The sequence below is a fragment of the Scardinius erythrophthalmus genome, assembly GCF_964197995.2.
Source record: "Scardinius erythrophthalmus genome assembly, chromosome: 15".
Lineage (NCBI taxonomy): Eukaryota > Metazoa > Chordata > Actinopteri > Cypriniformes > Leuciscidae > Scardinius > Scardinius erythrophthalmus.
Genome location: NC_138235.1, coordinates 19,068,966 through 19,356,451, shown reverse-complemented (window position 1 = coordinate 19,356,451; position 287,486 = coordinate 19,068,966). Strand labels below are relative to the sequence as shown.

Sequence of the window (287,486 nt, the reverse complement as noted above, 5' to 3'; positions counted from 1 at the left end):
CAAACTCATACTATAAAGAAAAATTTGATGAGTCAAATCCTTGCTAATCATATTAAAGCCAGTACGATTAAAGGTTACTTGTTATAACAGTTAGCAGATGACACCACCCTCTTTCTCCAAAATGATAACCAAATGTGCAACCAGTGCAATTAAAGTAATAGAAGAGTTTTCTAAAGCATCTGGTGTTTATCTGAATGTGAAGAAGTGTGAACTTATGGCGGTCAAAGAATGTTCAGTGGCTTCTTATTGTAACATTCCAGTCAAAACAGAAGTCAAATACCTAGGAATTACAATAAACAAGGATTTAAAAAAAAAAAACAGAAGTTCATTACATTTTAGCCCTATTATCCAAAAAACTCAGAGGACGTTTAATCAGTGGCTTTTAAGAGACTTTTCATTAAGGGGGAGAGTTCCGATTTCCAAAGCTGAAGGTATATCCCGGTTAACTTATATAGCTATGGCTCTTCAGGTTGATGATCAAATATCAAGGGAGATTGATAAGAGGCTCTTTGATTCTGTTTGGAAAAATAGGATACATTATATAAGAAAATCACACATGAACTAAAGGGATACAAGATACCGTGTGGGACAAGGAAACACATGACAAACAGGAACCATGACATTTCAAAATAAAATACACTGAAAACATAAACTTGAAACAAAACCATAAAACAGATGTGATAGCATCACTGTCAATGTCTGTTTATATGAAGATGTTAGAGGTTTAGATGGTCGATTGGAAAGGCTTTCTTTTTGAAATGTATTTAAAACTCACTCATAGCCATAAATAAATACTCATTTTGTTTTTGTCATATTGTATTGAGTTGTTCATTAATAAATTTAGATTTGAATTTGAATATCTAAATATCAAGGGTGAGATTTTATACATTTATGTCTGCATGAAATTTACTCACTTTGTTTTCTAAGGCAGAGTATGCAAAGCAGGGCTTTATTTTCCTCTGACTGTTTTTACTGCTGACGGTTCATTCCAGTGCATGAATAATCTCCTATTTATTGCTATAACAATATAGTTGGTGGGATCTCCTCCTTTGTGGGGTCTAATTATCACACCAAGTATAAAGTAAAAATTGTTAGTTATGATGAATGTAAATATTCATCACCAGTTAGATATTTCATTATGGTTTTGACTGTTATTTTTCTACAAGGAAAGCCCCCTTAAAATGTCATTATTATCTGACATCTGTCATTTATCTGTTTATTCTGATGATTACTAATAAAAGATAAATGGCCCTGCGAATTTCTTATGGAAAACTGAATAATTAAAAAACCATAGTAACATCATAATATTGATGGGGACTGTGGGAGGATTAGCAAAATGTTTGCCACACTGTATATTTGCATACATTTTTTATATTTCCCATAATGTCACCTTATAACGTGTGCAGGTGTTGGAATGAACGCCTTCACAGGGTCTTTCACTTTTTCCTCTCTGTGCATCGATTTGAGTGACATTTACACAAAGCAGAAGAAAAACAAAGAGTAAATACAGTGATGTGCTGACAGTGATGATGCTTTAGGCCAAGTTCAAGTCTGATCTATTAAGACATTATCATTTAAGGTGTAAAGTCAATGTGAAGCAGTGTCATTTGAAGGCGGCAGAGGAATGACTGAGAGGATGGAATTCCCTTTATCTCACTGTATTGTAACTCTTATGGTCTGTCAGAGCCCACAAGCTGTTCGCTTATCCCTCCAATAAATAAATAAAAACACTTGTAGCTGCTCATAAGCATTATGTAATCATTTCACATAATGAAAGATGAATTACATTATTAATAAAATGTTTATGATGTAATACTTTTTGTCAAAATGTATTAAATCTTGTATAATAAAAATGTTACAGTGTAATAAAGATGTTTCACATTATGTAATAGGTTATTGTATGAGAAATGTATTACATTATGAAGGCACTGTAGCAACTTATAATGTAATCACAGTTCATAAGGTAATACCAGTACATATAATGTATAAGTGAAACAATGTTTACAAAATAATAATGTAGAGAGTTCACTGTAGGTTCACTTTCAAGAGTTTTTAATCATTTTTGAGTTATAGTCATTTAAATGGTTGCCATAAAAACTTGTTTATATTCTACAAAAATGTAAAATGTATTTATGATTTTGGCTATTGCCACATATTACTTGTCAGTAAACATGACAAAGGAGATTCACTTAATGAGTCTTTAATTTACATCCAAAAATACTTCAAGATGTCAGAAAAATCTTACAAGAACAGCTGAGACTTGTTTGGAGTTAATCAGAGTCACTTCATGTGAATACAGACATGTAGTATTATGAGCTTGATTATTAGTTAACTCTGAAGTCATTTTTTCAGTGGCATTGCATTGGCTGTAATTTTACATTAAAGGTGGAAAAGTTCAGATTTGATCTATTCATTCTTTTTTACATACTAAACCAAACTGTTTTAACAGGGATGGGTAGACGTTTTATAACCATTGTACATGACTGTAAGTTGTGCTGTATTTTTCAACATGCCCTCTGATGTGATTTAGGCTTTGATTTGCTGTAACTTGTATTAAAGTGAAGAAATGTTTGCTTAACTTGCTCTCCGTGCTGCTGTTGACTGAAACAGATAATGTGATCACACATGTTTTTTTTTGTGTTGGTATTTAACACTGTTTGTCATTTAACAGTATGTATACCTTATGTATATAACAAGTAATAATAGTTGTTACAGAACAGAGACTCAAGCCAGGGATGAAGTCAATTTACAGATGAGCAATAAGTAATAGAGGGGAGTGTTTGAAGAGGAAATTTGAAAGATACTAACAGTGTCTGTTCAGTTTCTTGCAGGGCAGGTGCATCTTGATGTCACAGGCGGAGAGCCAAATTTTCTGTCCCGGTTGGAATGTGGGTGTTTCGGCTCTCCGGGCATCTGCATGAATTCTTTGCCTGCGCACTGCTCTCAATGTGGTGTGCAGCGTCCCAGACCCTCTCACTCTTTCTGAACCAATATTCGACTGATGGGCCATCCAATGGTTCCCCAGACCACAGGAACAGGAACTCTCTCTCTCTCTCTCTGTCTCTCTCTCTCTCTCTCTCTCTCTCTCTCTCTCTCTCTCTCTCTCTCTCTCTCTCTCTCTGTGTTATTTCTATATGTATTTACAGGTGACATTTATTTAGCTTGTGTATAAAGAATTTTATTTTTCTGTTAATTGTCATAGTTGTTGATTTATCATGCACTTTCACAAATATATTTTCTAAAAATCACTGACAAATTGTGTAAGTGACTTTTTTATAATTATGGATATTGCCACTGAAACATTTTCCTTCTGCACAATATCACAACTAATACAAGTAGGGTAAGTGTACCCATTAAGCCCACCAATATCTAAGTTTAAAAGTTTTTCATAGATATTGACATGGTTTATAAGAAAAATCATTTGTTAAAATGCATGATTTGTCTCTCATTTGAAAAGGTATTAGTTAGGTCATTTACATTTTAGAATATAAAATTAAGATATATTATGAATAAAGTCAGAAGTCTGGCATGGGCATAATTGGTACTTTGGCACCATTTAAGCCTGGAAGTGTTCCAGAAGCCCACATCATGATTTTTTCACAAAATATAAAACTTTATTGATTTTAAAGAAGTAAAACATCTTAAAATATATTTATTCTGTGACAGGGAAGTATTTAAAAAAATTCCTTCTCAAGTCCATTTTGGACTTTGTCCATTTTTAAGGATGACATTCCCCCAGTGGCGTCTGAGCTTTATCCGTGATGGTGCATCCTGCTTGGGATGGAGTTTCACAAAATCAGCCTGTCGTTTCCTGTAGGTTTTATACTTCCAGTGATCCATCGCGGTCAACTTTGATCTCTCTGACCGACCACATTGAGCCCAAGTGGGCTTGGGCATCTGCCATGAAGCCCCTGGAGCCCTGTCCACCAGGAGCTGGAATTTCAGACTTCCAGAGCTCCACTGCGGTGGAAATTGAATTCTATACCCACCAAGACTCTCAAGGGGAGGCACCCTCTTGTGCACCTTTCGCTGAAAACAAATGATACACATTAGCAGACCAATGGTGCTAAACAGTATGTAATTCGTAGGCTTATCTAAATTTAGTTGTAAATTAAGGTAGTAAGTAAGGTAAGGTGAAAGGTTAGTGTAAAAGCACATACATAACTGTTATCATTAAACACTTTCACTCAGAAAATTGATGAAAGTTTGTAATTAGAGGGATTTCTCATTGAAACAAATGGTTCCACAGTGAGTAATGGTGAAAAGACAGTTTTTCTTTTAAAATGTAAGATAATATGTTTACAAAGACATGAATGGAGCTTAAATATACTGTGGACTAAGAATCTTATTTGACATAATATCAATGTACTTACCAAAGAAATGGCTAAAAATTGCATAAATGTGTTCTGCGGGATCCCGAAACACCAATGTTTTTGGGTGTCTTTATGAGGTCCCCTGAGACAGCATGCACATGTGTGGGGCATATCATTGCCAACTTATCATTGCCAAATGTTATTGGTGCGTAGTAAAAAAAATGAGGGAAGAAACACATCACTGGATTTGTTCAAATAATAAGCTGCATAAAATATGATTTTCTCATTTTTTTTTTTTTTGACTTTGATTTAAAAGTAGGTTTAAAGGGTATGTGGGCTTGCTTAATGGGTAGACTTACCATATACTTTTCTTTCCACCATTTACAAAAACATAGGATATGGTTACAAAAGGTGTGTAGCCTGAATTAATCTATAACCAGAAGTTCCTTCACCTAGAACCATAGTCCCTTTATATGTCATTATATGTATAAAAGTGGGACATTGGCTGGATTTTAAGAGTTCACGCTTCTGCTCTATTCTAGAATGAAATGTATGAAACTAAAAGAAATTATTTCACAGAAATACTGTACTAATCAGCTGTCTGACTCTAAATAAACAAACAGCCTTAACCTCTATTTAAAGTTTGCATATGCAAAACAATAGATACTGTTTGAGATGCTGAATCATGACAGTCATTATTACTGGAGGCAATAGTTTCACAGTGGGGATTCCTTTCGTGTGGGATATCCTTACCACAATGATTAATACATTCAAACAAAGAGGATTTCCTTTACCCTGAACACAGAGGAATCCCTCATATCATGCATCAAGTTTAAACAGAAAGTCCAAACAGAAAATAAAACTATAGAATTGAGATGAAAAATAACTATAATTTGACATAATGTGGGTTCTACTACGTTTATTGTAGTAATAAACTGTACAGTTTTTTTATTATCATGCATAAAAAAGAAAATCAGTCTATTTTATTTGAACAAGCTTTATTCACTTCTATAAGAAGAATAGATCAGCAAAAAATAATATTGTCATTTATATATTATAAAACCCAATCCCTTCAGAGAATGGCTTGGCTTTGAGAAACATTTAAGAAAAACATTTAGAACATTTTGATTTAAATAATATGCAGTTCAGAGATATTATCAAAAATTTCATGCAGGCATGATTCACATGTTATTCAGCTGAATATGTCAATAGCAGTCATGCTTGTTTTGTAAGCTTCATCTCTTAACACACATACAGCCTAATGTGACTTTGACTGGTTTTAATACGAGAGTGTGATTATGGTGGCCCTCGCAACTCCTACTGAATAACATTTTGAAATCTTGTGAAATCTCCTTTAGCTCTGCCCCGTTTTCACACTTTTCACATTTGGCATATAGGTATGTCTTCGGGGTCCTGTGCATAACATATTCTGATCGTCTGTGAAAAGAAAGAGTCATAAGTGTTGGAGCACTATCACAGATCATATTTATTTATCACCATCGCAGCTAAAATTATGTTAGTCCCATCCTAAAGCAATTAAAGTGTTATTTATTTAGTAATTTATTTATTTTTGCCTATACAATGAAAGTCCAAACATATGAATCATTGGGTAACACTTTAGAATAATGGTCCATCATTAATAAGTAACTATGCAGGAAGTAATGCAGGACTATTACATTAACACCTCAGCTACTACAATAAACTAATATAGAAACAAGCTTAACTAATCAGTAAGTTATATCAAAATTAGGACTAAGATAGTTCCTTATTAGGTAATCAATAATTACTTAATGAGATTAGCCTCATTAATAACTATTAACTGGCAAATTATAAAGAACATTATCGTGTGTCTGAGAAGTAATCAGTCATAATTCTTTCTATGAATAGTCACAAAATGCATCACTAATTACTCAAGTGTTACCTCGTCACTATGCAGGAACTTAGTGATCTAGACCATTATTTTAAAGTGAAAAAGATGTTTTCACTTGAGCAATTAGTGATGCATTTTATGACCATGTTGACTAAACATTGCACACACAAAAAATGATAATTGCTAAAGTCTCAGATAACGTCAATGTTGTGATTAGTAATTAATTAGTAATTCTTTATAATTTGTCATAATTACCTATTAGATCTTAATGATGCCAATCTCATTAAGTAATTATTGATTGCCTAATAAGGAACTATCTTAGTCCTAATTTTGATATTACTTACTGATTAGTTAAGCTTGTTTCCATATTAGTTAATAGTATCTGAGGTGTTAATGTAGTACTGATCATTAGTCCTGCATTACTTCCTGCATAGTTATATGACAGACCATTATTCTAAAGTGTTACCAATAATTGTTCAAAGTATCTTCTTTTGTGTTCCAGAGAAGAAATAAATAATAAAAGTTTGGAACGATTTGAGGGCGAGTACATGATGGGTGAACTGTTCCTTTACTACCCAACAACCTCTCATCTAACATTACACACACAAAATATTACTAGCATAAAATAAATTGAATGCATTGTATGAATACTTACATGCAATTCCATTTAGGATTTCCATTGTTTGAGATAATTCTGCATTGTGGAGAGGTCATGCTCTTGTTGAACTCCTCTCTAACTTTGCGCTGTTCATCCTCAGGGCATGGGTCACTGCAGTTGGAGCAGCGAATATTCGCATAAACACGAGCTGACATGACAGCAAAAACAAACACCTGTTTTAAACAAGCACAAGTTAGTGGACACTTATACACCAAATAACACACACACACACATATATATCTCCTGAACAGTTTCTTTGTCATATTTTGCACATAGTATTTCTAGATTTACTCACCCACAGAGCAGAGATATTCATTCTTCAGTCTCTCAGTGTCACTCTTAAACTGCAAGACAAAGTAGGAATATTGCTATAGTGCGCTTCACAATCACTTTTATACCTTGAACTTCATGATTGACTGACGTAATCCACCAACCTCTTTCCTACATGACAAATTTGCATGGAACAAACAGTGGCGGAGTTTGTGCCTGCTCTGTTTTTCCGTATACCTGTGGCTATTCAGGTGAGGGAATGGACATTTTCCTCCTTTTGTATTGAGTGTGATGTAGTCACACACACAAAGCCCATCGAAAAGAACAAAGAGCAACTACAATGTTGTACTGACAGTCATGATGCTCCAGGGGAAATGAGCATAAGTGTGCTCTATAAAGACATAATGCATTATTTTGACCAACGCTGTGCCTTAGAAATGCATTGGGTGAAAAAGCTGTAAAGATTTTTTTTGCATTGCATTGCATTTTGTGTTATTGTATTTTACTGTATTGCGATGGGCAGTACATTATAGTGCAGTGCACAGACGAATGCATCGATTGGATAGTTTAAATGTATCTTGAACTTTTATAAGATGTTTTCCTTAAAATTCCATAACTAAACAACAAAACACACATTCTCTTTTTGATGGACATACAGATTAAAGGACATGATAAATGTTTCAGGAGGACAAAATCTTATCAATTGCTCGAAATATTTACTGTGGTGATATGACATGTAGGGTACTTGTGAAAAATGGCCTATTTCAAATACTTGAACTATTTCAAACCAATATACATAAATAAAACATTGTTTTGTGTTTAATTTTTCTTTATCTAACGATTAGCATATTGACGATACCTTTGGTAATATTAAATGCCAATATTGGTGAGAACTATAAATACTTTTTATAGCATTGTTTCTATTAAATTTATTGCATTTCTCAGTGTCGTAGAACAGCATAGACTAACTGTTAATGCTGCTTCAGGCATTCATTTGTTGTTTTGTGTTTCAGATGACATATGCAAAACAATACGTACGCCTCCGAGCTATCATATTATAAACCATGATGGGCAATATTGTTATTATGGAAGATATTGTTCCATAGTGGGGATTCCTTTTGTGTGGGATATCCCTACCACAATGATTAATATTGCTAGAGAAATCCTAGACACAACGACGATCTTCACTGCATTGCCTTGACAGAAATTCCTCACATCATACATCGTGTTTAATAAGCTTTTCCGTTTCACACTTTTACTTTTATTACTCAGCAATGTAACATTGCAAAATACTCACACGTGATTTTGTGTATTAGTTAAATGTAAACGGACACTTGAATAATTTGCTAATGATAATGGAGAAGTTATATTTCTCAAGATTGATTATATTTTTAAAGAGAACTGTCTGTTCTTTGGACTTTTTCACTACAAAATAAGTTGCTTTTAATTTAGACAGTTTGCTTGACTTATTCCTAAATCAGTACAGAAGTGAAACACAGTTTAGGTGCACATGACTTTTTATTATGATTTTTTTTTTCAATAAACAAATGATAAATAAACATTTTTGGAATTATCTATACGATACCGTTTGAAAGTTTGGGGTCGGAAAGACATTACATATGATCCTAAACACCATCCATCTTTGCACACCCTTGAATATGTATACCAACTCATATAGAAACAAGTGAAAGTTAACAGATGAAATAACAAAAACAAACTGTCATTTATTAAAACAATTGAACTATACTTCACAGTGATGAATCCTAAAACATTGGCATAGCAATACCTGTCACAAACACAGAAAGAGACAGACAGGTTTAAGTGAACACAGTGTTTATTAAAAGCAGAGTGGTGGTGGAACAACGGGAACAGGACAATGGTGACTTGAAGACTGATGATGGTGACTGAAGTGGATATCTGTGCAGGTGACGAGTGAACACGAAGATTTTAAAATATTGTTGTTTGTTTTCAAATCCTTAAATGGTCTTGCACCCTCTTACCTATCTGAACTTTGAACGTGCCCGGTAGGTGTCTACGGTCCACAAGCAGTTATAATCTCTCCCAGCCACATCCACGATTTAAAGCTACACTGTGTAGGATTTTGTCCCATCTAGCGGTAAAATTGTTTAGAACTACCAACTGAATATTACTTTCTAGTCCCTCCCATTCCGAGGGCGTTTTAACTCCTACGGTGGCCGTATTATTTCAAATCTGCTGGCAGTCGCGAGTAATCGCCCCCTCTCATTCATCATAGTGCCACTGAGTGTAAAAACGCGAAAGGCGAAGCTTGAATTTCCAGGTATGTCCCTCTTTAGCACATGTATTTTCAAGATGGAGGCGCAACATGGCTGCCGCCATTCGAGCGACTCGCTCGTATGTATTCTAAATGGCAGATTCTACGCTTACGAGAATACTTGATTAGTTGGTAGAATTAATTACACATTAATGAGCACATATCATTTTGAAAGAACAAAGTGTTTTTTGCTAAGAATCAACTTAAAAAAATTACAGTGTAGCTTTAAGTCGAGAGGGGATCGTGCTTTCGCAGTTGTCGGTCCTAGGCTATGGAATAGCCTCCCCTTATCCTTGAGTTCCATGTCCTCTTTACATGAGTTTAAATGTAAGCTAAAGTTTTATCTTTTTGACCGAGCATTTCACTAAATCTCAATTATGGTTTTATTACATTATGTGTTAATGGTTTATTTTGCTACTTTCATGTTTCCTGGACTTTTACCTTGTCTTAATAAGTTCACAGTGGTCAACTTCTGTTGTGTTTATTTGTGCTATATAAAAAAAAATTAAATGAAAATTAAGTGAATCCAGGAGAGTGAGATGGCGAGTCCTCAACATCCCCCGCCTTGATGCTTACAACATCTAATTCCTCAGAGCTAGATAATTGTAGCACCGGTGCCTCTAACGTCTCCTGATTTCACACGTGCTTCACGACGTAATCACACAGAGCGTTCCTACAGAGTCAATCGATGCAGCGCAAGTTCCCTTGAAAGGGAAATAAGTCTTTTGTAACATTTTAATTGACTTTACTGTCATCTTTGATCAATTTAATGTATCCTTACTGAATAAAAGGTAATTTCTTGTAAAAAAAAATTACAAAAAAAATTTTAGTGACCCAAAATATTTGAATGGTGTATATATAAAAATAGGCCTATATCTAACAGTAATGATAACATAAGCTATATTACAAAATATATGAGAATTGTATCATTTAAAATGTTTTGTTTTGATAATTGTTTCTATTTGCAATTTCACTTTTTTATCAGTTTCATTGATCATCAAATGTTTTTATGATCTTCAACTGAAGGGAAAGATTTAGCCATTGTAGCCCACACTTCAACCTACACGTCTTCTCCAGAGAATTATAGTCCAACAAAAATGCGGCTGCAGTGTGAATGCCACTGCTAGAACTGCATTGTGTTTGCTTGTTTTGTTTAGGATTTGTTTATTCTATGGAAAGGTCACATTCAGCATATAAGTGTTTATGTCATCCCACCTTAAACCCACCTTTTCTTTGAACCATGGATGGAGATAAACATATGCATATCTGTAATAATCTGAAATGACTTATTGTGACCATTGTGGCTCCTGACCGTAAATCATTTAGGTATAGGGCAGATTCTGGGTCTTAGCAACAGTTTACGATAAACATTACTGTAATCGCTGAACACACGCAGAACACTTTTGGCAGAGGTTGTGTTATCCAGCCTGAGGGTTGCGCTCTAATGTTGATTGACAGGCTTCAAAGAGATAGTTCACCCTAAAAATCCTTCTTCTTTCTTTTATGGACCACAAAAGGAGAATTAAAAAAAAAATGCCCTGCTCTTGCTCATCCATATAGCCTTTTTTTAAAAAAGCTTGATGCTGGCTGCTATTCACTGCCATCATATGGATGAGCACGGGCGGGACTTTTTTTTATTTTTCTATTCCTTTAGTGGTCCATAAAAGAAAGAAGGGACAACACCAGGGTGAGTAAATGATGACTATTTTCATCTTAGGGTGAACTATCCCTTTAAGTTCACACAACACATGCATCTAGCAACGCTAGAATTGCCTTATTATGTATTGCCTCTAAATGTTGTTTTCAAATATTACAAGCTGTGGCGGAATTCCAGTGAGGAAAAGAAAGTCATGTCTATTCTCAAACATAAAACAAGCACAACATAACTATATAAAGGCTTTTCACATGAGCATTTAAACTACAGGATTGATACTTTCATTAATTTTGATGCACTACTCCACATAGGAAGAACTAGTTACTGACCTGATGCAGGCACAGCTGAAGCAAAATGATTTCATCTTGGTCTGGAGTGAGGTTTACCCCAGCAAACACAGAACGTTCCCCTAACGTTACAATTTGGTTCCCGTTTAGCTTCTTTTTTTTTTTTTTTGAGAACCAAATAATAACATTCTTTTTAGGTTTTATTTTTATTTATTTATTTTGCAATAAAATAACATTACTAAAACGTTGCAGGGAGGCTATCTTTAAATAACCTAATATAACTTATAGCCTACCGAACGTTCCTCAATAGTTATTTTTAGGTTATCACTTTGCAACAGGATAGGCTACTTTTAAACAACCTAAAAATAACTTGTGGCTACAGAACGTTCCCTAATGGTTATGTTTAGGTTATTATTTTGCAACAGGGTAGTTATAGACTATTTTCAAACAACCTAAAAATAACTTATACAGAACATTCCCTACTGGCTATTTTTAGGTTATTATTTAATAATCATGCAAAATAACTTTCCAGTTAAAACGTGCATATGACATAGTGACACGTTTTGGCTGATGAAGCAGACAGACAAAGCTTGATTTCAAAATATAACAAAGCTTTAATGTACACAGGCAGCAGGGGCCTGTTTCAGAAAGGAGGTTAAGTGAAAACTCGGAGTATGTTAACCCTGAAATGAGGGAAACTCTGGGTTTTCTGTTTCAGAATGGAAGGTATGTCAAACCTGAGAAAGCAGAGTCAAGCCCGTTTCTGAAAGAGAGGTAACTTATACTCAGAGTCAGTTACCATGGTAACTTACTCTGTGAACCTAACCCGGGAGCAGGTTTTCTTCGGTAAACCCAGAGTTTCTTTCGGTCTCCTCCCCTTTTTTAAAGAGGAAGCGGTGTTTAAACACCTCATTCATTCTTTCAGTACATTTTTATTAATAAAATTAAAAAAAATTAATAAGATGAAGTCTATATAACTCCTTAACTGGCAACTGAAAATACAGTAGTAGATTAGAGTTACATAATGTAGTTCTAAACAAATTCTACAGAATTAAACTCTGGCATTTACTGGAAATCACTGAACTGTGTTCATCTGTGCACCAGAAGTTGATGGACTGTCCTCCTGCTGTTCTTCCACACTCTGGGGGCAGGGAGAGATAAGAATACCCGTTTATACTTCGATTTAAACTTAGATTCTATAGGCTACTCCACATAAAAATGTGACAAAATCTGAATGTGTAGATTGTTTTATGTGTAGACACATAATATTAACATTACCTCTGTAGGCGTCTCTGTGGCAGCAGAAACTTTTTCTTTATCCCCATCGTCCTGTGAAGATGAGCATTTGGCTGAGTACACTTTATAACACTATTTGTCATAATTTCTGGTGTATTGAATAGGCGACTTACAACTGCCTGGGGTTCTGTTGGGACAGGAGGCTCCAAAAGACAGATATTACCATCGGAATCTGTTGGGACCAACAAAAAACCCAACCCAAAGTAAAATAAATGGAAATATCAAAAATAGCCTATATAAAAAAATAACACATATGTAAACCTCTTACATTTTATGAAGGCCCTTGGATCTTTGGGAGTGACTGGCTCTGAAGTCCCTCCAGGAATTCCCTCAGCCAGAAATGCTGCTGCACTGCTAGACACTGGATTCTTTAGTTATTTAATATGTCAAATGTAAAGTCAGGTAGCCTACACCCATGATGCTCAAGCCTTACTTGATTGAATTATGTTTTTATATTTAATTTTCAGCTTTTGCCATGTTCTTTTAATGCCTACAGGGTTGCACCTACATGAAAATTAAAATTAGGCTGAATAACATATTGTTCTTCCAGTTTCACCTCTGATATTATAACAGTTGGGTAAGTTACTTGTATTACTAACTAAAAATGACATCTTCAACAGTGTAATTAGATAATGTATCCCTGTGGTCGATGGGATTCCAGGGGGCAGTTTGTCAGACTCCGCTACCAAAACAAGTGGCTTAGTAAAATGTAGGTGTACCATATTAATACTTATGATTTATTGATGTTTTCACTGTTTTTGTCAGTGTTTTGATAAAGAAAATCATCAACACTGTCTCCATTTTAAAAAGGCATTTTGAATGCATTGATTCAAAGTCATTGATTCACTTGTGCAGTATGCATGCTGTTTTGACTGCATATGCTGTATACTGTAATCTTATTAAAAGTACTCTTAGATGTTCCTAATGTCCTTCTTTTAAGTTGTATTTGTTTAAGAATATACATTGAGTATTGAATATGCATGATTATCTTATTGGTTTAATTATCTTGCAGTTGCTGATGGCCACATTGTATTATTGGATCCTCCCGCAACACCACACTGTCACAGTTGTAAATAAATCAATCAATCTCTTTATTGAATGATTAGGCTACTTATAATTTATATAGATGTGAGAGTGAATATGATTTCGGATAGATTTGGCACCCTTATTGAAGAGAACATTGTTAATCGAGAAGTTTTTGTTTATGGACCAAAAGAAGCATCTCACGACAAGCTACAATTCAGTGGTAAGAAATAAATGTAGGCTAGCTAGGCTACTAATATCCTACTTTAAGTCAAATAATTGTTTTTATTTTGTTCATTCATTCAACCATTTATTATGTTGAAGTCATTTATATGGTGCTGAAGAAATGTAAAACCCTGTGAAATATAGGCTAGTGGCCATAGGTGCATGTTAATGGACAAATTTAATATTATTTTGTATTAATTAAACAGATAATAAAAACAAGTTCTCTTACGAGAGTTCTCTCGTACTGCGTTTTTGATAAAACGCTATGGGAAAAGTCTCTTTTCACGAAAACACTGAAGCAAAAAATTATCCTTAATTTTCATATATGTAAAACGCGTTGCGGCAGCAGCAGACAGCTGAAGCAAGACGGCTTGTCTGCTCATTGGCTGCTCTGCGGCAACTGCATAAGCCTATCGAGCGCAGGCTGATGCAACATCAGGCCAATGAGGGCGCTTTGCGCCCTCCTTGCCACTTCCCGCCGAAACGGGCGTGGCTTACCTCTATAAAAGGAGCTCGAAAAGGCTGATTCACTCAATTTTAATCTCTTCAGCGAAGCGCACGCATCGCTGGATCACGGAAGCAAGCGTCGTTCGAAGCAAGCACTTCAGCGGGACGAGCCCTCGAAGCCGCTGGCCAACGCCGCCTTCTACAGCCGTACCTGCTGCGCTTTCCGACGCCTATATCCTTTATTGCTATATTGTTCTGTTTTCTGTGTGTGTGTGTGTGTGTGTGTGTGTGTGTGTTCGCTGCAACACTCACCCCTAAAAGAGCTGCGTCTTTTTCAAGACGCCTTCTCATGCAGCGCTCGCGCTCGCTGACGGCGAAACGCCCTCACTCCGAGCCAATTGCCTACGGTGACTCTGAGGACTCGCCAGGCATCCTTCCGAGGCTGCCCTTCCTGGAAGCGGACGGCGGGATTAGTTTTTCTTTACGTTACAAGAAAAGCTACCCTGCCTCCGCGCGCGTCATTCACCGGCGAAGGAGAAAAGAGTGTTCTCAGTCCCACCGTTGGTCGGTCTCACCTCTTTTCTCTCATATTTCTCGGTTCCCTGTTCGGCGACTGGAAATATTATTGCAGCAAGTGAGTCTGTTTTAGCACGCTTGCCTGCCAGCAAACGCCGAAGAATACATGTTGACGCCGCCTTTGCCGCCAATGCTTCACTCTGTCAGTCCCCTGAAGGCGACTGCAGAGATGCATTTTGCAGCCAGCGAGCGCGTAGTACCCGCTTGCCTGCAACCGAACACCGTTTCTACGGTTCCCGTGCGTCACTGGCGAAAGGAGAATGGAGTGTTTTCAACCCCGCTGAAACTGGGCGATATCCACTCTTCTCACATTCTGGCATATTTCAGGCGTCTGAAAGTGTTAGTATTGCATGTCGTGCTTACTCGCATGCCTGCAAGCAAACGCCAGTGTGGATAATACTCGCGCTGACTTTGTCTATGTATCTTCACTGTGGTCCAGTGGTAGATTATTAGGCTCTCACGCAGGGGATCCGAGTTCGAATCCCGGGTCTGCCGGCAGAAAATATTTATGCCGCCGAATGCAAATCACTCTGTTTGTTCCCCGAGAGGCAACTGCAGACGTGTTTGTTTTGCAGCCCACGAGCGAAGTCCCGGCCACGGCCGATGATGCTATATGTGTACAGAAGATGCCCACTGCTTGTGCCCATCCCTACACATTAGCACAGCCCTTCACACAGGGCCCGCGCTCATATATTCGACTCGGGTCGATCACGCACACAACATAGTGAACGTGCCCACTGCCTAGTGCCCACAAACACTATGTTCTGCATGCCTTGTGGTTTCTGTAAAGACGAACCCTGTGCATTCACACTGCTCAGGCAGACAGTGCACTCATTGCAGTAATTGTGCCCGCTCTCCCGCGCCCACACTTACTAACGGTCATATGTCCTACGGGACTCGCCCAGCCCTCCCTTGCTCGGTTAAACACCGCAGCGGGGTCGAGCGCAGGCATTCTGCCCGGCCACGGCCGATGATGCTATAAATGTAGTCTCGATGCCCACTCCTCAGTGCCCATCACTACACATAAGCACAGCCCTACACTCAGGGCTCGCGCACATGAAATCGACTCAGGTCGATTGTGCTTCCAACATAGTGAGAGTGCCCGCTTCCCAGTGCCCACGAACACTATGTCTAACAGATCACAGGCTCTCTGTAAAAACGAGACCTGTGAGCGCGCGCTCTGCTCAGGCAGACACCGCGCCCAAAGCAGTAAATGTGCCCGCTCCCAGCCCACATCTACTCGCTCACATGAGTCCTATGAGACTTTCTCAGTCCTCCCTCACTCAGCTAAGCACTGTAGTAAGGTCGAGGACGAGCGTTCCGCCCGCTGTATTAAGTGCGCGCCCCGCCTCAAATGGCACAGGAATAACGCCTATGTTTTTATCCCCCGAAGCGCCTCTGTCGCACAGCGAACAGAGCGCGCTCCGTATCCAGCCCCTAGCCAGCCATGCAGAAGCATGGGCAGCGCTTCCAGGGGTTTCGGACTGGGTGCTAGGAATTATAAAGAGAGGCTTCTCGCTACAGTTTTGTCGACGCCCTCCCCGCTTCATAGCGCGTGTCGAAACTACGGTTTCGTTGGAAGTAGCACACCTACTTCGAGCCGAAATATCAAAACTGATAAGCAAAGGGCCGATAGAGCGCGTTCCCCCAGCTCTAAGCGAAGGGGGGCTATACAGCAGATACTTTCTAGTCCCCAAAAAGGACGGCGGTATCAGACCCATACTGGATCTAAGACGGCTGAACAGAGTATTAGTGAAACGCAGTTTCAAAATGCTCACAACCAGCAAAATTCTCGCGCATGTTCGCCAAGACTGGTTCATGTCGATAAATCTGAAGGACGCGTATTTTCAAATACAGATAGCGTCACATCACAGGCGATACTTGAGATTCGCCTTCGAGGGTCAGACATACCAGTATACAGTCCTGCCATTCGGCTTGTCCCTGGCACCTCGTACATTTACGAAATGCATGGAAGCTCGCTCCTCTCAGACTCAGAGGCATGCGAGTGCTGAACTATTTGGACGACTGGTTGATCCTAGCTCAATCACGATCACAGCTCGTGGAGCACAGAACCATTTTACTCGATCACCTCGAGAATCTTGGTATCACAGTCAACTGGACAAAGAGTTCATTGAACCCCAGTCAAATGATTTTGTTTCTGGGCGTCGTTCTGGACACACAGTCTATGACAGCGCGGCTGTCACCACAGCGCGTGTTGCTCATTCAGCGCGCGGCGAGAACTTTCCGCCGCGGCGCTTTCACCCCGCTCAGGAAGTTTCAAAGGATGCTGGGTCTCATGGCCTCAGCATCGTCAGTTCTCCGGCTGGGCTTGCTCCGCATGTGCCCGCTGCAGTTCTGGTTGAAAGCACGGGTACCGCGCAGAGCGTGGTCGACCGGTCGATTACGCCTCAAGGTCGATCAGAGCTGTGTTTCAGCCCTGGCGCCTTGGATGGCGGACAACTGGTACCGATCAGGTGTAAGCCTGGGGACTTCCTCGAGAGTGAGGATGGTGTCGACAGACGCATCCACCTCGGGATGGGGTGTGCTGCTCGAGGGCAGACCGTTCTTCGGCCTGTGGTCGGAACGAGAAAAGCTCCAACACATAAACTGCCTAGAAATGCTGGCAGTGCACAACGCGATGACGCGTTTTTGTCCCCACATCAAGGACGAACACGTCATAGTCCGTTCGGACAGCCTATCAGCCTCAAACACTTATCTTTTAAAACAGTGTTTTTGATGGCTCTCGCTTCAGTGAAGCGCATAGGCGACCTGCACGCGCTCTCTGTGAGCCCGACGTGCTTGGAGTTTGGTGACTCTAAGGTCATACTCAAACCTAAGCACGGCTATGTCCGAAATCCCTCAACACGCCTTTTCGGGCTCAGGTTATTTCCCTGGCTGCCCTGCCGGCGTCGAGTGAGGAGGGGGACTCGAGTTTTCTTTGCCCAGTTAGGGCTTTAAGAACTTATATGTCCCGCTCTGTTGCCTTCAGACAGACAGAGCAGCTCTTTGTCTCGTTCAGCGGACGTTCCAAAGGAATGGCTGTTTCGAAACAGAGTCTATCCAGATGGATAGTTGACGCCATAGCGCTGGCTTATACTGCCAAAGGCATTCAATGCCCGTTGGGAGTTAGAGCGCACTCCACGAGAGGCGTTGCTTCCTCGTGGGCTTGGTCTAGCGGGATTCCCTTACAAGATATATGTATGGCGGCGGGCTGGGCCTCGCCGTCTACATTTATTAGGTTTTATAACCTAGAGGTTCCCGCCCTGCAGGCTAAGCTTTTGTCGGTGTAATCTGCTTACAGGCGCTATGCGCTGCCGATTTTACTGGGCAAACTACGTAAGACTCACTTTTTCCCTCATTAGTGCAGGCTCCTTGCCTTGGCGTTGTGATGTATTCGTGTCTGAGGACATGTCTATATAAGGACGGGGGAAACCCCTTTCGTCTTTAGACTTTCCCCGTGAGGTAATGTAACCCACGGACGCTACAGTTTAGGGAATTTAGGCTTCCTCCCTTATTCCCTGACTCTGTGTGAGTCTATCCGGTGATTATGCACTGTATGCCTGAACTAGCTTCCGGTGATTGGTGTTTTTGTCCCGGCACGCACGGCGTTTTGCAAGGGGTTCCCACAGCGTTTTTAGCAAAACGCAGTACGAGAGAACTCTCGTAAGAGAACGTACTCGGTTACAAACGTAACCTCGGTTCTCTCTAGAAGAGGGAACGAGTACTGCGTTCCCTGCCGTGCGTTTGGTTTGCTCTGGTTCGCTTCAGCGATCAAAATTGAGTGAATCAGCCTTTTCGAGCTCCTTTTATAGGGATAAGCCACGCCCGTTTCGGCGGGAAGTGGCGAGGAGGGCGCGAAGCGCCCTCATTGGCCTGATGTTGCATCAGCCTGCGCTCGATAGGCTTATGCAGTTGCCGCAGAGCAGCCAATGAGCAGACAAGCCGTCTTGCTTCAGCTGTCTGCTGCTGCCGCAACGCGTTTTACATATATGAAAATTAAGGATAATTTTTTGCTTCAGTGTTTTCGTGAAAAGAGACTTTTCCCATAGCGTTTTATCAAAAACGCAGTACTCGTTCCCTCTTCTAGAGAGAACCGAGGTTACGTTAGTAACCGAGTACGATTTGTTTAATACTGATTTTAGGCGTTCAGACAAATTTAAAAACTAACGTTGCTCTTCCCTATGATGTTTGATGTCCTCTCCTCTGATAAAGGTCAGTGTCGTGTCATAGATGTGGGCGTGGCATGGCGTGGCGTGGGGGAAAACAATCCTTTCTCCCAGACTGGAAAAGCATGGTCACTTCTCTATCCATATGTTGTGCCAAATTATTACCCCCCTCGTTAAAGTCAGTCAGCTACCTAATTGCCTAATCCACCGGAAACACGTTGAATCACTGTTCTTCACTATGATGGTTGGTTTGGATATATATATTTATTTATATATTATATTTATTTATTAAACAATAATTAAAACAAGATATGGTTTTTATAAGACTGATTATAAGGCGTCCATAGATCGACCATCCATACCGATTTTAGGCCTATACTATACATGGGTTGAGGGTGTGCTGAATGATTATAGGCCTACAGCGGGGTAATGATATCGGAAGAGGTTAGGGGAACATTCAGGGAATGTTACAATAACGTTAGAGCAACATTAGGAGAACGTTAATCTAATGTTAGAATAACGTTCTACACACCAAAAACAACAATGTCAAGTGCATGAATAATAAAACATATTGATGCTTTTACCCCATCTGACTATTTTGAGTGCTATATATAAACAACTGCATCAAAATAAACCTTTTTCAGTTGTTTTTGCCTTTCAGAACTCCTGGAAGTATTACCATCACTATCATCCCTGAAAGTTATGAAGTGAAATGATATCAAATAGGCCTGTATTATTATTATTGTTAAAGAAGTATCAGGTATGAGGCTTCTTTGCTTGATATTTTTAAACTAAGATTATGGGAATATGAACATAATGAATTTGAATAATAATAATAATAATAATAAACAATAATGTTCCTTTGTGTGCCCTACTGTAACATCTCAGTCAAAAAAAAAAAAAAGAATTCCCTACAAGCTGTTTGTTTTTAGCATATGCAAAACATCAGAAGCTAGCTAGAGCGATGATATGGCTATCAGCTCTCACCATGACAAACATGATTCCCAACATGGAGAGAGTTGGTTCATTGTTGGGATTCCCTTAGCTGGGATGATGGAGAAATTCTGTATAAAGAAAATCTCCTCCCCCCTGACCAGAGAGGAATCACCTCTTATAGTTAAAAGAAGACTTTTATTTCTAAACATGATCAAGTGTATATGCGTAAATACATTAATTAAAAACAAATAAACCTATTTAAATTTAAAATTTTAATTTTAATGCATATTATATATTCCATTACATTAAGGCATTTTGTTATATTTATTTTTAAGGCTCTTAAAAGTGTGAAATATGTAAATGTGTTCAGAACTGAGCACACATGACTACATTTGTCGGTTTGGTCACACTTTATATTAGGTGCCTTTAACTGTACTTTACTTAACTGAAAAAATAAATAATTATTTGATACAATGTATTTATTGTGTTCATGTTGTATTGCAAAACACTTGTGCTGCTATTGGGATACAGGTAAGGTTAAGGACAGGTTGGGTGGCAAAGGAAGGGGTAAAGGAAGGGTCAACAGTAGCTGTGTTTACATGGACCCTTATTATCGGATTGACGGTTCAATCGGACTGAAAAACCTTCATGTAAACACCTAAATCGATCCGATTGAGCTCGATCCGATTGGAATTTCGATCCGATTGAAAGGGGTGGTTTGTTTTTTAATCCGATCGAGAGAACATGTAAACACTTGATCGGATTGAAAACTGAAACTAAATGGACTGCGCATATGCAATGACGTTGAAATAGCGTAATGACGTATGACGCGCGGAACGAGCTGTTCTTCCTGTTGAATAAAGTGTCATATAAATAAGTGTCACATTTGGGCTGAATCGAGAACTGCACCCATGAACGAGGTAGCCTGCCATGACCCGAGTCCAGTGCCAAATGGTTGAAGTATTACAGGCTGCGTCTCACGCTGAGGCGGGAGAACAGCACCTGGTACAGCATTGAAATGAAATGGGTAGCGTTTGGTCAGGCGTGGCTTGACTTCCGGCTTCACTTTCGGCACCTGGGTCAATGGTGAGCTCGTGCTCTCGCAGTGAGAGCACCTGTCTTTGATGAACGCGGCATGATAGGCATAGCCCTGGCAAGCGATGCTCTCAGAGATGTGGGCGTTTTAAGAACAAACGCCGGCGAAAAGATGCTCTTTTAGGGAGAAATATGCTCTATGAGTCTCACCTTATAATTACAGAGCAGCACAGGGGAATCCTTTCGCTGGGGAATCCCCTTGCTGCAGGGAGAGTAAGACATGCAGGATGTAGGTCAAGCCCTATTCGGACGGGATTAACTTTATGGAGTAATGTAATTTTACCAAAGGACGTCTGTAATATTAATGGCCAATGGCCGATTCGCACGGGATAAGATATCTCAGTAAATCTAGCAGAAGTGGGAGGAGTAACTCGATTTGTGCATCGCCGTTACCCTCCTGTCGTCATGTGTGTATTACATTGCTTCCTGATATCACGTGCGCAAACACATATAACCTATATTTTATTTATAAAACAGTTATGTCTGGTCTAACGATGTATTAATTAACTTCAGATTGGATTGTGTTGGTAATAGGCGCTTACCTAGCGCTAGGGCTGGGCGATAAAACGATAACGATAATTATCGTGATCTAATTTTTCTCAATAAAACGATATCAAAAGGTCGATAAATGTTCGATAATGTTTATGCGCCAAAAGCGGAACGAAACTCATTTGAACCGCGCGCCACACGGACCATTTATCCGCTCGGCTCAAAGTCCAAAGGCAGCGCGAGCGCGTTTATGTTTATATACTGTCAGAGCCCGTCTACGGAGAGCCTACCCACTCCATATTAAGTCCTATTGTACCGAGTTTTGGTTGTAGTTCCACCAGAGTTCCACTGGGGGTGATCGTCCATGAGTGCAGAATGAATGGGAGTCTATGGGGCTAGACGGCTAAATGTGTCTCTTTCACCCGACTGCCGTTGAGAAATGTCAGATTTGATTGTAGGTTTTGCAAGCTCAACATGGGTTATAGGTCGAAAGTTGAATGAACGAGTACTTAGTCCTTTCGATTTCTTACAGGTTGAGTTGTTGTTGCCCATAACACGCTAGCATTCTGCTAATGAACGCTGATTGGTCAGTGAAGGACTGATTACGACCAGAGATACAGCTTGATGGCATCGTGGTATCCGAAGCGGGACCAGAAACAAACAAAACAAAAACTCTTCTAGCACGTGTGTTTACCTGTGTCAGCTGTGTGGTCGATGCCTCGAGTGAAAAGAAAGTGCAGAGCGCGAACGCACCAGAGTGACTGAAGGATTGCCGTAAAGCAGTATCTCTGGTCGTACGATGTGTATGACGTCATTGACACTTTAAAAGACTTTTTAAAGCAAATAAGTGACTCTAAAAAAATCTAACACCCCGCAATGTGTAATTTCTTTGCATCTCCTTTCGAATACAACATTCAAATTACTAGACAAATAATTATATCCTGAGAAAAGTGGATTTTGATGTGCCATAGACCTCCATTCATTCTGCACTCGTCCTGTGAGCGCCCTCATATGGAATCAGAGTGGAACTGCAACCAGTTCAGAAGCCGGAAGTGTACTGAGAGTGAAACTTCTCGCCTTATTAGACATTCTCTGATACTGTCTATGGGAGCGTGAGCTCACTAGAGCAGATGCGTTTACTCTAATCGGTCTCGGTCACGAAATCCAGTGAGAAGCGCTTGAAATCAGTGGGGAACACAAATGTCTCAGTGATTTAAACCAGTTTAAAGGCAGATGAAACAGCGCTGACAAACAGGAGAAACACTGTGCACAACGATACAGTCAGAAGGCTTTTCCGTCTACAAATTCCCATCATTTACCATGGATTTACTATACGTTAGCCTAGTAATATTAACTGAACCATGAAATGTGGGATATACATATTGAATTGTATTATTATTAATGTAGACAATATTAAAGGACTAATGGAATATAATTACAGTATTTAATAATGTATTAAAGGCTACTGTTTTTCATACAAATAGGCTACCAATACCATAGAAACCATAAAGTTACATTTTGCCATGATAGTGAGAGGCTATGCCTGGTTTCATCTGTGGCTGTCATGATCTAAATGCATGATACTGGATGACCAATGGTTAAGTTTAATTAAACTCAAACAGTCAGAATATTACATTTTACAAAAAAAAAAAAAAAAAATAGCACATGCAGAAACTAAGAAACTGTCCAATAAATATATTTATTTAGTTAAGGAAAAATGACAAATGTTTGAATGTTCTACCTCAGATCTGTGAAATGTTCACCTGTTTGGCAAGTGTTTGTCATGATATGTTCTGACAATAAAGAGTAGTTTAAAACCACAGTTAACGTTCTGGTTTCTACAACTTTCACTTAGGAGCAAAAATCTGCCAATAAACTTGAAAGAAATAAAGATTTGACTTTTATCGTCATAATTATCGATATCGACTGATAAAAAAAAAAATTATCGTACATTTTTTTGGGGGCCATATCGCCCAGCCCTACCTAGCGCTAAAAGATGTTTCGTGCCTCTAACAAGTGCTGTCGATCTTCTTTCTGATCTGAATGGTATGTGGAAAACTCTTGAGTTTTGCCACAGACTTATCCCAGCGTCTAGAACGCAACTGAATGCTTGTTCAAGCGTCTCCATACTTGAAAAAATGCGGAAAACTACTTTTAAACACGAAATGACGAAATATTTACGTACATGTTTACAGCGGGTCTATTCACACGGGATTAGTATTACCTGAGGTAATTTTTCCAGACCTTTTTACTTAAGGTAAAAGTCGCCGTAATCTTAACAGAGAGGCGAGACTCTCACTCTCGTTGAGAGAGCATCTGTCTTCAGTAAACGCGGCTTTTGGGGGCGGGCCCGGCAAGCGACACGCTGCATTTTGAAACAAATGGTGGTGAAAAAATGGTCTTTTCGAAAAATAAGCTCTGTTTTACTCACCTGAAGGGCAGGAGCCTCCTTCTCAGCCGCTGAATGTCAGAGGAATGCACAGAAAATTGCCTTTATAGCAAATTAGCCGGATAGCTGCAGGGAAGATGCTGAATCAGCTTGCCTGCACAGCGCTGCTGAGTCAACTTGATCTTCTGCGTGGCTTCTTTAAACGGCGAGAAAGGCTGCTTCAGTCTCGGAGTTTCAATGAAAAGTTGATTGTCGCTGAAGGAGAATTAATCTGATTCCCTATGACAGAACGCCAGCTTATAGAGAGGGATAGCCCCGGTCAGTTCGGCGGGCTCTGGCGAGCTTTCCCATAGGTTCGTGCTGTTTCACTGCATTATTCTAGAACAGGGATGCCCAATCCTGCTCCTGCCGATCGACTGTCCTGCACAGTTCATCTCCAACCCTAATCAAACACACCTGAAGCAACCAATTAATGTCTTCAGGATCACTTGAAAATTAAGGCAGGTGTGTTTGATTAGGGTTGGAGATGAACTGTGCAGGACAGTCGATCGGCAGGAGCAGGATTGGGCAACTCTGTTCTAGAATCTTCAGTAATCGGAAAAAAAGGAGTTTTCCCATTGTGTCTAGCGTCCATGTGACAGCATCACTTTTCAATGCCTGTTTACTGTATGAAGATTTTAGGTTTAGATTAGATGGTCGATTGGAAAAGTTTTCTTTTTGAAATGTATTTAAAAATCACTCATAAATAAATACAACCAATCAGAGCAACGGAGCAAGTGACATAGCCTATGTTCTTCATTCATCTTTCCGATCGACAAATGCCTTGGTCGCGGTTCTCTGTTCCTCTTTTAAAATTAATGTGCTGTCGATATCTTCCATAACAGATGCGATGGCGGAATCTACACATGATGTTTCATAAACTAAGTTCAAGAGGAGCATGTTCAAATAATCAATCCAATCAACTTGTCATCAAACAATTACCATTTCTACCCTACCAGCATGAGAGGAAGCATTTATTCACTCTGTCAACTCACCTAACATTCCTTGACAATTTTTAGCATCCCTCCACTCACTCTTGGCCTGTTCTTCCACAGCCTGGAATATGGGGGAGTACTTTGGGTTCAGGCCGATATTTTTGACATACGTCAGCATGACAAGGCGGACCGCACTCGGACAAATTTCTAACCGGCATGCATCTTGCGGTGATCACCGGTGATCGGTTCTGTGCAGATTTTGCTCATCTCAAACAAGCCTAATGATGCTCATTAAATATGCTTCTCTATCCGAGCTGCACCAATCACATCGGGTTATCTGATATAGGCGGGCGGAGGCGAGATGACAACAGCGCTGCGACATCGAAGAAGTCATTAGTAAACATTGCAAGATGGCTATGTATGAACACCATTTGTTTGAAACGGCTTTGGCCGCTACAATGAAAGATTTAGACTTGCCTTTTTCTCTAAAATAGGAACAGAAGACGGCGCTCGAATCGTTCCTTTGCAAGAAGGGCGTTTTTGCTGTTTTGCTGACCGGATACAGTGAGTCTAATCTACCAGTTAGCTCCGCTGGTATAAGCGATGTTGTGATTGGTCGTAGTGTTATCCAATTGCGTGCAGTGAGATTTTCAAATGCATGCTTGGGACCGCCCCTCGAGTTGGCCGATTTTCATAGTCGACGCCAGACCATTAATCTTTTAGATTTAGGTCTGGATTTCCAGGCTACGTACTCTCCTCGGACAGCACGCCAAGTATGCATTTATTCTATCTGACTTATTTGTAAGTGTGAAATCTCAATTCTCCAGCGGCAGTCATCTTTGTTGTAAACGAATTCAACCCAAGCGCTCGTTGGTGACGTGGATGATTACGTTACTGTTGATCTGTCCATCATAAAGCCCGCCCTGGCAATTTGTTTGGTCCGAACCGCCCTGGTTCGAGCATAATAATTTCCTCAGTGCACACCTTACATTCCACGAACATATTCTCCATCTGTAAATGTTAGAAAGTCAAATATTTCCATTTTGCTGTCATGAGTGGACGAGCCTTCTGCAGGCTAAACTTTCGGGAAAGAGCGCCGCCGCGAGCATGCGCGCCGAACAGACGGAGCGCAAGAATAATTCTGACTAAAATATACATTAACAAATATTTAGAATTTATTTGTTGTTGTTGGTGAACAAATGTGTTAAATCATTTCAAACCTACAAGTGTATTTTTATGATATCAGTTTTGTTTTTATTTCTTTTCATTTTAAGTTTAGTAAATTTAACTACTTCTTTAAAAAGCATTATTTTGTTTTTAGATTGTAATGTTGCAATACTGTAATGCTGTAATGTGATTTGAACCCTTTTCTGGATAGACTGCAAGGTTACATGTTTGTTTTCAATGTGAACATCGTTTGTAGGACAATAATGATCAGGATATGAAATCATATATATTTTTTAATTAAATACATACATTTTTTAATTCAAATAGAAAAAAAAAATTAAATACTGAGATTATACATTGCCATTAATTTGGCAATTGGCCACTGCCCAACCCTACCTTATGGCTTGCTTTAAATGCAGAATTTTTCTTTTAGCTAAGCAGTAGGCTAATGATACATTATGATCATTGTTAAACGGTTATTTAACATTTAGCCTACATTCAGTCCTGCATCAATAATTCAGTTTGTTTGTCCACTGGTTTTGACTGTTATTTTTCTACAAGGATGGCACCCTTAAAATTCCTGTTATCATAATATTGATGGGACTGTGGGAGGATTAGCAGAAATTTTACCCACAACTGACCTTTCTCATTTACCACAATATCAACACATTGAGCGAAGGCCTGCAACGGATGACATTATTTACTTTTTTATGCTTCTTTGTTTATTGTGATTGTCACACTCACATTGCCTTAGGCAGTGTAGCAGAATATGAGAGAATATGAGAGGCAGCTCTCTGATTCCATTATGGAAACTATAAAGCATGGAATCTATCCACTGGAGTCTGTAACACATGCAATTTGTTTGGAGAAACATGTCAGTGGATCACGTCATTTGTTGATGGGTCGGCTCATGGTGAATATGTATCTCACAAAAGTGAGGACCGTACACCCCTCACATTTCAGCAAACATTTTAGTATATCTTCTCAAGGGATAATACTATAGAAATGAAACTTGGATATATTTTAGAGTAGTCAATGAGCTGCTTGTATAGCAGAATATATTTATTGTCCTGTGAAAATAACTCAACATACAGCCATTATTGTCAAAATAGGCAACAAGAGTGCACCCTAAGTAAACATGTCAGAACTGTGCCCAAAGTGTCAATATTTTGTGTGAGCACCATTGTTAGCACTGCCTTAATCCTCCTGGAATTCACCAGAGCTGCACAGGTTGTTGCTGGGATCCTCTTCCACTCCTCCATAATGACATAATGGAGCTGCTGGACGTAGAAACATGGAGCTTATCCACCTTCCACTTGAGGACGCCCCACATGTGCTCAATAGGGTTCAGGTCTGGAGACATACTTGGCCACTACATCTTCAGCTTCCTCAGCAAAGCAGTTGTCATCTTGGCGGTGTGTTTGGAGTCGTTATCATGCCGTTCGGACCAGTTTCTGAAGGGACAAATCCGTTGGAATCCATGCGTTTCATGCAATTCGAAAGAATTATTTATTACGGCCGAGCAAATGACTCGTCCAGCGTTCATTTGAACGGGCCGTAACTATCAGCTCTGCAGCGGATATAAATATCCAAACTAGTGAAAACTTAGTTTTCAATGAACAAAGTCATTTTCATTTTATTTATTTTTTGTTGTATTTATATGATCTATATTGATTGGGAACATTTATTTACATGTTTATTCATAAATTCATAAAAATAATGTAATACTTTTTTATTATATATCCATGTGCATTCATTGTAGGCTACAGGCTATGTATTTTTTTTTTTATTTTTATGTACTGTCATTGTCGAATATTGGAGGTCTTTTATACTCATAAATACATCTTGTATAATAATTGCATTCAAATTTTCTTCTTTTTTTCTGCTTTGGTTTCCAGCTGATGTTGCTGTTGACGGGACTGTCCGGCGCAGTCCATAACCAATGCTCCACATGCAACTGCACAGCAGCACAATTACAAAGTGTTGCAAAAAATCTCAAAATCCCCATTTTCAATTATGATATCAACAAAACATCTCTATCTCCATGGACATATAAGTAAGTGGAGTTGCCTCACATTGTTCTTCTATTAATGCATGTATTGAAATTTGTGTATCTGATGAACTGTTGTCTTTTCCGGTTGCACTGTGGATATGGAGAGGATTCCGATGTTCATTTGTAATGCTGTATGTGATAAATCTTGCTTTAGGCTAGAAGTGCCTGCAAAACCAGCCAGAATCAAAGTCCAAATAAACACTTTTATAAGGCATCTATGTAGCAACGACACCTACAGACTCTCTAAAGAGGGTTATATGTGCACATGCATTCATTAATAATTTCAATGTATTTCAAAGAAGTGTGAAGCATGACAACGACTTCCTTTAATGTGTGAATTGCATTGCATATACGCCTATATATCACATATATTTTGACATTTAACAAATGAAGAGTTCAGATGCAAAAGCCTATAAGAGCCATCTGAAATTTTCTTCTAGAATGATCATTTTTATCAAGCTTGTATATTTAAAGGGCAGTACAGACATCATCAAAGTAGTCCATGTGACATCAGTGGCTCAATCTTAAGTTTATCAAGCGACGAGAATACTTTTTGTGCGCAAAAAGTAAACAAAAATAACGACTTTATGCCACTTTTCATTTCCTTCTCTCTGTGCCTCAAGTGAGTTCACGTAGTGTTTCAGCGTAGCGCGTCTGTGTTGTACGTCACACGCATCACATGACCAGCGTCGGCCAATAGTGAGCCTACGTGTTACGTACAACACAGACGCGCTACGCTGAAACACTACGCAAACTCACTTGAGGCACAGAGAGAAGGAAATGAATAGTGGCATAAAGTCGTTATTTTTGTTTACTTTTTGCGCACAAAAAGTATTCTCGTCGCTTGATAAACTTAAGATTGAGCCACTGATGTCACATGGACTACTTTGATGATGTCTGTATTGCCTTTGGACGTGAACAGTATGCCGTCCATTGACTTTCAATGGAGGAACAGAAAGCTCTCGAACAAAATCTAAAATATCTTCGGAGGTCTTACGGGCTTGGGACGACATGAGGGTGAGTCATTAATGACATAATTTTCATTTTTGGGTGAACTAACCCTTTAAATTCAGTAATTTCACTTAAATGGCAATGGAAATTACCTATTAGTTGTCATTTAAGTGACATTACTGAACTTAAATATACAAGCTTGATAAAAATTATCATTCTAGAAGAAAATTTCAGATGGCACTTAGAGGCTTTTGCATCTAAACTCTTCAAATATGTATTTTATGTACAGAGCAACTAAAATTTGTAAATATAAAGGACGCTAAATAAACTGATTAAACCATTTTTCTTGAATCATCATTTTTGTATATGGCCCTCCAATAATGATCTAATACAAGATGAAGGAATAGGCCCGTTGCTTTTTGTTTATAAATGATTTGCCAAGTTGTTGCAGATGCTGAATGTCAACTTTATGCTGATGACACTTAATTTACTTATCTGATATAAGTCATCTGACAAAGTTGCCACAATTTTAAATGAACAAATGGAGAGGATATCCATGTGGCTGCAGGAAAATCATCTCACTTTAAATGATAGGAAAACAGTTTTTATGTGTTTTTCTAATAAAAAAAAATAAAAAAAATATTGAGTACAAAAAGAAAAAATAGAGGATGTAGACACGTTAAATTTTTAGATGTAGTAAAATATGTTTTTTTTTTTTGTGATATTTAAGTATTTGTATGCATGTACTACATCTAGTTACATGTTGGTAAGCAGGGCTGCATATATATACTTTTTTTTAAGCCTTTATAGGGACCTGATATGCAAATTAGCCTATGTTATACTCTCTATGTGCAATGCATATTTTTCAGCTTCTGTCTGGATGTTTTCTGTACTTTCCCTACTGAAATAAACTAATAAATAAAAAAAATATAAAAAAACAATTATCATTTAAGGTGTAAAGTCAATGTGAAACAGTGTCATTTGAAGGCGGCAGAGGAATGACTGAGAGGATGGAATTCCCTTTATCTCACTGTATTGTAACTCTGATGGTCTGTCAGAGCCAATAAGCTGTTCGCATCTCCCACAGACTCTCGTAATGGTATTCTGCCGCAAGCCGGAATCTATTGTTTAGCATTTGCTGCATAAGAAAAACAACAATGAGAAATGGAGCAGGTGTGAAATAGTATATCCCTCCAATAAAGAACATTCAAAAGAGGTGGTTGTATCCGTGGGATGGTGTTTTGTTTTGTTTTTAAATTAAATTCCAGTGAATTTTTGTTGACCTATGTAGGCTATAATGTAGGCTGCATTTGAACTACTAAACAGCTTGTGACAGGGATATCTATACAATGTCTGCACAATCAACTGTAAAGGTTAATATTATTATATATTTGATTATTTTATCAAAATAATCCACCCACCCGCTTCCACCCATAGCCTACTTTGAGATGCCTGTATCTGAGGTTTATTTACTCATTTTCAATTTCATTATCTTATAATAATTATATTTAACAAGAAATTTGTATTTATCTACTATGTTGGATGGAACTTTTTGTGCATGCATTTAAAAACTTGTGACAATCCAAGAAGGAAGGCTTCAGCAGAAGATATCATCCTCATTCTTTAAACATTGCTACTAATGTTTTTTTTTTATTTGCATTCATAACAGAATTCTGCTTCGTTTGCAAATGTGGTGTCCAGTGTTTTTAATTTGATAAACTTGATTAAATGTGCTGTTCTTGCTTTTATCTGTTTTTACAATACTGACACATTTTTATATTATCAGAATAATATCAGAATTCAGGTGTAGTCTGGACATTGAATATTATATAGCCTAGAATAAAATTGAACTAATAGGTATCACCATATTTTCCTCATTAATTACAACACATTAAGAAAAGGGTTTTGTACTACAAGCTTTTTTTAATGTTATGTTAAATATGAAAATAATGATAATCTGAAAATTGGATACAGCTAGGTTCAAATTCTGTATTACAAATTATAAATCTGGTGCTTTTATATATATATATATATATATATAAGCATGTGAAGTATATTTGGGTAAAAAAAAGTGTGCTACTTAAGTGGAGATTTCTGACTCTGAGGGGGGGGGCATCTTTTTAGTAAATGTCCTTTAAAGATAGATTTTTTATATATTTAGTTCAATTACAGACAAGTACATTGCAAGACAAATATAAGGCATTGTTGTAGTACAGTTCAGAGTATGTAAAACAGAATGACAACAACTAAAATAAAAAATGAACATAAAGCTAATGTACAAACATACAAATACTTAAAAATTAAAAATACTGGGATAAAAAGTTCTATATACTATTAGGGCAGTTACATTAATTTTAAAAGCTTTAAAATCTGTATTGTTAGTTTAGAAGCTTTTTGTTTTGTGACGTCTTTAAAAATAGATGAAAAGACTAGTCTGAAAGATGTGGAAGCTTGTTATCCGCCAAGGAATAAAAAAATAAAATAAAATTGCGACTTTTTCTTTCACAATTCGGACTTTTCCTTTTACAAAGGTTTGTTTGTATAGTTTACCATTTCGGCACTGATGAGAATAAATATCTCTTCTGGTAAATAAAAAATTGCACTCTTATCCTGTCTTTCCTGTTACGTCACTTCCTGACCCTTTCTCCTTCCTTTCCGCGTCGGCCATTTGTGAAATTCGGTAAGAACACCATGAGCTCTAGCTTACTGTTATATTTTTTACTGTTTCAAGCCAACTTTTACTACGTTTTTCTTATACCATCTATGCACGGAAGTGTTCTACACAAGGTGTATCAGATATTCGCGTTTTCTGCGCGTTTTATCGTGAATAACTCGCTACATAAGTCGCTACACATGTGGAGAGCAGCGCTCATCGCGGCCGCTCTCCAGACCCTTCAGTTCACTGTCTGCGATTGAAATACGTGTTTAGAAATATAAGAAGCAAATCCGCCTCCAACTTGTAAAGAATGTTGTTTGATTGACTGATTTCTTTATTTGATGCAGACTGAGCTGATTGACAGTCATCAAGTTAAGTCAAGATGCAGAACGATGCTGGTGAATTCGTGGACCTGTACGTCCCCCGTAAATGGTGAGTTCACATGAAATTTGTGAAAGGTTCAACCTTCGATCAAATACCTATATTAATACTAATGAGAATTGTCACTAGCTGTCTTTTGTTGTGTGCGAGAGTTCAGTTTTACTTTTGATATAGTCACATTAGAACAGTTAAATACTGGTTAAAAATCCCAAATCTTATTAAATTTGCCAATATATATTTTTTTAATGTTATTCCCAGCTCTGCTAGCAACAGAATCATCGGTGCCAAGGACCATGCCTCTATCCAACTCAACATTGCTGAGGTTTGACACGAGTTTGACCATTTGAAATCTGTTTTTTGTAGACATTTATGAATGCAATTTGATAGGCTATATACAAGCAAAATGCAATTTAATTACTGCAAGTGTACACAAAATATGAACACTTATTTTACAGTATTTACTCCAGAATTTGCTAAAAACAAACATTACTTTTGATTTAGATTTTTTTTTCATTGGCAAAACTGTTGGTATATATTGAAACTGATTTAAATGCATATAAAGTAAAATGCCATTTAAGTGTTTGTTCACTTCACTTGCTATATGATCTTTAGACAATATTAACTCTGAAAATGATATGTATTTTTCCTTGAACTAAACTGTTGTATATTGTGACTCTTTCGTTAGATGCCATTAGCTATGAGTCTATTATAATCGCACCAACGAAACCTCAGAGTTGTGATTTTTTTTTAATGAGGCTCTCGATCTGTTACAGGTGGACAGGGCAACAGGCAGGTTCAATGGCCAGTTCAAGACGTATGCCATCTGTGGCGCCATCCGTAGAATGGTACGTGTGTTCAATCACACTTATAGCCCATTTTACTGTGAAATTTGAAAGGTTTTCATGTAAATGTATGGAGTCACATCTGTTGTGGTCTCAAGAGGTTTGCGTTGTCATCTACAGGGTGAAGCTGATGACTCCCTCCTGAGGCTTGCAAAGAACGACAGCATTGTGGCAAAGTAAGCTCCTGTCAGTGGACGACTAATGCTGCTGCTGTTTTTTCCTCTGAATTTCCTGTCGGCTTGTAGATGCTCTATAAAACAACTAGTGTTTAAAGTGTTGCTCCATTGTGATTGTCTGGAGAGAAAAAAAATGTTTTTCATTGTAAGAAATTTTTCCTAGTCATAATTTTTCAGTAAACTTCAGTGAGAACATTATAGGTTTATTTCACCCAAAAATGAAAATTGTCATCTACTCACCCTCATGTTTCTAACCCATAAGACTTTAGTTCATCTTCGGAGCATAAAGTTATTTTCGATGAAATATGAGAGATTTCTATGATACCCTGTATAGACAGCTACGCAACTGACACTTTGAGGCTTCAAAAAGTTCATAAAGTGGTCATAAAACTAATCCATATGAATTGAGCAGTTTAGTCCAAATTTTCTGAAGAGACTCGATCACTTTATATGATGAACAAATTAAATGTATGCTTTTATTCACAAATAAACATTGATCAGCGAACATAAAACAGCTCAAGACAACCTGCAAGAACAAACCTCTTGTGGAGGCTCAAACATGCTGTGTAACAAGAATAAACTTAGACTCTTTATGGACTTGTTAAACTGTCAGACTAGTGGTGTTGCAGTCTATGGAGGGACACAAATCTCTGATCTCATTCATTTGTGTTTCGAACATAAGTCTTGCCAAAGCAAATATTTTTTATAATAATGCAAAATACTTTAAAAAGTCTTTTGATTGTAATAGCTGTTGATCGAATGTGGTTTAATTGCTGATCTGTTTAAATCAGATTCTATTATGATTCTAATGATTGCGTTCTCTCTTTACAGGAACATCTAACTTTAAGGATGGGATCTGGAAGTTTCTTTGTAAAATAAAAAGTAAAATTGGACTCCTGTGTTTGTTTTTAATATTGTGAGTGCATTAGAGTTGTTATTAATGACTGTTAGACTCCATGCGACTAATTCAAATGAACTATTTGAGGAGTATTATGATTAAATTAAACAGGAATTTAATTAACCATGGGTAAAGGAAACCAATTGTGGTGTTGTGAGACTATCTGTTCTGTATTTTATTATGACAGGATACAGTTTCACTATTGGCCAATGTGTCTTTGAATGAGCATCAGTTAAAGCAAGTGATGTATGTATGGTACACTGTCAAAGCAAGCTTTTGGATAAGTTTTAACTCAAGTAGACATAATAACCAGATAAAAGATCATCTAGCCACTAAAAGATGATTAGTTAAACATATAAAGGTATGCACTAAAATAACAGCCCGTAGCGCACTTGTATATAGCAGAGGTGGACAGTAACAAAGTACATTTACTTGAGTACTGTATCAGTATTTTACGTGAGTATTATTTTTTCTGGAAACTTTTCACTTTAACTTCACTATATTTGAAAGACAAATATCGTACTTTTTACTCCACTACATTTCTGGCAAGGTCCTTGGCAGAGCGTCAGTCAGGGGATGATTTTGGTTTGGAAATGAAAGTCGGGTTGATGTAAAAGCCAAAAAACTTCATATAGGGCACTATTTGAGGGAACAGCCGTTTGGTTGTCCGAAACCATTGTGAAAATTTAGTCCACTTATTCAATCTCACATTCAATCCCACTACTGGAACTGTGTTCTAGAAATACTTTTGATATTGATATTAGGGTAGGCAGGCATAGATTGAGAGGCCTAAGGTACTGTAAGTATTACTTACAACAATGCAACAATAATAAAACAATGCATTGACATTTACTTTTGATACTCAAGTACTTTTAAAAACGAGTACTTCTGTACTTTTACTTAAGTAAAAATTGGTCTTGACAACTTTTACTTGTAACGGAGTAATATTTGACCAGTATTATCTGTACTTTCACTCAAGTAAGGAAGTTGTGCACTTTGTCCACCTCTGGTATAAAGTTAAAAGTGGTTTCAAATCAGATTAAAAGTTGTTGGGGTTTTTATTTATATTTATTTACAAGAATTCACGTCAGAATATTTGGCGTCATTGACAACGATTGTCCTCCCCCCGGTAGAGGTCATTGTGAGCTCAAACACACTCGTGCATCTCGTGCTGTCATTTCGCGCATATCTTTCTAACTGCTTCAGGCCGCCTAGGGTTCGTCCTCTAGGGGGCGTTTGACGGCCCAGAAAGCCGGAGCCGCATTGTCTCATTCTATTTTTTAATTGTCTTAAGACCTTAACAACATTTAATAATAAAATATATGATATACCGGTTGTTGAGAGTTCCTTTTGCAACTGTTTTGAATATCTTTTATAATGACCCCCTCTTTATATAGGCTACAATATATTATATATAATAAGAGAGCAGCTATTTACAACGTTGTTTTTTTTTTAGAGTTGTAACCATACTTGAAACCCCTTTTGATTAGAAGACTAAAAGTTGCAAAATCTCCAAATGTATTGTCTGAAAGGGGATCAAAATTTCATTTGTAAACACTTGACTTGAATAGATTTCAAATAAATCAATTTACATTTACTGAACACCCCAACTTATTGGTGTTTAAGGGTTCACGCAAAAATGAAAATTCTGTCATCATTTACTCACCCTCAAGTTGTTCCAAACCTGTATGAGTTTCTTTCTTCAGTTTTACACAAAAGAAGATATTTTAAAGATAACCCAACAGTTGACGGTAGCCACGGAATACCATGGTATTGGGAAAAATAACTATGGAAGTCAATGGAGCCCATCAAGTGTTTGGTTACTGACATTCATCAAAATATCTTATTTTCTGTTTAGCAGAAGTAAGAAATTCATACAGGTTTTGGAACAAATTGACGGTGCGTAAATTAAAGAATTTCATTTTTGGGTGAACTATCCGTTTAATGATTGAATTCTGTCATAGACTTTTTTAGTTTGTGTATTTTAAAAAATTTGCTCGGGCCTTTTTTCTTGTTTGCTGAATATAGTATTGTATAAGTATGTTTTTTTAAATAAAATGTACATTGTGAAGGAGCCAATAAGAATCAACATCCGGTACGTTAGCCCCGCCCATCTAAGAACTTACGATGATCGGTAATTTGCCATTCTAGCCGTTTACATTATTTCTACTCTTCAATGGCTGTCCTCCTGCAGACACACTGAGGATTTGTAATCCACGCGTGGAAGAATGAATAATATCATACTGCATGCACGGCTATTTTAATTACATGTCTGACTCAGTTACAGGCTACGTTTTCTCTCAAATGCGGGGAATTATTTCCAGCTTTAATCGACCTTGCGCAAGATAACCTCCAGTTAAAGGAGACCTGCTGTCTGACAGCTCTCAAGTGCATCTTAATTTTTTATATATATATGTGAGACTTCTTCTAAATCCAAACTTACTTTTTTATTCCGTCTAACGTTAGTGTCGTTGGAGCAACATTTCGAGCTTGCTTAAAATAGTAATAATTATTTAAAGTGCAATTTATAACGCGTCTCGGACAACTCGTCCTTGCAATCTGAATCCGAATCGCCGCTTCTTTATTAAAACAAAAGCAGCGCATACACATCTAGATTTTAAAATAAATCTAAATCTATTTTAAAAATAAATCTAGATTTTACTCTCGTTTTGTTAACAGTTTCAGGCTCTAATACACACGGCGCCGAATGGGAGTGAAACTTCCCCACACGGAAGTGACTTACACACGTTAGGCCAGTGATCACTGTGTGTGCTTTCTTACTGTATTTGTATTAGTTACGTTAATTTAAGTGGTTATTAAAATGATCCCTGATAAGGCACCTGGCGAGGACGTGTTACATGCTTCAGAGGACTTGAAGAAAGAAGCACACATCCCCAGTTTTGAGAAATACAAAGAGCTCTACATCAACTCTGTCGACTCTCCTGAGGGTGAGTTTCATTATTTTGGGCAGGTTATTAACAGGTTAAAAACGGATATTGTCGACTAGAAAAATAATAATAAAAACTTAACATGGTTGTTTTTTTTAAAGCCTTGTGCCCTTGGTAGACAGCAGTTTGTATCTATAACCACCTATGCTCTTTTTTGAGTTACGGTTAGGTGTATTATTGATGTTGTAAACTTTGCTTTGAGTCTTTAATTGTTATCTATAGCCAGCAAAGCTTCATGTAGCCTTGTATTTATATGTAATGTATAAAATAGAATATATTAGGTTTTTTTAAATAATTATACATAATTGATGTATTTATTGTTGTTGTTGTACTTCTTTAAACGATAAAAAACCATACAGAGGCCAAATGACTCCATTTAAACATCTCTGTACATTTAATTATTATTATATATATATTATTTTATATATTATAATAATTATTATAATACTTCATTAATGTATCTCTCATTATTATTGTGGATGTTTTTAATTTTTAAAAACATTTTGAAAGCTTTTTTTTATTTTTATTAGTGTAGTAGTTTACTAGTGCCATTGATATGTAGTGAATTTGTCTGTGGTTTTGCTCTGGTTCTCTGTACACAAGTTCTGAATCAGCATTTGTTTGTCCCGTCGTGTCCAGAGTTCTGGGGAGATGTCGCCAAAGATTTTTTCTGGAAGACAAAATACACTGGGAAGTTCCTGGACTACAATTTCGACGTGACCAAGGGTGAGATTTACGTGAAGTGCATGGAAGGCGCCACAACCAACATCTGCTATAATGTTTTGGACCGCATCGTCCATGAGAGAAAACTCGGTGACAGAGTGGCTTTTTACTGGTTAGTATTTGTAAGGCATGTGGTTTAAATGTTTCAGTTTTCCTGGAAGTTGTGCACGTGACATTAAGAGTCTTGTTTTTTTTTTCAAAACAACACATTACAGTACACTTAAAGTGCCCCTATTATGCTATTTTAAATGTTCCTAATTTTGTTTTGGAGGTCTCCTTCAATAGATTTACATGCATCCAAGGTCAAAAAACGCTTTAATTTTTTTTTCATATTATACATTGAAGCATCACCTCATTTCTCAGAATCTGAAAAAGGTTTGCTCGAAGATTCAGTCTTTCTAAATCCCTCCTTACAGCCAGTCTGCTCTGATTGGTCAGATTGCCCAGTCTGTTGTGTGATTGGTCTACTCTGCTCTGATTGGTCAGATGCCCAGTCTGTTGTGTGATTGGTCTACTCTGCTCTGACTGGTCAGATGACCCAGTCTGTTGTGATTGGTCTACTCTGCTCTGACTGGTCAGATGGCCCAGTCTGTTGTGATTGGTCTACTTTAGGGCTGTCAAATAAAAATAAAAATTTCGAATATTCGTCGAATTTAAAAAATAAACTGCACATTCGAATACAAAAACCATGCATTCAAAGTTTTGGTGTGTCTAAGGGCGGAGTCAGAGTCGGACACATCGTTCAGAGCTGAGTGCGTGTTTTCATCAGCACTCACTGCCGATCAAGTTGACCGTCTGGTGTTTTTGACGAACAATATGTAGATGTGTAGTAAGTAGAAGTGGATTGATTCTGAATTGCAGTTTGCTTTTTTGTGTTCATGTAAAGTTAATGCATTACGCTGTCTGTTGAAGTGTAATTTCTCAGGTTACTGATGCACTTACAGTTTATGCACTATTGTAACTAATTGTCCTAGCATACACATTAAGGAAATTATAATTTATTTAAGAACGATTGTTTCAAAGTTAATGCACTTTAAAAAGTGAATGTCATATAATTTCAATAAAAGATGCGATGCTTGATTTGGTTTATATTTTCTTATTGCGCTCGCTTATGGGCATAGGAGTCAATGCAGTACTTTTTTCCTCTATTGCCTGTAGAATTTGAATATAATTCCTATTTTGCTAATATTTAAGAAAGAATTTAGAATTTAGGTTTTCAGCCATTTTGACAGCTCTAGTCTACTCTGCTCTGATTGGTCAGATGGCTCAGTCTGTTGTGATTGGTCTACTCTGCTCTGATTGGTCAGACGGCTCAATCTTTTGTGATTGGTCTACTCTGCTCTGATTGGTCTACCCTGCTCTGATTGGTCAGACGGCTCAATCTTTTGTGATTGGTCTACTCTGCTCTGATTGGTATACCCTGCTCTGATTGGTATACCCTACTCTGATTGGTCAGACGGCTCAATCTTTTGTGATTGGTCTACCCAGCTCTGATTGGTCTACCCTGCTCTGATTGCTCAGATGGCCCAATCTGTTGTGATTGGTCTACTCTGCTCTGATTGGTCTACCCTGCTCTGATTGCTCAGATGGCCCAATCTGTTGTGATAGGCCTATGTCACGAAAAAATTGAAGACCGGAAGTACGTCTTTTAGTAGGGATACTACTCTTCCGGTTAGCTTTTTACAATGGCGGAGTCCGATAGATGCTGCTGGACCAAATCTCTCCGCAACCTGCCTGAAGTCACATATGTCGATGTGGTTCGGATGGTAAATGAAAACTTTCAAGTGGAAAAGCGTGAAAGCTGAGGTGTGGCTGTCTACGTCCTAACGCAGAGCAACCCGGTGCACTACAACAACAGCGGCGGGCCGTTCGCCAGTAGGTAAACGTTTCTATGGTAACAGCGAGTTGGACCAATCAGCAGACGTTGCTGCTACGCTTAGGATTGTGGGTAGTGTAGTTTTTTTCATAAGATCGCGGATAAAACATGTTTTTCTTAAAACAAGGTTGATTTCATAGAACTTATAGCTTCTACAGGAGCAAAAACCTTCGTTTCACAAACTCATAGCTCGTGGTCAGTCTACCTCGGATGGTTTAGACATTATGGCTGATAATCTAAATCCTTATTGAGAAATACTGTTGACCGGAAGTTCTGAATCCCTACTCCGCGTTCCAGAAGCAGGAAGTGTGACATAGGCCTATTGGTCTACTCTGCTCTGATTGGTCAGATGGCCCAATCTGTTGTGAATGGTCTAAGAAACGAAACAGCCTTTACCGTATCTGAATTTCATCCCCAGAGCTTCCTCAGCTCTTAATATACGATGATACGAACAGTAACGACTTCACCGTTTTTTTTCTGAATCCAGCGCAAGTGAAGTGGATTTGCAGCACTGAAAACAGCGTCTTCTCGACAGTTCGACAACACAAACCAAACTCTTCCAGTCCTCAGTTACAACTAAAGATTTTGAGTGCGGGTCAAAGTAGACATTGTTCGTGGGCAGCCAATGAAGACCATTAGCAGGGATTTTGCTCTTTTGTGACGTAGGTGTGTAACAGGAAGTGAGACTGGAATGGCTGATTACTTGTTTCAGCAGTTCAGAATCAATTCTTTCTTTTAGGAAACAATAACTTTATTTGTCACGCACTTTGATCTTTAAAACTTTGCAGACATTTTACATTCACAAACAGCTTTATTACACACTGCATAAAAGGGAATATTCGAAAAAGCATAATGGGGCACTTTAATACCTCTAAAATTACATTGGTTTATGATGATTGTGCATGGTTCGGCCCTCACCGAATTTCTACAACCTTTCAGTAACCAGCCCCGCACTATAGGTTAAACCACACTTGTATTTAGGTTAAAACCTGTATATTAAGCCACAAACCTACATGGTTTAGTCCACTTTCAGATTACCTGAGTCGATACTATTGCTAGGCTGTTATTATATTCATATTATAATTTAATACACAGGCTTGCTGACAGACAGGGGCACATTGGAGCTATTTTAGTAGCTTGAACCAGGTCCCGCCAATAGCGGTCCACCCAGAATGAAGTGTATATTCAGTGTTGCATCTTCATAGGCTTCATTTGTTCATGTGCATTGCAGTGGATCAGTTTATCTGTGCTGAATGCTGTCCATGCAGTTCATGAGGACTTTTTTGGCAGTCTTTGTTCATTAGAATTCAGATCTACAAAAATAGCCTTCAAGCGCGTCACGTGTAACGAATGTTGCTTGGGGCAGTTGCTAATTCTCTGCTTTTGCAATGCCAGTTTAGCAACTGTAAAGTTTTCCATCATTTCTCGTTTCAACATAAGTTAAAATCATTGCAGAATTCAGTTTGAAACACTCAAGCTTGGTCTTTTACCGGGCTTCTCCTTTCTGTGTCAGAACGCAGCTGTATTTTAAGAACGTCTGCTGACACATCCAAAGTCAAGGGGGAAAAAAAGTTACACGTTAACTTGTAGGGGACATTTAAGGGCACATCTCATGCCAAAATAGTGTTATCAGAGGCTTACAGTAATTGGAACATTGTCAGAAACAAATACTGAAAGTATATCCTGAAAGTATACTGGAGATGCACATCTGTTTTTGTCAACTTGCTCAGTGTCTCTCAAGTTGATACGTTGCCATTGAACATAGCATCAGTACTCAAGGATCAATATGATTATGACTGTGCATGAAAGAACTAAGTAAGAAAGTATGTCTATGAGAAATACACTTCCGTTCAAAAGTTTGGGTCGGTATTGGTCAAAAATACAATAAAAACTGTAATATTGTTTGAATAGATTTTAAAATGTAATTTATTCCTGTGATGCAAAGCTGAATTTTCAGCATCATTACTAATTCTAATATGCTGATTTGATGCTCAATTAATATTATTGTTGATCAATTGTTAATAATTACCAATGTTGAAAAAGTTTTTGTTGCTTAATATTTATGTGGAAACCATGATCATTTTTTTTCAGGATTCTTTTAATAGAAAGTTTAAAAGAACAGCATTTTATAACTCTTTCTTTCAAAAAAAAAGAAAGAAAAACCTTTATAACATTGTAAAATATGCCTATTTACTGTCATTTTGATCAATTTAATGCATCTTTGCTAAATAAAAATACCTTTTTTAAATATATATACATCTATTTTTACCAACATTGGTAAAAAAAAAAAAAAAATTATATATATATATATATATATATATATATATATATATATATATATATATATATATATATATATATATATATATATATATATATATATATATACACAAACTTTTGGAAGGTAAACGAGTAACATTTCTGGCATTGATTTGTATAGGGAGGGTAATGAACCTGGAGATGAGAAGAGGGTGACCTACAGAGAACTGCTCCTGCAAGTCTGCAAGTTTGCTAATGTCCTCAAGTCACAAGGTATGCTCACACACATGCTGTTGAACTGGTTAAGGGGTTAGTTCACCCAAAAATGAAAATTCTGTCAGTAATTACTCACCCTCATGTTGTTCCAACCGCGTAAGACCTTCGTTCATCTTCGGAACACAAATTAAGATATTTTTGATTAAATCTGAGAGTTGTCTCACTCCTCCATAGGCTTTCAGAGGGACCGAAACTTGCTGGCCCAGAAAAGTTATTAAAGCGATCGTTAATATAGTCCAAGTGACTCCAGTGGCTCAATCTTAAGTATATCAAGCGACGAGAATACTTTTTGTGCGCAAAAACAAACAAAAATAACGACTTTATTCCACTATTCATTTCCTTCTCTCTGGGCCTCATAGTGTTTTTGCGCTGCGTGTCTGTGTTGCACGTCATCACGCATCACACACATCACCCGCTTAGGCCAATTGTGAGCCTACGTGGTGACGTGTAACACAGACGCGCTACGCAAAAACACTACGTGAACCAACTAGAGGCCCAGAGAGAAGGAAATGAATAGTGGAATAAAGTCGTTATTTTTGTTTGTTTTTGCGCACAAAAAGTATTCTCGTCACTTGATATACTTAAGATTGAGCCACTGTAGTCACTTGGACTATATTAACGATCTCTTTAATAACTTTTCTGGGCCAGCAAGTTTCGGTCACCTAGCAGCCTATGGAGGAGTGAGACAAGGCTCAGATTTCATCAAAAATATCTTAATTTGTGTTCCGAAGATGAACGAAGGTCTTACGCGGTTGGAACAACATGAAGTGAATAATTACTGACAGAATTTTTATTTTTGGGTGAACTAACCCTTTAAGATTGGTATATAACCTGTATTTCAGGTTAAAGATTTGACACCGACGTTGTGTATTAAGGCAATGTCCTCTTGTCGTCCCTTGCTCTCTTTCTCTCTCTGACTGTGCAGGAGTGAAGAAAGGTGACCGTGTGTCTATTTACATGCCCATGGTGGTGGAGCTGGTGGTGGCCATGTTGGCCTGCGCTCGGATTGGAGCGGTTCACTCTATTGTGGTCAGTCCTTTGTCATCTGAGACTCATTTCCTTTGTCTTCCCTTGGAATTTAGCTGTAGCACTGAACTGACCAATTAGGTTAAAAAAAAAAAAAGACGCACCTATACATGTTTTGCAAGGTGTGTGCTAGAGTTTTTTTTTTCTCTTTCAACAAGTTGGACTGTTTGCCGATGTATCAGAAATGTTATACAAAGGAAAAATGTTTTTGCAACATTATATTTATTCATGTGTTTGTGTTCATATCCCAGTTTGCCGGTTTCTCCGCCGAGTCGCTGTGTGAGAGGATCATGGACTCTCAGTGTTGTCTTCTTATTACAGCCGGTAAGAAAAGCATGGCAAAAAAATCAAACGTAATTTACTCAAAGTATATAAACTCTACTAATCCCAAAGTTAATCTGCTGAGTTTCCATCGACTGCAAAAGAGTGCTGCATTTCACATTGTTCACAAGTCTGTGGATTGAAAGTGGCAGTAATCGTATTACTATCAAAAGCTATTTAGCCTGTGAATTTTTAGTAGTAACAGGGAACTCCACTCCAAGAGTTTGACATGTTTAGAAAGGGGAATGAGTTTTGGGGAGAAATATGACCTGGATGAATCCCTCATTATGCTATTTTTGAAGGCTGGAATGGTGCTGCATAATAAGGGTTAAACTGATTATCACGATTATTTTCTTAAATTATAATCAATTATTTATCACGAATAATAGCCAGATATTCCAGGGAACGATCAGTTAACACACACACACACACACACACACACACACACACACACACACACACACACAGTGGCTCCTAATCGTAATTCCAAATGTTCCATTTTTACTTTGTATTCTAGCACATAGTTGCAAAAGTGCATTTATTCATCAATGATTGCACACAATGTAGTAGAGATTCATGTTTGGATTTATTACAGTTTGTCACAGAAAAAAGTTTCCCTCGCAGATTTAGTAGCAGCAAATCTCACACGTGGCCTTGTGAAGGAACGCAGACTGGCTGTACGACAGAATTTCACAATGAACATGGCTAAACTTCAACTTACATGTTTGTCGGTGTTGTCAGATCATCAGCGCTTTTACTGGGCAGGAATGTTAAGTAAAACACTGGATAGAAAACATATCCTTTTAAAGGGATACTCCACTTTTTTTGGAAATAGGCTCATTTTACAACTCCCCCAGAGTTAAACAGTTGAGTTTTACCGTTTTCGAATCCATTCAGAGGAACTATACTCTCATTCCTGCGTAATAATCAAGAAACTTTGCTGCCGTACCATGAGTCCAGCAGGCGTAATGATATGACGCAGCGCCTGAAAATAGGTCTAATAGTTAGACAAACTTAGTCCCGTTCACGTTGGAAGTTACCGAGCTGGGGACTATTTTCAGGCGCTGCGTCATATCATTACGCCTGCTGGACTCATGGTACGGCAGTAAAGTTTCTTGATTATTACGCAGGAATGAGAGTATAGTTTCTAGCCATATCAGCCTACAAAATCGCAACTTCACATTTTCCGTCGGTCTTAGTGAACGATGTAACTACAGAAGAGTCAAGTTTTAAATAGGAAAAATATCGAAACTCTTTGGTCATTTTTTTTGAGAGAGATGCTAATGGTCTTGTCTGATTCAATGATCTATGCTATGCTATGCTAAAAGTGGTACCGCCAGACCCGGAGATCGGCTGAATGGATTTGAAAACGGTAAAACTCAACTGTTTAACTCTGGGGGAGTTGTAAAATGAGCCTATTTCCAAAAAAAAGTGGAGTATCCCTTTAAGAGAAAAGCTCAGTTTGGGGGATTTATTCTCTTGACATCTGGCAACCCCAAGCAGGAAAGATAATGGAGGCTCGTCGTTACCAATGCAAGATAATGAAAATGTCAAATTGTCAAAACGTTTTCAGGACAGACGTGTAGTCTTTGAGCTTGAGAGTGGACTATAACCATAAAATAAACTTTTCAGCCATGATAAGATCAACATCTGTTCTCACCTAATAAACATTTACTGTCTTTGTCTTTTCGGGATTTTCTGTGAAATGCTCAAATAAGTTGTTTTATTATGTTTCTTTCTCTCCCCAGATGGGTTTTACCGCGGTGATAAGCTGATCAATCTGAAGCTGATAGCCGATGAAGCGCTACAGAAATGCAGGGACAAGTATGATAAACTCTAGTTAAGTAGTAGTGCATCAATGCTTATCATGTGCACGTAAACACACAGTGGCAACTTTATTAGATAACTTTTGTCAGATGTGGATTAGTAGCAGTAGATGGCCATTCTTGAAGACTGGAAAAAAATTTGGATCTGATTCAGTTCTTCTCAACAATTTTTGTCTCTAAATGTTCATTTTGAGGGAGAAATGCTGGACTTGACAGTAATTCCTGCATTTACTGTCTTGCAGCAGCCTTTGGTCACACAGTGAGATTATTTTAGATTTAAACAGAGCTATAATAACAAATCAGGAAATATTATTACAATTGAACATACCTGTTTTCTATTTGAATATATTTTAAGATGGCAAAGCTGAATTTTCAGGATCATTACTCCAGTCTTCAGTCTTTTTTTTTATGTGTAAAGTTCAAAAGAACAGCATTTATTTGAAATGGAAATCTTTTGTAACATTAGAACATCACTTTTGATCAATTTAATGCGTCCTTACTGAATAAAAGTATTGATTTCTTTAAAAAAAAAAAATTCTTACTGACAACAAACTGTTTAGTCAGTTTTGGAGAATGGAAGTGGGTTCATATTGGAAACGCTTTTGAGGAAGAAATACTGGACCCCTAATAAAGTGGCCACTGTATACTCATGCTTAACAGTGTCTTTTCTGTTCACTTGATTCTCTAATGTCTTTCACACTGTCAGGTCTTTCACTGTGGAGAAATGTATAATGCTAAAACACCTGACAAAGGAAGAGGAGGCCTCACCGCCAGGCTCGCAGTCACCCCCAGCGAAACGCTCCTGTCCCGACCTGCAGGTAAAGCTTAACCTCTGCACCTCAGCCATACAACTAACAGACTTCATTTTTCATTTTTTCATGCGAATATATTTCCTACTCGTTTGGACTTCTCCATATTGCTACAGGTGTTTGTTTGTTTTTTATCTCAAGCTTGTCTTAGTAGAGTCCCAGAGCTGAGTTTTTTTCATTTGATTATATCTCAGTTACAAATGCATTTTGTTTGGTCTAAAATAGATTAAAGCAGGAACAATGTTTTTTTTTTTTTTTTTTTTCAATTGCCGATACCAATAGAGACCAGGGTGACCAATTTAAAGATAGACACTACCGTTCTATAGTTTGGGGTCTGTATGATTGTTTTAATGCTTTTATGCGCACCAAGACTGCGTTCATTTGAACAAAAATACAGTAAAAACTTGAATTTTAAAAATCAAATTAAAATAATTTTAATTTTTTAAATTATAATACTATTTTATTAAATATAATAAAAACAATAATTTATTTCTGTGATGTCAAAGATGAATTTTCAGCATCAATACTCCAGTCTTCAGTGTCACATGATCCTTCAGAAATCATTCTAATATGATGATTTGCTTATGATGATGTTGAAAACAGTTTTGCGGCTTAATATTTGTGTAAATTTATAAATTTTTCTTGAATAGATGAATAGGAAGTTCAAAAGAACCATTTATTTGAAATAGAAATCTTTTGTGACATTATAAATCTCTTACTGTCGCTGTTAATCAATTTAACGCATCCTTGCTGAAAAGTATTAATTAAAATAAAATCAAAATCTTACTGAGGCCAAACTTTTGAACAGTAGTGCACACAAAATTACTTTTTAAAACACTTTTTTTACTAAATTATTACTCATGATACATGGATATAATTGCAAATGGAATGATATCAGAACAGATGCAGACCAGGTTCAAAACTGTGTTTCCCTCCTGAGCACATGGCTTTGAGACTATTCTGAGGTTTGTTTTAAGTTAAACAATAATGATTATTATTGCACCTGAATCAATGGATATCTGTCCATGTTAGTGGGGAATAGATTCAGATGAAAAAATGACTGCAGTATCTCTTTCATAAAGTCTTTGTTCTGGTCTCTCAAATGTTAACTCTTGTCCTGTACATCTCCTGAGGAGTTTCGAGTCTTGCATTCTCCTGTGTGTTACAGATATCTCTTGGTTATTTAACAAAGGCTTTGTGTTACTGTTGTAAATCCATAAAGGTCTGGCGTGATTTCTCTGATTGTGCCGAAGACCTTTGAAGCAGTTGAACGTATTTATGTGTGACGCTCACCTATGCAAGCTGACCTCTTTTAAACCTGTAATTCTAACAATGTCAATTTGACTTTTTATGCAAAAGATCATTTTTTCTCCATCAATGTGGGTCCATGTCTGTGTCCTTTTCCTCTTTCGGTGTGAGTAATCTCTCCATTAACCCCCTTTAGCAGGAGAAACAGAAAAGAGTAAGGAAGGTCCGCCCCCCCCCACAGGTATTTCATGTCTCCTTTGTGCATCAGTTGTGTGTGTGTGTGTGTGTGTGTGTGTGCTATGTCTTATTAACACCTGTTTGTGTGCTCATGGGCGGCTCTCTTGCTCTTAGGGGCGGCTCGAGACCTTTATCACTGTCCTCACATTCTCACACAACACCATGTTTGTGTGTGTTGCTGTGTGTTTGCTTTTGAAAATACGTTTCACCATGTACACACTCATCAGACTTGCCGTTCAATTATAAGGCCATAAATTAAAGGCATATTCTGACTTATTAACAACTTAATGTCTTCATTTGAGCTAAATAATGTCTTAAAGCATGGCATCTGTTGTATCGTCGATTTCCTATGATAATTGACTTGTTTGGACTTTTTATTTCTTTTTACACAAACTGTAAAAACTAAGAGATTACTAGAAATAAACTGTTGTAATTTACAGCAGACCATCGATGAGGTATTTAAGTTGACATTAAGTTGAAAATAATTTAGAATGTTCTTTTTGATTTTAGTTTTTTACAGTATTGTGAGTGTTAAAAATGTGTTTTTTTTTCCTCCTCAGAGTTGTAAATGAAAATGTAATTACAATTCTCACAATTGTGACAATACTTCTCATAATTGTGACTGTATTGCACAATATGACGTTCTCACAATTACAACTTTATACACTGCTGTTCAAAAGTTTGGGGTTGGTAAGATTTTGACAGAAGTCTCTAGTAAGGCTGCGTTTATTTGATCAAAAATACACTAGTCTGTAATATAGTGAAATATCATTGCAATTTAAAAGACTTGTACATTTCTATTTTAAGAATAGAACCACGTATTTTAAAATATAATTTATTACTATGATGGCAAAGCTGGATTTAGCAGCCATTACTCCGGTCTATTTGGAACTTAATAAACATTTCTTATCATTATCAATGTTGAAAGCAGTTGTGCTGCTCAATATTTATATGGAATTGTGTGTTTTCAGGATATTTTAATCAATGTAGAGGTTTTACAGCATTTATTTGATAGATAATTTAGTAAAATTATAGTTACATTAGTAACATTATAGTATCATTATAAATGTCTTATAGATCAGCCTTGAAGGGATAGTTAAAAATGAAAGTTCTGTCATTTACTCGCCCTCATGTTGTTCCAAACCCGTAATATTTTCATCTTCGGAACACAAATGAAGATCTTTTTGATGAAATCTCAGAGCTTTCTATCCCTCCATAGACAGCTGCACAACTACCACTTTGACGCTTCAAAAAGTTCATAAAGACATTGTAAAACTAATCCATGTGAATTGAGTTGTTTAGTCCAAATTTTCGGAAGAAACTCAGTCGCTTTATTGAATTTAGCCTTTTATTCACATATAAACATTAATCAGCACACACATCAGTTGTGGTAACCAGCTCAAACATGTCTGCTTGACGTATGATTTCTTTATGAACTTTTTGAAGCAATAAAGTAGTAGTTGTGTAGCTATCAATGAAGGGACAAAAAAAATCTCTCAGATTTCAGTAAAAAGATCTTGATTTGTGTTGAACGAAAGATGAACGAAGGTCTTGGTTTGGAACGACATGAGGGTTAGTAATTGTTTTCCAAGTTTGATGTTTTCATTTTTGAGTAAACTATCTCTTTAATGCATTTCTTATTTTGCATCATATTTCTTATAAAATGCATATAATTTTTCAGGGAACAGCATTTTTTAGATGAAAATGGTTTCGTTTAACATTATAAATGGCTTTACTGATACTGTTTATAAATGGTACGACTTGAATAAAAGAAGAAAAACTTTTCTTTTTTAATCTTACTGACCTCAGACTTTTATATGGAAGTGTTTGTCGTGTTTATTTCTTTTTTTAGAATTTTTTTTTCCCCAAGACTGAATCAGTCTTTCATTGTCTAGTATTGGTTTGTTCAGTAACACTTCATAAAAATGTTCATTAACATCAAAAGCATTCATGACATATATGACATATATATATATATATATATATATATATATATTAATACCTCATTACAATTAGAGATGTAAAAAGTTAGAAATGTCAACTACTGACCTGTTTTGTTAATGGTTATTATGAAGTGTTTCACTTGATCGCCAGTTCTGATCCATGAGCTAGCAATGAAACCTTTTACTGTTCCTAGTAAAAGTACCACGTCTCTGTTAAATGACAAGTGTGTCCTTGTCCTAAGTGATCTCCTCACATACGCTTTGCGATTTTATCACAAATGTATCTGGGAAGCTCTCATGGTAGTGACTAGACTAAACGCTCTGTGTTAGCAGTTTTATGTGCTAAACCTTTTCCGCTCAGACGGTCTAATGGATTTGATGGTTCTCTCTGTGTAGTCAAAGACTAACTCTCACCTATGAGCTCCAAGCTAATGCTCTTGTCACTTAAATGAACTATAGTGTTCCCTCTGTCTCTGAACTGCATGAAAAACTAGATCTTTAGAGTTCTGTTGCGTTCATGTCTGTTTTTGTTTGTCCGTCTAGTGTTTTTGTGTTAACTAAACCTGATCTTTTCAGATGCTTTCTCTTTCAGTTTTGAAAACGGCTTTGGCTAAAACAGACGGACATTTGGGCTGCGTTCACTTTGGTTAGATTGAACTGAATCTGTCTAATAAGTCTGACTGAAATAAATGCCAATGTGTGCCTCTAATTAACGTATTATATGCTTTATTTGCATACAATCTTTTCATTTCATCTTTTGCTGCTTTTCAAGTCATTCTGGAATAGTTGGATTTACAAGATGAACGAATGCATGACACCACAATGATTTTCCATTATAAAAACAAATAGAAAACCCCAATGGGCCATTGTAGTTATAGAGTGATTACAGTAGAAGTCTATGGACTTTACACCTCTGAAAACAACCAAAATCACTTCCCATGACTTGAAAGCAGCATTTGTTCTGTTCAGTCCAGCAGTTTATAACCTTCACAGACTGATTTGATAACATCAGGTTCCCTAAATTTTTTATCGTTCTCTGAAGTGTGACACCAGTCCAGGGTTCATAAAGTAAAAGTCCTACTATATTTTTATTCCATCCATGAACTCCGCCAGCTGAATTCACTAATTAGTTCTATCTCCTGGCTGAAAAACTGTGCTAATTAGCAAATCCAGGTGATTGGAACAAAATAATGAGGACTTTTGCTTTCTGAACCCGGACTTTACACCTCTGTGTGACACCAGGAAGAGTGAACTAAGTTACACGAGCCGAGTTAACTATGTGCGCTCTCTGTGCTGTGATTGGTGCAGGTGCCGTGGAATCCTGAGGTGGATATGTGTTGGCACAATCTGATTGGTGGAGCGTCAGAGGAGTGTGAGCCTGTGTGGTGTGATTCAGAAGACCCGCTCTTCATCCTCTACACCAGTGGCTCTACTGGGAAACCTAAGGTAGATCCTCCAAACAAACCAATCCTCCTTGAATTAAGTGCGTTATTTGGTTTTCGTATACAACTCTTATTTGTCCCTCTTTTTCTCACGCTCTACCACTCCACTAGGGCGTGTTGCATACCGTGAGTGGCTACATGCTCTACACTGCGGCCACCTTTAAGTTGGTGTTTGATTATCACTCTGATGATGTGTTCTGGTGCACTGCGGACATTGGTTGGATCACCGGTCACTCATACATCACATATGGGCCCATGGCCAATGGCGCAACCAGTGTGTTGGTGAGGGGAACATCCTGATTTTGCTCTTTGTAGTCACTGTCTTTAAGTGATTGAAAGCATATTGACTTATCTACAAAGGCCTTTATTGTTGTATAATAAAAATTATTCTTTTTTTATCTTCTGTTTCTAGTTTGAGGGTCTTCCAACATACCCGGATGTGAGCCGAATGTGGGAGATTGTTGATAAATATCAAGTCTCCAAGTTCTACACAGCACCCACCGCCATCCGGCTACTGATGAAGTACGGCAGTGAGCCCGTTCAGAAGTGAGTTCGGGGTCTATTGTGTCTGTACACTAGAGAGGGTTTCTGGAGTCATGGGAAATTTCAGACTGTTTTCATAATATCAGACCATTTTAAAATTGTAATTTACAGGCCTGGAGAAATCATGGAAATGAATAAAATATTAAAATAATTTTTTAAATCTTTACAATGGAAATTATTATTATTATTTTTTTTTTAAGAAATGTAATACTTTAAAGGGGCCATGTGTAAAAATTTAGGTAAAAATATCCCAAAAATGAGCTACACAGATCAAACTTGCAACATTTCTTTTGGATTGGCAAGTAAGATGCTGTTAGTATTTCGCTAGAAGTTTGTTTTATATGTTTGTGTAGTTTTTTCGGGAAGTTAACATAGAAATGTATTGAAGGCTGTTCGATAAACGTGCTAATGTTAGCGATGGCTAAGCGTAGCTGTGTTTGATAATTAGCTCTGTAATACATTTATAATAGGGATGCACTGAAATTGAAATTCTGGGCCAAAACCAAAAAATTCAGGATGCACTTGGCTGAAAACTTTAATCAACACTCAAATAGCTAAATGTAGTTGTATAAACATTTAAATTGCACATAAGGCGGTTTTTATATCAACATTTTAATAACAGAATTGTTTCTACTCTAGTTTGTTGGTGAAATATAATAATATCATTTGTTCTCATGACAGATTTATTCAAACATTAAATCATAAAGACATCACTAACAGGTTAAGTAAAAATATAATGAATATGTAATACAGTTCATATATTTAGCCAAATGCTCTTCTTTAGAGTTATTTTTTTTCTAGTGGTGCATCCCTAATTTATAATGTTACAACCGATTATTATGAATAACAACAATTATGTTCTTTTGAACTTTCTATTCATCAAAGAATCCTGAAAAAGATGTAAGCACAACTGTTTTCAACTCTGATCATAATAATACATGTTTCTTGATCATCAAATCATCATATTAGAGTGATTTCTGAAGGATCATGTGACACTGAAGACTGGAGTAACGATGCTGAAAATTCAGCTTTGATCACAAATTCCATTTTAAATATATTAAAATAGAAAACAGTTATTTTAAATTGTAATATTTCACAATATTACTGTTATATTTGTTCAAATAAATGCAGCCTTGTTGAGCATATGAGACTTCTGTCAAAAGTATAAAACAATCCTACTGACCCCAAATAGTCATCATTGTTATGTTCAGCTATCAAAATATTTATGACCTTAAAATAGTTTTCTGTGAAATTCTTATGCAGTAATATTTTTTATTGACACACTGTGTGTATTGTGTGCATATAATATTATGTTTACATTTTGAATTATAGTGTTTAGGAATAAGTATTGAGTCTATTGACAGTGTTATGAATGTTTATTTATAATTGCCATTGCTTGGTAATGTTATCTATCTAGGACACTTTCTCCCATTTCCAGATAACACTTGATGTAACTTTATGATAACTACTATAATGATATGATATAGTTACACTTGATCGTAGTCGTCTCTTTGTGTACAAAGTCTGCTAACAGAGCCACGTTTATACGTCCATTCGCTGTGCGTTGTGTGCAGTGTGTTTTTGCATACAACTGGTGCCAGTATGTGTCAGCTTTCTCTCCACAACCTTTATACAGTACCAATAGATGCATCTACCCAGTCTTAATTTTACAAACATTTTACAAAAATAGTCAAATTTACAAAACTGTGCAATGGTTTGTGTGGTCAGGTATAAGCGGACCTCCCTGAAGATTTTGGGGACAGTAGGGGAGCCCATAAACCCAGAAGCCTGGCAGTGGTACTACAGCGTGGTGGGAGAGAAGAGATGTCCGGTGGTGGACACCTTCTGGCAGACTGAGACGGTATGAACCGAAGCCAGAGCAGTAACATCCATGTTGCTTTGAAGCCGTCTACCATAAGGTCACTTGTCTGTTTTTGTATGTTCCTCAGGGTGGGCACGTGATGACCCCTCTGCCGGCCGCTACGCCCCTGAAGCCTGGCTCTGCCGTGAGTGAACTTTGTGCTATGAATAAATAATGAAAATGTAGCAATGAATATAAACATACATTAGTGGTCAAAGGTTTGGGGTCAGTAAAATACGGTTCTTTAAAAAAAAAAAAGTATATATATATATACTTTTTTTTTTAAAGAGCTGTATTTGTATTGCATGTATTTGATCAAAAAAATATGGTAAAAATAGTTATATTGTGAAATATTATTAGAATTTAAAGTAATTTACAATTTAAAATGTAATTTATTCCTGTGATGCAAAGAGTTTTCAGCATCATTACTCCAGTCTTCAGTGTCACATGATCCTTCAGAAATCATTCTAATATGATGATTTGATGCTTAAGAAACATTTCTTAATAGTTTTCTGGAAACTGAAAAGCATTTAATTGAAACAGAAATAATATATTTTGTAACATTTTGTAAAATGTCTTCACTATCACTTTTTAATAAAAGTATTTATAAAAAAATAAAAAAAAACTTACTGACCCTAAATTATTTTACAGAAGTGTATATATTTGCACAAAGTAACCATTTAAGGATACAAGTTGCTTAACAGCATTTGTTGCGTAAAATTCATTAGTAAAATATTTTCTACAAAACAGAAGCATACATGTTAATTTGAGATTAATGTGGTAGAATCGCTCACTGACTTCTGTATGTTGGTTAATGTTTGTAGACATTTCCCTTTTTTGGGGTTGTACCTGCTATTCTGAATGAGTCGGGGGAGGAACTTGAAGGACCGAGTGAAGGCTATCTGGTACAGTGATCTTTTTTTGTGTGTGTGTGTGTGTGTGTGTGTGTGTAGTTCTTTTTCCTCATACTTTTGTATTTTTAGTTAAGAGATGATTTGATTACCTTACATTTAGTTTGATTTCCAAATTCCAATGTTAATTTTAAAATTCTTAACACTATTTAATCAGGTAAAACCTCAAGTTTAAAACACAAGAGCTGTTGTGTTCACTCCTCTCTTCCTCAGGTGTTTAAACAGCCTTGGCCAGGTGTGATGAGAACAGTGTATGGAAACCACCAGAGGTTCGAGACCACCTACTTCAAGAAATTTCCTGGATATTAATTTGTGCTGTGATTCGTTTTCAGTTTTACAGTAAGTGTGCTTCATATAATTGTGAGAAGTGAGAGTTTGTGCTTTATTTAAGCGTGTCTTGTCTGTCCAGGTTGTCGTAGAGATAAAGACGGGTACTACTGGATCACTGGAAGGATAGATGACATGCTGAATATGTCTGGTGAGTAGAGGATGAAGACATTTTGTACGTTTGTTGATTTGCACAATTCCCATCAACAACAACAAAAAAAGTCTCCTGTTGTGTAATTTCCCCCAGTGTGGAGAGAGAGAATGTGTGGCTTGGACCTGCAGATGTTGAAATAATGCAGTTTAATAAGTTACGAAGACAAGTTGATGAAATTCAGGACACACATTACAGACATTTGTCTCTTGCCTGCTTTCTATCTCTTTACTGATATGACTCTAGAGATTTACAAAGGGTTGAAGTAGCTTACATACCAGAAACCGTACAATAAACAGCCTGTAATAGAGCAAAAGCTTATATTGCTGGTGGATCTGTTTGTTCCAGGACACTTGCTGAGCACTGCAGAGGTGGAGTCGGCTCTGGTGGAGCATGAAGCCGTGGCGGAGGCAGCGGTTGTGGGGAGACCACACCCTGTCAAAGGCGAGAGTCTCTACTGTTTTGTCACCCTCAATGATGGAATCAACTACAACCAAAAGCTGGAGGCGGAGCTTAAAAAGCAAGGTATGTGTGCTTCAATGAATGGTTCATGCAAAAACTTTAATTCTGTCATAATTTATTCACTCTTATGTAAGTCGGACCCCATATGATCCTCTTTCTTTTTGAAGTCATACAACTGTTTTGTGTTTTGTTTTTTGTTTTGTTTTGTTTTGTTTTGTTTTGTTTTGCTTTGCTTTGTTTTGTTTTTTGTTTTGTTTTATTTTGTTTTGCTTTGTGTTTTGTTTTGTTTTTTACTGATTATCTCTACTGATAATCTGCCAGAGCTCACACATTTTCCTATTTTAATTCTTTAATTAATCCTTTTGAAGTCATACAACTGTTTTGTGTTTTGTTTTGTTTTTTTGTTTTGTTTTTTGTTTTGTTTGTTTTTTGTTTTGTTTTATTTTGTTTTGTTTTGCTTTGTTTTGTTTTGTTTTTTACTGATTATCTCTACTGATAATCTGCCAGAGCTCACACATTTTCCTATTTTAATTCTAGTATTCCTATTTTATAGAATAACTCTTTCTTGTGTTTTGAGCTTTTGTCTGCTGTTTAAATAATAACTTGACAAAGCACTGAATAATGATTATTTGTTTAATCATAAACTCTGAGTTTATATAAAAACAGTTTCATAAACTCTGAATAACATTTCTTTTTTTCAAACAGTGAGAGAGAAAATTGGTGCCATAGCTACGCCTGACTACATCCAGAATGCACCCAGCCTTCCAAAAACCAGATCAGGTATTAATATTGAATGGTTTATTTGTTTGTTTATTTATTTATTATTATTAAAACGTTCATTTTTTTATTTTATTTTTAAAGGTAAGATCATGCGTCGCGTCTTGAGGAAGATAGCGTGTAATGAACGGGATTTAGGTGACGTGTCCACATTAGCTGACAGCTCCGTCATTGAACAGCTGTTTGAGAACCGCTGCTGTTCTGCTGTGTGACCACCAGGGGCATCCAACACAACGCCACTGTCTGGCCCCAATACAAGCTTCAGTTCTGGAAGGAGAAGGATGAGTCTGAGCTTAGAATGGAGTTTAGGATAATGCTAGTGGGCAGACAGGATGAAATAATTAAAGACTTAAGGATCTCTAGGAAAACCCAAGGATTGGGAGCGGCACAGTTTTAACCACATTATTTTACAAGAATCTCCTGTATATCAGAATTCATTGTTTCCCTCAAATGTTTATTTTTTATTTGTTTATATTTTCCTCTTCCTTTTTCCATGTTCAGTTTATTCATTAATCTTTATATGACTACACTGTCCAGCTTTCAATGTGCCAACATAACCTAAAACAGGTTATCATTTATTTTGTTTTTTCTCCTAAAACGGTAAATAAGACCGTCATGTCACAATTTTTGTTGTGTACTCTGAAATAGCACTGTGTTAAATCTCTGCTTTGGTCGAAGGTTTAATTTTTAACATTTACCTTTCCTAACAAGCCAAAGCATGCATTAATATTTACCAGAATAACATGGTATCCTGCAGGTGTTTCAATATGTTAAAACTGAACTATGTATGTTTTACCCTGGAACAGTTTGTGACTGATGAAAGTTTGTGTGTGAACTGATATTATAGTTCTCCAGGAAAGTTATGAATGAGCTTTGGTTGACTGCATAAAGGCTGTATGTTTATTTGAAAACATACTCAAATATAGTAAATGGCATTTCTGACCATGATGGTCTTGTTATAGACAACACTTCGGTGGGCTTTCCATTTATGAAGTCATATTTGTGTTCAAGTCTGTCATTTTATATTGTGTAGGCATCCTCTCATAAAATATTTTCTGGAGAAAAGTGATCAAATTCCTGCCATTTCATGAGTGTATTACGCTCTCATGCTCCACTACTGGATTGTATTTGTTATCATTGTCAGATTGATTTCTTCCTGCTTGGCATTAATTGGTCGAGTTTTGAATTTCATAGCTCTTGATGTGAATGAGTATTAGCTGTCAGTGCTTTTCTCAACCCTCTAAACACTCACTAGCCTATATATGATGAGCAACCTTTGAACTTTAGAATTTTTTTTTTTTTTTTTTTCATTAATTTCCTTGTAATCAATTCATCTGTGCAGAGCAACAAACAGAACTGGGTGAATTAAAGTGCTGAAATTTTGAAATAGTTTTTGTGCTCTTGTGTGCTTTACTCTTGCAATGTTTATTATCTGTTGAATTATGTGCCTGTACTGCAGGGTAATTTCATTTATTTTATTGTATTTTATGGTGGAGCTGCTCCTTAAAGTCTCAAGGGTTTGGGGTCTATACAGTGCCGCTCAAACATTTACACCCCTTGCAGAATAGACTATTTTAACAAAATAAGAGGGATCTTACAAAATGCACGTTATTTTTTTATTTATTTGGTACTTAAAAAACATTTGGTAACTAAATAGAATTTTATGAAGTTTAGTGACAACATGTTACAATGTTTACATTGTACAATGACTGGTAGTAGGCTATACAGTTTTTATTATTGCTTGACAAAAATTTCAAGATTTCAATTCCATTCTTGTGATTTGATTCCGATTTTGATTCAATATTGACTCATTTGGATACATGTTTATTTTAAATTTTATTTAAAAAAATAATCTCACCTAATGCTGTAAACATAGAAGGCCTAATCTGCTGGTATTATTAAAGGTTAAAAATAACAAATTAAATATAATGCAGTTTTTGTTATAATAACAATTATTTAATGGCATAAGTAAAAATATACTAAATATGTAATATAGTGCTCAGCAAAATTTCCTCTCTAGCTATTTTTTCTTTTCAATTAACATGGTCATTAAATGGCTTTCCTGAGGTAAATGTAACGTTATGTGACATAATTGTTCTCCTGCTGTTATATATTGACCTCGGTAAGTTGTACTGTATCTTTAAATAAAAAAGTAACAGATGATCGGTTCACGTGCACTTGAACTGAGGCGCTCAGCGATCTGTCACGTCACATTTACAAGCGCCAAACGTATTTTTGTCTGAATTTCGTAATAAAATTGACGGAATCTAAGAGCTGAGAATTAGTTTAATATTAAAAGTACCCCTTTGCTCCGCAATTTTTCTGTGCGTGAGAAAATGGATGTGTGGCGTGAGAGCGTGTGAAAAGTGTCAATTGCGTGAGTCTCACGCTCAATGCGTGAGAGTTGGCAGCCCTGCCGTGTAAACGTACATTCTTGTTCCACAGAAGATTCATACGTTTTTGTAACAACATGAGGGTGAGTAAATAAAGATTTGCATATAAATTGCATATAATATAATTTTATATACGTCGTGTATAGCCTATTCTCTCTTTTTTTGTTTTAGGTCCATGTTCCAACTACAGATAAGATCAACAATCCTCCACAAGATGGCAGTGATTCCCAAGTCTTCACTTCAGGAAGACAAAGAGAAAAGAGGTCCTCTCTCTATAAGGATCCAAAAAGCAGGTTTAATGTCATTTTCCATTACATAACACCCCTTTTCTGCCCGAAATACACACGTGTCAATTTAATTAACCCGTAAGTTTCGTGTTTTGGTGCTCTTTTCCTGGGGGAAAAGCCCAATGGCCATCTGGTATTCAAGCCGTGTGAAAGTGATTGAATAATTCATGCCACACTGCTCAGTTTGCTGTGAGGAGCAGAGGGCAGTCCACTTCTTTTCCTTTGTGTATCTGTGCGTGTATGAGGCTAGGGAGTGGGTTAATGATACTATTTTTACTTTCCTCACATGCATTTTAAACAAGACATGATGAAGTGATATTCATAGGACAATAAATGGTTTGATAATCAAGTGCGGAAACAGATGAATCCGTGCATTTGGCGACAGCAAGATAGAGTGCTTCATATTCAGTTGGAGTATATTTAATACGCAACATTTGTCTGCAGCTGGTAAACTGCTCACTTCATGAATCCCATGTTGATGTTATTGATCTTCATAACACAAGGCTGTGTAATTCTGTTCAGTTTAGGCCATTTCGGCAGTATATTAACACTCTTTCACACGACAACAGATTTTCTCCTTTAAGATTATAACCACTTCATATTTCCTAATTTCTCCTTCCATTCATGTCTCTTCATCATTTCGTTTTTAGGTGGTATTGTTCTGTGGTACTTCAGGGAGGCGACAAGCCCTGTGTCAGATAATAGCTGTAGTCTTCAGGAGGTTTAGCGGTTCAGCTGAAAGCTCTACGGCCTTCTTGTCTTTTGCATCTGTATGGCTGAAGGCTGTCAGGTCTCGTGTTTGTGTGCGCTGGGATTTACTGCGGCAAGAGGCAGGTGAAAATGCACAGGACAACATGCGGTTTGATTCACTTGAGGCTATTTCTTTGTTGTTGGAGGTGTTTTAATAAAAAAGAAAGCCTCTTTATGTTACTTCATTGTCAGTCGTAAGCGATTATAAACAAACACTTTTCAGTTTGGTGTTCCATGTGGTAAATATAGTTTACATAAAGATTACAAAAAGCTTAAAGAAGAATTGTAAAAGTGTGCCTCTTTTAGGCTATTGGTTTGTGAATTTTTGGAGGATTGTGGGGAAATGCTCTCTGAGGTTGGTAAGCAAATTTGCTGAAATGGTCAGAAATCTAGAACATACTGGTTTATATATATATATATATATATATATATATATATATATATATATATATATATATATATATATATATATATATATATATAGTCTGTTATGCTCAACAAGGCTGCATTTATTTGATCACAAATACAGTAAAAACAGAAATATTGTGATAAGCAGCACAATTGTTTTCAACATTGATAATAATCAGAAATGTTTCTTGATCAGCAAATCATCATATCAGAATGATTTCTGAAGGATCATGTGACACTGAAGACTGGAGTAATGATGCTGAAAATTCAGCTTTGCATCACAGAAATAAATTACATTTTAAAATATATCAACATAGAAAACAGTTATTTTAAATTGTAATAATATTTGACAATATTACTGTTTGTACTGTATTTTTGATCAAATAAATGCAGCCTTGGTGAGAGAATAAGCGTTACAAACGTTAATAAATGCTTACATTTTGGTAAAAATTCTGTAAAGTTTTTGTGTAGATGTGTAGATCATCCTTTTAGTGATGGGACTGTGAAAAAGCTGTTGTCCTATCAATACATAAAGAAAGCATGCAGCAATTTTTCTTTACAAAATTTGGCATACTCTACTAATTGATACGATTTTTTCATGCACAAATTTGTATTTTACATGTTTGATACTATTAAACATGCCACTTTTCTACCTCCTACACTAATATGAGACATATGGTAGGAACATACAAATCAACGATTGGCAAAGAAGGCAGATGCTTATGACTTAATATCCATCAAGATTCTTGGATATGGATTAATCATAATAACTGGCTCTGATATTAAGATTTATATTCTGAAACTAATGAATTACCTTTAGTTTATGGATTTAGCCTGCCAAAAATGCCATGGTGCCATTGTCAGTGTCATGCACGACCCCCACACCCCGTTTATATCCTCAGGTTGAGCCTCCTGTTGAAGATGTCTGCATCGTTTCGTCTGGCAGACTGTGGGACACCCAGGGAGGTCTCTTGTGTGTGTGTGTGTGTGTGTGTGTGTGTGTGTGTGTGTGTGTGTGTGTGTGTGTGTGTGTGTGTGTGTGTGTGTGTGTGTGTGTGTGTGTGTGTGTGTGTGTGTGTGTGTGTGTGTGTGTGTGTGTGTGTGTGTGTGTGTGTGTGTGTGTGTGTGTGTGTGTGTGTGTGTGTGTGTGTGTGTGTGTGTGTGTGTGTGTGTGTGTGTGTGTGTGTGTGTGTGTGTGTGTGTGTGTGTGTGTGTGTGTGTGTGTGTGTGTGTGTGTGTGTGTGTGTGTGTGTGTGTGTGTGTGTGTGTGTGTGTGTGTGTGTGTGTGTGTGTGTGTGTGTGTGTGTGGCCCAGCTGTCATCTACATTTGACCACTGAACATATGCAGCACGGAGCTGCTGCCATTGTTTCTCCTAATAGGCCTTCATTATACACACACTTGTCACACTCCAGGATACAGACAGGCCTGGGACAGGTGGGAAAATGGAAGGGCCAAAAAGATAGAGAGCAAGGAACAAAAGGAGTCATAAGGGATGCGAGAGCCAGAGTGCTACATACTAAGAATACAGCAATAACAGTGATGGATTAACAGGGAGGAGAAAACAGCACAATGATGATGATAAAAAAGAATATGAAAAATTTCATTTTCAGGGAAAAACAATGAATAATATCCAAAATTCAATGTAATACAATAATATTTGAATACATGTAAAATTATATTTTTTAATAAAATGACCAGACTTCGTGGACTTTTGAATAGGATAAATCCTCAAAAAAAAAAAAAAAAAAAATATATATATATATATATATATATATATATATATATATATATATATATATATATATATATATATATATATATACTGTATATATATATATATATATATATATATACTGTATATACATATAGGAATAACAGAGATGGATTAACAAAGGTGTATAAACAATGACAAAAAAAATATATACTGTATATGTTTTCAGGGAAATAACAATTAAATTCTAAATTTAATATAATACTATTTTTAAATATTATATAAATATTTTTTTTTAAATAAAGTGACCAGACTTTGTGGACTAATTTTGATAAATTGTGAATAGGTATTTATAAAGAAAACAGTCTTGTGAAATTGTAATGGAAAACCCTGTATAAACAATATCGATGCAGAGACATGTGAGCCTTTTTCTCTTGAGAAAAGTCTCTGTTTGTTCTCCGTTTGATATCATTGCTGTCTAGAATTACTTGAGATATTAAAAAGATCTCATTTGTTTTCCAGTATCCAGGTAATCCCCAATAAGTCTCTAGTGGAGTTTCCCGTTCATTTCCCAAGAACAGGGTGTCAACAAGAGTGCTGATATTCCCATAAAACCCCAGTTTCAAAGATGAGGAGGAAAAAGCCCCATTACACATCACATCTTTCAGTTTCCCGTCTGCTTATCTCCCTCTGTTGGAGTTTAAGGGAATCTGAAACTGAAAATTAGGCTGATGTAGAGAAATAGGGTAGAAAGGAAGAAGAGGAGAGAGGGAGAGAGAGAGGGGTGCATATGAACATGAGAGCAGCTGGTGATCTCAGCTGGATATCTGCAACCCCAATCACAGCACAGACTGTTCACTTCACTGTCTGCTGTCACTGATGGCCTTCCAGCTCTCTAAACTCAACTGATCCTGCAGGTGCTTAATAGCTGCTCTTAGACTTGTAAACAGAGATGATTTACTTCACTCCTGTTGCCCTCGTGTTAACCTAATCATCTATAACTCTGACTGTAGACAGCTTTGTTTATTATAATTGGAGTACCCAAGCTTTGTTGTGTCAGGTCGCTGGAACTGTCATTATGTGTCTTAAAAGTAAAGTAAAACTCATCCCAACATTTTTAAAAAATTATAAAAATGCATTTACAATGGAAGTCTATGGGGCAAAGCATTGCACCTGAATTATGTGAAATGTGAATTAAATGCACATTATATGAAGTATAAGTATTTAATCACAAGAGTGATTAAATTTTACCTGGCATGGTAAGTAAGTGATTTTATGTTTTAACAGGCAGTAAACTGGCAACTGGCTGGTTTTGCTCCATAGACTTGCATTGTAAGATTAGTGGAAACACGTTTAATAATCTATTGCGATTGATGTTACATGCAGTCAAGTACTATTCACTTCCTTTTAAGAACAAAGCAATGCATATGAGCACATCAACAGCTGTTTCTCATTCCTAAATCACAGAATGACTGAACTTGAAGACTTACATCAAAGAGTCTTTAAAATGTAAAATCTTGAAAGAAGCTTGATCATGACTTTAGAGGTAGCTTATTTCCACATCTGAGTGACTCAATGACGTAGATGTTTCCAGTAGGGTGTTTCAGAGAAGCTCACAGCATCTGTGCAAACGTATCTGCAGTTAATCATCCAGGTTCCTCTCTCTCTCTCTCTCTCTCTCTCTCTCTCTCTCTCTCTCTCTCTGAACCTGCTGAATCAGCTACTTTATTTTCATGCGTTTACATTTAAGAACAGGCTCAAATTGGAGCTGTTGAAATTGTAAATCTTATAAAATTCTGAGCAAAGAAAACCTGTACTCGTACTGTATTAGAAAGACAAGTGAAAAATGATAAATGGTTGCACATACAAAAAGAGTTTTTGCACATTTGTATTTAATTTTTTTAATAGGTTCAGGTACAGTTGTGGTCAGAATTATTGGTACCCCTGGTAAATATGAACAAAGATGGTGATAATTGAAAGCGGAGGGAAAATCACATTATGAAATAAATGCTTTTCTCCAAATCACGTTGGCCATAATTATTGGCACCCTTTTATTAAATACTTTTTGCAACCTCCTTTTGCCAAGATAACATCTCTGAGTCGTCTTCTTTAATGCCTGATGAGTTTGGAGAACACCTGACAAGAGATCAGAGACCATTCCTCCATACAGAATCTCTCCAGATCCTGCAGATTCCCAGATCCATGTTAGCGCTTCTCCTCTTCAGTTCAGCCCACTCATCTTCTATAGGGTTCAGGTCAGGGACTGGGACGGTCATGGCTGAAGCTTCCTTTTGTGCTCAGTGACACACTTTTGTGTTGATTTTGATGTTTGTTTTGGATCATTGTCCTGATGGAAGATCCAACCACGGCGCATTATAAGATTTCTAGCGGAGGCCGTCAGGTTTTGATTTTTTATGTTGGTATTTTCTAGAATCCATGATATCATGTATCTGAACTATGTCCAGGACTCTAGCAAAAAAAAAAATAGGCCCACAGCATTAAAGATCCAGTGGTATATTTAATCATGGCCATGGGGCACTTTTTATCCCTGTTTGCACCAAACCCATCTGGTGGCTCTGCTGCCAAAAAGCTCTTTTTTCTTGTTTCATCTGACCACAGAAACCAGTCCCTTTTGAAGTTCCAGTCGTGTCTGACAACTGATTATGCTGGAGTTTGTTTTTGGATGAGCGAGGAGGATTTGTCTTGATACCCTTCCAAACAACATGTGCTGATGTAGGGGTTGTTTGATTTTTTATTTTTTAGGCTTTCTGACCCCAAGGCTCAACTAATATCTGCAGTTCTCCATCTGTGATCATTGGAGAGTCTATGGCCACTCAAACTCCTCACCGTGCATTAAGACAATATAGACACACGTCCTCTTCCTGGCAGATTTGTAACATCTTAAGTTAATTGGAACTTCTTAATTATTGCCCTGATGGTGGAAATGGGGATTTTCAATGCTTTAGCTATTTTCTTACAGCCACTTGCTATTTTGTGATGCTCAACAATCTTTTGCTGCACATGAGAACTATATTCTTTGGTTTTACTCATTGTGATGGATGATTAAGGGAATTTGGCCTTTGTGTTTCCTTATATTTAAACTCCTGTGAAACAAGAAGTCATTATACAATTTCATGTTCCTAGTCACCCTGGTGTGCTAAAAATGGGAATATTATATTAAGTTAAGTATATATATATAAATGATATATACTTCAGAGATATTTTACTCTGGGGTGCCAATAATTGTGGCCAATGTGTTTAGGAGAAAAACTATTAATTTCATAATGTGATTTTCCACCCACTTAGAATTTCTTTACTTCAAGGAAAGGTTAGATTTTTGTGAACATTTTTGAATGAAAGATCAAAAGGATAAACAAAGTAGATTTATTTTTACAGCCACCTTATTTCCGCCAATAATTCTGACCACAACTGTATAATCTTGATCTTCCATGCTGTGTTATGTGAAAGGAAGTGGCATGTCGGAGCTGTAGGCCTATTTATTTCTTTATGTAAAATTTCTATAGTGAGAGAAAGTCTCCATATTGGAGAGTATCACTGATCTGTATCCAATACCATTTAAAAGCATCATTACTGATGATCAGTAGAAACAGAATATTGATCTACTGTATTGAACACAGATACTGTGGATGACTTCCAGTTAGTGACTGTATACAGAGTTACAGACCCAGAATAAGCCTAAACATGACTGACACAGACATGGAAACCCGACGCCCCTTAAAGGAACAATCCACCGTTTTTTGAAATAGGGCTTATTCACTTTCTTTCCTACATTTAGATAGGTGGGCAAATGCATTTTTGTCTCAGTGCATGCATTGTTTTAGTTTGACAGAGTCGGCGCTAGCTTAGCTTAGCATAATGAATGGAATCCTTTGTTGCCAGCTAGCATGTCCTGAGTAAAAGTGATATAAAAAAAAAAAAAAAAACCTAATTACTTCTTGTGGCCTGCGTATTCACAACAAGTACAAATAGTGATGCAGATTAACACTAGGCGATTTCCTAGGCAGATATTGACTTATATATTAAGGACTATATTAGGGTGAAGCACAGGCGAAGCACTGCTACTTGGGGCGTGATATCTAAGTAGCAGTGCTTCGCCTGTGCTTCCCCCTAATATAGTCCCAAGTCAATATCTGCATAGGAAATCGCCTAGTGTTAATCTGCATCGCTATTTGTACATGTTGTGAATACGCAGGCCACAAGAAGTAATTAGGTGTTTTTTGTTTTTTTGTTTTATCACTTTTACTCAGACCATGCTAGCTGGCAACAAAGGATTCCATTCTTTATGCTAAGCTAAGCTAGCGCCGACCCTGTCAAACTAAAACAATGCATGCACTAAGACAAAAATGCATTTACCCACCTATCTAAATGTAGGAAAGAATGTGAATAAGCCCTATTTAAAAAAACGGTGGAGTGTTCCTTTAACCCTATATTCATCAGGGATTTCTTACAAACCGTTTCGAGAAAGCCGTTTGGATTGCACCATCCATCTATTATTTCTATCTATTTCTTTCTTACTCTCTTTGGTTTGTCTCTTCCTAACAGGCTCCTTTCATTCTGACTTTCTGCCTCATTACCTCATGGGAAACATCTCCGGATGTCAGCCATGAAGTTGTCCATGCCGGTGAAAGACATTCCCTGGCTAGGAGACTCTGCTGTTTCAAGGCAATTGATTCTGACAGCTTGAAGGCAGTGCACAGAGAAATTGTGCTTCCCACCAAACTGTTAGTGTAGCATTGTAACTAGGGCTGTGAATTAAAAAAAATATAATAATAATGATGTATTTATTTATTTATCCATTATTTTATATATTATTACTGTTCAAAAGTTTGGGGTCAGAAAGATTTGCTGTAAAAACAGTTATGTTTTAAAATATTATAAATTATAATTTATTGATGCGATCAAAGCTGAATTTTCAGCATCATTACTCCAGTCTTCAGTGTCACGTGATCCTTCAGAAATCATTCTAATATGATGATTTGATGCTTAATAATGTTGGAACTGTAACAGTTGTTAGTGTAAAGAGTCGAGCAGAGGTCACTGGTCATTGAGTTCACCTTCCCTGTTTGTGTAATCATCTTAGCAACCAATGACCCACTTGAAAGAACAATTATGATCTATTCACTGAGAGGAACACATGCCAAAGGGAATAAAAAGACATTCTGTTGGCATTTTGTCCAATTAAAGTGTTAAGGAGCTCTGTCTGAACAAAATTATTATCACTTCATTATTTCATCCTTTGTTATTTTCTACATATTTAAACACACAGAGGAAACTTCCTTCATTTGAAACTTTATAGTATTTGTATAGAACTCCACCTGGTTGTTTCACTGATTAGATGCGATCAGATTTGCTGTAGCTGGGACACAAATACAAAGTTCTGTCATGAAACTCTAGATGCCGCTGACTGATAGGCACTTAACTCAACCTGGTTGTAATCGCATCATTCTCTATATAGGGCACAGCTGATTGGTTCCTGCTGTATCATTAGCCAATGAGCTCTCTGCTCAGTCTTCAAATACTCTGTCAGCATTTGCCTTAGCGGTTTGCAGCACGCTTTCAGAAACCCTCCACCTTCCCCAGCTCCACCTGTATAGATCTGCTTTGGGTAATTCATGTACAGCAGCAGCATGTCTTTTGCTGCTTTGCATGTAACATCTTAGCTTGAAATAGTTCATTTAGGATTTAGGAAGCATTTAGGTATCTTAAATTATTCAATACTACGCAATTGTGCTAGCATATTTATGTTGTTTTTTTGTATTGTACTCTGTGCTTCAGTAATCTTAAATATTCAGGATAGTCCCACCAATTCCACAAGGCCTCATGCGTGACCATCCATGAAGGTCATTGTACTTGAGGAATGGGAGATCAGATGATGGTGGCCAGAGGCAGTTTGTTCCATTTAGAGGGCCTGTGAGAGAGAAGTAATTAAGAATAGATTATTGCTTTGCCTTCATGTCACCCGTACAACTGTCTTTGTGTATGTTATGACTGTAGGCATGTATCCACCTTTGCATGTATTTTCCTCCAGAGGATGATTTGATCGGACAATGGACTGGAAAGAGTATTCCGAACTAAAGATGTCTTTGTGGCTCAGGTGAGCCGAGCTGCTCAACAGCGTTTATGAATTATGGATGTTGTTCTAGAACCTGAAAGAGAATAACTAAGAGTGCTGAATTTTATCTGCCGTGAAGTAGACTGTCTGCATATCAACAACTAAAACACATTAAAAGGTGAATGTTTTGATTATATATATATATATATATATATATATATAGTTGTTGTTGTTCTACATTTGCTCATTTTAAATATGTGGAAATACTAGAAATGATGCTTTCTGTGCCATCAATACAATACAATTTTATTTGTATAGCACATTTAAAGACAACTGGCGTTGACCAAAGTGCTTAACAAGGCCAAAAGATATACGATACAAATACTGTACAATATAAACATAAGACACAGAAAACAGAAGACACACACATCAAGATATATTAAAAGCTATTGAAAAGAAATGCGTTTTCAAAGTAGATTTAAAAATTGACAAAGTTTGGGCAGACTTTGATTTCATTTTTTTCCCTACAGTGTCTATCCCTTTTATAAATCTCTTTCAATGTATTTTTAAACCGCAATTTCATCCCCATCAACTCATTTCTCCTGTCATTAGCAAGCTTCACTTAGAAATCTGCCTGCGGTTTGGGTTTGTCCAGCTGCCAGATTCTGATAATAGTGCTAAGACAAGAAACCTGTCCTGAATTGAATATGTTCACACAACTGAGAGTAGTCTACTTTCCTGCGATTTAGTCATGACTCATGTTCTCTTCTTACATGCCACTGTGTCTGTTGTTTTAATGTATTTGTAATTTACACAGTTTTTGGATCATGGATAATGGTCCTATTTAATAAGCACTTTGCTGAAATCCCAACTGTAGTAGCCTATTCATAGAATCGCAATGCTCAGTTTGGTTCAGAAGATATTGATAAATTATTAAAATGTGTCCTTTTACATTTATGGGGAGATCAATTGTTCTCAAGGGGTTGTAAATGGTCAGAGGGAGACAAATTCGCAGAATTTGATTTTTCTGTTATATTTTTTTACATGTAACACTGTTAATGATATCTGCCACGTCTCCTATTCCTTTAGTCGCCCTTCTCGCTCTGAAACTGTATATTATTCTGCAGCTGAAAGGTTGATCTGCCACTGTGGGATGATGGTTTTTGGGGCAATTAGCAGATTGTGTGAGTGTCTGTAGCACAGATGTGACTCCTGAGGTAAGGGCTTTTCATTTACGCACATACAGGCTTGTTAGATTTAATTCTCTTTCTCTGTGTCTCTTTTCACCATTCTGTAAGACCTTTATGATTGTTTCTAAAGAACAATTATAGGCACAAAAGCAGAGCTGTCATACGATGTGGCACAGCTAGGGGGAGCTCTGAGGTTAAGTTTTTCTGTGAATGATTTTTCTTTGTGTTTGGTTCAGGGTAAAAGAGAGAGGGAGGGATATGGAGCTTAAATGGTGCCAACTGGATGAAATAACAATGTTTAAAATTATGGGCTGACACTTTGAAGAATTACTTGATAACAGATGCTGCATTTCCATTTCCTCTCTCTGTCTCTCTTTCTCTCCTCCTGTGTGAAGCGAGAGCATTTTTCACAGGTCAGATCAATCTTTCATCTTTCGGCCCCCTTCTGCGTCTGCATATAACACATTCGCAGCAGATATTCCAGCAGCGGTGCCAACGGCGCTCATGTGCGCAGATATTGTGTTATGGGTAATCCTCGATCTCACATACAAGTCTCTTAGAAACTACAGCATTTATCTCAGTCAAACAAAAGGCAGGGCTGGTGATAGATTGCAGTTCGAGGAGCTCACCCGTGGCAGCATGTCCTTACATGGCTCTTGTAAACGCAGCGCTGTTGTTCTTCTCACTCGCAGACAGCTAGAGTGTATGGGGTTTATGCTGTTCTGTTGATGCTTTATTATTCTGGAGGTGATGTGAACTCTGTTTTGGCTAGATCTTTGTCTCACTATCTCTCTTTCCCTCACTGTCTGCTTCACACACACATACACACACTCACAAATGCATCAGATCTCCTGCCCTGCGTGTCTAGAGAATGCCAGGCTGTTGCCGTGGCAACCAGGACACGTTTGTGCATCAAGCTCCTCCATCCCTGCTGAGCCCGGCAGTAAAGAAAAAGAGCAAGACTGTATAGCAGAACACCGGCGGAAAAACACAGGGAAAGACCCATAGAGTCATGGGAGACCTTCAGAGAGAGACTTTCCCTTTTAGACTGACTGCAATTATATGGATTAAATATAATAATGTCTATAATTATAATTATCTTCTGCCCATTGCCAATAAATTGCAAATTATATGAATATCATGTGTGCATTGCCATTTGGTAATGTGTATATATGTTTATGCCGTAATTATGATTATACATGTTTTTCTGTCTATATACACGCATAAATATAAATGAGATGTATATATATTATTTTATGTGTATATATACAGAGAGAAACATTATAAATGCACACGTTTATATGAAGAATATATTAGAATATAGAATATTGAACATGTTTTTACATGCCACAGCATGACAGCAATCCATCAATATGGTAATTTTATATGGTATATGGTAATATTCAAGTTATTCCCATCTTATACCACTAATGTAGACTACTTGTATGCTATAGTCCAACTCCAGTAATACGCAAGCCTCCATCTAAAACATACAAAGAAATCACACGCCACCGCCATGATCTGCCCATTTAGACTGGAGTAACATTTATCCCTTATAGCCTGGGGAAAATCATAAAGCTTAATAAACGCTGATGCAATTTCATCCTCTGTCAACTCAGTGCTGTGAGAGTGTTTGGTAAAACCATAACATGTCAGCTCTGACTGAGCAAATGGCCACGGGCAAAACTCCGAGATGAGAGCCATCTCGCTGCATCAATAAAGTACGACACCACATGTCTGACAGAGATTTATGACATGACAGAACCAAAGCCTGGTACATCAACACCTTCAACCATTTTACAACTGCTTACATTGTATTTGTGAAGTTGCATTATGGATTTGATCTGAATATGGGCTTTTAAAGACCTCCCGACCGCTCTGTTTATCACAACAGTCTGGAGCCGTCAGCTGAGCCATATGGCTGTGCAAACAGTCTCATCCAGGCGGATGGGACTCGCTATTTCCTATTCAAGTCACTTGTCACAGTGTCTGTGAGCTTTTCAGATGCTGCTTGTTGAGGGGAGGAGGCGGATCCCAGTCTGTCATTTTCAGCATGTCACCTAATTATTATTGCCGTATGAATTGCCTTTTGTTTTGATGAGAGGTTTGCTTGAAGTTTCATGTTGTCTTGTATTGGGGATGTCACTGAAATGATGGCAGTCTCACAATCTAATGCGAGTTGCCATGAGATGTATAACTGTCTCACTGTCCTACTGCTGGAACTGAATTCCTTATAGCCTTATTGACCTATCATGCTGTCCTCTCCTCCCTCTCGCGACTGTCCTTTTGTGTTCCCTTTAGTCTAGCGTGCTTCCCTGGAATGATACAGTGCAAGGTCAGCAAAAATAAAGCTGAATGTTTTACCCTCACCCCCACCGTCTCTCTCTCCTCTCTCTTCCTTATTAAACAGCTGTGACTTTCTACTGAAGCATTCAGGATGCTGTCTGTTTTAACATGCACTGGAAGGCTTTTTGCACAGGACCATGGGAAAGTCCTAAAACATATCCAGCATCAGCCTAAAGCTATATTAAACTCAAGTGTGCACTACGCTATAGTGATGATTCATGAAAAGGTGCCTTACTGCAGGGAGTAATACAGAGGAAAAATAACAGCTAGTTTGAATGATGGCTATCAACATTTCCTGAACCCTTCTCCCTATCATTTCATTTCCTCTCTCTATATTCCTTACATTTACATTAGTGGTTCTCAAACTGGGGTCCGTGAATCACTGGTCATCTGTGAAGGAATCCAAGTTGATTGGAATGAATAAATGAGGTAATTGTGTTCAGTGTTGTTATCGTTAAAACTATTAAAATCATTTGTGTTAATTGAAAAAAAGCTGAAGTAAAATAAAACATGAATATTAGATGAAAAACTTAAAAAACTTAAATTGTGAATTTTTGTCTTGGCAGCCAACTAGTAATTACTAAGTACTAGAATTTCAAAAACTAAAACTGAAAAAAAAAAAAAACTAAATAGAAATATTCTAAAGAAAAATACTAATAAATGACAAAAGCACAACAAAAAGACTAAACCTTAAAGGGATCATTTTGATTCTGTCATAAATTACTCTCCCTCATGTCGTTCCAAACCCGTAAGAGATTCGTTCATCTTCAGAATACAAATAAGATCTTTTTGATGAAATCTGAGAGCTTTCTGTCCCTCCATTGACAGCCTACGCAACTACCACTTTCAAGCCCCAGAAAGGTAGTAAAGACATCATTAAAGTAATCCATACGACTCCAGTGGTTCAACTTCAATTTTATGAAGCAACGTGAGTACTTTGTTTGTGCAAAAAAAATAGAATTGACCACTTTATATCCAAAATATTCATTTCCAATGCGCGTTCACTTATTTTGTTAATTTGTCGGTAATTTTTCTTTTACTGTTGAAGTGGCCTGCCACCTTAAAGGGGGGGTGAAACACTCAGTTTCAGTCAATCTCATGTTAATCTTGAGTACCTATAGAGTATTGCATCCTTCATATCTCCAAAAAGTTTTTAGTTTTATTATATTTATAAAAGAAAGATAGGCTGTACCGAGTCTTTCCGGAAAAAAACGAGCGGCTGGAGGCGGGCCGTGTGGGCGGAGCTAAAGCTGTGCTTACGCGCCGATAGCTAATAACACAGACATTTGAAGCAGTTTTACTCACCGCCTGCGGTTCCAACGCACGACCGTGAACCTTTATCGCTGGGACTGCTCCATCCTTAAGCATTAGACGATCTGCAAATCCGGCGTCGAACTGGGCCTTGTTTATAAAACGATCATCGTCGAAATGCAGGGAACAAACAAGAACACTTGCACAACTCCGTTGATGCTCTGGAAAAACAAACTCCATCCACTGGTCCCTTAACGCTGGGTTCTTTGGGAATCTGTGCAGGGTTGTCTTGCACTGGCAACCAAAAACCCACTTCTTTGGTGACATTGACTTCCCTAAAGCCGAGCACAGCGCTTTGATGGCGTACTGCTTTCGCTCTCTCGCTCTGGTCTATGGGTGTGCCCATAGGCCCTTAGGTGCCCTTAGGACCCGTATAAGGAAATTCTGCCCCATCTGAGTATTTTTGCCACAGAAATACTCCATCAAACGTACAACTTTATTTTTGAAACTTTGTCCATGTTTAGCATGGGAATCCAACTCTTTAACAGTGTAAAAAACTCAGTATGCATGAAATAGCATTTCACCCCCCCTTTAAAAAATAACCACTGTGATGCATTAAAAAGGTGCTTTAACTGAATGAAAATGTGGATGAATAGTATTAGCTTTTCAACCAAAGCCAGTATTTTATACACTGTCCATTGATAATTTACTACTATGAAAAATCAATAATTATGGGGACAACGAAATAAAAATAAAAAACTGGTACCACATGGCCAATAATGACATTCATTACAGCTTTTTCAAATTGTTTACACACAATTTCTGAAACTATGGCTCAGTTTCTTGAAGCTCTACACACAAAACACGCACACAACATGCAAAACATCAGACATCTCTTGCAAAAGTAAACACATCATTCAAAACTATTTTAACTTCTCCAAAAATGGTGTTTTTGCGTAGTAACTCTACACACAAACATAAAATGATTAGCCACATGCAAGCCAAACTACACACGGATGTGAAAAATATAAAACACTACTCTCTTGTGTCTTTTGCTTGTTCAGTGTGCAGTGGAGTGTACAGGAGTTTGTGCACTGTATATACAGTATGTTTGCACAATTGATGAATGTTACAGTTATAGAACTGAACTGAATCAACACTGAAGTGACTTGAGCTGAATATTGACACTATTGGCTTGTTGGCCAAGCTGCTTCTGAGGCGATTTAGAAATTGTTACTAATGTGAAGCTGCTGTGAAACAATCTATTCTGTAGCTTGTATGTACATTCATACTGTATATATATATATATATATATATATATATATATATATATATACACACACACACACAGTGAATATGCATACAAGCCAAGTCAGAAAGTCAACTTTATTTCTAAAGCGCTGCATGTGTGTACGTGTGTGTGTATATATGTATATGCACACACATAAATATATATAAATACATACATATATATTTACACTATAAACAGAAATTCAAGGGTGTAAAAGTAATTTCTTTCTTTTTCAAAAGATTTGATTTCTATGTGATCAATGTATGTATATGTATATTTTTCACACATGATCATTGGGTGTAGGTCATCAGTAAATGAGTGTGGCATGTAGAGAACTGTGTTTAGAGTTTTGCAAAAAGTTTGTTTTTGAGTGAATGGTTTCACTGAGTGGGCCTCAAGTTCCACTTTTAGTGTGTAAGCAATTTGAAAAAACTGTAATGATCTGTATAGTGAGCCTTGCCTTGTGTACTTACAAACATATATTCATGTATAGATAATAATACAGTAACCATAATGATGGACATTTCAGAACAAATGAACTGTTTATGCAGCTGCTGATACATTGTCAGGGTTTCTTGTTTTGTTTATTTGACTTCTGAGGGAAGACACATTTCCATCCAGTTGTGCCGCTGCATGTATGATTTCTTCTGTGAATTCCTTTGGATTCTGTTGGGTGAAACTGGCCAGGCAGTCTGTGCTTTATTTCCTCTCTCAAGCCCTGCCTGGCACTGAGATACTTGTTTTTGCTTCTCTTTACACAATAGTAGAGGTCGGAGAAGTTTACCTCTATATGTTTCCATTTAAGGAATCCTCCCTTGCATCTGGATCATGCACCTTGCATCATGTAAACGCAGTGTGCTTTGCTGACAACATCATCCATCTTTCTAGGAATGTAGGATCCACACAAACTGTCCCTTAGATCTGGTGCAAACTATAAATATGAATGCCTCCAAAAACAATTCATGATGAAAGAAAGTTTTTGGTTGCCTTCCAACCACTAGTAGCCTAGTATTGTTCTCACACTTTGAACTCTTCCCCAAGTGAACATGAACACAGAGCAGCACGTTTGTTTTGTTTTCGTCTGAACGCAGCTGTGTGTGAGACTCTGAGGGGCATCAAGGACACACTGATGCTTTCAGCTGCTGAATAGACATGATTTTGCCACACGCTCTCTTACATAACTGAAAACAGCAGCTCTGTTGTCTACGGCAGGGGTGAGGTCGATGAGGTCAGTGCTCAACACACACAGGACAGGACACGATGTTATCTGCAAGACAGGAAATAAAGACACAGGCATTGCCCATCAGCAGAGCCAGATGGAAGCTGCAGACTTTTCTTGCATTTTCTGCAAATGTGTAAAAATTGTTCCTTTAGGGGTACAGTAGCTTGTCACTGGGGCAATACACATCTTACACAGTACACATCTTTGTACCTCAGCGGCCCCTAAAGGATTTAGAGTAGTAAAATTAGGTATAACTATGAACCTTTTGGGGGGAAATAAGATCCATCCACACACAAAATAGAATCAGCCTTTTTTATGCCACTACATCAACACCTCTCAAAATGGGAGTGGCGGAACTGGATTGTTTGCCGTCGGATTCTGTTCCCCCCATTTTTCTTACACAAAGAGACTCTAATAAGTATCAAACTGATGCTGGTTAAGCTCCATCCACACAAAGAATTGAATAAACATCATTTAAGCCACTGCATCAACACCTCTCATAATGGGAGTGGGGGAATGGATTTCGACAGCTGGATTGTTTTACTGTTGGATTCTGTTCCCGATCCTGATCCGGTCCTGATAGCCTAGTGGTCAGTGCACTGATATTTGGCACTAATGGGCTTTGGGTGACCAAAGTTCAAATCCTGTCTTGTTTTTCTTTTCTTTTTTCTTGATACCATACTGTCCTATCATAATAAAAGGCAAAAAAAAACCAAAAAAAAATTCTTTAAAATGATGCCAGTTAAGCTCCATCCACATACAAAATAGAATCAGCCTTTTTTTTAGGCCACTACATATAACTAAATTCTTTAATAAAATTGTCATCATAATGGGAGTGGGGGAACGGATTTCGAAAGCTGGTTTGTTTGCCGTCGGATTCTGTTCCCCCCATGTTTCTTACACAGTGAGGTTCTAATATTTATCAAACTGATACTGATTAATTGGTCCTGATAGCCTAGTGGTCAGTGCACTGACGTTTGGCACAGAAGGGCTTTGAGCAACCCAAGTTCAATTCCTGGCTTGTTTTTTTTTTTTTTTTTATCCCTTACTGTCCTATCATAATAAAATGCAAAACGTCAAAAAAAAAAAAAAAAAAAAACATTTTTAAACTGATGCCAGTTAAGCTCCATCCACACAAAAAATAGAATCAGCCTCATAATGGTAGTGGGGGAACGGATTTCGACAGCTGGATTGTTTTGCGTTTAGACGAGCGTTATGGGGGGGAAATCTGCGTGCATACGGTGACGCAAAAGTGTGCGAAATTCAATGTAGTATGCAGTCCAGGCGGCTAGGTGGCAACGTGAAGCACTGATCGGTGCTTTCACTGTCTAGCAGACTTTTGCGTTTTTACCGTTTAGACGGAAACGCGACGGTGGAGCGTTTTTAAGATTTCCACTCTGGAGGGTGGTTTCACTTTTTTGCGTTTTTAAGCCCCCAAAACGCCGTCGCCGTCTAAACTAAAGGCACATCTGATAAAATATTTTTACATTTTCACCCGGGAGCGTTCTAAGAAACATGGGGGGAACAGAATCCGACAGCAGAATAAAAAGTGATCACTTTTGCGTTTTCTCTTCAGATCGTTTCCGTGTAAACGTAGCCTTACACAGTGAGGTTCTAACATTTATCAAACTGATGCTAATTGCTTGGTTCTGATAGCCTATAGTGGTCAGTGCACTGATATTTGGCAGTGGTGGGCTTTGGGTGACCCAAGTTCAAATCCTGTCTTGTTTTTCTTTTCTTTTTTCTTGATACCATACTGACCTATCGTAATAAAAGGCAAAAACTCCCCCCAATTTTTTTTTTTAAACTAAGCTCCATTCACACACAAAATAGAATCAGCCTTTTTTTTAAGCCACTACATCAACACCTCTCATAATGGGAGTGGGGGAACGGATTTCGACAGCTGGATTGTTTGCTGTCGGATTCTGTTCCCCCCATGTTTCTTACACAAAGAGATTCTAATAAGTATCAAACTGATGCTGGTTAAGGCTTCTTCCCCAGTGACAAGTTGCTGTACCACTAAATGTACAATTGTTGCAAAATCTGTGAAAATAGTTTTGAGCATAGTAAAATTGTGCTGAGAGTACTAAACATTTATTGGCAGCTGAAATAAAAGGGCTCAGAAGTGCCTGTAAACCTGACCAATACTGTCTAATTACACTCTCGTCTAGAATCAAGAATTTGCACATTCCAAAATTACCTGTTTGTTTTTGGCATTAAAGCTAATAGAACTAGATGTTTCAATCCCCTTAGTAGGAAACTCTTGATAGTAGCAGTCGGTGTGGAGTGGTGAAAAAGGGTAAGGTATGTCATTGGGGTCATCAGGTGGGCACCCTGCTTCATCGACGTTTCATTGATTGAAGCCCACAACGTCTCCAGAAGGCTCAACAGTGTACCCAGCGTCCCAGGTACACCCCCCTCCATGCCATACCCTCCATATCCCTGATGGACTCTGCCTGGCAGGGGCGTCCTTCTCCCTGAGTCGGGCCTAAGCCTGACCGCATACCATCTGTCTCTACCTTGCTGCCCAGTTGGGGTCCTTACGCTTGATCCAGAGCCAGTTACTGCTTTTTTCGGCAGCACTTGACATAGACTTGATGGCCTGTTGGAGAGAGCGACCCTTCACCCCTATTTTCCTCAGAAAACTGGTGGTAGAAGGGGCAACAAATCCCCTGCATCCCACTTCTACCGGGAAGATGCTGGTCTTCCAGCCGTTCTGGGATGCTTCAGCTGCCAGGTCGGAATATTTGTTCTTTTTCCTCTCATAGGCCTCTTCAACCCCATCTTCCCATGGTACTGTTAATTCCACAACATATGCTAACTTTTTTGTTGGAGACCACAGGACCATGTCTGGCCGGAGTGTTGTAACCACTATTTCTGGGGGAAACACAAGCTTCTTATCAAGGTCCACTTCCAATTTCCAATCCCGCGCTGACTGCAGGATGCTTTCATCCTTAGGTGTTGTCCTGTGCTCTTGATGTTGGCCAGCTGGTACAAAATTTGTGAAGTTGACCTCTCCTGCTGATGTTTGTGGGAGATTGTTTGTTGTAGTTCGTTTCTGTTCCAATATTACTGCCAGTTCTCTGAGTACTTGGTTATGCCGCCAAGTATAGCGCCCTTGGGTGAGACTTATAGTACACCCTGATAGAATGTGCCTTAGGGATGCAGGTACTTGACACAAGGAACAGGCGGGATCTTCTCCATACCACTCTTTCAGATTTTGAGGGGAGGGTAGCAGGTCGTATGTGGCCCTGATTACAAAACTCAGCCGTGCTCCCTCCATCTGCCAGATGTCACGCCAGCTGAGCTTTTTCTTCTCCAGGCCCTCCCAATTGGTCCATCTCCCTTGCTTGGCCATTGATATGGCTTTGGCATGTCGCTCTCCCTCCTCCTGTCTCCTAACCTCTTCTACCACTAGCTGTCTCTTCTGCACTGATGTTGCTTTATGCCACAGAGGAGTTTTGGGGATGAGTCCAAACCCTGCCCTTCCATGCTGTACTTGTCCAACCACATCTCTGAAATGAAGCGCAGACTTTGCACTCCGAACAGCTTCTGATGGAATCCACTTCCTTCCCGCTACCACCCGGGGGGCCGCTGTTCGAATGACTACATCCTCTGATTCAGATAGGGTCATAACGAGCCTTGCTTTGGTGCATTTGAACTCTTCCACGAGCCCTGTGATTGGTAATTCCAACTTGCCATGTCCATAAAGGCCAACGGAACTTAAACAACGTGGAATTCCAAGCCACTGCTTAAGCTGTGTGCTTATCAGCCGTTCCAACTTTTCAACCTTGGTGATGGGGATCTCATACACAGTTAACGGCCACAAGAGTCTTGGGAGTATTCCAAATTGAAAACACCATAACTTGAGTTTTCCTGGCAACAAGGTCTTGCTGATGCGCTCCATGTACAGGCTGGTATCATTTTTTAGTTGTTCAAACTGCTCGGTGTCTTTGAGCTTCGCATCATACCATCTCCCCAAACTCTTTACTGGCATTTCTGATACAGTTGGGACAGTTGTTCCGCCAATATGAAATCTTTGGTCTGTGACTTGGCCTTTCACGATAGAGATGCTTCTGCACTTATTGGGCTTTAACTTCATCCTTGCCCATGTTATATTTTGATGAAGTTTCTCCAGCAATCTCTTGGTGCAGGGGACAGTTGTTGTGAGTATTGTTAGATCATCCATATAGGCTCGAATTGGTGGTAACCTCTGATTACATTGTAGTCGTTCTCCTCCCACAACCCATTTCGAGGCTCTAATAATGATCTCCATTGCCATCGTGAAGGCCAATGGGGAGATGGTACACCCCGCCATGATGCCTACCTCCAGCGGTTGCCAACTTGTGGTGAAGTCTGATGTTGTAAGGCAAAACTGTAGGTCCTGGAAGTAGTGTTTCACTAGATTTGTGATTGTAGTCGGCACTTGGAAGAAATCAAAGGCAGCCCACAGAACTGAATGAGGAACTGAACCAAAGGCATTGGCCAGATCAAGGAACAAGACGTGAAGATCTTTCCCTTCTTTCTTTGCAGTCTGGATTTGATGCCATATGATGCTGTTATGTTCAAGGCATCCCGAAAAGCCTGCAATGCCAGCCTTTTGGATTGATGTGTCAATGAAGTGGTTTTGTTTTAAATACTGTGTCAGTCGGTTTGCCAACACTTTGAAAAAGATCTTGCCTTCAATGTTCAGAAGGTTTATCTGGCGGAACTGTTCAATGGTTTTTGAGTTCTTTTCTTTTGGGATAAACACCCCTCCCGCTCTTCGCCAGGCTTTCGGGATGATTTGCTTGACCCACGCCACTTTCATGTTTTTCCACAGAATTTTCACAACATCTGGAGCGTTCTTGTAGACACTATACGATACGCCGTTAGGGCCTGGTGCAGATGCTGATCTTGCCTTTTTCACTGCCTGCTTCACCTCGCTCAGTTTGGGAGGGCTGATATCAAACTGATGTTGTGGTGGTGATATTGGAGGTATGTCAGTGGGGACAACGATCGGTTCATCTTTTTTCCTATTAGTATAGATGGTTCTCAGATGCTCTTCAACCTGGTCTTTTGATGTTTTCAGGGATCCACTCTTCTCCTTTGTGAGTATGCCTTTCACAAATTTAAAAGGGTCTTTATAGAAATCGGTTCTAGCTTTTTCTTTCTTTTTCCGGCGCTTCCGTAGGCTTTCTGCTCGGTGGAGTTTTGAGAGTCTATGCTTTAAGTCCTTTTGAAGGAAGTTGATGCCTTCCCTTTCTTCTACTGTCGCCTTTCTCCACAACTTTCTTAGCCGTCGCCTCTCTTTCACAAGTTGTTGGATTTCTTGAAGCCGACGGGACCTGGGGGCGGGAAGCATGTCTTTCTTTCTGACTTGCTCCTTCACTCCACATTTCTCCTCTCCGTAGCTGTAGATAAGGTCACCCATCGTCTCCAGCTTCTTCTCAGCTGATCCTTTGATGTTATTTAGGATAAGGCTTAAGTCTGTATTGATGGTTTCCCACTCCTTGCTGTTAGACTTTGGCCATTTGACCAACGGCTTACATCCTTGCATGTTTTCTTTTTTGTGGTGGGCTGGTTGTTGTCTTGGACTGGTGGTTTTGCCTGAAGCCTTCTCCTCATTCCCTGGGGTGCTGATTCTCTGCGGACTGTGGGGTTCTTCCTGCCGCTGATTTTCATCCGACTGATTTAACCTTCTTCTTGACAGAATCTGGTCAATGCGGGGCCCTGGGTTGATGGTTCTCAGGCATTTCATCCGTCCTTGATGTATCTTAAGACCATGGGTTGATGTTACTTTCGCCCATCCACACACGCAAGTCTGAAGAACATTTCCAGCTGCTGGTTTCTCAAGAGTCTTACTACTTCCTTCATTCAATGTCATGTCCATTCCGAGGGTCATTACCGGGAGGTCAGTCTGTGAGTCTTCTTGCGCCCCTGCTCTCGCAGACTCTAGGGGTATTCTTCTTTTTGAACTTTTCGTAGCCAGATAAGGTGGCTCTTGTGCCCTAATAGGGTGACGGAGCCTGCTGCTATGGGGAGCTAGCCCATAACAGCCCCGTTGGGGTCTATTTCCTCCTGTCAACTGTCTCTCCATGCTGTCACACGGTCTTTCCCATGTCGTCAGCTGTACTTTCACAACAGTCACTGGGTTTTCTTCCAGAAGATCATTAAAGCTAATAGAACTAGATGTTTCAATCCCCTTAGTAGGAAACTCTTGATAGTAGCAGTCGGTGTGGAGTGGTGAAAAAGGGTAAGGTATGTCATTGGGGTCATCAGGTGGGCACCCTGCTTCATCGACGTTTCATTGATTGAAGCCCACAACGTCTCCAGAAGGCTCAACAGTGTACCCAGCGTCCCAGGTACACCCCCCTCCATGCCATACCCTCCATATCCCTGATGGACTCTGCCTGGCAGGGGCGTCCTTCTCCCTGAGTCGGGCCTAAGCCTGACCGCATACCATCTGTCTCTACCTTGCTGCCCAGTTGGGGTCCTTACGCTTGATCCAGAGCCAGTTACTGCTTTTTTCGGCAGCACTTGACATAGACTTGATGGCCTGTTGGAGAGAGCGACTCTTCACCCCTATTTTCCTCAGAAAACTGGTGGTAGAAGTGGCAACAAATCCCCTGCATCCCACTTCTACCGGGAAGATGCTGGTCTTCCAGCCGTTCTGGGATGCTTCAGCTGCCAGGTCGGAATATTTGTTCTTTTTCCTCTCATAGGCCTCTTCAACCCCATCTTCCCATGGTACTGTTAATTCCACAACATATGCTAACTTTTTTGTTGGAGACCACAGGACCATGTCTGGCCGGAGTGTTGTAACCACTATTTCTGGGGGAAACACAAGCTTCTTATCAAGGTCCACTTCCAATTTCCAATCCCGCGCTGACTGCAGGATGCTTTCATCCTTAGGTGTTGTCCTGTGCTCTTGATGTTGGCCAGCTGGTACAAAATTTGTGAAGTTGACCTCTCCTGCTGATGTTTGTGGGAGATTGTTTGTTGTAGTTCGTTTCTGTTCCAATATTACTGCCAGTTCTCTGAGTACTTGGTTATGCCGCCAAGTATAGTGCCCTTGGGTGAGACTTATAGTACACCCTGATAGAATGTGCCTTAGGGATGCAGGTACTTGACACAAGGAACAGGCGGGATCTTCTCCATACCACTCTTTCAGATTTTGAGGGGAGGGTAGCAGGTCGTATGTGGCCCTGATTACAAAACTCAGCCGTGCTCCCTCCATCTGCCAGATGTCACGCCAGCTGAGCTTTTTCTTCTCCAGGCCCTCCCAATTGGTCCATCTCCCTTGCTTGGCCATTGATATGGCTTTGGCATGTCGCTCTCCCTCCTCCTGTCTCCTAACCTCTTCTACCACTAGCTGTCTCTTCTGCACTGATGTTGCTTTATGCCACAGAGGAGTTTTGGGGATGAGTCCAAACCCTGACTTCCATGCTGTACTTGTCCAACCACATCTCTGAAATGAAGCGCAGACTTTGCACTCCGAACAGCTTCTGATGGAATCCACTTCCTTCCCGCTACCACCCGGGGGGCCGCTGTTCGAATGACTACATCCTCTGATTCAGATAGGGTCATAACGAGCCTTGCTTTGGTGCATTTGAACTCTTCCACGAGCCCTGTGATTGGTAATTCCAACTTGCCAACTTAAACAACGTGGAATTCCAAGCCACTGCTTAAGCTGTGTGCTTATCAGCCGTTCCAACTTTTCAACCTTGGTGATGGGGATCTCATACACAGTTAACGGCCACAAGAGTCTTGGGAGTATTCCAAATTGAAAACACCATAACTTGAGTTTTCCTGGCAACAAGGTCTTGCTGATGCGCTCCATGTACAGGCTGGTATCATTTTTTAGTTGTTCAAACTGCTCGGTGTCTTTGAGCTTCGCATCATACCATCTCCCCAAACTCTTTACTGGCATTTCTGATACAGTTGGGACAGTTGTTCCGCCAATATGAAATCTTTGGTCTGTGACTTGGCCTTTCACGATAGAGATGCTTCTGCACTTATTGGGCTTTAACTTCATCCTTGCCCATGTTATATTTTGATGAAGTTTCTCCAGCAATCTCTTGGTGCAGGGGACAGTTGTTGTGAGTATTGTTAGATCATCCATATAGGCTCGAATTGGTGGTAACCTCTGATTACATTGTAGTCGTTCTCCTCCCACAACCCATTTCGAGGCTCTAATAATGATCTCCATTGCCATCGTGAAGGCCAATGGGGAGATGGTACACCCCGCCATGATGCCTACCTCCAGCGGTTGCCAACTTGTGGTGAAGTCTGATGTTGTAAGGCAAAACTGTAGGTCCTGGAAGTAGTGTTTCACTAGATTTGTGATTGTAGTCGGCACTTGGAAGAAATCAAAGGCAGCCCACAGAACTGAATGAGGAACTGAACCAAAGGCATTGGCCAGATCAAGGAACAAGACGTGAAGATCTTTCCCTTCTTTCTTTGCAGTCTGGATTTGATGCCATATGATGCTGTTATGTTCAAGGCATCCCGAAAAGCCTGCAATGCCAGCCTTTTGGATTGATGTGTCAATGAAGTGGTTTTGTTTTAAATACTGTGTCAGTCGGTTTGCCAACACTTTGAAAAAGATCTTGCCTTCAATGTTCAGAAGGTTTATCTGGCGGAACTGTTCAATGGTTTTTGAGTTCTTTTCTTTTGGGATAAACACCCCTCCCGCTCTTCGCCAGGCTTTCGGGATGATTTGCTTGACCCACGCCACTTTCATGTTTTTCCACAGAATTTTCACAACATCTGGAGCGTTCTTGTAGACACTATACGATACGCCGTTAGGGCCTGGTGCAGATGCTGATCTTGCATTTTTCACTGCCTGCTTCACCTCGCTCAGTTTGGGAGGGCTGATATCAAACTGATGTTGTGGTGGTGATATTGGAGGTATGTCAGTGGGGACAACGATCGGTTCATCTTTTTTCCTATTAGTATAGATGGTTCTCAGATGCTCTTCAACCTGGTCTTTTGATGTTTTCAGGGATCCACTCTTCTCCTTTGTGAGTATGCCTTTCACAAATTTAAAAGGGTCTTTATAGAAATCGGTTCTAGCTTTTTCTTTCTTTTTCCGGCGCTTCCGTAGGCTTTCTGCTCGGTGGAGTTTTGAGAGTCTATGCTTTAAGTCCTTTTGAAGGAAGTTGATGCCTTCCCTTTCTTCTACTGTCGCCTTTCTCCACAACTTTCTTAGCCGTCGCCTCTCTTTCACAAGTTGTTGGATTTCTTGAAGCCGACGGGACCTGGGGGCGGGAAGCATGTCTTTCTTTCTGACTTGCTCCTTCACTCCACATTTCTCCTCTCCGTAGCTGTAGATAAGGTCACCCATCGTCTCCAGCTTCTTCTCAGCTGATCCTTTGATGTTATTTAGGATAAGGCTTAAGTCTGTATTGATGGTTTCCCACTCCTTGCTGTTAGACTTTGGCCATTTGACCAACGGCTTACATCCTTGCATGTTTTCTTTTTTGCGGTGGGCTGGTTGTTGTCTTGGACTGGTGGTTTTGCCTGAAGCCTTCTCCTCATTCCCTGGGGTGCTGATTCTCTGCGGACTGTGGGGTTCTTCCTGCCGCTGATTTTCATCCGACTGATTTAACCTTCTTCTTGACAGAATCTGGTCAATGCGGGGCCCTGGGTTGATGGTTCTCAGGCATTTCATCCGTCCTTGATGTATCTTAAGACCATGGGTTGATGTTACTTTCGCCCATCCACACACGCAAGTCTGAAGAACATTTCCAGCTGCTGGTTTCTCAAGAGTCTTACTACTTCCTTCATTCAATGTCATGTCCATTCCGAGGGTCATTACCGGGAGGTCAGTCTGTGAGTCTTCTTGCGCCCCTGCTCTCGCAGACTCTAGGGGTATTCTTCTTTTTGAACTTTTCGTAGCCAGATAAGGTGGCTCTTGTGCCCTAATAGGGTGACGGAGCCTGCTGCTATGGGGAGCTAGCCCATAACAGCCCCGTTGGGGTCTATTTCCTCCTGTCAACTGTCTCTCCATGCTGTCACACGGTCTTTCCCATGTCGTCAGCTGTACTTTCACAACAGTCACTGGGTTTTCTTCCAGAAGATCATTAAAGCTAATAGAACTAGATGTTTCAATCCCCTTAGTAGGAAACTCTTGATAGTAGCAGTCGGTGTGGAGTGGTGAAAAAGGGTAAGGTATGTCATTGGGGTCATCAGGTGGGCACCCTGCTTCATCGACGTTTCATTGATTGAAGCCCACAACGTCTCCAGAAGGCTCAACAGTGTACCCAGCGTCCCAGGTACACCCCCCTCCATGCCATACCCTCCATATCCCTGATGGACTCTGCCTGGCAGGGGCGTCCTTCTCCCTGAGTCGGGCCTAAGCCTGACCGCATACCATCTGTCTCTACCTTGCTGCCCAGTTGGGGTCCTTACGCTTGATCCAGAGCCAGTTACTGCTTTTTTCGGCAGCACTTGACATAGACTTGATGGCCTGTTGGAGAGAGCGACCCTTCACCCCTATTTTCCTCAGAAAACTGGTGGTAGAAGTGGCAACAAATCCCCTGCATCCCACTTCTACCGGGAAGATGCTGGTCTTCCAGCCGTTCTGGGATGCTTCAGCTGCCAGGTCGGAATATTGAATAACACAAAATAAAACAAAAGAACAAAACGAAAACCCATAACAAAGCAAGACAGAAAACCAAAAGAAAACAAATACCACCAAAACATTTATTTAAACAAAAAACAAAAACAAAAAAACAAGAGAGAAAACCAAAAGAAAATAACACTAAAACAAACAATAAACAAAACAAAAGAGAAGAACAAAAACAAAAGCCCATAACAAAACAAGGCAGAAAACCAAAAATAAAACAAATAAAACCAAATACAAACCAACCAACAAAAAAGGAAACAAAAGCGTAATTAGATTATAAGTAGAGTATAAGAATGAAAGACTTGAAAATAGTCTATTTACTGCTCATACAGTAGATGTGCTGATACACTGAAGATTTCTGCATCCGTCACACATCAAACCATCACAAAGCCTGAGAATTGCTTGTTTGGGGTTTTGGTAAGTGCTGTTTTAAATGAGTGGGGCTGATGATAGCTCACATTACTGCTAAAACAATCATCTCTCTGCTTTAATGTTTGCTTTGTAGTTTTAATGGGTTGTTTGATGCGTCTATGAACAAGCGCATTTCCCTGTTAACGCAAAACCACGTTAAGAGTTTGACTGTGGTAATTTATCAATTAATATGTGAGCTTTTCTCTCCCAGTACTGGAAGCCAATAACAGACACTTTAGGCAATAGTGAACATATGAAGAACTGCATTTGTAGGTTTTCTGAAGAAAATGTCAATGGCACGTACTAGTGTGGTTGCTAAGGTGTTCTGTGTGTTAGCATGTCTCTGTGCGTTTGTGAGGGGGTTCTGGTGGTTGCTAGATGGATGTGTACTAATGTAAGGCCCTGAATGAAAGCGAAATCGAAGAACGAAAGGATGTGATGTCATTATGAACAAAACTAAGTTTGTTTAGTGTTTATTTGATGTTTGTTTCAAAACATTCAAAACAGCTTGCCAATGTAAACTTTCTGGAAAAGTACGCTCTGGCTGGTAAGCAACTTCAAACTACCATTGGTCCGTGGCGATTACGTAATAGGTAGGTGTGGCTCTGAGGCTCTGCCTTCTTTGACATCGAAATCAATGTTGCCAACTTGAAATGAGAACAGCTTTATTGGACATTCGGCAATATATTGTATGAAAACAAAGCATGTGAGCAGAGATCAGGGGAGAAAACAGATGTAAAGTGCTGACAGTTGGCGCATTACATCATCTAGCGATATTTAGCTAGTTTTTGAGCAATCTTTAGCTCCTTCTCATTGAAAATAGTTGCCAATAACACTGGTGGAAATCTTCACCGGGTTAATTTCTTCTGTTCAGTCTGTCGAGGTCAGACGTCCACTATGATCAGATGCTTTCTTTACTGCCGTTTTCTCATTGATGTCATTTTTTTGTTGTGTGATTATTTTGTTATTGAAAGGAAAGTGTGCATACACTCTCAGCAGTTTGGATGGCATCGGATGTTCTCTAACAACATACTGGTCACGTATTTTAAACTTCTTTTTACCCCGAAGCGAAGAACGAAAAATAACTTTACCTTGAGTGTATTAGGGCCTTCAAGTCAAAAGAGTCTCTATGATATTCTGTTTTTTAGATATGGCTTGAGTTCTCCCTCAATGTCAAGTCAAGTCAAGTCAAGTTTATTTATATAGTGTTTTTCACAATACAGATTGTATCAAAGCAGCTTCACAGTATTAAATAAAAATAATACATCAATGTTTGTTTCTAGTGGAAAACGTCCACGTTTGGTAATGCTGATCAATAGTATTGTTGATTGATTAATTCAATTAAATATCCCCAAATATCCCCAATGTATAGTGCGTATACATTTATTCATTTTTTTTATCATCTTCAAGGTGAACATTTTAAGTGCAATCAGTTTGAATTGTAGTAGAAGACCTCTCCACAACAGACCTCAAGATTTGAATTACATGCTGAACTTTAAAATTTAGCGGATTTGAAATACCCTTAAGCCTACGTGTGAGCAATAGTAGTTGTGATATAAAAACCTGAATAAAGTTCAGAGAGGCTATACCTGCCAATAAATCCCACAAACATCAGGATCTGAATGTATATTTTAGTGAGATGGGTGTAGATCAGTCTGTGCCTCTGGCCTTTCCCTCTGAGATTTTAATATTTAATAGTGTTCTGGCTGATCAGAGAGCAGTCTGCTCCTATAACTCGCCTGATCGTAATGCTTTACCGTCTGACCAGCTCTGATTGAAACTGAAGCCTGGCTTTAATCCAAGACATTTCACCTGTCCAGCCACTCTCTGTGCCTCCCTGGAGCAGTCGAGTTACTTCACGCTGCGCTCTGCTAGATGTCATGGCTCGTCATTTTAGACTGTTTGCGCGTTAATCACTTTACGTTTGACTTCCGCTGTGCCAGCCTACAATCACAAGATATTATTTACACAATACTCATTTACACACGCTGTTGTGACGGTTGGATATGATAATCTGTGTTGACACACCTGCCGCTCACATAATGTCAGCGGCCCGATGAAATCCTATTTCTAAGATTCTAGTTTGGAACAGATCAGTTTTTTCACAAGGGAAGATTTTTAACATCTTTCTCTGGTTTAACTGCAAATTTTTCCATCAAACCTCTTATTCGAACCTGGAGATATCTGTGGGTCTCAGTGGCACAACCTGATGAGATGGTTCAGTGTCCGTGTTGGTCATCATTCCAACTCTAATATGCCTCTTAATTGTGGAGTCCCACAGGGATCAATCCTCGGGCCAGTATTGTTTGCCCGGTACGTGCTACCTTTGGCTCCCATTTTTAATAAGTACAGAGTATCCTTTCATCTATACACTGATGATACCCAGATCTATTTTCCTTTAAAACATAATGATTAAAACAGTTTACAACCACTGTTGGCCTGTTTAAAAGAACTCAAGCTTTGGCTTTCCTAAATTTAAAACAAAAATAAAACTTATTATTCTATTTGGGCCTAAGGAAAACTGTGTGGTGGATGTTGACCGTTGTTATCTTGCCCCATATGAAACTCACTGCACTAGAAACTAGGCGTTCTGTTTGATCACAACCTAAAATTTGATTAACAGATCAGTACTGTTGTAAAATCATGTTTTTTTTTTTCACCTTCACCAACTCTCTAAAGTGAAACCCTTTTTATCCCAGCATAACTCCCAAACTGTACTTTTGCAAACATCTCATCTAGATTATTGTAATTCACTTTATTATGGTGTCTCTCAGTCTTCCCTCTTCCGTCTACAGCCTCACTAGTACACATAAGTTTGAGCCGGTAACTCCTATTTTATCTGCACTGCACTGGCTACCTGTCAAATATAAAATCGATTTTAAAATTCTAATATATGTTTATAAACCTCTCAACAAGCTTTCAATACTCCTTGACCATAGGTTTAAATATTTGTTTACTATTTCTATGTTCTTAGATTTATTCCTTTATTGCACTTTGGTCAGCCTTGGTTGTTTTTAAATGTGCTTTATAAATGATTATTGTTCTGTATTGTTCCTTTCATTTTTGTTTCAGATCTTTCACTGACACACTAAAGATGGCTTTTAGGGGCAATCCGAAGCTGAATCATCTCAGTGTGTTTCAACAGAGGAGCTGCTCTGTGTGTCAGGGGGAAATCTGAAAGAAATGCAACCTATAGAAATGTGCAGACTCCTACTGTAGAAGCAACCTATGTATCACTCACTCTTTCTTATAAAAATATAAAGGCCTAGTTCACTGCACAGTGCAATAAAAGTAGAAAAGTATAAGCACCAATCAAGAATAAATGTGTAATTTCTTTAGTCAATGACTGTGAAAAGATTTACCGTATAATAAATGATAAAAATTATTCTTTGGGGTCTCAAAAATAGCATCAATTAATCAGTCCCAGTAGTGAAGACACTCTCTCGGCTGAATGGGCACACCACGATTTCCCAGAAACGCCTCTGAAGTTCCAGTCATTAGGTCCGTCTCTGAGTTACAAGCCTGTATCGAACAGCCTGTGTGTTTTCAGCACTTCGTCTGATATTACAGACAAGTGCGCATGGAGGAGGATAGATGTGAGGAGGTGTCCAGCAGTAACATATATCTGACTTTTAGCTCCTATTGACTGCTGTGCTGAGTGATGGCATTGTTAATGTCTGTGAGAGATAAAAAGCCAGGAAAGGGTCAAATTTACTGTCGAATAGCCGCCGTTCTGAACAGTGATGAAAAACCTAGTATTGATTCTACCTGGTTATCCTATACAGATTTACAGACACGCTGTTGTTTAAAGCACTAGGTGAAATGAGGGTTTGCGCCTGTGAAAAATCTCTCAGGATTACAGTGTTATAGATTGCTTGATTTACAGCATGTTTGATCTCTCTCGCTTTATGCCATTTAACCGGTCCCTGTGTTTTACAGTACATTAGTGGCATTCAGTACGTGTGAGCTTTTATGTGTTTGTCTTATAAATATCGTGCATTATTTTCTGTTTTAAGACAGAGAAAAAGAGGCATTAAAGTTTGGAGTCAGTAAGATTATTATCATTATTATTATTTAAAAAAAGTAATACTTTAATTTAGCAAGGAACCATTAAATTGATTAAAAGTGACAGTAAATACATTTATAATGTTACAAAAGATTTATTTTCCAAATAAATGCTGTTTTTGATATATATTTAACAAAGAATCCTGAAAAAATGTAGCATGATTTCTACACAAATATTTAGTAGCACATATGTTTTCAACATTGATAATAATCAGAAATGTTTATTAAAGGGTTAGTTCACCCAAAAATGAAAATTCTGTCAGTAATACTCACCCTCATGTTGTTCCAAACCCGTAAGACTTTCGTTCATCTTCGAAACACAAATTAAAATATTTTTGATGAAATCTGAGTGCTGGATCACTCCTCCACAGGCTTATGGACACCTTAACTTGCTGGCCCAGAAAATGTATTAAAGACATTGTTAATATAGTCCAAGTGACTGCAGTGGCTCAATCTTAAGTTTATAAAGCGACGAGAATACTTTTTGTGCGCAAAACAAACAAAAATAACGACTTTATTCCACTTTTCATTTCCTTCTCTCTGGACCTCGAGTTTTTTTACCTAGTGTAATAGCGTAGCGCGTCTGTGTTTCACGTCACCACGTAGGCTCACTATTGGGCGACTCTGGTCATGTGTTATACGTAGTGACGTGAAACGCTATTATACGCTATTACACTACGTTAAAAAAACTCGAGGTCCAGAGAGAAGGAAATGAATAGTGGAATAAAGTCGTTATTTTTGTTTGTTTTTGCGCACAAAAAGTATTCTCGTCACTTTATAAACTTAAGATTGAGCCACTGGAGTCACTTGGACTATATTAACAATGTCTTTAATACATTTTCTGGGCCAACAAGTTATAGTGTCTTAGAAGCCTGTGGAGGAGTGAGACAGCTCTCATATTTCATCAAAAATATCTTAATTTGTGTTCCGAAGATGAACGAAAGTCTTACAGGGTTGGAACAACATGAGGGTGAGTAACGTTAATTACTGACAGAATTTTCATTTTTGGGTGAACTAACCCTTTAAGCATCAAATCATCATATTAGAATGATTTCTGAAGGATCATGTGACACTGCAGACTGGAGTAATGATGCTGAAAATTCAGCTTTGACATCACAGGAATGAATTATATTATATTACAATATAAAACATCTATTTTAAATTGTAACAATATTTCACAATATTACTGTTTTTACTGTATTTTCAAACAAGCGTCCCATAAATTCAAAATCGCAAGTCGAATTTTGGGGAAAATTATATCAAACTAATCTTAACAAGCCACATGATTTGAGGTATCATTCATGTCTGTAACTCAAACGATGTCTGTTGAGTTGCAGTTGAAGTTTAATAAAGGTTAAGAATAATTAGTAGTAATATTTAAGCTTTCCTTCAAAATTAAATATAAAATCTCGACCTTGACCAATGCAATTAGCTGATCTCAGCTAATTAGAGAGATGTATAAAAGAAAGAGAAAGTGAGTGAGAGGAATATTGATGTACCATCTGTCTCTTTTCCATAGAAATTCCCTACTGAGAGTTCAGAGAACCCCAGACAGATGAAATAAAAGAGAAAACTGTCAGTCCAGCTCATGTGGATCTGTTCTGTTTGTTGTTTGTCCTGTTTTTGGAAGGTACAAGATTTTAAATGCTACACATAAAATGCTAAATTTGAAAACTGCAAATGGTTTACATGCAGTTGTAATCAGGCGACGGCAGGTTTTTATGTAGTCGGACTACAGTGTTTAAATGCCATTTTATAAAGACTTCTTGTATTAGTATGACTGAAATCATACATTTTCAAAGTGCATAGTGGTGAAGGTCATAGTGACATTGAAACCCATTTGTGTGCACTGTCCATTGATCCTGGTAGAGTAATTAATTTAATACAGTACGTGACCTTTTAGTAAAGGACGTTTATTTGTGATTTTAGAGTGCTATACTGATATTTATAAAATAAGTCATTAATCTTATAAATACTGTATATATATGACATTTTATATTGTCCTGTTGGATTGTGATTTGGTAGAAGAGTGACTGTGGCTCTTTTTTTCTTATCTTTCTCACCATCAAAGCATCAATGCTTCATCACAGAAGACATACTGTAGTTTGTCCTGCACACACACACACACACACACACACACACACACACACACCCCCCAGAGATAAGGAAGTGCTGATGTTAAATACTGAAGAGTGTGTCTCTCATGTCCAGTGGAAAGTCATGTGAATCAAAAGGTCAGTGACTGTCAGACAGGCCAGCAGACACACACACACACACACACACACACACACACACACACACACACACACACACAGAGAGAGAGACCTGTCCTCCAATCAGAGCTCTGATCTGACAGCATCACTGGTGTAGTGAGGTCAGGAGGGGTCGTGATTCTTTAGTGCATGCAGATGACAGGAGGATGAGACTAAACTCTGAAAGAGCAGCTGGGTTTATTTTAGCTTTTTATTTTGAGCTTTTCTCTGCTGGCTGACGGAATGTGAGAGAAAGGTGTGTGTGTGTGTGTGTTTCAGCAGTGCATTAGCTCAGCCCAGCTGGTGGTGAGGACGCTGTGAGAGGGACCTGAGGGGCGCTTGACATTTTCACTTCCTCTCCTGACTAAAATATGCACTGCGAAAAAGGTGTGCCATCTTATTGAACTTTAATGCAAGTACTACACAAACACAAAACACATGATGATGGTGGGTTTTTTTTTTATCAAACCTTAATAAAATATTCACATATTTGTCTGCTACACATCAAAGTTGTTTCAACATTTACTGTTCAAACATTTGATTTTGATACAAACATTTTTAGTGTTTTTGAAAGAAGTCTCTTAGATTTACCTAGGCCACATTGATTTGATCAATTTTTTTTACTGAGCTCTAACTTTTGAAAAGTGTGAATCTTATCCTAAGCTGTGAACAAATTCACACCCATGTGGATTGTAACACGAACAGAAAATATGGGCAGTTTATTGTCATAATCAAATTTACTATTAAAATATTAGTTTTTTTCTTATTTGCTTGGTCCTGTAGAAGTACATTAGAACATTTTACAACCCTTCCTCTCTCTGTGTAGTCATGATATTTCTTGGTGTTTTTACCTTGTAAATGAAATGCTGATGATTCTGATGATTAATACCAGTTTAAAATATTCACAAATCAAATTATAAACCAGATGTGAAATTTTACATAAGTTACAACACTCCGCTCTCCCTGTTTAACATTAGCATCTCTTGAACAGACCCATACACAAAATAAATATATTTGAAATATGTTTTCAGGATATATTTTGGAATATATGCAAATATTTGGCCCAATAAATATATTTCATAGCCTACTTATATTTCATATATTTTTGTTATATTTCAGAATATATTTCAATGTATTTGGAATATATGCCACATATATTTTTTTCACTTTTGGGGGCCCATACAGAAAAAAAATACATTGAAATATATTCTGAAATATAACAAAAATATGTGAAATATAAGTATGAAATATATTTATTGGGCCAATTTCAAATATTTGCATATATTCCAAAATATATCCTGAAAATATATTTAAAATATATTTCTTTTGTGTATGGGGAGTGAGAATGGCACACACAAAAAGAATGCCTTTTACATAAGAGCCTCAATCAAGCGTCTAAAACTCTCTTTTCCTTCCCAAGCACACTCTCAGATTCTCTTTCTTCTTCAGCCTGTCTTGTTCACCTGTCACCTATTCCACTTTCCTTTTCTTTGAGCTGAAAAGGCTTTCAGCGCCGAGCATGTGTGGGCGATCATTTGATATATAAAAGTGCCAGATTACCAAGACTCTTTAAGGAGACTTCTCTCCTCCCTTATTCGCTGTAATAATAAGAGAACAGCCCACACACATCTCATACTTCTAACAGTAGAAGAGTGCGTATACTGCTCCACCTCATCATTGCTGTGTTGTTGAAGTGATTGTTGTATATTAAATCTCCTCCGGGTATTTTCTTCATCTCTCGGAACTCTCAGAGCTTAAACTTGACCATCACTCATGAATTTCTAATCAGTCATGATAGAGCCAAGAGATTTCGACTGATACCTGTCTCTATTTTTAATGAGAATGTGGATCTGATGGCACTGGAGTTTGATTGGAGTGTGTGTCAGGTTGTTACCCTGTGATTGACCTGTATGGAAATTGATGTTTTTTCTGTTTAGGTACTGGGTAGGAGGGATGTAGAATATTGTCGTGCAGAATAAGACATTATTATGTGATTTATAAGTACTAATAAACAGCCAAAATCCTAGTAAATATGCATGATAATAAGCAACTAGTTAATAGTGAGAAATGGACCCTAAACTAAAGTGCAACCGAATACATTTGCCTTCAGTGCATTATTCAGATGTGTTCTTTTCTGTTTCTGTTAGTTATTAATCACTGTGATGTATTCATAATTAAAATCACTGAATGTTTGAGTAACGACAGATAATGGAATAAATAAAGCATTTGAAATTGCGAGGGCTATACAATTATATTATGCATTAATGGGTAGAATGTTGTGAATATTGTACATGTCCAGGGTGCTTTTGGAAGTGTCAAAATGTTTTGTGTGTGTGTTTTTATTATTCTGTTAAAAGCAATGTAGGTGTTGCAGATTTCAAGGACATCAGGAGCACACACTAGTGTTGAAGGTGACCTGACTCACTCACTCATGGCAATTGCTAAGGTGATGCAGCTATTTATCATAACATTACCACCACCAATGAACAGCCTCGCATGCACAGACGAATCCCATCATGGGATTCTCCTCCATTAGCGCCAGTGCATGCTGGGAAATATCTGCTGTTGTATCCTGCCACGTTGCTCCCTCCACGTTGACAACTGTTTCCATGGAAACAAGGACAGGGCACCGGAGGGAAATAGATGAGGGGTGCACAAAGAGAGAGAGTAGGGCTTATGTTCAGTTTGAGAGAAAGCAATCCATGGGCGGCAGTATTGAACTGTGAAGTGGCCACTTTTGGGTTTTCTTGAACAACAGATGTAATAATGATGAAGTATAGTGTCTGAAGCAGGTCAATGATTAATTATTATTATTATAATTAATTATTATAGAGTGCAACAGTCAGTTCCGGAAGTAAAAACTCCATTCATTTTCTCCATAGGGAAACTTTTAAATCAAAACAAGACAAAAGAGCTCATTAGCTCCTCCCACTCCCATGAAACACTTATAAGTTTTTGCAATAAACTTAAAATATATTGTTTTATCAACATTTGTACATGAAAAGTTTTATATTTCTCTGTTTTTAATTCGATAATGCTGTTCACTGCAATGCTTTCACTAAGGCTGGTAAGTACACAGTCTTGTACCTTCGTATTTTTGTCCGATTTTCAAAAACTTTGCTTCAAATCAAAGTCTGTAATGTGATTCGCCTCGTAGCTGGTTGCAATGGTTCATGGCTTATAACGTTTTAACAAAGACTTTTTAAAAATCTTTGAAAAAAAATGAATGGAAAAAATTCTTATTTATTTATTTATTTATTAGCTGAAGGGCTCACGTTAAGATGCTCAACGTTTTCCTCATGAATTATGATCACCCTAAAATGTTTCCTTGTCACAAATGTTTGTAACAAAATGCTTTCTATTTTTCTAAGACTTCTTGTTTTTGAATGCATCAGTGTGTGAGAAAGGACATGGTCTCTTTGCTCTAAAATTAGTTTTCACATGGGGTTTTGTTTTCCACATTCTAATTAACACCGTGCGAATGAAACCGCTGCAGATGAAGGCACCTCCCGCTCGGTTTCCACACAACACACACACACACACTCACAGAATGGATTCCTGCTGTAAGTGAGAAGCTGACACATCTGCTGCCTCCCTTGTTGGTGCAAACCCAAACAATAAATTTAAAGGGCATGAAAATGAATTACTGTAGAATCATCAGAGTCGGTGCTGTGAAGCAAATGATTATCATTTTATCTGTAAATTCAAATGAGGTTAATAAGAGATGCTGAGGGTTAGTAAACAAACTAAGCCTAAACTGAACTTTAACTTGAACTTAAACTAAACTGAATCTTCAATCATAAATAGTGAAAAGTGTTGTGCTAAAGATGCTGTCTGTGGAATATTCCCGTCTGTTTATGACACTGAAGGTGCAAGACGATGAGGCGAAGAGTAAGAAAATGCCTGACAGAGAGAGAAACTTGAAATGATGGCTGTGTTATGTTAGAAAAGTAAAAATGGCAAGTGTCTGAAAGAGATTTGTAAGATACATTTCTGCAAAGTGTTTCTTCCGAATGAATTTTTTGTCTGAAGGGACTTTTACTTTCTCCTTTCTCCTTTCTCCTTGAATTTGATTCTATGTACCACAATAACATGCACCTGCAAAACATTATTGTGCTGATGAACATTTGCATGTTTTGAAAAATGGCCAATGCTGCAGGAAACACAGGCAAGGGTGGACAAAGTACACAACTTCCTTACTTGAAAGTACAGATACTACCGGTCAAATATTACTCCGTTACATGTCAATAACCTCCACAATGGTTTCGGACACCCAAATGGCTGTTACATTTTTTTGACTTATAGTATGAATATGTTAGCCTTACTTCTATAAGCTAGTGTGCTCCAAAACAATGACAAAATTCGCATTTAGAAGACCAAACCCAACGTTGAAAATGAAAATCAGGTGGATGTCAGAATCCAATGCCAGTTTGGCATTAATCTCCAATGTTAGACAGACGTTGTATTGTGGTTGAAAATTCAAATCGTGTTGATGTCAGTGATAATATAAATATTATATATTTAACATCAGTCGTGTTCTGACGACTTTCATTTCCAACCAAAATCCAACGCCTGTCCGACGTTGGATGTTGACGTCAATGTGACGTCTGGTTCTGATGTCAATCCGACTTTCATTTCCAACCAAAATGCAACCCCTGCAACCAAAATCATCTGATGTTACTACTTTCCACTCAAGGACCTTGACAGAATTGTAGTGGAGTAAAAAGTATGATATTTGTCTTTCAAATGTAGTGAGGTTAAAGTGAAAAGTTTCCAGAAAAAATAATACTCAAGTAAAGTACAGATACTCAAAAAGTGTACTTAAGTACAGTACTCAAGTAAATGTACTTTGTTACTGTCCACCATGCACACAGGGATTATATAAAAGCTTTAGTTAGTGAATGCAGGGTATTCCCCAGTAATGAGCTGTGAAGAGTGTGTGTGATGGATGGGAGAGTCTCCCGTCTCCTCTGCAGAGGTTGAGATTGTCCTACTTTATCAGAACTGTAGCTATCGCTCCTGCTATCTTTCTTCGTCTGTCTCTTTCTGTTATCAGCAATGGGCTTTAGCGTTGCTCGAGGTCAGGGCAGAATGTTGCGTTTTGTCCTGTTCAAATACATTGAATTGACACTGACTAATGAGATTTCTGTAATGAAGAGAGGTTATTAATCATAGTAGATGACTGCAGGCCTGGTAGATGTTGATATCAGGTTTTCATTTGTTTGTTTTGTGTTTGCATGTGTTGATGAAATCAAATTGTAAATTGAAATGGAAATGTGAAATTATCTTACAATTTCACCCAGTACATCAATTTTTATTTTATTTTTTCAAAAGGTGCTTTGTCTTAACTTTATCATAAGCATTTAATCTTCTTTATTTGGATGTTTTTCATTAATAATTCAGGTTCACTGAGTTTGCCATAAATACAACAGATATGCAAGGTGTTTGTGGGCCAATCACAATCACAGTAGAGATTTATGAAAGCAACTGGCTGAAGATAATTCCCATATACAAATTCAGAAAGTCATTTTTACAGTGTGAATGCTTAGTAATTTATTATTTTAATTATACATAATTTTTACCCCTTAAACGCATACCTCGGGTCTTTAGTGACCCAGGACGTCATTCACCATCCTCCTCGTTAATGATTTAGATATCAACCTTCTTAGCACTCCTCAATCAATACATTATAAACAATATAACAAGAAAAATAATACAATTATAAAAGAATGCCTGTTTTCCCATTCATTTTTTGTAAAAATTGTATGGGTCGCTAACGACCCAAGGTGAGTAACAGTGTAAGTATATATTTTTCTGCACAACTGTTACGTGCTCTGAGGAAGGAGGGAGCTGATTCTTTTGTTCTGTCATGCTGTGTTGTTGGCGTGTCTTGTTTTTTGTTATAATTCTTTGTTTGCCTGTAGGATTTTTGCCAATAGTTTTTTTTTTTGTTGTTTTTGTATTAAGTTGAAACTTTGAATCTTTATTTTTCCTTTATTAGTTATTTCATTGTTAACACACTAGGTAAGGAGCGACTATTGTATGTTTTGAGTTTTCTTAATAAGTATAGATTAGGTAGGGTGTGTTGAACGCAAAAGACTTTATTTTGTTTGTTGTATTTTTCTTTTCTTGTTGCGTTAGTAGTTTATTGGGAAGGGGTTGTAGTTAAAATGTGGGTTTTGTTTTATTTCTTTTTTGATTTAGCCCAGCTCAGGTTCCTACTCCCCGTGAACGGTATTTGTTTTTTTATTTTAGTCGGTCTCTTTTGCGCACATTATTGTGAATAAATATGTCCCTTTTCTCAATTTAAACTGTGTTCTTTTTGCACCAGCACCTTGATCACGTCTACCAGGGTTAAAAGATTCGGGAATTCATTCATTTATTTTATGTTGTGTTCCCTCATGCCCTTAGCCACTTTAGGGACGTAACAACAACAATAATTATATATCCTATGACTGAATAAGTGCAATTCACCTGTATTTTGCAAGGTGGCAATGTCTCATACACAATGATGAAGTGAAGTTTCACTCATAGTCACTGCAGGCAGAAAACAAAAGAATAGGAAGTATCATCAGCAAAACTCGAAATGACTCAGTGATTTACTGCAGAGGAAGTACTGAACGCAATCAAATATTACTGTCACTGTAACTTAATGATGGATTTGGTGAAGAAGCTGTCAGCGATCAAAATATTGAATAGTTTTTGAGAATATGTTTGAGATTGTGAATATGAGCCAGATGCTGAATGTACTGGAAAATGAGCTCTGACGAAAACAGTGATGATGGTATAAAACATCTGCTCAAACTGAACCCTTCCAAGCTCCAAAAGGTACAAATATGCTTTATTTTATTCTTCTGTAATTCTTAAACTACTATCAGGAGAGTTTTATAGTATCAAGGCAGGTAGAGATCTATCTGTGTTAGATATAGATCCGGGTCTCTAAAGACCTGAATATGTAACAGTGATTGGTGAAACATACATGCATTTAAAGGTTATTGTTATTATTGTTATTAATTTAATAGAATGTGTAAGGCTGATTAAACGTATGATTTATGACTGGTCAAACTGGTGTGGTTCAGCAGATCATAACCTGGAAATGACAGAGAGATGGATGTATCAAACAAGCAGCGTCATGCCAGGTGGTTTTGTGACATTCTGAATGGATAGAAAGAGAGATGCATGTCTTTGGGGTCAAGGGTGGGTGAGGCGAGCGTGGGGAGATTAAACATCTCCTTTATCTTTTCAGTGGGACGTAACCCCAACCATCACCTTTACCTCTCTCTTCTCTATCTCCCCTTGTAAGACAGGGAAATTCACCATCTGAATCCAAAGCTCAATGCCAGAACTGCTGCACTGTTTTGAAAAGCAGGATTGCAGAGTGAATTTGGCTTTATTTCATTTCAAATCTTTCAAAAGTGTCATGTGATGAAGTGAATATCTTCATGTCAGAGGTTAGACATGTCATAATGTAATTTGTCCTTCATGCCTGACTGGTTCGATAGAGACGTTGCGCTCATGAAGCTCTTTACACCCACCACTTAGAAAAGGAAAAGCTCTTAGCTACAGCATCACATTCAGTGGCACGCTGCTGTTCACTACTGAAGCATTCAAACCTCAGAAAAGACACTTTAGCAGAAGGAATCAGCTTCTCTTTTCACTCTTCTTGTTCTTTTCCTTATTCATATTCATATACTCATCTCATATTGCACTCTACTCTTAGTCTTTTTGACTGCGTGGCCTTCACAGCAAATAACCCTTACGGGAATGAAAGGACAGTGTGGATAATAACAGTTGTGTGTGTTTTTGGCACTCAGTAAAACAGTGCAATTGAAAGCAATTCAAATAGTCCAAAAATATAGCACATCCTCTCTCGCCTTTAGTTTAATTGCATGCACAAATGGTAGGGGGGTTATTATATCTAATTCTGTATTTGCATATTGCAGCTGTGTGTGACTATATTAGTATGCGAGTGACCAGGACAAGGAATGCCTAATGCATGCACAGCCTTGATCTTTAAATGCCTGCGTTTACCTGAATTATGTATTTATCGATAACATTGTGTCAGTTCATGCTCAAAGAGAGAAAGATATAGAGGAGCATCTGAAAACACATTAGAAAACATTATAATGCTGTCACTGTCAGTATTTTCATTATGACCATTCCCTTTTGTGTCTCTCTATTGCGTTTCAGTCTAAATATGTCCACAGCAAACCTGTGATGAATTAATTATGAGGAACACCTGGCAGATCTCTCTACAGAGAGTCAGAAGAGCCAACACCATCACATACAGAAACTGTGCTAAAAAAGTGTGGAGGTCAGTAAGTGTGTGTGTGTGTGTGTGTGTGTGTGTGTGTGTGTGTGTGTGTGTGTGTGTGTGTGTGTGTGTGTGTGTGTGTGTGTGTGTGTGTGTGTGTGTGCGCGTGCGTGCCCTTGTATTCAGCAAAGATGCATTAAATTTAACAAAAGTAACAGTAAAGACATTTACATAAAATATTTCATCAAATGTTTATCAGTGCTCTGTTTCTCTATTATAATGACTGTATGAGGCACAGGTGGTGTCAGCTAAATGCATTATGTATGTGGGGCTAATGTACAGACCACCAGCGCTTCAAGATCCAGAATGAGTACCTGAACCAAGGATACTAAAATAGCATACAAACATTGCACGCATACTATTTCTGCAGTAGGTTATATAGTAAAAATATTGTGAATGTATGCATAGAATACCTGTTTGCCACTTGACCTTTAATTTCCAGTGTGATAAATAAGTAAAATGTAAACTAATAGTTTTTTTTAAGACTACTGGGTGCCTCTATAATGCTCACTTGTAACATGATGAGGTCATGTGACAGTAATGTGGTGTACTACTGTTTAAAACATGTAATAATAGAGTAGAATTCCTAGGATCGAATTTCATATTTTGAATCCACGACTGAAGATTAATGTCTGGCATGTAATATACACTTTATGCATATTTTACAACAAGATTACTCTGTGTTGAATATTTAATGCATTACACCGAACAAAATGCAGCCATTCCTTGCGATCAATGTGAGGGTGAGATAGAAATAATGTGTTGCTCCATGTGATAATTGCATGAAAAAGTAGATTTCCTAAGACTCTAAAATTCCCCTAGAGAGAGCAAAAGATCTGTCTCTCTCTGGTTCTTTCTTTTTTCCTTCTGCCACTTCTGCCATTGACCCAGATTTCCTGGCACAGCAGGATGGCATTTTTGGCAAGAAACAGAGAGAGAGAGAATGAGTGGCAGAGACTTGAACACCCGGCAGAGGTTGAGTGGAGTTCAAACTAGCTTAATCCCTAAAAGTGATGTGGTTAACATAATGTTTAATGTTGTACCCTAATCTCTGGAGTGTAGTTGTGTAGTCTGTGTAGGGACCGGTCATGTATCTGCTGCACTGTAATCACACAATAACAGCTCTAATTATGGGTTGATGTTAATTACCATGATTCTGTTTGGTCTTGTGAAGTGCAATGAGTCCTTTTCCTGTCTGGGACTCTCCAGATTTCTCTGTGTCTTTCCTCCCATCTTGTCTTTTAACTCATCTGACCTGATTTGCAATTTCTGTTTTATCAGCCTCTTTTACAAATAAAGTCTTATAGTGACAACACCCACAGGAAAGACAATTAACAAATGACATATTTTTATCTCAGTCGTTTCTTCTAGACAATAATGACAGTAAATGGAGAGCAAATGGAAGACTCTCTGATTAGACTCTTGGGGTAAAATTCTTCTCTAAAGTTTCAGAATAGATCTCAAAAATGCCTCAAAAAAGGGCTCAGATTTGCCAAAGTGTGTGGCCAAAATGACGAATAATGTTATTACGGTATTATTTATATACTATTTTACTATTTGAATTAGCTTTGATTTTTAATTATTTTATCATTTTTATAGTTTTTTAATATTACTATTTAATATATACTGTTTAGGTTTAATTAATTTTTATTTCTGTTTAATTTCTGTTTTCATTTTATTTAAATTCTAGGTAGGACTTTTAGTACTTAAACTTTAGTGCCAAAGCATTTTTTTAAATGTAGGCTATGTTTAGTTTAAATTTTTCATCTAATATTTATATTTTATTTCATTTTTTTTTAAATAGTTTTAGCTAACCATAACCCTGTCAAACCAACTAAAACATCTCTCATCAGAATCTTTCAAGACTTAAATAATCTGAACTATGCTATTTGAATTCTTTTATTTGTTGTAAAATAAAAGTAAAAATAAAAAAATAAAAGGAAATATCTGAGACCCATGTGATTACTAAAATAATAAACAACCCAATCTCATGAGAAAACGTAAAAATGTTACGAGGTGGCAATTTCGTATGAACTTGCACAATGTGATTCATACAAAAACGTATGAATTTTAGAAAAAAAAAAGTATGCATGAAGCTCCACCCCTAAAGCTACCATCGTGTAAGCAGATCGTACTAAAACGTACCCATGAGGTCATGCAAATTCATACGAATTAGTCACCAACTCGGCAAACCGTCAAATAGTAATGAATTGACATGAGATTGTGTTGAAATAAACCAACTCAGAACTCCATTAAATCTCCTAAGCTATCAAAAAACCCTCTGCACCATAAGATGTTCCTCTGGGCGTTTTTTTACACTTCTGCATAACAAAACAGTTTTCAGTCACAGAGTGGTCACGTGGCTATCAAGCTTATGTTTACTGAGTGCAGAACCTGCTTGTTTTTCCCACTTTCACCCTTAGGAAACGCACACCCTTCCTTCAAATAGAGCGCTGTGGCCAAAACATACCTCAGTAATATCTCAGCGCACTTTCCCTCAGAGCGACGGGGAACGGAGAACGATATTTCCAGGTCAGGTTCACTCATAATCTGAGGCGACTGTTTGCCTGCATCCTGTGTTTGTATTTTATCCGCCTTCCATCAGTGTGACGGCTGACTGATGTGATCTGGCAGAGTAATTACAGCCGACTGGAACTGTTTCAAACGCACAAAACACGCTGGCTTCATTTGATGCCTGCCATTATTTGTTTGCTTAATTCGTTTACCTTGTTGTGTGTGTCATTAATCGTTTGCTTGCGAACATATGTAGATGCAAAGCAGACTACAGCAGAAATAACTTACCAATCACAGAAATACACAGGCTGCATGCCTGTATAGCTTCTGCTGGCTCTTTCCTAGTAAGTTTGCTGCAGTCAACAGGGACGCTCTCATTTCCCAGCTTTCCTCCTCCAGAATGACCTCTGCATTAGTGTAGAGTATGATTGATTTGGGTGGAGGGTTTCAGTCTCGTGGGATCTCTGCCTAGCAGGTCAAAGCACTGATAGCACTATAGCAGCTAAGCTTGAGAATTGGGTTTGGTCTTAAGGGGAGGTTTACAGACTCGGCACTCTGGGATTTCAAGTACTGCTGCCTTAAATACATGATCATTAAGAGGAATCGGCAGATATTTTACACAATTTATCTCACAATTTTGACAAGAAATATCTGAACTGAGATATAAACTTACAATTCTCAGACTTGCAAGTTTATATCATGCAGTTATTTTCATAATTGTGAGACAAACTCACAACTGTGAGTTATAAAGCCCAAACTGCGAGATATAAACTTGTTGTAGAAAATGTTATAGGTATGCAGCGCCAGGCAAATGTTTTTTGCTAGTTTCAGCCTGACGCAGTTATCATTTTCACGTCCTGCGCCATGTTGTTTAAATAGCAAATGCATTTGCGCCAATTTGCGCCAATTTTGTTTGCCTATAGACCTTATGCGCCAGAGAAACAAGGGCACAGCTATCTTTAGAATATTGTCTTTTAACTTCCGTTTTTGCGGTCGCTCTGTATATTTCTATGGCATTGCTTTCCAGGACTAATTAGCTTTTGAAGTGGATTTACTTAATGTAAAGTTAACGAAAGTTATCATGAGGACTGTAATGTTTAAAGCAGATGTCTTAACAAATGTCAGTCGACCGGGAAGATTTTAAAACAAGCCGTTCATTAATAAACACGCAAGATCGCTGTGAAAATACAGACCAGAAGACAAAAGACAACGAGTGCAGCGCTGAAAAGGGGCGGGGCTACATAAGGTCTATAGGCGGGTCCACAATGCCCATAGATGGTCTATTCGCACGCTTTAACCTTGCGCAAGAGCAGATCAGTTTCCTTTCTGGAGAAGCGTTCAGTTTTTCCGCTTGAAAATTTCGTCATGTAAATAGCGAATCCGCCATGGTGCGAGCGCAACTGGCTTTTAAAGAGAATGGGAAATTACATTCTGATTGTTTTTTTGCACATTACGCCCAAAACACACCCATTACTCATTAAGAGAATAGGGACAACCCTTTTAGATCATGAGCCGGGTGCGTTGACCATTTTTTCCGTCGTTAAACTAACGCTGTAAGTGCACTTGCGCCGTGCGCTTTAGACCATACGCTTAGATCGTTAAAATAGGGCCCTAAATGTTATTTCATGCTATAACTGTAGGGCTAATACCATGTAAAAAAAATATGGATGTATTGTTGTCCGTGAGGTCATCCATAGGCTTCTGAACAGCATTTTTGAAGCCCAAACTGGGCGGAGCCGGCCGTCGCCATCTTGGCAGCGCGTTACCGCGCGTCACACCCGGGTAACCGAAAATAGGCAAACAGACAGCAGACAAAGGCTTGTAGTGACAGCAGCAGCAATCCACCTGTCGCTCAAGTGGCCACGCCCTAAATTATGCAGAACTTTAAGGCTTAACATAATTTAAACAGATGAGTTATAACAAAAAAAATCACCCCGCTCACAGTTTTCACGAAGGGCAAAATTAGCTATCAAAACCACTTTTTGTACCAGACTGAAAACATATTTTTTTATTCTGTAAAGTTGACCATTTTAAGTCCATGGGATTTACTCTCTTTTGGAGTCTGTCTCTAGCGGCCAGTCGATGAATTGCAGTTTAAGTCACTTCCATGTTGGATTCAAGAGAGAGACCGGATGGTTGCTGCTTGGCTAATTCAGTATGCCCTCTATGAACTGCATATGTGAATATTATGTAGATCTATTGTTTACATCAAATTCATGCTTTAATTGTAGGGTAATCGACACAGGTTTTATCAGTCTAGTCTTGACAAAGGTATTCTATGAAAATGAGACCATCTATTTTGCATTCCGATTCTGACATCCAAAGGCACTTTGGCATTTTGGAATTTGGCAAAGACATTTTGTCTGGATCTTGCCCTTTTTCCTCAACTTGTTCCTGCCACCACAATGCGCGCACAACTGCAATGACATAACCATGGCTTTTACTCCCAATGGTCTATAGCGATGGGCACTTTCAAAAAACACTGCTTTGTGAAGCTTCAAAACCTTTGTGAATCATTTCGAACTAGTGATTCGGAGTGCGAATAAAACTGCCAAAGTCATATAATTTTAGTAAACGAAGCTTCGTTACATAATAACTGTTTCAAAACGTTTCACAATTTCAATGGAGCGACGATCTCTGTGAACCCATGAACTAGTGTCTGTATGGTTTTTACCTGATTTCAGATCCAATTTATAGACATTTGTAATGACACAATTGCATAATAAAATGAAAGTGTAGTAGTTAATAGTCTCTTATTGGCCTGATTAACCAGGATCTCAAATAAAACACAATAAAAGCCCTACAATTTAATAAAATAACACATAGGCCTATTATATAGATATTTTATCCCAGACAGCAACATGGTGTCGGCCCTGATCCGGCCCACATCTGGGCCGTGTGGAATCCACGTGTACCAGATGTGGGACAGATCTGGGCAGACACTATTGCTGTCTGTTGCTGGTACTGATTTGTAAAAGTGATTTTATGCATGTTTGGGCTGAGATTTTGTTGCATTTACACTGTTCTAACCAGCAGGCGTCTTTGAAACAGTGAATCATTTTGCAAAGCAATTAGTTCAAATGAATCAAAGTTTCAAAAAACGTAGTTTCTAGGCCTCTCACATCACTAGGCCTCTTCTCACCATCCCAACTGTTTCACCCTCCATTTTCCTCATGTTCAAGGACACAAAAATAGCTATATTCTTAGTGAACAAATAAACAATTACTAGCCAACAGCTTTTAGTTCAAGTCGTAGCCGGACAAAACCACACTTGACAGCTTGTACGGAGGTCACTTACTTTGCAACCAGTTGATGGTTAGGAAAGAAAATGAAGGATGAATGTTAGTACAACGAAGCTCAACTGATGACACACAAACTACAAATGGAGAGTGCAGATTGGACAGAAATATGTGTATAACCATGTATCAATTCTGTGTATATCTGAAGTTAATTGTGTAAACTTGTCAGGGTAGACTAACATATAGATGACCTCAGAACAAACAAATGGACTACAAGCCAGAAATTTGATAACAGTTTTTCATTTTACAGGATCTTTAAGGTACATAAACTGCAGCCATTAATAAGTATCAGCCATCTCAGAAAAAGCACACACATGTATTCTCCCAGTTAAAGGTGGGACTGTGTGTTATACTGTATCTACCTGATCAATCTGTGCTCTGTGAGAGAGAAAATTTCAGTGCAGGGGTTTACAAGATAAGCAGTATCACACTCTTCTTGACCTACATAAGCTCCAATGGCCACCTCGGCCAAGCTGATTTCCATCTCATCAGGATAGCTTACGGAACATCTGACTCAGCATCAGAGCCAGTGACGAGCTTTACTTTGCTATTGACGGGTTTGTGAGGGAATTACAATCATCTTGAGTTTTGTATCCACCCTGTTACATTCAAAATAGCGCAAAGCCAGGGTTTCAGATTAATGCAAAATCTCTAAAGCTATCAGATATCATTGCTCCACACCACACAATGTTGTGCAAAGGACAATATTAAAATTATTACTAGGATTTTTCTCATAACAGAGTGGAACTATTGAGCTTGTTGAGGCCAATGCCACTCCCTAACTTGTCAGAAAAACCGAAATATTTTTTAATAGTAATAAAAGTATATTTGTGACAACAACCGAGTCCCCAACTTATGTTAAAAAAAGGGCAAATGAAAGTCCACTTTAGACATTTTAATAACTATAAGTAACGTAGCAACTACATGTCAACTACCAGTCAGTAGAGTATTAGTAGACTCTCTGCTTAATATCTGCTAACACTTTATTTTGATGCTCCTGCAACAGACATTCTACTGACTATAAGTAGCAACTACATGTCAACTTATTCTACGAACCTGAACCCAAAAACCTAACCCTAACCAAAGAGTTTACTAATAATCTTAGTTAGTTGACATGTAGTTTCTTATAGCCTAGTTAGTAGAATGTCTAAAGTGGACCATCGAAGTAAAGTGTAACCATTATAATTAAGCAGAATTCCATGTTTTGAATCAATATATCCCATTAAAGTAATGGTCTGATGAATGGTGAATGGAAAATGGCTGAAATTCAATAAATAGCATCTAAAAATAACAACATAAAATTCGCTGAGAAGGGCAAGCAGATGCCAGATCTTAATTCTAAAATGTAAAAATGAACAAACACATAACTCACATTGTTGTACTGTGAAGTTTGTCTTACGAATTTGTATGGGCAAGACAGCAGTGGTCGCCAAGTGCACTAAATCAAACACAAAAAGTGTGTGTGTGTGAGAGTGCGTTTATGCTCGGTGGAGAATGAAATGGAATGTGTTATTGCTGTGCATCACAGCTTTAAAGGAAAAACCCTCATATGACATTCAGATCCACAGCTTTTCCCTTATGGTTTCTTTTTCCCTTTTTCTCCTCTGCCTCCTGCATTGATTCACACTATGAATGTTAATGCCAGTGTCATCCCACTGCGACAGGAAATCTGACTCTTTTTGAATGATGCAACTGTTTGGTCACATCCTGTATCTCTGTATCTCTCTCCGCACTCACATTCAAATGTAAACTTGATTATTTTCAAAAAAAGGAAAATCTTGGCGGACAGGAAACCGACCCGAAGAAAATCACAGATGTTCTTCTCAAGTGAACCCGAACACACATGCGAAAACAGAAATGATCTTGAGTTTGAGTTCCATGGTCCCGTTGTCAGTTGGTGTATGTGTGTGTGTGTGTGTGTGTGTGTGTGTGTGTGTGTGTGTGTGTGTGTGTGTGTGTGTGTGTGTGTGTGTGTGTGTGTGTGTGTGTGTGTGTGTGTGTGTGTGTGTGTGTGTGTGGGTGTGTGGGAAGAAGGAATCCAGCTGAACCGAGACACACAGTCCACAGCTGGACATGAACCGTTACAACCTAGAGCTACATTTAACACACCACTCCGTCACTCTCTCTGCTCCAAAGAAGAGAGACAACAGTCATTTCCTCCGCAAATGATGCATCACTTAAACAGTCGAAAATGAAATAGCTTGATGAGTGCAGATTGAATATGTAAAAAAGTGAATCACAAAAATACTCTTAAAGTAGAAAATTAACATTTAATTTAAAATGATATCTGGTGCATTTAAAGGGGTCATATAATGGTACATGCACTTTTACAAGTTGATTGTACTGAAATGTGTGTTGGCAGTGCCTGTACACAACCATCATAAAGTGATAAAAATCCATCCAGTGTTGTTTTTTTAATCTTCTTATATGCTTCCTACACTAATTCCTCAAATCAAGCTGTTCGATTTTGTGACGTCACAAAATCGACGCCCCGCCCACGATGGTTGATTGACAGGAGCGTTTCAACACAGACCCGCCCTCGCGCCCTCGTGAGCGAGCTGTCAATCATAGCACGCGGCGACCGGCGCGTTCGGTGTTGATAGCTGGAGCACTGAGTTGAATGGCTTCTAAGCGATTGTGGTGGTGTTCTGTTCTTCGGTGCAATAATGAACACAGCAGTCATGTTGATGATGTTCCTAAATCCGTACAGCTGAAGACGCAGTGGCTGAGTTTGTTTGCGAAGGGAATATTCCCCACGATCAACGTCAATGCTTTCATGTTTGCGCGAATCATTTCACCAGACTGCTTTACAAACGAGGGTCAGTAAAAAGCTGGGTAGGGTTGCACCAGCCGTTCGTAAGTTCTTTCTTAAATTGGAACGTAAAGTCCACACTAGAGGCTTAGTAACTACTAGCTAGTTTGTAACTAACTCTGAACTTTATTCCGTTGCACCATTTGTTCGTAAGGCAGAACGTAGCTAGTAGGTCGTAAGCTCTCCATAAAGTAATGCGTAGTCGCATAATATGACGTTTAGCCTCGATGATCCAATAGCATCCTTCAAATACGTGAGCAGATGTTGTGTTGAAATGCTGTGAATTTCAGTTTATCCTTCATTCTTTTGCCTCACGTTACTAACGGTAAAAATACGTTTCCATTAAATACTTGATCATGAATAGCATAAGTGTTTTTATATGTAAATAACATTCAGAAACTGTATTTGAAATGAATAAGGATCAATAAATAAATATTGATACAAAAAACATAAGAAATTACGTTTATTGATTTATGACATGCACAACATGGACCGATGCACACAGCGATGTGCTGTTTAGGATGGGTTTGTGTTAAAGATAGCCGCTAACAAAGTAATCTTTTCACATAATGTTCTCTCTCTTAAAATGTAAGTGAGTGTAAATGTCAGCATAAATAATCATATATGTTTAAAGAATTGAAGTCTGTCAGGTAAAAGAAGAGCTTATTGATGCAGTTCAGTCTGTCTGATATTTTATTCCATCCGTTACTCCTGATCGGAGGCTGCCGTAAATATTTAGTTTATACGTAGAGTTACGCTTCAACTAAGTTTAATGGTGCAACGCAAAAATATTTAGAAGTGCGCAAGTCGTTACTTAGTGTTCATTTACGTCAAAACGCACAGCTGGTGCAACCGGCCCCTGGTTATTTGCTAAGACGCTGCTCCTGAAAAAAGGATCAGTACCAACTATTCGTGTTCCTGCTACACCTCCAGAAGAACTGAAGTGAGTGTAACGTTTTATTAACCTTTATATTAATCTTTATATTAATCTTTGCAAATCGCTTGCACGCTTCACGATGAATACGGCTGTTTTTACACTCAGGTACATTACGGCATGTTTTCTATGTATGACGTTCTCAATATAATTCATAATCCCATGTTTATAATGAACAACGCGTTATGGTTATTGTGTTACAAACTGCATACGCACAGAACAGAGGGGTGGGGTGATCAAAACTCATTATCATTTAAAGACACATGCACTTGAACGGAGTGCTGAAAACAGAGCTGTTTTTGACCAGGTAAAATTAGTGTTTTCTTACAATACTAATGAGAATTTTTAATTAAAGTATATTACAAACTTTTAATTTAGACCCTAAAGAATCATATTAGCTTGTACAAAAATGACATTATATGACCCCTTTAATCTGTTGTAGAAAACAACTTTTCTAGGCAACACCCACCCAGTAAAAAATGGGACAAAGGAAATTCTACCAAGAATTTTTTTTAGCACTTTTATTTTCAAAATGTTTCTATTTACACAAAATGTTCTCATGTTTTTAATTCAGGTGAGGAAAGGTACAGAATTCAAGCTCAAAGTTGGCAGACATTCAAAATTTCCTACACAAGGATAGAAAGAGTAAAAATTGTGTATTTATTTACAGTATATTTGATTTCAAGTTAAAACGTTTAGAAATGTTCCTCATTGTCCATCCGACATCTTTTTCATTCAAGAGATTTCAAATGGAAACAAAAAAAAAATATACACACATTTTCTTTATAATAATTTAGCAATTGATATTGACAACGATAAGCGACAAGGTGTTTTATATATTGCTAGGCATTAAAACAGAGTGACGTGATGGAGAACAATATCGTGAATGGAAAGGCCAATTAGAGAGCTGCTCCCATGAAAACAACTCCTTTAAATCTAAAACCACCAACCACATGACCTTTTAAACTTCTGTCAATGGTTTAAGAATAGCTATAAAAGTGTCTAATTGGCATCATTTACATTCTTCTGCTAAATTTGGGGAAATTTCAAACCATCAGTGGGGTTTGATGTAAGACTTCAGCATTGGATAAATTGACTGTGGGAGCACTCAAACGTAAAGCTCCTAAACTAAGGTCATTCCCCCTGTTTTTCAGAGATCATGTGACCAGACTCAGAAGCGTGAATACCAAGACTAATTGGTTAAGGGACACTTGAAGGGACAGTACACCGTTTGTCTGATATGTATAAGTGAGCAAAGCCACAACATCAGACTCAATTCAGGAAACATTCAAACAGGTTAAAATGGCTTATAAAGAAAGGACGGACTGATTACATTTGCAGATTTCACTCGTAAATATCCTCAAACTGCATTTTGGCTTCTGTAATCAATTACAATATACACAATAGATTGAATTTGCACTTCATTTAACTTCATGAATACAGACTTAGTCATTTTTTTCCTTTTTAAGAAACAGTGGTTCAGTAGCTAACAGCAGTCTTCTGAAAACATCTATTATTTCATTGCCATCAGTAGATGGTTCCTCAAAAACATACTTCTAACAGATATATTGTTGCTTTAATTTTAAAAAGGCACTCTAGTGACCTTCAAAATAAAACATGAATGGGTTAAATGTAATATAAGATACAGTTTTGAGTTAAGAGGTAGCTGTGGGACATACGGCAAGGCTGTGACAGATAAAGAGGTGACACTTTCTGGGATATAATAGGCTGGGTTTTTGTTTGTTTGTTTTTTCCAGACACTAAAAAATTGAGAAATGTCCGATTTATAAAGAGAGCGGAATCAACAATTGGTATGGCTTGAGAAATGCATACAAAAAAATGTTTTCTCTAATGTTCTGTCATCAAAGCTAAGAAAAGCACCAGCAAAAAGGACTAAACTTCAGTTTCTGCAGCACCACTCCAACTGGAGATTTGAAAAAAGAAAAGAAAAAAAACCTTACAAAGCAGACTTGACTCGGATGCAGGAGCTGCTACAGGGAGGCACACACTCGCACACATTTCAGTAACTGCATAGCTACATGGACAAATGGTCAGATTATGGATTATAGTTTGGGATTATCTGATAAAATCTCACTAATCTCAAAATCTCTCTATGGCCAATTAATTAGCATTCAATGTTTCAGTCTTAAACATGTCTGTTTATAAATGTGATATGCATAATTAGTATTTTGTGAGGCTTTCAAATGTGTTCTGTAAAATAGGATTACGGGTTTTAGTCAGGGTAGACGACATTCGATTTGGCATGATTGAGGCTGAAAGGGATTGACGTACACCCAAGTGAAACAATGGGGTGTATAGCAGGGATGGGCAATTTTGGTCCTGAAGAGCTGCTGTCCTGAAGTGTTTAGCTCCAACCCTGATCAAACACACCTGAACAAGCCAATGTCCAATGTCTTGCCAAGTCAAATGATTACTTAGGCTACAGGCAGATTATTATTATTATTATTATTTTCAGGGCTGGAGCTAAACTCTGCAGGATAGCAGCACTCCAGGGCCGGCGTTGCCCATCCCTGGTGTATAGAATATCCCATTTGTCATTTTAGGTTTCAGAAGGGTGCTCACAAGCACCCCCTTTAGACCACTATGCACCTTTTTGCTGAGCCAGCATTGATGCAGACTACCCAACAGTCTAGTCAGCATTAGTTCAACAACCTTTTGAATCAGAAGACCGCAAGGACTTAGAATGATATTTAAAACAAAGTTCAGTAGATTTAAGATTAACATCTAATTTTCCAACACAACCAATGGTAAAATCTATTAAACTGACTATACTTATATCCCTCATAGTCTTGTTTCATTCACATCAAATTAAAATTGGCGTTTGCCCTAACTAGGGTCCATTAGGTTTATTTCAGCATGATGATGGAGGATGGCGAGGTAGACAGTGAAAATAAAGAAGAGGATTGCAGAAGATACACCCAGCAACAGTCTTCCGTAGTAGCAGGGTGCGATAATAAAAATGACCATTACACTTTAAAATTCATGAGGACATCATAGCCAAGGAATGGAGATTTACATGTTAGTACTCTAATGTTCAAACACTTATACAGTACAAAGTACCAAAGAAAACAAAACAACTGCTATCCTCCTACTCTACCACTACCAACGTGCTCTTCGTAGACATCTTCAGACAGCATAATAAGAATATCAAGTTTTAAATGGGACAGATTTATAATGCAATATGGTGAATCATATCATCTAGTCCTTTTTTAGAGAAATCCAGGGGTAGATTCTGAGTTTCATATTTTGGCTGGTTTGAAAATGGAACATGGTCCCAAGTAGTTGCAGAGTTTATAAAGTGGTTGAAACAAGCTTTGCTGTTTGATGATTGTCTGTAGAGAACATGAACATAAAACCAAATTGAGACCATGTTGGTTTAAGGTGGCAACACTTTCCAGGAAGAAACTTTCTTCTTAACCATCAAAGACAAAAGTGGTCCCTTGAAAAAGACTTGAAAAAGGTAAGTTGTATATGAACTTGTAGAATCCATCAATTGCTGGTTATGGGACAAATTTACAGCTACTCGAAGCAATGCTATTTGTGGGCGAGAGTAAGGGCCACTGGGCAGTTGTGATAAGAAGTTTTACTCTTACTGAAGGCCATGTTGAGGTTGTTGGTTTGTGTAGTTCAGCTGCATGCTTTATGTTTACTTGATATCTACATGAAATTCATTAAGACCTGGTGTGGTCAACACCGAACTTGGATTCGGATTATTCAAGTTCTCCCATGGGGATCGAAATGGCTGGCTAAGCTGTCCTGTTGGCTGGATAAAGAACAGAATAATGGCTGAGTTTAAGGAGAGGTCTGACTGAATGATTGTGGAATGGTGGAATTCAAAATCAGGACTGGCTGGTTTACACTGGAATGACAGACTATGACGGAAATCTTGACAGTGGAATGGTGGACCTAAAAGGAGGTCTACTTTCTCCCCTTCCTTGGCATTAAAGTGTGCTGGTTACACTGAGGTCTGGTTTGGAAACTCTCCAGATGCAGGAATTCTCCAAGGTCCCATTGTTGTAACCCTGAAGTTTTTTTTATTTAAGATATGAAGTATGTGTGTTTGTTTAAGGGTGTGTCGTTGTGTATTGGTGTATGTGGCAGTGGATTTGTGTGGCAGTTTGTGTGGTGTGAGTGTTGATAGTTGTTTATTTTGTAGTTTTTGGGAAGCGTCAGAAGAGGCCACCCTCATCCTCACTCATTACTGGTATCGAATCGTTCTTCAGTTCCCATGGTTGACTCTTGCACTCGATGCTTGCACTGGCCATGGGAATGTCGAGTGGTGGAGCGGGAGTGGCGGGCAAAACAGGAAGTGACGGTTTGTGAGTTGCAGTCACAAACTGAATCCTGCAACAACAAAAAAAGGACTCAAAAGTTAAGATATTTACTTGATTCAGGGTTTATGCTTTGGAGGAAGAGGGAGTTTGTCTAACACAATTAGTTGTTCATGATTAAACTCACCTCCAAGGTACTAGAGCTTGTGCTCATTGCATCCTTTCCGGTGGCTACCAACTCGTCTCTTTGTGTTTTCATAAACCTCTTGTTGACGATCTTCGTGATATTGTCTGTGCCAATCAAGGCTCCAGGTAGGTATTCAGGCTTCGGTTCGTCCATCGTGCCCACTGGTGCAGTCCTGCCGCAAACATTGGAAAGAAACTCCTGGACCATGCCATACTTCTGAGATCCCGCTTCTCCCAGACCGATACCTATGCTAGGACAGGAGGGTTTTCCAGCGGCTTGTCTCCCTGGGCATTGATCTACTTTCCATAATGATTCAACACTTCCGGAGTGTTCCACCACACTGAACAGACTGGTCAAGCCATCATTTAGGCCGCTAAGCACTGGGCTGTCACGTGTGGTGGTGGAACGTGCCCAGGCAGAACCGATCTGAGATCCACTACGGTTATGCAAATTCCAGACACTGCGATCCCTTGAGGATGTTGAGGAGGTCTCGAGTTTGGAGGAGGAGGTGGAAACCCTGCGGGTGAGCTTAGGTGAGCCATATTTTGGTGAGCAACAGGGTCTGTCTATGCGACTGTGCACTTTATCCAGAGATGAAGAGATCTGTCGAGAGCGTGCAGATGCAAGTGAGGTGGATGGACGAGGAGACCATGTTTTCCCTTGTAGGCCTCTAGTAGTTGAAATGGGGCCATCAGTTTGTAGGCCAATGCTGACAAACTGTGCTGTCTGTGTTCCTGTACTAGAAACACCAACTGTCTGGCTCCCAGAATCTTTGCTGCACTTCCTCTCCAGGGAACTGGAACGAATGGCCTGTCGTACACAGTTTGTCATCTCCTTCATGTCATCGCTAAGGTTGCCTGAAATCTCCAGTCCATGGAAAGGTGCAGAACCTCCTGTACGTCCTTCAAGCAGGTCTCTATGCTGCTGTGAAAGTGAGCTCAACCACTGCTCATAAGCGGATGAGGAAGTGGTGGATAAGGGTACAGACACAGCATTCTGGCCTGATAGATCTGTCATGGCTGCATCCCTAGATGATAGTCCTTGCTGGGGATCCTGGTGGGCATTTTCTTTGACTGGCCTCCTCTCCATTCTCCGAACTGTTGGAGGGCTGTAATAGATGCGAATGCCCGTCTTATCTGGAGCGGTGTAGCTTCTCTGGATGTACTCCTTGCTCAGCTCCAGTCCTGGGAAGCTGCTGTTCGAGTTGGTGCTTGGGCAGTCCCATGTCTTAAACTGGTCATGCTTTTCCAATATTGCTGAATCACTGGTCAAGTACTTCCAATTCTTTTTGTTGAGATCACTTAAGTCAGTGCAAGCTAGAATGGAGGCCGGAGCAGTAGATTGGTGCTGTGCAACATTGCACTCTTTTACTCCACTGACCATGTGACCAGGAAGGAACAGACTGGTGTCCAGCAGACTCTTAAATTCAGAGGGTGCAGAAACTGATTTGGTCCTGTGACAAGAGAATGGAGATTATCATAAAACAATCACGTCTGATTAAAATGGGGATGCAATTTAGACCTTATGGCAGTCATTTTACCTCTGCAGTGCTGAACTGCTCGTGGCTACATCTGCTAAGGTTTCCTTCTCAGACATTTTATCATGAAGAGACTGAAAAAGAAATGATCCATTTTAGTTAAGTTTTACAGCATGCCATGGTCACCCCCCCGCCACAGTACTCCCATTCATTCATGTGGTATTACTGAGTCAGTTGAAATTCTCTTTAGGAAATGAGGTCATTCAAAACAGCTTGTTTCCTCTGTGGGGGTAATGATAGTGGTGTGGTTCATCAAGTCTATTTAAATGACCCAATTTCTCTCAATGAGGCATGTTATTAGACTTTTCTCATTCAAGATCTCATACGAAACAAAGAAATTAGAGCACAGAGCTTGATTGCCACAAAGAGGCAGAGAGTGAAATTAGGGGGGGGGGGGGGACTATATAGTCTCATCTCTTTTTCCAGCCTTACTTACAGTCTGTTTAGTACAGACACACTGACCGCACTGTTTCAGGCCTCTTTCCAATTGGACAGCATAAGCTGTGCACAGCCACATGGATTTTCTTAATTCTCTCTTAACTCAAAATTTTCTTTCTTTAGATATATATAAACAGCTGGAAAATGCTTCTGTCACCAAAACAAATCCCTTGTGTGTGCAAACATATTTGACAATAAAGCTTCTGATTCTGATATGCAAAACCAGCAATTCCAGCTGCAAGTGATGCAACACACAGGGAGTGAGCATGCCGGCGCTCTGTGGAAATGTTTAGAGATATTGTCATATCCTCCCATTATGTGAGGGGAGCCCTGAGTCAGTGAAGGAAGTGTGGGGATGAACAATGTGCAAAATATGTCATAATGACATTCTCACAGACCTATATAAAACAGATTAAAAGGACTCAGAAAAACATGAAAGCAGGGGAACAAGCTTTGGTAATACAAAACAAAGCTTCCCAGGCCTTTAATTCACTTGAAACTTGACCATAAAAGTTATTGCTCACCCAAAAATAAAAATTCTGTCATCATTTCCTCACCCTCATGTAGTTCAAAACCCAAATAAGTTTCTTCTGTGGAGCACAAAAGGAGAAATTCTGAAAAATCTGATGCTTCCAGAATTTCTTCTTTTGTGTTTAATTGAAAAAAATTCAAAAATGTACAGAAGACTCTTATTCAACTCTTTTTGGTGTTTTCATGTCCCCTGAAACTTGAAAGTGACCAGCACAATCATAATTTCTTTTCCTTTTGCATTCCACGGAAAAAGCAAGTCATACGGGTTTCGAATGAAGTGAAGGAGAAAAAAAAATGACAGAATTGTAATTTTTCAGTGAACAAATCCTTTCAAATGACATCTGACCTGTGCGCCTTTGTTCTGGGAATCCCGTATACGTTGTTCCCATTGGCTTCTTTCCTGGTTGAAGTGCTCCAAAAGCTCTAGCCTCTCTCGGCTCCAGTTCTTCTCACTAATCTGCAGTTGTTTGGTGAGGTCCATCACGGCAGCGTAAGAGTCCGCCAATAAGTGTTGATGCTCCTCTCGCTCCTTCTTTAGCGCCCCCTTGAGGTCTGGAGAGTCCTTTTCACTCCCAGCCACAGATGGCTTCCCCATCTTACCCTCCAGCTGATGACAAAGATACAGTATAAAATAAGAGACTGAGATAAAAAGAGGATACTTGATGTTTCAGAACCAGAAGAGTAACCATAGAAACAGCCCAATAATACACACCCAAGCATTTGCTGACAGCAGCAACATTCAGATATTTTATAGATATTATTTGCCCAATACCATTAAATATTCAAATCAAAGTGCAATTATCTATGCTTGATTGAAAAAATCAATAATTACATTTACTATTAAGAATAATTAAAATAGATAATTCTTTTTCCAGGTAATATATTTTATTAACTGCAGGTTGTTTACAGTTAACAACATGAGTTGTATCAACCCTATATATTGTATTGGCAGTTTTACAACAGCTTCAAATGTGACTCATCCAATTAGATTGTTATGATATTTGGTTATATTTTGTATTATGTTTCCAACAATAGTAATTATGAAGCCGGCACCCATTTATCATATTTTGAATTCCTTCTGCTTTCTCAGTTGGAGCCGCAAATCTTTAGAAATCATAAACTGCATGAGCGTATGCTAGTCAGATTATTAAAACGCAGCCTGCTGGGAACTCATCAGACAATCAGTGACTAAGCTTCTCATGGTAATAATGCCTAATGAGTTTTGCTTTTGATGGCAATAAGAGGTTAATGGGTTAATGTGGTTTATTAAAGAGGATGAAAGATATTTGTTCCAGATACCTTCTCATAAACCCAAATGATTATGAAAAAGAAAAATTATCCAGAAATTCTTTTGTTCCTATCAGACTATTGATGTGGCTTTGCAGATTATTTATTTTATTCACTTTTGAATCGCATGATAAATGAACAATTGTGCAGCATCTTAATAATAGACCATGTATAAATTAATAAGACACGATGTGCAGCATCAACAGAAGACTTCATAGCATTATACTTACAGCATTAATGGTATCAATAACCTTTCTTGTTTATACAGTGATAAATCATTTTCTGTGACAGGTTGTTATTAGTCCCACAGAGGTCACAGCTAATACTAGAGTGTCAAGTCCCACCTCTTCCATTCCTCCCTTTATCGCTTGGCTTATTCTCTAAACCACAGTCTTAGAAAAACAAAGGAAGTGCAGTCAGATAAAAAAGGAGGAGTGGCAGGGAGAAAAGGAGCTCTGTAATATCGACCTATCAGAGCGGTAATGGTGAAAGGGGCGGTCTAGTGTCATTAGGTTCTCTGGAGAGCATAGGGCTATTGCTTTAGGTGCGTGTGTATACTTTTTCTGCTGTAACCTTTACAACAATGAAGGGAAGCTAATCTAAACACAACTGATTGTATGCCCTGGATCTCTACGCACTGTTTAAGACATCTACAGAGTACACACACTTGACTTAAAGCTGCAGTACAATTTCTGCTCCATTAGCAGCACAAAACATAATGATTATCCAAACACTCCTCATGTCTTCTGATGTCTATTTTTTTGAGTAGTCTAAAATGCATGTGCCACTGTATTATGTGTACCTGCTCTTTAAAAATGTGCATTGTTATCGGTATTTTAACATTGAAAGATTCCACACCATCAACTTTAAGGCAGAACGTATAATGAATACACAAAAGCAGCAGCAAGCCAGTGTTTTCCAATCATAAAACATATTTATTCTAGGACATTGAATGGCTTTCCTGAGGTAAATGTAACGTTGCGTGACACAGTCATGTAAATTGTCACAGTCAGACACAGTCAAAACGTGCCATCAGAGAAGCGCTAATTAAACATCACTGTTTCAGTCAGTGATTTAGGCCCTCCAAAACGGTTTCGGCCAAAACCGATTTTTTTTTTTGGTGCATCACTACTTTATTTCTTATTTGTTTCTCATCTTTAGCCTCTGTGTTTATCAGACTGATCCACTAACTGTGTCTTAAATCCTGTTCCTCCCTGAGCCCATTAATTAAGCCATTAAGAAGACTGCAGTCATGAATATGTCTCAGTGCAGAGATATTAAACTCATCTTTCACCATCACGCCCTGCAACAAGCCTGTAAGCACACACTCCCTCTCACCCCCCCCCCCCCCATTGAAATGCCACATTGCTGATGACACACTGCAAACAGCTCTCCTCCCAGACTACTGGTGCATGTCTTAAACCAGGGGTCGGCAACCCAAAATGTTGAAAGAGCCATATTGGACCGAGAAAAAAAAAAAAAAAATCTGTCTGGAGCCGCAAAAAATTAAAAGCCTTATAAGCCTTATAATGAAGGCAACATAAGTGTCTATATTAGCTTTATTAGCCCCCTAGTATCAAAATGATAAGTAGGCTACAAATACATAATGAGCATTCATTATTAAATGTTTATTTTCCCTGCAGCACATCCTGGAGAGAATGACGCACCACGTGACTAATCTGCTGTACAATCGTGCTTTAAGTTTAACTTCCATTATCATTTTAATGTATTATGTTTCGATTTATTTATTCGTGTATTATGTTTACAACGTTGAAAAACTTTAACCCTTTCACACGTAAGTTTAAAATATTCTGACTGACAGTATTCAGTATTCTACTGATTCCCCCCTGCATGAGTTTTTCAAGGCGACCATTATTTAGAATGTCACTTTATGGTTTCCATGGTGACGCGTCATTGCGTGTCACGTGACACACCGCAGCAGCAACAGAGCTGAATGAATGATGATCTGCTTTTATGTCATTTTTCCTTTTTTATTCAAAATATTCACAAATTTGTTAGATATGGCATGAAATATCTGATATTCCGATTGTCAAATATATGCAAGTGGAAGCGTTTTGTTGTTTAAACACCTTTATAACGATCGCGTTAGTTGAGCTGTCGGATCTGTTGGATTTACAACACGTGAATTCATCCACTTCTCCCGAAATACATAAAAGTAAGTGGCTGGTGAAATGGGAGAAGAATAGAGTAAACTTTAAAGTTACTTACACAATGTGTATCTAATATGAATAAAACGTGTCTAATTATAATGGAAATGGTTATTATTGCCTCTTCCTTTAACATCAGTATGTATTTTACAAACTCTAAATGTATTTTTTTTTTGTATTATATGTCTGAAACCTAAAATAAACATTATGTGGTTGAAAACACTGAAAAGTTGTGATATATGACAGCTCTGAGCGCGCCTGTCTCTGGCTCAGCGCCAGCCAACGCGCGAGAGCACATTTGAATTTAGCAGTTGATCACGTGATGCACTGACCGTTCTAATCACACCTACCGATGTGATCGTACGTGCGAAAGGGTTAAGAATGTTTGTCATGTTTTTCCTCCTACAGAAATTATATTAAAACAAAAAATTTTTTTTCCATTTTCATATTTTTGAAAAAGCTCCAGGGAGCCACTAGGGCGGCGCTTAAGAGCCGCATGCGGCTCTAGAGCCGCGGGTTGCCGACCCCTGTCTAAAACCAACAGATCAAATAAAAAAAATTACAGGTCATGTCCAGCATCCTTCAGCCTGTTTGACAGCAAACTGATCGCGAGAAATGTATCTGGCTTCAGTGTTCAGAATGAATCTCCCAAGAGGAATTACTGTAATCTATGTATGTTAAATCAATGACTATAGCCCTGAGTGTAGGAGTAAAATTACCCACTGAGATCAATGCTAAAGTAATTACTTTACACATACAGTGCAAATTACCTATAAAATGATTCACCTCTATGGACTCTTTTAGATTTTATTGTGTTACAAGCCACAGTATATTTAACAGAATGTTCCCACTTGAATTTTCCCACTCAAGTTTTAAATCCTTAAGGGAAAACTCCAGCTGAGATACATTTTCAACAACTGTCCCCTATCCTGCAGACACAATTTGATCTACACATGCCATTTACTTTTGGCTACAGGAATGTATTGATTTAAAAGTCACTATAAGCTTTTATTACAAATTGATCTTTAAATTTTAAGCCATAAGGCAGGGAAAAACTCTATTTTCAGGCATTTCCTATGTTAAATGAGGACTATGTAAAATCTTGGCTCTTGAATTATGGAAAATATGTATACAAATTCCAATCAAGTGAGGCCAAGGTCCAACATTTGCCTAGTTTTTGTTTCAATTGTCTGACTGATGAATGTGCCCCCTGTATCAGGGCCGTCTTGAGCGGACACAGCTGCTCACCTGAGTGATAATGCTCTTGAGTTCCATCCGTTCCACTTCCCATGATGCTTTGGCACGGGCAAACTGCTGTGTTAACTCATGTGAACTCTGACGCTCCTCGCGCAGCTCAGCGCTCAAATCCTGTAGCGCCACCTTCAGGTCCGACAGAGTACTGCCGAATCCGCTAGGCTGCTGGGGGCAACAGGAGATTGAAATGAATTACATTTACATAGCCGTGAAGACTGTATTATAAGGACATCCAATCTAAAGTTGCAGAAGTAAGGTGTTCAGCCAATCTCTGCTTTCACCCACCTGTGGGCAGCTTTTCTCTGCCAGGCTGTGCTCTTTGGGTGTAGGGTTGAGTGGTTGCTCCTCAGCAGCAGACATCTTGTTGTCTCCATAGTGGGAGGTCAGCCCATCTTCCTCAAGCAGGATACGGAGATCTTTGACACTGTTAACCTGGAAAAACACATCAACATTTACTTCAATAATATTTACAAAGTACAATATCATTCAAAATGTTGGGGTCAGTAAGATTTCTTAAATGGTTTTATTATAATCACAAAGGCTGCATTTGATTAAAAATGCAGTAAAACAGTAATATTGTAAAATATATTTACAATTTAAAATAATTGTTTTTATTTTAAAGGGGTGATGAACTGAGAAATCAAATTTTCCTTGAGCTTTTGACATATAAGAGGTCATCATACTATAAGAATATCCTGTAAGTTTCAGAACTGAAAACTTCCTTGTTAGTCCAATAAAAGCTTTTATTGACACCAGGCACAGCGAACGACAGGTTTTTCAAAGTGGGGATCTATGACGTCAAAGGGTATCAAACACCGCCTCCGAGGAAGAAGATCAACGCCCACCGATTCGCGCATTACATGAAACTCATTATAATATGCAAAACTGTTATCCAATCATAGCAGTGGGCGTTTACTTCCAAGTCTTCAATGTGCCACGCACATAAAAGCCGAGCGTTTCAGAAGCTAGGCTCAAAACCAGGGTAGAAAATAGCTTATAACTTATTCATTTTTATGTTTTTTTAATGTAAAAACCAAGCAAACGTCATAAGTTGACCTCAGACAACAATATAAAAGAGAATATAAAAACCCAGTTCATGACTCCTTTATATTGTAAAATGTAATTAATTCCTGTGATGTTAAAGCTGTATTTTCAGCATCATTACTCCAGTCTTCAGTGTCACATGCTCCTTCAGAAATCATTCTAATATGCTTATTTGATGCTCAAGAAACATTTCTGATTATTATCAATGTTGAAAACAGTTGTGCTGCTTAATATTTTATGGATAACTTGTTTGGAGATTTTTTGATTAATAGAAAGTTCAAAAGAACAGCATCTATTTCTTGTGTAACATTATTAATGTCTTTACTTGTTCAATTAAACGCATCCTTGCTGAATAAAAGTACTTATTTATTTCCACAAAAAAACGTATTGACCCCAAACTTTGAGTGTAGCTAAAGGACCATAAAACCACTTTTGAGTGCAAACCTGCACCTTATTCAATAACCAACCACAATCCAGTTTAACCCTTTTCCCTTTTCAGTTTCAAACTTTTCATTTGTGAATGAATTGTGTTGTGCTTATTGCGTTCAGACTTAGTAAGCATTTTCACATCATTTCCCGATTTTCATTTCAACTCCTTCAGTGAATCAAGTGCTAAAACTAACAGTGTGTGTAAATAAACCTGCTTTTGGCACAATTCATTCTTGGTGAATTCCCCCTCAGCTCTCACCTCTAGGATATCCTTGCTCTCAGTGTCTAGTTTCTTGCCGAGTCTCCACTGTTTGAGGAGCCAGCGCAGCTTGAGGCTGATGAGGAGCAGGCTCTCTTTGAGCTGCTGTGACTCCTGCACCAGCAGGTTTCTCTCCTGACTCCACAGCTTCTGCTGCAGACGCGTCTGGAGGCTCAGGCTCTGTAGCTGGAAGTCTCTGAGGAGGAGGGCCTTCTGATGCTCTTCCTGAAGCTAGAAAGACACGTTAAAATGAGTCTACAACCAATCAGATTTTAGATGTTCAGTGTTTGAGAAAGAATTAACATGTTTGCACCTGAGAGAGTTTATGTGTGTCGTTGTGGCGCGCATTTTTCTCCTGTGACAACGCTTCCTGCGCTCCCTGAGCCTTCTCTCTTGCCTCAGACAACAGAGTGTGCAGCTCACCAACCTGGAGAATAACATGAAAACAGAGAAAAGGAGAGAGGGATTGAAAGTAATTGGTAATTTCAGTGGTACAATGCCAAAATAATAACTGTCTTTATAACTACATCAATTTAGATTCAAATCTGTCTGACTTCAAGAGTGCAGAGAACACCGAAAATGGATTAGAAGTTCCTAAACTAGAAACTAGATTTTTTTTTCTTTCTTATTGTTTTGATATTTTTCATCCCATTTCAAGTGCCACAACTATTTAAGTAAGCAACAAACATTCATACAGTATTGCAGACGGATGTCTTTGGCTGTTTGTTTTTTTTGTATAAATTAAATGTTGTGTCACAATTGTGTCAAGTTAACAATAGACCAACTTTTAAGAGCAGTACTCAAAGACAAAGTATTGTTTTCGATTACACCTTAGTCGAGTCCGAGTCATACTAAACAATTCATTAAGTCAATTTTTTTTTTTTTAACCTCAACTTGTAAAAAGCAATGTCAATTTTAAATGTAACAAAAGCAAACCTCTATTGCATTTTGATTTTTGATTTCATGCCATCTCATAATTGGTATCCTGCTCAGCAAACTTAAAGTCATGTAATGGAAGTTATGGCCAACTTTATTGTGACATTTCTGAGTGAAACGTCAGAAATGGGGCTTGACAAATACAGTGATATAAATTAATGAATTCAAGGCAGAGGTGGTAATAGGGGAACAGCCTGTTGTGACCATTAAGAGCTGAAAATGCTGTGGTAAGGGGACAGGGCTGTATATAAAGTATCTACATGTATCAACATGTAATTTCCATAACTCAGGGCCATCTCAAAACCGTTTAATTTTTGAATGCATATATGCTAAAGTTTATTGTATGGATCTATGTTTTCAAGTAGATGAATATTATGGCTATATACATGTGTCACACCTACATATAATTAATATATATTTAAATATTTACTATAGTAATAATTAGTATATACAACTTTAGGGATTTTTTGGTTGTTGTTGTTATTTCCCATGTAAACTACTGCTTCCAAGATGTTAGAATTTCTGTCAGGACCACTATCGTCAAATACGATTGACAATTAGCATGCAGTTAGGATTGGCGGTATGGTTCTGTTCTGGGCAAGAACTCCCTGCGCATCCATGCAACCAAGTAGAAACAGAACAGAACCAACATGAATGTATAGCAGATAACATTAATTCAAGATTTAGAGAATTTATTCTGATTCAAGGGGAATCAGAATGCCAAATCCTGACTGACGAGAGGAGGAGCTGGGGATGGAGGAGGGTAATAGCTCCTGAGAAACGCGATAGCTGCTGATAATACTGAAGCAGCTTATGTATTTATACAGTGATAGGCGTCATATTCCTATAGGTTGACGTGTATCAGCTGAGAGTCAGCTGATGCGAGCTTGACTAACGTGACCCGCCAGAACTGACGCTACGCTTAATAATTATTTTCCTTTGAAACTTGGAAGCTGCCATGTTTTTTTAAAAATAATAATAATATCATTACTAGCCTAACTCTATCAAGACCTTGCATTCAACTCAATAACATGTCTTGTGTAAAGCCCTCTAAGAAACACGTCCAATCTGAGTGAGGTGAGGAAACCAGTCTAAATATACAGGACTTTTTACAGAATTAAAAGTTTTGGGGAAAAAAGTGTTTTGCATCCCTAGACCATTTCTATTCATGGTCCAACAACAGTCCAACATTGAGCGAGCCCTCCCTAAAATTCGAAACATGAGACCAGAGCTTGATAACAAGATCTCAGTTTTTTCTTTTTCTTTGTGAAAACCACATTTGCCAGTTATGGAAATGCTGGGTGATGAATTGTTTGGGTGGAAACTGTTGATGGCTGGATGTTTCTCTGCAGTGCTGCAAGGGCGTTTGGCACAGCGTGCAGGACACCAAATCACATAATGCATGCTTTCATGATTTAAAGCTTGGCATAATCGTGTCAATACTTTATACTGTCTTCAGTTTAAAGACTGCATATTTCTCAGGAGTTTGAACTGTATAAAGTCTTGTACAAATTAAACAGATCACTGGCCATCTAAACTGAACCAAACTGAACAGAAAAAAAAATTAAGTAGGCCTTTACTGGGGAAAATACAGTGTAATGTAAGAGCGTAGTGGGATTAAGGCAAAACTAAACCATGTTGGCAGCGAGAACTATATTTGCTTATATCTGTGCATGGGTGGACAAGTCTTGTTTTATTTATGGACACAAGGGTGTTTTTATATTTTAACCACATAAACATTCTTTAGAGTCTATGAATGTCCCATTTAATAGACTTTGCTGTCTAGACGTTGCTGTTTAATAGACTTTGCCTAAACCCTAATTTCCCAATTCCCCATGAACCTCAGATTTGAGTGACCAGTACACAGCCTAAAGGTCCTTGTACTCTGAGTCCGAAAGTTTTGTGTGCGTTTTTTCGTATTCGTCATTCGGTGGCTCTGAATTGTCAAAACACCTCTAGATACCTCTAGATAATGCTTGCTACGGATACGAAAAACGCAGAATATCGAACCCAATCCAAATTTCTTTTTAATGACGGACGAAAGTTTCGGAGGCAGTGTGTAAACGTGATTGACACAACATGAGGTTGTATTTATTTTTTAACGTGCGAAAATTTCGGACTCAGTGTTCAAGGACCTTAAAGGGTTAGTTCACCCAAAAATGAAAATTCTGTCAGTAATCACTCACCCTCATGTTGTTCCAACCGCGTAAGACCTTCGTTCATCTTTGGAACACAAATTAAGATATTTTTGATGAAATCTGAGCCATGTCTGAATCCTCCATAGGCTTCTATGTGACCGAAACTTGCTGGCCCAGAAAAGTTATTAAAGAGATCGTTAATATAGTCCAAGTGACTCCAGTGGCTCAATCTTAAGTTTATAAAGCGACGAGAATACTTTTTGTGCGCAAAAACAAACAAAAATAACGACTTTATTCCACTATTCATTTCCTTCTCTCTGGACCTCTAGTTGGTTCGCGTAGTGTTTTTGCGCAGCGCGTCTGTGTACACGTCACCACGTAGGCTCACTATTGGCCGACGCCGGTCATGTGTGTGATGCGTGATGACGTGCAACACAGACGCGCAGCGCAAAAACACTACGAGGCCCAGAGAGAAGGAAATGAATAGTGGAATAAAGTCGTTATTTTTGTTTGTTTTTGCGCACAACAAGTATTCTCGTCGCTTGATATAATTAAGATTGAGCCACTGGAGTCACTTGGACTATATTAACGATCTCTTTAATAACTTTTCTGGGCCAGCAAGTTTCGGTCACATAGAAGCCTATGGAGGATTCAGACATGGCTCAGATTTCATCAAAAATATCTTAATTTGTGTTCCGAAGATGAACGAAGGTCTTACGCGGTTGGAACAACATGAGGGTGAGTAATTACTGACAGAATTTTCATTTTTGGGTGAACTAACCCTTTAAGCCTTCATTGTAGCTTCTGAGATTTTGAAGTTTGCCAACCATCCAAAGAGAAACCGAAAGCACCATTCATGGATGTAATATTTCATTGAACTTGTTGCTCTGCATTCTGAAATTGCCTTGAGGCCCGTCCACAACAAGGACGATAACTATATCAATAACTATAAAGATATAGTTCTACAAATCATTCTAAATATAAAAGCATAGCAAAGTCCATAACGATAATGGCACAGAGAAACGATATTGTTGGAATCACTTCCAGAATGATTTTTTCCAGCTGATGAACGATAAAAACATTGACAGCCAATCAGACTCTATCCTGCTTTAAATAACTAGAACATTTAAAGTGGCAGACAACAAAACTGCAGCGCGCTTAGAATAAACAGAACAATATCGCCCGCGGGTGTGGATGCTAATATAGTTCAGGGGTGCAAACACATGTATGGTCAAAAAAGAGAGAGGTAATCGAAGCCCTCGTCCCGCGGCAAATATCCAGATACTACATTGCCACCATCCCCAACCCACCCCTATAGGCACATAGAGTCAAATGAAATTTAGAAAAACTATCTTGCACTTCTTCTTGCATTACTGCTATTCCTGAAAACAATTTCACCTGATGATTTGAATAGCTCTTTTTGTAAAGAATTAATAATTCTAGGATGATTGGGGTAATTGTGTAGGGTAGGCCTAGCCTAGTGCATCTGCATAGAAACTAATAAACAAAATACAAATATAAATACAATAAAACACAAATACATGAGAAATAAAGCAGTGCTTTATGTTTTTCAGGTAAATTAACTGTATTAAGTATTAATACAGTTTATCTTTTGACTAAACTTTGATTAACTTTAGTGACACAAACAGCTGCAGGTATATTGGGTGCTGTCCCTTTAAGACGAATGCGCGTATCTAATACCGGTAATGACACGCGTCCGTTTTATTTTGACTGCGTTTACGGGGAAACTCGTTGAGACGGACACTGGCTTATTTTTTCGTGCACATGTCTGTTCAAACACAAATAGATGATAAAGAAAAGGGAATTCGGTGTTCACGAACTTCACGTGCTGTCTGCGACTGCGTGGCTCTGTGCGCCGACAGATCTACACTTGGATGTTAAACATAATATATATAGCCTGATACAGCAAAGACCAAGTCGGCAGTATTGACGGCAAAATAGGCTACAGAATATTTCGTTCTGTAGGCCTATTGACGGGGCAATATTTGAAAGTCGATAATTAGGTCTATTTTTTAAATTACAATTATATATGCATTTGTCAAAACCGAGAGACTTTCAAGCATCAAAATGTAATTTATTAATATGTATTTGCGCCTTCTATTTTGTCTGAAAACTTCCAACAGTCTTGCGTGTCGCGTGAAAAATAGGCGTCGGTTGCGGTTCTATTTCTAGCACGCGGTTTCGGCGCGGCTCGAGAAGTGTGTTTGTCATGCAGGCATTGTGCTCTAACACAAGCTCTAACCAGTTAACATGAGAGCCGGAATAAAAACGGACACTCCACGGCACGCAGAGAGAAATGTGATGCAGTGGCAGATCCAGAGTGAGACAGAAACACTAGCGGTTCACGCTTGCGCACATACTGCTGGTTTGGCGCGCAGTGTTCTGATTCGCTTATTTCCTATTTACTTGTTGGTGGACGCAATCCAGAATTACTGTTGGTTAAATTAAATTATAATCAGACCCCCCCCCCCAAAAAAAACTCTTCGGATCTGCACGATTCACACAAGTCACCCAAACTGACGTGAAAAAAGCGGGAGGCGCCGAAAAGCGCGCTGTTTGCACCCCTGATAGTTATCGTTCTTGGTGTGAACGGGCCTTTATCCATGAAGGATGCACAACATGCTGCCTCTGTTTTTGTCCAAAAGTGTTAGCTTATGTTTTGTAACAGAGCCATTGTGTGTACAATTGTAAAATGGTAGCAGAATAGAAATGTGTGTGTGTATGTGTATGTAATGCCTCACCAGATCAGAGTTTGTTTCCTTTAAGTCAGATTCCTCATCTTTGTTGCTGTCTTTGTGGCTGTTGCTCTCCTCCTCTGCCTTGCACGGGTGAACTTTGACCTCACAGTCTGGCTGATCTCTAGAGTCAGGCTGTTGCATGCATGCATGGGCAAGTTAATGAAGGAAAACAAAAAAACAACAATAAAAGACGAGCATGATAGAAGACAGACAAGATCAAGAAGAATATGATGAAGGAATAAAAAAAGGTTATGTGTAGTGTGGGTATATAAGACAGTGATGCAGGGTCAGAACAGACAAGTGAGAAATGAAACGAGAGAAATTGCACAATGATACCTATAAAACATCACCAGCAAATTAAAAACTCACAAGACAATGAAAAGTATGTATAGGAAAAACAGTTTGGTCATTGTGGTATAAGACAAAATGGCAAAAAGAAACAAAACAACAAGGAGCGAAAGCATCATCTTTGGTTTGAGGAGGAGGAAACAGTAAATGGGGTAGAGGGAAACCAAAAAGAGGGAGAAGAAAAACAAAGAAAGAAATGTAGCAGCGACCACAGGTCATGGTGCCCATGCAGTGAGGAAAAAGAGAGAGAGAAGGAGGGAGGGAAGAGTCTGGATTGGATCTCAAGAGTTGGGCCTCTAATGGAGCCTAAATAAATGCTTGTTAGATTAGAACTCAAATGAGTAAAAAAAAAAAAGAAAATAAATGTGTCTTTTTTTTGTGCCCAATACAACAGTGTTATATTGGACCCCATTGACTTTCATTGTATGGACAAAAACATTATTCAAAATATCTTCTTTTATGTTCCACAGAAGAAAGAAAGTCATACAGGTTTGAACAACATGAGAGTGAGTAAATGAAGAGGCTAAGCTTTTATCTGTGATGGGAAATAACTGTAACACTTTATTTTGATGGAACCTCTTGATCATTATGTTGACTATAACTTAAAAGTAACTTTGCAACTACATGTCAGCTAACTCTCATTAGAGTATTAGTAGACTGTCTGCTTAATATCTGCTAGCTCTTTATTGTGACTGTCCTGCAACAGACATTCTACTGACTATAAGTAACTTTGAAAGTACATGTCAACTTATTCTGGCCCTAACCCTACCAGTCAACTAATACTCGACTAACAATCTAATGAGAGTTAGTAGACATGTAAGTGCAACTGCTGCAACATTACTTTTAGTCAACAGAATGGATTTAAGGGACCATCAAAATAAAGTGAAACCAAAACAACTATTAATATCAAAAATCATTATTTTGCACTTTTTGCCAACATAAATGGATTAGCCAACTTCTTGTGATTGCTTAAATCACATGTGTCAGACTCCGCTCATGGAGGGCCACTGTCCCTTAGAGTTTAGCACCAACCAGCTCCAAACACCTGCCTGAAAGTTTCTAGTAATCCTGAAGATCTTGATTAGCTGGTTCAGGTGTGTTCAATTAGTGTTGGAGCTAAACTCTTCAGGACAGTAGCCCTCCAGGTTGACATCCCTGGAAATTGTCTGATCAAAGATTTATTGGAAACAGCCACGTCCAAATTCTATAATACATTATTATACTAGTCAACAAACACACTTACACTATTGCATCTCATTTGAATCTAGACATAAAATACTTAGCCAGTGCCAAAAAAGCTGATTCTTTAACCAAAATGAAAACTTTCACAACAAAACAGTTCTTATCACAATAATGATGATCTAACTCCATTAGAGGCCTAAATGCTATCCACTATGAAGCCTTATAATGCACCACAAGCATGCATTGTTATAGTGGTCGGTAGAGCTGCACGATTCTGGATAAATTGACAATCACAGACAGAGAATCTTCAAACAGAGATCACGATTCTGAACAGAAAACTAAAAAAAAGCTTAAAAAAAACAGTTTGAATGAATGATTCAATGACTCAATCATAAATACTTTACATGTTTCATTACTGGATGAATCAGCGTTTTTGAACAAATCTCTTGAATGAATGATTCAATCACACATACATTTTTTAACAGTCACTTGTCACCACAAGTTACTTTCAAAAAGTGATGCTAAATTTTTAACACTTCTGTAGACATCAGTGTTTAACCTGAACTATAAACTGTTATCCCAGTACTTCTTATAATATGAATATTTGTAACACAGAAATAACGATACTGTGTGGTTGAAAAGACTGTTTGTGAAGCTGTTTCATACCTACACATGACCTTCATACCTGCTCTCTCTTCAGTCAAGGGCAGCATCAACACAGGTTTGAATGTTCCGCTGTGATTTTGTCAAAGGTTTAATAGACACAGGCGAATGAATCATTGTCATTTAGGAATGACATTGTGTGGGTGTTCGAATCGAGATCGCAATCTTTTAACGGTTAATCGTGCAGCTCTAGTGGTCGACAAACCTTTCTAAGGGAAAGGGCAATGTAAATACAACTCAATCTAATCAAGCAAAGCAAAAAAGAAAATTGCTGATAAAAAAAGACAAAACTCCAAGCAAAAAGGAAAGAATAAAGATGCAAGGGAGATTGGGCGTGTACCTTCTGTTGGGCCATGTTCTGGTTGAACTGAGCATCTGTAGGGCATGAGCAATTTGCTGCAGGGTCTTCCGCCTCAGACAGCAGGGGCATCAGGGACATCCCTTCCACACGCTCCCTCTCTGAGGGCTGCCCCAGGGCATCCACCCTCTCACTGAGGGCCTGTAGCTGAGCCTGGAGGGACTGCAGTCTGCCATGCAGGGCCTCCACCAGGGGCAGCGTGGAGCTCTGGGTCTGGCTCTTCTCCAGCAGATCCGCTTCCGCAGACTCATTTGTTGTAATCTTACGATAGACAGCATCTGGTGTGACACTGGAGGGGTCGGGTGATGTTAGAAGCTGAATGGCTGAGGTAATGAGTTGCGCTTGGTCGCGGATAGCGAAAAGGTCTTTTATGCTGAGGCCCTGAGCAGTAGAAGTGTGACTTGGTACTGAAAATTTTGGATTCTTTTCCTCCAGAATATCGTTCTGCTCGTCGCCCACCGGGCCTTCGCGGTGCACCTGGCTGGGGACGCACTCAGCTGAGTCCCCTGCTTCAGCATCGGTTTCCAGCGCTGGACGTGCGGAACCCTGGTTGGAGGCCAAGTCACACCGTTGAAGGTTGGACAGAAGCACGCGGTTCTCATACTGGAGCTTCTTTACTTTGCCATTCAGCTCTGTGATCTGCAGCCTGGCAGCAAGCAGTTCTTTATGGGTGGTTTCGTTTAGACCGGATCCCTCATCTTCAGAAGCGCCAGGAATGATTTTGGGTGAATTGATGGTTGTGGACGGCAACAGCTCTATCTCATTGACAGGGGGAAGCTCGGATTTGTAGTGGTTGAGCTCGTTCATCAAGAGCTTGTTCTGCTCTTCCATTTCTATCAGAGACCGCCGCAGCAGATCCGCCTCTTCTTCCACGAACTGTAGATGGCGCTGTAGCTCCATCACATTCTCAGACGTGGAAAGCAGCAGGTGACCCCCGACTCCACCCATGAGCCCGACTCCACCCGGGGAATCCTGGATCTTCATGTCGTCCATTTCAGCGCGAATGCCACGGTTCTCCACCTCCAACTCTACGATCCGTCGGCTCAGAAGGTTCGCCTCCTCTTCGACAAGTTTCAGGTGTACTTTGACCTCGGCCTCTCGGGTGTGAGGAGAGTCCGCGACCTCTTCGACAGTAAGTGAGGCATCAACCTCTCCGTACAAAGAGCGAAACTTTGACAATTCCTCCCTCATGGATTCATTGTCTTTGACCATCTTGGTGAGTTTCTTGCACATGAGAGCTGACTCCTCTTTGGCGAAGTGAAGCTGGCACTTCAGGTCTGAACTGTCCTCTGGAGGCTGGAAAGAAACATTTGCAGAGACCAAAAAACTGTTATTTGCTACAATATTGAACAATACGCTGTCCATATATACACTGTTTCCACCACCAAGTCTTAGCCAAGTCAATGGCTAAGGTGGGGTAATGTCTTCACAACATTGGACATTTGTCATTTGATACTCCAGACACCTTATTTTATTTATCCACCTGAATTTAGATTAAAAAAAGTTGTCTACAAAGACTGTGGTGCCTCATGTTTTTTGGAGGCAGGTTATGTTGCAGTGGGAGAAATTATGAGAGAAGTTTGCAGAAAGCCCAGTATGATCCCTGCACCACTGCAGTGAAAAAGAGGTATAACAACTCAGGATCTTTGTTGTGATAAAAGCATTATGACTGTTCAGATATCACTATAGCATTATACAAAGACCACTTTGTAGGAGCTTGAACAAGAATGTAGACTACGACCTTGACGGTCTTAAGAAATAATAGAACAACGAAAGCTTTAAATCGATAGCACCTACAGTTTGCTATCAATGCTGTACTTTACCAGTTCTCTTTCAGATCATTATAATATCACAATAGAGGCAAAATAATTAATATTCTAGTATTAGTGTGTATTACCTGAGGCGATGCTTTTTTATCAGGTTTGTTGTTTGGTCTGGCACCTCTCTTCTTCTGAGAGTTCTGTGATAAAAAAAGTGATAAATTAATTAAAATGTTACAACATGACTCACTCTTGTTATCCCCCTCCCAAGCCACTGTACATCCACTCTGATATCACACCATCACTTCTATCTCCCACTCTGTGATATTTTCACTGATAAATCATCATTTGGCAGGAAACCAGCATGAAATTAAACTGATACACATCCAAATGTGAGGTATTGCATTGTTTCTACTCCACTGTAGGAAATGGAGATAGGAGGAGCAGAGAGAACCATCGATACATTTTAAAATGAATCGTTTAAATCGTGGATGCTGATTGGTTAATACAGGTTTTCAACAATGATAAAATACACATTCACAATATAAAACAGCCTCTTATACATTATTGCGTAAAATAATTAAAACAAAAATTGAAGGATCACTTCTAGTGTGATTTTCTCTAAAACCATGTAACTGCACCCATGTTTGTCTACATAAAAAAACAGGAATGGATGAATACAGACAAACTGCTGCGAAATATCCAATTTTCACTTCCTGTCGTATGTGGGCTGACAGAATGGCACAGGTTAATGGAATCGCAGCTTTTAATGGTACTAAACTTCATTAAAATCAATATATTTGTGCTGAAAGAAAATGAAAGCATTGACTTAGTGTATCGACCATTTTTGTGCCACTGTTTTTTAATTTACTGCAGTTTGCTGAGTCTGTGGGAAAGAACTCTGAACATAATGAGATTATAGCAACGTCATTTATCCCACCGCTAACTTGCATTGACACAAAGCTGCACACATAAATGCTGTACAGTATGTACATACATGTTATGTGAGGGTTTTTTCCTCTGTCATTGACTCTTGCAGCACAAACACTCACTCACAGTCTGCTTTGGCGCTCCAAACAGTCATGATAAAATTCAATCTACTCTGAAATACTGAAGCAATTTTGCCTTTCTAATGCAATGGATGTGTGTCTATTTCGCTTTGACAGTCATATTTGCACAATTTCAAATGTGCAAAAGTGGAAAAACAGTACATAGTGGTAAGGAGAGTAAAAACTAGCATTTACGAGTAAATTCATATTTGCCAGCTGGCCAATAACTGTATCAGGAACTCTTAATACACTGTTTAAATTGGACCTTTATGAACAATTAGTCTGACACTCTCTGATGTAACTGACATGCACATGCACAATTCAAATCAAAGACAATACAAACTGTCTACTAAAGAAAACATCTTTCATGACTCATGTTTCTTTTAACAGTGGATGATTTACCAACAGAAGTTTATCTAGGGTGTGCAAATACCTTCTTTTTTCCCCTCCAGAGCTCATGTGGCAACATGAAGGTGGACTCTTCCTTGTACTAAGCAACCAAAATGAAAATATGGGGAACAAACTCACAATATGTACAATTACTAAAGAAACTGTCTCAGCTTGCAGTGTCAAAATTACTGTTGGTGTTTGTCCTAAGAACCTAAAATATATTTTTCAACAAAAATAATGGAAAAGTAATGAGATGTAAAACTCACGCTTGTTAAGAAATATGCATTTTCTGAAAACGTTTTTAGCTCAGCACCAAAGGGAGTTGAATGAGAATCTTGAACCTGGCCACAGGTATGTCAAAGAGTTTTCTTTTTTTATGCACATGATGGGAATAACTACAAAACAATAACCTGTTTAAAAACAGATCACTTTTGTTCTAAACGCAGAAATTACAGTAAAGTCGCAATGAAACGGAAGCTTTCACTGGATGAACAAGTCATGACACGGATGAAAAATGACATTTAAAAAAAAATGAAACATGCATAGAGGAATTGTTCACAAAAAAGATCTATAACATGCATTTAGTTAATTTTCATTTCATGCCGACTTTACTAAGAAACATGACGAAAGATGTCTACTCATGTACATTGCATAATTTTGCACTGCCAGCACACGTTGAAACTCACAATCCAAGTAGTTTGTCATCTGATCACTGAATTGCTTATCAGCTACCTGAATTTCAACACCTTGAAACCTAATGCAGGTACAGAAATCTGAGAACGAGTACACACACACACAGGTCTATTCAGCCATGCCGTGGCCTATATCTTGTGCCTGCTTGACTTATTCCTATGAAACACACTCTTCCTCTAACACAGGATGTAAGGAATAAGATGATTTCATCACAGTTGGGATGAGGAATGAGTGTCACTGTATTAAACAAAATCCATCTATCCTAAAGGAATAATGGAGTCTCTCTTATTTCACCTCCTCATTTGACTGAATTATGAAGAATTGAGTTGACGGAGTGTGTGAAATTGAGAGGGTCTTTAAGTCACGCTCCACTTCACAAACTTTGTCCCATAAAATCATTGTCACTGGTGAGGATGGCCTGTTGCGTAAGAGAGACTCTGAGACACGAGGCTGGACAGAGAGCTGAATGTCTTCTTTTTTTTGTTGAGTTTTCTTTGTCTGTTTAGACAGGGAACATCATTAGGATTTTAATCGTTTGAATCATCCAGACTAAAGATAACACCTGTAATGCAATTAAATTAAAATAAATGGATCACCTATTCTGACAATTAAAAAGAAATTCACGACAAACAGAAAAGGCAAAAGGAATAAAAATGGCTAATTCGGAGAGAAGCGTGTTCAGGTGATGTTCAGCATAGTACTGTTACTGTTTCTGCAGTATATAGTAGAGCTTTTTTTTTCAAACCATGGCTTTTCAGTAAAAGCTGCTATTTAATAAATAAATACATGTGCTCAATGTTTCAGAGTGAAGCTCTGCACTGTGCTCATTTACACATGAGCAGCTCATGAGCAGCTCATGTGTTTTCAGTATCTCAAATCAGCTCTAGTCTGTTCACAGTTAATGCAGTTCCACACAAACTATCTGTGCATGTGCTCTTAATCTGAGCCACTTATAATGTGCATTTGGAACACAACATGCTCCTACCATTTTCCCAAATTAGTAATGAGAATCTTATAAACCACCTGATCCCTTTCCACCTAAATAAAAGCTTAGTGCCGGGGTCCCAAAACTTGTCCAGCAGATTTTAGCCCTCAACATACCTGCCTGGAAATTTCTACTTAATCTTCTATTTCCACCATTATAAAAATGAAAGTAATATCAGCAACAATTTTCTGTCTTGACTGACTTTAATGGACTATCAAATTCAGCCATTTACACAAAATTGGATTAAAAATACAAAATTAGTTTCCAAATGAATGGCACTTGCAGAGTAAAACAAACAAAAGATCATGTGCCTACAATGCATTGCAGCATGCTATGTTAAGTATTAGACTAATGTGTGAAATGTTTATCATTGCAAATGTGTTCTATTTCACATACCAATTAAAAAGCAGGCTGCATATAGTGTATACTGTGCAGTGCTCCATAAGCTAGACATAACCAGAGAGAGAAGCTGTAATAAATCCATTGCTTTTCCTCAATTCCCAGACCGCAGAGACACGAGTCCCCGACCACTCCAGACTATAATGGGTTCCCATGACAACGGCTTTTGTGAGCAGATCCCCTGTAGAGTTCAATGGAACAAATTGATGAATAAATGGGGGGCGGAAGTTAAGAGAGGGGAAACAGGAAATCACAACCTTTCAAATCAATTTGACATGAGCAGGCCCCTCTCCTCCTGCACAACCAGGAAAAACAACTGCAGAAAACCACCGCGTTCCCCTCTTTCTCCCTTACTAATTGCACTAAAACAAGGAAGCTAAAAGCCGGATCATTAGCATAGCATTTTTCATTAAGCAACTGAGAGCCTGCAGGTGCTGTGTATTTCCCACACACATTTTGTCATTCTGTACATGATTAGGAAATGAGATATTCTGTCTCTTTGATCCATGGCAACAATGTTTATTAGTTCACAACAGCAGGATGGCAGTGATAAACATTATACCTTACACAAAGAGCTGTGACAAAACCTCTATCAACCCAAAAAAATTTCATTCTCCTTAAAATCCAAAAGCCGAATAGGACTGTTTTCCAGTCCACGTGAATTTGAGACAGCTCGAGACCATGATCTACTACCACATACTTCTGTTTGTCCCACATGCTGACATTTTAGATGATGGCAAGTACTAAAAAGGCCACACTTTTGTGGTATGTTTTTTTTTACCCTGTTTATAATGTTAGCCACGGTATCTTGGAACAAAAACATGAAGATTTTATCATATACACTTAAATCAGTCATGCACACACACACACACACACACACAGGTGCATGCAGCTTCTCTGCCTGCCAGGTACTGCTGCTTGCATCTGTCAGCAAATCACTGTTGTCATTTTACCAGTGCGAACAAAAAGTTTCTCATATTGGGCTCATCCTGTGCTTGGATTACTTATTCAGGGAAAAGTTTTGGCATATAGCAGCATTTGCCTCTAGCTTTCTCACACTCAAGAAAAGTGACATATGTTTCTGTCCACCCGTGAGTGGGACAGTTCTTTTACATGCTTATCAGGCCTGAGTGTTAATTAGAGCTGGGAATCGCTTTTATAATTACACATGAAGCCCATGAGGGAAAAGAAGATATGAGTGTGATCTAGAACAGAGAAGTAATGGGTGGAAATACTTCAGTAAGAATGGAGGGATAGTCAAAAAGGAAGTGAGAAAGTGAATTAAAGAATCATCTTAATTAGATGACTTAAGATTAACACACGGAGGGAGCCCGTCTGCTCTCTAAGCGCTCTCGCTGTACTTTGATGTCATATCCGACCACTTCAAGTCGAACACACTTAAAGTGCCCCATTATGCTATTTAAAGGCTCCTAATGTTGTTTTGGAGGTCTCCTACAACAGGTTTACATGCATCAAAGGTCAAAAAACTGTTTCATTTCCTCATAATATACACTGCACATCACCACATTGTTCAATGATTCTAAAACGACTCGTTGGATGAATCAGTCTCTTTAAATCCCTCCTTTCCGCAAGCTACTCTGCTCTGATTGGCCAGATGGCCCAATCTGCTGTGATTGATCAATCGCTTACAGCGCCCGTTGGAACCTAAACGCCTATTACCATAACTGAACTTAAGCTCCGGAGGCTTCCTAAAGCTCAGCGATTGTACACACTGTAAAGACGGTAGCCTAACGATAACGTTGTACAATGAACAATGTAAAACAATAATCAAAAATCAATAATTTACAGGTTGTGATTTTGAGGAGCAAGTTGGTCAAAATAAATTAAAATTTTAACTTTAAAATTCAAGTGTCTTGCGAATCCTTTGTTGAACTCTGAGATTTAAGAAGCAGTCGTCAGTAAATTGACGTTTGAGGGCTGGTCAAATTGTTCGCGGGTGGACAACGTACAACATAGACGGGCATTATGCAAATGTCTTTTCTAGTGACGTAGAACCGTAACGCAAACGACTCGTCAAGGTCGTTCAGAGTTGATTCTTTCTTTTGGGAGACAATAACTTTATTTATCAGGCACTTTCGACTTTACAACTTTGCAGAACGTTTACATTCACAAACAGCTATATTACACACTGCATGAAAGGGAATATTCGAAAAACCATAATAGCTGCACTTTAATATCTGGTTAAGTCAGAGGGCGCAGGCTGATAGGTCCTTTACATGCAAACTGCAAGCAATCACATCATCACTACATGGCACAAGCTGATTGGCCTCTGCTGATCCTGCAGCCAATGAGATTGCTTGCTAAACATTTCAATAGTGTGGTTCATCGTTTGCTGTAAAGTAGTCCTGCAGCACACTATCAGAGTTTTCAGATATTTCTCTGAAACTCCTCCACCTGCCTAGATATGTTACATGCTCACTGCCGCGTGTCTGTATCTATAGTAGCAAGTCATATTTAATCTTCGAATTTTCAGCGTCATTACTCTAGTCTTCAGTGTCACATGATTCTTCAGAAAGAAAGATCTGAAAAAAACAACAACATACATTTACCCGCCCATAGACCCTCCCCTCAACGAAATCAGGACAAAAATTGTTGAAAGTGGATAAAGGAGACAAATCAAAATACAGGTGCAAACGGGTAAGTCTCCCTCATCCACTTTGATCCGATCGACCAAAATGCATATTAATACCAGGTTTAAACAGGGCCTGAGATGCATTGTAGAACAAAGGTATAAAGGTCATTTGGGATGAGGAACACTGTGACCTTCCATCTCTTTCCGTTACACCTTCTACATGAACACATTATTAATGGGGTTGGGTATGAAAGGTCCATTCTGCTTCTTTCTTTTCTCTTTGGCTTGTGAGAGTTTAATCTCTAAGCTTCTGTTGTGTGCAAACTCTTCACAAAAAAAGCCTTGGCGCCACCACAGCAGAGGGCCCCTCCCTTTTTCTCTCGTTTATCCCTTCTTCCTAGAGTGCACTCCAGTACCACTGTGTCCGAATATCAAAATATCAACGTTCACAACATTCAAATTGAAAAATCTAATAATTAATTAAAACAGTTAGTCAATTACTTGACCTGATCAGTCATCCCATGAATATAACAGGGTGTAGACATTCATGTTGACAGTCAGCCATCACTTAAAACGGTGCGTTTTGAGCCATTTGGTGAAGTTCAAAAGATTAATGACTGAGAAACAGAGAAGAAAAAGGTGGTGAATCACACCTGTACTGAGTATGAATTAATTGCTCCCAGGTGTGGGCCAATCAAATCTAACTATAGCAGCCTGTTTCTCATTAACACCACTGCCACAGCAATCAAAAGCAGTCACTGCATGTCTTACATTGGGGATATATCCAGAAAACAGAAAATCTATCTGTAGCCTAAGTGGGAAAATTGACAAATATCACATAAAATGTTATTTAAAAACATTTACAAAAATGATAATGTCTTGCCATACATGACAATCTTGACCATTTTAATGAGAACTGACTATAAACCGGTTTAGAAGCAGCCTAAAGGAATCGTCCCCTTCATCTTTGGCTGCGTTTACACTTGGCATTTACATGCGATCACCGTGACCCGATAAAGCAGATCGGATCATAAGCCAATCAGGACACGGTGCGTTTACACATGTCCACATCAAGTGGCTTCTGTATCTGGATAACAGATCGGATCTCGCATTCCCGCAAAAAGAAACAAAACAAGGACGGCTCCGGTGCAAAGTCGACCTGAAGTGGTGGGCTTTCAGTCGGAGGACATTTTACAAATCTCGCAAAATGAGGAGGATGAAGAGGCTGCAAGTGCTAATAATGTGGATAGATGCCGTAATGGAAACGGTGCAGAGAATGTATGGGCGTTCTTTACAGAAAATGAATGGTTCTGCAACTTTTTGGTGCGAAGGCAAACATTTCAGTATATTTGCGATGTAGGGGAGAGCGGGGCACAACCTAACGCGGGGCTAATTGTAACACCCTTGTTTTAAATACTTCCACACATGCTACAGTAGCATGACAAACTTAGTGTATTTTCTAGTTGCCATATCAACAGTATATAGAGAAAATAATTATAAAAGCTTTGGATAGAGTATCTGTTTTCTGCATGAAAGAGTTTGTTTTTGTATCTGGTCCTCCCCTTTTAGAGGGATTCAATCAGGGAGACCATGCGCTCGTTAGAGAGAATAGCTAGCACTTGACGCTCATTAGCGTGTCAGATTGAGAGCCGCATGCGCTCTGGCACATGAAAACACTCCAAACATTCCTCATTGCACACTTTGTTCTCTCATTTGTATTAAGAACGACATTTGGCATTCAGAGAGGGACGATGAATCTGGAGATAGTTTTTGGAATCTGGACCGAAATAGGTCAAATTCCATAACTAAGGATGAAAATATATGGGTAACATTTGTAGGTTTGTAGACAGCTGAATAGTCTGTTCTTCATTTCTGCATTTCCAGACAGTCTGTACTGAACTAGAACTCAATAAAATTTTCCTTTCAATTTGCAGCAAAATATATCACGAGAACCTCTCAAATCCTTAGAGGCTATATTCCAAATCTGAGAGAGAGAGAGAAAAAGAATGAGCAGGAGAAAATATAATGGACAAGTAACACACAACAGTACTATATCGTGGGAGGGAGGTCTATAATACTTGGAGAGAGCTATTCATAAGCATTTCCATTCGTCTCAGTGGCAATTGTTTGGCTGGACCAAGATTCCCCTGTAGGCAGGAGATTTGAAAATCGGCCATCTTTGTTCATGAGCGCTCAATTTTGCAGCCAGGCTGTTTTGAGCTATTAATGTGACATGACAAGGCTGGTAAACCTTATACTACATTATAATGAAATATTATCGATTTTATTTTTATGCTTAAATGTCAAAATACACATACTTTTGAAGGTTCATCAATGGAGATATAGGCTTAGGCTGTAGTTAAAGTATCTTCCAAGGGGCAAACAGTGCCATTGTAACAAACTAGTGTTGCACGATGTATCGATACTTCAAAAGTATCGCGATACTCGGAAATTAAAAACGTCACGATACCTAAATTTATCAGTATCGATACTTAAAAAAAAAAAAGCCTCCCTATCGACGTCTGTGTTTTTTTCCTGACGCACGCAGCAAAGAACCTGCTGCTGTCAGTGTCATGTGACAAAACACTACAGAGATGGCTGCATGTGCGAGCATAATCGTTTATATACTGTCTATGAGCACAAGTGGTCCACGACTCGTAGAAAAAGATGACGCGAGGAGGAGTGACATATGGAAGTAAGTTGCCTACCTTGCTCTGTTGCACGGTGCACCGATACTTCAAAAGAAAGCCGGAAATGAAATACGTCACGATTCCTTAATTTATTAGTAGGCTATCGCTTCTAAGAATGACCGCGTTCCAGATTTGTAAAGGCCTGACACACACTGGCTGCGTGTCGTGTCCGTTTTTATTTCGGCTCCCATGATGTTAACTGCCTGCGTGACACACGCGTCTGGGTGCAGCTCGAGACGCGCGGAAAACGCGTGCATTCTAGAAATCTATTTTTCACGCGACACGCACACGTGTTGGAAGCGTTTCCAGGCAAAATAGAATAGGAAAAGATGTTTCTATGTCATTTTGACACGAATACATATTAATCAATGACATTTTGATGTTTGAAAGATTTGACAAATACAATATAAAATGTAATTTAAAACATATGATCGATTTTCAAATATTGCACCTCTCAATACTGAACGAATTATTCTGTAGCCTATTTTGCAGTCAACACTGCCGACGTTGTCTTTGCTGCTATATATATTTATGTTTAACATGAAGTATAGGCCTTCCACAACTCTCTCCCCACGTCAAATATATCACCATTAAGGCTTATCATACCAATATTAAACATTGTTTAATATAATCGCTGTTCATATTTTTATTCAAAGTTCAGAATCAAGATAAAGCTCTTGTGTTTCTTATTATGATAAATGAGATAATGCTGCTAAATGTATATATTTTTTTACCTTGAATGTCATTGCTCTAATTTATTTTTTATATTTTGATATTTCATATTTTGTTCAAATGTTTAATATATCTGCTGTTCATATGTTCATTAATTAGTGTGTTATATGATTAAATGTTGTCCCGGTTTTAAAATAAAGCACAGCAATGATATTTGAGAGTGTTTCTCCCTTTTCAGGAAAAGTATCGAAAAAGTATCGAAATCGCAATACTTGACTTGGTATCGGTATCGAAACAATAATTTTGGTATCGTGACAACACAGGGAGACGTCTTATTTATTTAGTTTTTCATTGGTCCACTAACCTATATCAAGTACAGAATTAGATCATTGATGCAGAGAAGTCATTGACCATTAGATGCACATTGAGACAGCTACAGAGATGGTGATGGGTGTAGAATATGATGCTCAGAAGGAAACGTTTCGTTCGCTATTGAAAATCATTATTAGATTATTGTAATGGTCAAGCATTTATAAGGTCATTATGGAGCAACAGTCACTAATCTAGAGCGCATCTGTTTCAATAGGCAACAGACATATAAACCAGATTATTTGTCCAAGAGCTGTGTAATTAGATTGTTAGGCATTTAATGACTTGTTAATCAATCCCTTAGATAATGGCCTGTAGTGCATAAATATAAACACATTTCACCTCAATTGGTATTGAATGGATTTGTTGATAAATACCACTAAACTGCTTTGGCTGAACAAATGTAGTATAAATTCAGTATGATAGAATGATGATTCAGTAGTATGCATGCTGTATAAGGAGTTCTATTGTAAATGAAGGCATGCAGTATAGGTGTGCACAAGCAGATAACACTCTGAATCCCACAATGCAATGCACTATGCTTTTACACCCTGGAGCAGATTTTCTTGGGCATTTTTCATATAAATACTTTAAACTAACACATCCATTTAGCATTTTTACAAATACAATATTGTGAAATTTTTGTCACTTTCAGTGTTTTTTTTCCCAAGCCCCTATTAATTTCTGAATGTATACTGTCCAGTATGCAGTAAGCACTACGATAGCACTCTATTCTAAATAGAGCTGTAGTTTTGCCAGTCAAGTCACCTCAAGTTATTGGTCTAGACAGATTACATTGATAAGGCGGGCAGGTCACTGGGCTGCAGTAATAAAACCATTTTGCTGAAGAGAATCGCTGAAAGTGTAATTCTGATGTGATTAAGTGATCAATCTCAATCTCAACTCACTTCTTAAGCCATTATATCTAAAACAGAACTACAATCACACTTCACAAGCTTCTCCAAAAGCACTTTAAGAGCTGTAATGAACGAACCTATCATATTTTAAGATGACTTATAAATCTAACCACAGTATTCCCATTTTTAAATGTGCTGAGTCTGCAGCTTCCAACAAGCCATCGTGAATAACCCTTTAACAGATCAGTGAGGTGTATAGACAGACACAGATGAATATTGATAGTCTTGAGCAAATGCAATGAAGCGAGGACTGTTATCCATGCTCTATATAAATCAATGCACTAGAGTGCACGTGCACACTCAGTGTGTGTGAGTGTCATGAAAGTTGAAGATTGCTGGTTGACCCAAATGAAGTTCACAGGACATGACGTTCCCAAGAGCCTGGATGTGAGGAGACAGGTCTTATATAAGATCTGTCTCATACACAAAATCAAAGCAATAGCTTACTGATCTGATTAGGGAGAAAGCGGAAGATCAGAGATCTAACCAATTAGCTTCACCTAAGAGACCTTTGAATTCGATCAGACGGCAGGAAGCGCTAGTTGTGTTGTGCAATGATGTTTAGGCCTTGTATGTGTGTGTAAATCTGTTAAACGGGAGCAAGAACTTATCTTCTGGACAAACAAACATTTTGTTTGTCTTTTTAACACATCTTGCACAATATAAACAATACAAAAATTTGATTGTGCTCAAGATTGCATTGTTGTATACACATGCATCTAATTTAATTAACCTTGCATTGAATAATATGGATTTTTATTTAGCATAATCCATGGAAATGCAAATACATTTCGTTTAACCTCAGTCCTGGGAAAGACCAGTGGACGGGAGCTATACATTACACAACTGAAATAGCACTGTGGATCAATACAAGCTCTCTGTGAGCAAATCCCACTCACACAATTGTTAGAAATATCTGTGGCACAAACACACTTAGTTTCAATTGATTCTAAATCTTATAAAGCTGCTATTTGTGGTCATAAAATTCTATCAGGAACATATTCTGTCAATGCTGGCATGCAGAAGGATAATCACTGGCACGTGAAAATAGCTAAAAGAGGTGTATTTATTTAATTTAAATAAAGTCAAACTTGCATGCGGACATACATTTTGAGGTAAGCATTCCTCATATTCACACAGCCTGTTGTATTAAGTTAGGTACTATGAATACTATTATTAAAGTGTGAGATTTTACCATTCGACGAACCATTCGTGTGACAAGTGATTATCCTTCCTCGTGCCATCAGGCTGCCGACCACTGGACAAGTGTATGTGAATATTAAACCATAAAATAGAAAGTCAGCATGTTCTGTGTGTGTGTCTGACTGTCTGTGTGAATGAGCGGCGCAATTTTGTCTAATAAACATTCTTAAGCATAGACACACAGAAACTCGAAGGTCTTCACTACAACCCGCCAAAATGAAATTTCAGTTTACCTTAAATCTATTACTATTGTACAGTACAATGTACTTCTCAAAGTAATAATAACAATAATCATTTCTTTATTAAAAGATTATTTTTTAAGGAATATAAAAAAATATGCCATCAAACAATAATAAATATACATAAAATAAAAAGTATTTGTATGTACTTGTGGAGATTATGTTTCAGGCCTACAAACAGACTGACACAGTAGGGAATAAGCGTTGTCCATAAACCTGACAGATCTAATCTTGTCCGACATGCTAAACTTCTTTCAAACAGCTGATCTCAGCTGGTTTCTACAGTCACAATCTTAATACATCACATGGTGCTCACCTAATGCAGTTTGTGTGGATTTGTATCCAGGAGACAACACTATTAGACCACCATTAAAAGCAGAAATAGAACAGCCAGTTGCTTTACACAAGGTGTGTGCTTGTGTGTTTTGTGTGTGTGAATGGGTTTTATAAATGGCCTACATGCACTGCAGCATTGTCACTATCAAATCTAATAACCTCCAGCCTCAATGCTCAAGAGCATGTGTGTGTGTATGTGTATGTGTGTGTGTGTCAGACTTAAGGGTCCAGACATCAATCAAACGCACATTTCTCTTTCTGCGCTTTCTTTGTCTGTCAGCTCTGCATAGTGCTGAGCTCCATAAAAAAGAGCATGCCGCAAACTCGCTCCCTACCAACATCATCTTATTGTTTGTTTTGTCTGTGCCATTTGTTTAATCGTGTAATTCTCAAGTGGAAGCAGTTGGAGATCACAAGCTCTCTGTCTGAAGTGTACAAACATCCACGCACATACAGAGCTAATAGGTGTTCGTGTGACATCAGAGCCTTGGCTTTAAGACGGATAATGGCCTCTCATTTAGAAGTGCGCACCCGAATCCCACTACAGTGACAGAGATGTCAAATCAAGTGAGCAATGACATCCCAGACCTTTTTAGAAATCCCCTTTTATCCCTGACCAACACGTTCCGCTGGGTCTAGTGATGTGACATTCAAAAATAGCTCTTATCCATTAAAGGGATAGTTCACCCAAAAATGAAAATGCTGTCCTCATTTACTCTCCCTCATGTTGTTCCAAACCTATATGACTTTCTTTCTTCTGCTGAACACAAAAGAAGATATTTTGAAGAAAGTTGGTAACCAAACGACTGATGGACCCCATTGACTTCCATAGTAGGGAAAAAATTACTATGGAAGTCAATGGGGACCAGCAACTGTTTAATTACCAACCTTCTTTACAATATCTTCTTTTGTGTTTAGCAGAAGAAAGGAAATCATACAGGTTTGGAACAACATGAGGGTGAGTAAATGAGAACAGCATTTTCATTTTTGGGTGAACTATCCCTTTAAACGGCTCAAAAAGAAAAAGAGGAAGATATGATGAATGAAAAACAACAACAGTCATAGATCTGTAGGTTTGTATGACAAGCCAGGAAATATGTGAAAACTTGTTTGAGCTGGTTTGTTTAGCTGGCTGCAGTCTAACATATATAGTGAAGTCTGGGCCTGTGTGCATGAATGTGTGTTCATGTGAACTGAGTCTTGCGTGTCTTGTGTAGTATTTTTCATGCAGACTTTTACAAGAGCATGAAATCACCTCTCGTTTCCTGAGGAGAGAACATGTATCTGTATCTGGATGTATGTCAGATTAATCCAGGGGTTGGTTGGACTTCCTTTAACAGTGAAGGTGAAAAAGTAATATTGGTGTTTGCTAAGGCAATCATCAATTTTACTATTGCTTGTACACATTTATTAGGAATTTGGATCAAATAAAATATGGTAAACTATAATGCATTCTCATTTATTTGCAATTACAAGTGTCCGAAAACATTTAATTCAGTATATTTTTATAAAGTATATTATTTCCTCAATAAGTACTCTTATTTTAAGTACTCGTTTCACAAGGTACCTCTTGGATAGAAAAAAATATCCAGGCCACAAGTGTGCAATCTGTGCATGAGTGTAAATGTGTGTGCTTCTTGCTTTTATTCTCTATTGTTCCCATCATGTTCCAAATCTAGTCAAAACCTCTAATGCCATGTGCTTTGATGCTGCTATATACACAGGTCAAGACCGTACAATAGAGCGACACACAACAAACACAGCTGCCAGACAGACTCAAGGCATCACAACCAGCCGCTATTGTGCCTCCATTTAACCCTCCTTCTTTGTTTTATTGTAAATATTTTTATCTTCAATGATCTACAAAAGGTTTGAGAACATTCACTTTATTATGACTGAGTGTATTGTGTGTTCATGAATCTGATTCACTGCATTGAATTAAATAGAGAGAAAGGGGCAGTTAGAAATACAACACTATAACCACAATAAACAAGCCCTATAATGTAAAATGGTACATACCAGGGTTATTGGACCATTTATGTGCCATAGTATTCTTCAAAGAGTACCATGTAAATACCATTATACATGAATATAGTGATCATTCACATTCAGTACCATCAGGGTACTACAGGCACATTCCTTTTCTGAAAAGTAAATAGATTTGTCTTGAAATGATAAGGAAACGGTTTCTTATAAAAGCTCACAGCGCTGTGTTTACTGACCTATGACTGTTCTCATAATCGTCAAATTCCCTGCGAGTCAGCGGGTCAGCATTTCATTACTCTAGTTCTGAAAGAACAGAATCACATGGCCACCTGCTGAATCCAACATCATCCCTCAAACTTTGAGGAAGTTCTTGGAAAACTCTAAATATTCTAAAACGCTCAGAATTCCTCAAAATATTCCTGTGCTTTTCCCTACACGGCAAGCAAGGGTTTTAAAGTTTAAATAGCCCTGACGCATGACACTGTTCATCTCTGAGATAGTGTTCCTCGTCTAGTGTTTGTTTCCATCAGAGAGCTGACACTGAGTTCATGAATGCAGCTCCAGACCCTGCACTTCCTTCCTTTCTCAGGGTTTCCCCCTCAGAGCAAAACAACCATACCAGTTTCCTGAAAAAGATAAATAAAGATTCAGTCATCCTCATAGGACTGTTTCCTCTAGCACAGTCTAGAAAGGGTGAAGAACTGTAAATTAACAAACAAGCTCTGATTGAATGCTGTTTGTGAGACACACTTGGCTCTGAATGATAAACTAACACATGAGCTGTGGGTTTGAATACATATTTGGAGAAAGCAAAAACTGTAGTAAAACTCTTATCCCAAACTCCTTTTCCTGCACTGAAGCCTATTAAACATCTATAAAACAGCCCCTCCACGTAGAGGCCACCATCAGAAGGCCATAAACACACACAAACACACCCTCTTACACTCCCAGAAGCAGGAGAACATGTGAACCTAATCACCCGTGAGACTTCACGGCAGCTGCAGTGCCGATCGATACTCGTTCTGTGTTAAATGAAGTATTGAGAGTTAGAGAAAGAGGGATGGAGAGCCTAAAAGAAGAACGAGCGTTTGTGGGAAAGGAAAAATAGGATTTTTTTGGGGTTATCTAGGTTAAAAAAAAACTCTAAATCAGCAAGCCTTTATTTTGAGTGTTTGTTTCTGTGTCAGGAAGGAGGTTTTTGATGGTGATCGGATGACATCAGCGTGGCCCACATGCAGACTTGCCTTTCTCACGCAACAGGCCCAAAAGTCACTTCAATGACAAAATGATTAGTGATTATGGCGGAGAAATACAAATTACACATTTTCACAAGTTTCTTTTCTGTCCATTCTTCCTTGAATATCTTAAATGTAGCCTGTCCATAAAACATGGTGTTACAACCAAACAATTAATAAAATAATAAAAACTATTTAAATAAAATATAATCATATGTGATGTGTCATGCAGAGACTACTAGGAATGTCCTTTTACTGTTTATCACCGTAAATTATCTTACAGTCAGTAAAACCAGTTAACAGGTTTTTTAGAGGGTGCCATTATTTTCATGAATATACTCATTTGGAGAAGACACAAGGAAATCTGTGAGCTTAAAATGGTGTTGATCCATGTTTGATCCATGATCAATCGTTATCAGGACCTTGATGAAGTGTATCAATTTTTCATTATTTATTCAGAAAAATAAAGGAGACCTAAAACGAGCACATCTTTGTGGGAAATCGGTCCATTATACAGCTTAGCCGTCAACTGACCAATCAGAATCAAGTATTCCAGAGAGCTGTCCGATCAACCTTAATACATTTCTTTCATCCTATACTGTTATCTAAGGGTATGTCAGCGTGAGATATCGTGTTCAGCCAGATCATCAGATCATCTTCTTTTACATACAAACTGTCGTTTTTCCCTATTCTTTGAGCGGTCTTTTGTCTGAAAAGCTTTACTAGCTCTTCTCTAGAAGTTCAGTTAAGTATGAATTCTCGCTGTGTACCATAAGTGCCCGCTAGCTAAGAATTCAGGCCTCAACAACAGAGAGTGGCACTCATCCTGCCCTGGGCTTTCAGCCAATAAGAACGCAGAACAGACCTGTGGGCCGACCCATAGTGGTGCAGCCGAGCAAATCAGAGCACTGGCACTGACTATCACAGCGGTATACAACACCCCGTAAAATGATTCTCAATGAAAAGAGTGAACCGACCAATAATGACCGTTGCTTCAAACAATAATGCTCTCATCACTTTCTATCAGACATAGCTAATAGAGCACAGACCAACCATTGAGCCAACGCAGGCCATCCAGCCAACCATCTATTACTCAGAAGACAAAGAAACATTTATTACCGAAAGAATGCAGGCCAAAATAGAGAATTAACCAAACACAAGGAGCATGCTTTATGTTCCTCCTCGTTAAACTGTCAGTAGAGAAAATCTAATGCTAAATTCATGTGCTCCCCTTCCACCCTCAATCCCACCCACCCGAGCTGACATTTACACAGAGAAAGTCAACAGATCAGTACGAGCGAAGGGCTCTCGGCTCCTGTCGTAACACACATAGAGCTTTGACTACAGCGGAGCGCTGCGCCTCAAGTTAAACGAAAGTGTCAACATCAAGAGTTCTGCCCCAAGCCAAATCAAGTACAACATAAACACTTTTCCTTTCTAAAAGCTTCCCAGGAGCTCCTAATGAAGCCTTTTCCGAAAATCTGAAACTAAATAATGATCCCCAATTACTAGCAACTTCCTACAGATCTCACACTAATTCCCCTTACTGAAGCTAAAATGGCCAAAAATGGATAGTTCCAACTCCATCTCCAATGTGACTTGTGAACTACTGTATATTAGGGATGCACCAATATCAAAACATTTTGGCCGATATCGATAACCGATAATTCTTTATATTTGAAAGACGATAACTGATATATTGGGCAGTAAATCTGAATCCAAGTTTTTATATAATTTTTGAGAGCCTGACTACAAAAACAAAAGTCTCACTATTAAATCCATGTCCAAAGCACACAATTATAATGTTCTCATTATTATTTTATGTAGCATATATGACAGACTTGCACTGCACATGTTGCAATTAAAAAAGTATTTTCCTTTGAAAAAGTGAAAAAGTGATTCCAATCATATTTCAAGCAATTCAAAACCATCATGGCGAACAGTGCACATCTGAAGGAAATAATCCATTATTTATCGGCTTTAATATATCAGCCAAATTTTCTTATCGGGCTGATGACGATAACGTTAAAAATGAACATATCGGCCAATTCCTACTGTATATTATTTGATGGTAAAAAATGGTTTATTGTGGTTATTATTATTAGTTATTCTAAGGCATACATCATTGTTTTTATGATGGATGATACCTCAAATCCTACGGTTTGTTGATGAAAAAGTGTGCTTTTACATTTCTATGTCATCAAACTTGCGGATTTTGCATGCTGACCATGAAAAAAGCATGGTCGGATCTTTTCATTTGAGCCAGTAAGTAGCCACCTAGCGACCACCCAGAACACCCTAGCAACCACCTAGCAATGCTCAATACCACACAGCAACAACCTCTCAGATGAACTTTAGCAACCACAAAGCAATGCCCAGGTAACCACCAAGACCACCCTAGAAGTAGCTTTCATTGGTTTCATATTGCATAAGAGTTTTCCTACCTCTCTTGCCTTCTCCATCTCAGCTTGCAGGACCTGCTTGGCCACCTCCAGATCCTGTAGTTTCACCCTCAGCTCCTCGTTCTCCTGCTCCAGGCGAGATCTCTTCTTCTCCACGGTGTCCAGCTCAGTGTGCAGACGGATGGACACATCCTTCGCCACCTAAAACAACCACAACAGTTTTTAAATGCGGTGTGTTGAAATTGACTTTATTCTTTGAAAAAAGGTGCTCTGCAAACTGCCTATGGAGACAATCTCACTAGGACAATCTTTTAGCTTTGCCAGTGAAAAGTATTGAAGATGGCTGACTCATACGTTTATGATTTATGTCTTCCTGAAGGTGGTCATTACCCAAAGCTCATTAAAAGCGGTTGATTGTAAAGCTGCACTAACTTTTAAGGAGGCAATTATCGGTGTTGGGCAAACAAAGACAGAGAATTCGAACACATCTATAACACATGGTGTTTGGACCATTTTAGCAACACAAGCCCATTTTTCATTACTGACAATGTTTGTATGTTCTAATAGCAGACATATAAAGGAAGGATGTAGGTTTGTGTGCGAGGAATGAATAAAAGAGAGGGCAGCAGTCACTGAAAGGGGTAAATGGGGACTGTGAGGGGGTATGAGGAGGAACACAGTCCCTGTTTGTGAGCTGTGCTTCTTGAGAGAGGGTTCTCCTCTCTCTCTGTGTCTGAACCACAGCCAGGGTGCAGCTGGGTACCCACAATGCTCCTCTGTACTAACACCACGCTCTGATTCATATCAGATCCCTCCATCTCTCATTCTTTCCATTTATTTTTCTCACCAACAGCCTCTCAGCCTCGTTCCATCAATCTTTCCTTTAATTTCCTTCCCGTGGAGCAACCATCTAACTGTAGCAACACTACTAACCTGCTAGCTCGGTTGTTTTTAATTCAATGCAGCTTTTTCAGTACAAGCTTTATTTTTTTTCCGAAAGGTAGAGCTGTAGTGTGAGGAAACTGTACAATGCGGTTTTGATGTTGCATTATATTGAAAATGCAATATTAATCACTTTTGGCTTTCCTGTAAACATTCTACAAAGTTCACTGAATATGCACAGTATATTATTTTACGATATATCGTAAAAATTATATTTAGAATATAAAATATATACCTAGCAGAATAAGTGTGTCATTATGGTGGTTATAACTACATTTTTAAAATTCAATATGATTTTTTTTAATGCAAATTATATCAAAGACTCATACAGTCATTGACTGTAAAATATAAAGTTATCAAAACACCATCTTTTAGTTCCTGAAACATTTATTTAATTTAATGTATGTTCTTTTAAAATAAGTTCTGGCAACCACATCTTTTAATTCTTAAATATAACTAAGAGATTTATACAGTATCAATATTTCTAAGAACAAACAGCCAAGCATGAAATAATTCTGTCACAATTCATAATAGAGTAGAGTTTGTTTCTAAACCACAGGCCCAAGGTTTTATGGTAATCGGGGCGTCTGTATTGTCATACAAATGCTTTAATTATCAGAGCACCAAAAGTGTCTGTTGGTCTCAGATTATTTGAATTCACTCCTCCCTCCATTCTGTCTAGACGCCACCCACCTGCCTTTGACTGACAGTGTCACGGCCCTGTTGTTGCTTTTACATGCAAAAAAAGATGGACACCTATAGATCAACAGGGAAAGGGGTAGTGAAGCACACCAATGGCATATGTGTGTGTGTGTGTTTGGGGGGTTGCCTTGCCACCACAGCCTGATGTAAAACAACAAACTGCCATATCTACCTATCACAGATAGAAATCACAAAGTGCTTTACGCATCTGCTGCACCATTTGACCAAACACTGAAATCAAAGGAGTGTAATGACCCATCAAATAATATTTGCATGCGCCCATGACTATTCATCAGTTGTACTTGGACAAATATGTAAACGGCTCTGTGGAATTTGTTTGTCTTTGGGTTTGATTGTGTGTGTGTGTGTGTGTGTGTGTGTGTGTGTGTGTGTGTGTGTGTGTGTGTGTGTGTGTGTGTGTGTGTGTGTGTGTGTGTGTGTGTGTTTGCTCCGCCTCTCTGCTGTGCAAACGGTCGTTTTAAATGACTTCCCTCCAGATCTGTATCTGGTTGCATCTGCGGGACAGATGCCCGGGCACATTCACACTGTAACCTCAACCTTACCCTACTTAGAAAAAAAAAAAAAAAAAAACAAGCTGCCCTTCGGTTAACCTCTATAAACACACATGCAGCTCAGATGAGCCAGATGAAGACAGTCCAAGGGCACCAAATTCGGTCGTTGAAAGAAACCCATTAACACAGTTGCTACTACATTTTTAAAAGGATGGACACACTTTAAACACATCTGCCAGTCCATTTCTGCTTCCACCCATATGTCACTCTCGAGATATTTTTACAAATCCTGCCTTTGCAACCTAAAAGCGAGTAGTAGAGTCAGCATAAAATTGCATTTGCAAACCATTTTACTTGCATGATGTGATGCATTTCTGAGTGAAACTGGAAATTACTGAGATAAAATATAGGGTAAAAGTAAATGGAGTCTCCTGCTTTTCAATTTTTTAAATTGAAGTTATCTCAAATGTGCCTCCTCTAGAGTTTCTCTGAGCTTTAGATCTGGGCTTTAAGTGGGGCTTTGTCTTGCTCCATGGCTGTTTGAGTTGACTTTGACGTGTGAATGCAGCACATGGATGATTGTGCATGTGCACTCCTCACATGGATGATAATGAAGGCAGAAGGCAGCCAGAGTCAGTTTTCCTGGAATCTCTAGAGTGGTTTGACCGAGAGTGGACCAAACCTGCTTCACAATAAGATGTTCATTACTATGTGCCTCTTTCTCCCCTCTTATCTCCAGGATGCTGCTGCTAAGCTGATTTCTAAACAGGCGAAAGCCAAACTGGCCAAACAGTATTTATTTGCTTATCAGCATCTGTCACCCTCACTTCCTCTTTATTATTCTCATTGTGCCCAGAGGGTACTTTTATTACTCAGAGGTTGCTATTTTAAAGCTCAGGACACTTAATGCATGTCTCATTAAGCTCAAAATATACTTTAAGTTTCGCACATACGCTAGGTTACACATACAGACGTCAATTTCATCATCAGCATAAAACCATAAACGTTTGGCTCTACAGCGTAAATGACACATTTTGCAGCTATGTGTTTTTTTTTACGTTTCTAATAAGTAACCGGATAAGAACATTTGGGGTGTGAGTGTGTCCAGTTTACGTTGTAGAACAAAATGTCCAAGTATCTTTGAGTTATGTTTACTACAAACTCTATCATAAAAACCCATAGGAAAATCCCTAGGGAACCACTGGTGAATAAGTCTTCCCAGGTTTTGATTTCACTACTGTAGCACTCTATTACCAATGCATTATGTCATAGAATTTAACATCTAACCAAGACATTTAACCAAAAATCCATTGACTTCAGGACGATGGAACTGGAAGGGCTAAAATGTGATCTTGTTCCTGGGTTTTGGCCAACAAAAATAGACGCCCTATTGGTTGGTCCAAAGGGTGGCGTCACTAGCCCAGCTTGTTGTTTCACAGTCGAAAGAAAGAAAAATGCAACAACAATAGACGGCCAGGTCGACGAGAGCTTGTGTGAGTGGGAATATTAATTTTTAATATAAATATAAATAAAAGACTATTAGTTTTGCTGTACGCATAGCTACACTGCATTTGCGTCAAAACTGAAGTATACTTTGGAATTTAACTCTTTAAAGTATTAACTTTGTCTCAGAAATAAAAATAGAAGCAAATTTTGGAGATGTAAATGAAACTAGCAGAGCTCAGATACTGTAATTTGAACTTGGATAAATCTGATACTTTCTTCTTGGAAGCAGGAGACTTACACAAACATCCTCCATTAAGTGTGAGCATGAGCAGAAATATTTAATGATATCCGTGTTATGATTTTAACTCTTTTTCCCCAATTAATTTCCATAATTTATGAGACAACGCTTCCCCGCCATTGACAGAATTTTCAGGCTTTCTGTGTTCACATGTGAAGAAGAAGCAGAAACAAGCGATGTCATATGAAAGCAGATGCTTATGTAAAATAACGCGATCACCAACATTAAACAGCATATAAATCAAAACTGCCTGAAATGTCGACCCAGGGCGAGCTATAGGATTGTGCAAGCATTAGGGATGTTGATGGACTCGATCTACTCCATCTATGTTTTGATCATCGTTCTGAATGCGATCTGGATGTAGTCTTTTGATGAAAATGCGATTTTCTCAGCTTTTTTGTTTAAAATGCTTTTTTATGAAACATACCCACATTCAAATGTGGATGAAAAAAGAATGCATTAAGCTAGAATAACACAGGTCTGTTCTTTATTTTGATATATTGCATGTTTAGATATTCAACCTGCAAACTGTATAACACGGGCACTGCTAATCGTTGATTATAATGGGAGTGATACAATTTGAATGCACTAGATTATCGAGATTTAAGGAACAGAAGAGATCTCATTTAGACAGTTTTTGTCTCCTACAGCTGTAATCATTGTCTCTGTTTCTCAGCTGTTGTTTTGCATGAGCACATGATTGGAGAAGAAGCTCAGATGGGTAACAGAGGGAAAGAGGAAGCTATAGTAATTCTCCAAACCCTGTTTAATAAGCCAGAGCAGCTGATGAGAAGGTGTGGAGCTGTTTTCCATCCTTCCCCCTGACAGATCTGGGAGACGCTGCTCTCTCTGGATGAGAAATGAGGCCAGTGCTTCAGAGAGCAGGAAATGGTGCAGGGATCTTACAAACATTCAAATCCTCCATCAACCCTTTTCACCCCTACCCCCTCCTGACCATGACATCATCCCCTCCCCCACGGTCCTGAGAGACCAGAGCAAGATGGGAAAAATCTGAACATGGGAAACTCTTTTATGACAGGGTAAGTCCAAGGGGAAAAAACATTTGTCTTGCACAGCCTCTTGGTCAGAATATCACTGACCTCTGAATGAGGTTTATTCATTTGGAAACACCCGGTAAGTGGGCCATGTGCGTTAAGTTTCACAAAAATCAAGGGTTTTACTTAACATATAGAACATGATTAGTAATGTAGTGGCCAGTAATAATTTAGCATTTTGAGATAAATCAACCAGTAGATCCAAATCTACCAACAGTCTTGTCAATGCATAATAAACAATGCAATGTTGTGTGTCCTGAGTATTCCATTTTAGAATTTTCAAAATGTCATTGTTAAATTGTATTTTATATGCATGCAAATATATATAGCTGTATGGGAATTACATGGTTCTCCACAATGGCATCACTTTGGGGCAGTGGATTTCACATAACACAGTATTTTTTAAACTCAAATTAGTATTTGAAGTCCAATCATGTATATATATTTGGTGAGTAAGCCAAATAACAGGCAGGATAACGTATAGAGAATCGGTCTATCATTGGATGATTGGATGATATGCTCAACATCATGGTCCCTTTCGGTTAGTTTTACCGTTACCTTTTTTCTGATAGTTTTAGGTCATAATGTACAAAACAATCAGTAGAAACAAGATAAACATTGCAAAAATCCTCAAGGTCATTTTCAATCAATAACTGAGACAAAAATGTCAAACAAAAGAGAGCACTGGTGTGAAACAAGAGACATGAAAGTCTGCCAAACAGCATTGCCATGGACAATGGTGAATATTAGGAAATATCTGACCAATCAGTCATGAGTATATTGGTGTACATAGGCCATCAGCCACTGTACAAATTAACTAAATACTGTAGCATGTGTTACACAACTATTTAAAGTATATTTCAAAGCACTGGATGTAGTACTAGTTATCTTCATAAGCCTGTAAGGGTACAAGACAATCTGAGTTAGCTTTGTTGCTGTGCTAAGCTGAACTTAAAGAAACAATGTTCTTCCTCCTAAAGCACAGTGTGTCTGTCACAGCAGTGGCAATAGAGTATATTAACCAGTTGAATGCACGAAGCGCTGCGGAGATCAGTGTAATTTGACCTGGCTGTGCCAGTAGCGTGGGGAGACAATTGACCCTGTGTTAGGAGACTCCTGTCAGCAGTTAAAGAATTCAGCAGAGGCCGCGATGTTTTCCTGCAGACACCCTCCCCCTCGCCTTGCCTCATCGATTGTGTGTTAAAACTTCTGATCCTCACCAGCTGTGTCCTGAGTAGTGAAACTTAAGTATGTGACAATGTTACTTGTTTAAGACCACCATAGTCAGTCTCAATAGAGCCACAGCATTTGCTTGGCAGAGGAAATCACTCTCCCTCCTTTTCCTTCCCTCTGTTACTGTATACACATCAGCCATTTAAAAGACGAATACAGACAGTGGCGATGGGAATGACATCATGGTTATTTCTCTCTCCTCTGACAGACCAGATAAAGGAAGTATTGTGTCCACAGCCATGTGAGACAGCTGCCTGCGTGGTGCATGACATGCAGGCTAAAGCATGATCTTACAGTCTCTGAAGACATCTACATCATTGGATATTTATAAGATTCACTTAAGGGATTCAGAGGTCCCTTGTGAAAAACAACTTATGGAACTAATATACTTTAAAAGAATATGCTTAAGTGCAAACTGACTGTAATGATTTCAGACACTTAATTCCATGTTATTTACAATTGAATGAAAGTGTATTAAAGTTCAATATATAGTTTTTAAAAAAGTACTTAAGTACATTTTTATATGTAATTTCATAATTACTTCTATGGTTCTTGAAATGGTTCAAGTGTACTGTACAAGCATTTATGGTGAACTAAAATCTACTTTGATGTCTTTGAAACTTTGTAATTGCACATTTGTAATGATGAGGTTGCAATTTAGTACATTTCAAATATATTAACTTTAAAATATATTAAATTCAACTGTGTGTTTAAATTTACACTAAAGAAATTACAATCAAGTACTTTAAATGTGTTTAGTTTGTTAGTCAATGCATCAAATTAAGTGTACTTTTAAGCATGACAAAAGACAATTTTTTAATTTGACGTAATTATTACAAAGTGCACTTTTTTATGTGAATGTGGACTCTCTTTAAGTACAATTAATTGGCTTTTTACTTCGCTTATATTACCTGCAAGTACAGTTTCTAAATAAACAAACTGTTAAGATTTTTAGTGCACTACAAGTACACAGTGAACAATTGAGCACACTTCTTTTTCACAAAGGGTAGTTCAAATGCAAACTCAAGCAATCACAATCATTTACCTAACAGAGTACGATTGGTAGGTTTTATCTGCAATAAATACCGTGCCGCACTAACCTTGACGTCTTGCTCCAGTGTGCGGATAAGCTCTCCGTCCACTTGTCCAGTCTGGGCCACGCGGATACTGCGCCTCTCTGCCTTCTTCAGGCGGTACTGCAGGATGCGGCAGGTCTTGTTGGCCTGATCCAGCTGCTGTCTGAGCTCCTGGAGCTGATAAACATCCTCCTCCATGTACATGTCCCTCATCTCCAGCATCTCAGAGCGAAGCTCCTCCATTTCATCCTGATATACACACAAACAAACAATGCATCATTTTAGAAATGACTATGCATTTTGCAAGCTTTTTAAAAAAACATATTGGGTTTAGATGATAAAAGATCTACCCAGGTAAGTCCGGACTACCACTGGCACCCCTTCAAAAAATGCATGCCCCTGACCTATTATCAAGGGTGGTGTGAAAACCAATATATTCATCAAATTCATTATGCATGCTGCATTATGATTATAATGAGTTTGCACACAAAGCACATGGCTCTAAACACAAATAAACTATGTATACCTCAAACGGGTAGAAAAAAATGCATCCCACTCTCAGAGGCTGATAGATGCTGTGGGCCACCGCGTGCTGTCACACATTTCCAGTGAATATAGGTCAACTACTGCAGCGCGCGTCACGTGCTCAGCGCGCGGATAAACAATGGAGTGAAAAGTGGGCGCGGGCGCAGTGGACTGCTGCAGCATCTGTACAAACAGCTGCATTACTCAAGCAACACAACTAAACACTAGCCTTTTTTCTGCTGTTATATTAGGCATGCCAAATGAAAAAGATTTGGTTGTCATGGTCTTCTGATAGTTTATGAAAACCGAGATTACAGGAATCACTGTTCAGCTCTTATATGACAAACCCATCTAATAGTAAACAAAGATCTTAAATATATGCCTTGCAAAATGAATAAAATGAGTATTTCCAGTTTTAGAGGGAACACACTGGCATGTATGCCTTAGGAAAAATGATAATGATATGCAGTAGTATTACTGGTGACCCTCCAGCTAGTTTCCACCAAATAGGCTACAATAACAACAGTTATTGTGATACATTTCATCATTATATAAAAAAAACTTAGTTTCCAGCCATTTATCATTTCACATCAATTTCTGTAATTTCTACTCAGTTTTATGAATTTGATTTTCTTGATTCAGTAGGCTATATAATTTCTAAGTGGCCTTATGGTGTAATTAATTTACCACTTTTATATGATTTGTTTTATTAATAAGGTAATTCAGCATTTTCAATCTAGTTGGTTGTCATAATCATGAGCATAATAAAAATATTGTTAGCCGCTTATACTATTGCACTACAGTTTCACTGTTGTAACTACAACAGTGTTACTGGCTATACTTTGGGGAATTTCTTTTTAGAAATTCTTTAAATGTTCTGAAAAGAACCCCTTTTGCATACCATATGGTTCTAGTTGGTTATTTGGAGGTTTTTATGGTGCATCATGTTCTTTAGATCAGTGTTTTGGTTTTTGGCATCAGCCAAAGGACTAATAACATCCAAGTTGTAACCTTAAACTGAGCAATATGACATTTTGGTGGAGACAGTGGTTAACATGGTGCCATATGTGGTTAACATGGTGCCATATGACACCATTGTTGGTTTAACCTAAAAAAAAGTAACTTACCTGGTTTCTTTAAAATTTTGAGTTAATTGAAGTGAAAATTTTGAGTTAAGACAACGAAGGAGATTGGTTTAATAAATAGAAACTCAAAATATTATGTTATCTGAACCACATTATCTAAGTTGATTTGAAAAAAGATAAAAAGTTGTGATAACAAATCATGAAAATATTAGTTTTTTCTGCAATGCTTTGATGTTTGATTTAACAATAGGCCTAATAAAATAATAGAATCATTATCTTACCTTTAAATAATCATTTTCCGACCTGAGTTCCTCTATTTCCCTGATTAATTCCTCGTGCATCCCGTCCATCAGCTCCTCAGTCAGGTCCGAAAACGCCAGGGAAGTGCTGGCGAGCATCCTGCTGTCGAACGAGGTGAGCGAGCGCTCGTCGCCGGGAGAGACGCTCCCCTCTGCGGTCTCCATTCCCAGCGAGAGTCGCTCTTTCTCCACGCTGGTCTTGGTTTGACCACTCTTGTCCAATAGTCCATGTTCTGCTGCCGATTTATCGCCGTCGATCCCCCCGCGACTGCTGGTCTCGGTGTCACTGCTGAGCGCGTCTGTGGAGACCTTGTTCTCCTCGGAGGCGCAGTCCGAGAGCTCGGAGCTGCTGTCGGTGGCTGAGAGTTTCCCCGGAGCGCAGCCAGAGTCCTTGCTTAAATCATCCGATCCGATGCTGGCGTCCGAAACTTTTCTTCGAGCGCTTTTATTGGACTTCGCGCTGCTCTTCTGAGCACTGGCCGCGGATAGCGCGGGCTTGCCGGTGGGTTTACTCTTCTCTGTTTTCGGTTCTTTCCCGGTAACCGGGCTGCGTCTGGACACGCGGCCGCCTAAATATATGGCTCCCGGTTTAACGCTCAGCGTCGGCGTGCCGATACCTCCGCGGATTTTAGTGAGGGACCACCCGGGCACATCTTTGGGTCTTGCTGGAGACGGTGCCCGGTGTGTTTTCTTTTTCTCGTTAACTTGCAGCGGCTGCGCAGGCGGCTGTTCTTGTTCGCCGGTGCTGCTCTCCATTTTCTGCTTTTGCCTCTTCTCCTTCGACGAGACAAAATGCGTCGGGGAACCGGTGTCAACCTTTGTCTTGGTCATTCATTCCTTTTACAAGACACGAATGAAGCTGAAATGTTACCTCCACTCCCCCCCCCCAAAAACAGAAGTTGAACTGGTAAACGCTTCACACCAGATCAGCCGACATCAAAACCGTTGAAAATCCACAAGAAAATGAGAGTGCTTGGATTGAGATGTTTCGATTTTCTTTTATTCACCACGCCTGCAAGATATTCTCCCGTGCGCGTCCTCAGTTGTGAACCGCGGCTTCTCTCTCCTCTGCTGAGTGTTAGTGAGCTTTAGTGAGGTTTCTTTCTTTCTCCCCGCCCAGATAGCGGCTCCAACCGTGACGAATGGAGAGCCTCGCGCGCAGAGCAGAGCACTACTGCCACCAACACACGGCGCGTGAGCTCTTCATCCCATTAACGATTCGAATGGGTGTTTTCCCTGTAAAAAAAAATATGATCAAAAAGTTATGACAAAATATGTTTTTACATTGCTTTAACTCATTTTATTGTAGACCCAGGCCTAATTTAAGTTGAATTGACTCAATCATTGTTGATTCAAGTTGATTGTACTTAAAAATTTAAGCCAGCCACTTTTCTTTACAGTATAGCGGCTATATTACAAGTGTATAACAGTCATTTGCGCTAACTATTCACTGATTCAGCACACGCTCCGACCAATGTATTCCGATTCCCGAACGAATAACTCTAATGAGTCGACTCTTTTAAGTGAATCATTAGCAGAATGTTTTGTCCGATTCCAACTCGAATGTTTTTTATGAGTCGAACTGACAGTGCGACCAATGTAGGCATATAGCCTATTCTCAAACAAATTAGTATTATGAGTCAGCTGTTTTTAATGATGTGGGCAAATGAATCATTTTAGTGATTTCCCAATATGCAATAGGCTAGTATTGAGTCAAGTTTTTATAAAACTTAGCCTAAGGGTTCTTTTAATCTTTAAAGGGATAGTTCGGGTTAGGGTTAGGGTTAGGGTTGGGGTTAGGATTAGGGTTAGGGTTAATGAAAATTCTATCATCATTTACTCACCCTCAAGTTGTTCCAAAACTGTATGACTTTCTTTCTTCTGTTGAACTCAAGAGAAGATATTTTTAAGAATATGGCAATCAAACAGTTGAAGGTATCTATTGACTTCCATAGTAGGAAAAAAAAAATACTGTGTAGTATGTCAATGGCAACTGTCTGGTTACCGACATTCTTCAGAATATCTTCTTTTGTGTTCAGCAGAAGAAAGAAACTCATACAGTTTTGGAACAGCTTGAGGGTTAAATGATGACAACATTTTCATTTCCAGTGAACTATCCCTTTAATTGTTTCATACACAGCTGTATCTGTATGGCTAAAACAATAACACAGTATTTCTGTCTGTTTCAGCTATCTACTGTCTTGGCTGATTCAGGAGATACCAGAATTAGCTGTCATATTTTTGACATTTTGTGAACATTTCTCATATAGGGGTGCGTTTCCCGAAAGCATCGTTGGCCAACTATGGTCGCAAGTTCCGTCGTTACCAATAGAGTTCAATGGACATTGCGATGAACTTGCGACCATAGTTGGCCAACGATGCTTTCGGGAAACGCACCCTAGGTTGATTTTCCAGTGGCTACAAAAAAAGCTATTGATAATTCCTTGATTACTGCCTATTTAACATAATTGACCTTTTGACCTAATAACTAATCTGATGAAAAACTTCCATGACTTACTCTATATTTTATGTGTATTAGCAATAATGTAATATTGTTGGCTTTTAATTGTATTAATGTATCCCAGTGTGGTTTTATTGCATTTATACTTTATTAAGTGTCACTGCAGCTATTGTAGTTAAAAGAAGCATTTATGGTGTTTGCCTCAAAATATTACATTTACTGAAATATAGCCCTTGTGACAACTAGCCCTGATCTACCCCGTATATCTTTCCTTCTGTGCTGAAAACTGCTTGCCTGCAGCAGTGGAAAGGGAGGCTGGAGGATGAGGCAGGAATGTGAGCACAGGTCACATGCACCAGAATTAGTCTGTAATGATTGCTTTATTCAGAGACTGCACTCCTGGCCGAACACTAGAGCCTTATTAAGGACTCCTTCTGGGACCCTCACACATGCAGGTGGCGCTCCCCGAACTTCATAAGCTCACAGTTAATGGCTTTACCCACAGGAACACCCTGCTGGAGACAGGACAGAGGAGCTGGTTGGGATCTGTGCTAACGGAGGTGTTCATTGCCACATGAAAGAAGGGGATTTGTCCCAATCCTCCAGAGTCTTTGAGACACAAAGGCTTCACTTGATCTTTTATTGATTGATTGATTCATCCACGGTTGGTTCATTCCTGTGTACATGCAGTGTTTTCTTTTTATGCAAGGTATTGTGCTGTTTTATTTATCAAATAGAGCAAATTACATCTTACATTGTAAAATCTGTTGGGATAGATCCTGCAAGAAGAGCAAAATTGGCTATGCACATGATGATGGCATGCTACGACACTGCTGTAAAACATATTTATAGTAGAATTTCTGAATGGATAATGGAAAATGGACTGTTTATTTCCTGTAAGACAGCAATTATCTGCGCGGTGTTGAGACGTTTAGGGATTTTGTTACTGTTATGGCTGTCAGCAGCCTTGCCACAATAGACTGAGGAATGCAAAACCCACAGGGAGACAGAAAATATCCCCTGCTGCTGCTGGATATGATATACTCTACTTCATGGTGGGCTTAATTAATATACAACAGTATTTTAGTCCTCTGCCCTATATACTTGGCCTAAATATCTGATAATGGTTTCCTTGCTGTTGTTGCTCTGTCTCTGAGGAGGGAGGACTGGGACCCCGCAGTCCTCTCGTCTCCATGTAATGGTTGTGGTGGCGACAATGACGAAAGTGGATTCATAAATCCTTATTGGTATTGTCTGATGAGAAATGCATCATCTGTACTGACTCTACATACACATAGTTTTACTTAAGAAATACTTAAGAAAAAAAAAAGATAAATTATTAAAACTATTCTAATTATTTTTACTTCATTTTATTTGAATTCTATTAATTATATTCCATTATAACATCTATTTTAATTGAATCATTATTTTAACTAAATAAGTTTTAAAAAAGCATAGTGGAAAATTAAAGAACATACTGTATCAATTTAATATTTGGTGTCAAAATAAAATAAATAAAGCTGAAAACCCACAACATTTTCATGTTTTCTTTGTTGTGATAATTGTTACATAATATATACAGTATAAAGATGATTGCGTCCCTGTGTGTGTGTGTGTGTGTGTGTGTGTGTGTGTGTGTGTGTGTGTGTGTGTGTGTGTGTGTGTGTGTGTGTGTGTGTGTGAGAGAGTGTGTGTGTGTGTGTGTGTGTGTGTGTGTGTGTGTGTGTGTGTGTGTGTGTGTGTGTGTGTGTGTGTGTGTGTGTGTGTGTGAGAGTGTGTGTGTGTGTGTGTGTGTGTGTGTGTGTGTGTGTGTGTGTGTGTGTGTGTGTGTGTGTGTGTGTGTGTGTGTGTGTGTGTGTGTGTGTGTGTGTGTGTGTGTGTACCTGTTTTTCTAAACCGGTGGGGACTTCAACCTGAATGCACACAGACTCATGGGGACTCGTGTCACAGTGGGGACCTAAATTGAGGTCCCCATGGGTACACAAGCTTATAAATCATACAGAATGAGTTTTTTTTTTAAATGTAAAACTGCAGAAAGTTTTCTGTGATGGGTAGGTTTAGGGGTAGGGTTAGTGTAAGGAGATAGAATATACAGTTTGTACATTATAAAAAATATTAAGTCTATAGAGAGCCATGTGTGTGTGTGTGTGTGTGTGTGTGTGTGTGTGTGTGTGTGTGTGTGTGTGTGTGTGTGTGTGTGTGTGTGTGTGTGTGTGTGTGTGTGTGTGTGTGTGTGTGTGTGTGTGTAGGTTATTAATCAGTATTTTCCCAAAGTTAAGCATCTAATGTCCATTTGTATGGATGTGTAGGTCCAATTTCGGTGTTGTTATGAAGAATTTATAAATAGGTTCTAGGCTAATAAAATTTCCTTAGCCTTCCACTTCGGAAACAAGTTTCTTAGCTAATTCTGTTATAGAGTAGACATTAATGTTCAGTGTGCATACAGCAATTGTATCTTGACACGGGTGGATCTTACAACATTTGTGTCAGAATAAAGTAGAAAAAAAGCAAATCATTCAACAGATCTTCTGTGTGTTAATTTAACCACTAGTGCCACCTTATGGTCACATCAAGCAAGCACAACACGATTATCACTTCAAAGGTTGAAGCAGTGGCAGAGGATAATAAAAACACGGACACCTTAACAAAGAAATGACCCTAGTGTTATACCATAAAATGTAATGTATATACTGTGTTATGCCAATCATGTTTTACATTTGCTTCCAGGCTTCACGTTTCTTTTGTCTGACCGTGATAAAGATTCATTCACACAAACCGAGTCAGACTCATGCATCAGTGATGAGAGGGCAGTTCTCTCTATGCAAGCAGAAACAAAGCCATGTTGTAGAGGGTCAGTGGGTGTAATTGGTGTGTGTAATGTTGGATGAAAGAGTCCCTTTTACTGTAATAGTCCAGCCCCAGTCTTTAGTCCTCTGAGATCTGTTGGAAAAACACTGCAATAACTGACCCTGATGGCAGACAAATCAGCAGGATGGTTTTTGATGAAAAGTCTCTTCCACCATGTTTTATTGCTGACAGATGACTGGCTGGTCTGTCCTGCAGGCTTTAGGCTCTAGACAGCTCAAATTGATCAAATAACTGGACAATAAAGTGTAATAAAGTGTATTTTGGCCATTGAGTCAAAGCGATTTCTGGTTTCAACCTTTCAGAGCTCTTATACTTTGTCAGCATCAGAGGCTTCCAACACACACACACACACACACACACACACACACACACACACACACACACACACACACACACACACACACACACACACACACACACACACACACACACACACACACACACACACACACACACACACACACACACACACACACACACAATAAGGACATTTAAGCAGTGAGGTCAATGCAGGTCAGCTGTGCTGCTGGGAACAGTGGTGAATATCAGTGACGTCTGCCTCATTATTAACGAGAGACATAAAACAAACAGAGCAAATTCATATTTTTAATGTTCAAGCTGATCATGCTTTCATAGAGATTGCAATATTTGAGGATCATAGCATGCAAGCTATATGTACTATTTTACATTTCCGTCAATGGCCTCTGGTAGGCTAATGACTGATGAACGTTATATAAATTTCTTGGAATGAACATTAGGTTAAAATGAAACAGGAATAGCCTGAAAGGTGGTTCATAGAACAGACTGCAACATATGATAAGCAAGTTTGTGCTGTTCGGTTCAATATCTTGATGTCAAGAAAATGTGTAATAAATGCCTGGAATGACCTACATACATTTTTTAAAAAGTAAAATCAACTTGGATGTTTAAGTCATTTCAACTTCAATTTACATTAAACTGACTTTAAAAAATGAATGAATGTAAAAACATGTGTTGTCATAACTTTTTTAAGCAATATATGAATTCAATTAAATTAAATTAAACCAAGCTCTTATATATACGCTAGCATGAAGCATACTTATTTATTGTGGTACATATTTAGTCATTTAAAAGTAAGTATTGCTGAGTTTAAGAGAGCAAAAGCTGCTTGATAAACACATTGTTGTGCAACTACAATGCAAAAGGTCTTGCTCTGACGTAACCAGTCAGGCGACGAAATTCACACAATATAATTGGCCGAGAGACACGTCAATCAAAACGCCCATATCGGTCTCTTCCGGCTGAGTGTCAGCTCTTCAGCAGCAGCAACAACACCAACAACAGCAGCATCATCATCATCATCATCATCATCCCTGTCCGAGAGAAGCGAAATCCAGCCATCATCACAGGTACCCGATTGTCTTCTTTAAAAGTAACTCTTCGGACTCTTTCACAGCAGTAACTGATGTTTTAAAGCAATGCCTTCCAGCGGACGAAAAGCTCTCGAGCCGTTACTTAGTTAAGTTTGGCAGTTAGCTGGAGCTTTAGCCTGTTAGCATCTGTTTACAGACTCCGCTGCTCCTCGTAACCTAGCGAGCTGCTGTCTACCTACACAACATTGTTGAGTGAACAGCGATCACTGGCAAAACCCCACTGATTTACCTAGGCTATCTGAACCAGAATGCTATCTAACCCCCAAAATGCTGTCTAGATAGGCAGCTCACTAGGATTTAGGACACAGCCCTGATTTGTGAGAGTGTCAGCTGCTGAATCCTTTGATTTTGTTGTGAATTGTTGTGTAGAATTAGAGTTTTAGAGATTGAAGCCTTTCGTGTTGAGTTTTAGGGCTGTTCAGCTGTCATTTCCTCAGCCTGACTTCTCTTTAGAAGTAAACAGTGAAGGTTTTGCTTTCCAGATATTTTCATCTGTTTAAGTGTGTTGTTAATGTTAACACATTCTGCACCGACATGAACGTGTTCCCTGGGGCTTTACACACCACCATGTTACACATCTGTAACAACTTGCTTATCTTCTTTACTAAATTCTCTCTTTCTTTTCTATTTTCTATCTTTCTTTTCATTACATGTTCTTTTCTAATGAGAATGACAGGTTTTGGCCTGTGGATTTATCAAATGGTATGTGTGTATTGATGTTTGACGTATTTGCATTGTCATATTGACTCGTTTAATCTACGTCTCATAAAAAGAAATGTAAAAGAAGTCGTCAGTTACCGGTGTTAAAGCGGGTAAAAGGGTTCAGTAATGTACAGTGGGCTTTGGCACGTGCGCTGTTGAGCAGTTATTGCTTTTTCAGTTCCTGAGGTGTTATGTTGTGTGTAGCTTGGGGCAAGTAGACAGATGTAGATAAGTATCAGGCCACATTCCTCAGAGTAAAGCAAGATTTCACGGTCTTGTTTTATGTGCGTGCACATGGAGATTCCCAACACCGTCTTGACTTGCTAATTAATGTGTCATTGTCAGGTATGTGAAGGCACCTTACCCAAACAGACCACATTCCCAAGGTGTCAATGAAACCGTGAGTAACGGTGATTCATTCCACTTCTGAAAACTTGTGGGTGTTTGTGTGTTTACCTACAGTCACTTTATTAGGCAGTCGTGACCTTTCGGGTATTGCCTCAACCTCCTGTACCTAACCTTCAGAAATGCACACAGATTTGTAATGCTTATAATTCATTATATATTATATCCCCTTATGGCTTTATTGCAAATTTTGGCAACTTCCTTTAATAAAAATAACGAAAGAAAAACTGATTAAAGTCACCATGAAATCTAGCCTAGAAATCTAGACGCACCCTAGCAGCAGTAAAATGTATTTCGCAGCCAGGTGGGTCTAGCAACTCTCAATAAACCTTCTCGCTGCAAAAACCCAGATTGGGTCAGGCCAATCACGTTGTGTATAGAGTAGGCGGGGGCGGGCTTAACATACACGACAGAGTTGCGACGGTTACCTGGCTGCTGCTACTTGAAAACAAAGAATGGCGGCTGCTGATGGAGAACAACGGTCTTTCGAATCGGCTTTGGCCGCGACTCTGGAGGACTTGGAGTTAAGTTTTTCTTTGAGAAAAGAGCAAAGAACGGCACTTAAGTCATTCTTAAAAAAAGGAAGATGTGTTCGTCGTTTTGCCGGCCAGATATGGCAAAAGTTGAATCTATCAACTAACGTTAGCTCCGCTGTTGGGAAAACGCTCTGGTTGGTTGAAGCGCTGTCCTATTGCGTGCAGAGGGAATTTGAAAGACAGCCGTTTATCCCGCCCCTCGGATTGAGCCGTGTCTATGGAGAGTTTCCTGACCTAACATCTTGATGTAGGTCTGGCTTGCCAGGCTACATGAAATCAATATTGGCAATTCTTATTTTATCATGGAATATTACTGTATTTATTTAAAAGTCATCCTGTGGTGAAAATTAAGTTTTTAATGTTGTTTATATGTCTATGTGGTGTTTTTAATATGCTTTAAGACAAACCATGTGCAAATTCTCAAGTCCACACCATTGCCGCGTATTTTCTTTTGAAAACTGCGGTGAACAAACGAAGACAGTCTCAAAAATGCGGTTTAAAATCGCTGGTGTTTCTGATGTCACAAACTAACTTGTAACCAATCAGGTCAACGTATCTGCAGGCTTCAGCATATCATTAACTGTGAACTAGCAGGGGAGTCTCGGGAGAAGCCAAGGTTATCCCGGTATATTTTTTTATTGATATTAAAAATTGGGTAGCAATATAGCGGGTGTATGATGTATATTACTAGGTTATGATGAACTATATGCCTTTCTCCACTGACGTTCTGAGTGGTTCAAAGCGTTTCTGATGATTGTTAGAAGGCAGCGGTCAGACTCTGAGGTGATGAACAGGAACATGGTTTGTGTAACATTAGCAACACATTATTAGCTGTTTGATAACATAGTCAAGCAAAAGGTTAATCTATACCCTTATGTGTCCGACGTTGTAAAGAGCGATACCATTGTTAACTGTTTTTCCTACCGAGTGGATCTCTGAGCTGGTTCGATTGAGTGGAGGCAGGGCTAATTAGCATATTCATGGTTCCGCGTATACTAAATGAAGTAAGGGTGTAGAGTTACATTCAAGCTTTTTTTAAGGCATGAATAATTTTTTTCATTTGGAAAAAAAACATTTAGATATATCGTTTTTGTGATTAAAGATGAGTTTTAAGGGATTAAATGATTGACTTCAGCGGGACTTCAAATTATTTATCCATGCACGTAATTATTATAGTTATATGCCTTCATAATCTTTAATCAAAATACCCTCCCCCCTCCCTCTTGCAGAGACATCTCTTCTCTTCTCTGTTGACATGTTTACTGGTGCGAAGACAGCCTGTCACTCACATGACATCACAGCAGTAGCGAATCACAACCATCCAATCAATTCCAGATTGACAAAACCAAGTCCTATACTATTTTTTTTGTTTTTTGTTTGAGGAGTCACAATAGGGAAGAAAAGGCTAGATCGTAAATTCTGTTTCATGCTTGACTTTAAATACATTAAGCACGATAAATGCACAATAAATTCTGCAGATTCTCCAAATAAGTGCAAAAAAACTACCAATTGTATCTTGGATTCCCATCACTTCTGTTCTTCTTTTCCTAAATTTGTTCTCAGAAATGAGCCAGCATCTCTTTTAAAAAGTGTCAAGGGAGAAGGTGTAACCATAATCATTATGTATTTTGGATTTGTGTGTTCCAGGTTCTTTATTTCTACCCTTTGGTCCAGGCAATCAGGATTCTGTTCAGATGAACAGGGCCTGATTGTGTGCTGGGTCTTGTAAAACTCCACACCTGAGTCTTTATTTTTCATGCAGACATATTGTGCCTGGTTATCAGTTGCCACGGCACCGGTGTTCGGTCGTCTCTGATTCCATTCAGCTCGCTCCCGGGAACGCTGTTCGCATATCAGAGATCATTACTGTAGCACAACACAGTGTCTCGGGGGGAGGCTGAGACGTCTGTGTTATTTTAACATTTCATCTGATTGCAGAACACTTGTTGTCCCATGTAGGTGAAAGTGCATCAGAGATAATGTATCAGATTCTGTTGAAAACCTTGAGCAATAGTCTCTCTCTGGCTTTGTCTCTCTTGTTTGATTTCAGGGGACTGATGGTGTCTCCCTGTTGACCCTTTGCTTATTTTGATATTGGCTCTAATGTGTGTTTAAGGGGATAGTTCAACCAAAAATCCAATTTCTGTAATTTGCTCGCTCTCATCTCATGTCATTCAAAACCTGTATGACTTTTTTAATGGAGAAAAAGTCTCCATTGAATCTTTTTTTTTTTTTTTTTTTTTTTTCTCCAAACCAAGATGGCCAACGGCCATTCAGAAATACCAAGTTGCTCCGGAATATCCATCCATTCATTCTATCCTAGAAAACTCTTGTAGGTAAAAAAAAAAAAAAGGAAAATGTTGTAACATCTAGGGAGTCATATCATTGTTACATTTTCCAAGTAGGCCTATTGATTTTAGATTGGGAGGAAATTCTGATTAATCTGTCGTACTAAATTGGACATAATGCATCGTTAGTTATATTTCAGCTAATAAGGGTAAATAGACATACTCTGGTAAATTGGAGGGAGCATAAGCATTTTCTACATAGTCTGAGTTGGGTTTCCTTTTCACGGAGTTGTACCTCCACCAGATCTTTGATGGAATCACATCCTCATGTTCTGATATCAAAGACATACAACGTTCAGCTTGTATGAAGTTCCTCTCTGTCTGCTGGTCGAACAGGAACAAACTCCAGTGAGTTTGCAATAATTAAAGCTTTATTATATTTTTTTTATATATTTGTAGTTTTTACATGATTTCATAATGTTATTCATTGGTTTGTTAAATGCGCACAGTATAACTGTGTTATTACTCTATATTTAATTCAGTATCTCTTTAGTCCAGTTAAAAACAAAAACACATACGGTCTACTCGAGTGTCTACTCAAATCTCTTTGAACAATATGTGGAATAAAAAACTGCAGGTCTTGTTTTTCATGCCCTAAGAGCAATAAAAACATGTAGGGGTAAAAAAATCCTTACTGAGGTTGTCATAATTCATGCATGAAAGGGTTAAGAACATTCCACACATTCACATCCCTTTTCTGATTTGAAACGGACCGCCTGCGTTTTTTGAAAACAGTTAGCCTAATGTTAAGAGTTGATGTGACCGTGACAGAGACAGCTGCATGTTGTCATCCATGCTTAAGTTAGACTGATTTCCTAACTCTTTGATTTACTCATGAGTCGTCTGTGTGGCCTGACCTCTGACCTTTGCCCTTTAAAAACTCATAAATAACCTTAAAGGAACACTCCACCGTTTTTTGAAATAGGGCTTATTCACCTTCTTTCCTACATTTAGATAGGTGGGCAAATGCATTTGTCTCAGTGAATGCATTGTTTTAGTTTGACAGGGTCGGCGCTAGCTTAGCTTAGCATAATGAATGGAATCCTTTGTTGCCAGCTAGCATGTCCTGAGTAAAAGTAATATAAAAAAAAAAACAAAAAAAAAAACACCTAATTACTTCTTGTGGCCTGCATATTCACAACAAGTACAAATAGTGATGCCGATTAACACTAGGCGATTTCCTATGCAGATATTGACTTGGTACTATATTAGGGGGAAGCACAGGCGAAGCACTGCTACTTGGGCGCAGAGATATCACGCCCCAAGTAGCAGTGCTTCGCTTGTGCTTCCCCCTAATATAGTCCTTAATATATAAGTCAATATCTGCCTAGGAAATCGCCTAGTGTTAATCGGCATCACTATTTGTACTTGTTGTGAATACGCAGGCCACAAGAAGTAATTAGGTGTTTTTTTTTTGTTGTTGTTTTTTATATCACTTTTACTCAGGACATGCTAGCTGGCAACAAAGGATTCCATTCATTATGCTAAGCTAAGCTAGCGCCGACCCTGTCAAACTAAAACAATGCATGCACTGAGACAAAAATGCATTTGCCCACCTATCTAAATGTAGGAAAGAAAGTGAATAAGCCCTATTTCAAAAAACGGCGGAGTGTTCCTTTAAGTTTTACCTGATTGAAACGAAGCGTCACATGGTTTGGGTCATTAGAAACCAATTAGGCCTTGCAAAATGGTTGAGATGCTTTTGAATTGCTGTTTGAAACTTGTGAACAATGAGTTGATTTATTGGTACAAGTAAACAGGGCTGCCAAATTTACAATTCGAATTTCGAATATTCGTCAAATTTAAAATAAAAATCCATATTTGAATACAAAAACGGTGCATTTGAATTTTAGGTGTGCACCAGCCACCTAATGATGTATGAGTTGTTGTGTTTTTTAATGTTTTTGTTAACCTGTCCAGTTGAACCCTCTAGATGCTGCGCCATTGTTCATTCGAAACATTCCAGAAATAGAAGAGCTCGAAACCTAAAATCCTACACCCCAACCCTAAACCTTTCCCTTTCCCTAAATTTCATCCCACTGCATTTAAAAGCAAAAAGTACTCTGTGTGATCTGTGCTTCGGCTCTTTGTATTAAACTATGCGTGAATATACGTATGATGCTGTTTTGTTCATAATTGTTTATGCAATTTATGAAATTATATTTGATTTATTAACATTATTTTAAACATTATGCATTAGCCTACTTTGTTTTTTGTACAGACAATTTCATTGCTTCGCATAAACGGTTGGGTTGCATTCATATTTTGCTCACTATCTAGAGCTAGGTGGCCGGTGTCCAGATATAATGCTCATTATACCATGTCCTTACCAAATGCAATGCAATAAGATCCCAGCAACAAGCAATTTGTCTGTCCACACAAATGACACTCAAGATGTGACAAAATCTATCAAAAATCTCAGCCAATCAGAAGAGTGTGTAGGCGGAGTCTATCTGCAAGCACACTGCATTCTCAACCCAATGGATAAGTACATAATCAAATTCATAAACATTGGACCATTTTAACAATTGTTAAAATTGTCGCTTTCATTATGGCTATAAAGGTCACGCAAAATGAAATTCAAACTCACATTAGACGTTCTTGTCTTGAAATAAAGCACATAAACCGTACCTGAGAATTTCGGCATACTTTGTATGTTGTTGTTCCTGCCGCGACTTTGCAGAAATAGAAACATTTCTAAAATAGAATCGCTGCATATCACCATCGTGGCCGATTTGGATAGAAACTCTGATTAACGTGGAAAAGAAGCCCCTTTATTGCCTGTCGTGTCTGGTTAGGACAGAGTGTTATATTCCCAAATGAAATGTCAGCAAATGGAACTTCTACAAAGATTCGCTAAAATGAAAGTTGGCAAGACATGAAAATTCCCCTTACCTGTTTTGTAAATCCATGTTATTGCATCTTATTGTGAACCAAACGGTGTAGGTTTAAATTTTTATTTGACCCCATAGGCCTAATGTTTAAACAAAATGTCAAAACTGGATTATCCAGTGATAACGACAGACTTCTCTCTGTTGATGTATGCAGGACTTCTCCAATCATTAAGTTCGCTTTAACTCTCTGCCTTTCTTCCTTCTAAAAAATCTTCTTCCAACTTTTGTTTTTCTTTTTAAACTTTTTTTTGATTTTCTGTTACACTTGCATGTGTGTCATAAGGAAGAAAATACCTGTTGCTACTTCACACTATTTATTCAGAGTTCACTAAAACTTTTGTCATGCACTGACCAGGTTGACGGTAGATTATGGAACATAAGCGAAATACAACTTGTGTTAATCTATTAAGATTTATAACGTTTTTCTAAGGTAATGTGGGTGCTTGCTTATTTGAAGATGCTCTGGTCCCTACTTCAGTCATTGTTAGTCTAATGTATTTCTTCTTGTCCATCAAAATGATAACACATTTCTTCCCAAACGGGCTATGGACCCCCTGACCCTAACTATGAGCTGGAGTAATAGTGGCACTTTGCTTGGCAAACACCACTAATGAATGGTCAAGTTAATTTGTGGAGTGATTTGTCATAATATGATGGGTATTTCCTGAAGTTGCAGAACTGTTGGTGGCACATGTCTAAATAAAATGTCTGATAAGGTTTATTATTAAAAATCAATAAACGTTATGCAACATACTTGTTGGTTGTCACCTTGATTTGCATATTTGTCCTAGATTTGCATATTTGTCCTAATAGCGAGTCGGCTCATTGACTTTGCTATCTCAGAAAATGTTTTTGCAAACAAGAGCCACAGGAGACACCAAAGAAGTCATGATAGTTGAAGAAAGACTTGAACCGGGTAATTAAAAATGGGTATTGCTTGATTTGTCTTCGCTTTTCACGTTACTTAAAGACTTCAAAGTCATAGGATGTAATAAAGCTGTTAGTTGCTCTCCAGTAATTTGTGCTCAGGGAATTCATTGAGCCTAAATGGCAGTCTGCTAAAACAGACGAGAGAGACATTCAGCAAGCGTCCTTCAACTACTCAATGGCTACATAAATTTGCATAGCTGGCTAATAGACTTTAACCGCGAAAGAAGCGCTCCCTCAGGTATTGTCTAGACTGAGATAAGGCCGTCCTGTGTGCGTCACAGTACAGGTCTGTCTCTCAGCTTACACTCTTTGGATGGAGATTGTCCAAAGTTCAGTTCTATATCTAATAAGTTGCTGCATACAAGCCCATGGGAGGAGACCTGCAGTGGCTCCACCTCTCATTTCAAGAGCAGCCGGCTAGTTTCAGTCAAACATGATCGATGAATGGATGCATGAATAAGGCTCTAAGATCATTGGAGGAAAGGTGAATGATGGGATTTTTGTTTTTCCTATATGGGAAGCATCAAATGGACTCTCAATATGCCGCCTTAAAACTATTGTAAGCGGTTTTCTTGTTCACGAGTCTGGTTTTGATATTGACTATTGTCTCTTTGCAGGTGTCCCTGTTTCCAGAGACAAGAAAGAGAGACCATGTTTTAGAGACCTTGTGCTGTCAGCCCATTCTCTACCATGAACAATGAAGACGAGTTCTATGATGCCGTCACAGGTGAGAGACACTTCGAAATTGCACGGGATGGTTGGGCTCCACAGTTAATCAGGGAAAAAAAATAAAAATCAATAGTACGATTTAAAAGTGTCCATTTATGTCTACTCCTGCTGCTTTTGCATTTTAACCAATCACATACATGAATGTATCGCCAATGGATGGATATTTGAAACCGAAAGGTAGCTCTAAAATTTGAAGTCCTAAAGAGAAACAAGTTCAACAACTTTGTCCATGTAATGGCACCTCTGTGACACAAGCCGGTCCGGAGCTGTCGCGTGTCATGAAAACATTGACATTCTCTCAGCGCTGTCTGAGTTCACACACAGCAGTATTAAACAGCTGTGTTTTCTGAGGACGATCTCATTTGTCCCCTATTGTGAGTGTTTTGGCCACTGTTGACTTTGGCCCTCAGCCGTGTGTGTTTGTTATATCGCGCCAGTCTGGTGTCGGCTTACCGCAATCTGTTGATAACTTCAATTATGTAGTGCTGCTTTCAGATGGTCTGATGGCTTCTGTCATTGCGGAGATGAAATGAGATGAAAATAATGTAATGAATAAATAAACAAGGCAATATGGACTTTGGCAGGTCATTGTGCTGGAAACCTGAAGCCTGATATCATATCAACCAAGTCGCTCATATCAGGTGGTACAAAACGTGAGGAACCACATTTTATTCCATGTTATTAAATCGGTAATAAATGCATGTTGATATCAGACATACAGAAGATATAAGAAGTCTTCTACATTTAACACGTATGGTCAGAATTTTAGTGGAGAGATTTTATTAATGGCAATACCGTATATGTTTGCTTACAACTGATATTATTCGATTTTATGTATTTTATAAATAACTTTTTCACTGTTCTTTTAATTATTATTATAACATTATTGAAAATTAACTATCTTGAACACTTATACTTTATAGACCAAGTTTCAAAACTTTTTTTGACTCTCTTTTTTTACCTTTTAGTATCATATTGTAATGCATAAATTTGCTTATAGGAAGACTTGATTTTAGTTTCTAGTGTGTTAATTTTTAAGTTGTGATTTGTACATAATAATAATGTGCTTGTGTGTCTCAGGCTTGGATTCAGACGAGTCGTGTGAAGGCACATCAGAAGCCAGTTTTAAAGACGCTGTAGCGTTTGACGGTGCTCAGAAGAACAATGGAGCTGTTCCCCAGGAGAATGGAATTAAGAAGCGCAGGTCCGGCCAGATTCCAGTGCCGTGACCCATATACTCCTTATTATGCTCTTTGTCTCTGTCTTTAATCTTCTCTCTCTCTCTGTGTCTTTTGTCTTTCTATCTTTAGATTCTTATTTTCATCTTATGTTTACAGTTCATTCTCGTTCATGTATAATCTTCACATCTGTGCATAGTTCTACAGTCAAACATATCAGTGCACTTGTGAGAGTGTATGCATGTTTGTGAATAAGAAATTGTTCTCCTGCCCTTTTAGGTCGTCTCTTCCTGCGCCTATGTTCTCCAGAAATGATTTTAGTGTTTGGAGCATTCTCAAGAAATGTATTGGACTGGTAAGGATAAAAAATAAATCATTCTAGGAGCAAGTGCAGCATAATTATGAGTGCATTAAGAATGGATAGTTGATTAATGTCTATTAGTGAGCTTATGTACTTAATCACCAACTTTTTTTGGAATATTGCAATGTTCATTATAATTGATTGATCCTTGCATGTCAATATTAATATTTTTATTTGTGTGCCCTCTGAATCAAAACATTCTTCCCCTCTCTCTTGCAATGACATATCTTCTCTGATGACACATCACCGCCGTTAGGAAAGGGCAAATAATTATCCCTCGCCCCCAGCACCTGTCACTCACATGAGTTTGCAGCAATTAGCAAACAACAATGATCCAATCAGTTCCAATCAAGGACAAAATCAAGTCCTGTTTCTTTTTCATTCTGATAAATAGATCACGCAATAGGGAAGAAAAGACCATTGCATTTTCCATGTCACACCAACTTCTCGGAGAGGGTAAAATGGGATAGGGCGAAAATAGGTATCGCGATATATCGTTAGCGTGAATTCTTTTGACCACGATAATCGTGTAGTAAAAAGTCTGATATTGTCACAGCCCTAATCCAAATCCTCAAAAATCCTCTCTGAGAAATCCGTCACTTTCAGCAATAAATTAAGAAAATTACTGTCAAGACTTGGTTTATGTATATGCAGTTGCATCTCACTGTTTTTACGATGACGTGAAGTTGACAGTTTAACGTTTTAAAAAACATCTCAAATCGTTCTTTTCTATTGATTTGCTAGTCCGTTGATTTACAACATCCAGCTGAATGCAAGAATGTGTCTAGGGGCCCCTTAAGAAACACGTCTGATCACTGTCGACATAACCCTAAAGCAGCGTTCCTTAAGGGCCGCTAGTCAACCCGTTTGAAAATGTGTCGTTTGTCACAACCTTTAAAGACGTTTGGTCCTGCTCAGCCTGTTTTATTGTGCTGTGTTCCAGGAGCTGTCCAAGATCACCATGCCCATTGTGTTCAATGAGCCCCTGAGCTTTCTGCAGAGAATCTCTGAGTATATGGAGCACACATACCTCATCCACAAAGCCTGCTCACAGAACGACTCTATAGAGAGGATGCAGGTGAGACCACACTCACAATGGCTGATCTAAAATTATTATAAGAGTTAATGCTAGAGTTTGATTATAATGAAGATAAATCGCAGTTAAATCATGTCATGTAATCCCAATTCACGTACTTGTGCACTTATCTATGCTGAGTGTGTTCACTGAAAACTCAATAAATACCTAGATAATGCACTTAAAGGTATAGCGGAGGATCTTTCCGAATTTTAGATAAGACCCGCCCTCTCCACTTTTTGAAAAGTTTGATTGATTCACCAAGAATGATTGACAATTAGGAGGACCAATAGTATAGGTGATCCACCCGGAAGTAAAAAATCCTCCGCTATACCTTTAATTAACCAAAAAAAAAATTGGACACTTCATGCACTCAACTGTCACAGCTTTAATTACATAGTAGAGGGGGAGGGGCATCAGACTTCAATGTTGAATGACAAAATAACCGTATAAAATTCATACACTTCACGTTTGAGTACATATTAATGCTTAAGTGTTTAGTGTGTCATTTGGGATGCAGCACAGTTTTGTAATAATACAATCCGGCCTTTAATTTGACATGTTTTTTTCTGTCTTGCTCCTAAGACGGTAGCTGCCTTCGCTGTGTCTGCGGTCGCTTCTCAGTGGGATAGAACTGGAAAACCTTTCAACCCGCTTTTAGGAGAAACCTACGAACTCACACGGTAAAGGGACACACAGTTAACTACAAACCATGCTGATAAGATTTGAGGATGTCGATAAACATTGGTTAGATCAGGATTGCTCTAAAGGGAAACTGTTCTTTGTCATCTATGTAACTTTGCTTCTTCTTCCCCTTTAATGCTTCCTTCCTCTACTCTTGTTTGCTTCTCTTTCACTCAGAGAGGATCAGGGTTTCAGACTGATCTCAGAGCAGGTGAGTCACCATCCGCCCATCAGTGCGTTTCACACTGAGAGTCTGACAGGTGACTTTGTGTTCCACGGCTCCATCTACCCCAAACTCAAGTTCTGGGGCAAAAGTGTGGAGGCAGAACCTAAAGGGACCATCACGCTAGAGCTTCACAAGTGAGTGTGCCATGTTTATGTGCACACACATGTACAGACCCTAAATTCCCTGATATGTATATATAAATATATGTGTGTGTGCACATCAACTGCTATTTTTGTGTTCATGAAAAGGTCTATTGATTGTGTGAGTGAGATTTTCCTTGGATGAGTCAGTGGTATCCTGGTTTGATTTGAGAGCAAAGGGTTCTGGGGTTGCCGAGTAACGGCCTGCTGACGTGTGTGTGTGTGTGTGTGTGTGTCCTCACAGGCATAAAGAGGCATACACATGGACGAACCCTTTTTGCTGTGTACATAATATAATTATCGGTAAACTGTGGATTGAACAGTACGGCAATGTGGAAATTGTCAACCACAGGTAAAGTTTTTTTTAATGACACATCTATTCTATTGTGAATTCACATTGATGTTTGAATGATTAGTGTGACGTGTGATTGCTTAGTACTGGAGAGAAGTGCGTGCTGAACTTTAAACCCTGTGGGATGTTTGGAAAGGAGCTGCACAGAGTTGAAGGTTACATCCAGGATAAGAGGTGAGATCCTGACTCACACTTTTCACATTTTACTGGACTGCTTCTATAACCATGAACTGTTTAAATGATTGGATCATGTTTTAAGAAAGACCCTGCCCAACTTTTGTAGCTATAGTGATTTAAATGTGCACTCAGTCATTTCAGCCAATATTTCAGTGATCTTGGTCTTATACTAACACCTAGCAGCAAGGATAAAGCCTCACACAAAAGAGCAAACATTTTCAGCTTTCAGTTCCATAGAAATTCACTATTTGCAATCAGTTACGATTTATTTATTCTGTGAGTGAGACCAGGTAGTTATAGGAATTATTATTCCCCCGAGAACTAAGTTTTCCCCTTGGGCCATTTTCCTGGTTGCATTCGCACTGCCAGTAGTAACGTAAGCCAGCCAACAGCGACGTATTTTAAGTGCGGGCGCAAGCAACTGGAGGGCGTGATCCGAGCTGTTTTTGTGTCGTGGGTTTTGTGATAATGGAGATGGAATATAGATGCGATTGAAATAACAAAAAGGAGGGCTAAGAGTGGGGTTGCCAACTGTTCCGTATTAGCCTGGACTTCCCGGTTAGGCCTAATTGATTTGTCCCATACGTGACCTTCCTTGTCCCATTTATTGACTGCTACGCTGATCTAACCACTGACTAATTCAAGCAGTGCTGATCACGACACTTGAGAATGATCTTTACTGTCACTTTTGGTTAGTTTAATGCATCCTTGCTGAATTAAAGTACGCTATTTACTTTAATTACTTTCCAAAAAAAAAAAAAATTCTTACTGACCCCAAACTTTTGAATTGTAGTTTATAATGTTACAAAAGCTTTCTAGTTCAGATAATTGCTTTTGGCAAAATGTGGCATTTTGTTTGTATGACATTACAATTGTACATATATAGGTTAAGCAAAACAAATGTGTTTATGTCTGAGAACCTTTTTAAACATACTTAACTGCATGACCTACACTGTCTGGTACAGTACAGATATTTTGAGTGTCCCTTATATTCCTATAAAGAACCACGATTGTCCCGTATTTTCCTTTTGTGAAGTTAACAACCCTACCTAAGAGACTAAAAATCTTGCACTTCTACATATCATCAAGGCTGAGAAAAGAACAAACGCCGCAGACAAAGGCGAGAGAGGTAAATGCTATTTATCGCTGTTTACCATGTTCGTGGAATTAGCTCCTGGAGTAAGTGTATGTAAACTGTGTTTACACGCCGGTGTTTCACAAGCGTTCGGCCAATCAATGTACACTTACGTCACTGGTAGTTCCTATTGTGCTGGGTTAGACTCTACTCTAAAGTAGGAGCTAATTTAGTTCCCCCAAAAGGCCTTTTTGTTTCTAAAATCATTCCCAGTTCCTGCGGCGCAAACACACCAAAAACAGGTACTTCCGCCCTATGAAAGGAACTATGAAAACGTTACTCCGGTGCGAAAGCTCCTTTTGAAGTGGCATTTATCTGGTCAATGAGGTGACTCGTAAATTTTATTAAAGGAGAACTCCAGTCAATTTTAACATTGAGCTCATTTTTTTGTAAATTTGGAGTGCTGTCAATACAGAGAACAACGACAAAAATCGGTGTTGCCTACACCGTGTTATCCTATTTTTAAAATTTGCACCCTGTTGACTTCAATGGGGCAAGTACTAAACCTGCTTTTAGCCTCTTAACATCCTTGATGTGTCATTACAAGTGCACAGCCAATGTGAGTGATTCCTTCAGAGTGAACAGGAGTGAATCTGACTGCAGTAGATGTGAAAGATATGAATAAATATGATGTTTATTCAGCCAGCGCACATACCTGTATTTACATCCTGTTTTCGGTTGAAGTCCAAAGTAATCGATTGTCGAGTTCACACGCGTGATCATAGGTAACTAAATCTATGCGCGTGAACTCGACAATCGATTACTATGGACTTCGACCGAAAACAGGATGTAAATACAGGTATGTGTGCTGGCTGAATAAACATGTTATTAATAATTAATATCTTTCACATCTACTGCAGTCAGATTCACCCGTGATCACTCTGAAGGAATCACTCACATGACCTGTGCACTTGTAATGACACATCAAGGATGTTAAGAGGCTAAAAGCAGGTTTAGTACTTGCCACATTGAAGTCAACAGGGTGCACATTTTAAAAAGAGGATAACACGGTGTAGGCAACACCGATTTTTGTCGTTGTTCTCTGTACTGACAGCACTCCAAATTTACAAAAAAATTAGCTCAATGTTAAAATTGACTGGAGTTCTCCTTTAAGTTACTGACATGACTGGAGTCATATAAGTGCTATTCATTTCTTTGTGTAAAATGGTTTTCAATAAGATAAGCAATGATGACCTTTTAGGACAGTGAAGATTACAAAGCAGTTAGACATCTTTGACACCCATGACATTTTGAATGAAGTTAATAATTAAGGCGTGATTTAAATCTCTGGAGGTGCCAAGTCACTGTACTTTTGGGTGTAGTTAGCGTTTCTACTCCATTGCAGCATCTAGCTTTAGCAAGAGCTCTGTCCCGTCGGTAGTCATCGCTTTGCATCACTGCTCATTTGCATGATGTTGAACTCTCCCATGTTGAATGATTGATTTCTGGTTAAAAATGAAAGGTTTACTTCTTTTTTTCTCCTGTTGATGCGAATTGCTTTCTGTGTGGATGGCCATCTATATGGCTGATGTAGACCTTATTGACAGCAGCGCCATCTTTGAATTTTAACAGGAATGAAAGCGAGGCTGTGAGGGATAGACGTATCTCTTCAGTGGGTTGTACTATTACTTAATGTGTTTTTGTTTTTTTCTGCTGACAAAACACTGCAAAAATATCTTTCCAAGAAATTTAAGTAGGCAAAACACTTCAGACAACATGAGCTGTGGAAAATTATAAGTGATCTAGGAGCTTTTTACAGCGGGTGCAATTGAAAACACGGCAAGTCTATCTCACAGCCTCACTTTCGTAGCAGTCATGGCGCTGCTCTGAATAAGGTCTATGGCTTCCAGAAAAAAATATTCTGAGATACTTAGAAGGACGACAACTGCATTGCTAGATGTAATGCACATGAAAGAGTCTGTTTTTTTTTTCATGATATAAACCAATATCCGCTTCAGCACATCTTTAACTAAAGTAAAGCACTGTTGTCTATGTGTCACGATCCTCTGTTAGCCAAAGCCTAGTAGCCAGTATTCATTCTAACTTCGAATTGCGCTAGATTATTATTAATCAACAATAAATATACAACATTATGGCACCCTGAGAAAAACATTCTCTTTTAGACCACAAATATATCAATAATTAAGTAAGCTAAGTCATAATGGGAATTTGACTCAAAATAGGTACAGGAAGGCTTATTCCCACATCCATGTACGTCTAATATTTTTCAAGATCAGCTTTCTTTTATTTTATAGTGCTACGTACCTCAAATAGTTGTTCTCCTCTACATGTACTTTGCTTGCAGTAAGAAGAAGCGCTGCGTGATCTATGGGAAATGGACGGAGTGTATGTGGAGCGTCGACCCACATGTGTACGAGGCCCATCGGAAGCTCGAGAAGAAAGGAGCGACGGACACTAAAAAACAGAAACAGGTGTGAAAGATATTAGCAAGGCTAACAGTTGAGCACGCATGCTGCTTTAACCCCTGATCGCTATCTTATCTTTTATCATATCCTATTTTTATTTATTTTTATAAATGGAAGCAGCTCTCCTCTCTGTGTTCATGTCAAGGTAACAGATGTAGACTAGTATCCGTAGGTGTAGACGTGTGCAATTCTGATTCGTCCAGTGATTCAGGCTCATGTAGAGAATAATGGAGTGTTTTAGGGTTACAGAGCTGATGGGTGTGTAGTTTAAATATGTGCTAATTTATGTACAGAAGAGCGGTGTGTAGGTGTAGAAAGAGCAGGTGTGTTAAAATACTCATCACACCTCAGACCTTTGACTCTGTTCAGATTTGTGTCAGTTCCTTTTGGTCCCATTATACGACAACACACCCAGTTTATGGCTGTATTTGACAGACTTCTGGGTGTGGGAGATTAACGGATAGTTCACCCAAAAATGATAATTGTCACAATCAACCTCATGTCGTTCCAAACTTGTATGGCTTTCTCTTCTCTGTGGAACACAAAAGAAAATATTTTGAGAGAGGTATACGTATAAGTCACTGGTCACCGACACCAACACCGTTTGGTTAACAACATTCCTCAGACTATCTTCTCTTGTGTTCTGCTTTTAAGCGTTTAAAGACTTTTATTTCAAAGAAAGAAAGCCCAAGCTCCCTTTTCAAGTCAAACATTTCGATTTAAATGGGAAAACGATAGATATACTGGAGATGCCACTTGGTTTGATGTCTTATGTAATGCAGTGAACTTCATACTTTAAAGGAGAACTCCGGTCAATTTTAACATTGAGCTCATTTTTGTGCTTTGTAGCCCTGTATTTACATCCTGTTTTCGGTCGAAGTCCACAGTAATCGATAGTCGAGTTCACACGCATAGGTTTAGTTACCTATGATCACACGCGTGAACTCGACAATCGACTACTGTGGACTTCGACCGAAAACAGGATGTAAATACAGGTATGTGCGCTGGCTGAATAAACATCATTTTTATTCATATCTTTCACATCTACTGCAGTCAGATTCACCCGTGTTCACTCTGAAGGAATCACTCACATTAGCTGGTCACTTGTAATGACACATCAAGGATGTTAAGAGGCTAAAAGCAGGTTTAGTACTTGCCCCACTGAAGTCAACATGGTGCACATTTTAAAAAGAGGATAACACGGTGTAGGCAACACCGATTTTTGTCGTTGTTCTCTGTATTGACAGCACTCAGTACTAAAAAATGAGCTCAATGTTAAAATTGACCGGAGTTCTCCTTTAAGTGTGACTAAATCGTTTTTGGGGTCCACTGTGTGCGTTTATGCTTTTCCTGTCTGTGGAGAATCAGTGTGAAAAATGAAAGAGTATTAGGGAAGGTTCTTGTCTTGTCTGAGGGATTTAAAGATGCGGTTGCACCAACAGGAGGAGCCAGAAGCCGTCAACGAGGATGCCGATGAAATGCCTGATGTACAAGAGACTGTGGCCGTGGTTCCTGGAAGCAGATTATTATGGAGAATATCATCTAGACCGCCTCATTCGGCAGAGGTACATGCCGTTATATTCATGAAGGCACACACACGCATCAATATGTGAAGAAAAAAAAAAGTTACACCAACTGATGATTTCTTAAAAGTTGAACTTGCAGACGCCAAACTTTAGAACAGTAGTGTAGATCTTTTGAAAGAAGTCTCTTATGCTCAGCAAGGCTGCATTTATTTGATCAAAAACACAGTAAATACAGTGAAATATATTACAAATTAGAATAACTGGTTTCTATTTTATTATATTTTAAAATGTCATTTATTCATGTGATGCAAAGCTGAATTTTCAGCATCATTACTCCAGTCTTCAGTGTCACATGATCCTTCAGAAATCATTCTAATGTGATGATTTGCTGCTCAAGAAACATTTCTGATTATTATCAATGTTGAAAACAATTGTGATATAAATCTTGTAAATGTTTTACTGTCACTTTTGATCAATTTAATGTATCCTTGCTGATTTAAAGAATGAAAAAAAAAAAAAAAACGCAACCCCATTTTTAAACTGTAGTGTAATCTCATTTTGTTCATCTCACCCCTCTGTTCACTTCTAGATGTATAACTTCACTAACTTTGCCATGACACTGAATGAGCTGGAGCCTGGCATGGAAGGAGTGCTGGGACCCACAGACTGCCGCCTACGGCCTGACATCAGAGCCATGGAGAACGGCAACATGGGTAATAAAAAGTCTGCCCTACAGCGCCTCCTTCTGTTCATGCATGATAAAGACTAACATAAAGCTTTTGTGTGTTTGTGCAGATGAAGCCAGCAGAGAAAAGGAGAGACTGGAAGAGAAACAGAGAGCAGCTCGTAAGGAGCGAGCCAAAGATGGTGACGAGTGGTCCACAAGGTTAGCACTCCCACACTTCCCTGCCTTTTGTATGTGTGTGTGTGATTCACATGTGCCATATCTTAACCTCTCTGCCCGTTTCAGGTGGTTTCAGTCAGGCACAAACCCATACACAGGATCACAGGACTGGCTGTACACTGGCGGCTACTTTGATAGGAAATACACAGACTGTCCTGATATCTACTGATGAGGAGGTGCAAGTTCAAAGGGCAGAGATTCCTCACCACGCACCATATTGTACCCACCCGAAAACAACAGCGCTTATGCTCACATTAATATCGTGCGGGCACCATCTTCAGCACTTGCGTTTATGATCGAGCTTTTTGAATTGCCCTTTGAAAGCATCTTCTCTCACATCTCATCAATGGAGGAGAGCGTGGAAACAGCAGTAGGAGAACAGAACTGCTTTTGGAGGTTCAAGCCTCTCATCAGAGCTCCAGCTGGTTCACCGCCAGTGATGCTGGAGCTCAATGTAGACGTAGTTTCATCACACAAGTTGCTTTGGCTGTTTTCCATGTACAGTAGGCATTTAACAAACTAATTCCAGATGTTTTGAGTCGGGCTAGCACTGAGCCACCTAAGACCTCGGATCCAGCTGTACGCAGAGCGTGAATGTGATCAAGCATTATTAAAAATGTTTAGTGAATGATGATGAATGTTAATAACTCTTTTTGTGTGTGTGGGTGTGCGTGTGTGTGGGCAATTAATGTAAAAAGCTATCGATTTTTGTTTTAATTGGTACAATATTTTGCCTTTTGGATTTGGTTTCAGATTAAACTTTACGCAAAATATCCTCACCATGCGTTCAATATGGTGATGCGTTTTAAAAATAGCCTCATTTTCTTTTCTTTTTTTTTCACTTTGGGGTTCCCGCAGAGACTCATGGGATGTAAAATAGGCTGACTGTACTGACTTTAATGTTTAACAAGTTAAAACTAGCTCTGTTGACATTGTAAATGCACAATTTTCATATTCCACAGTTTTTATAAGGTATCGGTGTCACACTAAACTGTTCGAGCACTATCCGTTGAATTTGTTTTATGAAAAGTAGGGTGTCATGGGTTGTTTTATCCATCAGCATTTGCATCTGTTATCGCTGCTCTCAAACATAGACTTGTACATTGTGTATTTGAGAAAACGGACTAAATCTATGCAACCTGTTCAAACACCCCATGTTTCAGTCTTTATGATTATGGAATGGCAGCTTCTATAACATGCATCTCATTTGTGAGGATATTTACTGCCATGAAGTATTTTACGATCGAATCATATTCTCATTCTCATTTAGAGGTGATCTGAAGTCAAATAAGCGGGTTTGAAGCACAGTGATGCAACAGTTGCTGCTCTTTTCAAGTACACACACACGTTTTTCTTTCCCACAGTGCCTGACTTTGAATGCATCTGTTAGTCACTAATGCTGAACCTTAAGCGGTTTGTTTCTAAGCACCTTTCCCCTCGTCTAAGTACTTAACATCAACGGGAATGTCAAAATGTAGTCACCATTTGTTCGATACACACCTGACATTCAGTACACTACTTGTTTTGCATCCTTTATTGTTATCTGTTGCTTCATTAAATGTACATTTGATCATTTGAAAACTAGCGTTATGAGACTAATATTCCACGATTAAACTATAGATTTTATTTGTATGTGGCTTTGTGTGAGTTCATTGTGTAAGTGGAATGACTAAGCGTCCCTCTTGTCGTATTTTCAGTGTATGGATGTCTGTATGTTCCAAGATGTTGCACATAGATTTCTAGCGATCATAAGCACATGGCTCTTATTTTGTGCAATGATTTATTTTTATAGTATTTAATTTTTTGTTAAAAGGTGTCAAAAGGTATTTTACTGTGAGATGAGGCGTATACTTCATTTGTGAACAGTTTGCTTTAGAATTAAAGGGGATGTCATTCTGGTGAGAACAAATTCTACTAACTGAAATTTTAGTTTGGAAATGTTGATTCTTTTGGAATAATAAAAAAAATGACATTGATAAACCTCTCTCTGTTTCATTCCTTTGAATGCTGGAAATCTGCAATACTGCCTGGGCATATAGTGCTGTGAAAGAGTTTTTGTGGTTTAGTGGGATTTAATTAGCTTTTTGTGCCCATCTGGTAGGGAAAAATATTAATTTCTGTATGATCTTTTATTAGATTATGTGGCAATACGGTGCAGTATATAGCCTAAAGGTTACATTACAATATAAACTAAATAAAAAATTTTGCCCACAGTTGTAATGGAAGTTTTAAATAAAATATATAAAGAAAAACAGGTCAGAGGTGATGTCCGTTGATGCGTCATGGTAACTAATTATGGCATAACATTGTAAACCAATGAACTACTTAATGAAAGCACATTAATATTTAGTAATATAATAAACTCAAAAATGAAGCTGAATTGTTCCTTGTGTTGTCTTCATTTAAACACTTCAATACAATGAAATAAATCTGTGAGCTTCTAAACAGATGACTGAAAAATCATGCAGCAATTGTGTGGAGTTTGAGAGTTTGTGTGTTCATTCAGTAACAACCAACCCTCTAATTAATGAGGAGTATAGCACACACACATATGTGGAAATAATATGTTGGAAAACAATAGATATTGCAATTATTTTATTCTACACAGTAAAAAACGTTGGGTTATTTTTTTTACCCAACCGAATTATTATTTTTTTTTATTAAAATAATGTCATAAACGGAAATAAATAGTTAACTCAACTGTTGGGTTACTTTTAACCCTATGCATTGGGTTAAAATAACCCACAGTTGGGAAGGTGCTATACCAACCCATAGTTGGGTTATTTTAACCCAACATTATTAAGTGAGAACTGACTGTCCAAGTTTTTAAGCACTTCTTTTTTATTTTATCTTTACATAGGCTAATAAAATAAATAGCAGCTAAATGAGAATTGAGTAAAAAACTAAAATCAATAAATCTGCATAAAAATAATGGTCATTTTTTAAAAATGACTATAATTAGGCCATTAGTTGAATTAGGCCATAGTTGAAGAATATTGGTCTTATAACATTGGACCAAAGATGTATGTCACTGGTGATTCATTGTGTCACTGGTGTTTTTTTTTTCTGTCACATTAATTTAAATGTCACATGTTACATGATAATATTTTTACATCCATTTAATTCTGCTACACAAGAGTTATTGATTTAAAGGACTGCATCATTACTTGTTTATAACTGTTTTTCAAATGTTTCCATTGTTATAGCAAATACATGCTTGCCCAAATTAACTAAAATATTTTTGTTGTGTGGACTGGCTTGTGTGGATCTCTCGAGTGCATTTGTGGATTGCTGCGTGCACATGTGGATCTCTCGCGTGCATTTGTGGAAGGTTTTGAGACTGTTTTCACTCCATACACTTTTAACAAACCTAATTAAAATGAATAAAACATAATCTCCGTGTTGTATTATCAAAAAAATTATACATGCGGTCTTTAAATAAATGCACAAAAAAGATTAAAAAAAACAACAACATTAAGCTGTCATTTATGAGTATTCATAAAGTTAAACTGTAATTTAATATTGTGGTCTAAGTTTAAATGTTAGAAAAATGTTAGTAAAAGAAATACATTTTAAGACATCTTGTCATACCAAATGTGGACATTTCTGTAGAATGACCCACTTAGTTTCAGTTATTTTAGTTGGCTAGGCCTAGGCTACTTCAATTTAAAGTAAACGAAAATGAAAAAGGTTGCCAACTGAAGTAAACTAGCCTAGCTGTTTTTATAGCCCGTTTATCTTATTTCAGTTAACACTTATTTTATTTCGAGAAACGAAAATGTTTTTATGGCTTACAGTTTAATTTAACGACAACCGTATTTTACCGCTTCATATTGAATTGATTGCTACTCGTATGGTGAGTGAGCGTGAATGAAATAAAGAGCCATCATTCTGCTCTCAATGACACAGCATTTGCTGCGTGCCAAGAATGACAAGTTATTCAGCCAATCAAATGCTGACTTACGTGTGCACGTGGCCAATAGCAACGCGCGGCTAGCAGGATACAGGAAGTCGCTTGCCACTGTTCACTAGTAGCCCATCTGCAACTCTTCAGCGAGTGTACAAGACATCTCTCTGCTGCAGGAATCTACGAAAGACTAAACTTATCCACCGGTATGATGCACTTTTATTGCAATGCGCTATTATCTGATCTGTAGCAGCGTGGTTCGTTTAAATACACACCAGAAACGAAATGCGCAGTCACTGTTGTTGAGACATGGCAGCTAATGCTAACTGACTGAGTGTAGAGTTTCACAAGCCAAACAACGAAAAGATGGTTAGGTCTTGTGGTGCTATATTATATCTTAAGATATATATTGTTAAATTTCTATTGATGAATATATGTGTATAAATACTAGCTATTTGGTGTCGTTTGAAGTTAGCTAGAATGCTAATCAATCTTGCTGAGTAACTGCTCACCCCTTTAAGCTTCATGTTGTTTATCAGCAACATGCTAAAGATGACCACCGATATCTTTAATAAACCTTATTTATATGGATTCAGAATGCTGTTGGTTTGTTTCACGTCTCTGTACTGGTTTGTATTGTGTGTCCACCAGTGAGGATGTCTTCTGGAGCTCTGTTCCCCAGCCTGGTCTCTGGCTCCCGGAGCTCATCCAGTAAATATCTGGTTGAGTTCCGGGCTGGTAAAATGAGCCTGAAGGGCAGCACTGTGACCCCGGACAAACGCAAGGGATCCGTGTACATCCAGCAGACAGACGACTCGCTCATCCACTTCTGCTGGAAGGACAGGACCTCTGGGAATGTGGAGGATGTGAGTGAGGACTGTTCACTGTTAGTGGTCAAGCGCTGGTGTTTTAGATATATCGATATCAATGTTTTGATTTTGTATTTCAGGATCTGATAATATTCCCGGATGACTGTGAGTTCAAGCGGGTCAGTCAGTGCACTACAGGACGAGTGTATGTGCTGAAGTTCAAGGCTGGCTCTAAAAGGCTGTTCTTTTGGATGCAGGTGAGGAGCGCTCATCTGAGATTTCGCCACGGCCCATATTTTTATTAAAATAAGTTTTTTTTGTTTGGCCGATGGTTTGGAAGCAGCAGTTTCGATATTCTTTTCTTCCTTGTTGTGACATTCTTGTGAACGGTTCTCGAGCAAGAAAAGATGTAGTGAGTGATGACTTGGTTGTGGTTTGCTATTGGTGCATCTCATGTGAGTGACAGGTTGCCCCGCCCCCACGCCAGTAAACGCATCATCATCATAGAAGAAATCAGCTGGCGGGAAGTTATGAGGGCACTTGAATATAAAAAAATAATGATGTGCAAAAATACATCATTTATAATAAATACTGCAATAAACCTTCCAAACTTGGTGGATCAAGCTGTGAATGAAGTGTATTTGTAGCCTGCATAAAAATGTAACTGTCTGTCTAAGTGAATCGGATGCGGACTGGAGAGTTCAGCTGTCGCTTGAGATTCATGATCCACAAACTTCAATTTCTTGATTTTAAAAGGTGAACTAAGTAACTTTTTTACCTTAACCGAACAGCTTCGGAGTCATTGGAATAGTTATATGATTTTTTCCGGGTTGAATGGTGGTCGTCGCGCAGCCCCCCAAGCGCCTGTGAGCCGAAAAACCACACTTGCAACTTTGGGCCGGCGGGCCGCGATATTTTTTTTCCCAGGATGGTAGGGGAAGACTCATGAATATTCATTAGGGAAGTCATCCCTGATTGGTCTGATGACCTACCCCAACCCCACCCCTAAACCTACCTGCCATTGGGGGTCTGATGATCTACCCCTAACCCCGCCCTAAACCTACCCGTCACTGGGGTTAAGACCAATCAGGGATGACTTCCCTAATGAATATTCATGAGTCTAGCCCTACCATCCTGGGGAAAAAAATATCGCCGGCAGGCCGCCAGCCTCAGCGTCAGGAAGTATCGCGTGATATCAGGTCTCGCGATGTAACGTATTGCTTTACGGCACTGCACATATACACAATAGGGATAGCTCACAGATGAAGTTATTAGAGGCCAGACAGACTCACAGAGGCGATTGTCATCTCACAACTTGCACTTTATTCCCCAATCGAACTCGTGTAACTGTCTGTCACCCGTTCTACCGTCCACAGCTTTACTTGATAAACAAAAGTAGGATAAGAACGAGCATCAAACTGAAATAGCCCGCATACACGGGGTGTTCGAGGTGCACATACAACACAGACTGCCGACGACAGTTCAACAGGGCGCACGCAGCTCTTAAAGGGGCCACACCTGATTTCCACTCATTACAGCTTCCATCCTACTGAACAGGTACCGGTATAGAGGGCGGAAGGGATCAGGCCGTGAGTGCAGAGATGGCTCTGCGCGAGTGCTATTTACGACAGTAACATTCAATACAAGTACTCCACAGCGACTCTAGGGGTCGCTGTTTGACAAAAACGGAAAGCTGCATAGTGTGCCTTTAAACTATGCTGCGCTACATCCGGTCGGGTTCACTCGACTTCATGTCGTGTTCACTGTGCTGAATGTAAAATGACTGCTATATTTATTGTCTTTATTTGGAAAAAAATAGGATTCCCAGTGTGCACAAACGTACCTTGTTACTGTTTTACGTCTTGTTTTTTTGCGTACAATACCACATGATCACATTTGTTCTTGCTGTCCCGTCTCTCTTGTGTGAAGGAGCCCAAAACAGATAAAGATGAGGAGTACTGTCGCAAAGTCAACGAGTACCTGAACAACCCCCCCATGCCAGGTGCTCTGGGCAGCGGAGGAGGCGGCGGACATGAACTCTCTGCACTCGGTGGTGAGTGATAGAAGATGCAGAACACTCCTCTCACTTTGACTTTGGACATGTCCCAATACTCGGCCACTTGAGTGCGCGTACGTGAATCAGGAATGCAAACTTGTTGCCGTTTTGAATCCACAATTGGTCATTTTGTATGATTCTTGTAGATTCGTTTAGTTTCGTGAAATTGTTGCTTTCAGACTCTATTTTTCTTTCTATTTCAACATTTAAATAGTTCAAAAAATGTAATCCTTGGATTTATATCCTTGGTTCCTTCCCTGGTAAGTGCGCTAGACCAGTGGTTCCCAATCCTGGTCCTGGAGAACCCCCAACATTGCACTCATTTGATGGCCCTTATCTAACAGATATTTAAAGTCTTGGAGTTTTAACTAACAAACTGATAAGTTGAATCAGGTGTGTTGATTTAAGGAGACATCTAAAATGTGTTGTGCTCCAGGGCCAGGCTTGGGAACCACTGTTTCAGGGGCCGTTTACAAAAAACTCTTTATGCGCACTGGCCGTTCACTTACACGACAACGGCAAATATTTGAATTTTGGTTTCAAAGTGCAATTTTTTGAAAACTATACCATTATCATCAGTGTAAACTACAAAAAACAAGCGCATTTGTGACGGCATGCGTATTACGTCTATAGACACGTTGTGTTTCTTTACAAAGTGACATCGCCAACTACTGGCCTGGCAGCAGAATACAGAATTTTTTTTTTGTCAAAATTATCCGTTCAACTGGATCCTCAGTGTTGTCATCTGTACGCAAAAAGCGTAAAGAAAAAACGTTTCCATTTTTAGGATATCGTTGTTGTGTAAACGTACCTTCGGACTGTCCCAGGTCTGAAAAGAGCTCAGAGCCATTATTCCACACTATCTCTAATACCGCATTCATGTTTAAAAACTCTCAAGGGCCCCCGAAATGTGAGAAGAAAAAATCTAGTGTGCAAGTTACATTAATTAGATATTACAAATAATTTACATAAGTATTTATGCAGAGTGTATATTGCAACTTCTTTTCATCACTTTAATTATTCAATAAGGTCATCGGTTATATAAGGACTACTGAACAGACAAGTTTATTTGAAAGTATTGAAGATTAAATTGTGTAAATAAAGCTTTGTAAATATGTTGTGCCTAAAGTTATTTGCACACTTGTAGCGCCTGTGTTTGTACTGGGACAGGCTCTGTCAACAAGAGTACTAAGGGAATTTCCCTTTTTTAAATATCCTTTTCTTTAAGGAGAAGGTGGCTTGCAAAGCCTCCTGGGAAATATGAGCCACAACCAACTCATGCAGCTGATTGGACCAACAGGACTGGGTGGACTTGGTGAGTGTGTTTTTTTTTTTTAAGCAAGATTCCATGTTCATGATTGCAATATGGCCCAGTCATAACCCTATTTACAGACTTTTGAGAATTTGGGGTCAGTAAGATGTTTTATCTCTCAGGTGCTCTGGCTGGTCCTGGTCTGGCCAGTTTGTTGGGCAGTGGAGGTCCTGCTACCAGCAGCTCAACCTCCAGGTATGTCTGGTGTTTTCTCAATGCTTATATTTGCTGCCGAGTGTTCTCGCATCTAACGGCTTCCATCCCTCATCCACAGCTCCCGCAGCCAATCGGCAGCCGCCACTCCGTCCTCTGGATCCACCGCACGCCTCAGCACCACCCAGGCTCCCACCACACCCGTGACCCCTGCCGCCACCTCCACCGGCTCGCCCACGGTGACCCCCACCACCCCTGCGGCCCAGACCCCCTCCATACCTGCGGCAGGACCCCCGTCCAGCACACAGCCCATCCAGCTGAGTGACCTGCAGAGCATCCTGGCCACCATGAACGTTCCCGCCATGGCCGCAGAGGGACCGGGAGGTGAGAGACCGACAGCTCGTGTGATCTTCACCCGCTTTTACTTTCCTCTAACATCTTGCCCGTCGCTCCCTCTGTAGTGGACCTGGCGAGTGTGTTGACCCCTGATGTCATGGCTCCTATTCTGGCGAACCCTGAAGTGCAGCAGAGACTGCTTCCGTACCTGCCATCAGGAGAATCAGTCCCGCAGAACGCCGACGAGATCCAGAACACACTGACCTCTCCACAGTTCCAGCAGGTCAGTCGTGCACAAATTATACAAGTATTGATTTGAGATGCGCTTATGTAAGTATTGGCCGATATATGTTCATTTTTAATGTTAGCGTTATCGGCCCCATTAAGAAAAAGTGTGGCCGATATATTAAAGCCGATAAATAATGGATTATTTCCTTCATCTGAGACACTTCAGATGTGTTCTGTTGGACATGATGGTTTTGAATTGCTTGAAATGTGTGTGTGTGTGCAGGCGATGAGTATGTTCAGTAGTGCTCTGGCCTCCGGTCAGCTCGGCCCTCTCATGAACCAGTTTGGTCTTCCCACTGAAGCAGTGGATGCAGCTAATAAAGGAGGTGAGTTGTGCAATGTCCTGGAATCAACACAATCTGATCTCAAAATATATGGAAAAGTAGGTTACATTTTCACCATTTTAAAGAACGTTCATTCTCACAAGCTCTCATTTGCTTTGTCCTGGTATTCAGACGTGGAGGCGTTTGCCAAGGCCATGGAGGGCAGTGATGCCAAGACTGACGACGGTGATTCCAAAGACAAGAAAGATGATGACGAGGACATGAGCTTGGACTAGAACGACCTTCTGAACACAATCATCTCTCTCTCTCTGAAGTGTTCGTCTCACGCTAGTCCGAGATGTTTGCCTGTAATCATTCATTGATTCAAGTGTGTTTTGTATGTCCAAAGCTACACTATTAAACAATTGATTATGTAATGCCAGTTTGTGTGTGTGTGAAGTTAATCAAAGTGACAAGAAACTTAAAGGAAATGTTTATTGGCAATAAAAATACAGCTATTTCAGGGAATCTGACAAAAAAAATATCAAAAGTGACAAAATAATATTTCTTGAGTTTTCAACTCCAGTGATTTTAGATGATAATACACAATCCCTACAGCACATAAGTCTGATTGGGAACATCCACAGTAAATCGCCCCCCCCCTCCAGTGTTTTTATACATCTAAATATTCCCATAAAACCCATTTAATGGTGTTTGGTCAGGATTGTATCAGTGAAATGTACTAATTAAACCTGGAACAAAATAAATCCAGTGCCTTTTCTCTGGTCCGGTCATTGATCAGTGGTGTCTTGGCACTTACAGTGCTTGTTCATAAAACTACATACACAGGTGTCATGAAAGTAACCATAAATATCCGTTTAAATTAAAGGCTAAGCAAACCCACCACCTGTTGATTTGATAGTGTCAGTGTACGTGGAGTATTTAGGGGTTAATGCAGTTGTGGTCTATAAGGCAGGGCAGCCCTGAGTCCCCACAGATCCAGACACAGATGAGGGTTTTGACAGCATGACAGCCCTGTGGTTCAGTACGGCTTTCCTCACACACCCGTGGAAAGGGAGGACGGTCGATGGGAGACCTGGTACATTTATGGTCTCTGCACACGAGAGGACAAAAGGCTTAATCACATTGAGCATCTTACCTCATTATTTCACATTTCAATGCAAGATTCTTGATTTGAACCTGCATGTTCTCAATTGTAAAAGCGTTCAGGTGTCATACCCGGTATGCTGCCCAGATAAACAGTCTCTTTGCCCCCGTTCGATCTGCCCTGTTTGGGACCCACTCCATGTTCACTTGCCGAATCCACGTGTAGTTGGATGACGTTGCTCTTCTTCACAACTAAAATCACAAATATTAAAGCGTGAAATTATATGGCAAACAGATTAAATACTCTTGTATTATCTCTATATTTGAACCGCTGTATTCTGCTTGGATCAGGTTTTGATGCAATGCAATAAGTAAGTATCTGTAGTTTTAGTATTTTTATTTTGGGAAACTTTTACTTTTCCTTCACCACATTCCAAAGCATTATATCATACTTTTAACTCCACTACATTGTTCACCCAAAATGGAAAATAATAAGCACATACTTTTACTAGAGGTAATATTTTATTAGGATATCTTTTACTTAAGTAGAAAAATATATAGCTAATCGTAATTTCTTTTTCAAAATGCCTTCAATTTTCAAATAAAATTTGATTTTATAAATGTTTCAGACAATAAAAAGAGTCATGATTAATGCCTAAAATGTTTGTAAGTATTCTCGTTTTCAGTTAAATACAATGCACACATTTGTTTCTACCATATAGCCAGGTAAAATACTTCTACATAAGCATACACCCATTTTTACATCTAGATAAGCATTCAGTATACACCAATTGTTTATTTAAAATAAAGTGTTAAATGCAGTATGATTGTTTTTCAAGGTTGACTCACTTGTAATAGTGTGCCAACCTCCGTCACAGAGTGACTCCTCTGGTCTGAGACTGACTGAAAACTCTCCACTGCCACTGTTCACCAACACAGTCACCTGCACAGAACAAACAGACACTTCAAACTGGAGTATGGACCCATCCCAACGACCATCAGAGAGCACGACCAACCCTAAATGACGTGGTTGATATTCTCTGAACTCTCATATCAATCGCTACACTTACATGGACACCTTTTGTTTAAAAAGAGCTCTGAACAGTGTTTACATGAATTTCCCTCCGTTGACTCATGCTATCCATCATGCTGCCATTGCTTTAGTTCTTTGGTTTAAAAAGCAGAGTTAATATTGTAAATATAGTGACTATATCTATTTCAGGCCCTAAAATTGCTCCTTCCTGGGCGTTACGTCATTACGCTATTTCTAAGTTAATGCACATGCGCAGAACCTTCCAGTTTCGGTTTTCAATCAAGTATTTACATGTCCTATCGAATGGATTAGTAAAGGTTTAAACCACCTCTTACAATCCAAATGAAGTTTAAATGGCCAACTCATTCCGACTGACGTGAGACTAGTCCGATTACAATTGGATTATAAGATGTCAAAACGGGGCCCAATTGACCGTTCGCAAAAGCCACGCCCCCTAGTTATTGTTACTACGCCCGTCAAACAATTGAGAACCAGACATATAGTCATGGCTGGGTTGAGCTCCATACCTATTGGTATAAGTGATTGGTTTTGGAGTAATGCAGCAGACATATCCTCCGGGGCACGACAGAAAGGGCTGCAATCTAGTTTAGGTTACAAAGATTCAGTTTCTACCTGTTCTATCAGAGGTATGACAGGTTAGCTATGCTAGCTAAGCAAAGGATGACGACCAGCCTAAACAAGTAACGTTAGCTTACAGTTTCCCCACCTCTCAAGTTTAACCTTTCATCATCGCATATGTTCTGTGTCTTTAAACATTTCATACTGCACTCGCTCGCTGGCGTCCTATTCGCTTTGGACGCGCGAATGGATTCACAGGGCTGATCCACTTGTCCGTGCGACACTTCTGTCAGAATGTTCAAGCGTCGAACTAGACGCGATACACGCGAATTTGACGCTCTATTCGCGTTTAGTGTGAACGCAGCATAATGAACAGGCTCCGATGTCAAGATTGCCTGGAATGTGTGTGTGTGTGTGTGTGTGTGTGTGTGTGTGTGTGTGTGTGTGTCAGAGAGAGAGAGAGAGAGAGAGAGAGGCACGGGCGCGATCGAACAGTGGAAACATAAAAACATACTCCGTAATTTTATTCATACAGGACATATTAAAACTTCAAAGTGTTTTAAGAGTAAGAGTACTTAAACTACTTATTGATAATTGATATGCTAAGTTAGCTCGCTAGCTTTACTTAACGTTATCTTAGAGCAGGCATACATGCTTATTAATCTTCGAGGCATTTAGCTGTGAGTGAGGTCTCCCACACTGCTTAATCCATTGTCGGAATCTTTCCGCTTGGGTCTTGGGCTTTGGAAAGGCAAAAAAAAAAACGACCTCTCCCTCTAAACTTTTGGGGTACCTGGTGTTAGACTTGCAGGTGCCATTGGCGCATAGTTTTACCATCTTGCTGAAATCGCAATGTTTGACGGAGGTCCCTCTCCTTAGTTACAGTTGCTGAGCTAGGATTGGACGAGGGCCGTTCGAGGGCGGGGTTTTGCGAACGGTCAATTTACATGAATTGACCCTAAATAAAAAAAAAAGTCACAGGTCCTTTACTAAGTTTTTAAGTGCATGGCTGAGTCACCTGGCCCTGGTTCAGATAGATACTGAGCTGGTGAGTTTTCTTGGCTCCAGTGTGCAGCAGGAGCCCGGAGTCTGAAACCACACGGACCTCCAGCTGGATCTCGAGGTCCCGACCCAACATCAACGATTCATCTAACGTGCAGAGACGGAGAGAATGAAATCTGAAGTGCGTCTGACTGAGTGATCAGGTCGACGATGTGAAGTGAGAGGCTCACCGATGGTCAGATATCCGCCCTGACTGGAGAAGTGAACCCCGGGCTGGAGGGGCTGCTGGTAGCAGGGTGTCACTCCCACACTGTGAGAGGGGCTCTGTGGCGGCACCTCGTTCAGTTTCAGATCCCGCACACAGCCAACGAAACCAGCCTGACAGAGAGAAACAGAAACACAGACAAGTCAACATCACAAAAGCATTTTGATATGAATTTGCTCTCTGAGAACAATATCTCTGTGAATATATTCAGATAGGTACAATCCCTTCTCCTAAACCTGAAGAGTGAAACGGTGTCTGCTCACCTTTTCAGCGGAGCTGGTTCTAGGAGTATTTTTTCCATTCATTTTTCACATAGGGTTTGCTAAAAAGTCTCTTTTAAACCGTTATAAGCCATGAACCAAGGCAAGGGATTATCCCATGATTTTCTCACCCTCAAGCCATTCTAGGTGTATATGACGAATACAATCGGAGTTATATTAAAAAACACAAAACACCCTGACGCTTCCAAGATTTATAATGGCAGTGGATTGCAACCATCAGATTGAAGCTCAAAAAAAGTGCATCCATCCATTATAAATGAACTCCGCACGGCTCCGGGAGTTAATAAAGGCCTTCTGAAGCGAAGCGGTGAGTTTGTGTAAGGAAAATATCCATATTTAAAACTTTATAAAGTAAAATAACTTGCATACAGATCCAACTTAAGTGTAAAACGCAACTTACGCAACTTGTGACGTCAGAAGTAGCGTAGTGCGTCATGGTGTAACGTAAACTGTACTTGGTGGCAGTTGAGTGGCTCTGAAGAGAGCTATAGTGTCTGTAATACAGTGTTTACCTCAGCTGCGCTGTGGTCTGAGGGAAGTCCACCGATGTAGAGAGGAGCACCAAACTGACTCTTCCCTCCACCCGTCACCTTCTTGCTCTGGGTGTCGATGCCGTCCGCAGTCAGAAAGGCCTTGTCACCCTCCACTTTCACAAACACCTGTATGAGTTCAATGTAAAAAAATTGAGATTTGAAAAAAAAAAAAAAACAAAAAAAAAAAAAACGCACATTCGTGTAGAAAATCATGCACATCCACATACGAACCGTGTGCCACAGGCCGTCGTTGTACTTTTTTATGCTGCGTATGCTAGTCTTCCTCCGTCCACCATTGATCTGCAGCTTCAGATGGCCATCAGACACAGAGAGCATCATGGTTCTCTGGCCCTTCTCTCCTGCGTGGAAAACCAGTCCACTCGAAGAGTTCACGCGCACACCCAGAGAGATGTGTGGCCTGCAAATGAAGTTTACAATGCCCATGCATTATACGTCACCGCTGCTTTTTGATCGATATTAGTTACTTTTTTGGTCATTATTAGTTCTATTTTACAGATTTTTAATAGTGCATGCTCATTTCCCATATCTTTACATTTAGATTACATTTGCTGTCATCTAATTCTCACTTAAAGTTAAAGCTCCAATATGTAACAATTTTGTAATAAAATTTCCGGAAATAACTTGCACAGTGTGATATATTTCCTCCAGTTGTGTACTTACAATATCTCAAACGTCTCCAAAGATTTTTTATTTCAGAGAAATTCCGATTTGAAATAACTGTCCGTCCCGGAAAAGAAATGTCGCCTCTCAGTGATGCAATGTCCGCACTATCCTTTTTTTCTGGTGTGGACCATGTGATATTCCACCACACCGGAACATCACATGGTCAAATGCGGAAGTGGTGGTTATAGCGTTATTGCCATAGACTGTATGGTTATAGCTGTTATGGATCACGATTACTCTTTGGCGAGTATTGAAGTGGCAACAAAACGAAAGCGTCCATATTCGGATACACGCAGACTGTGTGACAAACGGAGGAATAAAACCCGGATAAATATCGGCCAGGCGTTTTCGAGATGGAGAGAGCTGCGCGACAATCTTGGACTTGATAGAGACTCTGCTCTCGCGAGTGTATTGATAGACAGGTAAGCAAATACATTTTTTTTATTGTACAAGTAACGTAATAGTTACAGTAAAGATGATTTTAATAGATATGAATTACACCACATGCCTGTAATAATATAGCATAACATTTCACGTTCCTTAAAATAATTCACGACATAAAATAATACGATCAGACATACAGGTAATACAAAAACGAATAAATTACCTCATCCGTGATCATGATTCATAAATTCCATTTAGATACATCACTAGATGGTGAAAACGCATTAAAAAACGACATCTCCCATCGTCACCTCCTTCATAGCATCATCAAGCTTCCCCTTTGTTATTGTTGGAAACTGCGCCCTCTTGTGGTCAATTTTTTTTTACATATTGGAGCTTTAATCATTAAAATCAGTAATAATTTAGTTTTGACATGTAATATCAATTTTAATTACAAAACATACAAAAGAGTACAGAAGCCATCTAACCATCAGTCATAACAAGGACTTATCAACTACATATGGTTTTTTAAAGCAGTTTTTTGAAACACTCACGCCTTGCTAAACGCTTGAGGCAGTGAATCAAATCTCAGGCGGCTGTGGGAGGAGCCACTGAAATGGTGGGCGTCGACCTCCTGGACGGACATCTCACCCTGGCAGGACAACAATCGAGTTCTCGAACTTCCTTGAGGCTTATTCTGCATTTTCACAAACAGACACACATTTCATATGCTCTTTTAAAATAATTTGATTATTTAAAATTATTAATCATATAATAAAATAATATAATCAAGAAATAAATAATATTAACAAAAATGAACTCTTCCTTCTGCATTAAAAAAAATAAATTATATATATATATATATAATGATTCATACAATGTTGAACAATATAATATTCAAAATACTAAAATATTTATGTGATTAATAGGATAATTTTATATATATAAAATAAAATGTTGTTCAGTTTTTAAATCAGTACCTTTGCATTGTTTCGTCGTGGTGAATCCAGTATCTCCAGTGGGACTGAAGCGGCGGGGCAAACAAATGTGTAATTGTGTCCCTCTTGAGCTGATTTCATATCTACGACCTTGGTTCCATCAGTTCTAAGAACACAATGCGGAAATTAAAATAGCAGATCTAACTGGAACTTTTCCTACAGCTTATATATTCATACAGGTATAAGATTTAATTGTATGATTCATCGTTGCTCCCTCTCTGCATCACACACACCTCTTAATGAAGAAGTTACTGAGGCAGCCGGTGAGGTTGGTGAGGCCGTTTGACGCGGGTGTGCCGCCCACATAGGTAATGTTAGACTGCAGCGCCGCCCTGCTGGTGTCCGCAATGACAGCTTCTCCTCCACTCTCAAGGACATCATCTATATAAATACGCAACCTAAACAAAGACAGAAATAGTCTTAACCCTGTACACATACACAATGTAATAATATATCTAACACAAACATTGTGGCGCACCCATTTGTGTTGCGGTAAAATGCAACATAGTGACTGTTGTCGTCGTTGTATGTCTTCTGAGACTTGACTCCTTTGTTGCCAGCACTTACTACTACATGGCCGCTGTCTAAGGCCACCTGACACACATCACTCTGAAGGGACACACACACACACACACATTACACATTATATTGTTTTATGTACTTCAAATATGACTTGATAAGCAAAACTGTGATCAGTGTAATTTTTACCTGGACTTGATGGTAAAACATGAGTCCATTTTGCTGATCTGTTCTGAAGCCGATGCCAGCATAGAAGTTGCCTGGAAGATGGGGTACATTCTCCATCTTTAAGCCTAGGTAACCATCACCAGTGAAATGAGCCTCACGAGTAAACTAAAAACGACAACACAAACGCACATAAACGCTCGTCTTAACTTGGTACAGTAGAGGTCATATGAAGTGAAAACAGTAGGGTTGGGAATCATAACATCTTCACAGATTCTGGTTCTAATTCTGATTCTGCTGAGCGATTTTAGCTTCTTATTATTATTATTTTTACTTATTATGTATATTATGATGTAATGATGAACTATATGCCTGACTCTGAGTTGGCGAACGGGAACATGGTTTGTTTGTGTAACATTAGCAACACATTATAAGCTGATTGATAACATAGTCAAGCAAAAGGCTAATCATATTAATTATCGTTATGTGTCATTACAAATGTGCAGCATTTACTACAGTAACTTGAGTAAAGTCGACCCAATGGTTCTCAGTCTGAGCTGGTGTGAGTGAGTGGAGGCGGGGCCGATTTGCATATTCATAGAACCACGTATATAACTGAAGCAAGGCTGTACAGGGTTATTACACCGTAATAACATGGGAATGGTTGGTGATATTAAAGTCCTGTTTGTGGCACATTAGTATATGTGAGTGGGCAAACTCCTCAAGATGGGTGGTGACCATGGTGGCCATTTAGAAGTTGGCCATCTTGGATACAACTTTTGTTTTTTCAATAGGAAGAGGGCCATGTGACACATCAAACTTATTGGTAATGTCACAAGAAAAACAATGGTGTGCTTGGCTTTAACGTAACTTTATTCGTTCATGAGTTATTTACAAGTTTCTGACCACTTATAAAATGTGTTCAATGTGCTGCCCATTGTGTTGGATTGTCAATGCAACCCTGTTCTCCCACTCTTCACACACTGATAGCAACACGGCAGGAGAAATGCCAGCACAGGCATCCAGTATCCGTAGTTTCAGGTGCTGCACATCTCGTATCTTCACACCATAGACAATTGCCTTCAGATGACCCCAAAGATAAAAGTCTAAGGGGGTCAGATCGGGAGACCTTGGGGGCCATTCAGTGTGTGAAGAGTGGGAGAACAGGGTTGCATTGACAATCCAACACAATGGGCAGCACATTGAACACATTTTATAAGTGGTCAGAAACTTGTAAATAACTCATGAATGAATAAAGTTACGTTGAAACCAAGCACACCATTGTTTTTCTTGTGACATTACCAATAAGTTTAATGTTACACATGGCCCTCTTCCTATTGAAAAAACAAAAGTTGTATCCAAGATGGCCGACTTCTAAATGGCCACCATGGTCACCACCCATCTTGAGGAGTTTGCCCCCTCACATATACTAATGTGCCACAAACAGGACTTTAACATCACCAACCATTCCCATGTTATTACGGTGTATCCATATTAATGGCCCACCCTGTAGAGTTACATTTTAGTGATTTTTTAAGACTTTACCATAGCAACATTCGTTACTTCATATCCCAGATTTTGGAGGCCTCTTTTTTCACAAATAACTGAGCGAATACAAGTATGTTCCCTCATTGCAGAAGAACGCAGATATTCCATCACTATGAACAGACCTGAATGTGGATTCCCAACCCTAAAGAGGCATGTTTGATGAGGCTCTCACCAGCAGGTCTTCTGGACAGCCATAGCTGATCCCTACACTCTGCATGGTCTTAATTTGAACAAAGCTTCTTAAGGCCTTTATGGACCTAATGCAGCCCTTTATGGAGCCACGCTTATGAAACATGCTCTTCAAACTGCAATGACATGAACAGATAGTTAATTACACAGCCTACGCCAAAATGGATCTAAATATAACTTCTCAATGGAAATATCTGCGTGGTCACCTCTCGGGCATCTGGTCCTCTGGCACTCCACCCAGGAAGTATCTTTTTGGAAAGCTGAGCTCTTCACTGGAAAGCGTGTAGATTATATTACGATCTAGCCTCACTAGCATGTCATTTCTAGTGCGACGAATGAAAACATCGAACTGAAAACAAAAAACACAGAAAACATTGAAATCAATCAAACTTAAAGATACAATCTTGGCATCTGGCAGGAATAAATAGAGGGTTTCACTCACAAATCTGGGCTGAGCATTGCCGATTTTTGACGCTTGTAGGTCGGTAGGCTCGGACAACGTTCCATTAATGTTATGGAAGACTTTCAGATGACCACCATACACAGCCACAGTCACGTACTTATCCTGAGAAGGGACAATCGACGGAGAAAAATGACATTAACTCAGGAGAACGTGTCTAAAATTCACAAATCATACAAAAGACAAGAAGTCTCACGTCTCTATGGAACGACATCAGAATGCCGTTTTGCGAGACGAGTTTGATATACTGTTCAAACCCACGGTCTTCCTTCGTGGTTTCGAACAAAACCTCAACATAGCCTGATCCATCAAAGTACACTCCATCAACTGTCCATTCAGGTGTACTGGATGGCCTCTTCCTGTTTTAACACATGTTTTTAGTGAAGTGATTTTACAAGGAATGCACTCACAAAGAGTTAACAGATTATATCCTTCAATAAACAAATAAAACCCCTCTGACCGTGAACAAGGGAGGTCAGTGTTGGTGTTCATTTGGAAGGTTTCCTCAAAGTTATAGAGGCTGATTAGTTCTTCGTTTAGACTTAGCAACTCCAGGCAGCCCTTGAAGAAGTTTGAAGATGTTATGTTCAGATCCACAGGAGGCTGTGAGTGTTTGAGAGAGACAAACATTGAGATTGTGAGATTTTACAGATAATTCTTGCTAGAGATAAACTGATACTAAAATTCTTTATGACAAGGATAAGCTGATATTTTGCTTCATTGTATTGCAGATAAACAATAAACAATGTCCGATTTTAAAATTCGATATTTTCTCTGGTTAAATACAAAATGAAACACTAAAATCATTCATCTTAAATGCTACAAGTGAATTTATGCATCTTAATAATATATTGTATTGTACAGTATGAGAAAATGTACATTATATCATTAAGCAGATATTAAGACTGTTATTTTCCTGATTATTATAGCAGTTTTTTTTAACTGCTCTGTATTGTATAAAGCGCTATATAATAAATGTGACTTGACTTGACATTAAATTATAAAGTATTTTTAAAGATGAACTTTAAGTGAGTGTTAGATGATGGCATATGTAATCTCAATTTAAAAACAGGGCAAATGATTAAATATCCAATATTGACCGAAAATATCTATAACGTCGGCCGATAAATGTTATGGTACCAATATATTCGCTACCATTCAAACATTTGGGGTCAGTAAGATTTTATGTTTTGAAAGAAGTCTCTTATGCTCACCAAGGCTGCATTTACGTATTTGATCAAAAGTAAAACTCTGAAATATTATTAAATTTTCAAAAAACTGTTTTCTATTAGAATATAATTTAAAAAAGTACTTTATTCCTGTGATCAAAGCTGAATTTTCAGCATCATTACTCCAGTCTTCAGTGTCACATGATCCCTCAGAAATCATTCTAATATGCTGATTTGATGCTCAAGAAACATTTCTAATTTCAGGATTCTATGATAAATAGAAAGTTTAAATGAACTGCATCGATTTGATTTCAAATCTTTCGTAACATTATAAATATCTTCACTATCAATTTTAATAAAATTAATGAATCCTTGCTGAATAAAAATATTTAATGACTAAAACAAATACTTTTGAACTGTAGCATATTTAGTGCATCATTTATAGGTTATCATTTATAACCTTTATAGCATTATTGCTTGGGAGTTCTAGGTGGTCACTATGGTGTTTGCTTATTGGCTCAAGTCAAAAGAGTCTCTATTCTATTCCGCTCCATAGATAAGTGTTCAGCACTACTCACACTGAAAGTGCTGGGATAACCTCCGACATAAAACACAGTGTCCTCAGCTGGCAGGTTGAGCAGGCCATTTTCTCCTCCTGCCTCAATGTTTTTTTTTTCTGTTTTTGTGCCTTCCCGATCTATGGACATTTCCATCTGACCATACTGCACAGTCCTGAACACACACAATACACAAATACAGTAGAAGTGTAAAGGAAATACAGCTAGAAAATAATATCTGTGAAGTCTAAGCCCAACAGATGTGTGTTGGTAATGATGATGTTTCCCACCTCTCCAGGATGAGTTTGTTGAAGTATTCACTTTGCACGCCCGCAGGCATTAGCGCCTGTCCTGTTTCTCCTCCCACATTTAAGTACCAGCGCAGATTTGTTCCTTCCAGCATCATTGCCATATAGTCCTTACTTGACTACAACACATATACAGCACAGACGCATGCATTTATATTCAATTATACATGTGTGACTTAAAACAGCTTTAAAATAATAATAGAATAATACATGCAAAATATCATAAAGCTCAATATGCATAACATACAAAAGGTACAAATCACTGTTAGGCTGAGGAAGTTGGCTTACGTCTTTGTCTCCAAGGTAGAAGACAAACTGGGGTTTGGTGGTTTCGGTTTGCCGTCGTCTACGTCCGGCACTTGGTAGCTTGATGTACATTTGTAGTGATGAATAAGCTGCCAGGTCGGCCACGTTACTGGGCCTCCTCACTTGTACTCCTGACTTACCATTAAATCGCATTGACACGGTCACCTGAAGGAAGGACAGTCGAGTCATTGTCTGTAGCAACACTTTATGGAACACTGAGAAAACTCTGGTATCTTGTAGAGCTGCACAATTAATCAATAAAAGATCGGGATCTCGATTCAAACACCCATGCGATCTTATTCCGAAACAACAGCGAGTCGTCTCTGACTATTAAACCTTTGACAAGTACGATCACAGCGAACATTCAGATCTGCGTTGGCGCTGCTGCTGATCCAGAGAGAGCAGTTGTCATGTAGGTATGAAACGGCTTTACAAACAGTCTTTTCAACCACACAGTATCGTTATTTCTGTGTTACAGCAATTCAAATGATCACAGAAGTACTGGGATAAAAGTTTATTGTTCAGATATAAACACTGATGTCTACAGTAGTGATCAAAATACAGTAAATAACCTTTTAAAGTAAATTGACACTTAATAAAGATCGATTGCGTCGTTACACCAGTAGGTGGCGACAAGTGACTGTTAAATGTATCTGCCGTTGAATCATTCAAGAGATTCATTCAAAAACACTGATTCATCCAGTAATGAAACAAGTGAAGTCTTTAAAAGTGAGTCACTGAATCATTCTTTTTTGAAGAGCTGTACCTTGTTGGCGGCGTTGCGAGCCTTCTCAATGAGCTGGCGGATCCTCTGGATGCTGTCGGAGATGTTGGACGGCTGTAATGAGGTGTTTTGCAGACGATCCAACTTCTTCATCAGCTTAGGAAGAGTGTCGCTCAGTGCCACCACTACAGGAACATGGAAATACATTGGACTCTATGTGAAAGGCAGGTCAAGGTCACACACGCTCACAAATGAGCGCTCACTATCACACACCTGACTTATTGGCGTCACTGAGGGCTTTGTTGATATCATCGCTGGTGGCGTTGGAGTCTCCGTAATGCTTCTGCCATTCCTCCAGCTGCTTCTGAATTGGAGCCAGCGCATTGCTAACATTAGCCACCGTGTTGTTAGCCTGCTCCACTGCACTCTTAGCTGCTGTGATGTCGTTCGCTATGTCTTCTGTAACATTTCAAACACATTTCAACAACATTGTTTAGGTCATGGTTTTGATTTAATTAAACTAAACTTCTTTCGATAGACTCAAATATATAGACTAGCGTTCAAAAGTTTGGGGTCAACAAGATTTTTGTTTTTAAAAAATAATACTTTTATTCAGCAAGGAGGCATTAAATTAATAAAAAATTACAATAAAAAGACATTAATAATGTTACAAAAGATTTCAAATAAATGCCGTTCTTTTGAACTTTCTATTCATCCAAGAATCCTGAAAAAAGTATCACATTTCCACTAAAATATTAAGCAGCACAACTTTTTTTTAAACATCGATAATAACCAGAACTGTTTATTGAGCAGCAAATCATCATATTAGAATGATTTCTGAAGGATCATGTGACACTGAAGACTGTAATAATGCTGAAAATCCAGCTTTGACATCACAGGAATAAATTACATTTTAAACTAAATTCAAATAGAAAACAGGTATTTAAAACTGTAATAATATTTCACAGTATTTATATTTTAACTGTATTATCTATTTTTGATCAAGTAAATGCAGTATTGGTGAGCATAAGACACTTCTTCCAAAAACATGAAAACATTTTACCAACCCCAGCATTTTGAATGGTAGTCTATTTATTTAGCTTGTTATTAGTTAGGTCACAATGGACCATGGAAGACCTCTGACCTCGGCTGACATTAAGGTTATCCTGAATGTTCTTTAGGTCTTGCAGCATCTTCTCTTTCTTCTTTTCTGCATCCTGCAAACCTTTCTGTATGGAGTCCACACGTGGCTTTAAACCTGACAAAGATATAGTATAGGCCAGCATTAGACAGAGGTTTACAACAACAAAGATGTACCTTACTAAAAGTGTGCAAAGTGGCGGTTCGATCCAGATCCAGAGTAGAGTTTGCTGTTCTTACTTTGACTGCTGTTATTCAGTTCCTCTGCTGCCTTCACAAGCTCAATACTCGTATTCTTCAGTGCAGCAGCTTGTAGAGACAGGTCTTTGTCCTTTATGTTCTAGATCATTTAAAAAAAAAAAAAAAAATTCTAAATGTATGTGACTTACAAAGGACCTAAAGGTGAATAAACTGTAAGTGTATGTATTCATGTTTAAAGAATCATTAAGATGGATTAATAAAGGTGCAGTGATGTGCATGGAGTGTGTGTGTGTGTGTGTGTGTGTGTGTGTGTGTGTGTGTGTGTGTGTGTGTGTGTGTGTGTGTGTGTGTGTGTGTGGCTGACTGTACCTCCAGAGCCTCAGTAGAAGTTTCATTGGCTTTCTTAGCAGCAGTCTCAGATTCCAGTATACTTTTTATAATGTTAGTGTACGCGCGAGATGCGTTCAGAGCACGCTGTATGAAACTGTCTTGATTGGAGCCGGATATCAGACTGCACAACAACAAACACATGACCACAAGGCAATATTATAAATTATACCATGGGCTGTTTAAATACTCGATTCTGATTGGCTGGAAGGTGTGCAGTAAAACCGTTTAATGCACAGGTAGTTCCAGTCAGTTTGATTACAGTTCAAAATTAATCCGCTACATTGGTAACCATAGTAACACAGTTACACTTGCAAGCAGAGAGAGACACATATGAAAACGTTTATTTAGGTAGGCTAAATGGATGATTTTTGCATATCGTAATTTGTATGGTGACAATTTTGAGAAATGGGCCCAGGCACAAGAAGAAACAGAAGACTTGGAGAAGACGTTGAATGACAAAAAGCGGCACAAAGAATTAACAATAAATAAATTACATGATTAGTTCAAATAAATATTTCCTTGTCACTGTCAGTGTTGCCTGTCATTCATAAATAATTTTAATAAATCCATTAAAGAATCATTATAATATAGCTAACTTAATGATTCTTTAATGGATTTATTCTTTAATGCTTAAGCATATTATGCTTAAGCAACGAGGGGACTGTAGCTGCTAGCTAGACTTTAAAGAAGAGACGCACACAGGTAACTCGCGCACGCATCTCTCTCTCTCTCTCTCTCTCTCTCTGTTCCTTCTCCTTCAGTTCTCTGTCTCTCTCTTTTAATAATAAATTTAAATAAATGTGATAATTCATTCAAATAAAAGCAATCCGATGGCTGTACTTTATTTAAAGCGGACGGAGCACTGGAACTAACGAGCCGTAACTTAAGAAAATAACCGTCATTTTTACACGTCTGTTAAAAAAATACACTGTAAACATCAGTTACAGCTTTAACTTGTTTTTAACTTGGCAAACAACCAAGGTATAAGCGGGATAATCCACGGCTTCGCGTCGGGTGGTTCTTCGCCTCTACGTCGTGCATTAAAATCCTTTAATGCGTGGCTAGCCGTGGATTATCCCTTACTTAAAACACATTCAGCGTATTCGAAGAGGTTACATCAGAAAATACAAGTATGTGCATAATATATGGCCAAGCCGATATTGACTAATACCAAAGACTTTAGATATACAAAGATAGTGCACTCATATTACTAAGAATGAGAGAAAGTGTCACAGTGTCTGGTTTGTGTATTCCTGGTGTCCACTAGAGGTCCTCTTCCCCACGGTGTCATCCACATTCATGAACTGCATTCCCCACAATTCCTGTCTGTCACTGAGTGTTCATTGTGTTCAGCTGTTCCATGTCATCATTGTTCCCAGCTGTTCCCTGTTTCATTGTTAGTTCTGTGTGTGTATATATACCCTGGTTGTTTCAGTGTTTGTCACGGAGTCCTTGTTTGATGTCAGCGCACTTCCATGTTTCCATACCTGTATTGTTTTGTGTTTTTCTGGACTGCCTTTGTTGGATTTTGACCTTTTGCCTGACTTGGATTACGATTACGGATTACCCTAATAAATTGCTATTGGATCTTACCTACCTGTTTGTGTGCGTTCCGTGACAGAAGGACTCCGTCGTTTAAAGATCCAGCATTATGGGGTTTCATATCCTTCCCCCCAACACGGAGAAGGAGAGGAGGGGACGAGTCAAGAATTTGATGGTCCTACGCCAGCAGGGCCAGACGGTGGGTTGTCTGGCTCAGACATTTTTGACTCTTTCAGGAGGCATGGGATATAGTGATGCAGCTTTGAAAGATTTTTTTAATTGCTGCCTTGATGATCCCTTGCCAGCCTGGGAAATGAGGGGACTGGAGATATTGGACTTTGAAGGCTTTGTCGGGTATCTTCATTCCCGCAGCAGGTGGGATATTTCAGTTGGGCTTAGATTTCCAGAAGGAGTGGCCGACTCGTCGCCGGTGTCACCAGGCAAGATGGCTTCCACACTGGAGCTTCCAACCGCCATTCCACCACCTCACCCTTCCAAATGTAGGCGGAGGAGGAGGAAGCAGGCATCCACCGTCCCTCAGAACAGGGAGGTTGTCACGTCTGCCCAGCCAGAGACTGTTCACGTCACGCCTGCCGAGCCTGTGTCTTCGGACAAGATGGCCGCCGCCGAGCCTGTTCACGTCACGCCTGCCGAGCCTGTGTCTTCGGACAAGATGGCCGCCGCCGAGCCTGTTCACGTAATGCCTGCCGAGCCTGTGTCCCCGGACAAGATGGCCGCCGTCAAACCTGTTTCTGTTCCTGAGCCTGAGCCCTCAGTGACCGCGACACTGGCCATTATGGCCACAGCCATGTGGTGTGTGTGGGCTACGCACACACTTGAGCCGGTGGCGTCTGCTCCTGAGCCGGAGCCAGTGTCTGTTCCTGAGCCGGAGCCAGTGTCTGTTCCTGAGCCGGAGCCAGTGTCTGTTCCTGAGCCGGAGCCAGTGTCTGTTCCTGAGCCGGAGCCAGTGTCTGTTCCTGAGCCGGAGCCAGTGTCTGTTCCTGAGCCGGAGCCAGTGTCTGTTCCTGAGCCGGAGCCAGTGTCTGTTCCTGAGCCGGAGCCAGTGTCTGTTCCTGAGCCGGAGCCAGTGTCTGTTCCTGAGCCGGAGCCAGTGTCTGTTCCTGAGCCGGAGCCAGTGTCTGTTCCTGAGCCGGAGCCAGTGTCTGTTCCTGAGCCGGAGCCAGTGTCTGTTCCTGAGCCGGAGCCAGTGTCTGTTCCTGAGCCGGAGCCAGTGTCTGTTCCTGAGCCGGAGCCAGTGTCTGTTCCTGAGCCGGAGCCAGTGTCTGTTCCTGAGCCGGAGCCAGTGTCTGTTCCTGAGCCGGAGCCAGTGTCTGTTCCTGAGCCGGAGCCAGTGTCTGTTCCTGAGCCGGAGCCAGTGTCTGTTCCTGAGCCGGAGCCAGTGTCTGTTCCTGAGCCGGAGCCAGTGTCTGTTCCTGAGCCGGAGCCAGTGTCTGTTCCTGAGCCGGAGCCAGTGTCTGTTCCTGAGCCGGAGCCAGTGTCTGTTCCTGAGCCGGAGCCAGTGTCTGTTCCTGAGCCGGTGTCTGTATTTGTGTCTGTGTCTGTATTTGTGTCTGTGTCTGTGTCTGTTCCTGAGCCTGAGCCTGTGTCTGTGTCTGTGTCTGTGTCTGTGTTTGTGTCTGTGTTTGTGTCTGTGTCTGTGTCTGTGTCTGTGTCTGTGTTTGTGTCTGTGTCTGTGTCTGTGTTTGTGTCTGTTCCTGAACCTGAGCCGGTGGTGCCAGTTCCAGTGCCCGAGCCGGTGGTGCCAGTTCCAGTGCCCGAGCCGGTGGTGCCAGTTCCAGTGCCCGAGCCGGTGGTGCCAGTTCCAGTGCCCGAGCCGGTGGTGCCAGTTCCAGTGCCCGAGCCGGTGGTGCCAGTTCCAGTGCCCGAGCCGGTGGTGCCAGTTCCAGTGCCCGAGCCGGTGGTGCCAGTTCCAGTGCCCGAGCCGGTGGTGCCAGTTCCAGTGCCCGAGCCGGTGGTGCCAGTTCCAGTAGTTCCAGTGCCCGAGCCGGTGGTGCCAGTTCCAGTAGTTCCAGTGCCCGAGCCGGTGGTGCCAGTTCCAGTGCCTGAGCGGGTGGTACCAGTTCCAGTGCCAGTTCCAGTGCCTGAGCCGTTGGTGCCAGTTCCAGTTCCTGAGCCATTGGTGTCTGTTCCAGTTCCTGTGCCGTGGCCGCCCGAGGGGTCTTCACTGCCCTGGCCGCCCGAGGGGTCTTCACTGCCCTGGCCGCCCGAGGGGTCTTCACCGCCGTGGCCGCCCGAGGGGTCTTCACCGCCGTGGCCGCCCGAGGGGTCTTCACCGCCGTGGCCGCCCGAGGGAAAGTCTCCACCCTGGCCGCCCGATGGACGATCTGCTCCGCCCTGGCCGCCCGATGAATGGTCTGCTCTGCCTTGGCCGCCTGAAGGAAAGTCTCCGCCCTGGCCGCCCGATGGGCCGTCTGCTTCATCCTGGCCGTCCGATGGACTGTCTGTTTCGCCCTGGCAGCTGGCTAAACCGTCATCCTCTGTTCCTGTTCCCCTTCATGGACCTGGCCCCCCATCCCTCCCCCTGATCCTCCACCAGTCCACCTCCCTCCTGGACGTTTTGTTTTGTTTTGTAGTGTGTTCTTGGAGCGTCTGGTAGCCGCTCCGTAGAGGGGGGGTTATGTCACAGTGTCTGGTTTGTGTATTCCTGGTGTCCACTAGAGGTCCTCTTCCCCACGGTGTCATCCACATTCATGAACTGCATTCCCCACAATTCCTGTCTGTCACTGAGTGTTCATTGTGTTCAGCTGTTCCATGTCATCATTGTTCCCAGCTGTTCCCTGTTTCATTGTTAGTTCTGTGTGTGTATATATACCCTGGTTGTTTCAGTGTTTGTCACGGAGTCCTTGTTTGATGTCAGCGCACTTCCATGTTTCCATACCTGTATTGTTTTGTGTTTTTCTGGACTGCCTTTGTTGGATTTTGACCTTTTGCCTGACTTGGATTACGATTACGGATTACCCTAATAAATTGCTATTGGATCTTACCTACCTGTTTGTGTGCGTTCCGTGACAGAAAGTGCAACGTGCAATATGGCACAATGAATGCTTTATGGCAATTTTGTTATTGACTAGCAGTGTGCTGAATTTTTAGTCAATGCACTGCATAATTTTATTTCAGTTTATCCTTTAACACATTTTTTTCCTTTTTTTTTTAATCAATCATGGCCATTTATATGTTACTTAAATTATTTTTAAACTGTCTTTACTTGTGTTGTCGTGTTAACGTGCCCTAAAAACCCCATATAAGTTGACCAAATATGGATCACACACCTGGAAAGATTCTTGGCGAGCTGGTCCAGCATTTCAGCATGTTTCTCTGCAGCCTCCACCAGAGGTATTTTACTGGCGGCTGGAGCATACTTCTGCACCTTCTCAGCTAAGGGCTGTCTCGCTCCGTCCAACTGAGCGGCCAGACGCTCATAATCCTGATAGCGGGAACACAGCATCCAGAGACAGCATGCATGTGTTCAGTGAGGTACTTTTATGGTAAATACAGAAATGTTATGATTCTACATACTTCTTTGGAGTCCTGGAGCATGGAGAGCAGGTCGTTGACCTGGGTCACATCATCCTCTGCCATCTGCTTCAGGTTCTCCACCTCCTTCTGCTTCTCACGCAGGTTATTTATTATTTTCTAGAAAAACACAATTATGTTCATTTGAATGGAATTGCAATGCAGTAAATAGTTCTTCCTGCAACTCCATCTAAAATCTATACGCAGATTCCTATGAATATGATGTGTGGCCAATTCAACTAAAAGGTGTGTGTCCGTGTGTTTAAATGATTACCTGGACCTCCTCCAAGCGTTTCTGGTTAATGTTGTTGGCTTCTACGGTGTGTGCGGTGTTGTTGACGGCCTCATTCAGGGCATCTCTCAGGTCCATCAGCTGCTGATTGAACTGGTTCAGTTTGTTTTTGATGTTCTCTGCCACAGCCTCATTATTTAAAGTCCGGTTTGCAACCTCATTTTTCACACGATCTACCACTACAGAGAGACAACAACTATAAAGGACAAGGTCTATCCCTTTTAAACACAGTAAAAACACGTACAAAAGTGAATGCAAATTTTTTTATGAAATAATCTAGATACATTTTTTACTAACACTTTATTTGAAGCCTTTATCTATAATGCATTATTAAAGTATTCCTAATATACGCTCTTATGCGTAATATATATTTTTTTCCCATAAATAATTGTAACCAAACTTAAAATGCATTATAATATTCGCAGATTCCTTGTTATCTGAATTTGGTTGTTTGTGATGTGTTTGAAATTTTATTACACTTTCTGAAGGTGTAACAGTGAATAGATAAGTATTATAATGTCTTATAACTGTGGTTACCTTTATTCATGAGATGCATTAAATGACATAATTAATGCATTAAAATACTTGTATTATTATGCATTATATACAAAGGCTTTAAGTTAAGTGTTACCCATTTTTTTCCAATCCAACATCAAGTATTTATAAAGGATTATAAGCTTCGAAAGGTTATAAAATGATCAGTTAAATGTTACACAATAAAATGAAAGAGGCTGAGTTTGTTGAACATTTCTTATTGACTCGGTCTGTCCTGTCACTCACACTTGTTGGCTTGTTCTAGCTCATTTCCTGCTAGTCTCCTCTGGAAGTCAAAGCCCCTGAAGCGCATGTCTCTGAGCATGGACTCCACCTCTGCTATCTTTCCAGTCAGATCCTTCTCGTCGGTCACCGTGGTCTCATTCTGTGCAGTCCGGTTCACCTGCAGTATAATGTCTGGGCAGATACAGAAAAGCCAGTTGAATGTGGTAAATTGAACAAGACAAGGCTTTTTTTCAAGTATCTGTTCTACTTTGTCACACTCCCACCTTGCACATCTCCCATGATGCCTTTGATGAATCCAATCAGGTCTTGTGCTCTAGTGTGTGTGGCATTAGTGTTGTCCTCTAAATCATCTCCTTTCTTTTGCGTGACCGAGGCCTAATACACAGACACACACACAAAAAACTCTTAGTCAATATGGTCAAATGGTTTTATGGTCCCTTTGGTTTGAAAACAGAATAAGTTCATCTGATGGTATGTTGTCATACCTTCTCCGCTAACTCTTCAATATCCGAGTCAATGATTTGCAGCTCTCCCTCCAGCAAATTGGCCCGGTTCCTGCTCTTGTCCAGAGTGCTGTTGTATTTCGTTATGGCATTCTGTGGCATAAAATTATAGTTTGTTATAATTTTAATAATACACAACTAACATTTTAAGTGGGGAAAATTCTAAAATGTAAAAGCTGAGAGAGTGTTTGTGTCTGAAAGAGAGAGAGAGAGAGACTCACGGCAATGTCCTCCATAGATGCATTGAGGCGGTTTAGTTGAGTCCAGGCCATTGAGCTGGCATTGAGGCTGGTCAGCTGATTGGCGACGGACTGATAAAGCTGGTTTATCTTGTCCAGATCCTCCAGCAGAACAATCACACAGCTGTCACAGGCTAAATACATAATGCACAACAATCATCTCATCATCATTCAATCACATCTAATGAGTGAGATGAACTGTCTGCGACCCACAAAAATATTGTTTAGTTTGCCTTTAGAGTAAAAGAGTGAATTAATTAATGAGTGGGCAAATTAATTATTGACTCAATGAATTATTCAGCTATTGAGTGAGTGTATTCTGTACACTACCATTCAAAAGTTTGGGGTTGGTAAGATTTTTTAATGATTTTAAAAGAAGTATCTAATGATCAACAAGGCTGCAAGAATTTGATCAAAAATACAATAAAAACTATAATATTATGAAATAGTATTACAATTTAAAACAACCATTTTCTATTTGAATATATTTCTAAAATGTAATTTATTCCTGTGATCAAAGCTGAATTTTCAGTATGATTACTCCAGTCGTCAGTGTCAAATGATCCTTCAGAAATCATTCTAATATGCTGATTTGCTGCTCAATGTTGAAAACAGTGTGCTGTTGCATATTTTTGTTGAGACCGTGATCAATTTTTCTCAGGATCATTTTAATGTTATAAATGCCTTTACTATAATTTTTGACCAATTTAATGCATCCTTGCTGAATAAAAGTATTAATTTCTTTTAAAATGTCTTACTGACCTCAAACTTTTGAATGGTACTGTAAAAGTGAGCGAGGCAAAATGAATGAATGAATGAATATGTGAGTGAAGGAAGTGTGTGTTGTCCAGTGAAGCAGTACTCACGCTGACAGTGCGCATCGGCTTCGTGTTGCATTAGAACACTGTGTTTACTGAGACATGTGTCACACTGCTTCCCTGTCAGACCTGCGGTGCAGCGGCACTCTCCCGTGCGAGGGTCACAGCGACCTCCCCTACACTCACACTCTACAGACCACACCCCTCATTAAAATCAACAGACAATGTTATATTTCCTCATGTTTGTGTATGTGTGCTTTAGACTTACTCTTGCAGCCATTAGGGCCGTAGTCCCAGTAACCTGGAGCACACTGGCGGCAGTTCGGTCCATTGACCCCAGGCCGACAGACACACGAGCCGTTAGCAGGGTCACATGGCTGAACCAACGCCGCCGCTGCTTCACAAGCACACTTACGGCAGCCAGTGCAGGAATCAAAGCCAAATGCCCCATCCTAAAAAAAAACAAACATTATTACTATTAACTAATGAGACAAAACTAAATACTAAAAACTAAAATAAATAGACAAAAAAGATAAGCAGACATACCTCACAGCTGTCACAGTAGGATCCCACCACTCCAGGCTTACAGTGGCACTGCCCGGTGTGAGGGTCACAATGTGCAGTCCCACAAGGAGAACAGTTGCATCCTGGGAAAAAAAACACAATCATGAGAACACTTTAAACACCTTCCAGATGACAGATGTGTTTTAGAGTATATAAAAGTTGCCTCACGGGTGCAGTTCTTGGCTGTGATGGCATCACCGTAGAAACCAGGGGCGCAGATTTCGCAGTGCGGCCCGGCGGAGTTGTGCATGCAGCTCTGACACTCGCCTGTCAAAGGGTGGCAGTCGCTGAACAACATGTTGGGGTCTGAGTTACCATTGCAGTTGCACGGCTGGCATGTGCTGCCAATCACCATTGGGTTTCCATAGTAACCTGGAGCACACCTGCATTATGCAGAAAAGAAGTAATTTAAGGATTTTCATTTAGGATTTTCTAGTGGACTGTAATTAATTATTTAATAACAATAATAGTAATAATAATGTATTATGTTTTACATTTATAAATGATAAATTAATAAATTATTTAATTTGATAGAATAAATGTATTATTTAAAATGTTTTAATCATTTTATTTAAATGGTATTTTTATTTTTATTTTAGGGCAATTATTTATCTAATTAATTATAAGATGTGCTGATCATTTCATCTAATTAATCACAAATTAATCTCAAATTTGGCTGAGAAATTACCCACAAACAGCAGCTCGAGTTCTTACCAGAACCAGGAAGTATGACCATATTAGCCCGGTTCTGTCAAAACTGCACTGGCTCCCTATTAAACATCGCATCAATTTTAAAATATTGCTGATTACTTACAAAGCACTAAATGGTTTAGCTCCGCAGTACTTGAGCGAGCTCTTAACGCATTATAGTCCTTCACGTCTATTGCGCTCTCAAAATTCTGGCCAGTTAATAATACCTAGAATATCAAAATCCACTGCTGGCGGTAGATCCTTCTCCTATTTAGCACCAAAACTCTGGAACAGTCTTCCTACCATTGTCCAGGAAGCAGACACACTCTATCAGTTCAAAGCCAGATTAAAGACACATCTCTTTGACCTAGCATTCACATAATACATTATAGACTTCAATGTTAGGCTGCATAGATTAGGTCAGCTGGAACCGGGAACACTTCCTATAAATCCTGATGTACTCGTTACATCATGAGAAGAATGGCGTCTACGCTAATTTTAGTGTCTTTGTTTATCCCGAGGTTTTCCCGCAGCCTGCCGGATCCAGGCCGTATCCAGATCTGATGAAGGACCTTCGCCTGGACCCGATGACAACGCAGTGCTGAAGTGCCAACTAGTCTCTCCCTATGGAGGATCCCTTTACCACTCTACAGATAAAGCGTAGTCGGGAAAACTCAATTTGCGTACCTACCCCGAATTGATAAAATAAAATAAAATTCTGTATCAAAAATTATAAGGAAACACCAGTACTTTGATTAGGCTTGGTTTGTAGGGAATTCCAAACCGCTATAAAGCCAAAACAATCTCTGTTACCTTAAATTATACGTTTATCTCTGTAAAGCTGCTTTGAAACAATCTACATTGTTAAAAGTGCTATATAAATGAAGATGACTTGACTTGACTTGACAAACGATCATGTAAAGTTATTATTGTGTTAAATGAGAAAACCATCAAATAGCCATTACAAAAAGTGGCTTTCGAAAGATCAGGGTGTGAAGAAGGATGTTTGCGCCGCTACACGTGGGTTGCTTCTCCCCATGTCTTTTAATTTTCTATTATGAAATAGCCAGTAAAATAAAGGCTTTTTAAATCATTTTGACGAAGAGTGCCTTGGATTTTCTCTTTTCTACATTTATTTGAATTCCGGACCCCAAAGAGCACCTTCAAACATCTGACTGAACTCCCTGAGCACCCTGGACACTTTTTTTGTCTTTCTAAATTAATTGATGTGTTCAGTCGACAACCCTATTTTATTTATATTTGTTATTATGAAAAATAATAATAACATTTATAAAATAATACAAGTTATTATCGATTAATAATCAATTGTCAATGAATAACAATAAAATAAGTGGATGTTTCATAACTGTACCTTTCACACTTGGATCCAGCATAGCCAGGCATACATAGACACTGCATATTCTTGGGCCTCTCCACACAGCGAACGGCAAAACTGATAGCAAGATCAAACAGACAAACATCCTTTACTCTGAGAATGATAGAGATATCTGGGATATCCAGCACTGAAATCAACTATTTTTGTGGGTTAAAGACAAAGAAACCAGAAAGAAACTGGCACAAGCAAATCAATAAAAGAAAAATAGGTTCGAGAATAACAGGAAATGGTAAATTAGTTGTCCAGATGATGAAATAAGGGCACTGACTTGTTTGAAGCCACTTGCAGCGGGCAGGGACAGCTGGAGCAGGACACCGCATGGCCATCAACTGTGTTGTTACCGTGAAAACCGCCCAGGCACTTCTCACAATGGTTTCCAGCGGTATTGTGGCGGCAGTTCTGTGTATGAAGATTTCAACTTTCAGCTAATTGAAGCTCTGAGTTCAGCTCCGACATCCATTTTTGGATTGAAAACATTGTTTTCCATGAAGTTTGACATTTTACTATACCCAGTGGAATATGCAATAGCAATATATCGCCCATGTTGATGTCTGTTATGTGATTTATATATGACTTAGTGAGCTGAACTCACCACACATATCCCAGAGCCATCCAGACACTGATCAGTGTGACCGTTACAGTTGCAGGGGACACACTTCCCAAGGAACAGCCCTTTAGTGTCTCTGTAGTAGCCTGGAGCACATTGCTGACAGACAGAGATGAACAAAAATGATCTTTCATCTCATTTACTCACCCTCATATTGTTCCAAACCTATATGAGTTTCTTTCTTCGGTTGAACACAAAAGAAGATATGCTAAAGAATGTTGTTAACCAGAGAGTGGACGGTAGCCATTGACTCCCATAGCATTTTTTCCCCAGTCAATGGCTACTGTCAACTGTCTGGTTACCAGCATTCTTGAACATATCTTCTTTTGTGTTCAACAGAAGAAAGAAGTGTGGAAGCACCCTTACATAATGCATCAATATAGAACTTTTCCAGCAATATTACTTTATTCCAGCATTATAAAACAGGAAAATATCCAAAGCAGATTTTTGGCATATTCAACTCACACAGAACCTCTAAAAGGCACTGAATCATAGTATAGAAGTGATTGTATAAAATCCTTGTTTTTGTTAAAGCACACTACCTGACAGGAGTCTCCTAGATAGTGTCCTGGGCACAGACAAATTTCAACGTTGTTGGCATGTCGACCAGAGGACAGGTTCTCTGCCGCCTCCAGCACAGCAGCGTGCAGCGACACGGACTGGGCCGACTGAGAGTGCAGCGCTCTGATCTGCAGGGACTCCAGCGCCACCAACACCATCATCAACTCCTCACGGGACACAGAGTTCCCAGTCTGAGCGTGCCTGAAACTCTCCTTTAAATGAGAAAAGGAAACTTGAGTTACAACAACTGAGCATTTGTGGAATTATTTTGTACACACACACACACATACCAACAATTAAGTTGTTCATGTCTGAAGACTGAATTCTTTTGTGTAGTGTTTATTACTAATTTCCTCACCTCCACCAGGTGGACGATTCCCTCATGAGGGTCTTCAGCAGAGGAATACTCTCTTTCCATGTACACCAGAGTCATCTGATTCCCCTGCACACACACAGACATAAACACACACAAAGATTTTCAGTTGAGATCAACTTCAACTGTATGTAAAGATTCTAAATAAACTTGACAGAGGGTATGCTCTGGTACCTTGAGTATAATGTCTGGCCGTGTGGTCTCGACAATCAGAAAAGCATCACCTCGCATCGTCTGGGTGTGCAAGCGGTAGCGCAGATGGCCTCCGTAGGACGACACCTACACATACACATGGCAAAGAGAACATAAAATCAGGTTAAAGAGGACCTATTATGCTTTCTTACATTTTCAACTTTCTTTGTGTAATGTTGCTTTTTGAGTATAAAAAAGGTCACAATTTTCATCATTTAAAGGGGTCAGTGTAAACGCCCACTGCTGTGATTGGCTAACATCTTTGCATATAAAATAAGTATTACATGTTGAACTCAAGCAAAATCTTTTACTAAACTATTACAGCTATTGAGATTAATCGTGAAAAGTGTTAAGCATTATATTTAGATCTTCTCCCATCACAACTTGATTTCTGCACTCTCACAAATGCTTTTATCATAACTAACAGTGCAAACATGATGTAAATAAGAGATTCATTGTGCAGTGTAGACAGCATCATTGACTATAATGGGAGTTTTGGTAAAAGTCCAGAACAGCTTGATTGATTGACAGCTTGAGCGTTTATAAAGGGAGCGTTCTTTGATCGCTTTCTGTATATAATTTAAACACAATTTAAATAACAGATTATTTCATGCTACTAAGAGAAACAATGTCAAATTGATCGTTTAGTCACTGTCTTGATTCTTGATTGTTATTTTTAGTCCAATGATTCTGTATCTCTCTCCTCTCCTCGTCATCTCACTAACAAGCCAGTATATTTATTCCATTTGGACTAATAAGGACGTTTTTTTTTAGTTTTACAAAATTAGATTTCAAAATTTGCGATGCCTGGTTGAGTTGCGTTAGTAGTGTGTTGAAACTCGCTGTTATGGTAAAGGGCGTGACATTTCCGAAACACACGCAAAGTGGTTGACCAACCACAAGGAACTTCGTAGAAACAGGAACTAAATCAGGTGCTGTAATAATGTAAAATATGTGGAAAAAAAACAATATCACGATTTTGAAAAAGGGCATATTAAGGCCTCTTTATGACAACAATTCCTGAGACAACAAAAGACTGCACTAAGCCTGAATTTAATCTTGGCATCAACATTTAGCACTAGACCAAACAAGGTGTGCGTGAGTTATCAGATTATATTGTTTATCTGACCTTTATGTTTCCTGCTTTAATGTGAGCTATCTGATGGAGATTCAGCTGTCTGTCTGGCCCCTTACTGTCTGACCACCGGCTAACCCATAAGCTTGGTTGAAACATATGTCACAGCAGCTGCCATGACGTCACAATATAGGGATGAGAGCACCTTTAAAGTCTAGGTATAGCAGATCAGAGCACAGGAATGCATGACCGAATTTGTCCTGCTCTTCACTACTCTGAATATCAAGAATTGTTGTGGACTCACTTTATCGCCGAGGTAAGTGCGAGGAGCATGCCAGTGCAGGTCCTGAGAGACGTCAGGTACATCACTCAGATCCGCCTCCACCAGATCTTGATCGAGATACATAGACACAGGCACTTCCTGTCTGTCACTCCTCAAAAGTACCCAGCCAGCCATGTCCATGATCTGTAGATCAAAGCAAAAATATATGTAAAATTTTACACCAGTCAGTAATTACATTGATTACATTTTTACAAACCTCCATTACACAAAGGTTCACTGAAAAGAGTGATATCAAGCAGTTAGTAAATCGGACTACACACAAAGGTTCACTGAAAAGAGTGATATCAAGCAGTTAGTAAATCGGACTACACAAGTTGAGCCGTATTTATTTTTGCACGTTGCCAGGTACAACAACTCAATAGACAGATGGTAAAATATGATTACTATGACAATGTACTGTGGCAGGAGATTCAACGGTAGCGAACGGTAGTGTATATGTTCATGTATAAAGGTGACTGAATTCATAATTAGTTAAACAACAGCTCTTTATCTTTGGGACAGTACCTCACTCCTCCGTTTGTCAGAGCTGCGACAGCGGTCAGTGGCTCCAAAGCAGAAGCACTTGGTGCAGCCTTTAGGGTTAGTGGGGTCCAAATAAAACGTTCCCAGTTTGCACTGGTCACAGCGAGAGCCTTCCACATTTTCCTGAGAGGGACGACACATCGTAATGATTTAACAGAGATGATGAGGGAGCTCGCTTAATGTTTTGAGCAAAAACAGATAAATTAATTCACAAATGATATACTGTAGGGGCAGAAGGAGAGGAAGAGCAACCTTGCATAAACAGCGTCCGGTGAAGGAGTCACACACATCTATCTCAGTTCCTGCCTCGTTGCAGTCACATGGTCTGCAGTTGGGGTATCCATAGAAACCTGGGCTACATCTGTCACACTGACGGCCAACAATGTTGTTCTTGCACCTGTGGAGAGAGTAATGTGCTTTGGCATGGTGCATGAAGTATGTAGGTATGTGTTTTCAGTGCCAGCTGACACTCTAGGATGACCTGTAGTTCCTACTCTCTGGTACATCTTGTCTGAACGAAATGTGACGATGTCCTGTGGAATTCAACAAAACTAAGTGCCAAACTTCTTGTGAGCATGTGAAGACCCAAAATATGGGCATCTTACTCAGCCAGATCCAGTCCAAATAACAAAATCTTGGCTTTGCCCTAAGGGCAGTGACACACCAAGCCGACGTTAAGTCATCGGCCAATGTTGGGCCATTGGTGAGCATCTTTTGGGCTCGTTTTTGTGGTGTGTTCCACACGTCGCCTTTAGTCGTGATCATGTCGGAGGGAGTTCGTGTTGAATAGGCATCTGGCTGTCGGTGAGAGAGATCGCTCTTATTGGCTGTTCAGTGTCAGTGCACGAGAATAAAAGTGAAAGTGATGAAAGCGAGCAAAGAAGTCATGAAGGCACAGACAGAAAGCTGCTCTAATTTTACATCATCTTAGCTGAGCATTCCAGTGCGCAAATATTTTCATAGCAAAATGAGCTGCCAGGAATGAAGAAAGTCATCAGCATTATTGATATTCAAAATAGCAAGGAAATGCTGCTTTGTTTACGGATTGTAAATGTTTTTAAATGTTTTTGAATGACGGATACAGACTATTGATACCAGCTGATAGAGACAGTTGTTTCCTTTACACACTTGCTAGTCGACAGTAGGCCTGTAGGCTTTGCGGTGTGTTAACAGATTTTTGCGTGAGGCGACAACACGATCAGCTCTTTGACGTAAGCACTTTCTTTCCAACTATACCTAAGCAAAAGGCCAAAGTTATTTTCCATTTTTCCAGTTATAGTTAATGAACATGATGCATGAACAGTTATGATTTACGACATTCTCTCAAAGTGCAGGGATGACTGGTGAAATTCTGCAGCTCACAGTCACCGGAGCTTAAATCCCACCTCCCTGTGGATTTTAAACACTGCCTAATGAGGAGATGGTGCGGCCAATAGACTGAAATAAAAACTCCTAAAAATAAATACCTCTGGAATTCCTGCACTTAATCCTTATATAGACAGTATTGTTATAACCAGAGACAGTGGTTAATATTATCGGTCCTTCAGGCAGTGCTTCACAGAAAAATGGTTTGGCTCAGGCGTAAAAGTTCAGTTGTAAACAATCCATTGACTCCATTACAATCCAAATGACTCGACTTCAAACACCAGACATGTTTAGTCTCACAAATATTATGAACTTGTCCATGGCATATTTCACCCCGAAATCAAAAGAACAAAAGAACATATTACTACGGTCCTATTTTCCATTGGACCATTATTTATTTTTTCACTGTACAATTTTTTTATATATAATATTTTATTTTCACATATTTTTATTTTACAAATTCAGTGGTTCATAGAGATGAAACGGTTAGCCATGCTGCTCTAAGCTTAAGTCGAATGCGTCCTGGATACTTAAACTAAAACTGGAACTAAAACTAAAACTACAACTAAAATGAAAACCATTAAAAAGCGTTTCCGTTCAACAACAACAACAACAACAACAACAACAAAATATATATATATATATATATATATATATATATATATATATATTAGAGGTAAAACTTAAAAACTTAATTATAAATGTTGCCTTGGTCTCTAAATGAAATAAAATAAGTTTAAGTAAAAGTAAAAAATTGACTAAAACTAAAGCTTAAATAAAAATAAATTAAAGCTAAATAAAATTATAAATAGTGAAGTATATATAGTTGTTACAGGAGAGGCTTCCTCTCCGCCTCCTCTAGGTCACCAGAGGGAGCTCTCACCAGAATATTGACTGTTGCTATTCGGACTACAAATCCCATAGGCCCTCATACCTGGGACTGATTACACACACACCTGCAACTCATTTCACAAACACTATTTAAGCAGTCAACACACACACCACCATTGCGAAGTCTTGATTTGCTGTGGTGATCATTTCTGAGCGTTTTCTACTGTGGATTATTTTCTGTGTTTGATCTTGGACTGTTTCTCGTTGTTGGATTCCTTGCCGCCCGCCTCGACCTTTGCCTGTCTTTTGGATTACGATTGTCAGCTGCCTGCCCAGACCTCTTGCCTATCCTTTCTTCTATGAATGTTTTGCTGCCTGCCTCGACCTTTGCTTGTCTTTTGGATTACGATTGTCATCTACCTGCCCAGACCTCTTGCCTGTCCTTTGTTTTGTGAATGTTTGCTGCCTGTCTCGACCTTGCTTGTACCTGTTTTCGACTCTGTATTAATAAAGTTGCAGATGGATCCTCAATCCGGTGACTCCTCATTACAGAAGACTTCGCCACTAAGCGATCCAGCAGCCATCACGCAATTGTCATCTGAACTATCAGCTCAAGGCCACCAACTCGCAGTACATCAGCACCAACTCGCTCATCTAACCTCTTTGACTGAAGAACTCGTTAAAGCACTACAAGGGCTACGTATGACACCCGCGGAGGGCGCGGCGGCTCCGTCACCTCCTTCCGCTGAAAGCATTCCCACTCCTTCCACCAGTGTGAACCCACGTCTTGCATTTCCCGAAAAATTTGACGGAGACCCAGCGAAATGCAAAGGATTCCTGTTACAATGCTCTCTGTTTGTAAACCAGCAACCTACCTTGTACCCAGCAGATTCGGGCAAGATATCTTTTGTTTGCTCATTGCTAACCGGAAGGGCATTAGACTGGGCTACCGCAGTATGGAGAGATGACGGAACCGCTTTCCCTTCCTTCAATGTATTTCTTCAGCGCTTCAGAGAAGTATTTGAACATCCGGTTGGAGGTAAAAGTGCTGGTGATCAGTTGCTCGCTCTTAGTCAGGGGAGAAGAACGGCGGCAGAATATGCATTGTCATTTCGCACTCTTGCGGCACAAACCAACTGGGGAGAAGATCCGTTAAAACTGCTGTTCAGAAAGGGGTTTAATTTGGAACTCCAAGCTGAATTAGCGTGCCGCGATGAGGGAAGATCACTTAATGAGTTCATTGAACTAACAATTCAAATTGACAATTTAATTCGCTCACGTCGTCCTGCTCGCAACCTGTTCACTGAGACACAAGCACCCCCTCCAGAACCAATGCAGCTTGGTTACACTCATTTAACCCCTGAGGAAAGGAAGCGGCGAATTCAACACCATCTATGCTTGTACTGTGGCCAAGCCGGACATCTGAAGACATCATGCCCCATTCGCCCCAATTCTTCTAGCTCCAAAGCGGTGAGTGAGAGCGGACAGTTAAATTATTCCTCTTCATGTGTTAAAACCCCAGTGAATATAACGGTTCAAGATAGAACTATCTCCACGTTTGCCTTGTTAGACTCAGGTGCTGCTGGCAACTTTATGTCACGTGAATTTGCCCAACAACATAAACTCACTCTAACACGATGTAACTCTTGTCTGGCAGTGGAGGCGCTAGATGGTCGTCCCATTGGAGAGAGGAGGATAACATACATCACCGAGGAGGTCTGCATGCAGGTTGGAGTTTTACACAGAGAGGCTATTAGATTCTATATAATTCATTCCCCTCACAATTCCATTATTCTTGGTCTGCCATGGTTGCGTCAACACAATCCTCATATTTCCTGGAAGGAAGAACAAATCATCCAGTGGGGTCCTGCCTGCCATGAACATTGTCTCACCCGCATTAATCCATTGCCGATGCACGAAATGGAAATTAATAAACAAACTCCTGTACTTCAGGGCTTGCCTGCCGAATACTCCGATTTAAGTGAAGCATTCAGTAAAACTAAAGCATCACAATTGCCACCTCATCGTTCCAGTGACTGTGCCATTGATCTGTTACCTGGTGCAACTTCCCCTAGGGGAAGAATATTTCCATTGTCACAACCCGAATCAGAATCCATGAAATCTTACATCAAGGAAGAACTGGCTAAAGGCTTCATCAGACCCTCTACATCCCCAGCATCAGCTGGGTTCTTCTTCGTCAAGAAAAAAGATGGTGGTTTGAGACCTTGCATTGATTATCGTGGCCTTAACGACATCACCATTAAATTTCGATATCCCTTGCCATTGGTTCCTACTGCACTCGAACAACTCCGTCAAGCTAGATACTTCACTAAACTCGACCTGCGCAGCGCATATAATCTAATCCGTATTAGAGAAGGAGACGAGTGGAAAACGGCTTTTTCAACATCCTCGGGGCACTACGAATATTTGGTCATGCCATTCGGCCTGGCAAATAGTCCTTCTGTGTTCCAGTCATTCATCAATGATGTCTTCCGTGACATGCTCGACAGATGGGTAATAGTGTACATAGATGATATCCTGATTTACTCCAATTCTATAGAGGAGGACATCTAGCATGTAAGATCAGTACTCCAACGCCTAATCCAGCATCAACTGTACGCCAAGGCAGAGAAATGCGAATTCCACCAAACAGCAACAACCTTCCTGGGATACATCATCAGTCGAGAGGGAGTTGCAATGGATGAGAACAAGGTAAAATCAGTGCTCGACTGGCCTCAACCACGCACAGTGAAGGAACTGCAGAGATTTCTTGGATTTGCCAACTTCTATAGAAGATTCATAAGAGATTTCAGCACGATCGCTGCTCCGCTAACTGCCATGACCAAACGCTCCACGTCACGCCTTTCCTGGTCACCTGATGCTCAGCAAGCATTCAAGGATCTCAAGACACGCTTCACCTCTGCGCCCATTCTCCATCATCCTGATCCAGATCTTCCGTTTATCGTGGAGGTGGATGCCTCCAACACAGGCATAGGGGCCATACTCTCTCAACGCCATGGATCCCCAGCAAAGATGTTTCCATGCGCCTTCTTTTCCAGGAAATTATCCACTGCAGAGAGAAACTATGATGTCGGCAATCGTGAACTCTTGGCCATGAAAGCCGCCCTAGAAGAATGGCGACACTGGTTAGAGGGGGCACAGCATCCATTTACAGTAATCACTGATCACAAGAACCTGGAATATCTACGTTCAGCTAAACGACTAAATCCTCGTCAAGCAAGGTGGGCCATGTTTTTCACTCGCTTCAATTTCATTGTCACAGACCTGGTTCCAAGAATACCAAAGCTGATGCACTGTCACGACAACTTGAAGATCCAGTTCATTATAACCCTGACGAGAACATTATCCCCGAAACACTGCTCGTTGCTCCAGTTCAGTGGGACATCATGACAGAGATTAACCAACACAACACCCAAAATCCTCCACCATCAAACTGCCCACACAATCTCACCTTTGTCCCCGAACAACTAAGGGAGAGACTCCTTCAGCAGGTCCACTCGACTCCAAGCTCAGGGCATCCTGGAATCACAGCAACGCATCATCTCCTCACTAACCGGTTTTGGTGGCCCACAATGTCTACAGACACCACAACCTTTGTAAAGAACTGTACCATATGTAACACATCCAAAAGCCCTCGACAATTACCCGCTGGTCTACTTCAACCCCTGCCGATTCCTCAGCGTCCCTGGTCCCACATCGCCATTGATTTTGTGACTGACCTCCCCAACTCCCAGGGCAACACCACAATCCTGACGGTTATTGACCGTTTCTCCAAAGCTTGTCGTCTCATTCCTTTGCCTAAACTTCCCACTGCTTTTGAAACAGCCGAGGTACTATGCAACTACATCTTCCGCTTCTATGGATTACCTGAGGACATTGTGTCAGACAGAGGTCCACAGTTTACCTCCAGAGTATGGTCAGCTTTCTTTAAACAGCTCAATGTGAACATCAGTCTCACCTCTGGTTATCATCCGCAGTCCAACGGGCAAACTGAACGATTAAATCAAGAACTCACCCGTTTTCTCAGGTCATATTGCCAACACAACCAATCTGATTGGAGTAGATACTTAATGTGGGCAGAATACGCACAAAATTCACTGCAGAAACCTGCCACGGGGATGACCCCCTTCAAATGCATCTTGGGCTACCAACCACCCTTGTTTCCTTGGTCCGGTGAACCATCCGATCTACCATCTGTCACTGACTGGCTTCAGCATAGCGAGGAAGTCTGGAACCGAGCACACACTCATCTACTTCATGCAGTACACAGACAAGAACAACAGGCCAATCGTCACCGCCGTCCAGGTCCAGAGTACACTCCAGGGCAATGGGTTTGGCTTTCCACAAGGGACCTCCGCCTTAGACACCCATGCAGAAAACTCAGTCCTAGGTATGTGGGTCCTTTCAAAATTCTTAGACAAATTACTCCAGTTTCATTTCGTTTAGAGTTACCTGCTAACTATCGTATCTCTCCCACATTTCATGTTTCGCTGCTTAAACCCGCTGGTGTTCCGGGAGGAGAGTCGGAGAGCAGAGCCGAGGGTCAGGCCCCCCCGCCTATCCTGGTTGAAGGCGAGGAGGCGTACCAAGTTCGTGAGTTACTCGACTCCAGACGCCGGGGCGCTACTCTACAATACCTGGTGGATTGGGAGGGGTACGGTCCGGAAGAGCGATCCTGGGTCAACATGGATGATATCCTCGACCCTACCCTCACAGAGGAGTTCCATAGGATGCACCCGGAAAAACCGGCCCCTCGACCGCGTGGAAGACCCCGGCGTCGTCTGCCTCCTCGCGTCAGGAGCCGCTCGCAGGGGGGGGGCTCTGTTACAGGAGAGGCTTCCTCTCCGCCTCCTCTAGGTCACCAGAGGGAGCTCTCACCAGAATATTGACTGTTGCTATTCGGACTACAAATCCCATAGGCCCTCATACCTGGGACTGATTACACACACACCTGCAACTCATTTCACAAACACTATTTAAGCAGTCAACACACACACCACCATTGCGAAGTCTTGATTTGCTGTGGTGATCATTTCTGAGTGTTTTCTACTGTGGATTATTTTCTGTGTTTGATCTTGGACTGTTTCTCGTTGTTGGATTCCTTGCCGCCCGCCTCGACCTTTGCCTGTCTTTTGGATTACGATTGTCAGCTGCCTGCCCAGACCTCTTGCCTGTCCTTTCTTCTATGAATGTTTTGCTGCCTGCCTCGACCTTTGCTTGTCTTTTGGATTACGATTGTCATCTACCTGCCCAGACCTCTTGCCTGTCCTTTGTTCTGTGAATGTTTGCTGCCTGTCTCGACCTTGCTTGTACCTGTTTTCGACTCTGTATTAATAAAGTTGCAGATGGATCCTCAATCCGGTGACTCCTCATTACAATAGTATATAAATGTTACTATAATAACACTGATAGAAAATGAGTAATTAACATATAATATAGGTATAAGGAAAAACTTAACTGTCATGAAAATAATGTTACAAAACAAAAAGTCTTGATGGTCTTAAAAAAAGTCATCCTTGTGAGTGTGTGTGTGCCCTGCTGTACTGTACCTGCACTGGCCGTTGTGTGTGTCACAGCTGATGTCCAGTGAAGCCACTCCAGGCCTGGAGCAGTTGCACATCTCACACCCCACCAGAGGATGGCAGCCAAACGTCTGGGGTTCACAGGCGACACATTCCGGCAGAACGGTCCGTGGAGGACAGATGCACTCACCTGTGACAGGCTCGCACAGACGTGTACCGCAGTTACATGCTAGAGAGAGAGGAAACAGCATCACCCATCGATCCATCAATCAATGTATCGTCCCACCATGTGGCTGGTGTTACTCACGTCTGCAGTTGGGGAAGCCGTAGTATCCCGTGGCACACTGGGAACAGTCTCGGCCAATCACGTTGAGTTTGCACTTGCACTGTCCACCAAAGGTCTCGCAGGTGTCGCTCTCCGCACCCACCTCGTGACAGCCGCAGGGCACAGCACCGTTATTGAAGAACGCAGACAGAGACACGGCAGAGCTACGGCAGAACGCAGAGGCTGTGGAAGGGCTGAGAAGAGAGGGGGAATGTTAGGATGGAGGGCACTCTAATAATGTTATAGCAGATAACGATAAATATCCACACCATAATGTTGGCCGGTATTGTTTTTTAAGGTATTGGCATCAGTCATTTTTGCATATTTAATTGTGTCATTTTCTCTGTTTTTCCTTTTAAATAATTAAATTGTCTAAATTTAAAAACTCTAAAAACACTAATATTTTAACAATACTATTAAATATAATCTTTAGCAAATCTCAAAATAAATATATATATTTTTCATACTGTACATTATAATGTTTTGATGCCTAAATTCACTTGAAACTGTTATTTTAGTATTATTTATATACTATTATTTATTTTACTTTTAGAGTAAGTTTTAGTCATTGTGTTATGTGCTTTTGTCATTTTTATTATTATATTTGTATTTTTTTATACTCCTCTCTAGCTTTAGTTTATTTTTATTTCAGTTTTAGTCATTTTAGTACTTAAACATATTTATTTCAGTTAGTTGCCAAGTAAACATTCTAATTTTCATTTATGTTTTTCATCTTATTTTTTCTATTTCAGCTTTATTTCAATCCCCAAATACAATTCTTAGTAGTTTCAACACTTTAATTAACAATTAATCTTTTTTAATGTTTATATTATTATATCATCCATATATAAAAATAGCATACAATTGAAATATTTGTCATTCATTTTTGCCTATTTTACGCCATAGCATTAAAAAATAATAATCGGCCTAAACTTTTATCTCGGAGCATCCATACATATTTACAAATTTAGAAGTGTCATACTTGATATAAAAGCTGTTTTGTCCACAGTTGCTGATGAAGTCGTAGGATTTGTCCAGAGGCTCCTCAGACAAAAAGCTGGAGCGGTAAGTGCTTTCTGGCACCACTAGCACATAATCCTAATACACAAACACAAGAGAGTGTAGACGTGTCATTGTTATTGCCATTCTTGAACAAAGAATTCAAATAACCTTTAATAAAATGACACTCACCAGCCACAATGTCTTCCTGTCTGGAACACGCAGGGTCAGGATGACCTCGTGGTCCGTCACATCCAGGATAATCTGGTTCTCTGACATAACAACACTACGACAACCATAACCATGGGGACAAAAGGATGCGTTGACGTGGCCTGGAAAACAAAGAGTGACCATTAATAAAACAAATATTTTTTGTGCTAAAACAGAAACTCAGTAGTGTGCATCTGTTTAATGCTCACCCTGCCATATGCGTCCTCCGTTGATGTAGACCTGGACATTGTAATTTGGATGCAGGGGCTGATGGTAATGCAGGATGAACACGTAACGGCCCAGTGCATGTACACGTGTTGAATACACCACAGCATTCTGGGAAATCATGCAGACAAATGAACATTAGAAGACTTTTTATCAACATTCAGGCATCAGAAAGAGACAACCTTGAAGACAGGAGGCACAGGATGCACAGCAATGAGAGTGTAATGGGCTTTATGTACCTGATTAGGGTCCAGAAGCACATGTTCACTGTTATCAGCTGCGGTTGGTGGCCTAGAGGTCATGGGTCTGTCTGCATAAAGGGAGGGATCAGGGGCTGAAGCCAGAATTTGCTCCTGCGCAGAAGAAGCCTGACCATCTTTAAGGACCAGAGACTGAGGGGGATTCTGGAAACGAGATGGGATGCAGGAGCCACTGGACAAAAAAGAATATAAAACATGATGATCGTATAAATTTCTTAAGAGCATTAGTACTTATAACTGTAATGCAGCATGTTCATATGTCATAAAACTGGTATATGGCATATGTCTAAAACTGGCAGCATTTACTGAAAGGTCAGTGATAAGGCAGTGAAAGAATATACAAAAATAAAATAATCCCAAATGAAAATAATCTACAAAAGAGGTTTTTGAGTTAGGGGTGAAACGGATCGTAGTAGATCCATGCAAGATTTAACCATCATAGAGTGAAAGTTTATCATTTACATATGTTTCTAAGTTTTGGCAATTTAAACATTAAAGCGAGTTTAAACAATTTAAGCGCAAAGTGACGCAAAAGAGAACTCAATCACTGTTATCTGTGCGCACAGCCACACACAAATATCCGCGTCTCAGACAGAATCGAGCTCTCTTTTGCATCTCCTTGCCCTTGAACAGACACAAACACACAACATTATCTCAAAATATATAAGTATTCTCATAAACAGTTGATTATGTCCAAATTGAACCTAAACAGTAGAGAAAAAAATCGGATGTGTATCATTATATTGAATCCGTGCATTAGGTCTTAAAGTGACAGCAGCCTAATATTCCAGATGCTGTCTATGACATTAATGTTAATCAAACAACAAATTAATCTATATTTAACTATACTATACAGTGTCATTTACATTTATTACATTTCTGTACCTGAATACTACTGTTAGACCTTACTTTATTGGTAACTTTGTTATATTGTATTCATCTCTGTTTGTAATTTGTGTCGTTATTCTTATTTTATTACTGACTATTTACTTGTCTTATAATATAATATCCTTGTAATATGATTAAACCACGAGTTTGTTGATTCGTTGTACCACTAATTTGAGTGTAGAAAAAGTTAGAAAGTGTTGCACACCAAAATAAAAGTAAAATAAAACAATATAAATAATATAATATTTTTAGAAATATAAAATAATAATATGAAATAATAAATTAAATAAATCTACAAAACAAAATAAATCCACAAATTTTGAGTGTAGAAAATTAAAGATAAAAAATATAAAAAGTGCTTGAGAGTTGAACACCTAAATAAAAAAATAAAATCCCAAATGAAACTATCTACAAAACAGAGAGTTAGAAAAGTTCTGCAACAAAAAATGTATGATAAAATAAAAACTATAACGTGTAATTCTGCATGATGCAACAATCAAAAATGTTTGATTGAAGCTGTTCACGATTCACAAGATGTATGTGTTAGTCACCTGTCTGGAGAGAAGTGACCGTGCGTGCTGATGCAGTGAACTCTGGGCTTCAGGTACTCCATGGTGAACTGAGCACGAGGGACGAGGAACACTTTATGCTGGAGGGGAAAACCAACGCACACTTGTAAATGCCATGATTACAGTGGACACAAATAGCCTTTATGGTGGAATTCAAGCAGACGAGCTCTCTCACAAGGAAGAAACTGCTTCTTCTATCGGTGGCGATAAGCCGGATATCAGCCTCTGTGGACAGAGTGAAGACCGCCACGCGCTTCACGTCATCTACAGACACTGCACGGCACAGGAAACTACACACACACACACACATAATAAGAGACACACAGAAATCAATCAGCAAATGTAGAAAAAATTACGAAAAAAGTACCAATTGAACAAGGACATGTCATCTTAATTTTTGATGAATATGTAAAAATAGCTCATTAAAATAGTTGTGGCTGTGATGTTACATTAAAACAATATGGCTCATTTCACATGCAAAGTGGCTAGTCAATCATAAAAGAGGTCATATAGAAGTCTTAAAGGTATGATATCAAAAACAGCACGCTTAATTCAATGGGTCAGAGAGAGAGTGGAAAATATGGACCTCAGGGTAAAAACCTAAAATACTACAATAAATTACAGAATATGATCCATTCAAGTTGAGAGTGAAAACCTAAAGCACAAAAGAGCAGGCTGAACAGAAAAGGCAATCGCTGCAACGTCACACCTGTATTTGCAGTGGAGCAGTGTGATTTGCTCTTGGTGAGTGGGTTCACCCGCTGAGTTGACAGACACAGTGAGAGTTTGAGGAGCTTGATCTTCACTGGCGTACTCGACCAGCAACACATACTCTCCAGGGACAGGAACACGACCACGCAGCTGAACAATCATCTGAACACACGGATGGGATTTTTTTATGTTTATGTTTTATGCGAAATTTCAATTTTGTGCATAAGTTTCACAACTTTGCATGTTTTTAACCTATGTGCTTACATCATTGCCACTGCAGATAGCCATGCTGGGATGGCGAGGTGTGATCTTTTCAGTTTGGCAGGGTCTAGGCAGGTGATTATCAAACCTGCAGCTGGCATCATTACTGGAGATGGACGGGAACTCATCCAGAGACAGATACATGTACTGCAGACAGCTAAACACACAAAAAAGACAAATAACACATTAACAGGTATACACATGACATTTATACACAAAAAGTTGCTGTACTACTGACTTCTGACTTGCGCTCTGTGTGTTGCTGTATGAACAGGGTTCAGTCACTTGAAGTTGCAGGATAGGAGCCTCATAATAGGCACTGGGCAAAAGCACCAGGTAGTCCTGCAGGGAGAAAGAGACTCAGAATGCGTGTCCAGCGTTTTCTCGTAATAATGTAGAGGGAACGTTTAAGAGGTGGTCCTACCAGCAGGATGCCCTCCGCCTCAATGATCACAGTCCAGGTTCCTGGGTTCAAAACGAATGGCTCCACAAAACTGTTCTGAGGCACGTTCACAAATGTGGGTTCTGAACTGGGAGCAAAGACGATCTGTTTCGACTGCTCAGAGCCTGCAAAGAGAAGGATGGAGATCTAATTTATGGGTATGGAGTCACACCTTTTGATGAATTACTAAAACATGACATGTCTCTTTTGTTATGAAGTTACATATTTTTATTCATTATTAATATCAAGATATTAGTTGTTGTACTAAAAGTAGTTCATTTCAAATTAAAAAGCTGGCATCATTTACTCATGGATACTTTCTTTCTTCTGTAAAACACAAAAGGAGAAGTTTAACAGAATGTTCTCTTTTCCATACAATAAAAGTAAAAGGGGAAAGATGAATCCTAATAAACTCCAAACATCAAAATTAATACGTTAAAAATGGTGCAAGTGTACGTTTACACGATAACGATGTACTAAAAATTGAAAGGTGTTTCCTCATACAGACGACAACATTGTCAAGACGATCCCTGTCCACATGGAGCAGTGAAAACAACTAAAAACGCAGTATTCTGCTGCCAGGTCAGTAGTTGGCGATGTCACTTTGTAAAGAAACACTACGCGTCTATAGACTGAACACGTTATACGCATGAGCATGGCATCACTGATTTCACAAATTCATGTTTTTGTAGTTTACACAGAAGATAACGCTATTGTTTTCAAAAACATGCACTTTGAAACACATATTTCAGGGCTCCGATACACAGGTGTGTAAATGAACAGCAAATCTTTTTTTTTTTCAACTGTGTCATGTAAAAGCCCCGTAAAACTATTAGAACAAATCTGAATCTGTATGATTAGCCTTTATACACCTATTTAAGCAGCCACGTTATATATGTTTGCAATAATGTTGCCACATTTATCATATTTTGTGTCTATTTGGAGGCAGACTCCTCAGTCAGGTGTTAAACCAGTAGTTTAATTAACTTTTATAATTATTTTTTAATTAACTTTTAAATGCGCAAATAATTGTTCTCCTAAACTTATGTCAATTGATGACAAAATAAGAGGAAAGGGGTGCACCAAGTCATAATTGTAGCATACCAAGATGAAAAACAGGTTTTCATTCAAAACTTTAAGATAATTTACCTATATTAAGACAAACAGAATAAAAAAATAAAATAAATACAGCTATAAAACATAATCAATTTTGTGACCATTAATACTTGACCATTTACTTAGGGTTTATACAACTGGTTATTTGCTGAGAGTATTTATTATTTTATATGTTTTATATGTTTTATTTTTTTAGTTTGTTGGTTCTTAGATTTCTTAGGTTCTTAGTAAAAGCCTAACTAGAGATACATGCTACAAATTAGCTATTAACTAGAATCATATATATATAGAGAGAGAGAGATCAAAATTGAGCAGCATTTAGTTATACTTTATTGTCCCCGTCAAAAAAAAAAAGTCCATATGCCTCAAGCTCTACAAGTCTTCTGAAAAGATTAAGATAGACAAAAAATAGACAAAAACTATGCAATTTGGTATGATGCTTCATATAGACCACTTTTATAGTAATATTACAATGCTCTTTTGTGATATTTTGAGTTTTCATTCTATGGAAACAAGCAGCTCGGACATGCTGTTAAAACTCTTTTTTTTGGGATCAATAGAAGAAAGTCACATCATGAGTAAATGATTACAGATTCATTTTTGGGTGAACCTTGTTACTTGAATAAAATAGATAAAACAGCAAAATTAATAATAATTAGTAATAATAATATAATATAGTCAAAAGTTCAAGTAGTTCTTTTCCGGAACCTCAATTAACAGAAAGAAAGCAATGACAGTTCAGAACTACGACACTGAACCGTCAGACATACCTCTTCTGCTGTTCTGAAAGGCTGTGATTTTACCGTTCGACACGGCCGACCGCGTGTTTACATATCTGAGGATGAAGCGCGTGAGATACACGTCTGCTTCACGTACGTGCACCATCATTTTAACCGTATTCTGAGATGGAGGACAAGGAAGACAAGGAGAAGGGGAGAGAGAGGGAAAGAGGAGGGGAGGGTGTACAGCACATAACAAGGCCTGAGTTAAAGACCTGATCTGTGGCTTTCTGATCAAGCTGGGGGTGATCATGTGATAGATCTGAGGTGCAGGTAGCACTGTGAGTGTCTTGAATATGGGGAGAAGAAGGAGGGTTTGCAAACAGAGGATCAAGGAGGACAGGAAGTCGCCAGCTCAGAGAGCAAAGAAGTGAGGAAGGTAGAAAGATGGAGAAAATGCAGATCATCAAAACAGAAAGGTGCTCAGAGACTTACAATTCCCACACAGGAAGTGTCTGCCATCCTCGATCACAGAGACCCGCCCCCTCACGTCCACGCTCCCGCGGTTCACATAGTGCAAGACCACATGAAACAGGTCTGGAGAGCCAACCACCACCTCAACCAGAACCCGAGGCTAGAGAGCGAGAAAGAACGGCCCACAACAGAGAGACAATTGCAAAGCTGTTCCTCAAAGCCACCACCAACCAGCACTACAGCCCAACACAGCAGCCAATGTACGCAAGCAGCACCAATCAAAACCCTTGATCGAAGCCCTCAGCCAAGCCAAAGACACAGCACATTTCAATGACACGTCACAGTGATATTCTGAAGTTTACACACATGCATGAACTTGATCTCATTCGTCTTTACAAAATAATAACAACAATAACATTTTTATTATATTTAGTTTAAATTTCAAATAATTTATATTTATTCACATTATATTCAATTTCATTACTTTAACAGTATCTTTAAAGTCTAAATGAAAAAGCATTTTACTTCTGTAATGTGATATACTTCTTAAGCCCCTTTCACACAGCGTGTTGATCCCGGGAAATTGCCGTAAAATTGCTAGAGTGCCTTCTGTTTGAACGCAAACACGTCCCGGGATTGATGCCGGGATTGATGATGGGATGGGGAACTAGTAACATTGCGGGGATCAGTCCCGGAACGTGCCGTAAGGGGTGTGTCGTAGTGATGACGCACGTGCCATGGAAATGACGTGGTTATCGTGCGACTCTGTTGCTCTTAGAAGAAAGTTTGTGTTCGTCATCAACAAAGATATCCGCGCCGAAGCTGAGATCGTTCGACGCGTACAACATTTTCCGGAATCTCTGTGTGAAAGGGGCTCTAGTGAAACAGGAAAAAATCTAGACTAAGACTTGATGTTGTACACATTAAAATTGTCCAAAAAGTTGTCTCTATATGACAGTTGTTCGGAGAGAATGAACTGAAATGGACTGAAATGAGAGGACTTGGTGACATCACCAAAAAGAGGAAAGTTGTTACATTTTGAAGACATTTACAAATGTACTAAAAAAAGTCCATTTTGATTTAATGTTGACATTAAGTGCTTTACAAAAAAGTAAAATGAATACACAAATCGCTATAATACACAATATTGAATAATATATTTGAATATTATTATTATTGTTGGTATTGTAATTTTTAATATTAATATTATAGCTTTTATTATTATTACAGCAATTTGTTATTATTTATCATACAGTAATGTAATTGTTATAGATTTTATTTATACTATCATTATTATATATTCATAATAATAACACAAATTAAATTCAATTAATATTTACCATTGATAATAAAAAACATGATTTCAAGGTACAAACATTAAGTCTCGTAAGTGTGTGTGTGTGTGTGTGTGTGTGTGTGTGTGTGTGTGTGTGTGTGTGTGTGTGTGTGCCTCACCTGTATGAGGGACATCTGGGCGTACCCCCTCCAGCTGAAGCTTTCAAACTCCAGAGGATTGTAACCAAACCTCACCGGACGTCCATCCACTGTGGTTCCGTCCTCCACCTCAAACTTCATATGGTGCAGGTCTGGGAAGTAATGATCCGGCCGTGGCCTAAACACGCACAACAGAGTGATGATATCAAGCCACACATAAAAGTGATTAGTGCACAGTGTGTGCTTTTCACTTACTGGTTGCATTTGGGTCCCTCCACATTGGGTCTGCATTGACACCGTCTCTCATTACATGCCTGCCCAACGGAGCCTCCGATGTCACACTGGCAGCCTGCATGCAAACAGGGACGAGAGTTTAACCCATCTCTTCACTGAAATATTGATAACATCTGCTTGGAATTGATTGTGTACCTTGGCACCCAAAGTAGTTGTTTTTCTGAAGGTTGAAGTACCCATCCTTGCACACCCTACATGTGTCACCGCACACATTGGGTTTACAGTAACAGTGGCCGGTGCTCTGATACACACACAGATGGAGGTTTGTACTTTTCTCTTGGAATTGCATTTTTATGATGGAGCTATTTTGAAAATATTTCCATACCTGAGTGCACTCTGCAACCTCGCTCATTGTTCCTGCTGTATTACAGTCACAGGCTGCAAAATCAATCAGAATATATATTAGCAGAAATATATAATCTATATTATTGTATATACAGTTTAACTAACAAGCTACAGATTCACTATCACCAGAGTCTGATTGGTCACCAAAGTTAACAAAATGGCAGTCAATTGTTTACATCAATCCCCAATCACTCAAAATGGCATTTTGTGCTGTGTGTCCAAACTTTTCTCTTACTTGAGCATCCATAGTCTGTATGGGGAGAGAGATTCCAGAAGAGAGGCTTACAGCGATCGCACGCCGCCCCTTCTACATTCGGCCGACACTCACAGGAGCCCTGAGGTATAAAAAAAACAAGCACTGAGAGTCAGGACTAAGAATAAATGTTTGTAAATGACTGTCCAAGATCCTCAATTACAGCATTAATTAAAAAGTAACCATGTAAAATATATGATTTTTTTTTAAAATACATAAATATTATTACAATTTACAATAACTGTTTTCTATTTGAATATATTTACAAATGCAATTTATTCCTGTGATGTCAAAGCTGGATTTTCGGCATCATTACTCCAGTCTTCAGAGTCACATGATCCTTCAGAAATCATTCTAATGATGATTTGCTGCTCAATTTGCTTATTATTAATGTTGAAAACAGCTTGATATTTTTGTGAAAACAGTGATACATTTTTCAGGATTATTTGATGAATAGAATGTTTAAAGTAAAATGTTTAAATGTTTATGTAAAAATCATCTTAAAATTATAAATTTTTAACAATTTAATGCATCCTTGCTGAATTAAGTATGAATTTCTTTTTTTTTTAAATACCACAAACTACTACTGAAATGTTGCTGCATACTTCGCATAATATTATATTACATATACATGATATTTAAAATATCACTCAGTATACATACAGTATATGCAGTATCATAGTACTCCATTCTGAATGTAGCTATACTTATTAAAGAAAAAGATCAATAAAGCTCACCACAGTGGGCAGGATATCATTATGAACAGAGCCTGCTGGGTTACATGTCCCAACTACAGCATAAAAAGAGAAAGATAACCATCAGAACTACTGTAAATGAATTTATAAACAGGATTTTGTTTGAGCAAACGTCTATGCAAGATCACCTTGGCAGAGGGGAAAGCCATATGACCCAGGCATGCAGCTATCACACCTCTGACCCTCAATGTTTGGCAGACACACACACTGACCAGACACTGGATCACAGGAACTGAAGCGAGAGCCCTCCACTGAGCAACGACACGCTGAAACAGAGAAAATCACCCGTTACAGCAGACAATCCTTCTCTTGGTAATGTTTCCACCGTGATAAGAGTCATGTGACTTACGTGAGCAGCTGGGATAAGAGTAGTATCCGGGTGCACACTGGTCACATTTGGGGCCACTGTAGTTGGGTCTGCAGTTACACTGACCAGACACACTACAGCTGGAGTCCAAAGATGTTTGAGGGTCACAAGTGCACACTGGGAAACAGGATAAAAAGAGTGTATTTGCGTAAATCAGACTGAGACTTTCTTCATGGAAATTCACTGTGTGTGTGTCTCACCCTGGCAGTTTGGATATGAGTGGAACCCTGAGCGACACTGCTCACAGCGAGGACCAGTGAACTCCGGCCTGCACAAACACTGACCGGCTACGTCACACATCTCAGGCATAGAGCCCACAACACTGCAACCACAATCTACAGACAGACAGACAGACAGAGAGAGAGAGAAATTAAAACTTGAATGTTAATAGTATCAAAGTCAACATGAAATGCATTGGTAATCCATTTTACTTCTGTAATGTGACATATCCGAGTGAAAAGTGACTTGAATTGACTGGATCATGAGTAGACATTCTATACAATAATGTAGCAACTGAGTGTGAGTTTGTGTGAGTTACAACTGAGTTAATAGTCTAGACTGATTAACTTACACTGTAGGCACAATTTTGCCTGAATGATTCAGTGTTTTTAAACAAATCAGCTGAGTAAAATATTCAGTTATTCATAAAGACACACTTGTTTCGTACCTAAGTGAATCAATGTTTTTGAATAAATTGGTCTGGTTGAGTGAATGATTCAACGACTCCCTTCTCAAGACAAGTCACTTGTTTAATTTCAGAATGAATCAGTTGAGAGAAAGATTCAAATGACAGATTCATAAAGGCAGTCGCTCAACACTACCTACTGGAATAATGATGTAAACTGCAGAAAGAGTCACTAAAAAATCTCCACCACTAATACACAGACAAACAAACTCACAATCTGTGAATGTGCAGACATAGACAAGAACAAAATTCCCATTGCTTTTGGAATGTTATTTCAGCACTCAGTCAATCAAATTAGTAATATCAGCCAAAAAGTAGAGGTGAAGAAAGTTATTTTACATTTTAAAATGTGCACTGATGAATCATGCACAATAAGACCAAGAATGTGTGTTAAGCCAGTGAATAGGGTAAAAATATAAATTGATCTTATACAGACTTCTAAGCAGTAAAAGAATGCACAGGAAACAGTTTCTTTGTGGCTGCATTGTGAAGTTCAAGGTTTGGCAGTACTCATGGGGAATTTTGGAGTTCAGTGAGATTAGAGTTGGCAAGACTCACATTGGCACAGTGGGTAGTTGAAGTAGCCGGGCGCACACTGCTCGCATGAATACCCCTGAAACCCGCTCCGACAAACACACTGGCCCGTCACTGCGTCACAGGACCCATCCAGGCAACCCTGGCCTGAACACTGACAGCCTGGGGGGAAGGGAGCGAGAATATGGGCATGTTTGCATTGCCTTTGTCTTTGGGTGGTATATTGTGCTCGCAAACACTCCAACTATGCACAAGAACAACAGCGGTTTAGCAGACAGACAACATTGGTGCGACAATCTGCATGTGTTTGCTCAGATGTCATCTGCCGCCGCAGCTTACAGAGACAAAAAAGACAAAAATGGGGCAGCTGATTTGATCTGGGACTTAGCAATGGACATACACACAGATACACAGAGAAATGAAAAGTAATATACTTACTGTACATTAAAATATCACTGTGATTAACTCAGTGACAATCATAAGACTCTTAAATAGCATTTAATAAATGCTTTAATTTAATAATTTTAATGTTCATTCAGATATAGTTAGATTCATATACTTCAGTATATTAAACATTTCAATTGACATGAACTGTTCAGCTGTCTATTATGTTTGTTAATGAACAATACCTCATATGCACCTGTTTATTTATCTTTTTGTTTTTTAAATACTTATAATCATGTGCGGCAGCGGCATTAACATATTAAAGGGGCAGAGTGTATGTGTCCTTACGTTGGCAGTTGAGGCCGAAGTGTCCATGAGCACAGGTGTCGCAGTGCTCTCCAGTGAATTGAGGTTTACACACACATGTATTGGTGCGAGGGTCTGTCCTGCAGGAGTTCCCTTCTGTGCCAGCAGCACTGCACTCACAGTCTGCAAACACAAGAATTCAATAAAACAGGTGAAAGAATCAGTGAATAAGAGTTTCCTCAAATCAAATTCGAGTCAAGTTGAATCAAATCAGTGTCTTACTGATGATTTCCCCTGCAGGTCTGGCCTCTCCACTGATGTAAACCTCTGACGAGAATAAACACAAGAAAACACAATTGTTTGATAATTGTTTAGAGATTAGCCACACTGGATGAATTCAGATGAAATATAATTCATGAAAGCTTCAAAGACACACACAGACACACACACACACACACACAGACTTACGGTAGCAGTCAGGGAAGCGTTCGTATCCCTCAGCACATGCGTCACAGTTCTCGCCGGTGTAGTTGGGTTTACAGTAGCAGCGTCCAGTCAGGTCCTCACATGTGCCGTCAGTAAACTCAGACTCACACTGACACTCTGCAAAACCACACGTGAGTGTGAAAAAACATGCTTTAACTATATCTAGTTTTATTTTAATTTAAATGCTTGTATGGCCAGTGTTGTTATCACAGTGTAAGTTAAAATCTCTTCAAATGAAAACTGAAAATATGAAATTAAAAGTTAATTAAAGATATAATTATATAAATAATTCTAAAATAACACTGTGTATGATTGAAGACTCACTTGAACAGGCGAGTGGGGACTCCAGTGGATGGTCAGGTGATCTGTAGTAGCCAGGAATGCAGTGCTCACAGTTGATGCCTGTTGTGTGGTGCTGTGAGAGAATAAAAATCATAGGATGTACTTGCAAAAACAATCTGTGTTTCCAAACCCAGTGAGCATGTATTTGATGCCCACAAATGTTATATGCACCAATGTTGCCCATAAATGCCATAAATGTATAGGTAGGTTTTGAGCCAGAGCCAATGCCGCTGTACTGCTTTTGCATTATAATTGTGTGTTTGTACACCTGAGCCCACCTGGCATTCGAGACACACTCCACCGCCCCTGTATTCCCCCTGCATGTTGAGACTGGTTCTCCGCTGGTCGATATTTGGATCATAGTAGCACTCTGATGAGTGTCTGTGGCAGTTACATGCTGAAAACACACACACATACGTCACCATATAGTCAGCCTGAAGATGAAACACACTGAGATTAATAACTCATCTGCCAGTGCAGAGAGAACAATACACAAGCAGGGAAGGACATACAGAGACACACACACATCAGTGTCCACCTGAAGAGTTCAGACTGTCCAAAGACGAATGACAGCAGAGAAGGGAAAAAGAAAGAGAAAAGACAACAGCCATTAGCTAGGAGTGAAGTTAGCAAGGAGAAAATTAGGAAAAAACTGTCAGGTAATCTTTAGATTGTAGAATACATGTTAAAACATATTGACAAAAAAATAACATTTAATAATTGTGCCCTTACAAAAATTGGTAGCTTGGTATTAGATTAAGTAGATGTAGCACATGACAAAATCTAGTTATCCCAGACGGATTACAGACCTTAACAATTTCTTTTTTCTTTTTTTTACAATAAAATGTAATTACAAAGTATTCTACACACAATGTGACATAATTCAAATAATGGAGTCATATTGGATAATAGGGCTGTAAAAAAATTAATGTATTCATTTTGTAATGTCTGTGAAGCAGCTCTCTGTAAACAAACACCCGATATAGGCACACAAAAAGCTGCTTCAGACAGCACAGCAGCGCCGTATTGAGTTCTTCTTTGCACTTGAAAAGACAAAAACACACAATGAGTCTTAAATGAGTTAAAGAGTCTTACATGAACATAAAAAGTTATGAGAAAAAAGGATAAGCGTCATGTGCGTCAGGTCCTACGGTAGTGACAGCAGCATATTAAACTCACTGCTGTGATGTCTGTCATTAATGTTAATCAAAGAACAAAAGACATTTTAATCAATTTATAATTCCTGCAGTGAAGACTATGAAGTGTTTATTCAATTTTCTTTATATTTTACCTGTTAGATGCTCAAAAAGCTCACACAGAATTTTCAAACAAAGCAATTAACCAAAGCTGGTCAATGTGGCGAAATCAACCAACTTTACCAACATGATACAGATGCAAAATCGTGGGGAAATCTTTCAATCTGACACCAAATTCCTATTTCAGCCCAGTGGGTTTAAAATTTGTGGTTGCAGCTAAGAATTGCATCACTAACAACACTTGACTTGATACTTGTTAACACTTGAATCAGCTGTGATTAGAAAAACCTCACACTGTCAGAAAAATGTTTAAATATGCACCAGCAGGCATTAAATAGCTCTCAAAACTACAGAATGTGTGTTTTTCCTGTCCCACAGTGGAGTCTTTGACAGGACATGCGGTGTGGAATGGCTGTGTTTTGTTAAGGGTCCAGTCCACTGACGGCAGGGTGAGGACACTGTGACCCGGCGTGAGATGAAACAGCTCTGTCAGATGGGACAGTCTCTCTGGCTTAACTCAAGCCAACTCTGCTCACAGATGTGCTATAAACCTCACCGAGGTCTCTCTCCACACAAAAGGCCAGTTATATATTTGGGAACTCAGAGATTAGATTAGGTGAGAAACAGCGGATATCCAACAACATTCTCAGTGGAAACGTTTTCCAGACTGAAACGGCTCCTAATACACAGATAGACACCCAAAGAGTGAGACTGAGATCCTCTTAAAAGCATTGTGGGACTATTTTTACAGTGTGTGAGAGAAGTCAGACTGGATTAGTGTCTGTATGAGCTCACAGAAGGCTGGGGCTGTTCACATAGACTGCCAGCCGCTCTTATTCACACTGTCTCTGATGTCTTACTAAAGCAGGGACTACACTGATTCTAAAGTAAACCTTTCAAAAATCCTCGCACAACAAAGCCAAATTCTAGATCTGAAAGGCTAATATGTATTCACATTTATAGAGGTATCAGAGGGCCATTTTTACCCAGAAGAAAAAGAAATACTGTAGTAAAAGAATGCGTATGTACAGGTATGTGGTCTTTCTTTACAAAGTGACATGGCCAACTACTTTTCTGGCATAAATAATACAGCGTTATTAGTCGTTTTCACAGATCCGTGTGAACAGAGATAACGTTGTCATCTTTACGAAGAAAAATCTTTTCTGTTTTTAGCACATCGTTGACTGTAAACGTACCTTCAGTTTGCTAATGGTTTCCTGTTTCTTTGTTCTCATTTTCCCGCCACTAGTTTGTCACCATGGTTGTTGATTTAACAACATGATTTAACATGGTTGTTTGTATTCTGTTCATTATCACTGTGTATTTAAGTCCCTCTATTTGGTTCATTCAGTGGTCTGGTATTGTTTGTGCAACGCACTCTGTTTCACAGATGCTCGCTTTTGTTTGCGCTGGAGTGGATTGAGTTTAATAAATTTAACTTTGATTTTGATTCGGGATCCTCTTCATCTTTACTGGAACCTAAAACGTTATAGTACATAAATATGTAAATGTATTTGTAGTATACTTAGCATAAAATAAAAGTATTTCAAATACATTATATTTATTTTTTCACTAGAGTTGTGTGATTGACTGAATGAAGAAAGAAACAGATCACAAAACCAGACGCAAATGAAGTGAAGATATTAAGTTTTGGAACCTTCTGAAAAAGTCACACGCGTACTTTTAGATGTCATGTCCATTCATACATAAAGAAGAGCACTGTTGGAAAGAATAAAGAAAATGTTGTTCTGCCATTAAGAAAGGAAAGAAGAAAAGTCTCTCAAAAGAGAGAAATCATGTTTATTGAACAATGTGTCAAGGAGGCGCCGGCAGGTACTAAATCTTTGTTTTGTGGGCTGGCTGGATGCAGAGTGGAGAACTCACGTTCACATTCATTGGCACTGTAAGTCGTGGCTGGTTTCCATGGAAACTGGTTGAAGCCGGGGCAACAGCGATCACATGACGGTCCGCAAGTGTTGTGCTGGCAGTCACACAGAAGCCTGGGGTACACAGACATAAAAGACAAAGCAAAGGTTATCCCTTGAAACCATCCATCGTTCTATCATCCACATGCTTTTTCATGAAAAACTGATTTCATTAGGCACTTTACTTGTCCTTTTACTTTGCAATAAAAACTTATTATAAGTAATAAATACTGAATCATTTTACAGACTATATATTTATTTATATAACGTACTGTATATATAATGATTTTTTAAGTAAATTCTCACTGCCATGTTTGAAGGTTAGTCTCATGAGAATCACTCTTGTCCTCTTTCTGTCTCAATCTCGAGGGGCCAGTATATGCAAATACTAAAGCACTTCATGCCTATGGGAATCAAATGAGCCACACAAGAGCTTAAAGTGTTTTAATTCAAGTGTCTAAACTTCTCACTGACCTTGCAGCTTCCATGAAAAGAGTGAATTAGGGAGATAGAGGGAAAGCGAGAGAGCCTTTAAAACCTGAGAGCCTGAAAGGGTTAAGTTCTTCACGCTTGCTTAATTTTCCTACGACATCTGAAAAGCTGATCGAATTAACTGAGGTTTGCTCACGGGTGGCTGCATTTCCACACGTATCATTATAAAGCTACATAGCGGACAGTAAGGAACTGCTACACACTTTACATATGCCATATTTAAAAACAATTGTATAAATTCACATGAAAGCACTGCAAAAAGGAAGTAAAACAGTATTTACATGATTTCAAAAGCCATACAGACTTTTTTTATTCGCTATGGCGTTTATCAAACAACACCAAATGCAGGAGTACAGAGAGCCGGCTCTGGATTCTTCCTCAAAATAGTTTGTGAGCACCACCAAGTCGTGGATTACGAGAGAATATAGCGGCTCTGGGCATGTGACCAAAAGCACAAATCTTATTGGTTGGCCAGTTTTCTTTGCCGTGTGATGGAAAACAGATTAGAACACCTCAGTAAAAAATGTCACATTGACGGTACGTGAATATTCGTGTCAGTCTGAAAAGAATCATTAACATTCGTTCAATCAAATTAAAAGTTTTATCACACCGAATTTTCACACCAAACATTTGTCTTAGTGTGAACACGCCTTAAATGGACTGTAACATCCATCAAAATTCACCCATTTATAAAAAACTTCTAAGATGGTCAATCACGTGAATCTTAGTTCATGTGATGCTGCGTCCCAACTTGCATAATATCCATCTTAAATAGCATTCAAAATTAGAATTAGTGTGTCCCAAATCGTAGTATGTTGAAATGAGTATTCCAAAGAAACACGATTGGTCTACTTTTTCCGGTTAGAATACAAAGTGCAGATCCGTGCGCACTCTAACGGCTAATATTGCCCACTCTAAAGGAAGGAAATTAAATTCAATTGAATGTGGAGGATTTTAATTGTGACAAAATGATTGGCATAGTATATAAGTAGGTGAATTGGGATGCTGCATGACTATTGATGGGGATTGTGGCTAATTCCATGCAGCCACATAAACACATTCAACAAGCAGACTTTTCACTTTCACTCATCTGAGTACTACCAAGTGCACACATATGGACGGACGCACACTTTCCCTGAATCTGTTTAGACGGTTCAGCTTGAGCAGCAGTTTAATCCTTCATTATCATCCATCCACAGTGAGAGCAAGTGTTCCAGAGCCTTACTTCAAATGAGCTACAGCCAACCATACAAACCAACCCCACCCAGAGTCTATTAACCCTCAGCTGCCCTCTCTAAGACTTTAATACACATGCCTGAACCTCTAACGCTTCGGGTTCAGCTTACAGCATGGAAGAAGTTACCTATCTACCCAAATTCCCCCATGAATCAACTGCACACTGACATCTGTTTAACTCCTGGTACCTGTGGGGCAAACAGGTGGATCTGGGAAGCTTATAGATGGAGCACGCTTTAGAGATTGACCTGTGACCTTCAGTGTCTGACTCACTCTCTGGGTTATCCTCATTTAGCTCTGTCAATCAAAACCCTCCACCCTTCACTAACTGTCTGTATTCATTCAGTCAGCATTCATTCATTCAGAAAAGTATTCTCTAATAATACTCCTACTATTTCTGCATATATATATACACTATCATTAAAAAAGTTTGGGTTCGGTAAGATTCTCTTATGTTCACAAAGGCTGCATTTTTTGGATCAAAAGGTGTGTGGTTCATATTGAAATATACAGGTGTGACAGTCTCAGAGGAAAACATCTGGTCTCCTACATCCATATCGCATGTATATCAGAAGATCTCTACAATATCAGTAACACGCACAAAAAAATCCTATAAAGAGGAAATGACAAAGAACAGCAGATTTAACAGAGATCCATGACGGTTATGGAAACTCTCCAAACGCAATGTTAGCATATGTTTCTTGTTGCTATGATCTGTAGAACCTTCTGGGTTTTGATAATCCCCACACAGGATTTTTTTTTTCTCAAACTGATATATATGACACCTTCCAGGTGGTTCATATTCCTGTGTGCTTGCACTGAACGCTGCAGGAATCTGTGGAATGAGTGAATAGAGTAACAGACTATTTATCAGCAGGGACAAAAACTATGACCGGCGGATACGTCTCGATTGCGACATACAAAGAGCCAGGAAAATCTCTCAAGATTCCTGAAATATTACACAAACCGTTGTCGGTTAAACAGTATGATCTGCTTTATATCCAACGGTCTTCTACACTAAAGGACCACATACACCACATACATTGGCTTAAATGTTTTCATGACTTTTTAACTTCCGACGTCATCTTGGAACATGATTAAAGTAGCAAAACAAATGAAGCCACTGGATACATTCAACACAAACTTCTACAATGACCTGAGTGAATGAAACCCTTAAGTGAGCCAATGCTGAACTGATCCTTTCAGGGCATTGGTCAATTAGCAGGGAGGCTAAGAACAGAGTGATCTTCTGACAAGCTAGTAAATCCAGACGCCTGCAGGGCCTCAGAACTCAAGAATGTCCCTCCCCAGCCACCAAGCCACCATCACTCACTGTCCTGAGACACGCGACGAGCTGCTCTGACTATGAGCTTTCTAGCTAAAAACCCTGATGCGAATATCCTAAACAAAAAAAACAGATCCAGCATTGGTTGTTTTGTGATATGAGTGCAGCTGTTTTCTAAAACTCTTTTCTAAAACATTGGGTTTGAGGATAAATAATATTCTGAGGTGGAAATATATGCAGAAAGCTTGGAATCAGGCAAGTGAAGACTCCTCAGAGAAAAGCGTCAGGGCAGCATGTATGTGCCTGTGTTAGTGGTCTGCAGTGCAGGTGGAAACTAAAGGTAATTTTAACCCCCTCTAGGCACAGGAAAGAGCAGATTATGAACAAGTATGATTTAAGCCTCCTTCTATGCCACACGAGCACATTTACAGAAAGAATTGGCCCCCAGCTAATGTGGAGACGTATGGACAAATCAGTGAAAAATTTGCATATTTGCAACAGTGTAGCAACAACATTTGACAACTGATGATATCTTTACAATTGATGGATAAGGCAGGAAGAGAGTTGGCAAAACAGGAGGTTTTTTTTAATGTTTTTGAGAGAAGTCTCTTATGCTCACCAAGGCTGCATTTATTTGATCAAATATTAGGAAATACAATTACAATTTAAAATAACTATTTTCTATTTTCATATATTTTGAAGTTTATTTATTCCTGTGATCAAAGTTGAATTGTCAGCATCATTATTCCAGTCTTCAGTCACATGATCCTTCAGAAATCATTCTGACTGGTGACTTTTAAATCCTATAAATAAAGCAAATTAAAATATTCTTGAAGGTCACTTACTTGTACGGGTCATTGGGGTCTTGAGCGTTACAGGCCTCAGCGTGGCCATTACACACGCATCTTCCTCCAATACTGATGTCTTTAATACTGTAGTAATACTGAAGAATAAATGCAGAAAATGTATAGTTGGAATAATTTATGGTTTTGTATTGGAGCTTTGTTTGTCATTTTTGTCTATTCAAAACAATGAAGAGGGGTCTATCTTACTCTTCGTGTGACTGTGGGGTCTCTCAGGGCTTTGCCCATCAGGTGACCCAGCAGTGTGTTGGTGCGCAGGAAGCGCAGGCGGATGTTGGTGGCTTTGGTGAACTCCCTCAGAACAGGAGAGTAGGAGAAGTTCATGGCGCCCGGTCGTCCGTTCACCAGAGACACCACAATCTGAACGTGTGTGAGAGTGATTTAACAATGGCAAAAGTCCGACTTCACAATGATATCTAGTGTCTCTAAAAGTACTAAAAGTATACAAGTGCATCTGCAAGAGTGTTGAGACAGAGTTTGTCTGGGTCCGTACCTCTCCATTCTCCAAAGGGACAATCCGCGAGTACTCTGTTGTGCAGATGATATCGTCATCATGGTTGATCCGCTCGATCGTCCTCTTGCCAAACCGCTCGATACAGTCTCTCTTAGAGGCTGGAGCAAAAACAGAGACAATGTACAAAATCAGTTGAGAAAATGTTAGACACTGGTCAGGACAATCTATTTAAAGTCACCATGAAATCAAAATGGACAATTCTTGATTTGTTCATAGAATATTGCCGTATTGATTATAAATGATTTATCCGTACACATTTTTTTTTAATTAATGTGCCCTCAAAATCTTTAATCAAAATAACTTCCCCTCCCTCTTGCAGCTCATCTCTTCTCTTCTCTGATGATGTGTTTACTCGCGTGAGGGCGGGGCAACCTGTCACTCACATGAGATTGACCAATAGCAAACCACAACCATCCAAACAAGTACCGCCCTACAGACTATCGCAACTTTCCGAAATAGTAAATAAATTTGTGAACTTTGATTAGTAGTTGACTTTGGTTTGATTCTTGATATCTTTAAGTTTTATTATTAATATTAAGTTTTATTAAGATTATTAGTATCTTTAACTAATTCCATTTAGGAATGTCACAGTGAGAGAAAAGAAAAGTGTTGTAAGTGTAATATGAACTAATACATAAAAACAATATAAATATTATTTAAATGAATATAAATGAACAGTATAAATATAACTCTATTTAATATAAATTAGTAAATTAATATAAACATAATTATATATAATCAATTATTCATAACATTACTTGTAACATTTGTAAACCTGAACTTAACTAGAAGTACCGGTTAAAATTGTTCCAATGTATAGCTGTTGATTGTTAACATTTAGTTTTCCAACTAGTATTAGCAGGTAAGTCCATTGCTTAATGTTTCTTTGTTACACCAATATTATATTTCAATCTGAACATTACTCATAATATAGAACATCATCTTAAGTTATGTGGCCATTTTTCCCTAACAAAATAAACAATTATTATCAAGCTCTTGTTCTTCTGAATGCAAGGCTGACTCTAGACTGAATATTAGAGTATCTATGAAATAAGCTACTTATAAAGTATACGACACACAGCAATCTGTCACAAAAGGTTCTCTCCATCTTTCTCTAGCGTCTTTGTTTTGTACGGAGTCATGGAGGCAATTGTGGGTTGATGGACTGTGAGTTTAGCAAAACAACTGAAAATTACATTTCATTATGCTGATAATGTCAAACCTCCAAATGTGATGGGTGTAGTTATTGTTGCCAGGATTGTACACCTACACTACTGATGGCCTTCAGTGACAAACAAAACAACACAATATGTGTGTTTGCAAACCCTAGATCCAGAGAACAGAAAGAGCTGTCCAAAACCTGACCTTTCTCACTTAACCCACACTTGCATTCTTTTCAATCATTGAAGGCCACACAATGTTCATGAAGCTGTTTTCATTACTATGTTGAAAACTGGAAGTGAACATAACACATAAGGGGCCCTATTTTAATGATCTAAGCGCATGGTCTAAAGCGCAGGGCGCAAGTTCACTTAGGGCGTGTCCGAATCCACTTTTGCTAGTTTAATGACGGGAAAAATGGTCGGCGTGCCAGGCGCATGGTCTAAAAGGATTGTCCCTATTCTCTTAATGAGTAATGGGTGTGTTTTGGGATTTACGTGCGTTAAACCAATCAGAGTCTCATCTCCCATTCCCTTTAAATGCCAGTTGCACGTGCGCCATGGCAGATTCGCTATTTATTTACATGACGGAATTTAATAGTGGAAAGACCGAACGCATCTCCAGAGCGCAAACGGATCTTCTTGTGCGCGAGGTAAAAGTGCGCAAGCAGAACATCTTCGGCCGGATTCCACCATATCTTTATGTACACAATAATAATCTTTTACATTATAATCCTTTTATTTTAAATATTTGGCATGTTTGTGCACTGCTGTGCGTCCCTGTGTGTTTAATAAGCAGAGTGTACGCGCGTTGTGGACCCGCCTATAGGCGCACATTACTCAACTAGCAATGCGCTGCATTGCGCCGGGTGTAAGATAGGGCCCAAGAACAGTGATAAAAAGCTAATTTCGGTTACTCACAGGCGAAGAACTTCCATGGCTGGTATGTTTTCCCAAAGTCAATGGAGCGCTCCAGAACCCACAGGTCCGGCCGGGGCGAGTTGGCAAACTTGATGAGCACGTATGCAACATGGAAAAGCTGTGAAGAATGAAAATAATTCAATATAAGTTCACAATATGAATAATGTCTTATTTGCATAAACTCTATAATTTATATCTGCATTACTGAATATTAGCCATCAGCCATCTTGCTCTATCAATATCAGCAATGGCCAAAAATCTAACAAATTGGTGACAATGAACCGACCCTAACACTGTACAATATTTTAGTTTAACCTTGGTTATACATGCATCCACTGGAGCTGAAGACTGAAGCTCTTTCTATACTTTAATGGAGGCGATGACATCACCACCACCTTAAACTTCCTTTTCACATAAAGTCATCACATATCAATATCAATCCTGTCTCTGTCTTTTATATGACTGATAGATTGATAACGTCTTCGAGGTTCACAGATGTTCTCCAACACAGTGACTTAATCAAAGACATGGACATAACTGGACTGTTTTCCCTGAACTAACTCCATTAGCATGACTCAATCAACATACAGTATTTCTGCCCCAGAGAGAAAGAAAGGAGGAAGGAATGACATCATGACTTTTAAACGATCTCATGCTAAGTTAATGTGGAGATTAATACTGTTTGTAAGTATATACAACTACTACATTTGTAAGTATAATCAATTTGGCATTTGGCATTTCAACTCAATTTTTAAAAATACAGCCTAGTTTAATCTTAAATAACATAAACAATTTAGTTAAATAATAATATATATTTTATAATTATATATATAATTATATAAATGATATAATATTATATATATATTTTGTTTTACATAGGCCTACTGATCTGGGCATTTAGTCACAGTCTGTGAAATATTTTCCTGTTTAATGGTTATGTCACGTAACGACAAAATTATTTTGTGCCACATTTTGACTGACACATTGACTTACATTTGTCAGATTACCGGTGTTTAAAAAAAATCAATAATATAACAATACTAAAACTAAAAATCATGTTGAACTAGAAAAAAGTATTTAAAAATAGATTTTAATTCAGAAATGATAAAAGAGGTGTAATTTCTGAGTGCATTACCAGATACATAATAGATTTATACTTTAACTTTATCATTCTTGTCTGAAGAACATGGAATCATGGAAAATCATGGATCATGGAATTAAGAAAAAAATATTTCTTTAAAATTTGTTTACAGGGAGATAACATTTCTGACGAAAGCCAAAACTCAGCTGATCAGCTCTAATCTCCGTGGCCCATTTTAGTCTTATGTGATAACCACCTGACATTCATTTGTGTTCTTTATGCTATCTCTACCACTCTCAAAACACCATGGCACAATCTCATGGCAACAGCTGTTCTGTATAAGTTTAATAAATATTAAACAATAAGAATAATCCTATTATTAGGCATCCTATTATAAATATCAGACATTCTTCATTTAATCTTACTGGAAAAGTGTCTTCCTTAGGAAAGCCAAAGGCTTAATGCTTAAACATCCATCTACTTCCTGTCTAAGCCCCTCAGCTCTGACAACACAGTATCCCCTTCAACACACACACACACACACACACACACACACACACACACACACACACACACACACACACACACACACACACACACACACACACACACACACACACACACACACACACACACACACACACACACACACAAAACCATCCCCCACCATCTATACTAACTTCCACAACCCCTCAATGCAATGCAACGCAACCCAAAAGCCCCACTGCTACAAAGAAGCACTTCAGCCACATCAGGGGCTTTTGTCAACGCAAGCCTCCTCACAGATAAACAGAACAAAAACACATCTGTGGAAATATCTGACGGGACTAGCGAGGTGGAAAGGTGGGCTCTTTGAAATGGGGATCAGATGCTCTTTCTTCCATCTGCCAGACGGCCCGCTGGTCACAGGGGCGTGAATGAACCTGAACTTCAGACTGTGTGTGTGTGTGTGTGTGTGTGTGTGTGTGTGTGTGTGTGTGTGTGTGTGTGTGTGTGTGTGTGTGTGTGTGTGTGTGTGTGTGTGTGTGTGTGTGTGTGTGTGTGTGCGTGAGTCTGCATTTGACATTTACTAGGACCATGATGAGAGATGCAACATGCTTCTGTCAAGAGGCAGGACGTTTTATATGAGCATGAGATTATATCTAACCATATGGACCCATCCCAACGTCTTATGGGCTGTAATGCCTTTAGGGTTAACTAAACAGCTTTAAACCATCCAAAACCTGTCTCTGAGGTCACCAAATTTCAAATGATATACATTTTTTATTAAAAAGGAACAAAAACTGGAGAGATAATTAAAATGTAGGAAAAATGCAGATTTAGATGTACATTTTTATTCTTTCTGATGAAAAAATTGTGGTTGCCACAGCAAAAAAAAACAAAAAAAAAACCTAACTGCGTTGAAGCTATGGTTGCTTTGAGTGGTTGTAAGTGCTTGCTACTTGGTGCTAGTGTCTTCTGGATGGTTTGGGGTTGCTAGGGTGTTGTGAGTAGTTTCTAGGTGGCTACTTACTGGGAAAAGCTCTTTATTTGGTTGGGTTGGGCTGTGTTTGCTGCAGCATGAGGTAAGTGTGTATGAAATGTATAATACAAGTCTGTGTCCAGATTCCTTGTGTTTAATGATTGCACAAATTCCTCTTTGTGTTGCCACAGTGATAAGTGTGGAAACACACAGGTTTGGGGACTGTGAATCCCTTGGCCAATCATTAAGCACCTGAGAAACAGGCAACAGCTTTGTCAACTGGGAAAAAGGACATGGAAATGAAACGTTGTTAAACAAAAGATAAAACTAAACTTGGGTTGATATTTCCAAAGGGCTGTTACCTGATTCAGTTGTCTAAGTTGTTTCATTCTGGAATAAGTTGTCATGTGTTATGTGGGGCATATTGAGAAACATTTATTTAAACTCTTTTTGACTGTACAGAAGCCTGTTGTAGGTATAAGTGAACAGCATTGGTGATGGTGAGGTGATCTGTGCATGTCTGAACATGCTTCAAAGTGAATGTATGTACGTATAAAGTATGTTCATTCCATTTCCCTCACCCTCATCTAGTATAAGCTTTTCCCTACCTACACCTACATATTTTTTCGGTAACACTTTACTTAAAGTCTTTATGTATAATGCATTACAAGGCTATTCATAATGTACACTATAATTAATTATATTATAATAATTATAAAGTACTTATAATATAATAATTATTATTATATTATTATTATAATTATGTAATTACATCTATAGTTACACTGTTGATCCTTCCCTTCCTGCTTAACTCACTCTTAAATCTACCTATACCACCAAACCTGTCCCTGACCTTACCCGTATCCCACCTCGATAGCAGCAAAAGTGCTTTGCAATACAACATGAACGCAATACATACAATGTACTTAAGTGACTACATAGTAGTTAAAAACACCTAATATAAAGTGTGACCCAGTAAATCAACAGTTTACAGTTAATAGAGAGAAATTATTTTATTTTAAAACTTTATGTTGGACTATATATGTTTTTTTGTGCAAGAAACTTATACTTGGTGTGAATGAGCCTAACAGAGTACTATAGTAATGAACACTGGGTTGCGCACCCACTCAATCCCTATAAGCTTCACTTGTTCCCTCTCTCCCTCCTCCTATCCTCTTCTTCCTTCCATCACATTTTTTATCTTTATACCACATCCTATCATGATGCAAGCGGCGGTCTGTGTAAAGACACTGGTGCTGCTCGGCAGGAATGGATTGTCTCACAACCTCAGTCGGTCAGACTTCGGAGCGCCAGACAGGCTTGAGAATAATGGCATGCTTATGAGGAGAGCAGGAGGAGGAGGGATTACCACGGCAACGGGGGATGCCGTAACAGCTGCACGCGTCCCTTCACACCTGGAGTCCCGGCACATGTCATAAATCCTGTTACATCGTTAACTGGTATGTACATGGTTTAGTAAAATGAAACTATGATGGGTCACTCCAGAGTTCAAAGATCAAACACAGCTGTTGCCCCCTAGAGACAAAATCTGATCAGGGCAAACGGACCCCACCCATACAGTCCATTCCAGACATGCCTGTGAGAGCTGTGTTTACTGCCATCAATTCACAGCTACAGAGTCACAAGAAACAGCACAGACAGTCTATCACCTCTCAAAGCATATCACACTACAACACCGGTACATGTAACCTCAGGACATGAGTCACTGGATACTTTCTCTCTTTCCAAACACAAAAATGAACCACAAGAGCATTTCTTGTTGCAAATGTATTCTGAGTTGTTGCTAAGGCGAGTTGCTTACTGGCTCAAGTCAAAAGAACCCACTTTCAAGTTACTATAATATTCCAGCCATCCATGGGAATTTTTATTTATTTATTTATTTATTTTTAGGGGGTGCTTAGACAAACACAGGCAAAAAATTGCAAATCTGATCACTTTCTTCAAATTCCTAACCTAAAGTATGAGCAATTGTAATGAAGATATAACACCACTTATTATGCACAGGAAAAACATCTTTAGGAAAGAACATATAGGGCCCTATCTTGCACCCAGCGCAATTGACTTTGTACACCGACGCATGTATCATTCCTATTTTGCACCCACGCACAGCGGACTTTTCCCTCCACAGACGCACGTCGGTAAATTAGGGAATGAACTTGCACTCCCAGGGGCGGTTCAGCGCAAAGAGGAGGCGTGTTCCGGCGCAAACGTTCCCTGGTGCTATTTTGCAGGTTTAGAAAACAATTCCGCCACTGACCAGGAGAAACCTAGTCTAAAGTCAGTGGCGCGTTGTGCATGTTATTCATATGCTATTTTAAGGGCGCATGCTTGGCCATAATCAATGTAGCGTGTGCACAACACGCATTCACTTTGCTTATCTCATCTAGACACAGACGCAGCAGTTTTCATTTTTAGAAAACCATACATTATTACAAGGAAAAATATTAACAGACGAAAAATAGGCATAAATCTAGCTTACACATTTACCCAAATTATCATTCGCTGGTTTAACCGAAGCTAATTTGGGTGTGTTTCTCCATCCCCAATGTCACTTCTCTGTCTTTTATGGCCCTGACGAGAACGTCGTTCTCCTCGTCTGTGAACCGCTCCTGGTGTGCGCCTGGCAAATCCGCCGTTATAATAGCAATCCGCCATGGAACGCATAAGCGCACCTGCTCTTAAAGGGAATGTGAGATGTCGCTCTGATTGTGCCCAAATAAAACCACACCTATGAATAATGAAGCTACTTCAGACCAACCCATTTTAGATTTGCGTCGGTTGCAAGAGTCATTTATCCCGCCAGTATAATAGCAACAGCGCCCAAGATCCGGCCACAAAGTTACTTGCGTTTCGCGCTTGATACTTGCGTTTCAGATCGTTAAAATAGGGCCCATAGGCTATCTGTCTATGGAAGACCCCAACAAAACGAGTAAAGACTTGAAGTCAAGAAGCACGTGGGTACAGATAAGGTATTTTAAAACACATATTTGTCTCCTCAAGGCAATGATGCCAGTAAGAGAAGACAAAATACTAAGTTAGGATAAGAGACTGAAAGGACAAGAGCAGATAGAGGCAACAGAGAAAGAATAAAGTAAGCTAAATATGTGTCCAAGCCATGCAATTGAAGATTCGGTGCATAAATTTGTGTCCTGACACACTTTTCTGTTGAACACTCTTATTTATAGCTGAAATCTGGCTACTGTAAGCATCTGGGCAAGTGTGAACATGAGCAGACACTGGTAATCTGCACTCAAAATCCCACACTACGACAAAACATACAGCACTGAAGAAAAGGCCTGCATAGCTTTCCTCCACGCTGATGCAACTGTGCAGACAGACCGAAAAAAGGACAAGAGGACAGTGTTCGCCCTGAATGTTTTATAACTGCAGCTCAAGGAGCTTAAAGGTATAGTTAAACCAACATTTTTAATTATGTCATTTTTATACGAACCCTTATGTCGTTAAAACTCAAAAGTCCCTCGAAGTCCCTCGGGGGGTCACAAGAAAAAAACGAAATAAAGGTAATCCTATAAAATGTGCCATAAAATATATCTGAACTGAACTGAACTGAAAATGTTTCTCTTATATTGTAATATTGGGCATACATCGTTAACTTGATACGAAGAAAAAAATTTCCACATTATATTCCAATATTATATTTTTGTCCAAAAAGCATGTTGAAAACAACATGTGTTCATAATATCACATTTACTACTGCACACAGTATACACTACCTTTCAAAAGTTTGGGGCAAGTGGAATTTTTTATTTTTTTTTATAAATATTTGCAAAACATTTCTATTTCAAATACGTGCTGTATTGTAAATGGCTCTTTATACATTAAAATATATAGCCACTTTTATATTTTAAGAGGACAGTGCCATTTAAAGTTAAAGCCTGCGTTAAGCCATGAGCATCTAAACGTACCCATGACTGAATTGACCGTAAGCACACTTAGTCAAATGTAACAGTCTGCTCCTAAATACTACATTTAAACTGTTAAACCACATGCTATAAAAGTGTCCAGAGGTGCAAACACCCCATAAAAAATGTCAACATTCACAAACAGGTGTGCTTCACCAACCCAGTGCGGCTGAAAGGCATCTATGCTGCCATAAGCCCTCGCAGACAAGAGAGCTCTTGGGCTCATGTGGGCTAACCTCATTCCTGTGGACTTTAGTAATGTATGGAGAAAGACACGCTGTTCATCAGTTCTCAGCTTCGAGACAGAGGGATGTCACCGATGACATGTATAATCACACTTCATTTCCTGGGAATGCTGGATGGGCAGCTAAGATTTGAGTCTGTGTGTGTGTGTGTGTTTGTGTGTGTGTGTGTGTGTGTGTGTGTGTGTGTGTGTGTGTGTGTGTGTGTGTGTGTGTGTGTGTGTGTGTGTGTGTGTGTGTGTGTGTGTGTGTGTGTGTGTGTGTGTGTGTGTGTGTGTGTGTGTGTGTGTGTGTGTGTGTGTGTGTGTGTGTTTGTGTGTGTGTGTGTGTAGGTGTGTGTGTATTATCAGCCCTAAGGCATAAGAGAGAGGGGGTTAGATGAGTTTGAAGGGTGGTCATCTGTTCACACCTGCTCTGCATGCCTATCCCATCCTCCCCTCCTGCAAAAGCACTACTATTAGTCTGGGATAATTTGAGCATTACAGGAATATACTGTATGTTTTCATCTGAGGACCAGGACTGGATTTGGGAATACTTGCTATAGGGTGTGAGGTAAGGTAGAAGTGGTGGGATTTGTGAATTCCAAGCGTAATTAAATGTTACGTCTTAGCTCTCCTTGTGACTTAACCTGACTTTTCCATGTGTCTATTTAACTTAATTCTAAAAGCTACTTCAGGTATTATCTTGCTTCCATCATCAGCATCATTATCCTGACCAGGCATTTTTATAATTATAGTCCCTTTGGAATGACATGGGAAGATCAGAGGGAGTGGGCTATCTGTGCTTTTCTTTCCTAAACTGGGAGGTCAAGTGGCTAATTGTTGGTAGTTCAGTGTTTAACCTGCTGGTTCTACTCTTGGCTGGTCCTGTGAGTCTCTGGGAAAAAGTGGTGGGTGTTTTCTGTCTACCAGATGCTGTCCAGAGTCTAATTAGATATCTCAGAGTATAGTCAGAGTGTCCTATCTGTGTTTCTCCCATCTGCTCTAGAACACACACACACACACACACACACACACACACACACACACACACACACACAAACACAAACACACACACACACACACACACACACAAACACAAACACAAACACACACACACACACACACACACACACACACACACACACACACACACACACACACACACACACACACACAGGACTCAAGGGGAGTTCCCATGGCTCTCCAGAATAAATGAAACAAAGTGAACACTTTTAGGTACTTCCATGTGTGGCTTTTCACTTACAGTAGGTTTAGTATTTGAAGATCACAAAGGAAAAGGGGAGATGGAATGTTTTTCACTGTTTTTCAGAAGGATCTGTGTTTTTGAACAAATCAGTAGAATGATTGATTGAATGATTCAATGATTCACTCAAAGACCGTTACTTGATTCATTCCAGAATGAATCAGTGTTTTTTAACAAATCAGTTGAATTTATTATTTTAATGACTCACTCAGAAAGACCGTCACTTGTTTAATTCCAGAATGAATCAGTGTTTCTGAACAAATCAGTAGAATTAATAATTCAATGACTCACTCATAAAGACAGGCACATGCTGCCACATACTGGCGTATTGATGTAACCTGCAGAAAGAACAAATCCTCTAATTCTACTAATACACAGACTGAAAGTCTTTCTGGAACGTGCAAACACGGACAGGCGATACAAACCCCAGCACCGTTGGACTGTACATCAACGCTCTTACAACGACAATCAGCCAAACAAATCCAAGGACTGAAACATACCAAAACTGTTCAAAATATAACTTGAAATGAATTCTTGAATTCTCTGCAATACACTAAGCAGTCAACTTCAAGCATATTGTCAATGTCTCCACGAAGAGCCTGTTATACTTAAGTGCAACCTAATTACACACAGAAATAGACCAAAAACAACAAGCTGAGATAGATGAATGTAACTGAAGTCTCCCTCTCCGCCCTGCTCAGTAAAGTGTTTAAATAAAAGTGAATGTATGGGCTCTGTGTATAGCCTTGATCAAGCATTAAGAGTCTTGAATCATTGGTGAACCCCCATCTCCTCTGCCATTGAAAAGTCCTGAAAGAGGAAGCCAGAAACAAGAGCCAGCGCCCTCCTGCCCAGCACAGTCGGAAATCCTTTTGTGCTCCTCTGGGAACTCGCTGAGAGGTTAGATGTGGTGAAGGCAGGTGCCCTCTCATTCAGCACCATGAATTACCACTAGCGCTACATTAGACATGGTTCACTCACTCAACTGCGACCAGTTTTTACGCTGATAAGCTGTTTCTTCTGTTTAAAGTTATAGTCCACGCAAAAATTAAAATTCTATCATTTAAAAGCAGCAAGCAAGAAGGCCATTACACGTAAATGGCTGAACATAGACCCTCCTACCTCATCGCAGTGGATAGAAATTACAAACGAAATATACAACATGGAGAAACTGACCTTTTCATTAAGGCATGCTTCGGAAAAAGGGGAAAGTTACTGGAGGAAATGGAAAACTTTCTTTGATAAGTAGATGCCATTTATATTATAAAATATATACAAATATCTCATTTAACAGGTGTCTAAGGAACATGTTTCATTGTATTTTGGCTTTACATTATAATGTTTCATTTCATTGGTCGGTCTATCTGTTTGTTACTTTATGTTCATTTTGGTTTATATGAAAAAAAAATGTAAAACCTTTAAAAATAAAGTATAAAAAAAAAAAAAAATTCTATCATAATTTTCTCGCGCTTATGTTCAAAATAGAACACAAAAGAAGATATTTTGCAGAATGTTAGGAACCAAAACACCATCGGGGAGAACATACTTCCATGTATGTATGAAAAAAAACTATCACTATCTTGTGTTCATGAAGGTAAGGAAATGATGATAGGGTTTTAATTTTTGGGTGGACATCACTATGGGGATATTACAACCTCATTTCAGAGTATTTCATATAACTTTGATCTCTGAAGTGTTTTTATTTATTATTATTACAAAGTATTACATTATTGCAACTGTTACATTTATATATGACTGTCATGGAGCAGTATATAAGAGTTATTATTACATAAATATTTGCACATATTGTATATACTTTCGAATTTTTATTTAATTCAAACACAAGATAATATTCTCTACATTAATGCCACTGGGGCAGTCTGATTTACAAACAAATCACTCTTATGAGTCTTTTTTTAATGAATTGTTAAAGACTCCTGGTTCCTGTTCCTGGTTTGAAAAATCCTTCACTGAATGAACTTACTGAATCAAGATATGACTCATTAACTGAACTGCAGGTTCAATGCATCATTAGTTCAATATGTATCAATTAAATACTTAAATGTAAAAAAATTAAAGATACCAGCCTTTCTCCAGTACTAGTACCGAATACCAGGTCAGTTCGGTACCGGCTGATAGACGCTGCTTTCAAGAGCTCCGGTGTGAATTTGTGTGCATGTTTTTTGAAGAGCGTCAGAGGTTTCTATTTACAATGTGTTTTCAAAGTGTTGAGCATTGTAGCCAATCACAGACATACCTGTTGAGCATGTGAACGCAATTGCCAATCAGAGGTGAAAGAATTTTTTTAGCGCAATTTTCCACCGGACAAAATTGCGCTTGTTAACTCATGATTTCTGTTCTGTGCGTCTGTGCGCACCAATCTTGCACTTCTATCTACTCCTCAACCAGACCACCTAGAGACTTCGGGTTTTCGGTATTATGTTAAGGAAGGTCTAATCTCGGGAACGCACAAAAAAAATCCAGGAAAAGATTTACTATCTCTTAGTGTTGTGATCCCATGAGGTGAGAAAATTGCGCTAAAACACTCACTGAGTTTTTATTACTTGTTTCAAAATGTCTGGTGACTAGTTACAGCATACCATCTAAAATAAAGTTTCTTTATTTGTGAAAAATACTATGATTACAGACAGAACCAGAACCAAGTAAATCTGTTTATTTGAAATGTTTATTTTTCAAATTCAAATTATTATTTAGTAAATTCTTGAATTATCCGACTACTGGTCTGATTTCCTTTTGCTTTGACTGTCTGGGTGCTCGGAAGTCTTACTGGCTTTTCACACCCCAGATTATCGAACGTTTCACACATGTAATTTAGAAGGGGGGTTAGCACTGCATTTTACCTGGGGTTATCAAACCCTGCTCATGGGTTTTGCCTGCTTTTGTGCTGTTAACCCCGCATTGCGGTGCCAACCGTGTACAGTGTGAAACAAAGCGTTAGAATGTTATAGCTAAATGCTTAGCAACAATCAGCCAATGACGTGCTTTGTATAGCCACAGAAACACCACAGTTTGTTTAAAAAATATGCTATGTTTCAGCGTTTGAGGGGAAAAATTTCAAATGCTGAAAGAAAATGCAACAACTGGAGGGAAGAAGTCCGAGAAGTCCATTCTAAACTTGATAGTGGTCAGCAGTATATAATATGAGGAAGATGCGCAATGCTAGAACCTTTATGTAAACAGGTTATATGCTGAGTTTGTCCAACCAATGACACCGCAAATATGCAAATAAGAATGATAACCCAGGTATAAGGAATGTACAGTGTGGTGCATTATGAATACCTAGGATTAATTATTAACCCCAGGTAGATTATGAGTGATGTGAAACATGACGCAAGATAACCCAGGATTTTGTTTACCCAGGGTTTAGAATGACCCAGTGTTAACTAGTCTAACGAGTCTTTTTATTTTTTACCTCCCTATCTCGACTCATCTTGGTTGCTCTAGATGGTCAAACAGAGGTCTCTACGAGTGACAGCAGAATAAAAGCCAGAGTGTTCAGGTCTCCTCCTTTTGCTTTGAGTGTCTGGGTGGTCAGAAGTCTTTCTTTTTCTTTTCCTTCCCAGTCTCGACTCATCTTGTCTGCCCGGGTCAGCAGCTGCTCTGACCTCACTGTTGTCTCTGTGGTCTAGGCAGGTCCAGGCTGTTCATCATCTCTGGGTTTTCTCCAAGTGATACTGGAGAAGAAAAGGTTGAGCTGAGTGAATCACTTGAAGAATCAGAATCAGAGTTGTGGTCTGATCTATTATTTTTCCATTCTCTGCTTTCTGACCTGCTAGGCGTCTTTCTTTTTATTTTAACACCCTGTCTCATCTCAACCTGACTGCCTGAGCTTTGGTCAGCAGGTGTTCTGGATCCTCCGGATCTGATCTCAAATTTGTTGTTGACCTGGTGAGATGGTCCAGGCTGTTCATCATCTGTGCTGAACTCATTCATATGTGATCCTCCAGATATGATCTTAGATCTGTTGTTGACCTGGTGAGATGGTCCAGGCTGTTCATCATCAGTGCTGGACTCACTCATAGATGTCTCAGCATGTTCTGCCGGTTGGCTATTAATATACATTGGAAAAAACGCAATTTCCAAGGACTCACCTGATGCATTAAAAGTGATGGACCAGTAATCTGCATTCCAGGCCAGCATGGAGAGCAATGGATTGCTTTCAGGACTATGTGTCAGGAAACACTGAACAAGTAAAGTGAGATCTTTGAACCAACCTAATATAAAAACCTGGGTTGAAAACAGTGAATCGATGTGGCATGCGTATTTCTACAACATTTCTCTGGATATGCTCATCTATAATTGTAACGTTAATCACATATTGTGGCCACAAATCAAAAATAACTAACTAATTGAAATCGTCAAGCTGAATAACATCTTCAGCGATTTTGCCGTCAAAAGGTTCACCTTGAGCCATCTGAACCGTACAGTTATCTACAGAACTACAAACTGGTATTTGATCAGTAGTACCAAGGCAACACTGATACGTTATTGTGTGTGTGTGTGTGTGTGTGTGTGTGTGTGTGTGGCCACATAGCCTACTTGATAAGCAATGAAGCAATTTCTATTATTATTAAATAAATAATAACATAACATATATACTTCTGGATATTAAAAATATGCCCATCATAGAAAAGCGTTAAGGTCATTGTATGTGTGAATAAAAATACTTTTGAGGCAAATATTCATGACCTAAAGATCCATGGAAGTGTATACATGTAAAATAAGAATACAAATCTTAAATAAATCTTAAATGTATCTTTTTCTTAAATTTTAACTTAAAATTAATGGCTATTAATGCTATCCGTGTCTTGCTATTTGTTTTAATAACAAAATCTTAAATTTATTGTCATCTAAAAATTTTAGCCTATTTTAAATAAAATTAATGACTTTTAATGCTATTTGTTTCTTGCTATTTGTTTTAATAATAAGCACAAGCTGTGACTGTGCCAGACGTTACTTCACGCAGAAAACATTATGTGACTGAATGCCCAAATGCAAAGTATTATAAGTTTAACCAACATTATTACTTATTACAAATAAATTAAAAGCAGTAGCACAAATAAATACAACAGAATAAAGATACAAAGGAAAAATAGAAATAGAAAACAGAAAAATTGTCTCATGAGTTTTGCGTCATCTAATAGACTTTTATTATAGAGACTGAAGATCAAACTAAATAAAGCTATTATCGGCCGATAAGGATCAGCACCCTTATTGAGCATCACATTGAAAGCACTGACCCTAATGATATTTATGGAAAACTTTTTGATATAGTCTGCTGTGAATGCATAGCCTGGTGAGAAATTAAACTCTTAGAATGGGACAACGGTAACAGGACCAGTTTAATTAAGAGTATGAATTCAAAAATGGATACGTAGCTTCTAAAAAGCACTAAAGTGGAACTTTAGTGGAAACTAAAGTAAAAATACTCAAAATGCAGTGTTTGAGGAGTGATGGGATTTTACAAGCATGTACCCCCAAGTCAAATTCAGGAATAGTTGCCTCACGTCATCTGTATTTGGAGTCCTCCTCGCTCATTGAACCTTTTATGGCCCTTCAAAGGGAGGTCTTTTTAGGCTTGTTTATCTGCCCTGTTTATCTCAGATGGAGAGGAGGGATGGATTTATCACTGTTTTTGTCATTCCTCTCCTGGGTTCTCATGCTTGGGGGCAAAGTTTAGAAATCTCCCTAAAGTTACTGTATATCAGGACCATAGCACCAAGTTTTAATGCATCTACTGTATACTGTGAATACATACAGAATATATTCACTTCCACAGGCAATGGCAGGCTAGAATCCACTTTTAAAGTGCATCCTTTTCTATTTTCCTGAATGCCCTTCTCTGTGTCTTGATTAAAAGAGGGGCCTAGAGGAGGGGAAAGGCCAGTGAAAACAGCCCCCTTCAGGGCAAAGGGAGGGGGAAAGGTATTTATATCCCTCTATTAACCAAAGTGACCCCCCTCTCCGCAACAAACACACTTCCCCTCCCCTCTCAGGCCCAACCCAACCAATGAGCCATTGAATGGATGAAAGACTCCAACAACAGCTCTTGTTGACCCGGCAAAAACAAACATTTACTATCTCATTAACAAGGCCTCACATTCACTCCATCCCTTCCCGTCTTTTTAGTAGCAAGTACTTTAAACTCCCAAAAAAACACGATCATCTATCAGTGTGGAGAGGGAGGATTAAAGAACAAAAGGGAAAGAATGAGAGAGAGATGAAAGGGAAAGATTGCTCACGAGGAACTAAGTATTTAGCGCATTCAGGCGAGTACGGAATAATTATATTTATATGTAAGGAATCACTGTGTACTTGTTACTGCCATCAGCGATGGGTAAATCTGCCAGTTCAGCTGCATGTGAATTCGCATCTGTTCATCAGAGCACGTTAGAGGAAAGAATATGAGACATCGGGGCCTAAACCACAGTCTGAACTTTACACCAATGTGCCCAAAATGTAGAAAGAAACTTTTGTGTGTGGACCGATCACATTAGCATTAGACTATTAATAGTCTGACTTCATAATGTCAGTTCACTCAAATGACTAAGAGCTGCTGAGAAATGAAATATGGAAAATTCTGATAAAATTCCGATTAAGTGCAATGCTAGTAATATCACTATATAAAGTCTAAAAGGGAAAGAGTTTTGTTTACGCCCCTGGTTATCCAGTTTTACCAAAAAAACTAAAAAATTCTTATTCTACTGGAAAACCATGGCAGGCGGATTTACATAGTTGGTTGAAGTTGGTCAGTAACAAACCAAGAAACATAACTATAAAGATATCAATAACAATATAACTATAACAAGTCGGGTGGATTCTGCTTGGCTGTCTTCATTTTTATCATTTATCAGCTGGAAAAAAAAATCGTTATGAAATTGATTCCAGCAATAACATTTGCTCTGTGTCGTTATCATTGTAGTTTTGGTTTAGACTATTCTCATAAAACTAGAATTATTAAAACTTTATAGTTATAGTTATTATTGTTATTGCACTTGGTGTTTAAAATAAGTTTAATATCTGCACTATATCTGCAACCCTGCTTGCTAAATATCAATATCGGCACTGGCCATTAAAAAAACTACAGCGGCCCCAAAAAGCATTTGTACACATTTTTCATATCAAAATGTCAAACTTTTCAACCAAAACATTTCACAAATTGAAGTGTGTTAGGCTTCAAATTATGAAACAAATATAGTTCAAAATGAAGACAAAATGTCTTTGTGGAACATGTTCATCTGTTAATATAATGAACTGCACCGGTGGTTATTCTGCTGGGACATCTGTGTGAACCTGAGGGGAACTGACTTCATACCTCCACGAAAAATAACCGTGAGATCATTTGATTAAAAATAATTGAAAAAGTGGCTCAGAAAATTAGAGAAAAGCTCTAGCATCAGTTGTTTGCTGATACCACTTTATATTTTCTATCTAATGAAATTAAATTAAGACATATTTAAGCGTTTTAAGAGTTTAGTGGGTCAACCACAAAACTTTACCTTGCCAACATACCCTCACACACATCACTTGCCCATTTTTACAGTATAGACCTTATGTAGCCCCGCCCCTTTTCAGCGTTGCGCTCATTGTCTTTTGACTTCCGGTCTGTATTTTCACAGCGATCTTGCGTATTTATGAATGAACGGCTGTTTTAAAATCTTCCCGGTCGACTGACATTTGTTGAGACATCGGCTTTAAACATTACAATCCTCATGATAACTTTCGTTAACTTTACATTAATTAAATCCACTTCAAAAACGAATTACTCCTGGACAGCAATGCCATTGAAATATACAGAGCGACCGCTAAAACGTAAGTTCAAAGACAATATTCTAAAGATGGCGGCGCCCTCGTTTCTCTGGCGCATAAGGTCTATAAGAGTGAGCAGCCACACCTACATATATACAGTACATTCATTCATAAGCTGCTCCTAATGTGTGAACATGAGCTTGAACTGTGGTTCTAGAAAACCAAAATCCGAAGAAGCCCAGGCACATTTTAGATCTACATATTATTTCACCCTTGGTTGACCTTTCAGTTCCTTCACCCAATTTTGGTTTGTCACTGATAGTTAATCAGCAGACTAGTGAAGCAGCGATAGGTCTTAACACCTAATCTGTAGACATGTCGCCTGTGAAAGACAGCTATCTTGCATGCAGGGCACAGATAAGCAAGGTCACACTGCAGGGTCGTGTACCTATCCATTGAAAGGCAGCAGGATCACCCTATTGTTTCAGGTCCCAGACTCAGCCGTGAGAGAGGCCTTGGAGACACGGAGGTGGGTCTCTTTCTCAAATGCATAACGGAACAGGTTTCGACAGGAATCGGGGGGCGTTGCTGAACTCTGCCACCTTTCTGTTTAAAAAGCAATAAGACAGCCCCCACACACCATCTCAGATTCTCCCGCCTCATTTTGGGGGTCAATTGTTCATTTGGGACATTTGAAATATTTTTTTGAAGGCTACCTTCTGGCCATAAGGTCGGGGAACATGAGGATCCCTGAGGAGGTGTGAATTGTTCTCATTCATTCCTATGTGACACGGCTCAAAAGCTTTTACGTCTAGCAGATCTACAAGCATGCTTTTGTTAAAGTTGATGACCAACAATTCGTAAAGAAGCATAGCATTCGTATTAGGCATAGCTATGAAATTAACTTAATAATAAAAATAATGAGACAAAAAATTATCAAAGTTAATCGTTTTTAAAATGAATTAGTCTTTTTTCTCTGCCAGAATCAAGTCCTTGAAATATCTTCATTTGGGAATTTTTATAGTAAATATTGCATATGTATTTAATTGTAATTAATTAATTTCTGATTAAAATGTGTAATCAATTTACAGTTGTAGCATTAAGCAACAACATCACATCTAGTAAAATGTATACCAGTGCTTGCAATTTTTAAGATAAATGAAAATGAAAGAAACTCAACCATGAAATTAATAGAAAATTCAGCCAATCTTATCTTCAGTTTCACTATTTCTGACTATTTCACATTAACCTCAATTATTTATCAAAACCCTCTCCTTGAACTCAAAGTTTACTGCTTCATCACAATCTACTCCTTATCCTAATTTTTCTCCCTCAATGTCTCAAAAATGCTGCTGAAATGCTAATATTTGAGAGAGGAGTGGAGGAAACTGCCCTGTGACGTTCAATAAAGGAGATAAGAGCAGCCTGTTTAAAACTGAAGTCAGGAAGCGAAGAGATGGGGGGGGAGAAAAATCAAATCAAAGCTTCTAGTTGCATGGTGCATGGTGAGATGAAGGCTGTGGACCGTAGTGACCTACACATCCACTGCGAGCCAAACCGGAACACATGACTGAAGAAAGTGAACTGAACTAAAGAAGTGACCGGAACATGTCAATAAGAAACTCACAATGGTCAATTATCTTCAAAGCAGAAATGTATATGGAGCTTGTATCAGCTGATCCTTCCAGCTCCTCCAGATCTCTCAAAAGTCTTTTCAAACAACATCCATCCCAAGAAGAGCAAAACCAACAATTTGGGGGATTTTAAAGGAAGAATACTAAAGTTGATACGGGATAATTTGTGATCTCAGATGGAAATAAGCATACAATGTTGAAACACCAGAAAACAGGCATCTAAATTCTATAAGACTCTGCACACACACACACACTTGTGCACATGCTTTCCCCCAATGCAATAGAGATTAGGCCTAGAGAGGATACGTAAACAACAGTTAATCTGGAAGTGTCAAATCCGTTGATTTTGTTTAAGTACTTTACAGAAAACCCTTATTCAGGAGAAATTAAGTGAAGAGACAGCCTCAAAATCAAACATGTCTGCCACACAGGGAGATGTGCAATGTTCTCCAGAATGTTCAGATGAACAGATAAACCTGTCAGCTAAGTGTTTATTTGTAAAGAAAACCTAACATTTATTATTGTTATTTTATATATATATATATTTAATTATTATTTTTTTTTATTTGGGGCCAATGAAATCTGTCTTCACAACCATATGCACATTAACATATGACATATGGTTTATAGATTTACCCCTAATCAGTATTCAGCAACATAAAAGAGTTAATTTACATACTGTATATATAAAGGATTTCGCTTAAAAGGTACAGTACCAAAAGCAGTTTTGCTGGATTCTTTGGTTCAGCAAGAGGGTTTACATCCAGGTCAAAGTTAATTTTTTTGCAACCAGAACCCTTTTCAAAAGTGGACTTTTAAGGGGGGGGGGGGGGGGAGTATGTTGCATATGGCCCCTTTAATAAATAATAGGAGGTGAGCAGGTCAGCAGTGTTCGGTGTCAGTGAAGATATATGCATCTGGGGTTTAAATGGGGCTTTTGCCAACAGGGATGCTGGGGAAAAGGGGCTGCAGAAAAGCAGCAGACAAAACCTCCGTCATGATCGATGGCTAAAGTCGGGGTAGAGGACTCTAAAGAATTTAGGCCAGGAGTTCAAATCCCTGCTGTTTCTGAATTACCCCATTAACAGCCATCTCAAGCAGGAATGATGGTTCACACTCATGCACGAGACACTCTCATGGATGTCCATTATGTACAAGCCTTCTCATATTAAAGGGAAAGACAAATCAGTGCTCTGTCATGCAGGAAAGATTGGATCATATCAAAATTTCCCTTGTGCCCTTGTATCCATGGTTCCCTCCTATTAAGGATTGTGAACTGTTTTTTTTTTTTTTTTTCTTTAACAGGCCCATTTTCATGCTCGGTAAACACCATGAAAAAAAAGGGTGTGTGTGCAAGCAAGAGAGCTTGGGCTTCTGTTAGTGTGTGTATTACTGGACATATATCTGATAGAGACACAGATGAATTATAAGATTTACAGGGCACAATGCCAAGGGATGCCAACTGGCCCTGGTGCTTCAACTTGCCCAACCAACATTTTCAGTGGCCCGCCAGTAAAAAAATGTTTGTTTTCACTGTTTTTGACCCATGTAACTTTGTATTCTAATAATAAAGATTGTTACGACAGCAACATTTTAGATACAGGGATATTTTACAATTCTCAATTCCAGGTTTGATACCACAGCAAAATTGACTACATCTAACTAATGTTAACTTCAGACATTATTAAAGACAAGTAGGCAGTCAGTCATAAAATAAGTACGAATAAACAAATAACAAGCGATAGCACGAAAATAAGTCCAATAGAACTTTAAGATGTTCAGATAGGTCTAACAGTAGTATTCAGGTAATAAGTAATACAGATCAATTATCAAATTAATCCTTATTAAAGCTACAAAAGTTATTCAGTCAAGTTTTTGATTAACATTAGGGACACAGACAGCATATTAGGCTGCTGTCACTTTGGCCATAGACACTGCAGATAAATTCGGCTGTCAATTTACCTTTTTAGTGCTTAATCCCGTTCTATACACATATAGTTCAGTAATTTACGTCTTTTCCTGCAACCGAATTAGCTCCTGAAAAATGCAGGTAGTGACAACCACATTTTGAAAAATTCAGTGTGTACGGAACTGAACAGAACAACTAGTTGTTAGTGACGTACGACGAGAAATATGGGAGATGACAGAGCTCGTATGTATCTCTCATATGCATGTGTGGTTCAAGAAATCACAGGGAAAGCGGTATGAGCCTGACTCTTGTTGACAGATCTTGCAAGAAAATTAGTGAACAAGAACAAGCCAAAAAAAAAAAAAAAAGGAAATGCTTTATGCTGAAAATAAGTCATGACCTGCACCTGCTCAATTTAACAGCTCCATAAACTTGATCGCTGTATGAGCCAAGCCAATTAATGGACATGGCAACACTGCGAGCGCACTCTGTGAATCAGCCTTTAAACAAAACAACGCCTCTGTCGACTGTGCTCTAGTTAAAATTGCTGAACACAGCAAGCCTTTTGTCACTGTAATATTACTCTGTTCAGAATAGCAGATACCAAACACGCGAGACACCAAACCTTTCTATGGTTACTTACCACGGTGTCAATCAGCGCAGTTTTGGGACTGAGTATTGTTCTGTACACACATGGAATAATAATTTAGGGGACTCACTTCCGCATTTAAATGCGGTTGTCGCTCCTGAAACTTTGCAGTATGACTTTTAAGACCTAATGCATGGATCTAATTTATTGACGCATCTAATTTTCATTAACGCCTTGAAATTGCTTGCGTGTTTATATTGGAAGACTGAAAAATTAATGCAGATGATAAACTGTTTACGGAGCAAGAGTATCTCAGAAGAGACATGTACTAAGTATATCAGCAATATAGATCAACATATCTGACAGATAAAAAGAGTGTCATCCTTTCCAATGGAAAAAGTGAGGGAAAAGCAAGCTGAGAACTGCACAATGGGAACTTTGTTTGCCAAGGTATGCAGGCCACACACACTGGGACGTCCCATACCTGAGACTATGGAAGACACATACACTAATTTTGACATGGTAGATCTTGTACCTGAGGCATAACACAATCTCAGTGAAAAAGTCATTGTATGTAAAAAAATGTATTACAAAAATCTTCAAGTCATTCCAAATCTGTATGATTTTCTTTCTTCTTTGAACATTTACATTTACATCTATGCATCTCGCAGATGCTTTTATCCAAAGCAACACCCAAGAGAGGAACAATAGCACAGAAGAAGATATTTTAAAACACACACATTTGCAACATCCTTTAATACATCTACTTTTTTGTTCTCCAAAATAAAGTCAGTAATACAGTTTTAGGATGAGGGCGAGTTATTTTTTGGTGAACTGTTGCTTTAAAGGGATAGTTCACCCAAAAATGAAAATTCTGTCATCATTTACTCTCCCTCAAGTTGTTCCAAACCTGTATGATTTCCTTTCTTCTGCTAAACACAAAAGAAGATATTTTAAAGAAGGTTGGTAATTAAACAGTTGCTGGCCCCCATTGACATCCATAGTATTTTTTTTTCCTACTATGGAAGTCAATGGGGTCCATCAGTCGTTTGGTTACCGACTTTCTTCAAAATGTCTTCTTTTGTGTTCACCAGAAGAACGAAAGTCATACAGGTTTGGAACAACTTGAGGGAGAGTAAATGATGACAGAATTTTCCTTTTTGGGTGAACTATCCCTTTAAGCTAGCTCCGGATCACATGATCTATACATAATGGCAGGAAAACTAATCTCATGTAAGGATACGGTGAGCATCTGGCTGTTTTAAGATGATTGAGAGATCAATACATCCAGTTTGGCTGCCTTGACATTGGATAAACTCAGTCCTTTCTAAATGACAGGAAACTGTAGTTCTGTGCGGCTCTCGTGACTGGCATCATGCCCGTCTCTGCGCATGGCACACAATGGGGCACTTTAGTCCCCACTGAGTCCTACTCAACCCCACCCCGCCAAAATACACTCGAACACACTCACACAGCGTATGGTGCAACTCTGGATTAGACATTTTCTATTTTTAACTATTCATATGCAACAAAAGGGCCCCAGAAAAGGGCACAGGATTTCTGCGAAGGTTTGGAAGAAGAGTATTTTTAGGTATTTAAATGGTCCTGAAAACTCACAATATACTTCAGCGTGAAGAAGTGCAAACTTGCACACGAGTAATGCATGTTTAAAAATTAGAGGGAGAAATAAGAAATAAACAACCGTGTATCTTTAACAGAGTGATGAAAGTCTCCCTGGCAGGCTTGATTATTGTTTTGATGCAGTGTGGAGTATAATTTAGACCTGTTTCCGGATGGGACGGGATCCATCCATGATCTTCCTCAAAAGATTACAGGTTGATGACTGAATACTTCAGAAAAGAGCTTAAGTAATGAATCATCTTGTTTAAGCTTAGATAAGTGCATTAGTTTTTATTTCCCAAGCACTTATGTGCTATATTAGCAGCAAGACAGTTTTTCTTTGTCTCTAATGCTAAACTCTCAGTGATATTAAACTAATGTGCCCTGGGGGAATCACACACACAAATGAGGTTACATTAACTGTGAGAATTTGGCTAGGAGAAGTCAGACAGTAAAATGAAAAACAATTTTCAGCTTAAAGGCGCTGTAAGTGATTTTAGCTTAGCTTTAGCTTTTTTCCATTAGACTGAATTAGACTGCCGCCATGCATTCAACCGCAAACCTCTTTTCCAAACCTTGCCCTGGCTATGTCATCAAACCTGAATACGCTAAAGGCAGAGAGAATTTACTCATTGGCCAAGTTTTCAGAAAAAAGAGTAAGCAGCTTTCTCGTTTACAGAGCCTAAAGACCCGTTCACACCAAAGACGATAAGTATAAAGATCAAGATATAGTTCTAAAAATCGTTCTTAATACACAAGAATAGCAGAGTTCACACCACAGCTATAACAATAACGGCACAGAGAAACAATATCGATGGAATCACTTTCAGAGCGATTTTATCCAGCTGATGAAAAATAAAAACATTGACAGCCAATCAGAATCTACCCTGCTGTGAGCTCGAGCATTTAAAGCGGTAGACAACAAAACTGCAGCGCTTTTAGAATAAACACAACTATATTGTCCGCTGTTGGGGACGCTAATATACTGGTAGTTATAGTTATCGTTCTTGGTGTGAACGGCCCTCAAGACTGGTAGTAATGACTAAAGTCTGACTCAAGGACAACCTTGATTCTTTCAAACAGTTCAGTAGAATATACTGGTTAATAAAAAATATATATTTTACATCATTACCTCATAACATTTTCCTTGACATCCTGGGACATATTCCTCAAATGTTCCAATAAAGCCAGATGTAGAACAAATATCTATTTATCGATTACCAGCAGCTCACTCATCGATTCAAAGCTCATTATGAGAAAAAACAAGTATTTGTTCAAATCAACAACATGTTGATTAATTGGCACCAAACCCACTGAACCACTGTTTGGGAATTACAGGTGTCTTTAAAGTAGTGACTTGTTAACATGACAGATGAGTTGAAAAGAACATGCATAAACACTGGTTAATAATCTATTACATCTAGAGAATGAATTAATGTGTGTCAGCATTTATGTTAAGAGAAAGAGAGTGAGCGAGAGGAGAGAGACGTGAACTTTGATTGTGATGGGGAGGGTCGTTTTGTCCCTGAACAGGTTGAGGCAGATATTGAGTAACTAACATTCCAATCTAATTCATCTTCTCTGAGGGGTCAGAATGCACCTCATTCCTGCATCACTATTATTGCTTCTCATACTTAGGTTTAGGGCTCTGAACAAACCTAACCAGACGTGATGCAATGAAATTCCACACCAGATCAACACCAGGACGGGACAAAATCAATCAAAAATCACAGCCAATCAGAAGAGCGTGTGGGCACTAATCAAATACATAATCAAATTTATAAATATTACACCATTTTTTACTTTGTATGTAAATAGAATCCTCTGTCACTTAGAGCATATCACAATCACGGCTGGTTAGGACAAAAAAACACCTTTTTTTGTGTTGCGACTTCACGTTTGGTTAGGACACGGTGCAAGTCTATGTATTAAAGTCCCCCTGCAGTCAATAATTGTATCCCTTAAAACTAATCTTTGATAATCACAATGACATATTTAAAAAAAAAAAAAAATCCCTCACTTTATTTAGTATACACAGATCCATGAATATGCAAATTAGCCCCCGCCTCCACTCAATCAGATCAGCTCGGACTACCTGATCCACTCTGTCAACTGTGGTAAATAAAATGAAACACAATGGCAAGTGGAAATATTGGCTAAACTCAACCATAATGTTTGAACCAGAGACTCATTCAGAAGAAGAGAAAGAGAGAATTATACATGAAGACCCTGCTATGCACCCTCAAACGAAAGCAAGAGTTGATACTGTAATAAAATATTATATAAACAAAACAGATTGTAGTGTAATGGCATTATTATATATAGTACATCTCTCCCTCACTCTCTCTGCTTAGCAATGTAGGTATGATAGCTTTAGCAAGCTGGTTTAAGTGGCACTGAAAAAACACCAGCCACATAAAGGAATTCAATACAAAGCCAATCACTGCTCTCTGCCTCCATTCAGACAGAGAGGGGGAGGGAGGGAGGGAGAGAGAGATTGAGAGAGAAAGGAAAGTAGGTTGTACAGGGCTTAGTCTGTCACATATTACAGCCATGTTCAGCTGAATTAGACCAAAACTAGATAGCCACATCACACATAAACACAATACTAAAAGCGATACAACTGGACTAATTAAACATTGGTAATACATTCACTACCGTTAAAAAGTTTGGGACAAGACTCTTTAAAAAAAAAAAAAAAAAAAGAAATTAATACTTTTATTCAGCAAGGATGAAATAAATCAAATATTTCAAATAAATGCTGCTGTTTTATCAAATAATCCTGAAAAAAATGTATCATTGTTTCCTCAAAAATATTAAGCAGCACAACTGTTTTCAACATTGGTAATAAAAAATGTTTCTTGAGCAGCAAATCATCATATTAGAATGATTTCTGAAGGATCATGTGACACTGAAGACTGGAGTAATGATGAGTACATGCTCATTGGTAGCTGAAAGAATTAGCATAATGTTATTCATTAAATATTGAATAGGAATGTGGGAATATCGAACTTTTGTGAATGACGGCCATTCTGTTCACAGAGCTGTGTGTGCAGATTGTGTGGGCCTGGTGATAAGTCACTCACCAAAATCTCATTTTAAATACAGTCATTACACAAGATGTGATCCAAGCTTCTCATAATAACATCCTTCAGCCTGATCACTGATTGGTTCCCATTAAATCACAACTGAAGAGTCTGAAACTCAATGGAGGTCAATGGGAAACTTTTGTTGACGGTAAGTCTCATGAAGCTATATGAAGACTGTTTATGTAGAAGCCCCTGGGAATGCTGGAGGTCTTTAGGAGGAGAACAAGTGTGGGAGAGTGTATGTAATGTTTATTTACAATTACAGTTTAGAAAGTAATTGTCTTTAAATGCCCTTTGGCTCTTCAGCTATTCACAAATAACAAACCTCGATACAAAGGATCAAGATGTGAAGCGTTCAGAGCAAAAAAAAACACCTCTAGATACTCTAGACTTGAGTATGAATGGATGATATTCAACTTAGGATCCACCCTTGAAATTCTACACTCATGTGCAATCCACAAAAGCGCCTGGTGTAGCCGAGTATCGGATGACTCTACTGTACGCTGAATAATCTGAACACGATATGTGCGTGTGGGCGGGGGTGTGATAAAGAGTTAGACAAATTATAAGGAATGCGTCGGCAACATACCTGTCCAAGGTCCAGAGTGACGTTGACCTCGTTGTATTTTGTACTGCGGGAGAGAGGAGGGCTTTGCCACCATCTTTCGGTTCCATCTATGGCATTGCTGATGGGATGCGCTCTGTTAGTGTCTTCCGAGGTGCAGATGTCACAGTACTGGCCCTGATAACACAGGAAGACACAAAGTTTAGCTTTTAGGTTCAGCACTTTGCAAAACAAAACTGTTGATTGAGCAGTTTAATGTATCAATCTGTCACAGAAATAATGATTGAATGCACAACGCTGTAGTAAGTCACATGATCAGGTAATGGCTAATCTGTAAAACATTCAAGTTGACCTGTAAGCTTAACTCTTCTCCTTTAATCCTGGCCTCAAGACGCCTCAGCCACTAGATAAAACTAGGTAAAGGAAGTCTTAGGTTTCTAACGGCGATCTCCTTTTAGTTTAATTCAGACGGGCTGAAACGTTGAAAGAGCAAACTAACTCCTCTGAGGTGAATTCACTACAGTTGTTCCACTTTTTGTGAACGGTATTACAGCACTGAAACCACCCACAATCCAGTTGATCCAGATGTTAAAGTGAGCTCTAACTGTTGCTGTGCTGCCAAATGTTTTATAAATTAAGTTCCTGGCATAATTAAGATAGCCTATGTGTACATTTTCTATCAATGGAAGCAATAATTCAAGCATTTAAAGGATAGTTCACTTTGAAATCAAATTTTGGTATGTTTTAGCTTACCTCAAGGGCATCCAAGATGTAGGTGTCTTTTTTTCCGCAGTAGTTTCAATTTTGATATTTTTAGGTCAAACCGTTCTTGTCTGTCAGTCGTATAATGCAGGTCTATGGTCACTGTCTCAAAGAGCATGCACAGAGTCCAAATTAAACAATTCCCCATCGTAAGTACACATTGATGGCCTAAAACACGAAACGAGCGGTCTGTGTGAGAAAACGAACAGTATTTATATCGATTTTACCTCTACATAACCACGTCCAAGTGATCTGAGGGCTTAGTCTGCGCAAGCGCCGGAAAGTGTAAAAGAGGTAAAAACTAAATAAATACTGTTCGTTTTCTCACACAAACCGCTCGTTTCGTGTCTTAGGCCATCAATGTGTACTTACGATGGGGAATTGTTTAATTTGGACTCTGTGCATGCTCTTTGAGACAGTGACCATAGACCTGCATTATATGACTGACAGACAAGAACGGTTTGACCTAAAACTATCAAAATTGAAACTCCTGCGGAAACAAAGACACCTACATGTTGGATGCCCTTGAAGTAAGCTAAAACACACCAAAATTTAATTTCAAAGTGAACTATCCCTTTAAAAGCCGATTGAGATGCAAAGTGACCTGCAAAGGAATTGTGGTGTACAAACAGAAATTAACTTTTTGGGAGTGTTTGCAAAACACTTGATTTGCATAATTATTTTAACGAATACAGAGAGTGCGTGCAAATAAACAACTCTGTTTTGCAGACGCAATACCTTCTTGGAAAATGTCCCCACTGTTTTCTTCACCTTTTATCTGTTTATTTCTGATAGTATAGACTAAAGGACAACGTGAAAACTTATTTTCCATGATAATCTAAGTTGTAGAAACTGTGACTGAAAAAGATGCACCGACTAAGCAAATTAAAACTTCATTTTTGATGTCGAAATCCTTTGAAACTGTGATCAGCAAATAGCTTTAGACACTTGTTGCTTGTGAACACTGAGGATTTGTAGGGGTTTAGTGTGCAGAATTTTCAGTGCAAACATTGGAAGAAACCAAGGAATTCACTCCCATTATTCTCCAACTGCTGGCAACTCAAACTTCTTTTAATACTTAATATTTAGAGCTATTTGTGTACTTGGCTAGGAAAATAGATTCATTTATAACAGTATAAATAAACAAACAGGAGAAGACTCAATCAGCGATTCACAAATTATGTTGAGACCACCCATGTGTGAAGGTTTCTGAGATTGATTAGATAAGATTTCCTTTGACTAATCTTTCATAAGAAGGTTCGACTTACTGCCAATTGCACAGCAACCATAGTTTCTGCCAAAATACCAGTTGCTGTTACTACAGTATGATAAATCATGGTAGGCCTATTATGAATTACATTTGAATATTCTCGTGTTTATTGGCTCTTTAAGGTAAATCGCTTATTGTATCCGTCATTTGTAAGTCACTTTGGATAAAAATTTCTGATAAATGAATAAATGCAAATGTGTGATGTTGTGGACAAGGCCGCAGGACGTCCCTGCAACAATCGATGAGGTTGCAACATTTTATTAACAAATTCTTTGAAGTGTGGTGCAAATGTGTGTGTGTGTTTGTCTCCCTCAAGGTCTCCTACAGGAATGCCACACATTCCTCAGGGAAAATCCCAGTAGCAGTGCTACACGGGGGTTGCGTTTTGCTCCTTACAATGTTTAAACATTTCACTCACTCGCCAACAAGCTGAGTCGTGCCTCCAGAGCCCCCTGCTCATGAAGCCTCAGTGGGGGTCTCTTAGGAGTCAGTATAGCCCTTTATACGGGTCTTTGGCATTTTCACCTTGAGCAGGTGCTCTCATAATAAGATTAAGTTTTTGCAGTTCCTCAAGACCAAAAGCACTGTCCTGACTTGTTTATAGACTAACAAAAAGAAAAAAATACAGTAGTTTTATGGTAATAAGTCTAATTTGGAAAATATAACATGGTAACGTGTACCATTGCAGTTCCAACTTTGAATACCAAGTAGGTATAAATTAATATGGGAATTATTCAGTACCATCTGTAGCCTATATTTGGGTACAAAAACGATTAAAAGTGCATTTCACAAAGCCAAATACAATCCATTATAAGTTATAACTACTACACTAACATAAAAATACGCTTTTATCCATGATTAAGTGATGTAAACTGCAGAAAAGTGAGCATTTTCCACATATTTACCTGAATAGTCTGACTAGGGTCCCCTGACACGGGCCCCCCGACCAGCTTGCAGTACAAGTCTTGAATCGGCTGCTCGTTCTCGTCCACTCCGCAGGTTGCCGTGGCCGTGATTTTCGTTCCCTCCGCTAGATTAAAATACGGTGGGTGTAAACTGTATCCGTTCACGCCGCCGGTGGGCAATTCCTGCGCCGTTAAAGGTTCAATGAGCAGCAGCGATAGAAACACTAACACCGGTGCGCGCGGTGTTCCCCTCGCCATCTTCACCTGTGCCGCGCGCTCAACGCTGTTACAACTGGTCAAAATGTCCACTGAGAGCTTGCTGCGGTGTTAATGACGGACATTTGGAGAGACCGAATAAACGGAAAGTCGTTGCGGTTTCTTTCTGTGTATGATATACAATAATACTAGGCAGAAGTGCAGTTCAGGGGGCAACTTCTCTCTCGGGCTCTGCCTCTGTGTGGGCAGTGCAGTGTGCGCGCGCGCTGTTGAGTAGAGAGAGGGCAGTGCAGTGCGCGTGTAGTCCTGTCTCTCTCTCACGCTGCGAGACCCAATGAATAGGTGATATGTGTTATTGCTGGAGACCCCATTCCTGCCAAATCAAATCGCATATTTTTGTGTTAAAATCAATCTCATGGTAAATATAAAAGGTAAATTCTGTCATAGCCACACCATTCATTTTGTTCCGTATGGCTGCTTTCTTCTGTTTAGCATTTTGACATTTAATGTCTTTTCCATGCAATGAGAACAAAAATGACGCAGTAACCCAATAAAAGTAGGCTTCTATAAAATAGCTTATATCCTACGACTCGTGCTCTATATTAGCCTACTTAGGATAAATAAGTCTTTTAAATAGCATATAGATAACTTTGTGTGATGAAAAGATCTTCACGTCCTCCTCGCTCTCAAATGAGCGTTCATGAGAAAAATATGTCAGATTCGTGAATAATAACTCAGTCAAATCTTTTCGGTGAATCAGGTGAGCATATTACAAAAAAAAACTTCGTTCATGAATCAGACTGATTCCGTTCTCCCGTCTGATCAGATTATGTAAGCTAAAAGGTAAGCAACGACCCAGCTAACAATTCCCAGAACGATCTTTTTTTAATGTTTGTTCTTGGTTAGACAGGAAAGTTTTCTGTAGGGAAATAGAAAGTTATTTTTTGGTTTGTAAAACGTTACTCTATTCTAACGTTTTCCCTAACCTCTTTAGCCTACTCCGATATCATTAGGCTACCCCGCTGTACGGAGTAATAATAATCCAGCACACCCGCGACCCAGTCTTTATATGATTATTAAATAATAGCAGAAAAAAAACTATTAGGGAATGTTCTGTATGTTAGGTTATTTAAAAATAATCACCCTGCAACATTCTGGGAACGTTATTTTATGGTTGCAAAATAAAACCTAAAAATAATGTTATTATATATATATATATATATATATATATATATATATATATATATATATATATATATATATATATATATATATATATATATATATATATATATATATTAAGAACCAAACGGGAACCAAATTAGGGAATTTTCTGTGTTTGCTGGGGAGAGGCCGTGTTGTCGCTAGCTGAGACTTTATTCACAATAAAGCATGCCTTATTTCTTTGAATGAAAAAGGTTTACCACATAATTATATTAAAGCCAAAAGTATGTATTAATATTTTACTTTTTAGAAGTGTAAAGTGTAATCATTAACTGTCTTTCTGGCATCCTTCAGCTAGAAAAAAATAATTATTGACAGATATCACGTCTGCATCTGGTAAGATCTGGAAAACATTTGCAGTGTAAAAACATCTAATAAAGTTTAGAAAAAGCTGTTTTACATCCATTCTAAATCATAAACATCTTAAAGACATCTTCTAAATGTCTATATGACGTCTGACAGGAAACGTCTCAGAGACGTATTGCAGATGAGCAAACACTCTTGCATCTTGCAGATTTGTATGCAGACATTAAATAGACATATGGGCGGAGTGATTTGCTCGCAGCGCCTGAGAAGCCCCGTGGTGAGGAGCAGAGAGTTCGCTCAGAGTTGGAGTAAATCACTCCGCAGAAGTAGCAGTGCTTCGCCTTCTGAGAATATAGTTCCCAGTAAACAGTTTGAAGATGGCTGTGTCTCATGTGACCTTGTTATTTGTGCACGCTGTGACTATACAAATCACAACATGTAAATAGGAAAATGTTGGCGTTATTTTGTCACTTATTGGGAGCAGTATGCTAGCTGGAGCCATTTACCTCCAGTCTTTGTGCTAAGCTAGGCTAGCGGTGGGTGCGTCAGACAGAGTTACGGCACACACGGAGATGAAAAGGGTATGTATGGACTTATCTAACTCTGGGGGATACGGTGAATAAGCTAAAGTCCCAAAAAAGTCGGCGTGTTCCTTTAAGTACAGTAAAATCAGATACTCTAAGTCTTTAACTCAAGTCATTTTGGAATTGGTGACTTGTAACTTGTAATGGAGTCATTTTCACTGAGAGGTACTTTTGCTCAAGTATGTTTTTTTACACATCTGTTGTTACTTTACTGCAACACAATACATGCTTGTCATTTTAAGAGCTCTGAAGAGTGAAAATGTTTCCAGTCAGTACAAATCAAATGTTGTCACAAAAGACAAGAAACATTTGTAATAGCGAGCAGCAACCCATCAGACCGTGCATTACACCCCCTCCAACACTGTGAGATTTCCCACCAGAGCTCGTTCACATTCCTCCACACCTCATATAGCGTCAGGCTTTCATTTTCCAGTCTACAGAACCTGAGGTTTAATTAAATGGCAGCGCTCCAGAGAACAAAGCGAGAGAGAGGGGACAGAGGGAGGAGAGGAGCAGGTGTTTTCTTCGCCCATCATTTTGACCACCTGAAATGCAGCCAGCAAAGAGGCGCCCCTCTGACTACTAGTCATAAAACGCACACACAGTTATTCACACACGCATTCAGTCCAGCAATCTTTATTTGCTGCAGAACAATAAACTGCTGAGGTCAAAAGTCTGGGGTCATAGTTTGGTCAAAATGAAAATTCATTCACTCACACTCATGTTGATTTGAACTCATCTTTCTTTTCTTTTTCTTTCTGTGGAACATAAAAGGAGATGACAGGATGCCCAAGCTGATTTCAAGCAGTCAAGATAAGATGGCAGCCAGATGTGCGAAGACATCTGGCGTCTCTCCATTGACAAAAACAGACAAGCATACCTTGTTCTTAAAGGGACAAGGGAAGCCGTTCCAAACCTGTATGACTACTATATAAGAATATTATATTATAAGAGTTTTAGTTCCCATTGACTTCCATTGTATAGACAAAATATATAATGGAAGTCAATGGCAACCGAAACGTTTTGATTTCCAATATTCTCTTTCATGTTCAGAAGAAAGAAAGTCATGCAGGTTTGGATGACATCAGGATGAGAAGATTTTTTATTTTTGGATGAACTAATACTTCAACTTCCCCTGCTGACTCATGTCACTTTTAATGAATGAAGCTTAAGGCTGACACACTAATATTTTTGTCTGTCCTACACGTTGACCTCTGAACTTTGCTCTCAGAGGAGGATCGCCACAAACTGGCAGGGGTCAAATTGGTGTTTGACTTTGGAAGTCTAGAGTCTGCCTGCTAATGCAACCGAAATCTCATTCACTTCCAAACAAGAACACATTCCACACAGGGCAGACAAAAACGAAACAAGAGAGAGACAAATCTCACAACTGAAGGATGAAGGAAATGCCATCCAGCTGTCACATACTTCCTTTATGGACAAGAGAGTCAACTCAGAGTACAAGAGATGAAAGAAAGGTTCTTTGTCTGAAGTGGCTGTGTCAGTGTATTAGTCTCTAGGCCTCCTGGTTGCCAGGGATTTCTTTTAAATAGTGAAAATGATGTGGAAACGCCCCGTTACACCCTTACAGACTCGGCACAGGTCAGCGACTAAACTAGGGCTGTTCTTAAATTATAATTTTTTACAAGATGCATATACTCCAGTCACATATTTTTCCTCTCACACAGTCTGTTGTGTGTCTGTAAGATTGTTTGATAATGTGTCTCAAACACAGTTCTGATGTGGCTTTTTCATGCACTTCAAAGTCAGTAAGCCACAGACGTGATCAGACAGGCCTGATCTTAACTGTGATGTGGTTCTTAGCACTTTTTCACCTGTCCAAGCTGGAGGGTTCAGGATAAACCAAGTGTTTGTGTACACATGAGAGAGTGAGAAAATAAAACTAGATTTGTACTTTTTCTTAAAGTCCACCTGTAGTCAATTTTCGCATCCCTTAAAACTCATATTTGATCACCAAAATTACATATTTAAAAGTTTTTTCCGTGAAAAAAAAAATCCTCATGCCTTAAAATAGCTTGA

General features: G+C 39.0%; 6 protein-coding genes across 12 annotated transcripts; 4 read left to right on the top strand and 2 right to left on the bottom strand.

Moving 5' to 3' along the window:
* Positions 1-31,731: 31,731 nt before the first annotated feature.
* On the top strand, positions 31,732-35,121 carry rps21 (ribosomal protein S21). Of its 2 annotated transcripts, none has more exons than XM_081386132.1 (6): positions 31,732-31,812; positions 32,136-32,220; positions 32,428-32,491; positions 32,943-33,014; positions 33,132-33,187; positions 34,019-35,121. In XM_081386132.1, exons 2-6 carry the CDS (start codon positions 32,171-32,173, stop codon positions 34,026-34,028), a joined length of 252 nt encoding a protein of 83 aa, XP_081242258.1. In that variant the 5' UTR covers positions 31,732-31,812; positions 32,136-32,170; the 3' UTR covers positions 34,029-35,121. The 2 variants fall into 2 exon arrangements, with proteins under 2 accessions (XP_081242258.1, XP_081242259.1); XM_081386133.1 differs by having other exon boundaries at positions 31,771-31,812; positions 33,132-33,197; positions 34,019-34,080.
* Positions 35,122-36,253: 1,132 nt separating this feature from the next.
* On the top strand, positions 36,254-57,435 carry acss2 (acyl-CoA synthetase short chain family member 2). Its single transcript, XM_081386457.1, has 19 exons — positions 36,254-37,033; positions 37,673-37,868; positions 42,073-42,164; positions 43,093-43,196; positions 43,445-43,517; positions 45,263-45,338; positions 46,047-46,158; positions 47,594-47,638; positions 50,886-51,023; positions 51,131-51,301; positions 51,432-51,565; positions 53,291-53,423; positions 53,512-53,568; positions 54,248-54,328; positions 54,548-54,638; positions 54,726-54,812; positions 55,161-55,337; positions 55,980-56,054; positions 56,136-57,435. The coding sequence occupies exons 1-19, from the start codon at positions 36,907-36,909 to the stop codon at positions 56,261-56,263; spliced, it is 2,097 nt and encodes a 698-aa protein (XP_081242583.1). The 5' UTR covers positions 36,254-36,906; the 3' UTR covers positions 56,264-57,435.
* A 53,272-nt stretch (positions 57,436-110,707) lies between these two features.
* mtcl2 (microtubule crosslinking factor 2) lies at positions 110,708-162,168 on the bottom strand. Of its 2 annotated transcripts, none has more exons than XM_081385898.1 (14): positions 161,071-162,168; positions 159,204-159,428; positions 151,958-152,116; positions 133,895-133,957; positions 131,980-133,293; positions 129,450-129,578; positions 123,927-124,040; positions 123,614-123,844; positions 122,167-122,313; positions 121,876-122,046; positions 117,519-117,779; positions 116,207-116,277; positions 114,667-116,119; positions 110,708-114,552 (listed from the first exon to the last, which is right to left on the bottom strand). In XM_081385898.1, exons 1-14 carry the CDS (start codon positions 161,917-161,919, stop codon positions 114,400-114,402), a joined length of 5,340 nt encoding a protein of 1,779 aa, XP_081242024.1. In that variant the 5' UTR covers positions 161,920-162,168; the 3' UTR covers positions 110,708-114,399. The 2 variants fall into 2 exon arrangements, with proteins under 2 accessions (XP_081242024.1, XP_081242025.1); XM_081385899.1 differs by having other exon boundaries at positions 121,876-122,043.
* A 5,504-nt stretch (positions 162,169-167,672) lies between these two features.
* osbpl2b (oxysterol binding protein-like 2b) lies at positions 167,673-188,934 on the top strand. 2 transcript variants are annotated; one of them, XM_081387335.1, is made up of 15 exons: positions 167,673-167,805; positions 176,262-176,371; positions 177,454-177,577; positions 177,831-177,906; positions 178,856-178,990; positions 179,573-179,670; positions 179,849-179,882; positions 179,973-180,031; positions 180,282-180,389; positions 180,474-180,563; positions 184,007-184,133; positions 185,570-185,692; positions 186,243-186,366; positions 186,449-186,539; positions 186,624-188,934. In XM_081387335.1, exons 2-15 carry the CDS (start codon positions 176,335-176,337, stop codon positions 186,724-186,726), a joined length of 1,329 nt encoding a protein of 442 aa, XP_081243461.1. In that variant the 5' UTR covers positions 167,673-167,805; positions 176,262-176,334; the 3' UTR covers positions 186,727-188,934. The 2 variants fall into 2 exon arrangements, with proteins under 2 accessions (XP_081243461.1, XP_081243460.1); XM_081387334.1 differs by having other exon boundaries at positions 179,849-180,031.
* A 1,210-nt stretch (positions 188,935-190,144) lies between these two features.
* Positions 190,145-196,123, top strand: adrm1 (ADRM1 26S proteasome ubiquitin receptor). Of its 2 annotated transcripts, none has more exons than XM_081387312.1 (10): positions 190,145-190,670; positions 191,116-191,330; positions 191,414-191,530; positions 193,203-193,326; positions 194,561-194,644; positions 194,764-194,836; positions 194,916-195,178; positions 195,256-195,413; positions 195,642-195,744; positions 195,874-196,123. In XM_081387312.1, the coding sequence occupies exons 2-10, from the start codon at positions 191,121-191,123 to the stop codon at positions 195,975-195,977; spliced, it is 1,236 nt and encodes a 411-aa protein (XP_081243438.1). In that variant the 5' UTR covers positions 190,145-190,670; positions 191,116-191,120; the 3' UTR covers positions 195,978-196,123. The 2 variants fall into 2 exon arrangements, with proteins under 2 accessions (XP_081243438.1, XP_081243437.1); XM_081387311.1 differs by having other exon boundaries at positions 190,463-190,670; positions 194,558-194,644.
* Positions 196,124-196,164: 41 nt separating this feature from the next.
* lama5 (laminin, alpha 5) lies at positions 196,165-283,575 on the bottom strand. 3 transcript variants are annotated; one of them, XM_081387308.1, is made up of 80 exons: positions 283,117-283,575; positions 280,204-280,356; positions 255,030-255,147; positions 252,928-253,046; positions 252,624-252,794; positions 252,417-252,514; positions 248,518-248,633; positions 245,656-245,774; positions 245,360-245,450; positions 245,018-245,152; positions 244,832-244,876; positions 244,592-244,732; positions 243,884-244,021; positions 242,841-242,975; positions 242,623-242,757; positions 242,402-242,539; positions 242,256-242,308; positions 241,501-241,600; positions 241,246-241,298; positions 241,056-241,161; positions 240,882-240,975; positions 240,648-240,804; positions 239,214-239,352; positions 236,866-237,008; positions 236,680-236,783; positions 236,445-236,598; positions 236,179-236,342; positions 235,645-235,759; positions 235,452-235,549; positions 233,992-234,184; positions 233,737-233,863; positions 233,510-233,649; positions 233,301-233,416; positions 232,301-232,512; positions 232,021-232,222; positions 224,507-224,651; positions 224,237-224,377; positions 223,694-223,855; positions 222,297-222,401; positions 222,108-222,191; positions 221,731-221,961; positions 221,174-221,287; positions 220,850-220,980; positions 220,558-220,638; positions 218,664-218,878; positions 218,478-218,578; positions 218,200-218,383; positions 217,980-218,120; positions 217,096-217,247; positions 216,857-216,967; positions 216,635-216,746; positions 216,372-216,542; positions 215,574-215,770; positions 215,303-215,419; positions 215,056-215,210; positions 210,203-210,344; positions 209,873-209,972; positions 209,637-209,750; positions 208,766-208,951; positions 208,535-208,677; positions 207,751-207,933; positions 207,445-207,581; positions 207,176-207,329; positions 205,889-206,031; positions 205,625-205,787; positions 205,411-205,533; positions 205,175-205,317; positions 204,952-205,084; positions 203,256-203,399; positions 203,026-203,156; positions 202,781-202,945; positions 202,530-202,653; positions 202,104-202,246; positions 200,713-200,899; positions 200,461-200,607; positions 199,633-199,780; positions 199,419-199,549; positions 197,638-197,731; positions 196,921-197,040; positions 196,165-196,795 (listed from the first exon to the last, which is right to left on the bottom strand). In XM_081387308.1, exons 1-80 carry the CDS (start codon positions 283,372-283,374, stop codon positions 196,647-196,649), a joined length of 10,977 nt encoding a protein of 3,658 aa, XP_081243434.1. In that variant the 5' UTR covers positions 283,375-283,575; the 3' UTR covers positions 196,165-196,646. The 3 variants fall into 3 exon arrangements, with proteins under 3 accessions (XP_081243434.1, XP_081243435.1, XP_081243436.1); XM_081387309.1 differs by lacking the exon at positions 243,884-244,021; XM_081387310.1 differs by lacking the exons at positions 196,165-196,795; positions 196,921-197,040; positions 197,638-197,731; ... (9 more) ...; positions 204,952-205,084; positions 205,175-205,317 and having other exon boundaries at positions 205,417-205,533; positions 205,625-205,783.
* Between the last annotated feature and the right edge of the window lie 3,911 nt (positions 283,576-287,486).

What these genes read in the sequence shown, in the direction of transcription:
- rps21 (XM_081386132.1), top strand. Translation starts at nt 32,171, where the DNA reads ATGCAGAACGATGCTGGTGAATTCGTGGACCTGTACGTCCCCCGTAAA. An exon ending in CTGTACGTCCCCCGTAAATG is followed by an intron (nt 32,221 to 32,427) that starts GTGAGTTCACAT and finishes TGTTATTCCCAG; the next exon opens with CTCTGCTAGCAACAGAATCA. An exon ending in GTGGCGCCATCCGTAGAATG is followed by an intron (nt 33,015 to 33,131) that starts GTACGTGTGTTC and finishes TGTCATCTACAG; the next exon opens with GGTGAAGCTGATGACTCCCT.
- acss2 (XM_081386457.1), top strand. Translation starts at nt 36,907, where the DNA reads ATGATCCCTGATAAGGCACCTGGCGAGGACGTGTTACATGCTTCAGAG. An exon ending in CTACAGAAATGCAGGGACAA is followed by an intron (nt 45,339 to 46,046) that starts GTATGATAAACT and finishes TCACACTGTCAG; the next exon opens with GTCTTTCACTGTGGAGAAAT. An exon ending in ATGGCGCAACCAGTGTGTTG is followed by an intron (nt 51,302 to 51,431) that starts GTGAGGGGAACA and finishes TTCTGTTTCTAG; the next exon opens with TTTGAGGGTCTTCCAACATA.
- mtcl2 (XM_081385898.1), bottom strand. Translation starts at nt 161,919, where the DNA reads ATGACCAAGACAAAGGTTGACACCGGTTCCCCGACGCATTTTGTCTCG. An exon ending in AGATGGAGAAGGCAAGAGAG is followed by an intron (nt 133,958 to 151,957) that starts GTAGGAAAACTC and finishes TTTTTATCACAG; the next exon opens with AACTCTCAGAAGAAGAGAGG. An exon ending in ACACACATAAACTCTCTCAG is followed by an intron (nt 123,845 to 123,926) that starts GTGCAAACATGT and finishes GTGTCTTTCTAG; the next exon opens with CTTCAGGAAGAGCATCAGAA.
- osbpl2b (XM_081387334.1), top strand. Translation starts at nt 176,335, where the DNA reads ATGAACAATGAAGACGAGTTCTATGATGCCGTCACAG. An exon ending in AATGGAATTAAGAAGCGCAG is followed by an intron (nt 177,578 to 177,830) that starts GTCCGGCCAGAT and finishes CTGCCCTTTTAG; the next exon opens with GTCGTCTCTTCCTGCGCCTA. An exon ending in GACCGCCTCATTCGGCAGAG is followed by an intron (nt 185,693 to 186,242) that starts GTACATGCCGTT and finishes GTTCACTTCTAG; the next exon opens with ATGTATAACTTCACTAACTT.
- adrm1 (XM_081387311.1), top strand. Translation starts at nt 191,121, where the DNA reads ATGTCTTCTGGAGCTCTGTTCCCCAGCCTGGTCTCTGGCTCCCGGAGC. An exon ending in CCTCTGGGAATGTGGAGGAT is followed by an intron (nt 191,331 to 191,413) that starts GTGAGTGAGGAC and finishes TTTGTATTTCAG; the next exon opens with GATCTGATAATATTCCCGGA. An exon ending in GGCCGCAGAGGGACCGGGAG is followed by an intron (nt 195,179 to 195,255) that starts GTGAGAGACCGA and finishes CTCCCTCTGTAG; the next exon opens with TGGACCTGGCGAGTGTGTTG.
- lama5 (XM_081387308.1), bottom strand. Translation starts at nt 283,374, where the DNA reads ATGGCGAGGGGAACACCGCGCGCACCGGTGTTAGTGTTTCTATCGCTG. An exon ending in CAACTACCCACTGTGCCAAT is followed by an intron (nt 242,976 to 243,883) that starts GTGAGTCTTGCC and finishes GTCTGTCTGTAG; the next exon opens with ATTGTGGTTGCAGTGTTGTG. An exon ending in ACGACGGCCTGTGGCACACG is followed by an intron (nt 200,608 to 200,712) that starts GTTCGTATGTGG and finishes GAACTCATACAG; the next exon opens with GTGTTTGTGAAAGTGGAGGG.